The following is a 286,320-nucleotide window of genomic DNA, read 5'->3' as shown; positions in this document are numbered from 1 at the left end:
ATGGATATTGTGGGCTTCTACCTGCCCCCGGAGAGTGGTGAGAGGGTTTCCTTCAAGATCACACTCCTCCTGGGCTATTCTGTCTTCCTGATCATCGTGTCTGACACACTGCCAGCCACTGCCATCGGCACACCCCTCATTGGTAAGGTCTTCTTGGGGAAGCTCGGTGTGGCGAGGAACTGGAGAATGGCTCCCTCCCACCTCCTGTGTGTGTGTCCCCCTCCCACACCCCTCCTGGGGTGCACAGGTGTCTACTTTGTCGTGTGCATGGCTCTGCTAGTGATAAGCTTGGCTGAGACCATCTTCATCGTGCGGCTAGTGCATAAGCAAGACCTGCAGCAGCCGGTGCCCGTCTGGCTGCGGCACGTGGTTCTTGAGAAAGTGGCCCTGCTGCTTTGCCTAGGGGAGCAGCCAGCTTCCCATAGGCACCCAGCCCCCTCCCAAGCCACCAAGACTGATGACTGCACAGGTGAGAGAAAAAGAAAGAGTTCTGTGTGAAGGGGCCTCATCAGGCCTGGATGCGGGTACATGGTAGAGGGTCTCTGGAGGGCACACCATGCCAGGAAGCCTGGGCAGGGAACTGGGTGTTGTCCTGCCCGTGTCTCCCCCACACACACCTCCGTGGGAGGGGCAGCCCAAAGTGTCACTCTCCCTGCACCCCCACATGCTCTCATCAGCCTGGGTGTGGACAGAGCAGGAGGGGTCCTGGAGCCTGAGCATTTCAGGAGCCAAGACCTCTGGCTTGAGAGTGGCATCCCTCTGAGACGGACGTTAGACTGGGTCAAATAGACAAATAGGGTCAAATAGGGTAGTTATCTGACTTCTTGCCAAGTGGAGTTAAATATTGCAGCCAGGATTTCCTGTGTTCTTCTTCTTTTTTAAAATTTAAAAATCAAATTTAATGGGGTGATATTGATCAATAAGACTACTTAGGTTTCAGGTAAATATCTCTTATAGCATTTGAACTGTGGATTGCATTGTGCTGATCTCTAAAACTCTCTAATTCTAATCAGCTCAGAGACCAGGTCCCTTAGAATGCTAAACCTCTGGGCAGACAGACAGGTGCAGAAGGGCACTGACTGAGAAGCTCACACACACAGAGATTACTACAGCTGTCATTTGGCGCCAGTAGTGGTGCTGGATATGTGGTTTATTTCTTGAGCACTTCTGGCCAGGCATGTGCAAAGCATTTTCTGTGCACTAGCACAGGTATCCTTGTGGGGACCTGAAAGGATTCTTATTCTCCTCTCTCCGATGAGAAAACAGGGATACAGAGAGGTCAGATAGCTTGCCCTGTCCCAGAACCAGGAACTGGCAAAGCGTGATGTCAAATCAAGCTCGTCTGACTCTAAGCTAGTGTTTTAAACCAGTCTACTCGACTCGACTCCTTTGATCCTCCCTTCTGGCTAGAGCCAGGCCTCTTACAGAAGATGTTTTGCTAACCTAAGACCATCTCTTCATGAGTTAATGAGCCAGAGCACCAGCCTAATGCCTAGTTTCACTGCTCACCTGGTGAAGGTAGTAATATGTGGCGGTGTGTTTCCTGGTGCAGACGGACTCAGAGTCGTGGGGAAGAAGGCATCAAAGTGATATGACATAGTGGAGAGAGCAGAGGGTTATAAATTCAGAAACCTAGGTCTCAGTGGTCTCACTATTAAATGATGCTTCAAATGTGTGACCACAGACCAGTCACTTAACCTCTCTGAGCTTTAGCATCTTTATACAAAAAATGTGGATAATAATTAACTCTACTCTGCTCCTTCATGGAGTTATTGTGAGGTTCAAATAAAATAATAGCTATCACATTGCTGGGAAGAGCCCATGAGTTTAAAGAAAACAAGCGCATGGGAAGGAGTAACACCAAATTCATGACATTGGTGACTTGAGGGGACGGCGAATGTGACTGAGGAGGGAATACGGGACTCTTCAATTGTATTGGCTTTCTTAATTTGCTTAAGTTAGATGGTGGATACACAAATACCTAAGCTATTCCTGATACCCTTTCTGTCTGAAATGATTCATAATAAAAAATTCTGCAGGCCAAAGAAATAAATATAGGGACAGCGTTCAGGCCATCTGGCTGGGCCTCCCTCTTTTGCTAATGCTCTGCCGCTTCCTCTAGATGTGGGAAACCACTGCAGCCCTTTGGGAGGACCCAGGGACTCGGACAAGACCCTAAGGGGCAGAAGCAACCCTCCCCCACCGCCGCGGGAGGCCTCGCTGGCAGTGCGCGGGCTGCTCCAGGAGCTGGCCTCCATCCGGCACTTCCTGGAGAAGCGGGAGGAGAGCCGCGAGGTGGCCCGGGACTGGCTGCGTGTGGGCTCTGTGCTGGATCGGCTGCTCTTCCGCATCTACCTGCTGGCAGTGCTGGCCTACAGTATCACCCTGGTCACACTCTGGTCCATCTGGCAGTATTCCTGATGAGTACAGCCCAGGTCCTGGTTAGGATGAGGATGGGGGATGAGGGCATTTCAGGGCCCTAGGGATGTTCTTAAGACATATACATATATACAGTTCTACCCCTGTTTCCAATGCCAGTGTATCCCAGAAATCCTGAACTGGGGCCTTAACTCCTCCCCAGAAAACTTGGTGTTCAAGAACCTGATGTCTTCTTCCACCCCCACTGGCCCACTGTGGCTTTAAAACATGTTGTCTTAGGCCCTGGCTGGTTGGCTCAGTGGTAGAGCATCAGCCTGGCATGCAGGAGTCCCGGGTTTGATTCCCGGCCAGGGCACACAGGAGAAGTGCCCATCTGCTTCTCCACCCCTCCCCCTCTCCTTCCTCTCTGTCTCTCTCTTCCCCTCCTGCAGCCAAGGCTCCATTGGAGCAAAGTTGGCCCAGGCGCTGGGGATGGCTCTATGGCTTCTGCCTCAGGCACTAGAATGGCTCTGGTTGCAACAGAGCAACGCCCCAGATGGGCGGGGCATCGCCCCCTGGTGGGCGTGCCGGGTGGATCCCGGTGGGGCGCATGCGGGAGTCTGTCTGACTGCCTCCCTGTTTCCAACTTCAGAAAAATTAAAAACAAACAAAAAAATACATGTTGTCTTAGATCAGGAGAAACCCACGTATCTCCAAACTTCACTCTATATATCTATGGCATTAAGCCTCAGTTTCCCCACTGGCACCTCCTTGAACAAGGTCTTTTGGAATTCGGCTCATTTCCTTCAGCCTTGTTTGTAGATTGGGGGCAAACCAACTCTCTACTGCACATGCCTGATATTAGCATTAGCTTTATTCAGCACTAACGTCTCCTTCCTCCCTTCACCTGTGACCAGACCACTTCCCTCAACACTCATGTTTCATCTGGTGGGGGTGGGGTGGGGAAATAAAATGCGATAAATCCCTAAACTCTCTCATTGACTAATTTTAGGAGGTGGGTAGGTGAATGAAGTTACTGGTGAAAATGAGGTTGGAGAATTATCTGTGCTTCCAGTTGTCTGGTGTTTTCTGCTCCCAAGGAATTGGGTGGGTGACCACATGGTGGCTGTTATGAAGAAGAAAGAATAGGAGGTGGGATTTAAGGTGAGAGAGTCAAGACCATGAACAGTTAGCTATGGAGAGGCGAGGAGGGCGGAGCTCAGTTCTGTGATCTCTGGGAAGATGTGGGAAGGATCCACAGAGTCCTTCCTGCAAGAGGACCCTGCAGTGGAGATAAGAGCATCAGCACCACGGCCAGCGCCAGCTGTTTGCTGTTGGAGAGACAAAGAAAACTAAGGTTTGACTTTTCAAAAAATTTTCCTTTTGGAACTCTGAGCAGCCAGCGCCTGGCACGTCCACCAGCGAGCAGGACCACGAGGGAGGGGAGAAGCAGAGTCAGAGCATGGCCTTTGATCTTCCTTCTTCCTTCTGGTTCCCTCCCTCAGACCTCAGGGTTTAAGACTCTCTGAACGGTACCCAAACCTATTACTCCATCTACCTAACAAGCATAAGAGGAAAGTCATGCCAGAACCCACGGTAAGTGACTATCTTAGTGTCTTCCATGTTTGCCTGAAGCTTCTCTGATTCTCCCCTTCCTGTTCCAGCCTTATCCTTCTCCCCACTATCTCGGGCTGCTTGTCACTCAGAGGAAGACCGTGTGGACAGGCTCTGAAACCCTAGGGTAAAGGAGAAGGATCCCAAAGAAATGTCTGGGATGATCTGTGCCAGGCTGGCCAATTATAAGGGATGCAGTGTGAAACACCTGAAGCCAAACCTTCCCTTGACCCCACACCCTGCTGTTCTAATTAGTAGACCATTCTGGGCAGAACCTCTGACCCTTGGGAGCTTCTGTCTGAAAGAGCCTAGAGGCCAAGGGAGGGGGCTCATCTGGCCCGGCTTCTCTCTCTCTCTCTCTTTTAAGGCTTTATTTATTCATTAGGGAGGGAGAGAGAGGGAGAGAAAGAGAAGGGGGGAGAAGCAGGAAGCATCAACTCCCATATGTGCCTTGACCAGGCAAGCCCAGGGTTTCGAACCGGTGACCTCAGCATTCCAGGTCGACACTTTATCCACTGCACCACCACAGGTCAGGCTGGCCTGGCTTCTTTCAGCTCCTTCTCACCCCAGGTTCCCCAGCAGCAGCAGGAACTCATTAAACATTGCTAACTGGCTGCTGGTTCCCAAGAGGAACAACAATGAGATTTCATCCACCCCAGACATATGTGCTTTTGGTGTTAGCTAAGGATTTTATATTTATCTCTGTTTTGTTGGTGGTTAGGTATCAGGGTCTCCCAGCAAAAAGCAGGAGATTGTGAAGCTGCAGAGTAGCCCCCACTCACAAATGTTGTTTCATGTCGAGTGGAGATTGTTTGGCCCAACACTCTCAGTATGGTCCCTGTAGCACATACTTTGGAGCCCGGTTTTGGGATCAAAAGCTGCCCTGTTCCACTTGGACTTGCTGGGCCCATCATGCTGCTCGATGATTCTCATGTCTCGGGCTGGAGAGAGAGAGGAAGTTGGGCGGTCTGGCACTGTCAATGCACCACTGGACAGTAAGTGGGTGGCTATTGACAAAGTGTCCAACCAGAGAGCTAGTAAGACACTAATCAACCTATCGATTCCTCCTCTCTCCCCACCCCATCCTTCGCCCACAATCGTTGAGGCAACAGAGCCCAGCACCGAGGCAGCCAATTAACCACCTCGAGAATGAACTGCCATGTGTAACATCTTCTGCTCCACTGGCCACAGCCAATCAGCTCATTGATCCACATCCAGGCTGTACTGCCCCACGACGAGAAACTAAGGCCAGGGTCAGGGAATCCCTAGTATGCCAACTCTTGTCATCAGTACTGACCCTAGATGCCTCCCGAGGAGATCTTAACCTTACCTTGGATGTGAGGAGACTCAGAATGTCCCTCCCAACTGTTACATTTCCAAGACCTGCTTCCTTCCTTCCTCCTGCCCTTTCGGCTCAGTCCCTCTCCTTCTGTCTTCATCAGATAGGGGATGCCAGACAGCACCCACATCTCTATCAGTGCCTATCAATTCTTTAGCTCATCTCTACCCTTTCTAGTCACCTGCAAATACTCCTGGTTCTTACCTGCCTTTCCCATCTACCCCCTTTCCTAAACCTGCCACTTTTACTCAAAAGATCCCGTTCGCCCTGGCTGGTTGGCTCAGTTGGTAGAGTGTCGGCCCGGCGTGCAGGAGTCCCAGGTTCGATTCCTGGCCAGGGCACACAGGAGAGGCACCCATTCACTTCTCCACCCCTCCCCCTCTCCTTCCTCTCTATCTCTCTCTTCCCCTCCTGCAGCCAAGGCTCCATTGGAGCAAAGTTGGCCCGGGCGCTGAGGATGGCTCCATGGCCTCCCCCTCAGGTGCTAGAATGGCTCTGGTTGCAATGGAGCAACACCCCAGATGGGCAAAGCATCACGCCTTGGTGGCTTGTTGGGTGGGTCCCTGTTGGGCACATGCAGGAGTCTGTCTCTCTGCCTCCCACTTCTCACTTCAGAAAAATACAAAAGAAGAAGAAGAAGAAGAAGAAGAAGAAGAAGAAGAAGAAGAAGAAGAAGAAGATCCTGTTAAAGGTTTTGAAAGTGCCCAGCCCTCCGGAGTGCTCCAAGCTGTGGAGCCCACTGTCACATCCCAGGGAGCTGCCTTCCCTGCTGGAAGATGGCAGCCTGTGCTCTGTGGTGGATACTCTGTGGCTTTGGGGACATGCCAGGAAGAGTAGCTGAGCTCAGAGTCAGCAGAAGGGCTTGAGGAAGATTTCCTGAGAGACTAGGGGGACAAGTTTCCTGGTGGGGTGAAGGATGGGGTGGGGGAGCATGTGGAGAGGTGTTTCAGCCTTCCCCAGCCAGATTCCCCTCCCCGCCTCCCCCCAGACTCTGAACCAATACATTTGGAATCTAATCTAATAACAGAGATTTAACGAGGGGATAATGCGTGTGCAGGGCCAGGCGTTTTGTCTTCTCTGGAGTGGCAGCTGGGACCCATTATCTGGGGACAATGTCCCAGCTAATCGAGCCTCACTCATCCTGAGTGTCAGGGAGGGGGCATGGGCAAGAGAGGGCAGCTCCTCTCCTGATTGGAGGGGAGTGGAGGGGTGAACGTGGGGGAAAAGTCGAGAAACGGCCTGGACAGGCTCCACACAATTGTCTTGGCCTGACACTAACTCCATGATCTTCTCCCCCAGCCCATACTGCCCACCCTGACGGGTGGGGAAGGGAGACTACCCGTGCACACAAACAGCCGATAATTACCCCTCAGCTGCAGCACCAATGGCAGGGTGTTGGGTGGGTTTTGTTGCCTCTTTTTTTTCTTTCTTTCCTCTAACTTGGACCTCTATAATTTAAGCTCTCCCATTAAGGCCTGTGATTGGCCAGCCCTGACTGCCATGGTTAGAGAATTAAGCCCTGGGTTTAGAGCCATGAATGCTCTCTCTGGAACAGAAGCCGTGCCCCTGTGCCCTGTCTCTTCTCTCCGGGACCCGTGGGCCGGCTCCAACAGGGGACCGCTCACATTCCTCAGTGTATGTTGGAACGTTAGATTAATTTCCAGGTGGCTATTTCCACAGTGATTCTAAGGAGAGACTAGCCAGGCACCTTTGAATCCCAGGAACCTCTGCTGCTGACTTACACATGAACTTGCTGGACCTGCCTACAACCTGTCCAAGAGAGCAGACTTTTCTTCCTGGATGCTGTGCCCACCCCAGACCGCCCTGTTTCAGCTTCTCCCATCCTCTTTGTCTACAGCTAATGTGAATCCCTTCAGCACAGCTTTGTATCCCCCCCTCCCTGCTTGATGTAAAAAAACACACACTTCTAGCCACATACTGCTGTCTTTCCTACCTAACCACATAGCTGAGGATGTAGACTTCATGCCCCAAGGACCATCATTGTGGCAAGTAGTCCCTCCTCCTCCTTCTTCCACTTCTTTCTCTTCTTTCTCCTCTTCCTCCTCTTCCACCTCTTCCACATCCTCTTCCTTCTTCCTCTTCCTATTCTTCTAGCAATGGCCTAATAAACCCTTCCTTAAAATAAAAAAAAACAACTTTCAGCCATGAGAGTCCAAACTTTTCGTTTAACAGACTTTATAAATGGGCTTGACCTGCAGGAGGAGGTAGAAAGCACTTCCTGATAAGCCTATTCCTGACATGAACTAGATTGGGACTCTGAATGGGGAGGAGTAGAACCACATTTTCTAGAAGCCCTTAAAGAGAGACCTTGTTTAGGATGGGAAGGGGCAGACCAGGGAGAGAGAAGACTTGCCTCAGTTCCTACTATCAGACTGAGATTGGGAGGGCTCTCCTAGAGCTAGGACCCCTGCAGTTTGGCCACCGTCTTCTTCTTCTTTTTTTTTTTTTTTTTGCAACACATGTATTGAAGACAACTTGACAGTGGGCTATCCTAAATTTGAATTTCGTCCCATCACATGCTAGCTGTGAAACCTTGAACAGGTACTAACTCCTCTGTGCCTATCAGATGGCTGTCATATCAGTACCTGTCTCATGAGTGTGTGGGGCACCGTGCTCCCAACTGGGGCAAAGCCCAGGGGAATTGCGAAGCTGGAGTGGAGAAATGCCTAGTGGCATGTCAACCCTTCTTCTGTCTGTTCACATCACATTCCGAATGGGTGAGAACTTCTCCCAGGGTAGAGCAGATTAGAGGCCTTATTCCCTCTTGTCCCCATTTCAGACATGGGTAGGGCAAAGAGAGCCCTGGGTCATGCACCATAAGGCCAGTGGGGGCTACAGTTTCTGTCTCTACCAAGCTGGATTCAGACATCTGCATTCCATTCCTCCGTGTTCCCCTCTCCCCGTTACTACCCCTGCGCCCTTGTCTCTGGACATTTTCAGCTCCTTTGCGAAGAGTTCTTCCCTAAAACCATAGCTTTGAGTTCCTTCTGTAGAAAAGTGTACAGATACTGGCAAAAATTGGGTGGCCTATCCTTATCACGCCTGGGTCTCTCCTATTCAATTTCAACTCCAGTTTCCCAAGTCTGCAAGAGAACTAAACTATGGGTGTCCATCTTTGGCCAAGGTCAGCCACAGAATTTAGGTCTGTCCTTTTAAACTCTGTCCACAGGGTGGCAGCAAAGTCCAGAAGTTGTTTGGAGGGGACCCTATGAAATATTTTATTGTTTCCTTGCTCCCCACACATATCCACCCATATCTCCCCAAGGGGCTCTGAGGTCCCCTTCCTTCTGGGGCAGTCCTTTCTTTTGGTCAACATTAAGGCTCACGTTCCAGAGTACTTGGTGCCCTGTTCCCAGGCTCTGGGCAGAGATAGGCCCACCGACCCTTCCCCTATCACATAGCTGTACCCTCATTGATCCCTGAGCAACTGCCCCTCTTGTTTATGTACTCAGGCATGAACCCCATCCCTACCCACAAACTTAGTTGCTTTTCCACTTTCTGCTTATGTGAGGAAGATATCGATGCCTTAGGGTGAAGAAACTATATATTTTACCCCAAACCCAAGCATACATAGGCCCATGGAGGACTCTCAGTCTTTAATTCTGCCCACATCTATAGGGTCCCAAATCCAGCTCACCCCACACTGGCTCTGAGATGGACATCACTAGTCCTTAGAAAAGAAGGGTGAGAGTGAGGTGCTGCCCAGACCAGGAGCTGGGGAGGTAGGCAGGGGACAGTGGTCAAATAGGGAGGATGGGTCACTGGGAATGCTTAGCCACTGGTTCCAGGGTAAGGACTGAAGAGGTGAAGTTGCTTTCAAACAGGTTAAACAACATGATTTCTTTACCTACTTCAGGGCTGGTACCCATAACTGTGCTGATGCCACATGCCAGCTGTGCATATTCATTCTGGCCACTGTAACAAATTACCAACTTAAAACACAAATTTATTATGTTACAGTTCTGGAAGTCAGAAGTCCAAAATAGATCAGCAGGACTATGTCTCCTTTGGGAGCTCCTTGCCTATAGAGGCTGCCTGTATTCCTTGGTTCATGGCCCCTCCCCCATCTTCAAAACCAGGAGTGTAGGATGGTCAGATTTTTCTGCTTTGTCACATCTCCTTCTCTGACACTTCTGCTTCCCAATTTCCCTAATGAGATCTTTGTGATTATAATGAACCTACCCAGATAATCAGAATAATGCCCTCATCTCAAGATACTTAAATTAGTCACATTTACAAAGTCCTTTTTACCTTGCAATGAAACATAGCCACAGTCCCAGGGTTAGGAAATGGATACCTTTGTGAGGAGTCATCATTCTGTCTTTTACTCTGAGATTTAGGGCAAGTTGTTTAACGTCTCTGTGCCTCAGTTTCCTCATTTGTAAACTAGATACAATAACAGTTTCTACTTCTTTTTTATTATTATTAAATTTAATGCAGTGACATTGATAAATCAGGGTACATATGTTGAGAGAAAACATCTCCAGATTATTTTGACATTTGATTGTGCTGTATACCCCTCCCCCAAAGTCAAATTGTCTTCTATCACCTTCTATCTGGTTTTCTTTGTGCCCTTCCCCTCCCCCACCCCCTCTCTCCTTCCTCGCGCCATCCCCCCACCCCCACCCCCCACCCCCATTGCCATCACATTTTTGTTCATGTCTCTGAGTCTCATTTTTATGTCCCATCTATGTATGGATTCATATAGTTCTTAGTTTTTTCTGGTTTACTTATTTCACTCTGTATAATGTTATCAAGGTCCATCCATGTTATTGTAAATGATCCGATGTCATCATTTCTTATGGCTGAGTAGTATTCCATAGTATATATGTACCAAAGCTTTTTAATCCACTCGTCCTCTGACGGACACTTGGGCTGTTTCCAGATCTTCGCTATTGTGAATAATGCTGCCACAAACATGGGGGTGCATTTCTCCTTTTGGAGCCGTTCTATGGTGTTCTTGGGGTATATTCCTAAAAGTGGGATAGCTGGGTCAAAAGGCAGTTCGATTTTCAGTTTTTTGAGGAATCTCCATACTGTTTTCCACAGTGGCTGCACCAGTCTGCATTCCCACCAGCAGTGCAGGAGGGTTCCCTTTTCTCCACATCCTCGCCAGCACTTATTCTGTGTTGTTTTGTTGATGAGCGCCATCCTGGCTGGTGTGAGGTAATATCGCATTGTGGTTTTAATTTGAATTTCTCTAATGATTAGTGATGTTGAGCATTTTTTCATATGCCTATTGGCCATCTGTATGTCCTCTTTGGAGAAGTGTCTATTCATTTCTTTTGCCCATTTTTGGATTGGATTGTTTGTGTTCCTGGTGTTGAGATTTACAAGTTCTTTATAAATTTTGGTTATTAACCCCTTTTCAGACGTATTGTCAAATATGTTCTCCCATTGTGTAGTTTGTCTTTTTATTCTGTTTTTATTGTCTTTAGCTGTGCAAATCTTTTTAGTTTGATATAGTCCCATTTGTTTATCCTGTCTTTTATTTCATTTCCCTGTGAAGATAAATCAGCAAATATATTGCTGCGAGAGATGTCAGAGAACTTACTGCCTATGTTTAGTTCTAAGATGCTTATGGTTTTATGGCCTACATTTAAGTCTTTTATCCATTTTGAGTTTATTTTTGTGAGTGGTGTAAGCTGGTGATCTAGTTTCATTTTTTTGCAGGTAGCTGTCCAATTTTCCCAACACCATTTGTTAAAGAGGCTGTCTTTACTCCATTGTATTTCTTTACCTCCTTTGTCAAATATCAGTTGTCCATAGAGCTGTGGGTTTATTTCTGGGTTCTCTGTTCTGTTCCATTGATCTATATGCCTGTTCTTATGCCACTACCAGGCTGTTTTGAGTACAATGGCCTTGTAGTATAACTTGATATCAGGAAGTGTGATACCTCCCGCTTTATTCTTCCTTTTCAAGATTGCTAAGGCTATTCGTGTTCTTTTTTGGTTCCATATAAATTTTTGGAATATGTGATCTATATCTTTGAAGTATGTCATTGGTATTTTAATTGGTATTGCATTGAATTTATAGATTGCTTTGGGTAATATAGACATTTTAATGATGTTTATTCTTCCTAACCATAAGCATGGTATATGCTTCCACTTGTTTGTATCTTCCTTGATTTATCAATGTTTTGTAATTTTTTGAGTACAAGTCTTTAGTCTCCTTGGTTAAGTTTACTCCTAGGTACTTTATTTTTTTGGTTGTAATAGTGAAGGGGATTGTTTCCTTAATTTCTCTTTCTGACTGTTCATTGTTGGCATACAAAAATGCCTCTGATTTCTGAGTATTGATTTTATATCCTGCCACTTTGCTCAATTCATTTATCAGGTCCAGTAGTTTTTTGACTGAGACTTTAGGGTTTTCTATATACAATATCATAACATCTGCAAATAATGATAGTTTTACTTCTTCTTTTCCAACTTGAATGCCTTTTATTTCTTCTTTTTGTCTGATTGCTGTGGCTAGGACTTCCAGGACTATGTTAAATAAGAGTGCTGAAAGGGGGCACCCCTGCCTTGTTCCTGAACTTAAGGGTATTGCTTTTAATTTTTGCCCATTGAGTATGATGTTGGCTTCCCATAGATGGCTTTTATCATGTTGAGGTATGTTCCCTGTATTCCCACTTTGCTGAGAGTTTTGATCATGAAAGGGTGCTGGATTTTATCAAATGCTTTTTCTGCATCTATTGAAATTATCATATGGTTGTTTTTTTTTTTTCTTTGTTTTTTTTTTTCACTTTTCTGAAGCTGGAAACAGGGAGAGACAGTCAGACAGACTCCCGCAAGCGCCCGACCGGGATCCACCCGGCACGCCCACTAGGGGCGACGCTCTGCCCACCAGGGGGCGATGCTCTGCCCATCCTGGGCATCGCCATGTTGCGACCAGAGCCACTCTAGCGCCTGAGGCAGAGGCCACAGAGCCATCCCCAGCGCCCGGGCCATCTTTGCTCCAATGGAGCCTTGGCTGCGGGAGAGGAAGAGAAAGACAGAGAGGAAAGCGCGGCGGAGGGGTGGAGAAGCAAATGGGCGCTTCTCCTGTGTGCCCTGGCCGGGAATCGAACCGGGGTCCTCCGCACGCTAGGCCGACGCTCTACCGCTGAGCAAACCGGCCAGGGCTGAAATTATCATATGGTTTTTCTCCTTTTTGTTTATGTGATGAATCACATTGATTGATTTATGAATATTGTACCAGCCTTGCCTCCCCAGAATAAATCCCACTTGATCATGGTGTATGATTTTTTCCATATATTGTTGCATCTGGTTTGCTAATATTTTGTTCAGGATTTTAGCATCTATATTCATCAGAGATATTGGCTTATAATTTTCTTTCTTTGTGTTGTCTTTGCCTGGTTTTGGAATCAGAATTATGCTCGCCTCATAAAAGGAGCTTGGAAGTCTTCCTTCCTCTTGAATTTTTTGAAAAAATTTGAGAAGGATAAGAGTTAGTTCTTCTTTGAATATTTGGTAGAATTCAGTTGTGAAGCCATCAGGCCCAGGACTTTTCTTTGTTGGGAGTTTTTTTGATAACTGTTTTGATCTCATTTGGTGTAATCGATCTGTTTAGGTTTTCTGGTTCTTCCAGATTGATTTTTGGAAGACTGTATGTTTCAAGGAATTTGTCCATTTCATTTAGGTTATATAGTTTTTTGGCATACAGTTCTTCATAGTATTTTCTTACAATATTTTGTATTTCTGTTGTGTCAGTTGTTATTTTTCCATTCTCATTTCTAATTTTATTTATTTGAGTCCTCTCTCTCTTTTTCTTGATGAGTCTAGTTAAAGGTTCATCAATCTTGTTTACCTTTTCAAAGAACCAGCTCCTAGTTTCATTGATCCTCTGTATTGTTTCTTTAGCCTCTATGTCATTTATTTCCGCTCTGATCTTTATTATTTCCTTCCTTGTACTACATTTGGGCCTTACTTGCTGTTCTTTTTCTAGTTCTTTTAGATGCAGGGTTAAGTTGTTTATTTGAGCTGTTTCTAGCTTCTGAAAGTGTGCCTGTAGTGCTATGAACTTCCCTCTCAGTACTGCTTTTGCTGTGTCCTATAAATTTTGAGTTGTTGTATGCTCATTGTCATTCGTTTCTAGGAATTTTTTAATTTCTTCTTTGATCTCATTTGCATTCCATTCATTATTTAACAACCTGCTATTTAGTTTCCATGTGTTTGAGAATTTTTTAGCTTTTCTGTTGTGGTTCACTTCTAGTTTCATGCTGTTGTGATTGGAGAAAGTGCTTGATATGATTTCAATCTTCTTAAATTTGTGGAGACCACTTTTGTGCCCTAACATGTGGTCTATCCTAGAGAATGTACCATGAGCACTTGAAAAGAATGTATATTCTGCTGCTTTAGGGTGAAAGGTTCTGAAGATATCTATTAAATCGAGTTGATCTAGTGTTTCCAATAAGTCTGCTGTTTCTTTGTTAATTTTCTTTCTTGAGGATCTATCTAGTGATGTTAGTGGGGTTGAAATTCCCTACTATTATAGTATTGCTGTTGATATCACCCTTTAAATCCATCAAAGTCTGCTTTATATATTTAGGTGCTCCTATATTAGGTGCATAGATATTTATAATAGTTATATTTTCCTGTTGGATTACTCCCTTTATCATTATGTAGTGGTCTTCTTTATCTCTTACTGTATCCTTTGTTTTAAAGTTCAATTTGTCTGATATAAGTATTGCTACCCCAGCTTTTTTTTCATTTCCATTTGCATGAAATGTTTTTTTCCATCCTTTTACCTTCAATCTATGTGTATCTTTTGTTCTAAGGTGTGTCTTTTGTAGACAGCATATCTATGGGTCCTGTTTTCTTATCCACGCAGCTACCCTATGTCTTGATTGGATCATTTAATCCATTTACATTTATGGTTATTATTGATATGTAGCTGTTTATTGCCATTTTATTCTTTAAAACTGTATTCCTTTTTTGCTATATTCTTTTCCCACTTTGATCTGTTTACAACAGGCCCCTTAACATTTCCTGCAGCATTGGTTTGGTTGTAATGAATTCCTTGAGTTGTTTTTTGTCTGGGAAGCTTTTTATTTCTCCTTCAATTTTAAATGATAGCCTTGCTGGATAAAGTAGTCTTGGTTGTAGGTTCTTGTTCTGCATTACTTTGAATATTTCTTGCCATTCCCTTCTGGCCTCAAGTGTTTCTGTTGAGAAGTCGGATGTCATCCTTATGGGAGCTCCTTTGTAGGTGATAGCTTTTTTTTCTCTTGCAGCTTTTAATATTTTCTCTCTATTGCTTAGCTTTGGTATTTTAATTATGATGTGTCTTGGTGTAGGTTTCTTTGGGTTTCTCTTTAATGGAGTCCTCTGTGCTTCTTGAACTTGTGAGAGTTTCTCCTGCATTAATTTAGGGAAGTTTTCAGCTATGATATAATTGAACAAAGTCTCTATCCCTTGTTCTTTTTCTTCTTCTTCAGGAACCCCTATGATACGGATGTTATTTCTCTTCATGTTGTCACAGAGCTCTCTAAGAGTTTCCTCAGTCTTTTTGAGTCTCTTTTCTTTTTTCTTCTCTGCTTTCATGCCTTCCTTCTAGTTGTCCTCCAACTCACTGATTTGTTCCTCAGCTCTATCTATCCTGTTTTTAATTCCTTCCATTGTGGTCTTTATTTCTGATATTGTATTTGTCATCTCTGACTGATTCTTTTTTATACTTGCTATTTCTTTATTTAGGTGTTCATAATGACCATTCATTGTTGTTCTAAGATCCCTAAGCATCCTTACAATCATTATTTTGAACTCCACATCTGGAAGTTTGATTATTTCCATATCACTCAGTTCATCTCCTGAAGGATTCTCTTGTGGTTTCATTTGAATTGCACTTTTTTGTCTTCTCATTGTTGGTGTTTTGTTTGTAGAGTTGGTGGAGTCTAGGCTTGGTGTTGTCTGCCTCCAGTTTTCAGTTGTGTTATTTCTAGGTCTTCTTGGGTTGGTATCAGCTATTATTTGTAATCCACTTTCAGATTTGGACAGCTTTGAAGTCTTGATTTGTTTGTTTTCTTAACAGGTGATAGTCTTGTTTACTGATCTCAGCAGAAGGCTTCCTTGAAACTGTATCCAGGAATGTTATGGGTGTAACCTGAGACTCTGAAGTCCTCTTCCACTAACTAATCTCTCTGGGTGCAGGGTGTTTTCTCAGCTTTAGTAGGGGGAGGTGTATCTCAGAGCTCCATGGAGACCTAAGTTACTGCCCCTCCTCCCCACTTCTTGTTTTCAGCTGTGTCTTGTTGCGCTGATTGGAGCTGGAGAGATGTCTGGAGATTTCTGATCCAGAAGCAATTCAGTACTGTTTTGTGGAAGGTTCAGTCCCTCTCCCATCTATGGCCACCTCCAGCACAGATGAGTCAGCTTTTTTAGGTCGTCTCCTGCATTCCTTAGCCCCTCACAGTCTGTCCCTCTCTCTCTCCTTTCCACTTGGGAGATAAGCTGGTCTTTTCAACAAACCTTGCTCCCTAGTTGCCAGGCAAGTGGCTATGAGCAGTATATTCTGCTCTTTTCCCAAGTGTGAGATCCCCTCTGGGCTCTCAGCCTCACCCCCCCCCCTCTGTTCCTGTAAGCAGGGGAGATTCAGGCGCTCTCTACCAGGTTTGTTGTGGCTTCTTCTTTGCTCCTTGGTTTTTGAGAGCTGTTCTTATAGTCCAGAGTTGGTTTTTCATGCTGATTTTTCCTAAACTGATTTGCATTCCAGTTTGGTGTTGAGAGCTGGGCATGTGGGTGTCCGCCTACTCCGCTGCTATCTTCCCGGTCTCAACAGTTTCTACTTTTATTCACAGAGCATAGGAACCAGAACACCTGGGAATATTGAAAGAGGCAATGCAAGTAAAGGGTCTAGCACAAAGTAAATGGTACATTTCAACTAAGGTTTGTTATTCATTGGAACCAATTCAACATCAACAGAAATCCCCATTTTGGGGTTCAATGAAGAAGGAAACTTTATTCAATGCAAAACAGCTGCTGTGAGGCATCCCTGGGACAGGGCAGCCTTAGGCCAGGCCCCTCTCTGGCTAAACAGCTCTGCTCTGCTCCACTCCTGCCAGACAGCTTTGGTGTTTCAGCTCCAGTTGCAGAAACACAGTCTCAGGTGGAAAAGAAAAATGTACTGTCAGAGCCAGGGGGGAGATGACTTATACAGACAGAAGTCCCCACCTCTGGTCTCTGATTGGCCTGTCCACAGGTAAATGAGGACTCCAAGTCCATACAGTTTGATTGGTCCAAAAGGCACTGTCCTAATTAGTCAGAATGAAGTTGCTCTGATTGGTCAGTGAAGAAGCTGATGAGTGGGTGCTCAGATGGCAGAGACACAGTGCAGGTGGGAAGTTCAGTGCAGGCTTCTCCCTGAAGTGCGGTTTGCATGAGAGTTCCCTGTGTAAAAATGGCTGCTGGGCTCTGTTTTGTTTTTCACTAGAGCCCAGTCAGTCACCAGGAGCTCTTCTTATTAGGTATCTTCTTTCTCAGGGTCCACAGATTTTATTATTGTTCTTATGCAATAAATCTAAAAGCTTCCTGCCCAGGCCCCCATATGGCAAAATTGAGATGAGGTCTATCTTAGAGCCATTTAATTAATTCTGTTTAAGGCAACAGTTTCTATTAGGCAACATTCGTGTGTGCAATAGCATTAGGGTGATGAGTACTGAACTACTTTACAATCTTAAGAGACAGTGAGATAGGAGAGCAGAAGCCCAAAGGCAATGAGTCCAAGACCCCAGCCTAGCGGAAGATAGAGCATCAGGCTGGAGGCAGCCTCTCTTTTTCCTCTCCCTGCCCCACACCTAAGGGCTGCTCAATATCCCCAGGGGAGAGGTACTTGATGATGATGAGGGCTGCTTGATGATGATGAGGGCTTCTTGAGGCAAGAGGTGTTAACACAGAAGAGGGTGCGGCATCACTTCCTTCAGAAGCGTTTAACAGAGACACTGCCCCTTCTCCTGACTACCCTGTTTTGTCTGAGAGTAACCCAGGCAGGAGGACGGACAGGATAGCCCTAGAGGACCTTCCCAGCACAGGGTCCAGGAAACCTGCCTTTCCGTCTCAGAGACACGGTCATGAAGCTGGGCACAAGCTCTGTGCGTTCTATCTTTTCTCTTTGCTGACTAGTTCAGCCCCCTGCCCCTCTCATCCAAGGACTCATTTTTCTGGTTGTCACTAATAAAACTCAAATCTATCTGCCATGTGGTTTGTCCTTGGGCTTAAAATTCCTACTCAGGGGTTAATTCCTGAAAAGCCTTCTACTGGGAAGCAGTGTTTCTCCTACAATCTTAGCCTCACCCAGCGTGGGCTCATTCCACACTCTCCCCAATTTCTTTGCTCTCACAATTGTGAATGCCCTATTTATTTTTCAGGTGATTTTTTTTTTTTTTTTGCATTTTTCCTGGCTCCCAGTCTGTGAATTCCCAAAGGCAGGTGTTTCTCATCCTGTTCACTGCTCACATGGCACCCGATACTCAGCCCATGCTTTCCATGTAGGAAGCGAATCAGTGAATAAATGTGGGGAAAGAGATGTCTTCCCTGCCTGCAGAGGGAAGACTTATCTGAGATCTTCCTCTTATCTAGCCCTCAGCTCTCAGTGACATTGCCCGTTTGGGTGAGGGGCAGGGAGAAAGGCATAAGAGAGAGACCCAAGCAGCCAAGAGCATTGGGGAATCTGGGGTGTGGGTGGGGGGACTTGAAGAAGGCCTCCGGAGGCTGGGTGGCCATTGAAACCCCTGTTGTCACTTCCTCAATGAACCTTCTCTGAAACCCTTTAAGAAAACAAACAATTTCCTCCCAGAACTTCCACATTGTGCCATAACTGTCTTGGGCTGAGTCTACCAAACTCAGGAGCGCCACAGCAGGGACCTGCTGCTTCTCACTCGGCCGTGTGTTTCCAGGGCCAGCGGACCTGGGAGAGTGGTGAGGCTGTCATTTGTTGAATGATGAGGGTGGTGGTGTAGATTCTATGCAAGTCTGTTTTTGCTGGGATGACCATATACTTAATCATCCCTAACAGAGCGTTTCTGTCCTGGAAATGGAGACACTATTGATACTTGCTCACGAACAACACGCAGAGCTGGAGGGCTGACCCAGGCGAGCAGGGTATATGGCCACTCCACCTCTTTAGGGTCTCCCTGGCCCCTTCCGTGGCTGAGTTTTCACCCCAGCCAGTCAAGCCAAGAGTACTTCTGCCCCACAGATTCTAGAGTCAAGAGGTCTTAGGCTGGGTGGAGGAGGAGAGGCCTCAGCGTCCTGTGTCCACTGTGGGGTCATGGTTTTCCTCCTGAGCTTCACCTCAGAGGTCAGACGGATTTCCTGAGGGGTCACAGGTCAAACGCCGCATGTCCTCAGCAGAGTTCAATGGGGTCCCAGTCCAGCCTTTGCCCTCTGGTGCCCAGGAAGAAGGATGAGCTGACTGTGGAGCAGGAAGCAGCACTGGGCAGGCCGAGACAGGCAGAGACCACGGGCTCCACCCTCATCATAGGAAGGACATGGCTCTGGTGACTCCCTCCAGTGGGAGATGGATGAGGGATGGCGTGGGGTGGCATGCAGTGTGGAGGGGTCACTGTGGGCAGGAGGGATCTGTCCCATGGGTTGAAAGCTGGCTAGCTGGGCTGGATTGACAGGACTCCCCACATAAACTGTTTCCTTAAAAGTGTACTTTTTCATTAGTAATCCCTTTTGTGGGGGAGGAAACCCATACATCCCCCTGCAGAATAAACAGGAAGTGCAGTTATGTTGCTAAAGGAAGAAATGATTTGAGTCTCTCCTTAGCTTCCTGATCACCTCCTGGGGGGTTCCCTCAGTTCAGGAGTAGAATAGAACTCCTTTGAGTTCAGGACATATTTAAGCAGAAGCTCCCAGAAGGTGGGAGAGGGGGGTGGGTGAGAGGTCTGACCCTGAACTGTGGTGTACTCTGGGTTTGGGACCCACCTCACCAGCGCCGCATGCAACAAGGCCCCAGTCCAACAGTGCTGCTGTCAGGTTGCGTGGGTGTGCACTGTACAACCCCAGAGCACCATTTACATGAACCCCAACTTGAACGAAGCCTCTGGGTTGTGCCACTCACGAAGCTCTTTACCCATTAGTCCCTGTTCCTATAATGGAATCCTGGCAAGTTCCTGTTGAATCTCCATGATCCAGCTTAGATTTCATCTCCGCTGAGGACTTTTAATGCCTCCTTCACAAGGGCCCATCACACCTTCCTACACCTCTCTTCAACAGCTTCCTACACTGAGTTGCCATGGTCTTTTTAAGTGCCTGGGTTTTGTCCTGTTCTTGGTCTCCATCCTCCTCCGCCATCGCCCAGTGCCTGGAAGGTGGAGTCACTGAATCAGTACTGTGACTGGGCATCAGAGTGGGAGGGGCCTGGGAGAGCATCACGCACTCCGTCACTGTAGAGAAGGTGCTGTGGCCCCTGGAGGTGAAATGACTTGTTTGTGGTCACTCAAGGTCATTGTGGCAGTTAATGGGAATGTGCTAGACAGGCCTGGGTAGCAGTTGGTCCCTCAGAATTGGGGCCCTTCAGAGCTGGGGCTGGGGCAAGCTTGTAGGAATAGAAGTGCTCCCTATTCTGAAAGCTTTCGGGAACAGGGGCCCAAACCCTCTTTCTGGTAGGTTATTCCCTCCCTCTCTTCTCTCTTTCCTCTCATTTTCCAGCCATGGCCATTTTTAAGGCTATTTTGACTCTCTCTGCTATAATAAGAAACCAACAATTAACTATTATAAGGCTGTTCTGCAGTCGTGTGGAATCCCTTTTATCTACTTTGCTTTAAATGGTTATATCTTTTATCCTTAGTTTTCAGGAATATAAAACTTTACAGCATTTCCTGCAAATCTTCATACTCTACAGTTTATTGTTCCCTCTGCAGATATATCTTTCACATAAATAAGACTTTCATCTGTACCATACTGGGCTTTGGCCACTGTGGCTCTCCACGACTTCATTGGTGGGACTCGGCCTTGGACTCATGGAGCCATCGGACTGGTTGGCCATCCTCGATCTCTTGTTCTCTGATCTGGGCTGAACCAGCAACCTTTCCACGAAGGTCATGGACCCCAGAGAGAACGAGATGTAATGACGAACCCTGGAGGAGCTTGTCCCCTCTCACCTGGGGCCTGATCTGAGGTGTGGGCCCCTGCAGACACTGACCAGGAGTGTCCTGGCTTCTCCCAGCCTTGGGGAGAGAGGTCTTCTCTGAAAGTAGCTGGGAAGCAGCAGCAGTAGCCTATCCAGAGCTCCCCAAGGCGTGCCTGGAGCAGAGCACAAGCCAAGTTCATGGGCAACCCCTACCCTAGCCTTCCTGGGCACTAGCCGAAGGGTCTTTCTGAGCAGAGGACTTGTTTAGAAAAGCCATGGTGCTAAGGAGGATGACACAGGCAATTCTGTTCCAGGTGAATTCTGCAAGTTTGAGCTGATTTTCTGTTTTGTTTTTAATCGGGAGTATTTGGATCAGATGCAGAAATGGATAGTACCTCATTTGGTGGTCATGAGAATGCACTCCCCCTGGATCTCCAACTGCACTGAGAGTAATTGACCAAGGGCTCCAACTGCTGCTCCGAAATCCACGGCAGCCTGCACCAGCACCTGTGCTAAGGCCACACCTTTCGTAGGCTGCTCATAACATAGCTAGTGACTGAGTGTGGCGGGGATGCTAAGAGAAACCCATTCCCAGGAGACAGGGGACTCCTTGGATGGCTGACTGGCTGAAGGACTCCCCAAGAACCTGGTCAAATCTTTCTTACACTGTGTGGCAATCTAGGAGATCCCACCCAACCTTCCTTTCCTCCCTCCTTCACTGCAATCAGGCTTGTGAAGCAATTTTCTAGCTCTCCCGGCCTGCGCTGGCTGCCTCTCCACCTTCCCCTCACAGGCATTCCCCCTGATAAAATCCTTGCACATTTGATCCCATATTGGTATCTGGTTCTCAGAGGAAAGGGAATATAACACACTTCTCATTGATATACAGAGAGAAAGTTGTATGCATCAGTGTCACAGATGGAAATTCTGTGCTTGCGTGTTATTTAAGTGGATAGCTGCTAGCAAAGCACTAGACAGGTAGACTAGATGCAGATATGTTTACATGCAATGCTAGAAGCATATCTTTGTGTGTCTCTAGGTATAGCATGTATAGATGCATATAAGTTGATAGCTATAAATATAATTTTTAATGAAGGACTTTATTATTTTAGCACAGTTTTAGATTCATAGAAAAATTAAGTGGAAGGTACAGAGATTTCCCATATAGTCCTTACCTGCCCCCACCACCCCCACACACATACATATAGTCCCATTGTCGACATCTCTCACCAGAGTATAGATTTGTGACAATCCATGAACCTATACTGGCACATCATGACACCCAGGGTTCATAGTTCACATTAGGATTCCCTCTTCCTGTTGTACATCCTATGGTTTTGGACAAATGTATGATGACATGTATCCACCAATATAGTGTCCTATAGAGTAAGGTCATTGCCCTAAAAATCCTCTGTGCTCACGTAGTCATCCGCCCCACCCCTACAACCCCTGGCAACCATTGATCTTTTTACTGTCTCCATAGTTTTGCCTTTCCCAGGATATCATATACTTGAAATTACATGGGAAAAATAGACTTTTAAAATTCTACTCATTCAGCATTTGGGAATCAATTGCTAGTTAGCTGATGATGTTACATGTAGAAAGAGTAATGGATATGTACTCATAATAACATTTATCCTATGTATATACAATGTATTTTACTTATAGACATGATATCACTTAATTCTCACAATTCTATGGGAGGTGCAATTTTATCCTATTTCACAGACGTGAAATGGAAGCCAAGAGAGGTAATCCAGTAGCAAGTGGCCAGATCTGCACTTCACTGTGTATATATGTGAAGCTAGACAATAAATGTGCCTAGACAGACAGAAGTAGGTGGGAAGTGATGGATAAGTAGAAGTATTTGAACATGTGTAGAGAAAGATGTGTGGGTCAGCAAATAGAGGGGAATGTGCAAAGGTCTCCCCCACAGTCACAGCCTCTTTGTAACTCAGGACATGGCTGTCTTTGTTGCTGCCTCTGATCACTAACCTAGATATCTGGATTCCAGGAAAAGCAGTCCCAGCTCTAGGAGTTAACTCCAGCATTTGGGATCAGTATCAGACGATAATATACCATATTTCTCCATATATAAGATGCACTCTTTTTTGAAAAATTTGGGATCTAAAAACTGGGTGCGTCTTATACAGTGCTTGTAGATTTTTTTTTTTACTACATTTCCTGCTTTTTTTGCGCTTGTTTTTGTGCTCATTGTAGATTTTTTTTACTTGCATTTTCTACTTTTTCACCTTGTTGTCTTTGCGCTCATTGTTTCGCACTTGTTACCAGTATATTATGGTAAGTTGCGTTTTGCCACATTCTGCCCAGAAATGGCTCAGAAAAGATTTTCGTACAGTGCTGAATTCAAGTTAAAAGTGATCCAGTTTGCAAAAGTGAAGGGAAATCATGCTGTTGAACGTAAGTTTGGTCCTCTTTCAATGGAGAAATCAATTCGATACTGGGTACAGAAAGAAGAAACCCTACTGAAAACACCGTGGTAGAAGAAGGCCATGAGAGGCAAGTCAGAAAAAAATGGCCTGATTTAGAGAGGGAATTGAAGATACGGATTGAAGAGCAAAAGGCAATTGGAATTCCTGTGTCCACAAAGATGGTTCAGCATGAGGCCAGAAGAATTGCTGATGAAAAAAGAAGTTACTGATTTCAAAGGAGGACACAGTTGGTGCTTCAGGTTCATGAAACAGAAGGACTAAGCATGGGTACATACACCAGACTTGCCCAAAAGATGACTGAAAATTATGAGCAGAACATCCTTAAATTTCATTTTGAGTTGGGACAGATTGCAAATATGGACAAAGTCCCCTTCTTTTTTTTTTTTTATTAAATTTTATTTTTTTAATGGGGCGACATCAATAAATCAGGATACATATATTCAAAGATAACAAGACCAGGTTATCTTTCTTTTTTTTTTTTTTTTTTTTTTTTTTTTTTCATTTTTCTGAAGCTGGAAACAGGGAGAGACAGTCAGACAGACTCCCGCATGCGCCCGACCGGGATCCACCCGGCACGCCCACCAGGGGCGACGCTCTGCCCACCAGGGGGCGATGCTCTGCCCATCCTGGGCGTCGCCATGTTGCGACCAGAGCCACTCTAGCGCCTGGGGCAGAGGCCACAGAGCCATCCCCAGCGCCCGGGCCATCTTTGCTCCAATGGAGCCTTGGCTGCGGGAGGGGAAGAGAGAGACAGAGAGGAAGGCGCGGCGGAGGGGTGGAGAAGCAAATGGGCGCTTCTCCTGTGTGCCCTGGCCGGGAATCGAACCCGGGTCCTTCACACACTAGGCCGACGCTCTACCGCTGAGCCAACCGGCCAGGGCTAGACCAGGTTATCTTGTCGTTCAATTATATTGCATACCCATCACCCAAAGTCAGATTGTCCTCTGTCACCTTCTATCTAGTTTTCTCTGTGCCCCTCCCCCTCCCCCCTTCCCTCTCCCTTTCTCCCCTCCCCCCGCAACCACCACACTCCCATCAATGTCTCCCAGTTTCACCTTTATGTCCCACCTACGTATGGAACAATGCAGTTCCTGTTTTTTTCTGATTTACTTATTTTACTTCGTATCATGTTATCAAGATCCCACCATTTTGCTATAAATGATCTGATGTCATCATTTCTTATGGCTGAGTAGTATTCCATAGTGTATATGTGCCACATCTTCTTTATCCAGTCATCTATTGATGGGCTTTTTGGTTGTTTCCATGTCCTGGCCACTGTGAACAATGCTGCAATGAACATGGGGCTGCATGTGTCTTTATGTATCAATGTTTCTGACTTTTTGGGGTATATACCCAGTAGAGGGATTGCTGGGTCATAAGGTAGTTCTATTTTCAGTTTTTTGAGGAACCACCATACTTTCTTCCATAATGGTTGTACTACTTTACATTCCCACCAACAGTGTATGAGGGTTCCTTTTTCTCCACAGCCTCTCCAACATTTGCTATTACCTGTCTTGTTAATAATAGCTAATCAAACAGGTGTGAGGTGGTATCTCATTGCAGTTTTGATTTGCATTTCTCTAATAACTAACAAAGATGAGCATCTTTTCATATATCTGTTGGCCATTTGTATTTCTTCCTGGGAGAAGTGTCTGTTCATGTCCCCTTCCCATTTTTTTATTGGATTGTTTGTTTGTTGTTGAGTTTTATGAGTCCTTTGTATATTTTGGATATTAGACCCTTATCTGAGCTGTTGTTTGAAAAATATCATTTCCCATTTAGTTGGCTTTCTGTTTATTTTGTTATCAGTTTCTCTTGCTGAGCAAAAACTTCTTAGTCTGATGTAGTCCCATTCATTAATTTTTGCCTTCACTTCTCTTGCCTTTGGAGTCAAATTCATAAAATGCTCTTTAAAACCCAGGTCCATCAGTTGAGTACCTATGTCTTCTTCTATGTACTTAATTGTTTCAGGTCTTATGTTTAGATCTTTGATCCATTTTGAGTTAATTTTAGTACAGGGGGACAAACTGTAGTCCACTTTTATTCTTTTGCATGTGGCTTTCCAGTTTTCCCAGCACCATTTATTGAAGAGGCTTTCTTTTCTCCATTGTGTGTTGTTGGCCCCTTTATCAAAAATTATTTGACTATATATATGTGATTTTATTTCTGGACTTTCTATTCTGTTCCATTGGTCTGAGTGTCTATTTTTCTGCCAATACCATGCTGTTTTGATTGTCGTGGCCCTATAATATAGTTTGAAGTCAGGTATTGTAATGCCCCCAGCTTCATTCTTTTTCTTTAGGATTGCTTTGGCTATTCGGGGTTTTTTATAGTTTCATATAAATCTGATGATTTTTTGCTCCATTTCTTTAAAAAATGTCATTGGAATTTTGATGGGAATTGCATTAAATTTGTATATTGCTTTGGGTAATATGGCCATCTTGATTATATTTATTCTTCCTAACCAAGAACAAGGAATATTCTTCCATCTCATTATATCTTTTTCGATTTCCCTTAACAATGGTTTATAGTTTTCATTATATAAATCCTTTACATTCTTTGTTATGTTTATTCCTAAGTATTTTATTTTTTTTGTTGCAATCGTGAAGGGGATTATTCTTTTGAGTTCGTTCTCAATTGTTTCATTGTTGGCATATAGAAAGGCTATTGACTTCTGTATGTTAATTTTGTATCCTGCGACCTTACTGTATTGACTTATTGTTTCTAGTAGCCTTTTTGTGGATTCTTTGGGGTTTTCGATGTATAGGATCATATCATCTGCAAAAAGTGATACCTTTACTTCTTCTTTTCCGATATGGATGCCTTTTATTTCTTTTTCTTGTCTGATTGCTCTGGCTAGAACCTCTAGTACCACATTAAATAAGAGTGGAGAGAGTGGACAACCCTGTCTTGTTCCTGATTTAAGGGGAAAAGCCTTCAGTTTAGTGCCATTTAATATGATGTTAGCTGATGGTTTATCATATATGGCCTTTATCATGTTGAGATATTTTCCTTCTATACCCATTTTGTTGAGAGTCTTAAACATAAAATTGTGTTGTATTTTATCGAAAGCCTTTTCTGCATCTATTGATAAGATCATGTGGTTTTTGTTCTTTGTTTTTTTTGATATGGTGTATTACATTAACCGTTTTACATATGTTGAACCATCCTTGAGATTCTGGGATGAATCCCACTTGATCATGATGTATTATCTTTTTAATATGTTGTATTCGATTTGCTAGTATTTTGTTTAGTATTTTAGCATCAGTATTCATTAGAGATATTGGTCTGTAGTTTTCTTTTTTTGTGCCATCCTTGCCTGGTTTTGGTATGAGGGTTATGTTGGCCTCATAAAATGTGTTTGGAAGTATTGTTTCTTCTTCAATTTTTTGGAAGTCTTTCAGTAGAATAGGAACCAAGTCTTCTTTGAATGTTTGGTAAAATTCGCTGGTATAGCCGTCAGGGCCTGGACTTTTATTTTTGGGGAGGTTTTTAATGGTTTTTTTCTATTTCTTCTCTACTAATAGGTCTGTTTAGGCTTTCTGCTTCTTCTTGACTCAGTCTAGGAAGGTTGTATTGTTCTAGGAATTTATGCATTTCTTCTAGGTTGTTGAATTTAGTGGCATAAAGTTTTTCATAGTATTCTACAATAATTCTTTGTATATCTACAGTGTCCGTGGTGATTTCTCCTCTTTCATTTTGGATTTTGTTTATATGAGTTCTTTCTCTTTTTTCCTTGGTAAGTCTTGCCAAGGGTTTGTCAATTTTGTTGATCTTTTCAAAGAACCAGCTCCTTGTTCTATTAATTTTTTCTATAGTTTTTCTGTTCTCTATTTCATTTATTTCTGCTCTGATTTTTATTATCTCCTTTCTTCGGCTGGTTTTGGGTTGTCTTTGTTCTTCTTTTTCTAGTTCCTTAAGGTGTGAAGTTAAGTGGTTCACTTGGGCTCTCTCTTGTTTGTTCATATATGCCTGAAGTGATATGAATTTCCCTTTTATCACTGCTTTTGCTGCATCCCATAGATTCTGATATGTCGTATTGTCATTTTCATTAGTCTGTATATATCTTTTGATCTCTGCACTTATTTCTTCTTTGACCCATTCATTTTTTAGAAGTATGTTGTTTAGTTTCCACATTTTTGTGGAATTTTTTCCCTCTTTTTTGCAGTTGAATTCTAGTTTCAAGGCTTTATATCAGAAAATATGCTTGGTACAACTTCGATTTTTCTGAATTTGCTGATGTTGTTTTTGTGGCCCAACATATGGTCAATTCTTGAGAATGATCCATGTACACTGGAGAAAAATGTATACTCAGTCACTTTGGGATGAAATGTCCTGTAGATGTCTATCATATCCAGGTGCTCTAGTGTTTTGTTTAAGGCCACTATATCTTTGTTGTTTCTCTGTTTGGATGACTGATCTAGAGCCATCAGCAGTGTATTAAGGTCTCCAAGTATGATTGTATTTTTGTCAGTTTTTGTTTTAAGGTCAATAAGTAGCTGTCTTATATATTTTGGTGCTCCTTGGTTTGGTGCATATATATTAAGAATTGTTATGTCTTCTTGATTCAGTGTCCCCTTAGCCATTATAAAATGGCCATTTTTGTCTCTGAGTACTTTTGCTGTCTTGTAGTCAGCATTATTAGATATGAGTATTGCTATGCCTGCTTTTTTTTGGATGTTATTTGCTTGGAGTATTGTTTTCCAGCCTTTCCCTTTGAATTTGTTTTTATCCTTGTTACTTAGATGAGTTTCCTGTAGGCAGCATATAGTTGGATTTTCTTTTTTAATCCATTCTGCTACTCTGTGTCTTTTTATTGGTGAGTTTAATCTGTTTACATTTAGTGTAATTATTGACACTTGTGAGTTCCCTATTGCCATTTTATATATTGCTTTCTGTTAGTTTTGTGTCTTGTTTGATCCTTCTCTTTCGTTTTTCTATCTTTTGTTTTTATTTGGTTGTATTCCATACATCTTTCCTCTGTTGCTATCTTTTTTATCTCATGTGCTTCTGTGGTGGTTTTTTCAATGGTGGTTACCTTTAAGTAATGAAAAGGGTTCCTACCCTGTTCATTGTAGTGCACTATTTTATGAGTACTTTTTCACTCCATTGTTCTTTGCTACTGTTAATCTCCATCCTCTCCCCCCCTTTCTTTTTGTTGTTGTCACAGTTTAAATTTGGTTTTATTGTGTTCTTCTTGGAGCTTTTATTTATGGCTTTGTTTTTTTTTGTTCTTTGTATCTGATTGGAGAACCCCCTTTAGTAATTCCTGAAGTGGGGGTTTTCTGATGATAAATTTCCTCATCTTATCTGTATCTGTGAATGTTTTTATTTCTCCTTCATATTTGAAGGATAGCTTTGATGGGTCTAGTATTCGTGGATGAAAGTTCCTCTCTTTCAGGGACAAAGTCCCCCTTCAATTTGATAAGAAGGGGGTGAAAACTGTAACTGTGAAGACAAGTGGACATGAAAAGAGCCATTATACATTCTAGCTTGTTGTGTTGACAGAACCAAGCTGCCTCCTATGCTGATTTTCAAATGAAAACAATGCTAAAAGAAGACATTTCTTGAAGAGTAATTGTCCACATTCATTACAAGGGTTGGATGGATCAGAATGGGATGACGATCTGGTTTGAGAAAGTTTGGAGAAGGAGAGTAAGTGGGCTCTTACGCAAATCTGTCCTGTTGGTGGTTGAGCAGTTCAGGGCACACATAACAAAAACACAAAGAAGATTGCTGCAGAGCGAAAACCGAAACTTGCTGTCATACCTGGAGGCTTGACATCCCAGCTCCAACCACTTGATGTCAGCATTAATAAACCCTTCAAAGCTGCCATGAGAGATGAATGGAACCAATGGATGAAATCTTCTGGGGGACAATTTGACACCAGCAGGAAGAGTGAAGAAATCAACTATAGGAGAAGTTTGTAGCTGGGTGAAAAGATCCTGGAATAATATCAAGATTGAGATCATTATCAAGTCATTTAAGAAGTGTGGCATTTCAAGTGCCATAGATGGAACTGAGGGTGAGGCAATATATGAAGACAGTGATTCATCATCAGACACAGATGAGGACAAGCTAATGGATAGGAGTTTTGACAGTGATGAGAAGTTCTATGAATTTTATGATGAATAACACTTGAGTTCAATAACTTTATGTAATACTTTTTTTTTTAAAATTTTGGGTCTCAAATTAAGGTGCATCTTATACATGGGGAAATATGGTATGTATAACTTTGTATTTTGCACAATTGTCCTTTTGTCTTGTTTTCAAAATAGAACTTTACTTGCGAAGATCCATAAAGACCTCGTAGTTGTCCAGCCCATAGATCACATTTCAGTGCTCACCTTCCTGGCCCTCTGGTGACATCAACAATGTTGACCACTAGCCCCATGACTCCCATGACCTCACTTCATGCTGGTGTTCTTCCTGCCTGTCTGGACACACCCCTTCTCAGACTCTTCAGGCTGTCCTATGGCCACTCTGTAACAGACCCAACCATGATCTTCCCATGCTCCTCTCTGATGAAAACCTAATTTTGCTTGGGTGCCCTCGCACCTCTGTGTGGCAGTCCATGTCCTAGGAATTTCGTCCAGTCCTATGATGTAAATCCTGCTCAGTCTAAACCACTGGTTCTCAAAGTGGTCCCAGGAACAGCAGTCTTACCTGGGAACACAGGAAAGAGTTCAAGTTCTCAGACCTCACTCCAGACCTGCTGGACCAAAAGCTCTGGGAGCGGAGCCCAGTAACCTGTGTTTGAACAGGCCTTCCGAAGGCTGATGTGAACGCATGCTCAAGTTTGAGAACCACTGGTCCAAGCCAGTCATGACCAGTGACATTGTTTGCCTTCCCAGTGACTGATTAAGCATGCAAATGTGATGAGATACTTACTAATGAGAAATGAGAGGAAGCCTGCTGGTGGAAAAATCTCAGCTTCAGAGAGAGATACAAGGAAGAGATGTTCCCTCTTCATCTGACAGACACTGTTGTTCTGGACGTGATGCCTGGAGTTGCTGTAGCCAGGTTTAACTGTGGGACGAGCAGCATCCAGACCAGCCAGCAGGTTGAAAATGGCTAAGCAAAAAGATGGAAAGAGTCTGCATATGTTGAATTGTGTCCCCTGAAAAGAGATATTTGAAGTCCCTACCCTCAGGACCTCAGAATGTGACCATAACTTGGAAATGTGTCATTGTAGACATACTTAGTTAAAAGAAGGTCACAGTGAAGTAGGCTGGGCTCTAAATCTAATACGACTGGTGTCATTATGAGAGGAAGAGGCAGACAGAAATAAGATGGCCATGTGATGATGGAGGCAGATATTGGAGTCTCTTTTCCAGGTTTTTGGAGGGAGCATGGACCTGCTGACAACTTGCTTTTGGACATCTGCCCTCTAGAACTGTAAGCAAATACTTCTATTGTTTTAATCCATCCATTGAGTGTGAGATTGCTTTTGTCTTTTTTTTTTTAGACCACAATAGCTTCATAACTGATTACCATTCAGTCCTGGGTTCCTCAGTGTCTCTCCTTGGCCTTCTTTTCTTCTGATTTCACACCCCTTCCTGGGGAGAGCTTATCCACTCTCATAGCTTCAAATATTACTCTTAAATATGTACCCCTCAACCCACACTCCAGAGATACATATCCAGTTTATATTTAACATTTCTCCTTGGAGATTAAAACTCCACACATCAAATTTCAATTCCCTATCAACCTTTTCTGTCAGCTATTAGACCTTCCATGTATTTGGTTTTCATGGATGTCACAACTATTCTCTTAGATGTCCAACTCTTGACCAGGGTGTCATTCGGTCATCTTTCTCTCAGGTTTAGAACATCCACAAGTTCCATTAATTCTACCTTTTCTCTGTATTATCTCTTGTATCTACCTTCTCTTTACCATCCCCATTTTCACTGAAAAAATGTAAGTTCTCATCATGTTTACCTGGGATATTGTAACTCTAACATTGAACATTTCTCCATATTAATGGAGAAGATTTAAAATACATCTACAGTGGTACCTTGAGATACGAGCAGACCAACATACAATTTTTTTTTAAGATATGAGCTGCGACTCTGTCCATATTTTTGTCCGAGATCCAAGTGAAATTCCGACATACAAGTCGTGATTCGGGAAGCTGCCGCTAGTTGGCGCATTGGCGCATGGGTCCAGCATCAGCAGCACAACACCAGCATCTCTTTCTTTCTCACGTGTTACCCACAGAATCAAGTCGAATCTCGTGATTTGACTTGATTGTACTCATTCTTGCATCATTTTTTACTAACATTTTTTGTGTGCTATCATGGGGCTGAAGAAAGTAAGTGTAAAGGACAGTAGTGAGAAGAAGAGGATGATGTCGATAGAAGTAAAGCAAGAAATAATAGAAAAACATGAGCGTGGTGTACGAGTGATTGAACTGGCAAGGCTGTACGACCGTAATACATCTACAATTTGTATCATCCTTAAACAAAAGGATGCCATCAAAAGCACAAATCCAGTGAAAGAAACTGCAATTCTGTCCCAATTAAGGATAAATATCCATGAAGAAATGGAGAAGCTTCTGCTGGTGTGGGTGAAAGAGAAAGAGCTGGCAGGAGATACAGTGATGGAGACTGTAATATGTGAAAAGACATGTATTATTTACGGCAACTTGAAGAAGAAAGAACCATCAACCTCAAAAGAGGCAGCAGAATATATGTTTAAAGCAAGTCATGGCTGATTTGAAAATTTCAAGAAGAGATCTGGCATCCACTCGGTGGTGAGGCACGGTGAAGCTGCGAGTGCTGACGTTAAGGCAGCTGAGGAGTACATCTCACGTTTTGCTGTGCTTATCTCAAAGGAAGGTTACATCCCCCAACAAGTGTTCAACTGTGATGAAACAGGATTGTTTTGGGAAAAAAATACCCTGGAGGACTTTCATTACCGCAGAGGAGAAGAAGCTGCCAGGCCATAAACCCATGAAGGACCATCGGACCCTTGCATTGTGTGCAAATGCTAGCGGTGACTGTAAAGTCAAGTCACTGCTAGTGTATCATTCTGAAAATCCTTGAACCTTTAAGACTCACAAGATTCTTAAAGAAAAACTGCAGGTTATGTGGTGCGCCGATGCTAGGGCATGGGTTCCATGGCAGTTTTTTTATTGAATGGGTAAATCTTGTCTTTACCCAATTTTTGAAGATATTTCTTCACTGCAAGAAAATAAACTCCCAATGAAAGAATTACTAATCCTTGAAAATGCTCCAGCCCACCCACCTGGTCTTGAAGATGACATTCTCGATGAGTTCAAATTCGTGAAAGTCCTTTATCTCCCACCCAACACGACTTCAATCTTGCAACCTATGGATCAGCAGGTCATTTCCAACTTTAAAAAGCTTTACACAGAGCACTTGTTCTGCTTCTGCTTTGAGGTGACTAAGAATACAATTCTAACCCTTCGACAGTTTCAGAAAGATCACTACAACATCGTGATATGTTTATGCATTATTTACTTGGCATGGCAAGGGGTTACAAGAAGAAACTTGAACTTGGCATGGAAAGAGTTATGGCCTGATGTTTTTGCAGACAGGGACTTCAAAGAATTCGAACCAGAGACCGAGACTGAGGTAGAAGCGTTGGAGGAGATTGTGTTTCTCGGAAAGTCGATGGGTCTGAAGGTAGATGAGGGGGACATAAACAAGCTTGTTGAGGAACATGAGGAGGAACTCTCAACTGAGGAGTTGAAGGAGCTCAGATGATGCAACATATGAAGCTTCTGCAAGAGATTAGTAGTGAGGAGGAGGTAGAGTCAGAGGAAGTGATTTCTACAAGTGAAATTAAAGACCTGCTGGCAATGTGGGAGAAGCTTTCAAGTTTCATTGAAAAGAAACACCCAGAAAAAGTTTCAACTGGTTGTGCTTCAGCACTTTTGAATGACACTTGTTTGTCACATTTCCGTAACATTTTAAAAGGCAGGCAAAAGCAAATCTCTTTGGATAGATTTTTATTCAAAAGTCCTGCAAGTGAAACAGGTGATGATTAAATGAAAAATATGTAATGTTAAGCTTAGGTTAAGTTTAAAGTTAAGAAAGTACATTTTTTTACAATTAAGTTTTTGTGGTTTCATTTTAAGTAAAGAAACTGCAGTTTTAATTGTGTTTAAAGTAAAGAAAATGCAGTTTTAGTTTACATTTAGTGTTAAGAAAATGCAGTTTTAGTTTACATGTCTACAGTGCCTGCATCCCTTCCTCCCTCCCTCCTCCGCCATTCACCTCCGTTAGCCACACTTGTCTGTCTCCAAGGTAAGAATACAGTACTAAATAACACTTTTTGCTTTTATTTAATATATTTTGTTATGCATTGGTAAAGTATACATGTGTGTTTCTTAATTAAAAACATGTCTTTTTTCATAATTTAGGATGGTTTGGGGATATTTTACAGGGCTGGAATGGATTAAATCTATTTCAGTTATTTTAAATGGGAGAGATTAATTTGATATATGAGTTGACTGACTTACGAGCTCGGTTACAGAACTTATATCTCAAGGCACCACTGTATTAGAGCTTGATAAAATTCGATGGTGATGTCATCTGGGTCTGTAGTGTTCTTTGTAGATTATGTTTTTTAATAATTACAGATCTGATTTATTTCTAACAGATATCAGATTTTTTCAAATTTCTTTTTGTGTTAATTTTGTAAATTGTATTGTCCTAGGAATTTGTCAATTTCATTTAAAATTTCAAATTTATCGGAATAGTCTTTTGTTATACCTTTATGTTAGTTTCCTCAGGCTACTGTTATAAAACTGCACAAAATGGATGGCTTAAAACAATAGAAATTTATTGTCTCACAGTTTTCGGGGACAGAAGTGGGAAATCAAAGAGTCAACAGGGTCATGTTCCTTCTGGAATCTATAGGGAAGAATCTTTTCTTGCTTCTTTCTTGCTTCTGGTCATCAGTGTTTGCTGTCCTTGGCTTGTAGCTGCACCACTCCAATCTCTGCTTCTGTTGTCACATGGCCTTCTCTCTGTGTCTTTGTCTCCTCTTCCTATAAGGACAGCAGCCATGTTGAACTCAATTCTACTCCAGTATGACTTTTCTTAACTTTATCACATCTGCAAAGACCCTGTTTCCAAATAGGTCACATTATGAGATACTGGGAGATAGATTTTCAATATATATATATATATATATATATATATATTTGGGGGGGGACACAATTAAATCCATAGCAATCTTATTATTTTTTTATTAGTCCCTCTTCCCCTCCAGGACCCTAGGCTTACTCTTTTCTGTACTGGTGGGACTCTGGCTTTGCCTGTCCAAAGCTCATTCCTTGGGTTAGCTGGCGGGGGGGGGGGGGGTACTTTATCATTGAAACTATTGCTAACCTTTTCCCCTAAGTAAAGGTTGCTTTATCTGCTGGGTTTGTCTTTGAAATCATGGAGCTTTGAAATTTTAGGGATGCTCGCTTAATCTCCAGTTTACCTGAGCTTCAACCAATCCTTAACCCAGGTACTGTGTGAAATGGGTGATGGGCAGTAGAGTGGGGTCTGAAGCTGGCCCCCTCTCCTCTCTACTCTGCCTTCATTCTCTCCAAGGTCAGCCAAATGAATTAGAGCAATTTTATTATCTTGTTTTATTTCAATGCATTTATGTAAAAATGCTAAAAGCCAAGGAGATCTTATGAGAAAAATAACAAAAATTGAAATATTTACATTACTGAAGACTTTTTACATAATTACAGGAATCAAGACAGATTAGAATAGGGCAAGCATAGATATATATATCAATGCAACAAAACAGAAAGTCCAGAAATAAGCTCAAACATGTATGGATAGTTGGTTTATGACAAAGGATGGCCCTGCACACCATGGCGAAAGGACGGTCTTTTGAACACATTGGGTGTCCACCTGGGAAAAGACTGAATCTTGACTGTTACTTTGCAATGATCACAATCATGCATTCTATATGGATGGTAGATCTAAATATGAAAGATAAATCAATAAAGCTTTAAAAATAAAACATAGACTATCTTCATGATCTTATGGTAGACAGTAATTTCTTCCCTACTTTTCCTCTTCCAATAAGTGGCACCACCACTCACACAACTGCCCAAGTCAATTTTGATTTATGTACTTTTTTCCTTACCATCAACTTCCATCTGTGAACAGTCTCCTAACTATTCTTTTGTTTTCACTTATTACATTACTGTCTTGATTAAGATCCCTCATTGACTTCCTATGATGTGCCAAAACCTTACCTGCCTCAGGACCTTTGAATATACTGTCCATCTACCTGAAGTGCTCTTCTCTCAACTTTCCATAAGGATGGCACATTCTCTACTTTTCTTTCTTAGCTAATGTCATATCCTCAAAGAAGCCTTCCCTACAGACCTATCCACATTCTTCCCTCATCTCAGTTACCCTGTAACACACTGTGCTGTCTTTTCCTTTGTTGTACTTGTCACAACCCATAATTATCCTCTGTATTTTACTTTTACTTGTTAATTAATTCAATGACTATTTGTTGTGTCTTCTCTGTGCCGGCCACTGTGTTAGGGTTCTAGGCATAAAACCGTAATCAAATAGATAAGGTCTCTATCCTGAGGTAGCCTGCAATTTAGTGGAAGATACAGATATTAATCAAATAATCATACAAATGATGACGCAGCCACAAACTCTGAGAAGTGCTTGAATGAAAAGCTGTTAGAAAATAAAACACCTAACACTTACCACTCCCTTTCCTCATTCCCTAAATTATGGTGCTTGCTTGGTTTCTGTTCTCAGCCTCCACTTCCCCAGGTGTGTCAGGTGAGCTGAAGCACTCACAAGAGGCAGATTTTGGAGAGTAACTTGGCACTACTTACTTAAATAACAATCTGGCAGTTCTGCTCCTGAAATCCCAAAGCAATTCTGACAGCAGTTCTTGAGGCTCCTGACCAAAGGCAGCCAGTGATCTAGCTACTGATCCAGGCACAGACGACAGAGCAGAAGGTTTGGAGAAACCTTGAGAACCCAAAGGCCGGCAGGTGTGCACTCTAGAACAAGGGTGCAGGCAATTTTTACTGAAAACAGCTGTGTAGTCTATGGCAGCCTCAACCAGAGTGGTGGGGGCACCCCTTCTAACCTCCCAGCAGGAGGCCACACATGCACACGATTTTTTTAGCCTCCTGAGAGGTCTCCCACCTTACTAAGCCACCTTGATCCTCCATACTGCTTTCAGAGTGGTTTTCCCAGAACATAATTTGCATATGTTTCTCACATATTTAGCTTTCCTCAATGAGTTCCCATGGCTTTCAATAAGACTAAAACTCTTGAGCATCTACACAAAGTTCTTTAAGACCATCTCTTCCCAAAGTGTCTCTCTCTCCAAGCACGTCTGCCTCTCAGCCCACACACAGAAGCTCTAGCCTCACTCAGCTCACTACCAGGTATCCTCAGAAGGGCCTTGCCACCCCTTCTCTCTAGGCCTTTGCAAGGCTGTGCCCCCTGCCTCGAGTACCCATGCAGGGCAGGCTGCAGCACTCCACTGTGGGCTTTGCCTTCTGACTCCGAGCCTGCTGGGTAACTAACCCTGTTCCAGCTCCATGCACGAAGTCCAGGCATGCACATGAATGGTTGCACTAGAGAGTGTGAATTTGGTTTTGATTATGCCTTACTGTACTAGGTGGGCCATGCAGCCAATGTACTCTGAGGTGGCCATGCACTTGGCCCAAGGGACAGGGTCTCTGGCAAGAATACTATGTAGGTTGAGTGCCACATGCTCTCTACCTTATGTCTAGACATAGGCATGTATTTGTGCAAATGGAAGCAGATGTCTGGAACCTAAGCTTCAGGACACCTCTTATCTGTACAAGCCCCTTCTAGTGCCCTGGAAAGATGGATGTGGGATCTATGTACTAAGTTTGTAAAATATGTAATTTTCTCTGATTTTTTATTCTAAATAAATATTTATTTTTACCTAATTGTATATTCATAATTTTATTATTTTCCTTAAAGAGGGCATTTCTAAACTGCATAAGCATCATGCCCATAAAACCTAGAAATATGTCCTTGCCTAGAGGTAGACTGGCTTCCAAAAAAAATCTAATGGGACCCTTATTTACTCAGAAATCCTCTCCTGCAGCTGTGGGCCACTGTCCTAGGGAAGGTTACTGACGTCTCTGCCTGTGTCTTGGGTTCCTTCTTACCCTCTAAATAAGGAAACTCTGATTGATTTACTCAAGTGGGATCAGCCCAAACCTAATGTGAGCATACTGTTGTCATCTACTTCTTCACCTGGCTGAGTCCTACTCATCCTTTAGGATTTACCTGAAGGGTCACTGCCTTCTGGAAGCCTTCCTGGATGCCCCCAGGCCAGGTGGGGTGCGCACACAGAGCAGGCAGTCAATAACTGTTGCTTGAATGAATGAATAAACCCGTGCCATCAAATTAGTCCCCTCTACTTCTAGGAAAATATGTCCCTTTTGGTTGGTTCCAGTGGAATCCTGAGTTCCATCTACTCCTCTGATTCCTAGGTTGTTCCACTCACAGACACCACTCACTCTTGATTCCTTTCACTGAAGGCAGTTCTATTTTCTAGTCTCTTGTTTGCCCTAATCCGTTCTAGTTCCTGACCTTCATATGTTACCCACTGGTGCAAAAGCCTTCATCACTCTCTGTCATCTCTCATCCATTTCCCATTGGGAGCAGTGCTAGTCTTCTCGGGTCATTATAACAAAGCAGCACCGACTGGGTGGACTCAACAACAGAAATTGATTTTCTCACCCTTCTGGAGGCTGACATCCAAGATCCAGATGTCAGCAGGCTGGCTTCTACCAGAGCCTCTCTCCTTGTGCTCTTCCCTTTGTGCATGTCTGTGTCCTAATCTCCTTTTATAAGGACACTGGACACCTTGGATTGGGGTCCACCCATGTGACCTTATTTTACTTTACCTCTTTAAAGACCCTATATTCAAACACAGTCACATTCTGAAGCCCTGGGGATTAATTAGCCCTTTATCATATGAGTTTGGGGGGACATAATTCAGCCCAAAATGAGAATTATCCTCATTTTATATATCAGGAAATTGATACCCAAAGGAGTTAAATAACTTGCTGTCTTAGTCCATGTGGGTCTAAGACAGCTACAACAAAACCACCATAGACTAGGTGGCTAAACAACAAACCTTGATTTCTTACTGTTCTGGAGGCTGGCAAGTCTGAAATCAAGGTGCCAGCAGACCCAATGTCTGGTGAAGGCTCCTCTCCTGATTTGTAGACAGCTGCCTTCTCCCCATGTCTGCACATGAGCAAGAGAGAGGTCATGTTTCTTGACTTTCTTCGTATGAGGGCACTAATTCCATTCCGGAAGGATTCACCCTCATGACCTAATCACCTCCCAAAGGCTCCACTTCCAAGTTCCATCATATTAGGGATTTGGCTTCAACATACAAATTTGAGAAGGACACAGACATTCAGCCTAGAACACGGATCCATGGTCATTCAGGCAGCAGATTGAGGAGCTAGGTCATCTGAGTCTATGCCCTGGTGCCTTCTGCTGCATTTCGTAGTCTCCAAGGTCACAGCCCCTAACCCCTGGTCTTATCTAAAAGCTCTCTTTCCCCACTGTCCTCTCCCTGCCATTTCATTTTCTGCAAAATGACATATCCCTACATGTCATGTGAACACTGGTGACCATGACCACATAACCGGAGGGCATGGGATCGAAAGGGAGCTCCTGAGCCAGCCTAGGTAGGTGCAGTGGTAGATGGGGGTGGAGGGCTAAGCTGCAATTTAAAGAAGAGATCAAGGGTACATACTTCGGAGCCAGACCACCAAAGTTCAAATGCAGGTTTACTCATTTTCTAGCTGTGTAGTCTTGGCCAAGTCATTTAGCCCCTCAGTGCCCCAGTTTTCTCGTCTGTATAAGGGAGATAGTAGTAGTACCCAAGTCATTGTTATTGGGACAAGAAAGTGAATCAATATGCACCTTAGCATGCCCTGAGTGAGTTCAAGCAATAATGATTATTACTACCATGTTCCAGGGGTGGGGCTTCCTCAGTCCCATGTTCATAGTGCTCAGTTGGGTTCACTGGCTCTAAGGCAGGAGCAGCCCCAGGTTCCTGTTAGGAGCTCAGAGGAGGGAAAGAAGTATGGGTGTTTAGAACACCCCTCCCACCCACCCCCCATCCCGATCTCAGGGGCAGTAATGCCTTCCTTTCCCTTTGGGACATTAAGTCCAAGAATAAGATCCTTGGGATTCCAGGCTGGCATTGCCCTGGAGAGACCTCTGTGGCCACCCTCCTCGCCCTCCCCCCAGGGAGCCCTTTTGTATGTTCTCTGCTAGTATGAGGCTTAAGACCTGGGTGAAAGCATGTGGCTTCCAAGAAGCTTTATGGTGCTTCATACCCTCTCTGGCTTCTATTTCAGGCCCCAGAAAGGTCAAAGTCAGTCCCTGCCTGCAGGAATAGTGAGGTGCATGCCGGGAGCAGCTGGGTTCCCCAGCCTCCTGTGTGCCACTAACCAGAAGGCACAGATCTCCAACCCATCAAATATGGAGGCTGACATCAACCCTGTCATTGAGCCCCAAGGGGCTGCTACATACAGAGTCCCAAATGAGCCCAAAACGGAGAGAAATACAACTTCTCACAGCTCAGTCTGCAGCTTGCCTGCCTCCCACTTCTCCCACACCCTCAACCAATGAGGTGGTTGGGTTAAAAATTAAATACAGTAGCAATTTACAACTGCCCTGCAGTGGGGGGCCTTGCTGGGCAAACCTCCCCACCTGCTCAGGCTGCATTGCCTCTGGCAAAGCTGAGCGCCTCACCCCGCCCCCACCCCGGTGCTGGCACTGACAACCTGCCCATAAAACACCCTGTAAATGAAGCTCTAGGGGCCACTGAGCCAAGGTGGTGACTGAGGCCTCCGTTTTGGACTTTCTCCCTTTGTACCAGAGTCCAGAGCACTTGGTGCTTGCTCTCACTTTAGTACATTTCCCAGGGGCCTGTAGAGTTAAGGTGAGGTTCGTCTGTCTGCATGACTGCCAGGTGGACAGGTTTCAGAGCATTGACAAAGGTCCTTCCCACCCAGGCACTTTGCACGGGGGAGCCGGCCGAGGTGGACAGGAAAGCATTCTAGATTTGGGATCAGAGGGCTAGGGTTGTGATCCCTGCCCTGCCAATTCCTCAGCATGACCCAAGAAGTCAGTGTTCCTCAAAGTCCGGGCCGTGAGCAGCAGCGAGTGTATCATCACTTAAGGACGTGCAGAAATGCCAGACCTGCGGGATCAGAAACTCAAACAGAAGCTCAGCAATCTGTGTTTTACAAGCCTCTTCGGAGACACTGGTGAATGCTCAAAACTTCAAACCACCGTCTGAAGTCAATTCCCTTATCTGAGACTTGCTGTCCTCCTCTGAAAAAATGGGGAGAGAACATCTATTTTGCAAAGTTGTTGCATGAAATGGCACTACACCTGGTCACGCAGAAGGTGCCCCACAAGTGTTGCTGCGCTGGAGGGCTAAGGGTCTGGGGTAAAACTGGCTCCTGAGCCCACACTCGCTGCCTCTGGAGGAGGCTGCCTCTCATCTGGCTCCGGCTGGGAGGGATCCTGAAGCCAGACTGCATCTCACAAGCATCAGACAAGCGTTAGGAAGCAAGCACTTCCATAAGCACTGGAAATGCAGATCCTGGAACCCTAAGGCAGGCTTGGTCCTTCAGTCTTCAACTCTTCTCCTTCTGTCCCTGGGTGAAGCTGTTTGCAAACAGTCCTAGGAGTTAACTGTCCGTTCCCTTTTTGAACATCCTCCTTAACTTTGTGATCTGAAGTGCTCCCAACTAGAAAGAACAATCACTAAAGTAGCTACTATGTATTATCTACCACACACAAGCACTGCATGTAGCTTGCACATCATCCATTGACTTCTCACCATTAGCTAAAGAGTACAACTATTCATCTTTGTTCTTATTAATGACAAAAACTGAGGCTGAGAAAGGTCAAGCGACTTGCTCAAAGGTGTATGGGAAGAAGCAGGTCAGGATGTGAACCTAGTTCTAATTGCAATGCTTTTTCCAAAGCATTACCGGCTGTTCAGGTACCCCCCTGTATCTGCAACTTGTTCATTGACTAAGTTAACTACATGTTTTTCCAACCACAGTTTACATTCAGTATCATCCCACACCACTTTCAGATGTGCCGGAAAACTAGAGTGGTTCCCCTGCTGCTCCAAGTAGCCACATAGCTCATTATCTCAACATTATTGACTATATTCTCCATGATGTAATTGTAATCATATCTGGGGCTATTCTGCAACTCCCAATTTGTACTGCTTATTCCCATCATCATTTTCACCTATCCCCGAACCCCAATCCCCTCTGACAGCTGTCAGTTTGTTCTCTATGTATTGGTTGGCTTCTGTTTCGCTTGCTTATTTTGTTCATTAGATTCCACATATAAGTGAAATCATATGGTATTTATCTTTCTCTGACTGACTTATTTCACTTAGCAGAATACCTTCTGGGTCCATCCATGTTGTCACAAAAGATAAGGTTGCCTTTTTTTTTTTTTTATCCACTCATCTACTGTTGGAGACTTGGGCTGTTTCCAGATCTTGGCTATTTTAAGTATGCTGCGATGAACATATGAACATAGGGGACATATGTTCTTTCAAATTAATGTTTTGGGTTTCTTCAGATAGATTCTCAGAAGTGAAATCACTGGGTCATAGGCAATTCAATTTTAAAGTTTTTGAAGACTCTCAACACCGTTTTCCATAGTGGTTGCACCAATCTGTATTCCCATCAATAGTGAACGAGGGTTTCATTTTCTCCACATCCTCATCAACATTTGTTTGTTGATTTATTGATGATAGCCATTCTGACAGGTGTGAGATAGTACCTTTTGGTTTTAATTTGCATTTCTCTGGTAATTAGTGACATTAAACCCCTTTTCAGATGTCTATTGCCATGTTGATTGGTATCTCTTCCTTGGAGAAGTATCTATTCAGGTCTTCTGCCCACTGTTTAGTTGGGTTGTTTGTTTTTCTGGTGTTGTCAGAGTTCTTTATAAATTTTAGATATTATATAACCCCTTATCAGATGCATTATTGGTGAACATCTTCTTCCATTCTGTAGGTTGTCTTTTCATTTTGCTGATGATTTCCTTTTATGTCCAAAAACTTTTTAGTTTGATGTAGTTCAATTTATTTTTTCTTTTGTTTCTCTTGCCTGAAGATATATCAGAAAAAAATATTGCTATAAGAACTGTCTGAGATTTTACTGCCTATGTTTTCTTCTAGGATTTTTATGGTTTCAAATCTAACATTTAAGTCTTTAATCCATTCGAGTTTATTTTTATGGTGTGAGAAGGTGGTCTAGTTTATTTTTTTGCATGTTTCTGTCCAATTTTCTTAATACTATTCATTGTATAGACTGTCTTTACCTCATTTCGTCAAATATTAATTGACCATATAAGCATGGGTTTATTTCTTGGCTCTTTATTCTGTTCCATTGATCTTTATGTCTGTTTTTATACCAGTACCATGCTGTTTTGATTACTATGGCCTTGTAGTATAGTTTGATATGAGGTAGTGTAATAACTCCAACTTTGTTCTTCTTTCTCAAGATTGCTAAAGATATCTGGGCCCTTTTATGGTTTTATATACATTTTTGGATTATATATTCTAGTTCTGTGAAATACATCATTGGTATTTTGATAGGAATTGAGTTGAATCTATACATCACTTTGGGTAATATGGACATTTTAATGATGTTAATTCTTCTTATCCACAAACGTACATGCTTCCACTTATTTTTATCTTCTTCAATTTCTTTCTTCAGTATTTTATAATTTTCCAAGTACAGATTTTTTACCTCCTTGGTTAAATTTATTCTTAGGTACCATATATATATATGCAATTATAAATGGAATTGTTTTCTTAGTTTCCCTTTCTGATAGTTCATTATTGCTGTATTAAAGTGTCACTGATTTCTGAATATTAATTTTGTATCCTGCTACTTTCCTGGATTCGTGTATCAGTTCTAATAGTTTTTTTGGTGAAATTTTTGGGGTTCTCTATATACAGTATCATGTCATCTGATTATAGTGACAGTTTTACTTCTTCCTTTCTGATTTGGATGCCTTTTATTTTTTCTTCTTTTTCTAATTGCTGAATAAGAGTGGTGAAAGCAGACATCCCCAGCATTTTCCTGATCTTAAGGGAAACATTTAGTCTTTGTCTGTTGAGTATAATGTCGGCTGTGGGTTTGTCATGTATGGCCCTTATTATGTTTTGACATAATCCCTTTATTCCCACTTAACTCAGAGTTTTTATTATAAATGGGCTCTAAATTTTGTCCAATGTCTTTTCTGTATCTATTGATAGCATTATATGATATTTATCCCTTATTTTGTTTATGTAGTTTATCACTTTAATTGATTTGCAGATATTGTACCAAACTTACGTACCAGGAATAAATCCTACTTGGTCATGGTATTTGATTCTCTTAATGTATTGCTAATATTTTGTTGAGAATTTTTGCTCTATATTCATCAGGAATATTGGTCTATAATTTTCTTTTTCTGTAGTGTCTTTATCTGGTTTAGGAATTAGGATAATGCTGACTTTGTAAAATGAGCTTGGGAGTCTTTACTCTTCTTGAATTTTTTTGTAATAGTTTGAGAAGGATAGGTGCTAATTCCTCTTTGAATGTTTGGTAAAATTCAACCCTGAAGTTGTCTGGTCCAGGACTCTTGTTTGCTGGGAGCAGTTATCAGAAGTGATTAATGCTTAGATTTCATTAGTTGTAATCGATCTGTTCAGATTTTTTGTTTCCTCTTGATTCAGTTTTGGGATATTGTATGTTTCTAGGAATTTACTCATTTTGTCTAGATTGTCCAATTTGTTGGCATATAGTTGTTTGTAGTATTTTCTTACAATTGTTTTTATTTCTGTGGTGTCAGTTGTTACTTCTCCTCTTTCATTTCTGATTTTATATATTTGGGTCCTCTCTCTTTGATTCTTGATGAGTCTAGTTAAGGGTTTATCAATCTTGTTTATTAAAAGACCAGCTCTTGATTTTGTTAATATTTTGTATTGTTTTTTAGACTCTATTTCATTTATTTCTGCTTTGATCTTTATTATTTCCTTCCTTTTATTCATTTTGGGCTTTGTTTGTTGTTCTCTTTTCTAGTTTGTTTAAGTATAAATTCAGATTGTTTGAGATTTTTCTTGCTTCTTGGGGCAAGCCTATATTGCTATTAATTTTCTTCTTAGCACCTTGCCTGTGGAGGTGCAGTGGATAAAGCATCAACTTGGAAAACTGAGGTCACCGGTTCAAAACCCTGGGTTTGCCTGGTCAAGGTACATATGGGAGTTGATGCTTCCTGCTCTTTCTTCCTCCTTCTCTCCCTCTCTCTCTAAAACAAACAAACAAACAAATAAATAGATAATCTTTAAATAAATAAAATTTCCTCTTAGGACTGCTTTTGCTGTGTGTATCCCATAGATTTGGGATTATTGTGTTTTCATTTTCTTTTGTCTCACGGTATCTTTTAATTTTTTTCCCAGTGATTTTATTGTTAACCCATTCATTGTGTAGTAACGTGTTATTTAGCCTCCATGTGCCTTTGTGATTTTTAGTTTTTTCTTGTAATTCATTTCCATGCCTTTGTGGTCAGAAAAGATGTTTGACATGATTTAATCTTCTTATATAATTAAGACTTGTTTTGTGTCCTAGTATGGGGTCTATCTTAGAAATGTTCCATGTGCACTTGATAAGAATGTCTATTCTGCTGCTTTGGGGTTAAATGCTCTGAAAATGTCAGTCAAGTTCTTCTGATCTAGTGTGTCATGTAAAGATGCTGTTTACTTGTTGATTTCCTGTGTGGAAGATCTACCCATTGATGTCAAATGGGTGTTATAATCCCCTACTATGACTGTATTACTGTTGATCTCTTCCTTCATGTCCATCAGGATTTGCTTTATGTATTTGGGTGCTCCTATGTTGGGTGCATAAATGTTTACACAGGTTAAATCGTCTTGCTGAATTGATCCCTTTAGCATTATGTAGTATCCTTCTTTGTTTCCTATTACAGCCTTTGTTTTGAAGTCTGTTTTGTCTGGTATAAGTATTGCTACCCCAGCTTATTTGTTTGTTTGTTTCTATGTGTATGAAATATCTTTTTCTCTCCCTTTACTTTATCTATGTATACCTTTAGTTCTGAGGTGGTTCTCTTATAGACACCATGTATATGGATCTTGTTTCTTCTTCCATTCAGCTACTCTAGAGTGAACATCTTTTTTGAGCACCTATCATAGACCAAGCACTATGTTGGGCACTATGGCTAAGCTAAACTGAATTCTGTTTATTTCTATATAAGCCAGCTCTCTTTTATCTGTATATTAGGGGAAAGATGCATGTTGATCAAAGTATAATTATTTGGGGCTTCAAGTCAAATACAGAAATATGGAAGTGCTAGGAGGAGAGGACACACTCCTACTGTCTGGAGTTGTGTGAGTTGTAATTTTATTTAAGGTTATCTAAATATCCCTCAACTAATGAGTGTTCCTAGTCCCTTTCCTTCCCTAATCCTGCACAAAGAAAGAAAGAAAGAAAGAAAGAAAGAAAGAAAGAAAGAAAGAAAGATGAAGGGAGGGAGGGAGGGAGGAAAGAAAGAAAGAAAGAAAGAAAGAAAGAAAGAAAGAAAGAAAGAAAGAAAGAAAGAAAGAAAGAAAGAAAGAAAGAAAGAAAGAAAGAAAAAGAGAGAAGGGAAGAAAGTCTATTCTGAAATAGACTGGGAGGTCCAACAATGACAATCTATACTGGCCTAGAATCATTGTTCCTTTCGTGCTGGGGATATGTGACAGCTTGCTGCCTGCTACTGACCTGAGTGGTATATTCCCTGTCCTCTGGTACCCCACCACTAGGGCTGCCATCAGCTTTCAGGAGACTCTAAGGTCTTCCCAGTCACCAGGGGTAAACACAAGGAAGTCAAGAGAGGACAAAATGGCAGATTTGTTTCCTATAGTGCAACAAAGAGCTAAAGAAATGGGTCTTGTTAAGAAAGACTTGAAAGTGTCATTGTTATGGAAGCAGGCTGGCTTGGTCATGGGGCTGTTTTATAGGTTTTTGGGGTTGGCCTGAGAAGGGGGCTTTGTGAGCCCCCGGTGGGTTGTTATTTCACACACCTGCTCTCTGCTGGGCCGTGGGTGAGCTAATGAACTTCCCAGTGATTGACAGACAGTCCATCTATCCCTAGGCTGCCTGGCTCCCAAATTAAGGGGACAAGTTGCTCAGCCCCCAGTGATGGGTAAAAAGCCTCCTTTCTTCCTGCATGACAGCAATAAACTTCCCCTAAGCCCATAAATTATAAATTCAAAAAAAGCTGGATTGGGACGCTGGCTGCCATGACTGTGCCCAAGGGAGGCATTTAAGGAGAAAGGCTTGGTAAAGGGCATTAATAGAGGAACCTTTTTCTGGAGGGGGAAGCTGAGAATCTGATTTTAGAAGAAGCATTTGCCGTGAGCCTTGAAAGTGTCAGCTTGTATAAGCTATAGACCCTGGACATGGCAGAACCTTAGAACAGACATGGTTGCTTGTTTGTGACACTCATTGCCATGATTTTGGTTCTCTGCCTACAGCACTTAGATCTAAATAGCCATTTATGAGGCACCTACAATAGGGTACTTGATATAAGTCCCTAAACCAGTCCATGCCCTCGGGCTCTGGTGGGACACCTGCCTAATTTCCCTCTGGGAAGAAGGACCAGGCACTTTGGTCTAACCTCATTCTTTCTCTTGGGTTGTCTGTGTTTATGCTTCTCCCTCTCCAGATCTTGCTAGAAACTGGTGAGATTTAAAAGTCTATGGTTGGATAGCTCCATTAAAAAAAAAAAACTTTTATTAATTTTAATTTATTGTGTTATCATGGATTCAAGTGTCCCACTCAATATAACTCCCTCACCCCCATCCCCATGACCCCATTATATCCCCGATGGCCCCCTCTCCCTAACTCCCTCCCCCCTTCCCTCTGGGATTTGCTGTCCTGTTATCTGTATCTCTGTGTTATGTGTATATGTATATATATATATATATATATATATATATAAAATTTCACTAATCTCTTCATCTTCTCTGATCCCATCCTATCTCATCCTTTTTCCCTCTGACCGCTTTCCCTCTGGTCCCTGTGACCCCGCCTCTGCCTCTATTCCATTTCTCAGTTCACTTTGTTCATTAGATTTCACATATAAGTGATATCATATGATATTTGTCTTTCTCTGCCTGGCTTATTTCATTTAGCATAATAATCTCCAGGTCCATCTATGCTGTCACAAAAGGAGAGATTTCCCTCTTTTTCATGGCCACATAGTATTCTATTGTGTATATGTACCAGATTTTTTTTTTCTTGTACTTTTCTGAAATGAGAAGTGGGAGACAGAGAGACAGACTCCCACATGCGCCCAACCAGCATCCTCCCAGCATGGCCACCAAGGGGTGATGCTTTGCCCATCTATCTGGGGCGTTGCTCCAGTTGCAATCAGAGCCATTCTAGCACCTGAGGCGGAAGCCATGGAGCCATCCTCAGTGCTCGGGCCAACTTTGCTCCAATGGAGCCTTGGCTGTGGAAGGGGAAGAGAAAGATAGAGAGAAAGGAGAGAAGGAAGGGTGGAGAAGCAGATGGAAGCTTCTCCTGTGTGCCCTGGCCAAGAATTGAACCTGGGACTTCCACACACTGGGCTGATGCTCTACCACTGAGTCAGCTGGCCAGCACCTGTACTCCAGCTTTTTAAATCACTCGTCCACTGATGGACACTTGGGCTATTTCTAGATCTTGGCTATTGTAAACAATGCTGCATGGATAGCTCCATTGGTTAGAACATTGGTCTGAAGCACAGAGGCTGCTGGTTTGACCCCCAGTTAGGGCACACATAGGAATGGATTGATGTTCTTGTCTCTCTCTTGCTCCCTTCTCTGGCTAAAATCAATAAATAAAAGTTGTTTTTTTTTAAAAAGTCTGTGGTGTAGTTAGTAGTATTGCACCACTATTAATGTGCCTGGTTTTAATAACTAGGCTGTCGTTATATAACATGTGACCATTAGGGGAAGCTGGGTAAGTATTATGTGGGAATTCTCCGCACTATTTTTTTTTTAATTTCTCTGTAAGTCTAAAATTAGTTTAAAATAAAAAATTTTAAAAATTAAAAAAGATGAAAGTCTCTCTAGGAATTTTATTGACTCCCGGCTGCTTCTTCTCCATCTTCTGGTCCTGTCACTCTGTATGTCTTTCTCTAATTCTTCTAATATCTCCTTGTCCCTCCTCTCTGTCCATTTTCCTTCCTCAGTCTCTGTCTCTGTCCTTCATTCTCCTCCCCACAGTGTTTAGTGATTATGCCCAGTCACCAAATTCTGAATATTCATCACCTTCCCCCACCCCTGCAGTGCTACTTTCGAGGCTCTTGGGTGACACTATCATCACCACACCACAGTCACCCAGGGGACTCCAGAGCCTCTTGTCGGACTTCCCACTTCCCGCTCTGGCTCCCGCTGGCCCATTCCCCACACGCTGCTCCCAGCAGGTCCAGCACCTGCTCACAGCATCTCTGTCTGCATCGCCTCCTGAAAAAGTCCAACTCCGTTCCATCACTGTGGTCCGTTTCCAGTGTCAACTCCCCACCAGTTGTATGACTATTTTACTTGAGTCCCCGCACAGACCCAGAGGGGCTCTGCACATAACAGAAAGAACGGTGCTTCTTTCTCCTGAAGGCAGTAACGGTGGCTTTCTCTACGTAAAGCCGAGGCCCTCGGGCTGAGTGTGGAGGAGAGGAGGGGAAGCAGAGGGAGAAGAGAGAGGTTTCCATTTCAGTGTGGGCACAGGGCCTCCAGAGGTAGACCAGGGAGGGGTCACTGTGTGCTGAGACTACAAGAGGTGCCAGGGCAGCCGTGTCTTCCCGGTGAGTGGGGAAAGGGACTGGCGTCCATCCAGGCTGTGACCTCGCACCTTGTCTGTTTCAGCCCCCAGCCTCCATCAGCGCTACCTCTCAGCTGCAGTTGGGACTGCACCGTTTAAAAGCTACCCTCCCAGTGCAACACAACAGCTGCACAGTCCCAGTTTTGTAACTACTGACTCCTCCTCGATATTGTTTGTTTCAACTATACTAAACACATCACAATGTTGCAGTCACTGAGGACAAGGGTGCTGGAGTGTTTACCGGTTTGCATCCATCACCATGGTAAAGGGTACTGGCAGTGGGGTAAGGAACCAGGCTATGTGTTTCCAGGCTCTTCCAGTAAAGCAAGTTCCAGCAGCTTGAGGACAGGTCTAAACAGAGACAGGTGCTGACCACGAGAAATGAGCACACACCATTTCTCTGCATACACACACACACAAAAATGGCAAAGAGATCTGAGAGGATACTGGCAGAGCAGGACAGCATCTGCTACAAAAGGAGGTCGTTGCAATATTAGATGGGGGGGTGGGGCAGGGAAGGTCTGGTTGAGAAGATGCCATTTGAATAACAACCCGCAGGAAGTGGGAGTATCCCTAATGTTCATCATGGTGCCTGGTACATAGCAGGTGCTCCATGTTGTTTGAGGAATAGATGAATGAATGAATGAACAACAAATGATACCCTGTGTTCCTTTTCACCTGCATGGGAGGGGGGGGGGAATCCCAGATTCCTGGTCCTCACTGAGGTGCAGGTCTGACATTGTAGCGAGTGGCTTGTGCAACCGCAAGTCCAGGTGTAGGCCTCTTGCAGCTCCTCTCCTGTTGGCCACCCAGAGCCAGAAAAAGAATTAGTAGTCTAAGTCCCACAGCGTCCTCGTGAAATAAACACTCCAAGTGCTGGAGAGTTGCAAACTCGCCTGGTGCATGTGGGCTGCCTCGGGAGCAACAAATGAGCCCGGGCAGATGGCGCAGAGATAAACGACGCCATCTTTTACTGTAGCGGTACAGTTGTAATTCTGCAGAGACATTTATTAGGCAGTATCGCCCTTCTGTGGGACTGTGCTGTGGTTGGCGCGGAGTCACTGTCAGCAAGGTGAGTACGGACCCCTGATCTGACGGCGTGATGGGCATCCGCATCCTCTCATCCTTTCCTCCCGTTCCCGCTGTTGACAATTTGCAGGTTAGTTAAGAGGCCTGAACAGCTGTGTTTCTCTAGGAATAGGTATTCTTTGTATTTCCCGTTGTAGCACATCCTAAGAAAACTCTATCAAATAATTATCTTCCCTTTTATTTATTCTCCTTTTTACTTGATCTGCATCACTATATTAGATGGTCTCCTCTGAGCAGAAGCCTTCCCTATGACTGTAAAGTGTATTTGCGGACGGACCGAAGCCCATACCCTGCAGCTCTTCGTTTTGCACGCCCGGCCTTGCCAGGGCTCTGGGCTTGCTGTGAGTTCTTACTGCCTCTTGTCGGGAGAGGGAGAGCTGGAGTCGTTGAAGCCGTGGTCACATCCCCCGGGCCCTGGTGGCATGGAGAGGACTACTTGGTGGCCCTATTGCCCTTCAGTATGCCCTGACCTGAACCTCTTTACCCAGGATCCCAGTAAGCCCACCTTTGCCATGGGGATGCTTGTCCTGCTTGGTCAAACTTTCCCCATGTCTCCAGATCTCACTAGGAGGCCATGGCAACTGCACCCGAGTGTTGGTCCCATAGCTGGGACGCAGCTGCTGGCTTTGGAGCCTCCAGACATCTCTGGCACGCACTGCTTCTCTAACTTGACTGAGAGTGCCTGTGGGCAGACACAATACCACTGACCTTCCTTGGTGTCCCCAAAGCCCTTGGCACAGGGCTGGGGGACCAATTCACAATTCATAGGAAGTCCTATGGCTTTGAGCCCCTCCCCAGGAAGTGTGCTCTGAGAAGGCGTGCTTTCTGTGGCTCCATGCTCACACGGACACGGACGTGCATGTTGAACGAAGGGTTTTGCAGTTTTGTCAGAATCTCTCCAACTACAGGACAAGCGCCTGCAGCATCTTATACCCTCAGACCAGAAACCTCCTCAGGGGTCTCTCCTTCCCCTCATACCTCGTACCTGACGCGTGGACACAGGGCCTGGATTTCCTTTTGCTCTTGTTCTATCTTCCCAGCCCCGGACTGCACAACTTGAAGGGAAAGCCCCAAGTGTTTTGGAAAGAGCACACGCTTAGAGTCATATCACCTGGGTTCTAGTCAGTTCTAACGCTGCCCTTCCGAGATGCACAGACCTTTCTGGCCTTAATTTTCTTCACCTATAAAATATGAGAATGCTTATAACATTATATAATGTTATAAGAGCCAGAGATCTAATGGCCGTTTGGTTCATCCCTCTGCCTACCGGTGTGTATCCACCTACTCCGGAAAGGTTGCCAGAGGTGGAAATTCAACAGCATTACCTGTGCCCTTGACCCTGGGCTTAACCCCCCTGGCGTTCAGAATGCCTTCCTGTGGCCTCTGCAGCTCACATGCCGTTTAAGCAGAGTCTCGGCGTTCTCTCAATCGCTTGCCCGGGAGAGCACAGGTATTTCTTCCTCCACCGTTTGGAGCAGAGGGAGTGGGGGCAGTGTGAGGGTGAAGGCAGGGTGAGGTGTGGAACTCCCCAGGGAACTTCTCCCTCCAATTCCGTATCAGGATCACCTTGGATCTGCTGGGTCAGAGTCTCTAGGGCTTGGGTATCTGAGTCTGTGGGTTTTAAACAGCTCCCCATTTGATTCTGAAGCACCGTCAGGGTTAAGGGGTGCCTGCAGGGGTTCTGTGGCTCTCCCTCCTCCCCCGCAGCCCCGTAGGCAGGGGCAGGGAAAACCTCTGGCGTCTAGCTTCTTCTATCACTGGGCTGTGGAGCAGGCAGCTGACAGCATCCACTCCAGGACCACAACTATGGCCATGGCTGGGCCCCACATCCTTGAGACAAACCCAAGGCAGCAGGGACAGTCCTGTGCCAAGAGCAGGGCCGAGAGTGAGGCTGGCCCCTTGCCTGTCTAGCAGAGCACAGTGATTTTACACCCTGCCAGCCCCACCTGGAGGAACTGTCATCCACACTCAGCACCAGGCTGGTTGGATTGACATGAGGGCTGATGGGCTTCCTCTCCTGGCCACTCTGGCATTTACCCTTCTGATAGCCACTTCCTTCAAGCCCCTGAGTGTAGGCAGGCTGGCTGCTAAGACCAGACACTCTTCCTGCCTTCACAAAGCTTCACACCCATGGCAAGGTCTCATCATCCACGCTTTGGACTCTGCTATGTGCACAGAACTCGCCAGTGCCAGGGTCTCCTAAGTGACCCTCCTGCGGGGACTCCAGAGTCTACCCGAGACCTCAGATGAGGCTGAACCGGCCAGAGTCCATAGCAGGAAACGTGCTGTGTTCTGAGCTCTTCTGGAAGGAGCCCTACGACCATGCACAGTTACCCCCGATAGGATCTCTCATCTCGGGTCAGACCCCTCTCCTAGACCTCCCTCGGCTTCCTACCTAGTCTCAGGAACCTTCCAGATTCTTCTATCCATTTTTGGCTTTGCCAGTTCTTAGGCCTGACCTTCTTCCATTGTCTTCCTGGCTTACAGGAAGAGTCTTTATTTCCAGTGCCTACTCCTGCCTCTTGACCTGCTCCCAGCTCCTTCTGAAAAGGGTATTTCTGAGCTCCCCTAACCACCACCTGGGCACTGCTGTGTGGCGTGGCTGGTGGATAAGCCTGGCTCTGGCACAGTCTCTGTATCAAAGCCTCAGCTGCCCCTCCTCACGGTGGTGGGCTGTGGGGAAAATGGCTGTACTAGGCTTGCTTGCGGGTTTGCCGGCTGCAAGCGCTTTGCCTGCTTGGTGCGTGGGCGCCTGGCAGCACCACGTGTGTGGTCTGGGTAAGGGTGCGGGGCTTTCCCTCGGCGGTGATTCTCCCAGATCGCTCTCCAGCCACCGTGAGAGGTGGTTTTCCTGCTCCCTTTCCCTTCACTGCAAAAAGCAGATTTTCCTTTGTTTATTGGCTCTTTCCCTTTTGTTGTGTATTCACTGGCCTGTCTTTGAGAGCCTCCAAGAAACAAACAGGTATGGCCTGACGCTTTCCGCCTCCACAGTTCCTCCACTGTCTGCCCCAATTCAACGAGCTCCTGCCTGGCCTCGGCCACCAGCATTACAGGGCGATGTCCTCGAGTGTTCTCCCCTCCCATGCCTGGCCTGACCTGCTGCAGAAGACTCCCTTCTATGCTGACCGTTCTCTTCCACCTTGAGCAGGGCCAGAGGGGAGCAAGGCCTGTTGCAAGCTCCAGAAAGAGGTGAAGGGAAGAAGACATGTCCTTCCCCCGGCTTCTCTCCTCCTTGTTGCAGAGCACGCTTCTCACCCAGGGAACCTTCCAGACACCACACGGAAAGTTCAGCGGCAGCTGTTTGACATTTACATGTTACACGGTGCAAGGTTATTTGACTGCCGTGATGTGATCTTCTCTAGTTAATAACCTTGACTTATGGAACAATAGCAGCCTGGCTCAGTTCCTTTTCCTGCCAGAAATTCCCGCTGCTGGGAGTGGCAGGTGAGTGTAGACCCTTCTCTCCAGGACTTTCGGTTTTCCTGTCCCACTAGGAAGGGGTCTCTGCAGGACCAGGGAAGGCCCACAGGCTTCCATTAGCATCTCCCCTGCTTCCTCTCTTTGTGGAACAACACCCCTACCTCTGTCTGGTCCCTTTCTTTGGGTACACTCCTCCACCTGCCTTTCATTGTCCTCAGTCCAGAGCCACAGGTAGAGCAGCTGAAACCATAACCTCTTCCCCTCGTCCTCCCCTCCCCTCTCCTCCCCTCCTCTCCCCTCTCCGGGAGTCCTTCCTAGCAAGGGTTAACTGTGTGTATAAAATTGATTGCGATTTTAGTAATTCGGTATAATCACAGTCTACCAGCAGGCTGCTTTTCCAGCAGGAGGTTTGGAATTATTTTCTGGAGTTTGCAATATAGAACTTAAATTAAGCCTGAGAAGTCAGGGAGCTCGGCGGCATCCCTAATGCGGTGCTAAATTCTCAGCAGCACAGTCTCTGTATCAGAGCCTCCGCTGGCAATTAGGTTCATTAACTATCACAATACCTTATTTATTACTTGTCGTGCCATATGGTTTCCCAGCTAAAGGATGATGCCCATTCTCCTACAGACCATTTGGCATCATAAAAATGTTAACAAATAATATTATGGCTCTCGAGGGCACAAAGGCCTCCACACTGGGTTCTGGATCTGAGCGGTGGGAGAGAATATGAAAACATTTTTCTTCTATGCGAAATAAAAAAAAAAAAAAAATTCCTCAAGACAGAGTATTCAAAGAATATAGCACTTGCGTAACACAAATGGGAGTTTTATTTACTCTCATAATGGTTATGTCAATATTTGCATCAGCGAGGACTTCACTCATCTTCCTCCCCACTCTTCTTCTGGGTTCTTTTCACTTTCATCTTGCTCTTCTGCTCTGGCACAAGGCCGGCCACGGCCAGAACCACCCCATGGCTGGGGGCATGCTGCAGCACGGGCTGGGGGAGGGGCGGGGGCTGCCCTCAGGTCCTCCCACGGTTCACCTGCACTCAGGTCCCTCCCTGCGCCCACCCAGGTGCGCTGCCGGCTCTGCTCACATCCTGCTTCCGGGCTTCATCTCCCAGCTTTCCCTTCAGCTAGTGTTTTCGACAGAAATGAGGAAGTCGTGCATGTGCCAGTGTTGGCTGCCTTGTAGCCCGGGCCCTGCTAGTCTCCCACCATGGGCGGCAGGCATGGGGGGTGACCGGAGCAGCAAGTGAAGACCTCAGAAGCAGGAGAGAGGTGCACCTCAAAGGGCCAGCCTGAGAGAGCCGTCCTGAAAGGACAAAGCAGCCCTCCCTCGGTGCCTTATGCCCTGGATGTGGAGGTGCAGGGCGAATCTAGGGTACAAGCCAGAACTACACGGAGGAGAAGAGGCGCCATCAGTTCTTTGGTGTGCAGTGCGCAGGTCCTCCGGCTCTGAGCGGTTCCTCTCACTCCCACGCACGCCATGGCCTTCTTTCAGATGGAGAGTCCGCCTGGGCCATGTCCAGTGCAGGCTCCAGGGAGACTTTGTGACTTACCCTCTCCTGAGTGACTTCTGAGACATGATGGAAACACTCCTTGGGAAGCAGTATAATGTGACAGTTAATGTGACATGATAAACAGCAGAACTACACTTCCTAGTTTGGAGCCGGGAAGTTGCCTTATTAGCCGTGTAACTTTTTTTTTTTTTTTTCATTTTTCTGAAGCTGGAAACAGGGAGAGACAGTCAGACAGACTCCCGCATGCGCCCGACCGGGATCCACCCGGCACGCCCACCAGGGGCGACGCTCTGCCCACCAGGGGGCGATGCTCTGCCCATCCTGGGCGTCGCCATGTTGCGACCAGAGCCACTCTAGCGCTTGAGGCAGAGGCCACAGAGCCATCCCCAGCGCCCGGGCCATCTTTGCTCCAATGGAGCCTTGGCTGCGGGAGGGGAAGAGAGAGACAGAGAGGAAAGTGCGGCAGAGGGGTGGAGAAGCAAATGGGCGCTTCTCCTGTGTGCCCTGGCCGGGAATCGAACCCGGGTCCTCCGCACGCTAGGCCGACGCTCTACCGCTGAGCCAACCGGCCAGGGCGCCGTGTAACATTTTTAAAGGCTCCGTGTGTTCATCTGTGAAATGGGGATCATAATAGTACCAACCCTGCAGTGTTGTTCCAGGGACTAAATAAGTTGGCCCCTCGAAGGACCTAGAACAGTATCTAGCATGAAGCAAGAAGTATGCACAGCAGCTGAGATTAGGAATGGTTTGGTAGGCTATCCCTCTTCTTTGCTCTGCTACTTCCTGTGATGCGCTGAGGCGTTTGGGAGGGTGAACCAGTCCCAAGTCTACAACCATGCAGCCTCAGCTTCAGTCCTGTCTAGCCCTGAGGTCAAGCCACGTGGGTTGGCAGTGCCAGGATGACACCTGCCCCCAGCCACACACTATTTTTTCTGCTGTGATGAAACACGGTCATCTAGGATTACAGGTGCAATGACAGCCCCCACACACCCCACCCACCCACGGCAGGTCAGGCTGACGGGGATCTGATTGGAAGCACGGACGAAGACTGTCAAACTGGATGAGACTTCAGACATGACCAGAGAAGCAGGAGAGTGGTCACAGTCACACAGCCAAGAGAGGATGGAAGCAAGCCCTGGGTCTATGTTCCCATCCCCCAGCCCCACTCAGCAGATCAGCGAGGAAGGGGACAGAGTGCAGCAGAGGAGGCTTCAAAATTAAACCAATTCCATCAAGTGTCAATTCCAAGCGAGGTGCAGAAAGCATCGGGCCCTTTGCTGGAGGCAGCGGGTGGGTTGCTGGGATGCACTGATGGCAGCGGGGTGGCCCAGGCTCCTCACGCTCACACTGCTGGCCCCAGGCTCCCTGGAAAGAAACCAGCTAACCCCTGGGGAGTGGACAGTGTCAAAGGAAGATCCTTCCATCTCACAAGCCTGCTTCACAGTTCAAGGTGTGGATGACTTCCTGATCCACCCTGTTGTGCAGCAGGCTCCTCAATATCTTCACATGTAAAATGGGGATCATGGTTGTACCCGCCCTGAGGGTCTCTTCTGTTGAATGAAGTCTCTCCCTCTGTCCAAAGGCACCTGACTCCCACCCTGCCGGTTTGCTCCTCACTGGTTGCAGGAACTAGCCCCCCCATTTTGCTTCTGCAAGAGGTGGCCCTCCTGGGGAAAATCTTTTAGGAGGACGAGTACAGGGCTGGGGTTGTGCAGTGACAATACGCCAATGTGCATGCACACACATTCCCTCGTGCACAGACACCAGCAAACACTATGCCTCAATATGTGCACAAATGATAAATTATCACAGGACTTTCCGGGGCTTACTTTTTCCATTTCCAGGTCCCCTACTTCGGGCCAGTGTCTTTGAACTCATTTCCCAATACTTCCCTACCTCATTTTGCCCACTGGAAAATGGGGGGAAATGAAAGAATTCCCTTCAGAAGTATTGCTGTGAGGATTAAACAATACATATAAAAAGCCTCAGCCATCGCTCTGTCATGTGCATTCAATAAGTGCTAGCTGTCACCATAGTCATTAATTTTATGTATGGTCATCCACTGTGGGCCAGGTTCCATTTATCTATCTACATCTTAAATATATATATATATATATATATATATATATATTTCCCCCCCCCCCCCCAATGTATTATGTCACTTAGTCATCACAACAATGCTTAAGGAGGAGAGTCCCTTCTCCATTTTGCAGAAGGTGAGACTCGGGCTCACAGAGGAGACAGGTAATGCAAACACAGGCATTCGATCCTGTATCCTTGCCTCTTCTAACGTAGGGCACTGCCCTTCCTCTCTGCCCCGAAAGGATGGGCATGGGTGTGCAAGATTGCCCTTCCCCTGAGAACTCCCTAAGGGCTGAGGCACCATTCCAGCCTGCCCCACTCCCAAGGGTCATGCTGCCCCTCATTGTGCCCCTAACTCCCTCAGCGAGTCTGGGCAGGAGAGGGTCAAGCCATCCGACCTAGGGTTGGGTAGATCTCTCCAGGACGGTGCCCTCCAGCCAAGCCTAGGGGAAGAAAGGGCAGAACAATCAGAAGTAAATTCACCACAAGCTGTGACCGTGAGGAAGAGAAAGGAGGAGAGGGTCAGGAGATTGTTTTCAGGAATGTTAGACAGAGACTGGGTAGAAGAGGTTGATTTCAATCCCATGCAGCTGCTGGAAATTCATTTCCTTGTGCTGGTGCTGGGTCTTCTCCCTCCCCACCACCTCACTTTGGTCCTGATAGGGTGTGGGCCTGAAGAGACTACCCAGTCCCCTGCAGACTCAGCCCCAGCTGATGGGTAAACTGGTATCTATTTCAGTCTAGACTTTTCTCTTCTTGAGAGGGTACTGAGGCTAGATTACTGGAAGAACTCAGGAGCAAAGTGTGAGCTATGTGAGCTAGGGAAAAAGGCTGTAGCCATCTCCACTAGCTCTGAAGGACAGTGAGATACTGACAGGTCCCTTTATGCTCAGTGCAGGGATGGGAGTCCAGGCAGCCCTCACCCCACCAACCATATACCCCCACACAGGACCCCCCATAGTCAGACACCGATATCGGGGAGGCTGGGGAGGCGGGACACAAAAGCTCAAACTCGGGCACACTTGAGGATACATACACTCAAGGATAGACACACTCAGCCATATTCAGACACTACTGCCACCTACTCTGGCACACATGTTAGAAGCCAGGAAATGCCCGATTTTGACCTAGGGCTCTTGATCCTCTTGGCGGCACTTTTAGCAGCACCTGTAGAGCTTTAAAAAAAAAACCTGCACCGAAGTCCCACTGTCGGAGATTTTGACCTAACTGGACTGTGGTGGGTCTTGGACAAGGATATTGCACAGCTCCCAGGGGATCCTAACATGCAAAGCACGAGTGGATACCGCAGGGGTTTGAGACAAGCCTCACTTCCCACTGAGGCCCAGCGTCCCATACAGTTCTGCATGGTGTCCACTAGAGGTCAGCACGGCATGGAAAAAGTGGCGGCGGGTGGCCGGGGCAGAACCCCGCCCAGCTCTCCAGTGACCGCCAGCCCTCTCCCTGCTGTGCCCCTCTACATTCCCCCTCCACCCTCGCCCGAGGGAGGTCGGGCGCCTACTGGGCCTGGGTGATGAGTGGACACCACGAGGGGGCGGAGGGGCCTGCTGGCAGGATCAGGCCTGTGACCACAGAAAGTCGACTTCACTTAACATGAATTTTTAAAAAGTATCCTCCATTAAAACCGCACAACCCAGGCCTGTGGGCAGCAAGCGCCTCTCTGCACCAGGGTTTCCCACGTGGTTACCAGCGATCCGCGCACAGGTGGGTGCGCGCGCACCATGCCTCGCGTAAGAGGGGCCAGCATCAACAGAAAAGAAATATTTTGCCTTTTGCGTAGGAGGAGCCAGCTTTGGGTGCCAAGGGTTGTTTGTTTTGACTCACGGCTATTTTGGCTGGAGAAGAGTAAAGCAGAGAGAGTTCCTTTACTTTGGCTAAGATGGGGCACACATAACCTAGCAGAGCCCAAATTTCAGATGCACAAATAGAAGTGGACCAGTGGTTCAATCTTCTTTCATCATCTCCAAGAAGAGTGAACATCAGAGGTAGGGGGAAAGGAGGTTTCCCTGTATTTCAGCTTAAGAGAAATGAAAGGCTGTCCACCTTCTATGGACAACACTTGACCTCAAAAATGAAAACTGCAGAGGCCTCCTTGCTCGACTCCCAGTTCCCAGTTCTGGCCACCGAAACTTCCTTGGGACATTGCACTCGTGTGCTGGGGCGCTGCACGTAACACTGTGGTGACCATCCTAACCACCTTTCCTCTACACTGCCAGGCTGCCTGATGGAAGAGTAAGTTCCTGGCACATAGGAGGTGTGCAGTAAACATTTGTCAAACCAAAATGTCTATTGCCAATATTATCTTCAATCTAATTTGTATAGCATTTAAGATCAACCACAGAGAAAATTTTCTAGGTCCTTCTCTGTTCTTCCCCAAAGACACACCCCAAATTCTTAACCTGAATATATTTGAGATATTTGTTAAAAATTCAGGTTACTGAACCTTATGTCCCTAGAGGCAGGGGTTGGGTAAGTTTTAGGGTGGAGTTCAGGAACATGCATTTTTAAACTTTTAAAATTTATTTATTTTATTTTATTTTTTTAAGTGAGAGCAGGGGAGATAGTGAGGCAGACTCCTGCATGTGCCTTGACTGGAATCTACCTGGCAACCTCCTCTGGGGCTGATGCTGGAGTGTGGAGCTATTTTTAGCATCTGATGCTGATGTGCTTCAATGGAGTTATCCTCAGTGCCCAGGGACAAGCTCAAACCAATTGAGCCTCTGGCTGCAGGAGAGGAAGAGGGAGAGAAGAGGGAGAGGAGGGGGGGGGAAGAAGCAGATGGTCGCTTCTCCTGTGTGCCCTGACCGGGAAGTGAACCCTGGACATCCATATGCTGAGCCGATGCTCTATCCACTGAGCCAGGGCCAAGGAACATGCATTTTTGACAAGTACCTCAAGTGATTCTGACTTGTCAGAGGGCTGAGCCTCCACCTCTCCAGCCCTGACTTCAGGGTGTGAAGTCCAGGGAGATAGGCCAGGGTGGCTTTCGATGCACCCACTGGTCCTTCTGTCCCCCCAGCCATGCACGCTGGTGATCTGTCATCGCCTCTGGCAGAGAGGAGTCAGGATTCTCTTCTCCTGCTCCTTCTGGCCTGGTTCTTCCCACAGTACAGCTTTAGTTGCTCCTCCTTGTTTATGTTCCTCCTTTCCTTGGTTTCCTTACGAGCCCAGCAGTGGGCAGGACAGACATGCCAGGCCTCTATCTCCATACAAAACTGTTGTGGGAGATCCTCAATCTTGACTCGTGGGCAGAACTTGGGGCTTTTGTGGATGTGGTTCCAGGTCTTTCCTGGCCTGTAGTGGAATGAAGGGATTTAGGGCAGTCAGAGGAGGGAGGGATCTGAGGGCCTAAAGTTGAACCAGCAGCCTGGTGCTCCCCTGGCCGCTGTCTCCTTCATGCCCACTCCAGAGAGACATGATAATGATGAGGTACACAGCCTATTCTCCCTTCTCACAAAGACACTGTCAAAAGGCCGCCCCTCAGGGAACCACCTCCATGAGTCCAACTAGGTTAGGAGGGGAAGGAAAACCACAATAAAATAGCTTCCATTGCTGATCACTTACTACATTGAGGACTTTGGACTAGGCACCTTAATATATATTATAAAACTTATACCAACGTTGAAATATATATACCAATATACATATAAAAACGTATATCAACATTGAAAAATAGCCACACACACATATATATTACTCTCTCCATTTTACAGATCAGACAGAGAATTTAAACGGTTTTCCCAGGACACAGAGCAGATACAGGACTTGAACTCAGATCTCTCCAGCCAAAGCTCCAAAGCTCTACCTCAGAACCAAAGAAAAGGTAAAGCCTCTTGTTACTCTGCCCAGGGTTGTTTTGCAGCATCCTAGGCAATGAGTCAAAGGCCACAAAGGTCTAAGAAACTGCTTGGCACTTGAAAAACTGCATCGACTCCAAATTACAAAGAGAAAAATAACAAAATTAAAACGTTTAAAACCACTTACTGTATTTAAATTACAACAAAACACATTACGAGTAGTTAACTGAAGCTCATATCTTACAGAGCGTTACACACTGATGTTTAATGAGGGGCACATGCACATTCTGATACGATGATGGTGGCCCCTTATTCCCCCACTCCACTTGATCCTGCCCTCTATAAGCACTGCCATTCACCCAGGCCCCCACCGTAGAAACATGAGTGAATGCAAAATGACCAGAGAAGAAGTCAGGAGATCTTGCTCTGCGCTGTCTCCTGAGACCCATTTCTTATTTCAGTTTTCCTGCATGAGGAATGGGGATGATACATTTGTTCTACCTAACTCCTAAATAGTCATTGGCTCAAATTAAAACCACCTCTGAGGAGCATAAAGTCCCATAGACAAACCAAAGATCCTAGATTGTAAAGGGTGACAGTCTGTCAAGACGGAAAATGCAGGCTTAAATCAAAACAAGAAAATATATCAATGGTTTTCATATATGAAAAAAAAATTCCTAGGCCCTGGCCAGTTGGCTCAGTGGTAGAGCATTGGCCCAGTGGATGTCCCGGGTTCAATTCCAGGTCAGGGCACACAGGAGAAGCAACCATCTGCTTCACCCCTCCCCCTCCTGCTTTTTTCTCTCTCTCTCTTCCTCTCCCATAGCCATGGCTTGATTGGAGCGAGTTGGCCCTGGATGCTGAGGATGGCTTCATAACCTCTGCCTCAAGTGCTAAGAAGAGCTCGGTTGCTGAGCAATGGAGCAATGGCCCCAGATGGGCTGAGCATTGCCTCATAGAGGGCTTGCGGAGTGGATCCTGGTTGGGGCACATGTGGGAGTCTGTCTCTGCCTCCCCTCCTCTCAATAAAAATAAGAATATTAAAAAAGTAATAATTCCCAGTGTCTCATGTAATTCTCTCCTATACCAGATCTCATGGGATTTCTGATTTAATAAGGATAAGTATTGACACGATAGCACTCACATTCAGTGTCCCATGTAGCCCTCCTATCTTGTAAAGCAAGCAAGACTCTCTCCTTATTTCTGTCACAGGTACAGAAAGGTGAAGGGACTAGTTCAGGGATGCCCAAATAGTTAGAGCTATAGCCTGTAAGACTGAACAGGATGACAGCCCTCCTTAGGCTAATGTTGTAACTCTCCAGGCCTAAACATTCTTATTTGGAACTGGGTGTAACAAAAACCATTTTTAAAATGAGTGTACAGCAGTCACTGCCTAGCTTTTAGGATTTTTGTGAGGCTCGGTAAGAAAAAGCATAAAAAAATCACTCAGTATATAACTCGGGCATCATTACTATTTATTGCTATCGTTTTGATCATGGCACACATGCCTATTCTTTCTTTGCCAATGTCTCTCCCAAACCAACACATACAGATACTTTCTTTCCAGGAATAAAGATCTCAGATCTGAGCTCCTTGGGGAGACTAGGCTAAAATGTCAGCCTGACTTTAGCTTGATTCTCAAGATCATGCAAAGGAGACAAATACATTAAGACACAGAAGAGAAAGGAAGACACACAAATGAGGACTTAGACAAAAAGTAAGGAGGAGGGGAGCCAGGAGGAAGGCTGGGTGGGCAGAGCCCACTTAGTAAAGCTGTACACTAGTTACACATCCCCGACGCTGGCGGCTTTGGGGGGCCTTCGCGCTGACAGGCAAAGTCTACACACAGGCCCTGGGTGGATGGGGAGGTCCTAGGGTACTTGGGAAACTGGTTGCATTTCATTAACAACAACACGGACCCACATTGTTGCAGGAAAATATAAACCCAGTTAGTTCAAAGGCAGGAGTCACACTCAGCCCGGCTATAAAGTTAGCACTGCCCAGGCTGTGTTCTGAGGGTGATTTTCCACCCCTGCAGCACGGAGTGGGAAGGAGCCCTGGGAGGCCCCGGCTGGCCTGCAGGCCTTAGCCCTCCACCCAGCACTGCACTCCAAAGTTAGACAACCCATCTGGCCGTCGGTGGTAAGCTAAGTTTACATCGGCTTTGCTCCAATTATTGAGCCATCTTGAGTACGGACATCCTTGGAATCAGACTTTGAAGGGTAAATAAATGGCTTTGTCCCAGACCGATAAGGGCAGAACACACAGCCTGTCTGAACTGGGGAAGCATGACAACTTCAGGAGGCAAAATGGCACCAGAATGTAAAGGTATTCAAGGCCAAGCCAAGTAGTTTCAGCTTTTTTTAAATGTAGGCCATGAGAAGAGCCATTGAAGGGTTTTCATTTGGGGAGTGGCACAGATCTGCCCTTTAGAAGAGTGAATCCAGTGGCCATTTGGAAGAGAGGTTGCCAAAAAGCGACTAGAAGCAAGTAGGCAAAGTAAGCCAAACCCTCCCCAAGACCAGTCTAGCCTCCAGTTATTTTGCTGGTATTTCTAGGCAAAGAAGTATCATGTGACAGGAGAGAACATTGCAGAAAGATATACTGAGGGCCAGGACTAGAAGAGGCAAGCATGGGGCTGAGAGTGCATTTTTTTTTTCTTTTTCTTTTTAGCAAGAGAAACAGACAGAAAAGGAGAGAGATGAGAAGCACCAACTTGTAGTTGCAGCACTTTAGTTGTTCCTTGGTTGCTTTTCCATACGTGCCTTGACCAGGGGGGTCCAGCTGAGCAAGTGACCCCTTGCTCAAGTCAGTGACCTTGGGCTCAAGCCAATGGCCTTGGGGTTCAAGCCAGCGATTCTGGGGTCCTGTCTATGATCCCATGCTCAAGCCTGTGACCCAGCACTCAAGACAGATGAACCTGAGCTCAAGCCAGCAACCTTGGGGTTTTGAACCTGGGTCCACTCTATCCACTGTGCCACTGCCCAGTCAGGTGAGAGTGTACAGTTTAACAAAGCACCACTCTCAGAATCAGGCCCAGGCCCAGAAGGTGATGCCTCCTTAAACATTGCAACCTGGGTTCCTCACTTGCCTCACTAGTCTGGCCTACTAACCAGCCCCAAGAGGGGCAGGCACGGGGAGCCAACAAGCCTGTGTTCATTTATGGAATGCTTCAAGTCAAGAACAGTAGCTGTGGGCAGACCTTGGTCTAAGTCCTAACGCTTTCTGAGCTGAGGTGTCCTTATCTATGAAACGGTACAGAAGATGGGAGAGTACTGGATACAGCGTTGCGGGTGTGGTCACTCAGCTCGCCTCTGCCTTGGCTGGCACACCTTTAGGTGCCGGATGTTGTTCCTCAGGAAGGTGTTTCTTTCGGAAGCAGCAGCCGTAAAAATAGCTGCAGTGTAATCAGCACCTACCTGGGAGCTCTGGCAGGACGGCACCTCTCACTTCCAGCCTGGTAGTTATTTGGGCCCAAATCCCTCATTGCTAGAACTGTGCTGCCTGTTTGTTTAAACATCCTCCTAGAGGGAGGGAGGGAGGGAGGGAAGAAGGGAGGGATGGAGAGAGAGGAGGGAGGGAGAGAAAGAGAGAAAGGGAGGAAGGGAGGGAGAGGGGGGAGGGATGGTGAGAGAAAGAGAGGGAGGGAGGGAGGAAGGGAGAGAAGGAGGGAGAGAGAGGAGGAGGGGGAGGGAGAGAGAGAGAGGGGGAGGAGGGAGGGAGGGAGGGAGAGAAAGAGGGAGGGAGATAAGGCAGCACATTTCTCATTTTGTTCTTTCATTTTTTGAACAAATATTTATCAGGAGCCTACTATACGCCAGCATGGTCCTTCCTGGTGGTTTGGATGCAAAGGGAAAGAAAGTACAGCCTCTGTCCTCATGAAGCTTACACTAACTACAAAGGAGCTTCGGGAGGCTCCAGGGGCAGGAGCCAGGAAATAAACAGTAACTTAAACAAAGGAAATAGTCCCCCCTCCCCAGGGTCTAAGGGGGCAGGACGCAACCCTTGGCAGTTGCAATATTTCTCCAAGAAAATGCTGTTTGAGTTGAGATGTTAATATGGAAACAAGTGTACTGTGGAATGGAAAGAGATTTGCATGGGAGGTGTATGTATGGGGGGGGACACCAAGTGCAGAGCCCCTGAGGTGGCCTGTAGTTAGCAATTTTTATATTACTTGCTTTGAGTCAGGTGCACAATGTTTGGATATGGTTTCTGAACAAGAGAGGAACAGATGTGTTTCTAGACCTGATTCAAAATAGCATATCTATGTCTATGTCTATATCTATATCTATATCTAATTCTGCCCCCCCTTCATACCAAGGACATCTTATTTGGGTCACAGCTAAACATTCCCCTAACTACAGCTGCCATGCCCATCCCCCAACCCTTCCTCTATGACCTGGCCATGGCTTCACCGCTGATATTTCCTTTTCTTTCTAGAACCACAGAGAGCCATCACTGACAGAAGCACCTTACCCATTTCCTGCCCGAGCTGAAGCCCAGACCATGCTCTCTCCTCCTCCATTTTGCCTGCTCCTGTGTGGAGGTAAGGGGGTCCTTCACGATGGGAATCAAAGCTCAATAATGAGAGACCACTTATCTTCGACACACTCACATCATACCTTCTCTCAGCCAGAAGGTGCAAACACCTAATTCTGATGTATCTGACAGAGCTCACGGAGTATTATAGGTTTCATAAGCTAGAGTGGCCTTGGCCGTAGAACTAGTCCAGTATTGTCATGTTTTCCACGAGGTACCTGAGGTCCCAAGGAGGGGCAGCAACTTGCTCAAGGCCAGATGCTACACTGGAGACGGGTCTCAGGGCTCTTCTCAAAGAACGGGGCAAGCACTTGCCAATGGTTGGAAACTCTTTTCATGTAACATCCCCATTTATACAGAGGGGACTGCAGAAGCAGAGAGACTTAGGTGACTTGTCCAGGGTGTCACAGGACGTTTTTGCAGAGCGGGCCTTGAATCCAGGTCTTCTGACTAGAAAGCCAGAGTTTCTTTTTTTTTTTTTTTTTTTTTTTACAAATAAATTTTTACTTTAATGGGGTGACATCAACAAATCAGTGTACATATATTCAAAGAAAACATGTCCAGGTTATCTTGTCATTCAATTCTGTTGCACACCCATCACCCAAAGTCAGATTGTCCTCCGTCACCTTCTATCTAGCTTTCTTTGTGCCTCTCCCCCTCCCCCTCTCCCTCCTTCCTCTCTCTGCGCCCCCCCCCCCAACCACCACACTCTTGTCCATGTCTCTTAGTCTCATTTTTATGTCCCACCAATGTATGGAATCCTGTAGTTCTTGTTTTTTTCTGATTTACTTATTTCACTCCGTATAATGTTATCAAGATCCCAACATTTTGTTGGAAGTGATCCGATGTCATCATTTCTTATGGAAAGCCAGAGTTTTTATAATTTCACCATGTTGTCTCCAATCTGCCTAACAGAATATTCCAGAATTTTCCAAAGAGATGATGGGGGGAGAGAAAAAAATTGACCATCCTCCATGATCACTTTTTTTTCCCCCTTGTTACTAAAGGTACTCAATAGGCAGCGAACTCGACAGAAGGAACATTCTCTTTCTGGGGAGACAGGATATCAAGTCTGTTTGGGGAAAAAGCTCCCAAACAGTCAGACATCTGCAGTTTATCTTAGTGCTTCCCCTTGAAAGACAAACCCCTCCAGTGACTGGGAGTTCCTGCAGAATGGGGCTTCGATAAACCAGAAATGTCCATGTCTTGCTATAGACTCTGCAGTTGATCTATTGTCCTTCCTGCTTTTCACCAAATTTCTCTTTTTCATAATATCTTTTGGCATCTTAATTTTATTTTATTTATTTATTTTTTCTGAAGCTGGAAACGGGGAGAGAGTCAGACAGACTCCCGCATGCGCCCGACCGGGATCCACCCGGCATGCCCACCAGGGGCGATGCTCTGCCCACCAGGGGGCGATGCTCTGTCCCTCCGGGGCATCACTCTGCCAAGACCAGAGCCACTCTAGCGCCTGGGGCAGAGGCCAAGGAGCCATCCCTAGCGCCCGGGCCATCTTTGCTCCAATGGAGCCTTGGCTGCGGGAGGGGAAGAGAGAGACAGAGAGGAAGGAGGGGGGGGGGGGTGGAGAAGCAAATGGGCGCTTCTCCTATGTGCCCTGGCCGGGAATCGAACCCGGGTCCCCCACACGCCAGGCCGATGCTCTACCGTTGAGCCAACCGGCCAGGGCCACATCTTAATTTTAGACATGGGTGAAGGTAGAGGAGGAAGACTTTTAGAAACTGAAATTTAACATACATCACTAGAATCATATGGGACCTTAGCCTATTTGCTTCTCTCACACAAGGTGTTGAGATGGATTTGAAAAGCAGAGATGGGGAGGTACAGCCCTCCCCTCCCATCCTGATAGCCACCTTTGTCGTAGGGGATTGCCTCTGCTTCCCTAAACATGGGGTGCAGGTAGAGCGGTATCCAGGTAGGTTTGGGAATCGGCTAGATTTAGGTTTACATCCCAGCTTTGTTTGTCCCTTAGGAACTATGGGGTCATGGTCAAGTTTCTACATTTGATCTTAGTGAAACAGCAAGAAGTGAAGTTTCTTAACTTTGTGGTTACAGAGACCTTAGGTATCCTCATTATGTAGGCAAGGAAATCAAGGCTTAAGTTAAGAAACCTGCCAAATTTTTACACTGCTACTAAGTGACAGATTTGGATTTGAGACCAGCATTAGTCTGATTCTAAGGTGCTTACCACTTCCAACAGCCATGCAGTCCTCTGTGACTCCTGTTTCCCCAGCGTCGTTGTGCGAAACATACATGGTCCTGGTGAACTAGCTAGCAGCTAGGAGGTGGCTGCTGCCCCTGCAAGTTTCTGCTGGATAATTTAAGGTCTGGCTAATCAATATATGAAAAAGAGAGAAAAAATATGGCTGGCGAATGACTTCTGAGTATGGAGGCACCCGGCTTTTTACAACTGTTTCAGCTTTTCCTATGACTCCTTTCCTATCTCCAGCCAGATGGGACAGAGGACACTCAACCTTCCACCATTTCCCTAGCACAAGGGATCACTCACCCAGAGCGGGTGAGCTGGAGCCTCTTTGCAAGGCCAAAATGAGCACACATGTGTAGCCCAGACAGAGGGGGTTGTCTGCAGCCCATGCCTGCCTCGTCCTCATCCTGGGCTTCTCCACAGACCTCTTGGTCTTGTAAGTATAACCCTAAAGATTAATAATAATCACAACAGGCAGCCCATCAGTGCCTCCCAGTCTGGCTGAGAGGTTTACAACTTAAACTCATGGCAGAGGGAGAAATTGGCTCAATCACTTAGAGTAATGGTACATGGAAAGCCAGTTGGGCATGACCGCTATTTAACGCAAGGAAACCAGGCTGCCACACTGAGCGTACATGCACACTAATAAACACGTCATGCTATGAGGTGAAAATTACCCCCCCCCCCTGCACTCCCACCTCGTGCTGCATTTACCTGCTTGCCTCATCCATCCCAATGAAGGGAATAAGAGGAGGAGAATGAGGCCACAAATAATTGCTCATGGCTACAACTATGTCAATACTCGCAGGTCACCTTTCAGTCCTTTAAAAAAGATTTAAAATTTATCACACGACCTTACTTCCTGATATTCATAAGGCATTTTGTAGGAGGACAGTTGAAAGAAAGATTACCCAACATCATCCCTAGGAATATCTAACATCTTCAGATCTTGTATTGAGGAGACCAAGTGCCCCTCCCCCCACCCTTGTGCATCTTCTTAGAAAGTCTAGTGAGGTGGGTACCATAACTGTCCCCAGAATACAGATGAAGACACTGCAACTCAGGGAATTCAAGTAATTGACCCAAGATGACCCAGGACCTAAGAGGTGGTGTATTTGAACACAGACCCATGTGAGTGAGTCGCAGCCCAAGTTCTCAGGGTTTTAGGAACAAAGGAAGGAATAGAGGATGAGGTGATCATTGACTTGCTAGCGTTCTCAATAGTTTTAATTGTATTCCTTAATGCAGGGGTCCCCAAACTACAGCCTGCAGGCCGCATGCGGCCCCCTGAGGCCATTTATCCAGCCCCTGAGGCCATTTATCCAGCCCCCTCCGCACTTCCGGAAGGGGTACCTCTTTCATTGGTGGTCAGTGAGAGGAACACAGGATGCGGATGCAAAGTGCGGCGTCGCTCACCTACAGTACTTCTGGTGACGCGGTACTTCTGGTGACGCGGGACGTACGCGTCACGGATCCGGAAGCGCGTCATATCACTTGCTACGGCTAGCAGTGACAAATATGGAACCGGACATTGACCATCTCATTAGCCAAAAGCAGGCCCATAGTTCCCATTGAAATACTGGTCAGTTTGTTGATTTAAATTTACTTGTTCTTTATTTTAAATATTGTATTTGTTTCTGTTTTGTTTTTTTACTTTAAAATAAGATATGTGCAGTGTGCCTAGGGATTTGTTCATAGTTTTTTTTATAGTCCGGCCCTCCAATGGTCTGAGGGACAGTGAACTGGCCCCCTGTGTAAAAAGTGTGGGGACCCCTGCTTTAAGGTCTTGGATATTATGATGCCTTCCTATCTGCTTTCTCCCCACAAAAAATAACTCTCATATTTTACCATGGGTCAAGTACAACAGACACAGCAGTAAACCCACAATCATGCTTGTCCTCATGGAGCACAGTGTGGTGGAAGAGGAAGCTGGAGAAAAACAGGTTCATAGAAACTGTTAAGGTGCTTCCTAGATTTCCCCTTGGCCCTGTTTGCACAGAATGCTCCAGTCTCCAGATGGACCTGCCCTATATGTAACCACACTGCCAAGAGGACTCGGGAGAGCCTCTTGTCCTAGGCCAGAACCCCAGCTCAGACACTGTAGACCTGCTGCCTTTCTAAAATGAAACAAAGTATAGTAATAATTAAGGCAATGCTAGCTCCTATCATAAACAACTCCCAAAGTATAGAATTAGCTAAAGACTAAAGGTATCTAAAGTTTTAAAAAATACCAATTTAGCCTGACCAGGTGGTGGCACAGTGGATAGAGTGTCGGACTGGGATGTGGAAGATCCAGGTTTGAGACCCCGAGGTTGCCGGCTTGAGCGTGGGCTCATCAGGTTTTATCAGAGCTTACCAGCTTGGACCCAAGGTCGCTGGCTTGGGCAAGGGGTTACTGGGTCTGCTGAAGGCCCACAGTCAAGACACATATGAGAAAGCAATCAGTGAACAACTAAGGTGTCACAACGAAAAACTGATGATTGATGCTTCTCATCTCTCTCCGTTCCTGTCTGTCTGTCCCTATCTATCCCTCTCTCTGACTCTCTCTCTGTAAAAAAGGAAAAAAATACCAATTAAAAAATTTTTTTGTATTTTTCTGAAGTTGGAAACGGGGAGGCAGTCAGACACCGGCACACCCACCAGGGGGCGATGCTCTGCCCATCTGGGGCGTTGCTCTGCTGCAACCAGAGCCATTCCAGCGCCTGAGGCAGAGGCCACAGAACTATCCTCAGCGCCCTGGCCAACTTTGCTCCAATGGAGCCCTGGCTGTGGGAGGGGAAGAGAGAGACAGAGAGGAAGGAGACGGGGAGGGGTGGAGAAGCAGATGGGCGCCTCTCCTGTGTGCCCTGGCTGGGAATCGAACCCTGGACTCCTGCACACCAGGCCGATGCTCTACCACTGAGCCAACGGGCCAGGGCCCCAATTTAAATTCTAATTTCAGACACCATTTTTTAAAGGTATCAGGGGTCCCCAAACTTTTTACACAGGGGGCCAGTTCACTGTCCCTCAGACCATTGGAGGGCCACCACATACAGTGCTCCTCTCACTGACCACCAATGAAAGAGGTGCCCCTTCCGGAAGTGCAGTGGGGGGTGGGGTGGATAAATGGCCTCAGGGGGCTGCATGCGGCCTGCGGGCTGTGGTTTGGGGACACCTGGAACTGCTCTGTGCAATATTTGGGATACACTTTTATACTAACATATTATGCATCACTTTTCTGAAATTCAAATTAAACTGGGTGCTCTGTGTTTAATTTGGTGACCCTCGTTTATATTAAAGTCCACAATGGGTGTTCTCAGCAGGCAGGCAGCTACCCTTCCAGTTGCAATTCAGGGACCCAGGCTTTACCTGTCTTGGCTCTGCCATCTCTATCACTCAGGATCCCACGTGGGAGTTTTTGTGGGACAGTTCTGGAAGCAGCACGATGGACGTCTGCTCACCATCCACGCACTGGCCAGAACTCAGTCTCAGAGCCTGTATCTAACTAACAGTGAGGTCCACTGAAGAATGTGACCTCCTGTGTGTGCAAGAGGGCTTTTGCAGAACACCTAGCTAGCCTCTGACACCTGATAACAGCAGAGTTAACTTCTCAGGACTTGTGCCTCACGCCTGTCTCATATGCTAGTGCTGGGTGTGGTCAGCAGTCCTACACTCACTGGGGTCCTGAGCAGGAGATCAAATGCTCTTCTTAGCCTTGATCTGGCTAACAAAGCTATTTGGGATTGGGGGTATGAAGCCATTGGTGCAGTAACAAGCAGCACGATTCAAATCAATTCATTTTAATCTAAATGCAATTTAATAAACATTTATTAATGTTCCAAGAATAATGAGTAAAGCTTGGTTCCAGGTCCCTGAAGGAGACATAAATTGAAGTAAAAATCAGTTTTAGCCTCAAGGAGCTGTATATCATTAAATTCAATAGCTATTCCCTGGTTTATATCTTGTTGATTTTCCAAGGGTCAGTGAGAAACCCGTAGCTACAAAAATACTGCCCTAAATGCTGGGATACACAGAATTGGTGTATATGTCCATTCATTCGTCCGTCTGTCCATTCATTTGTTCACGGAGGCACTCATTCAATTAGTTCGTTCACTAACATTTAAGAAGCAGAGGTAGACTCTACTCTGAGGGTTGGGGAATGGGAATACTAAACTGAACAAGATTGAGACTGTCTTCCAGAAACCAGAGAGGAGGGTGGTGGTCAGAACGCATGTAACTGAGCCAGATACAAGACAGATGGTGGCAAATACTACAGGAAACACTCACACAGTGCTAAGGGACTTATGGAGGAGGGAGACGTTGATTCTGACTGGAGAGTGGGGCAAAGACTCCATCAAAGATCCAAGAATGACTTTCTAAAGAGACAGCTGAACTCACCCTAGCAAAGAAGATGCAGTCAGTCGCAGGCCTGGCTCAGAGCCCACAACAACCTTCACTGCACCTCCCACCGACCTTAGCCCTGGGAAAAGGCAGTGAGCTTTCCTCGAGGGATAGCTCCAAGTCTTTCACTTCATCTTACAAATCTGTTCAAAGTTTGAGTTCCACTTCACAGAATATGATGGTCTGTTTTACTATACTCATTTTAATGTAATTGGCTTAAATTGCCTGTCATTGAGTCCGATCATTTCATCTTGTGCACCCCTTCTGTTTGAAGAGCCACTCCTGCAGAAATTCAGCTTCAGAGAGGGATGACTGGAAGTTCACTCACTTCTTGTCCTTTCTCCTTGTCAGGAGAAATGAAATGTTCTGCTCTGAAGACTTGGCAGCTGCCTGTCGTCAGCTTTGCGGACAGACGGCACAATAACTGTGGATGAGTCCTATATGGGATGGACACAGCAGTCTGCATCCACTCATCTCCCATCGGGAGAGAAATCTATAGAACTGTACCGCTTAGTTAAGAGTCGTATTTCTGGACCACGGTGCTTCTGGTGGCACCTCGTGACAGCCCCTGTACCTGCTCTCCCTGTCTTGTATATAACTGTAGCACTCCTGTCATGAAACAACTGCCTTGCATTGAAATATATGGGGATTGAACCTTGTAACTTTGAACACCTCATAAGTTAAACAGTAGGCTATTTAAAGTTAAACAGCCTAAGAAAATATTACATACTTCCCCTCTTCCTGGCCCCTCCACAAGGAAACACCAAAGGGCTAGAAAGGCCTGTTTCTGATGGCTTAATTTTCATTCTCGTCTGGGGATTTAGCTGTGGGCCTCAGGGGGTCGTGCTCCTTCAATTCATGCCACACAACATGGAAACTGCACCCCTTGACAGCTAAAAAATTTTAGTTTTGAAATGGAGACCCACTCTCTCAGAACCAAGCCAATTTCCAAAATCACCATAAATTCCCCAATGTTGGCCCGAGGCCCGTGTGTTTGTGGTGACAAGTACCCACAGGGAGAAAATGCCTTTCTCTAAGTGCAGATGCCCTTTCAAAGACAACATTAAGACCTTATGCCAAAAAGCTGACAACAATGGTTGCTATGTCTCACCCCAAAGCTTTGTTAGGAAACCCCATAAAACCTGGCACATGGTTTGTGACAGCCAGTGAAACACTGTGCTTCTTCCATAATAACCTGAGCCCAAGCTGCTATCATTAAGGGACCTCTCTTATTAAGCATCTCGTTGTTAAATGGCTGTCATCATCTGGTCCCAGTGTACATTAAATCCCATTATAATAATAAACACACTTCCCCATGACATCCGTTGCAGATTTCATCAACTGCTGCCTACCCCTTCAGGGCATCTTTGCACTAATAACAACTCAGATTTGTTATTTGAGTTGACGACATTAGGTCCCAACACAATTTACAATATGCTGGATAAAGAAGAGCAAAAAAAAAGTTTTCCCTCCCTTAATCACAAAGATCTTGGGGTCACAGTAACCCAAGGCTCAGGGACTAAAAGCAATAACTCCTCTTCTTCTCCCTTTGAAAAGTCATTCTTTGCCTTGAAGATGAGAGGAAGGCACATTTAGAACCTGGAGAAGAAGCCCAAGTTTGTGGATACCACGAACCAGAACTCCATGGGCAAAAAAATAATAATAATAAATAAAATAAAATAAAATAAAATAAAAGGCAAATACTAATCAAAGAAATCATCTTCTTATTTGCTTTTCTGGGCTCAACCAACCAGGTTCCATAGTCACTTGGTTATTTCTCCCTCTGATTTTTGGAAGAGGGCATCTAAGGAAAGTGGCATAAAAGAATGAAACCTTAAAAAGAAGGTAAAGCAAGGAAAACTGTCAACATACAGAGTGGGGCAAGAGTAGGCTCACAGTTGTGAGTTTATTCTTGTATTACTAATTAATTATTGCACAATATTGAGCAATAATTAATTAATCCATATGAGCAACTGTGAGCCTACTCTTGCCCCACCCTGAATGCACTGAGGGCAAGTTCTTGACATTATCTGCCTCTAGCTAGAAGATCTCTGCAATGATGCCCTTGAAGCATTGTAAAATCTTTTGCCAGCAGGTAAGGGCACAACGGGTCTGCTGTGTCTTCCGCCAAGGGTCCCTAGTGAGGTGAATACCGGAAAGCACATGTGACAGCCTGGGGCATCCTTCAGTGGCACTCTGGGGTTCTCCGTTGTTGTGGGGAGCCACTTTTTCCATTCAGGCCTTACAGTCTGTTGCATCTTTCTCTGCAAATGTTTCATTCCCCAATCATCACAAGATTTGGTGGAGATGCAAAGTAGCTTATTCTCCCCAAGGTCCTGGATGTATTTATTGTGATAAGAAAGTGTACCTTTTAAAATTTAAAACTATTTCCAAATGAGGAGTTGGAAACAAAATGAGTTGCAACATGCCATTTACACTCAATCAGAATATTTAAAACACCACCATCATCTTCTTGTGCATCTGTTGAGTTCCAAGTTTTACTGTAGTACAAAACACCCTCCTCAACTTCTGCCTGAGATTTTGAGGAAAGAGGAAAAGTGCAGAGACCCTGAGGGAGATGTAAGTCTATTTACCTGCTAGCCTGATTCAGTGGACAACTGTTGGGCCCTAGGTGCGGCTGCCTGCTGCACAGAACTTGGCCTCAGTGGGTAAGAGAAGGGAAATTAAAAGCCCTTGCTTCCCTTTCCTATCTCACTAGTGGCAGAATGGTCTGATTTGAAGTCACAGCTCTGATACTTCCTAGTTCTGTAGTCTTAGTTGATGCACGTTACCTCTCTGAGTCTGTTTTTCATCTGCAGAGATGGAAAAAATAATAGTACCTACATTAATAGGGCTGTTGTAAGGATTAAATCAAGCAGCACAGGTAATGTATTAAGACTCATAGTCAGTGCTCAGAATGAGTTCTGATTCCCAGTCTTCTTCCTGTGAGATCCCTTAGACTTGCTGTACCCTCCTCTTCCACAAACTGAGCCCTGAGGCCTGCTGTCAGTCGGGGTGTAGGGTGGGGGTGGTGGTGGTGGTGGAGGAGGAGGAGGATATGAGGGACGTGAGGGATCAGGAAGGTTTAGCAATGGAATTCCACCCGAAGGTCAACTCATCCATTCCCCTGTCTCCAGCATGACCTGCCCAACAGACGGAGGGCTCTTCTATTTTTAGGACCTTTCAGAACTGGTGTTCCAGCTTCCCTTATCATACCCTTTAAGAAATAAAAGGAAAAAAGAAATCACTACAAATATATGAACATTAGAGAGGAGGGAAGGAGAGAGGGAGAAAGAAAGTTTTCTCTTATAATTTTCCATCTAGCTTGTTTTTAGGTGCTGCCATTTGAAATCTCTGAACTGGGGATTCTCATCAGCCTTCTAGAGCTCCAAGGACATAGCTCTGGTTATAAACGGTGCCAGTTTTGGTGATGGAGCCACTGCTCCTTTATCTGGGCCCAATAAACCTGATCAAACTGCTGTGCAGCCAGCCTTCAGCGCTAAGTGGAAACGCTAGGATCCCAGTGCTGGCACTCAGCCACAGCCTTGCCTGCCTTCCTCCTGTTACCTTCTCCACCTCTTAAATCCAGACATTAATCTCTCTTTAACACTTACTAACAAGGGCTGGGCTTTTTAATGAGCAGACTTTATGAAGCAAAGGAGATTTTCACATAGAGTGAATATGGCATGGAGGTGGGGGGAATCCAGGACCATGGAGGAATTGTTCCTTCTCTTCCACTGTGCCCAGAGTTTCTCTCTTTCTCTGATTTGAGGATTAATAGGAGATTAGGATCAAGGGCTAATTGTGTGCTTCTCCAGCTACTGCACTTGGGAGGGGCTGGTAGTAGATGTGGACAGCCAGGCAGCAACCTTCAGCAGGCACCATCTAGGCTAGTGGTGGTCAACCTGGTCCCTACCGCCCACTAGGGGGCGTTCCAGCTTTCATGGTGGGCGGTAGTGGAGCAACCAAAGTATAAATAAAAAGATAGCTTTAACTATAGTAAGTTGTTTTATAAAGATTTATTCTGCCAAACTTAGCGAAAATCCGACAAAAAGTACTTGGTAAGTAATTATTATTATATGCTTTTACTTGCTGTAACTCTGCTTTATAAATTTTATAAAGTAAAGTTACTTCCCTACTTTATAAATCACCATTACTGTGGAACTAGTTGGTGGTTAGAAAATTTTACTACTAACAGAGATACAAAAGTGGGCGGTAGGTATAAAAAGGTTGACTAGCCCTGATCTAAGCAGAAACGAACAAGTTTAATGATTCTTTATTTCCCTGGTGAGGCAGTAGGAAGGTCTTTTCTACTCTTCTGACATCCCTTCTCCAAGTACCTTCCTTGCAGACCTGATTTCTTAACTTTCTTGAAACACCTTTCCTCTTACAGACTGCAGACCTTAGTGAGAAAAACCGGCTTTAACAGGACTGTTCTTGATTGTTTATCAAAAGGAATACTTAGGGCCTGGGCTTTCTCTCGCATCAGGTAGGTAGGAAGTTCCAAGTGGCTTCTCTTCCCTCTGCTGTCCTCTCCTGCAGGTCCCAGCACTTTCCCCAGGAGCAGGGGACAGGAATGATGTTTGCTGGGATGGAATTGCCTGTCCTTAAGACTACTCCATTAGCAGCTCTTGGGAACGCAGATAATTTCTGATTTGTGGAACTCTGCTGTCTGGCCTTTTGCAATCGGAAGCAAATTTTTGTCTCTAGTTGGCTTCTGCCACCTTCCATGACCCTACAGTTCCTGGAGCCTGACTCTCCATCTGGGGCAATGCTAGAAGCACACATCAGGAAGTGATTATACCGGAGTCTTGCCGAAAACCTTTGACCCACCCGCGTGTTGGGGACAAAATGTGGAGACTTAGGACTTGCGATCGAAACCCGGTGTTGCTAAGACTGCCTGACCTGGGGAGGCTGACTGTCCTGGAGACCCCGGGATCGCGCTCTCCACTCCCACCGTCACCCCACCCCCACACTCCTGATTGTCAGTGGGCCTCCAGGGCCTGCACCCAAAAGAGCGTTCCCCACCTCTTGCCCCTACCTTCGCCAAGATCCGGGGAAAGGGGGGAGAAGGAGAGCCTCCAAGGGAACTCTCCGCCGCTGAGGAAGGGCAGATTTCTTCTGGTTGCTCTACCCGGAGGTTGGGGATCTCCACTTCCAGGGAGGACAGCCAACTGGGAGGGGGAGGCACTTTAGGGGGATTAGAGCTGCAAGCTTTCACTGCTCCCTGAATACTGCGCTAAGCAGGGCGCAGTTCTTGGGAACTCTTTCCAACCAGGTTCCTTAATTGAGGGGGGGGGGGGGGAGGCACAAAGCCGAGGACACGATTAAGACTGAGAGGGATAAAAGTTTCTCTCAGGCTTCGACCTCAACTCCCAGGTATCGCGACCGCTAAACTCGGGCGTCCACCTCCGGCGATTGATTCCTGCGGATCCTCTGACCCTTGGTTCACCAGGGCCCGCGAATTCTGCGTCTTAAGACTTCTCACAATTCCACTGCTCGCCGCCCAGAAGCGGGCGGCACCGGAGGCCTGAGCTGGGGCCGTGAAAGCGACCTTCTAAAACCGATCTTCGGGAGACAAGGGGTGCAGCCCTGAACCCGGAGCAAAAGTAAGAGGCGAGATGACACGCACTGAACTGGGGCAAACATGGAAGCCCAGGACAAAACTCCTCTCCTGGAGCGGCAGGGGAAACAAAACCCGTGTTCCAGAGGTAATTAAAAAACCTAGGGGTTGGGTGGAGGCTGCGCCCCGCACCTCACCTCTACTGTTACTAAGGGTGTCGAATCCCTGGCTCTCTTCTTCAAGAGCTCCTTCTTTCCTCTCCGCCTGGCCGGAGAGCGGCGGCCGCCGGCGCCCAGCAGCAGCTAGATGTCAGGCGAAGCCCGGAGCGCGGCGCGCGGGAAGGGAGGAGACAGGAGGGGAGGGAAGGGGTGGGACGGAGAGCGAGTGCCGGCTCCGCCAGCGCGGGGGGGGTGGGGTGGGGAGAGGACGGGCTGAGCCTGGGGACAGCGCGTTAGGAGGGAGGGAAGGGGGGCAGCTGTGGGCAGGGAGCCCGGTTCCGCCGCCAGGACTAAAGATGGAGAGGCGCCGGGGCCTCGCAGGGGAGGGGGCTTGGCGTTGACGTGGGACGCGGCGGAGGCGCCGAAGCCGGTGGTGATTTGCTAACCTCGCAGCAGAGAGGAGTTGAGGGCGATGAGAGCGGGTACTGCGAACTGCTGGGCGATGCCGCCGCTGCAGCCGTGATACCGAGAGCAACAGTTCTCCAGCAACACCTCTCCCCGACACTGGCACACACACCCCTTCTAAGAGGCACGCACACCCACCCCACAGCGCCCGGCTTGGCATCGGTGAGTGGGGGCCGGGGAGGAGCGCACCGCACAGCGAGAGCCGCAAGCCGAGGCGCCCCGGGGTTGGAGAGGTCTGCGGGGCGCGTTCGCTTCGGCCACTCGGCCGCTGGGCTTGTGTCTGATCTTATTCGGGTTGTTCCCTTCCTGCGGCTGCAGCAGTCGCCACTGCCGTTTGGGGGTCGGCTAAAAGAGGGAGCCCCGGCTGTCAGCTTGGGCTCAGCTGCCACCCCAACGCTTCCACTCCAGGGCACGGTTGGGGTGAGAGGTGGGGGCAGAGTGGTCTGCGGGGATTGAGAGTGCGAGTGGAGGGTTGGGAATCGGCAGGCTTTGTATTGCCGGGGACCGGCGGAGGAGTCGGGAGCCGGTGGGTGCTCATGTGTATGCGGACCGGTGCGCGGGCGCGAGACAGGATTGTGGTTTATTTGTGTGTTTATTCGCGGGCAGGCGGGGAAGCTAGAACCTGAGGATCTGAGAAGTGGATATGGGGGGCGGAGGAGAGCAGGACTGGGACTCGTTTGGGTTTTATTTTTCTTTGAAAAACGTGGTGGGGCCCTTTTTTTCTTGCTTGGACTTGATCCCCGCTCTTTAGGAGGGGGGGGGCGGCCGTGGCGGAGCTCCGGAGGGTCTCCAGGGCTCCGAGCCCTCTTCGGCTCTCGGCAGGACTGGCCGTGACGCCGGAGCTCGCTGTGCGCTCCCGGCAGCACTAGGTGGGTGCCCAGCTCTGCACCTGATGCGTTCGGGCTGCCGTTCCCACCCTGGCGCGCGGGCAGCTAGCTCGCACGGTCCCTGGAGCTCTGCCGCAGGCGCTCAGAATGCGCACGGTCTCGTCCGCCCGCGGACCCACTGGAACGCACAGACGCCCTCTACACCAACTCCCTCGCCCGCTCCCCGGGACGCACGCCCGGTGCCTGGGCTGGGCACGACGGCTGCTGGCGGCGCCCGCCCGCATCCGAGACTCGGGCTTGTCGTCCCGGGGGTCACAGCCCAGGGTCGGAGAGGGAGGCCTGGCAGATCCCTTCTCGCTTTTCCTCCCACAACTCTCGGTGGGGCTTTTGTGCTTCCCCTTCGCGGCGTGGCGGGTCTGCCTCCTCGCTGCTCCCGCCCAGGCGCCCAGCCGCCGGACACCAGCTTTTCCACCGGATCTCTTTTTCGCTTTTCCTCTTTCCTAGTCCAGTTCTCTTTCCTTCTTGCCGCCTGGCTCCCCAGGAAAAGTTGCTTCTCCAAGTTGGCTGAAGTCGTCTCCAAGTCTCCGTGGGGGTGGCTGGGAACCGGGTGTGTGTGAGAGCGAGATTGATCCCCGGAGCTCGGGCGGATTAGTGCAGGCGTTCCCCCTCACCGCCGGGCTGGGCGCTGCAGCCCGAACTGCCGGAGCTGAGTTGGGGTTCCCGCGGAGGGCAGATCGAGGGCACCCTGATTTTTCTTAAGATCTTAGGAGCTTGCTTTTGGGAAGGAATTCAGGTAGCCCAGCTTCCATTCTTTTGATTGCTGCCTTCTAGTTATCCGAAACCCCAAAGTTGGCGGGGAAAATGCGTAGTGAGGAGATGAGGGGTGAATGGCCTTTCCACTCTTGATGGCCTCAGTCCCCACCCCAGAGTGGGTAGCAGAAGTGTCTTGATTCACCTACTGCCAACCCTTTTTGCAGGAGATTTGTGGCTCTGGAGCCACAGGGCTGTTTCTGGGGGGTAGAAACGATTAGCATTGGGAGAAAGAGGGAGAACCCTTGCTCTTCTTTACTCCCTGTTCATTTCACTGCAATGTTGGCCACAGTAAGGCAGAGGCTGAGAGGAACTTGGGCCCGTGAGGGCTTTCGAACACTCTTTAAATGGTTCCGGTGTCCCAGAGTACTGTTGTTCCCAAACAGAGCTCTGGGAAAGCCCTTTGTCTCCCAAACTCTATCTCCCCTTCATACTGGTTGTAACTCACACCATAGATGCTGGTGACAAAATCACTTCTAGCACCCGAGAGGAGCCATGCTTAACATCAGTTGTGACTTTTGGTCACAGGAATTGCCCATTTCTGGGAGCCCGTGAGATGCACTTGGAGTTCATGTACCTAGCATGTATACTCTTGGCTGTAAAGATGGTTATGTCTTACAACCCCTCTTCTTAGGTCCTCAGTGACCTGCATTCCTATGTTTTATAGATCCTTCTGTCCACTGGGCACTTGTAGGTAGGGGGTAAGTGCAGCGTCTTGTGTAAGTATGCACCCATGTGTTGACAAACTCTCCCTTGCTGGTTGGTGTGTATGCACACGGATAATTCAGATCTTGGATCACACATACAATAATTTTGAGGCACCTACAGATGGAAGTGACCCAAACCAGTGTGTGGGTTATATGTGTGTGTTCCTGTTAGTGCCTAAAAAGGGGGCCGGGGTCTGTCTGTCAGTCCTTTTTAGGCCTGGGAGTGGAAAGGCAGAGGCCCAGGGAGACATTGCCTGATAGTGAGAAGTCTGGAGGAGGAGAGTCCTTGCCCACAGATTTCTGTGGGCCCTAACTGTTGGCTGCTAGCCCCAGCTGGGCTTGACTTAATCTGGGGTTACCACAGTGAAGCTGGGGTTTAGAAAACCTTTGTTTTGAATTTGAAGTTTGCTACACAGGGGTTGAGAGTGAAATTGAGGGCTTAAATGGACTAAAGGAAGGGGTTCAGTTGTTACAATTTTCAGTAAGTGCTGGACGCCTCCCCATAGCATGTTGGTCTTGCACACGGGACCCTACCCTCATTCAGCCAGACTCAGAAGACTGCACTGTAATTTTCACTTTACTTCATCTAACAGTGAATTAAGCATATGTTATGGCAGAAATTTCTCTTTGTTCTCATTCATGGGTTTGTAAAGGCAGATTTCTAGGAAGCCCCCTTCTACTCCATTAAAATTTCCAAGATTCTCTTGGTGGCTGACTGAGGGTGGGTGCTGTGTTGTGTTGTTTTAATTCTTACTTTTAGGAACACAGTCTAATCTACCTTTTGTCCTGTCGTCTCTTTTGCCTCCCCCCCCACCCCCCAGCCCTCTCTACTGGCCCAGGAAGCTCACCCTGCCCCACCACGCCGAGTCAGGAAGGAAAGAGAGCCTCATGCCTGAGCCGCGGGGAGCGCCATGGATCTGACGAAGATGGGCATGATCCAGCTGCAGAACCCCAGCCACCCCACGGGGCTCCTGTGCAAGGCTAACCAGATGCGGCTGGCCGGGACTCTGTGCGATGTGGTCATCATGGTGGACAGCCAGGAGTTCCACGCCCACCGGACCGTCCTGGCCTGCACAAGCAAGATGTTTGAGATCCTCTTCCACCGCAACAGCCAGCACTACACTCTGGACTTCCTCTCGCCAAAGACCTTCCAGCAAATTCTGGAGTATGCGTACACGGCCACCTTGCAGGCCAAGGCGGAGGACCTGGATGACCTGCTGTATGCGGCCGAGATCTTGGAGATTGAGTACCTGGAAGAGCAGTGCCTGAAGATCCTAGAGACCATCCAGGCCACAGATGACAATGACACGGAAGCCACCATGGCAGATGGCGGGGCAGAGGAAGAAGAGGACCGCAAGGCTCGGTACCTCAAGAACATCTTCATCTCGAAGCATTCCAGCGAGGAGGGTGGGTATGCCAGCGTGGCTGCCCAGAGCCTCCCTGGGCCCATGGCAGATCAGAGCCCATCTGTGTCCACCTCATTCGGTCTTTCAGCCATGAGTCCTACCAAGGCTGCTGTGGACAGTTTGATGACCATAGGACAGTCTCTCCTGCAGGGAACCCTTCAGCCGCCGGCAGAGCCCGAGGAGCTGACTATGGCTGGAGGTGGGCGGCACCTCGGCATGGCCGAGGTAAAGACAGAGATGATGCAGGTGGATGAGGTGCCCAGCCAGGACAGCCCTGTGGCACCTGAGTCCAGCGTTTCAGGTGGGATTGGGGACAAGGTTGAAGAAAGGGGCAAAGAAGGGCCTGGGACCCCGACTCGGAGCAGTGTCATCACCAGTGCTAGGGAGCTGCACTATGGACGTGAGGAGAGCGCTGAGCAGATGCCACCCTCTGCTGAGGCTGGCCAAGGTCCCCCAGGCCGACCGGAGCACCTGGCACCCACAGCTGAGAAACATCTGGGTATCTACTCCGTGTTGCCCAACCACAAGGCCGATGCCGTGTTGAGCATGCCGTCGTCGGTGTCCTCTGGCCTCCACGTACAGCCCACTCTGGCCGTCTCTATGGACTTTAGCACCTATGGGGGCCTGCTGCCACAGGGCTTCATCCAGAGGGAGCTGTTCAGCAAGCTGGGCGAGCTGGCCGTGGGCATGAAGTCGGAGAGCCGGACCATCGGGGAGCAGTGCAGCGTGTGTGGGGTGGAGCTTCCTGACAACGAGGCTGTCGAGCAGCACAGGTAGGTCCCTTGCCAGTCTCACCTGACACCCTGGCCTAAAGTTCTGGCCCTGACACCCGGCCTTTATACCTGACTGTTCCTGAGTCTTGGGACCCGGCTTGCCTGTGCTCCCTGCTATTTATAAACAAAACATTTCTTTCGAAATCCTGGGACTGGGGGTATGCTTTTCAAATGTGGTGAGGGTCCTAGGGACTTTCCTAAGCTCTGGGGAAGTTGTGGGCCCAGCTGCACATGGAGCTCTGTCTTCTTTCTCCTGTTGGGCTCCCATTTGCTCGTTCTGCTATTGGGTCTCTTCTCCTTTGCCTTGAGTGACTGATAAAGGGAGGGACGAGAGGAACTGGGGTTGAGGACAAAGGTCTCCCACGGCCTGGATGTAGCCATGCTGTGGGTTTCGGGTGTCCAGGTCCCCGTCAGTGGTTTCTGCCAAGGCCGGCTGTCTGCAGCTCAGGAGGATGGGACGGCCAGTGCTGCTTAGGCCTCGAGAGCAGCTGCAGGTTCCACACGTCATTCCTGGTGAACACTCATCACTGGGAACGTGGCTTCCTCTCTCCCTTCTCATTTTCTGTTCCTGAAAACACATTTAGAAGGAGTTGATTTAAATGCAAGGGGGAAGGATGGGTATGAGCATCTTGCAGTGCAGCCTCCCGGCTAACTCTTTATTCTCTCTCTGCTCGCCTTGAATTAAATGTGACTTCAGGCCAGTGTGGGCTTCCCTCTGGCTTCTGTTTCCTTCTCTGTGGATTAACTATCCACTGAGCTCTTAAGATGTGTCTGGTTCAGTGCTAAGTGCTTTATGTGGAGCCACATTGTTGTTATGACAACCTTTTGAGATAGGCGATGTTCTTCTTTTACATGGGATGATACTGAGATCTTTTACCAAAATCACAGAGAACATAGGAAGTAGAGCTGGCTGGAATCGAATTCAGATCCTAACGTCCTTGCATTCTGCTGCCTCCTGGATTCGTTCAGTCCTGAGGAGGACTGTGTGCCTATAGAGCAGAGGGGTTTTCAAAATTACTCATTAGAAGTGGAGGAAATATGAAGGGAACCAGTAGCAGGTTTGGTGTTCCCTTGCATCTGTCATAACGACATGCCCATCATTTTGCCCTCTAGTTCCCAGGTCTGAGGAATGTGTTCAGAAATGCAGTCTCTGCTGTCATCTTGATGACATTTCCCTGTAAACTCTCTGGCCTGCTCTTTGGCTGACCTTGGAGGATTCTCCACATTTGCACACCTCTCTGTCTATCCCGTTCCTCCATTTCTCATAGTGTGGGAGGGGATGTGACCTAGAGGCTGTGGGCCAGAGAGGGGAGCAGCTGGAGATTGTCTGACTGCCCCAAGCTGAGCTGGAACCGGCTCCGACAGTGCCTAGTTGTGGCTCTGAAAGTTACTTACTTACCTTGTGGAAAGTGCTGCTGAGCTAAATGTAGCCGATTTTTTAAATTTCCGGTGGGTGCGAAAAATAACGGCTGCTAAGGTGTGTCTTGATGCTTGTAACCTCTTTCTTGGCAATAAACTGAAAATTGTGTTTTTGCTCAAACTTTCCTAAAGAGAAAACCCCCTCCCCAAACTCTGACCAGGTAGTGTTACCATCTCTTCCGGTTGTGAATGATTTCAGTAACGTACTATCAGAAATGGGCTACAGTGGAAAGTAAACATGTTTTCTGGCTCTCCTCAGGTCCTGTTTGCTTCTCTTTAGCTGAGAAGGCTACAAAAGATGGCACCCTCCCAGCAGTTCTGAGTTCCCATTCTGTGGGACCTCGGTCCTCTGGGGAGGGACTGAGGGTTGGTTGTGTGCTACCACACAGAGCAGAGGGGGGTGGAACTGGACTTAGGATTGTCATGTCACCTTTCTGAGCTTTGTTTTACATTTTTTAAAATGGAGGTAGCGGCATGGTGTGGTGATGGGTTAATGCAGTCTCATTTGGAAGTGTCTAGAGCTGTGATGGCACTAAGGAACTGTGAAAGTGACCAGTGTGCCCTTCTGTCCCCCATCCAGTTTGGGCCTCGCTTCTGTATAACCCTCCTTGTCTCCGTGTCCTCGTGTGTAGTGTCCACAGCACTGCCTTCCCCTGGGGTTGTGATGGCCGTGGAGCATTGCAGAGAGTGTCCCTGTCCTTGTGGACTGTTGATGGTGAGGAGCTGGTCCTTGAGTCCTTGTTGTCACGCTGGGGGCTGCTGACACGGAGAATGTGCTTTTGATGGAGAGTGGAAAGTAAGTGCTGCAGCCCAGGAAACCAGAGCTGGGGCAGGGCCTTGGGTGGGAAGCTGTGAGGGTCTAAGGAAACGGGGAGGGACAGAACGTTCCTGCGCGTGCTCGGCCCTTGCACAGACGGACGGCCCCTTGGCTCCTGATCAGACACACTTTGTAGGAGGCCTTTTTCCTCTCCCTCTCCCTCAAAGCTCCCGGATTAAGGTGCTACTTCCCTCTTTACCACTGCTCTCTGCCACACACCCCCCATTCCAACTACAAGTAAGCACAAAAAGGCAAGACAAAACAACAGAGTGGGAGATTTTGACATCAGGAGAGTGTGGACTTGGCTGTTACGTACCATAACCGTGTTGATGGTGATGAAATAATAGGCTATAGGTTTTATTCTTTTTTAAGCACATGGGCTAGAATGTTGGTAAAGGGTTAAGTACCTGCAGTTACACTTTCTTCCTGGGGAGGAGAAGGGCACGGAGAAGAAAGAGGAAGAGAGTTCTGGCGACGGTGTCGGAAGGAGAGTTTGCCGTGGAATCCCATCAGTAGATTCCCTCATGACTTGGCCCCAGGCTGGTGAGAGAGTGGCATCGTGGCCTGACAGAAAATTAGGATAAAAATTAGAGAAGTTGTGGTCCTTGCACATGGCGAGATGTGAAAGCAATGTCCAGTGTAGTCATGGGTTGATGGAAAGACCGGACAAAGACACTACTTGAGTAAATCAAATGGGTCTTCCTCACCTAAGGGATCCAGGAGGTCAGAACAGTCAGAAGACCTGGCCAACAGGGTTCTCCAGGCAGCAGGAGGGGCAGGCTCTGGACCCCCTAGGAGGCACCTTACAGAAGATAATGACTGAGGGAGGGAGGGAACTTCAGGAAGACTGGACTCTCTTTCTCTAGGCTCAGTTTCTCTTCTTTCTTCTTCTCTGTCTGAAAGGCTGAAGCAGTTCTGCATGTAGGCTTGTCTGGATCTGCTCTAGGAACCTTCTCAAGTGGGCCAGGTATACCTTCTCATTCTCACAGTCACATACATGTGTGGTAAGATCACAAGGAACCGTTGGCTTCAGTGTGAACACAGTCCTCTTTTACAGCCCTCAGTCTCCCCCAGCTCATGCAGCTTGGTCACAATATTGTTTCTGAATCCAGTCCTGCATGGTCAAAGTGGGGTCTGGTTTCCTCAGAGCTCTGATATTCTACAGACAAGCTGTTGGACCACCTACAGTGTGAGTCCTGCACACACAAAGTAGGGCTTCTTGCCTGGTAAATGCAGGCATGTTCAGGAACCACGAGGAGTGGTCTCAGCCAGCTCCCCAGACCCAGCTCTAGGGTGCCTGAGCTGTGTAGTTGAGATGTCAGAGTTCTGCCTGGACCTTTGCCTTGGTCTCTCTCTGGTGGCCAGCTGCTCTCTTTTCAGTGGTTGACTGTGAAGAGGGTCAATAGCTATTGACCTTGGTTTTGGCGGTTTTGGGGAGCTCAGAAGTTGTCCTGAATGCTTGGTCCCTTTTCATGATTCTATCAGCTTTAGGCACCTCTGAAGTCAAATCATTATCTTTTTGGAAGAGAGAATTCTGTGAAATAATGATAAGTAACAGCAGTAATATTAATAATGCACCCCCTCTGTAGTACTTTCTCCTTTGCCAAACATATTTAATGGCTTTATCTTTCTTAACCTCACATCCTCCCCAAAGGGGATGTAGGTCCATCATTCCAGATCTGTGATTACAAGGTCTGAAAAGCTCTGAAAGCTGATGGGTTCTGTGTACATTTGCAGCAAACTCCATTTAGTGGCAAAACCTGATCTGAGCTGCTGTGAGGCTATATTTATCCTATTTTGAATATTCATATGTTTTGCTGCAAAAAATATTAATGTGTTTGATTACAGAGTGCTTCCTTAGACTCCTCTGGGACTGGGCAAACACTATCAGCCGCATAGCTCCTTTCTAAAAATCTGAACAGTCTGGATTTCTGAAGCACCCTGGGGTTCTGGATAAGGGATTGTGGGCCATTCTCAACCCCAATTTACAGATGAGGAAAATGAGCTTCGGAGCCAATAAGTGACTCGCCCAAGGTCACATAACTATAAATGGATAGGACCAAAAGTCCAGCTTGCCTTCTAACTCACAGCACCGAGTGCTCTGCGCCAGGCCATATAAGAACAAGTGCATTGCCACTTTGGGTCAGATCCATCTGACCTAGTCTTTGGTTGCCAACCCCGCTCCCTGAGATGCCACCATAGGAGGCTACAGCTATCTTCCTTGACGTCAATCCTAAAGGTCAGGTGGCGCCCAGCTTCTCTTGGTAGCTATTTATGGCTGTTCTGTCATTCACAGATTTGCCCAAATCCTTTCTGAATCCATTTCTGTTTCCAGGAAGTATCCTTTTGGGGGGGTGATGAATGACTTCAGTTTATAACCTCTCGGGCTCCTGGAAATCTAGTCTTTTTGAGAGGGCATTGGTTGTAGAGCTAGGAAGATGGCAGAGGCTTTGGGAAGGTGTGCCAGCTTTGGCAGAGGCCAGACCTGCATGTAAAGACCCAGCTCTGCGTGTTTGTTTTTTTGTTGTTATTGTTGTTGTTTGTTTGTTTTTAGCTTTGGTCACCCTTGTCAGTCCCTTTTATCTTGAGCCGAGCTTTCATTTCTTCATTTGTAAACTTAGGCACTTGGACAAATTGTTTCTGGGTTGTTGAAGTCTTTAGAAAATTCTTCTACCACGTGTGCACCCACTTTCAACTTCATGACGTCCTTTTGGTTAATTAAATTTTGCTGTTTTTGAATTCTGGACTCCAGCTAGACTAGGGGGTCCGTGAGATTTGAGTCTGCCTGTGATCTGCTTAGGGTTACTGAACCATCTGGGATTTAAGCTGAACTCTGGGAGATTTTGATGATGACTTATTTGTTTCCGTGGAGGAAGGTAGCATGCCCTCCTGTTGCTGTGAGGAGTCCCATTTTGATGCGCTGCCACCATCGGTTCATTGTGGGGGAGGGGGTGGGTACGGAAGTGTCAGGTCCGCCGCACTCTTCCCTCCTGCATGTTCTAGGAACACTGTGTATGATCTTTAAGACAGTGATTATCCTACGCTGTTAAAATCAAACTCTATTCAGAAGTCTTCAATTTGTTGTTAATTCAGGAGAAAAAAATTTCCAGTTACTTTAATATTTTCAATGGATGATTTCAAAACAAGTCCAACTGAAAGCCCGAGTGTGAGACGTCAGAGTCTTGCTGCATGAGTACAGACATGTCTCCATTTGTCCAGTGGAAGGTTGCTGAATTTTCCACAATAACAAAAGGTTGTCTCAGTCAGTCCCGTGTCGGTGGTGTTAGGGGAGAGCCCTGACTCAGAGGCAGTTGTTTACCATGGCGTTCCCACTGCCCCACCTCTGACTCTACGTTTTATACGCAGTAAATGTGTATTTTGTACAGATGAGGCTATTTGGCTCAGAATCCCAATTTCACCACTTGCCAGCTGTGTGACTATGGTTACATTACTGAACCTCTCTGTGCCTGCTTGTTCTGTTTGTAAAATGGGAATAATAACTACTTATTTGGTTTATTACAAGGATTAAGTTGTCAGTATTTGTTAAGTGCAAGGAATAGTGGCCCGAGGTGAGTGCTCCATCTGTGTTTGCTGTTGTATCTTTATTGTTGTTGTCGTGAAGTGGGCACACTGGTAAGTAGTGCAGCGTGAAGAATGTGTTTGTATTCGCCTAGGTTTTGCTTTGGCCCTGCAGACGTATTGGTTCACACAGTGTTGTAAAAACTGCTGTCTCAGGGGCACTGTGTGTTTGGGGCTGTGATACATGGTGAGAACGGGCATTTTTTGTCCGAGAAGCTGATTGCTTGTACCTGGGTGGCCAGGGTACTCTTTGTCCCATTGACCTGAAGCCTGATGAGTCATTCCAGTCCTCATTTAAATTTAGCTGGGCCGCTCTCCACCATCGCAGTTTCCAAGTGAGCCGGTGGCTCTTGGATGCAGTGTCCTGCTGCTTGTGCATGTGGCCAGGTGAGCAGGTTGCTGTGGTTGAGGCAGAGCTGAGGAGCACTGACCCCACGTACTGAGGGAATGCCGGGTTTGTGGGTGCTGGACATTCCAGCCCCTTCCCTCTCCCGCCCCAGTGCAGTAAGCTTCTGAGGCTGGATTCAGCAAACGCTGTTGTGAGTGTTTGATACATAGTAGGTGCTGGGCTAAGTGCATCTGTCGTCAGAATCTTCCCAAATACTCTAGCCGCCCTATAAGGTGGATATTAGTTTTGCATTCCAGGTGGGCAGAGGGAAGCACTAGAGGTCAATGGTCTTGTCCATGGCAGACAGTCACGGGCGACACCGAGGTTTGTGCCCTGGTCTTCTGGCCCCATGTTCACTCTTCTTACTGTATCGTCCTGCTTGGACTTGTGTCCCCTAGTGGGATCAGAGGGTGGGACGCAGGAAGGGCCCCCTTGTGTTCCCTGTAGCTGGGGACCAGAAGGATCATTGCTTGGCCTGCTCTGGCCCAGTTTTCCCTGGTGGCTGGAGAGGTGGAAAGCGGCGAAGGTGCTGCTTACTGAGAAGGGCTCAGGCCTTTGCGGTCGGGGTTCAGTGGGTCTGAGGAGGACTGCATCTGCCCCATTATCTCTTACCTGCATGGAGAGACCAGCTCCTAGCCATAGAGGCCTTCTATGCTGACTAAAATAAGTTGGGGGAGGGGATAAAAATTACAAAAAAATTCTACACTGTTAATTTTATCCCAGCCTAAACAGAAATTCCCCTTTCTGCCATTTCGCCTTAGAAGCAACAGTGTGCTCTTCCTGGGAAAACCGTGGCTGGGTTTTGCCTACGTGAGGCCTAGCTCTGCATCCGCCAGGGGTGGGGGAGAGTCTGGTGTAGGTTATTGTCACATGAAAACTTTGGCTAAAGACTTGCAAAAACCTTCTTAAATCTAAATTCCTAGCCCAGGTTTGACTCAGGCCTCAAGATGTGACGCTCTTCAGCAGGGACAGACTGTCTGTTCAGTTTGCAGTAGGGAGAGTCCAAGTTAGATAAGAGAAAGAACTTCCCAAGACAGTGGGGCATTCCTGGTGAAATTGTTGGACTTGATCACAGACATTTTGATGAAGAGGAGAATTGTGGGCCTGTTGGAAGTGGTTTCTAGAGTTTTCCCTGCTTTGGGGCCATTTAGATCCCCTCTCCCCCAGCACACTGAAACAATGAAAAAGGACTTACACACACAAACAAAGCAACACCATGAGGCATGCCAAGAACAAGACAGGTGTACCACCAGACCATTGTCTTTGTGGGGCTGAAGGTAGGTAGTGCAGCCTATCTAACATAGGCTGCGTTAGATCCACTTTGAATAAGAGAGCTATGTTGTGAACTAGGGCACACGCTGCCACCTGTCTGAATGTCAGCCACCTCTCCTGTGAGGTGAGGCTAGCCCCTCGGCCCTCTCTGTGGTTATTTATACGTGTAAATGCGGTGCCGTGTAACATGAAGCACACCACAGGGACCCATATGGGAAGTGGCCTCCCTGCTTCCTGCTTCTCTTGTGACCCCGGCCTGACAAGGGAGTTGCTCTCTGAGCCCGGTCACCCTTGCCTGGCGTTGGTCTCTAAGTGGATTAGCAGAGCGTTGTGATCTTAAAGTCGTTAGGCCTGTTGGCACAACTCTCTTCACCATAGTGAGAAGCAGATGTGACTGACTATAAGGGCCCGTGGTGACCCATCAGGCCTGCAGGGCTGGGGGAAATATTATTAATGTTAATTTGGGGGAGTCTCTTCTGGTAGTTGGGGGAAATGCAGAGGGAGTGTTTGAGATACATTGATTTGAGCCCTTTTGCAGGTTAGATGCTGCTGGGGTCTATCGAGGCTAAACTACCCACTCCTCCCACCCTTCTTTCAGTGAGGTCCCTCCCCAACCCCGAAGCCCAGGCCTGATTACTTCCAGAGTTGGAGAGACAACTTAGCAGTCTCTTGTTTCTTGCCGAGGTACCTTATTAGTAGCACCTGGCATCATAATCCACTAATGGGAACCAGTGCTCTCCTCCTGCGTGGCCAGTGACAAGTAGCCCTGTCAGCCGGAGCTCGCCGTGCGAGGAAGTTCCTATTAGCTTTATGGCCAGGAGAACTTGTCCTGTTCAGGAAATGAATGTTGCCGCTAAAGGTCCACGGCCCTGACCCTGGCAGTGTAACCTGTGCAGGCCGGGGAGACCCTGCTCAGGATGCTTGGGATTTCAGCCTCTCTCTGGTTCTTGTCATATGTAAAGAGGGAATCACTGTGGTATGTTGCAGCCTTGAACTTTTTGATTTATTCACTGAGGGCGACTTAACTGTTTCCATGCCTGGACAGCTGTGCGGTGACCGAGCTGAGTGTCATGGCTTAGATGTGTGCGCGGAGTCTCAGGGCACGGAGAGACGCCCACATACTAGCAGGGTTTGTCTCGGGGAGGGGTGATTGGGGGGAGATTATTTACTTGCTTTTGCATTCCTGCATCTTCAAAATTTTTTGGAGGGGGGTTGTTGGTTGCAGAATGGTGGGAAGCTGGGGAAGGCTGCGTCCACAGTTGAACCTGTGTGTGACTTCATCCTCTGCGTCTCGTTAGCTCCGTGCCTGTGGCGAGATTCCCAAGCAGCCGCTTTCTCATCTGAGAGAGGAGGTTAATGGCCTCGACTTTGTCATGTTGCTGTGTTACTCTCTGTGGGGTGGCGATGTACAGCCCAGGGTCAGGCACGCTGTGCGGTGTCAGGTTATAGTGTCTGAAGGGATGTGCGCGTTTCTTTCTTTCTCATCATAAACTTGTTTTTTAAAAAAATTGGAAAGTGTGACACAACACTTTCTTTCCGTTTAACGTATTGAGACCATTGTTTTCCTCACCACGGCTTTGGACTTGTTGAAGAAAGGCTACTTAAATTGTTTCTTTTTTCTTTTTCTCTTTTTAGCCTGTGAGTAATGTTCTAAATGTGAATTTTGCGGAGAACAGCGGTGCTTTTGACCTTATTCCAGGGGGTGGAGGGGCTTTTGCCTCCCTCTTTTTGAGGAGAGATGCTTGTGCACTGTCTGGCAAACGGATGCGTTACTTTTGCTGCTGCTGCCGCCACCACTGTCGTTTTAAAGGCCCCTGGTGACAAAGGACTGAACTGCACTTCCAGGCGAAGTGTTGCCGAGTGCGGCCCAGAAAGGTGGGCCTGTGGGGGACGGGATTTGGAGATGACGGCCTCCTTTGGGAACGTTAAAACAAAGCTATTCGTTTGTGTCCAGTATTTATGGTGTCCTTGACAGTAGTTCAGGGGGATAAAAATTCTTATCTGATTGTGGGGTTGGGCACAGAGGGAAAGGAGAGTGAGTCGAGGCAGCTGGACCCGGAGTTTTGGAGACAGGGACACCGGCCCGTTTCAGGGTACACGCAGGGAGGCGGGTTCCCACCTCCTCTAGCCCCGTCTTCACCCTTGGCGTGGAAAACTGTGCCCGTCTCAGTTAAACAGCAGGTGAAAGCTGTTGGAAGGCATTAGTGGCGTAGGGGTTGGAAGCGTCTGATGCCAAAGCTAAATCATGACAGTTGTCCCCTGTAAATGCTCTGCTAAATTAAGGATCTGCTTCCATTTGTGAGTCTATCTCCCTGTATATACCCCCACCCTGTCCCCTTGGCAGGAGGGATAAAAATGGTCCTTAAAAACAGTGTGGGGTGGCTGCTAAATCAGGTGACTCTAAAAACATTTTTCTTCCCTTTGACGTCAAGTGTGGAAAACCAGGGCTGGACTTCGGAGCGCTGCAGACCCGCTGAGGGCCCATGTGCCGGGCTCCTTCCCGCAAGGTTCAGCACAGTGGTTTGCATTGCCGCGTCTCCTTCTCTCCCCTCTTCATCATTATCACCCTTTACTTTGTGTGTCCTGACAGCCTCAAGAGTGGTTTTTGTTTTTTTTTCAGCCAAGTAGCTGCTAAGTATTCCTCAGCCTTCGGTTCAGTGGGACAAGGGAGGGTGGCTGGCGGGGAGAGGCCAAGCCTTGGCATTCCCTGTTGCAAAAGTGAAAAATATTTCTGTTTGCAGTTAATTTTAGTGGCGAGCATATCATGTTAACTGGGTGTAATTGCTTCCAGATACGGCGGAGGGTTTTGTGTGTTGAGATGAAGGGTCTGGTAAGTGCTCACTTCCTGTGTAAATTAGCCTATTCCATTCAGTCCTTCATTCTCATCAGCCCTGGGTTCTGTCATTCTCCCATTTCCCTCCTCCCCAGCCTGCAGCCTGGGGTGAGAGGCAGCTTGCTCTGTCCCTTTGGGTGCTTCTTTTGTCACTTAGAAGCCACTCACCTCTTGCTTCTTGATGTGAGTTTACCCTTAGATGAATGAGAAGAGTTTGAACCGATGCCACCTGGTCCTGCTCCTCTCTGGGCGAGGCAGACCTGCAGAGCCCAGGAGCGGCGTCATCTTCTGGGCACGTGGACTGTGTCTCGGAACCCAGAGCTCCTGGCCTTCCATGGAGTTTTTTTTTTCTTTTTCTTTTTTTTTCTTCTGCTACTGCCCTCTGACCCCTACTCCCAATTTGGAGAATACCTTTTTATCCTTTTCGGAACAAAGCACATTCCAGTGGGCTTGAGACACCAGAAAAAAATGAAATGGCTGTTGCGAAGAGGAAAATCTCGTCATAACAGAAAAGAGGCATATTAAAAGCAGACATGAAAGCCACACTCTTCTTTGCAAAGCAGGTCAGACCTAGGTGCACACCTGCCCCTCGCTGTAAGAAAGGAAGAGGAAAACCTACCCGGAGGATCTTCTCCAGGGTCCTGCAGGTTTTCCAGGCTTGAGATCAAGAAAAAACATGAAGATTCATATTCTAAATTCTGATTTTGTCCTGTGTCCAGTCCCACATTCTTAGTGCTATTTGTATAAGAGGTTGCTGTTTATCTTTCTGTATCAACTCCACTGATAACCCCTGTGGTCTGTTTAACAATCTATGAGGAATAGATGACTTGATAAATGCCAGTTTTCCAATATGCGAAGATAAACTGTTGGGGTCAGGGCGAGGGGTGGTGTGTTAGGAAGGAGGGACCAGGTGGAGACACAGGACACCCCCCCCCAGATTGGGGTGGAGATGTGTGAAAGCACCTGATAGAAGAAAACAGGTATCTCATAAAACACAGCAGCTGTGTTTATCACACAGTCTTTCAGCTTCCTGCTCTCACCTCCTTCTCCCCTCTCTCATGCGGACATGCGGAGTCTGAGAATGGCTCCTGGAGCGGGGTGCGGAGGCCCGTGTTAATAGGACAGGGGGAAAGGGTGTAGGTAATCTTTGCTCCTTTAGTTCCGATCTCTTTCTCCCTCCATTCTCTCTCACTCCCACAAGTTGTTGGCTGGTAGGAAAATAATTGGTGCTTCCTGAAAACATGTAAACCCTGAAATCTTACATGGGTAGACAGTTCCCATCTGCCCTGAATTTGCTTCTTTAAGTAGAGTGCCTGGTTCTGGAAGGGGCGAGGTGAAAAAGAAAACTTCTGACCCCATCACCTAGTCAATAAGCTGTCTGAGAATCAAACAAAAGAGTTGGGACAGGCTGCTCAGGCTGGGAACACAACTGATAGCTTTGTTTTGATGTCCTGGTAATGTTTGCAGATCACGGAGGGTGCTATTGAGAGCAGGAGTATCTACTGAAGTGGACTTACCGGGAAGTCGAAACAGCGAGCCCAAAGTCCATGAGATGCTGCAGATAGTGAATTACAGCCCAGGAATTGTTTGGGAGGGGGAGTGCCCTTAAGGAACAGGCTTCCTGGGAGGTGGTGTTTTCTAGGGACAGTGTGTGTGGAGTGATAAGAAGAGGGCTTTAAAGTGAGGCTTCCTGGATGAAAACCCAGGCTCTAGAATTTGCTCTGTGCCTTTGAACAAGTCACTTAGCCTTTCTGAGCCTATTTCCTTGTTCTGTAAAAGAAATAGGGCAACACCTTTTAAGGTGGTTATGTGAATCAAATGTGTATGAAGTGCATAGCACAGTGAAGGTTCTTTGTAAGCGGGCACTGTTAAGCTATGAAACAAGGACCTTAGAAGCCCATTATTTTAACTCAGGGGAGAAACTGTGACAGAAACCAGTAAAATCTTCTGTTTGGGGCACTGCTACATTGATAGCAGAACTAACCCTGTACTAGCAGCCAGCTGATGAAACAATAGACTAATAATGTAAGTGCATCATGGATATAAAGGTCTTCATTTGTGAAGTGCTACGGCTGTTCTAAAGAAGCCTCCGCGTCTAATAAGTGATCCCTTAATCCTGTGATGTGGCCACAGCCCCAAACATTTAGGAAATCTTTCAGAATCCTTTCCAAAGTCTGTGCCACATTCTTCTTACTCTGTCCTTGGGGAGGGTAGATTTGGCTGTTCAAAATGGTCAAAATGATTCGGTGCCAAATCTGGTGAATATATAGAGAGTGATGACATTGGGTGACTGCGTCTAACTCTGAGGGTAGATTCTGGAAAGAATGTGTGGAAGACTTATCAGCTCAGCCCCACGGTGAATGTTGGCCTCGCTTCTTAGGTGGGAGGTGGGCAAAGCCAAGGAACTGGTCATTTCCAGCGGCTCAGATTGGAAGGCGCTGCTGCTACCGATGGTCTGGTCCCAGAGCAGACTCTTCTTATGGCTGATATGTTTTTGTATTTATGGTTTGGCTGCCTGTGAGTTTGGAGTGCCGAGGGGGCATTTCTGTTGTTAAAGAAATCTAGACCACCACCAGTAGATGTAGCTTGGGATCAGAAAGCATAGATTGAAGTCTGACACACAGACTCTAAGGGGGTAGGCATGGGGGGGGGGTACAGTGGTCTCTATCTCTTGGGAAAGTTCTGGAAGGTTAAAGGAGTTCCTGTGTTAAAATCAAGCCTGGCACCTGGCACATCCTCAGAGTGGATTAGACCCTGAACCCCTAGAGAGCAGAGTAAACAATGTTTGCCTTTCCTCTTGATGGTAACCACCTCCAGGTTGCCAGCTGTGCTGCTCCGCCTTGGGGTGTCTGCCAGACCTGGGTGTTTGTGACCTGGCTGTGTAGCGGCCTCGAGCTTGGTCACTCAGGAGTCTCCCCCTCTCCCTCTCTTTCCTTCTCTCTCCCCCTCTCTCTCACTCTCCCTACATTATTTATAGTAAACCATATTAGAACAGAGTGTTAAAGAGGAAGGATGAGTCATCCTCATTGAAACCATTGATGACATAAATAAAAGCAAAATGCTTACTATGTGTTTTGCACAGTATATGAGACCAGGTTGTGCTAATTTGAATGCTCCTAAACTGGATCCGTGAAAGTATATCTATGTATGTTGGGAAAATTCAGGTTTCACGGGAAGGAGCTTGTTTATTGAAAATCCATTTCAGTATCTGCTTTCTCCCTTTTATTTACTTCAGATCCATATTCAAATCATGGCTGCCATCCTTCCTAATGAGAGGGTCCGCTGGTTTATCCACTAGCACAGGTTCAGGGGGCTGAGGAATAGCATGAGGGGGAATCTGAAGGCCCTCATCCCTCTTCTGGCTGCGTGTTGAGGAAGGCACTTACTGTTCGCCATCTTCAGGGCAGGTGTGGGGTCTCAAGGTGACTGAGACCTTAGAATGTTAAAGTTGGAAGGGCCCATAAAGTGGTTTATTTCAACATGCTCATTTAGGAGGGAATAAGTGAAGGTCCTGAGAGGCTCAATGATTTGCCCAAGGTCACACAGCAAGCTAGTGGCAAAACCAGGACTAGAACCCATGTCTCTCAGTCCCTGCCTACTTTTATTCCTCCTTCACAAACTTGCCTATGACTGCCCAGGTCTGCTCCCGCTTCCACGAAGATGGAGGTAAGAATAGAATTTGACCTGAGAGCAGTTTTCAAGTCTCTGGATGAGGGGTGCACCATGGTTGGATTTTGACAAGGTGACTTACCTCTTGGGGGGACTCACTAACCTGTCTACTGCTTAGTAGGCAAGTGTCCACTGAGTCCTTAGATTTATTGACAATACACTATATTAAGGGGTTTAAGATACAAACCCCCAATGATGAGCCCTCCTCATTTGAACAGAGAAGTTAAAATACTTAAAAATGTACATGTGTATGTTGCTACTCTGATAGAAAGTAGGAAACGGGACGTTCCTGGTAGATATGCAGAAAAAGCACAAGGAAACTCAGACATGAAGTTCCTTCCACCTGGAGGATTCCTCTTCAATTAAAACTTTTTGTTTAGCACTTACTGTGTGCTGGGACCCGGAAATCCTGCGATGAGCAAGACAACCAGAGCCTCTGCCCATGGGCTTTTCTGGGGGGGGGGGGTTAGTGAGCAATGCTATGAAAATTATGCAGTGGTGATCAGGCAGGGACTTCCTTTGACTGGAATGAGGGTTATTAGTGCCGGCATGGCAGGATGGGGTCAGATGGAAGGGCCACAGATGCCAGGCTGGGAAGGAGAGAGGGCAGCAGGGAGAAGTGGGAAAGCCATGGGCAGGTTCTCCTGTGGCCACCGGCAGACTGCATGACCTCGGCTGCGCGCCTCAAGTGCCGTGACCCGTGGTTTCCTCATCCCTGAAGTGGGGCGATTGGGATAGCTTGAGGATTTCATATAGTGCGTTCAGTACATCCTGCTCCGTGCCTGGAACAAGGTTGTTGCTCAAGAATTATAACTGTTGTTAGTTTTTGGACTTTATTCTGGGGCAGTTGGGAGACTTTGAAGGATTTGAGAAGGGACATCAGAGCTCTCCACATTGACATTGTCCATTCAACCTATCCTGCTGCCCTGCTCCTTGCCTGCCTTCCAGAGTCTGTCTGAAGAGGAGTTCCTCTTCCCATGTCTTGTACCTGCCACTCCACTAAGACATTTTTTTCCCATTGATTTGAGAATGAGAAAGGAAGTGGGAGAGAGGAAGAAGGGGTGGAGGGAGAGAGGAAGAGAAAGAGGAGGAGAGAGAGAACCATCAACTCGTTGTTTCACTTAGTTGTTCCATTTAGTTGTGCCCTCATTGGTTACTTCTCGTATGTGCCCTGACCAGGGATTGAACCTGTGATCTCGGTGCACTGGGATGATGCTCTATCTACTGGGCAACCCAGCCAGGGTTTCTACCAAGATTAATGAAATGACATGAAGTGGACCTTGTCATCTCTTCTCGTTGGTAGGAGGGCCTGGGAGAGGGAGATGGACTGGGGAGAGGGGCTCTAGCCCTCAGGTTCAAAGGAAGTGACATTGTGAAGCTGGCCAGCCGGACTGTTACCTGTCTCTCTGACTGTCTTTTAATAGAAAGGCGAATGTCTGAATGCAGGCTAACCGTCCCAGACACCCTCTTGCCTCTCTGATAGCAAGCAGCGAGCCAGCTATCTCCCTCGGGCCAGTCTCGGCTGTGGTTGTAGCACTGTGCAATGACTGCAAACTGACAGTGGCACAGGGAGATAAGGCCGGCGTTGTGTAACGGGGAGCTCGGTCTGTTTGCCCGAGTGGCTCCTGGCCCCTGCTTAACTGCTAACCTCAACGGAGTGGCAGGCCCTGGCTTGGAAAGGCCGTTCTGGGGCCCCTCGCTGGTTCCACTGATGCCTTTTTGTGGTTGGATAAAGGAAACTCGCGTTGGCCGCCCACAGCGCAGACTCAGCTTGGGCTGCGGTGTTTGGTTGTTTTGTTTTTCTCTTTTCTTTGTCTTTCTTTAAAAAAAGAGAAGCTGAAAGGGGGACAGTTTTGCTTGGCACCCACTACCACCCTTAACCCCAAACAACCTAAAACAAACAATTCCTAAACGTCAGTTGAGATTCAAAGGCAGTGGAGACGTCCTCCTTCTCTGCTTGACACCCACCGGTCCCTGGAGGACAGCTTTCAGAAATTGGTTTTGGGTACTTTGGGTCTTGACGAGAAGCCCCTGTCCCAGAACGTCAACACTGCACCAACTTTTCTGATATCCCAGCACTGGGGTCCAGGGAGTGGCTGTAGAAAATCTATTGTGCTTTTTCCTTCCATCCTTCTTGCTCTCGGCCCTTGTAGAATGAACAGGTGAGCCGCAGTGCTGTGACCCCTGCCTTTTAGGGGTGGTGGGCCAGCACTCTGGCTTTCGGTGTTGCCCTGTTGTGATGGATGGTGGATGAGAAGGGACTTTTGTGGCCAGCCTCCATCTGAGGCTCTCATGGGCTCTGTGCCACCTAGCTTCTGCTTGGTTAACAGCCAAGGTCATGGATGTCAGTGTTTGCTGAGCAGCTAATTCTGTTTCTTGAGAGTTCTTAATGCCCCCCATGAATTCTGCTCTCTAGAGTCTCAGAGACTCTGGGCCATGGCCCTTGAGATGGTTTAAGGAAGCTACGTGTATTCCCTATTTGGGCCGTGGTTCCTCCTAACCCGTGATCTCAGTCCCTCACCATTCTCAAAGCCCTCTGTTAGATCTTTCCAGATACATAAATTTCATATCACTGTTTGATCTGATCACATCAGGGTGATTATAGGCAGTGATATCACCAGGTAGGTTTGACCAATCTGAAGAAGCAGACTCTTACCTCCATTGTTTAGGAGGTTATACTTATTTTAATAACATCTTCTGAGTATCTCCCTTCTGTTGTTTCCTTCCTGTGCTCTGAGGTTATTTTCCTTGTTCTTGGTTCTCTGACTGCTGCCAGAGATTGCCATGTTATTAATATCATTATTGTTATTATTGCTTGGGAGAGAAAGTGGAGATGATAAGAGTCAGGAGATGTCAGTCTTCGGGTTTACCTAAATGGATGGTCATTTGCAAACTTGGAGGTGCTCCGTGGCCACTGTAGGGTCTGGCTCAGAGATGGTCAGGGGAGGAAAGGTAGTGATTGAAAAGATTCTGAGGTGGTGGCTTATATTGATTTTAGTTTATCTGCCCCTGTAGCTGGAGGCTGCTCCTCCCTCAAGGTGTCTAACTATCTGTAACTTAAAACAGCAGAGAAATGGATATCCTTCCTCTCTGCATTACTTAGGGATGGGGAATTTATTGTTGCAAAGGATAAGAACACCCTCCTTGAGGAGGGTGGCTTTTGAACCAGTGGAGAGTTCTGCGGCCAGACTGTGTGATTCCTGGGTAGCAGCTGGGGGAAGATGCTGAGGAGAAGTGAGTGTGGAAAGGAAAGGCACCAAGGTTGGGAAGGTGAGGCCAGGGAGCATCACCCCAGAACCCTGTGCAGCCAGGCCCAGAATAGATGCCCTTCTTGGAGGGCACAGGCACTTTAGCAATCCTGGGAGCAGGTTTCCTTGCTCTGAATCTCCCGGGAATGTTGCTTCTGGGTTTAGAACACAGTGTGTAGGTTAACTCAGGCATGTGACCTGGTTAACCAAGGGTTAATGCCTACATCCCCCTCAGTCATAGAGCCAGTTACATATGGCCTTCCACGGAGCCCCTCCACAGAGCCCCCTCCGTGCCTTCCTGCCTTGGTCATCCGAGTCTAGAGGAGTTACTGGAATGGTCAGTGAGTGGAGAACCTACTGTGATGCTTCTCTCTGCGGCTGTGAGGTGTCGACGGATGAACAGAATGTGCGCTGCCCCCCACATCCAGGAGTTCTCCACAAGTTATGTTGGGATGAAACCAGTGATAACTTTCCTCTTTATTTGCTGGTTTATCCTAGCACAGAGGCCGTGGCCCTCAGTGAACAGTGCATTTTCATCCTAAACCAGGGCACACACCAATATCCCTCAAAGCAAAAGTTCAGTGGAACTCTCTTCATCTTTGACATGCACTGTGGACACTGATATACTAGTTTCAAGACCCAATAATGGATTGACACCTGTGGTTTGAAGAACACCCAACTACAATGAGGACTTCGCCATGGGCATTCCAGCCAGAAAGCATTAACTGGCACCTGATAGGTGCTGGGTGGTCTCTAGGTGCTACGGGCAGTGCAGAGATATTAATAAATCCCCTATGTGTGGCTGAGTGCGTGCCTCAGACTGTGTGCTCAGTTATGTAAGTGAGGCACTGGGGGAGCACAGAGAGTATTTGAACAATTCTGATTGAAGCCTCGGGAGGGCTTCATGGAGAAGGTGGCATTTGGCCAGTTCTTGGAGAGTGGCTAGGCTTTAGACAAGTGGCGATTGGAGCTGTCATTTCTAGCTAGGAGGTGAGCAGAGGTGTAGCAGTGCTGGGGGGCAGGGCCCATATATATTATAGTATGGTGGAGTGGGGGGGGGCTTGGGATAGAATGGAGGCACAGCCAGGAAATGTGAATTGGGCCCAGGTCACGGAGCCCTTGAGTGCCACGCTAACAATTCTGGGCATTTGCAAGGCTTAATTGGTTGGAGGTTGGATAACTGAGATACTAGAGGAAGACAAAGGGGGCGGTAATGCCATACTGTTACTTAGAATGCTACTCCTCTCTGTTGTCATTCTGCCTTCTCCGAGTACTTGGCGGTGGGGGGTGCCAAGGAGCTTTGCAGGCTGCCTGGACTGATTGGGTACTCACTCTTCTTCTGAAAGTTCTTCCCCATCCTAATGCCCACTCACATGCCACACTTCCCTTTGAGGGAGGCCAGCAACATGGAATGGGGACACAGTAGACTTGGCACACCCTGTCCTTTCTCACATTCACATCCTACCTTTGCACACAGGACACAGCGGTGCATACTCAACCCTGGGCCTCTGAGAAGTCAGGCCAGTCTCAGGAAAGCAGGGTTTGAAAGGATAGCGCTTTGTTGGCGTTCACCGCCTTACCCTCACTTATATTGTCCTTGTCCTTCTCTGTGGCCGCCCAGTCAAGTCAGGCTTCTCTGGGAAGTGTGGTCCCATTGCTGTGGCACTCTGGCCTCCCTGTTTGTCCCCGGCAACCTTATGGTGTGTATCATTTGATTACAAGCTCTGTCGCTTGGTTATTAAACTGTTGGAGTATATGTTTTGTCTGCTAACTGAAACACGGGTTCTGGGGGAGCACAGCGGTGTGCTTCATCCTTCCTGTCCTCCGGTCCTGCCCGGCGCTCCGTGGACGATAGTGGGGGAATGCTCACAACGTACCGAGCACTTCTGCAGGAACACATCTCATCTCCCAGCCACCATGAGGTAGGTGCCCTCAAAAGGCATCTGTGGAGGGGGGACATTCAGGGCAACACTAGGATCTATGTAAACACAATAAATTAAAATCAATTTAAAAAAAAAAGGCATCTATGTAGGTGCTCACAAATTCACTCTTCCCAGCCTTGAATTTTAGGTTCATTTGCTCCAAGAAGCTCCTCAGTCCAGTGCTGTCTGGTTTTCATCAGAGTGACTGTGTTGATTGACATTGTTCTCTCAAGGTCGGTTGTGACCCCCTAGTTCTAGAAAGCAGTGTGCCCCATGGACTGTAGCATTTACTCCCCTACCCCAGCCCTGGTATTTCCTGAAACTCCTTCTCTAGAGGCGGTGTGATCTGGCACATGGAGCTCTCCAGGATCTGGGTGCAAATCCTTGTATTGCCTCTTTCTGAGTAGCAGGCACGTTGGCCCCCGTCTTGCTCCCTCATCTACAAAAGGCTGGTAGTTTCTCTTCTTCACAGGGAAGGTGATAGGTCATCAGTGTGTCGGTTGATCCCGAATGGGACCCTGGGCATCCCACATGAGGATGTTTCCTAGGAAGAATCCTTTCCGTTCTCCTCGCTCTCCAGTCTCTTTCTGGGCAAGCTCACGGTTCCCGCACTGATCTCTCTGGGGATGACATACAGGTCTGTCTAGTTTTTTCATTGCTTGCTTTCTGGTGTTGCACACAGTCCTTTCTAGCTGCCTGCGGGGTGCACCAGTCCTGCCAGAAACTAGAATGTGGTGTGGTGCTGACAAAGTTCAACACTGTCCCTCTTGAACCTCCTCTGTGTCCTCGTGTTCTGCCAGCAGCGCTGCACTCCTCTCCAGGCCTTGACGTCGTCAGTGGTCCGTTCCTTCCTTTGCCTTCCTCATCACGATGGGCCTCTCCAGACCTTGACGTCATCGGTGGTCCGTTCCTTCCTTTGCCTTCCTCATCACAATGGGCCTCTCCAGACCTTGCCGTCATCAGTGGTCCGTTCCTTCCTTTGCCTTCCTCATCACGATGGGCCTCTCCAGACCTTGACGTCATCAGTGGTCCGTTCCTTCCTTTGCCTTCCTCATCACGATGGGCCTCTCCAGACCTTGACGTCATCGGTGGTCCGTTCCTTCCTTTGCCTTCCTCATCACGATGGGCCTCTCCAGACCTTGCCGTCATCAGTGGTCCGTTCCTTCCTTTGCCTTCCTCATCACGATGGGCCTCTCCAGACCTTGCCGTCATCAGTGGTCCGTTCCTTACTTTGCCTTCCTCATCACGATGGGCCTCTCCAGACCTTGACGTCATCAGTGGTCCGTTCCTTCCTTTGCCTTCCTCATCACGATGGGCCTCTCCAGACCTAGGCGCTCACTCTCCCCTAACCAGATGGTCATCCCAGTCTTCTGATCAGCCTTCCTGCAGTGGCCCTCACTGTGGCTCTCCAGACATCCTCTTGAAGCCAAGCTCTGATCAAAAGCTTGCAGTGACTCACTGTTACCTGTTCTGGAGAGTCAAGTAGAAAATTCTAGCATGGTGTTCAAAGCCATCGAGGAGCCTAGATTCCAGCTGTGTTTCTACCCTTGCTCCCTTTCTCAGCATATGCCTCAAGAGGAACTTCTCTCAAGGACAGGGACCATCTTTTCCACGCCTGTTGTTGAAATCTTTTAGTCCATTGTCCGGCACGTGGCAGCTCGGTGTGTGTGACTGCGGACTCGAACTCTCATCCTTCCCTTCACTCGTGTACCCTTCCCCACTCGTTGACACAGGGCCAGAGCCTTCAGGCTCCAGCATAGATGCTCTCCGCAAAAACCTTTCTGGGTGCGTTCCTCCCTTTGGCTTCCTGTCAGAAATAATGTGTCCACCCTTTCAACCCTCCTGCCAAAAGAGGTGTCGAGAAAACACGATCTTTAATTGTCGTTACTTCTGTTCATTTCTTTCCTATGACACATTGTGATTTTGTGGATAGGATGTGGGCTCTACTCAGTTACATCCTTCCTCCCCTCCTCCCTTTCCAGAGTCCAGCTCAGCGCCCTGGACGCTGTAGGTGCTCCGTCAGTCTGTGGGCTTGGTGACCTGGAGGCGGGTGAGGGATGGCTGCGGACTGGGCAGCGGGGTCGGCTGGGCCTCCTGAGTCTCTGCAGTGTGGTAACCGCAGCGCAGAGCTGGTGTCAGGTCAGCGGGAGCTAGAAGCAGGCCCAGACTTGGGCGTAGTCCTATCTTCGCTTTGGAGTTTTTTCTTTCATCTTTCTTTTTTCTGTTGTTTCTTTTTCGATTGGTGGGAACTTTGTTTTAATTGACAACTTTATTATGGCAGGAGGGAAAGGGGTAGGGGAGGGGAGGAGAGGGGGCTGGGGGCTGTTCACACACAGCCTTGTCAGGCAACGCAGCCTGTGTTTGCCCACCAGGCTACCCTGGGCCAAGGACCGAGAGCCCTGTGACGGGACCCTCTTTCCCCTTTCTGCACCCCCTGCCCCACCCCAGGACCCACCCTACTGGGCCTATGTCCCAATGAGAAGCAGTCTTTGAGGAAAAGCCATCAGGGAGCGCTCTGCTGGGAGGGGAGGCCTGGCTCCAGGGGCAAACATCCGCCGGTTCCCCTGTCGGGTTTTCCTGTGGATTAAAGGGACCCGCGAGGAGCAGATCCGCAGGGCGAGGATTTGGACCAGGACTGTGCTTGGTTCGTGTCGGAACCACAGCACTGCCTTTACGTCCATGCCGTTCCTCAGTGGGACTGGGAGCTCTCTGAGGCCAGGGACCGTGGCCTTTTCTTTCTTTGCTCCAGTGCCCGACCTAGAAGGTAGCAGAGGGTAATGATGGTCCACGATACATTTAGTGGGTGAAATTGGACAAGTGCCTCTGACCATCAAGACCCAGGGAGGGGATTTGCCTTGCTAGGCCCTGAAAAGCCTCCCCTTCCCAACTTGGGCTTGGACAGAGGGAGACAGAGGCTGCTGAATAAGCTGGTGGGAGACAGAGGGATGATGTGGTCTCTACCGTCCTAAAGTACCCGTTGGGAAGCCATGCTTTTGCACTTGTGCTTCCCAGAGTGCTGTAGATGCTCTAGGCTTTGTGAACCTGGTACAGGTAGGAGCTGGCTCTGGGTCTGGGGGGGGGGGCAGGAAGACCTGCTGCTCCCCCTTCCCTGCTCTAGACTTTGCAGGTAAGTCCTAGTGTGTTTGCAGTGTATAGGTTATAGGTCCAGGGGTTTTATAGGCATCCAGATGGCAGATGCAGGTCTGTAACTCTGCTTGGGGCCTCCCTGGGGCAGCCAGTTAGGCTCAGGGCAGGAAGTAGCTGATTCTGGGTCACTTGGCTGCTCTTGTTTGCTGCTGAGATTGTTCCTATAATCAAGATCTTAGATTCAGAAGGCGCATGAAGAGGGCATCTAGCTCAGCTCACATCTCTCAGACAAGAAACGTGGCATTGTTGTTCTCATGCCCGTTTTGTGGACAAGTGACAGAGGCCCAGAATGACAGCGGCTCTTCAGGTCATCAAATGTGGCTCCCTGTGACCTTCTCTTCTGCTTTCTGCCAGCATGTGCTGAGCATGGTTGGGGGAGTGGTGTCACCTTGCTAGTAAAGTGTGTTTCTTCAGAATGAGGCCATTCTTGTCACTCAGGGATCTGAGGCCTTTAGAGGGTCAGACTTTATTCCTAGGGGCCTGATGCAAAGATGGTGGTGGGGAGGCAGAGCGGCCTCTTTTTTTTTAATTTATTTTATTTTTCTGAAGCTGGAAACGGGAGAGACAGTCAGACAGACCGCCACATGCGCCCGACCGGGATCCACCCGGCACGCCCACCAGGGGCGACGCTCTGCCCACCAGGGGGCGACGCTCTGCCCCTCCGGGGGGTCGCTCTGTTGCGACCAGAGCCACTCTAGCACCTGGGGCAGAGGCCAAGGAGCCATCCCCAGTGCCCGGGCCATCTTTGCTCCAATGGAGCCTCGGCTGCGGGAGGGGAAGAGAGAGACAGAGAGGAAGGAGGGGGGGAGGAGTGGAGAAGCAGATGGGTGCTTCTCCTGTGTGCCCTGGCCGGAAATCGAACCCGGGACTTCTGCACGCCAGGCTGATGCTCTACCACTGAGCCAACCTGCCAGAGCCCAGAGCGGCCTCTTGAACTTGTGGCTTTCCCTGGGTTGAGGCTTTGGCTAACCCTGGAGGCTATTGGTGGCTTGGGGAGCAAAGTGAGGATGCTTAGCTTAGCCAGAGAGCTCCTGGGCTCCCCTTGCCAATCCCACACCACAGAAATGCCTGAAATTTCTGGGCATGAAGTTAGTTTTAGAGGTCTGTGCCACTGAAGCCTTGTCTGGGTGAGAATGTCCCAATCTGTGGTTTAGAGACCCAGCTGTTTTGTCCCTCAATCCTAGAAAATTCATTTTAAATATTAGGAAAGGGCCCTGGCTGGTGGCTCAGTGGGTAGAGTGTTGGGTCTGTGTATGGATGTCCCAGGTTCAATTCCTGGTCAGAGCACAAAGGAGAAGTGGCCATATGCTTCTCCCCCTCCACTTCCCCCTTCTCTCCCTCTTCCCATCCCGCAGCCAGTAGTTCGATTGGTTTGAGTGTGGCCCTGGGCACTGAGGATAGTTCCCTTGGAGAGCATCAGCCTCAGGCACTAAAAATAGCTCGCTACTCAAGCATTGCTCCCAGGTGGGGTTGCTGGGTAAATCCTGGTCAGGGCACATGTGGGATTCTACCTCACTATCTCCCCTCCTCTCACCTGAAAAAACACCTAAAAACAAACAAAAACTTATGAAAGGACTTTATTTTCTTGGATGCTGTGTGCCTCGCCCCCCCCCCCCCGGGCTATCATCAAGAGAGGTCTGAGACCACTTCTGCTTTTCCTGCCAGGAGAAGGATGTGCCCTATGGCTACCCTGCCCTTTCTCATGAGATACTAATACCACTACCAAACTCTCAGAATTGCTTCTGCATTTTTCCTATAGCATTTTATCTTCATAGGAAATTTAAGAAAAATGTATCTTGCTTTGTTGTATCTGGTTATTTGTTTACTCCTCCAAGTTTCAGATCTCCCCTTCCCCTTCAGTGACAATCACAGGGGATGTAAAGGGGTGGTCAAAGGTCCACATAGCCTTCTGCCTGCTACAGAGAAGACAGACAATGGACATTTAATAAAGACCCTCTCACCATATTCTCATAAATTTCCCTGCATCCTCCCCCCTTCCCCCCGGCTCAACAGAGTAGCTGGTCAACATGAATGCCGGCACACGCCAACTTCTATAAATGTCAGCGCTAAGTGGGCGGTAGGCGGCTGAGTGGACCTGGGATTGGCCTATGTTTTCTGTATGTGTGTGAGCTGCGTTGCTACTTCTGCATTTACTTTTGCCTTTTTTCTTGCTTCCAATCTTATGTTTTCTTCTTTCTTTCCATTTCCCTCCCCCCAAGTATGTGGCTACAATGAGTGTGACATAGTTCCTATCTGCTTCTCCGGCTTGCTGAGGCAGTGTCCTGTGGTCGAGTGTGGCCTCCGGTCTCTGAGCCCACTCCCCTTCTCCTTGTTTAGGTCCAGTTGGCTGGACAGAGAGAACCTAACCAGATGACCTGCCCTCCTTCTCTCCGGAACCAGTTGAGCAGTGGTGTTCTGAGATGATCTTCCTGGAACCATTTCTGAAATGCTCAAAAGTCAGTGGGACTGGCCAGGCCCCCACACCCTCACTGTCACCCCTAAGCCAGCCAGCCGGGGCCGTCCCCTTTCGTCCTGCTGCCCTGTGGTGCCCGGCGGGTGCAGGACTGTGGGCCTGAGTAGAGCTCTGGGGCTGTGTTGACCAGCGGCCCTGTTACAGTAGAGCAGAAGGAGGTGGGGGGGGGCGGGGGCAGGTCAAACAGGCCTCTTTTATTTACAGTACTCCCTTTCACGGCCCTGGTGAAACAGGAGCCCCCAGAGGCCGCTGTGAAAGGGCACTGTGTTTGTGCGTTCAGGCCTTCCAGGGCTCTCTACAAAAGGTGGGGGCACCGGAGCACTGAAGGGGCTTTTTGTCATCTGCATGTCGGCTTGGGTGGAAGACAGACCAAGAGTGCAGGGGCCGCGGCTAGGGTTTGAGCACGTGCCTGTGTAGACTGCACCGAGCTTCTCCTTCAAACTGATTTTGAGGTTTGGGGTTTAGAGCGGGGATCCTCTTGTCGTGATCCTCTTACTTTGTTGAAGCAGATGATTCCTTACAGCCCAGTCTTTCCCCCTGATGGTCCAGCTGTCTTTATGTGCACTGTGGTTGGGGGTTAAGAGTAGAGGGGTCTCCTCACTCATTCTCCTCCCTCCAAAGAGCAGCTTCATGGGCAGCAATGAACCTCTGAGTTCTTTGATCCTTGTAGCTGCCCATTTCCTGGTTCCCCTCTCCCCACATTATCTCCTGAGCCTTAGTTTTCCCATATCTAAAATGGGGGAGTGAGAGCACCCACCTCTAACAGTATAGGGTTGCTGTGAGGATTCGGTCAGACAGCGCATGGGATTGGCGTGCACGGAGTTCTCTCCTTTCCAGCTGACCAGGCCACAACTCCTTTATAAGTCTGAGGAGCCAAATTGGGGGCTCCACTTTGTAGTGCCCCTAGCCTTCCCCTCCAGCCGTCCCTGTCTCTTGGGGTTCTTCACACTTGTCACCCTCTGATCTGCATTATGTGGTAAAGGGAAGAGCAGTTTCCAGAGGAACATTCAGAGGATTGAAGTTTGGGGTGTAGGATATATGAAAACAGCCCCATACCACACCACACCCCAACGTCCTTTAGAAGAAAACGGAAAACCACCTTGCCTGTCCGACGCCGGTGAATTCTGACGAGCTTGATGGTGTGTTCTTCACTGGCTCACTCTGCCTCTCCTTGGCTGAGTCCTGGCGGGTGTTCAAGTCTCACGTGTTTTTGTATCTGCTCCTTACTTATATCTCTGAGACCATATTTCACAAACCAAAGATCAGGGCCACAGGTGAGCAGTGGCACAGAATGGTTAAACTCCGCCTGTCCCGCTTGAGAGCTGTGGGCCGTCCTGAAGTCCTGCGTTGCTACGGGGAAGTGAACAACCCTGGGTGGGAGTTGCAGTCCCCAGCGGCAGAGGCCCGGGCTTCCTTTCAGCCTTCTGTTGCTAAGTCCCCCTCTTTTCCTCCCCCGTGTGTACCTACAGGGCAGCCCCTCCCTTGTCCTTGCCCCGTCTTCTAGAAAGGACAAGTAGAGGAGAAGGCCCCTGGGAGGACATGAGTGAATGGCTGGAATAAGGGTGGTGGAGCATTGGCTTGAAGTGCAGAATGAGAAAGAGTCTCAGAAAATCTGTTTACCGTGTACTCACCTGGGGCTGTTTCTGGGTCCTATCCCAGTAGCTGGAAGCAGTCGCCTATAAAAAGATTGGGAAGTCACACGGATTTCTCTGCTGCAAGGTTTCTCTGAGGGGCTAGGAGAACCTGAGTTGTACCACTTAACCCATGTCCGTTTTCTAGATGGTTTACAGAAAGGGCATCACACAAGCTCTTTGGGACCGTATGTCATATGTGAGGATTGGTTCTGGATGATTCTTGCATTGTCAAGAGACACGTTTTCTTTCTGTGTCTGTGTGTTTGTAATAGTGATGACATCACTGGTTTAGATTTTGAGGCTTTCTCAAAATCTTCAATAATGTCTTCAATAAATGCCCTTGAAACTTTTTTGGCCCAGGACTCTTTGGTAAAACAAAACCAACTGAGTCTGCTGATAGTCTGAGAAGTTGGTTCATTTACACATTGGAATTTTGGAACCGGCCACATGGAAAGGTTTATTCTCCTCATTGGTGAGGGCTGGGGCCACCCCATGTATTGCAATGCTATGGCATTTTGGGCACCCAGCTCCTGGGGTCATTGGGAAGCCTGGACGTGCAGACAGTGGGAAGGAAGTGGTGGACTTCCAGACAGCCACTGCTGCTCAGGAAGTTTCTGTGTGGGCTTGAGCATGGCTGCTCATGACTCCCATGGTGACTTTGTGTCATTCAGAAAAGGTACCCCTTGTGGGAGGATGCGGCTCCTACCAGGGCCTGTGACTTGGTGGGCTGGATGGGGCTGGATTTCAGACCTGCTTGGCTTAGCAAGGTCCTTCACTGAAAGCTGTTCTGTTAAGATGTATTGGGCCATCAGCTCATTGAGTGTCTAGGGATGGGAACAATAGTTTCCAAAGGCCGAGGCCTCCCAGCACCTGTTAAAACTGATCCCTCAACTAGCCTGTGTCCTCACATGACTCCAAAGCCCCCCAGAGCCCTTGACCAGGCTGCAGGCCACTGTGGCTTCACTCCCAGAAGTGGGGGCCTTTCCGTGCGTCCCACCCTTGCTAAAGCTGCCAGAAACATCAGATGGAGTTTATGGCGTCCTTGTAGCATAACTGTCTCTTGTGACCACGGCCAAGAAAAACTAGAAAGGGGTAGGCACAGCGTGCGTGCACACACCCTGCGGCCACTCACTGTCGTTGCGGTCTTCAAGGCTTAACTTGGAAAAAGCACAGCTTCTTATGCAACCTGTTTCTTCTATTCTACATAGAGATGGAGCAGGGGAAAGAGATAGTGACCAAAGCAGAATCCAGCCCTTTGTAAGAAGATTTGACTCTGTCAGCCCTTTTCCCATAGTTTCGCTCACCAAAGGTGGGTCTTTTTAAAGCGGCTGCTATGCCTAGGCCTGAGGGATGAGGGTAAACTCTAGGTCCCTTTAGCCTGAGCACAGTTGGACACGGTGTTGACAAGACTCTGTAAGTAGGCCAGGGCCCAAGAATAATTTCCATTTAACTAATTATTATTCTTACTCCAATAGATTTGAAATCTATTTAACTTTTCAAGGGTCCCGAAGCCTTTTAAATGTTTCAAGTGTATTCTCTCTGATAGGTTACCTTTTCTCTCCCTGTAGGCTATAATTAGTGTCCTTTACACAAAATTGGCTTAGAATTGGATTTAGAGAAGATAAGAATCAAATTACTAGTATTTATCTTGTAAATTCCAAAAGATCTACTTAAGTCACTATACACACACACACACACACACACACACACACACGCACGTTCACACTCATACACACACACATATTTTAAAGGAGTTTAAAAGTAAAGTTTTTTTCCTATGGAAAAGTGAATTCCTCCTGATCTAAGCATCTCAAGGACATTTTAATATTAAAGCTGCACACTTTCCTTGGAGGAATCTAAAATTGTCTTTTTCTCTTGTCTCAGTTTTCATCTCCAAATGAACTTCTGTTGCCAGGCTTTGGATGGTGGAAAGCTGATGTAGTCTAGGTTTTCATTAAAATTTGGAGGGTGTGGGTTATTTGTTATTTCTGATTTGTGGTAAGACGTAAACTTCTTGCCTATCTAAAAGATATACGTGTAATTTTTATCTTACTATTTTAAGTTACTAAACTGTTGGGAGAAGAGATCTGTGTGATCTCGTGTTTGCTTGCAGATCCTGAAACATCAGCGTGCTAGTTAGTATTCACCCACTGCCTAGTGTAGTGAGACTGGACAGGTTTATAAGGAAGGCTGTGTCAAAAAAACACACGTATGTCTTTAACACAGTGGGCTCATAAAGGCACCAGGCAGTAATGGCCTCTTCAGATTGTCATTAAGCTGTTCAGCTGTTTTCCCTGTACCCTACACAGAGGTGAATTTAACAGCAGGCTCACTGAGTGTGTGCGCTGGGCCCCAACTTCTGAAGGGCCCCGCAAAACCCCAACTTAACACTTTTTTCTAATGACACCAAGTTTGGTTTCATATATGCAATTTTAACATTAATAGTACATAATAATTTATTTATTTAAAAATATGATTTACATGTATTTTTATTTTCCATGTCTCTCTCTCTCTTTTTTTAAGGGGCCTAATATTTTCTACTGCACCTAAGGCCTCATCTGACCTTAATCCGCCTCTGACCCTACAAGTCCTTCCTTTGTCAAATTGCACTTGTGATACTGAACTCAAGATTCCTACCCCCCGCCCCCCAATCTGGTGAGGAAGTGAGAGGCTCCAGCTGCAGCTCCTGGTGCCCTTCCCAGGCACTGTTATGACCACGTACGCACTCTCTACGTGCACTCTCTATGTGGTCTGCTTCAGCAACATTGTAGACATTAGTTTCCCAACCTGTCCTTTTTTTTTTTTTTTTTTTGTAGTCTAATGAAGGTGTTGGATACCAAGGCACAAACAACAGATTTCATCTAAAGAAACAACAACAATAACAAAAAACTTATTTTGTGAGCCATGCTACTTCTTGGTACATACCCCAAAGGATTGAAAGCAGGGACTTGAACAGATAACTTCCTTGTTATACCCACATCCATAACAGCACTATTCACAAAAACAAAAAAGGAAGAAACAACCCAAATGTCCATTGACAGATGAATGGATAGATAAAAATGTGGTCAATACACAGAATAGACTATATTGTAGGGTCCCTGTTATATGAGGTACCTATGCTTATGTGGAGCATAGTCACAGAGATAGAAGGCAGAATAAAGGTCACCGGGGGCCAGGGAGGAGGAATGGGGAGTCAGTGTTTAATGAGGACAGAGTTTCAGTTTAGGACGCTGAAAATGTTCTAGGGATGGATGGTGGTGACAGTTGCACAACGATGTGAATGTACTTAATGCCACTGAATGCACACTTGAAAATTATTAAAATAGCAAGTATGTTTTATGTTAGGTCTATTTTATCACAAAGAGCGTTTTATGTTCATTGTGATACTGCCTGAGACAGATTTCTTAGAAAATACTTAAAACATCATACTGTTGAAAAAAATCCTTTGCTAAATTAAAAAGAAATTTACCTCTAAATAGACTCTAGTATCAGTGACCAACCTAGCATTAGCCTTTAACCATCATTCTTGTTATCACCTAGGTAAAGTTATTGTCATTAGATGCTGCCTCTCACGTCGTATGATTACTTGTTGATGCTTCGTGTTTTCACTACTCACATGATTCTAGAACAGTCTCACCTTTTTGGGGTCTTGAGATTTCGTTGATCTCTTCCCAGAGGGAAGTCTGAGGAAAATCTTCCACTCTGATTTCTTATTTTTTTCTACTTACATAATTTTTTTTTAATGATGCTGGCTTTACAGCACAAAGAGGCTTCCGTGAGGAAGGAAATTCATCATTGGTTTGCAAAATCTCTGAAAATGACTGACAAGGTGTTTCTGATTTTAGACTTGATACCCATCTGGTCAGGTGTCCAGAGGCGTTACGTTTCCCGTTGGTGGTGCGCCTTGTCCCCTGCCACTGGCTGCTAGGAACTCTCTGAGCTTCTGAACAGAAACTGTTTCAGCAATTCCCCCCTTCCTCTTAGTTGGGTTTCTATTTAAATGAAAAATTAAAAAAAAACAAAACACAAAAAAAAACTCCTAAGGAAATTTAAAGTGAAAAACTATGCCCAAGTAAGTCAGAATCTCAAGATGAACATATTAAGTTCTGGCACTGGAAGTTTCCTTTGCCTGGTGGTGGCATTGCAGCCAGCAGCCTTGTTCTGGACTGCTCGGTGTTTAATGGGCAGCATCTGAAGGTACGGGACTCGCCATATATATAGTACCAGGCGTGTGGGCGCCTTGGCGCTGATCTGGAAAAGCTTAACTTTGGCATTTCTAGGTTTATTTAAAACCTACAACCTTTAACGCCAGACACAGAGCTTCTTCCCCACTTAATGTAACTACACATCGATTGCTTTTTAATTAGTGTTGGCTCTCTTTTGGTGTTTTGCAGCTTGGGATATATAAAAAGTCTGACTTAGATTTTTAAAAATAGGAAAAAAAAAGAAGCAAACTCTCAACATTCTCATGAGTCCTGTAGAAACCTGCACGGGTGCTTTGAAATTCTAACTTCCTTACTTTCATTTTTTTAATCTTGAGTCAGGTGGGCTGAGAAGGAAGCAAAGAAATACAGTTTACCCCCACAAAATAGAAGGAGGTAATTTCCTTGTACTGTTTTGGGCAGAAATTAAACACTTGTATTTAAATCACTGGGGCGGAGGTGAGCTGGACTTTTCATAGCATAAACACAGTTGAAGATCAATACTGTCGAGAGTGATGGGTTCTTGGCTGGGGAGAGAGAGAGGTGGGTCCGGCCTCCTCGGTTGGACAGTTTGGAAACACTCATGGTCATTTGTGGCTTCCGACCCAGAATTCTTCCGATTTGCTTGCACATCGCCACCCCTTGTGGGAAGCCTCCAGAATTCTCTTCAGTAACTATTCCAGGCATTCGGGGCTCTGCTACCCTTTCCCTGCAGTAAATTACATATTAAAGTAGCCTGGTAACTGAGCACTGGTCGCTGGGAGATAAGGGCCAGGAAATCAATATGTTTGCCATGTGGCTGCTTGTTTATGACACCTGCCGCTGGAGCGGTTGAGCAATGTTCTGTTTGTGAAGGCTGCTTTCAGAGGCTTGTATCCTCCTGAAACAGCCGTGCTCTTGGGGGTGGGTAGGGGAGAGAAGTGCTTACAACAGGTATCGATTTTAGTTTTCCCAAGTATGGCATTGTGCTTCTAAACAGTGGTCTTAGCCACTGGTATCTTTTCCCCCCTTGGGGAAGGGGGGTGCTGTTGGTATTGTGAGACTCTGAATATCTATGTCATAAATCTGTTTTGTAATGTTCATGATGTGATCAGTCAGAAGAAGGTGTATGAGCTTATAATAAGGAAGTTTAGGTGTTGTTTAGATGCAGCTCTTCTCTGGGTACCTGGCCCCCACCAGTTAGTTCCATTCTCTTCAAACTCCCCCATCTTCCCCGATAAGTGTTTTCCCAACAACAGCAAAGAGCAACAAGAAACATAGTTATCACTGGTGGTAAAGAAGCATTTTTAACCTCAGTCTCCAGCAGAGTTTTATTTTAACTAACAGGTGATGCTATCTTCTTGTGAGTCCATGGTTCTCAGAGCTGTGCAGTGTCAACTCAAGTGAGTGAGTGAGTGTGTGTGTGTGTGTGTGTGTTGCAGGGTGAGGGGTGTGAGGTTGTCAGCTTTGGAGAGACTAGGGAGGCAGCCTGGACCCTCTTCACCTGGCTGTTCACTTTGGAAAAGAGCAGCAATGATACAATTTCTTTGCTTGCCGAGAGCAGCAATTTTCAACCAGTGTGCCTCACGGCAGGCACGCAGTGTGCTGCAGGGATTTTTAAAACAAGCACTATCTGACTATTTAGTCAGGGGCGCTGACCTCTTTCCCCTCAGAGTGCCAACACAACAATAGCTGTTCGCTGTGAATGAATAAATCAAAATGACACTAATTTTTTTTTCTGTCAGCTTGGCAAAAAGTATAATTTTTGGTGTCCCACAGAATTTGACTGATTAGTGCTTGTGTGCCATGAGAGGGAAAAAGTTTGAAAATCACTTCCTTAGAGGTTTAGTAGCATACAATAAAATTTCAAGCACGTTAGGGTGTCTGGTGTAAAGCCTGTATTGCGTTGGTATACTTGGGCACGCAACAGCACACGCCCCCTCTCTAGTTCTGCACCTTTCTAAGAGGTATTCATTCACCTGTCTCCCTGTCCCCGTCAGTGCTCCGTGGCTTCGGGTGGACTTACACATCAACAGCCAGTTTCGCTTTGTTTTGCCAAAAAGTGAGTTAAAGGTTTCAAAAGAAATATGAGCTTGGTATTGAGCTCTGGGGTTCCCATGAACGGGGGAGCTGATCTATTGACACTGTTACATCTTCTGAGATCTGATTTTTATTTGCCTGTTTTTTAACCAAGATTGCTACCTTCTCCTACTAGTGGCAAACTTGTTGCTTTCCTTTCCGTTTCCCACATCATGGGAAGAGGCTTATCCAATCATCATTCTCTGCTCTAGTTCAGCCCAAGGTGACACTTAAAATTGGAGGAGGTGGGTTGGAGGAACGCTTGGTGAATGGGGCTACAGCAGCCCAAACCCGCGGGGACTGCAGCTGTCTCTCTAATTGATTGAAAGGCTCCTAATCCAGGAATTCAAGGGAAAATGTTTCACCACCCTCCACCCTGAATCCCCAATAATATAGTAGGTGTGATAGTTATTTTGAGAAGGCTAGGGCATATTTGATATTTATTTAATGTTTGTGGTTCTGGCCTGGCTGAGTGATAAAAAAAAGTGTTTAACTCAAGACTGATTCAAGCAAGTATTTTATTTCATCCTGCTTGTCAGGGTAGCATGGTCCTAGAGCAGTGTTGCTAATTGATGGGATGTTGGCAAACTGGCCTCTTTCTTCTTGAGTTTACTCAGTCGCAGACAGAAAAAGATGAAACTTGAAGAGGACCCCCTCTAAGTTATTTTAGTTTTCCGGGAGGATTTTCTTATAGAGTGGTGCCGAGAAGGAAGTGACGCTGACCTTTCCGATAGACACTTTTGTGAGAAATGACACATCTGGCTTTATGAAATTATTAACCTTTTATAAGACTGAGATCATTATAAACATAAAGTGAAGCCAGATGATGGCTGGTGGATTCCTCACATTGGAAGATTGGGTATTAACTGCTTTCACTAAACTCAAAGCTGACCTGGGAATCCGGAAAGACCGCTGGAATAGTGAGAGATGAGATGGTAGTCTAGTTTTTAATGAGATGTTCGTGTCAGCAGCATCTCAGAGCATCCCTCAGGGATCCTTTCTACTGGAACATTGCAAACTGTTTCTTTTTGTTTATTTGTTTGTTTGTTTTTGTTTATTTTGGACAGTTGCCTCTTGTAAAGGGATTTACAATATTCACTCAGTTATGATCGGGCTCTTGCTATCTGCTACCTGCGCCAACTTGCAGCGACGTTCTTTGGCTGATTAATTTCTCTATTTAGCCAGATTTATTCAAGAGATTCATTGGAAACTTGAGTGACTTGAAGAGAGGAACGTGATGTGATGTGGTCGGAAGAGCCTGAATTTTGTGATTGAGATAGACCTAGATGGAGGGGTTGTCCACTTTTTTATAAGTTGCGTGCCCTTCAACACATCGCTTATGCATTCTGAGCTCCTATAAAATGAGGCTCACAGCTAGTAACGTGGACGATGATCGTGAAGATCTATGAAAGACATACAGGTCTTTCTGCTGTTGTCACAATGCCCACTAAACATGAGTTTTCTCCTCCTCCTTTCTCTCCTGGAGAAAAGAGGACCTGCTTTTATTTCTCTGTGTTTTCGTGTCCCTGCACACAGTGTAGATGTGTGCACGTGTCTGTGGCTCAATGTTACTGCATCGTGGTGGGGAGAAGGAAACTGGTGGCATCCTGATGAGGAGGGGGGCAGGCAGGTTTCACCAGTGGCTCTTCCTTTCTCTTCCTTATGAAATTGGGAGGCTGCTGGTTCCTGAACTTGAAGTTCCTGGGACTGTCACATCTTCCCTTGCCTTTGGCCTCAGCCCCAGAGACCTCTTCCTTTGTGTGAGCAGCTCCATCATGGGTCTCCAGAGCATGTTGGGGTGGCACTGAGCACCACGACAGTGGCTAGATGCTGTCACCCACGGGCTATTGAGATGTGGGCACAGCCACTTCACCCTTTACTTGCTTTCAGTAGCGATGTCCCTTTCCAGGAAAAAAAATCTTTAAAGATGAATTGGAAGGCTTTCTGATAGTGGCTGTGAGGCGCTGGTGCGCGGTTGGTGGCCGGGTTTGGATGTGGGTCTCCCTGGGTTTGAGGCTACTGCTACTCCTAACGTGTTCTTCTTGCCTTTGTGTGTAGACTGTCTTCAGGATCCTTGGTGAGTTTTTCCTTCTGGGGCTTTCAAAAGACAGGTTTGTCATTCATCACCACTCTCCTCCTCAATCACAGCTGCAGTAAGAGGAGTTAGAGGGGAAAGGTGGGTACTTTCTGGAAGTGAACCAATTAGGAAATGCTTGGGCCACTGTTTCCAAGATGACCTTGACATAGTAGGAAGAGGGATGCTTCCTGAGATGGCCCCCAGTGGCCCCTGGGGTTGGTCTCATTATCTTTGAGGTGTGGCTGATTAAGAGGTAAACAGTCACTTAATTATTTATTGGGAAGCTGGAGAATTTTACAGGCAGAAGAACCTAAGGCAATTCTAGAAAGAAAAGAAAAACCAAGTCTGGAGCTTTGTGTGTGACCCCTCCTTGGCCTGAAGCCTTGGATGCTCCCTGACATTTATCATAGCCCCACTGCCAGCCACTGGGCAAGCGGGGACAGTAGCCAGCCAGGGCCTGCTCACTTCATGTGCTCCTATTAGCGCATCCCATCAAAGGTGGGCGCCCTTCTAATCCCTTGTGGCTTGCCCCTCTTGGCTGCTGGAGACATTACAAGACCTAATTCAGTCAAACCTTACTGTACCGGTGACTAGTGGTGGGATTCAGCCGGCTTGATTCAGCTCGACAGAACCAATACCTATTTTTTTTTTTTTTTTTAGTTCAGTGAACTGGTGTTCAGATGGCACTTGTAATCAGGGTTCTCTCTAAGGTGGGTGCCTCGGCAGCCACCCAATGTGGGAATCACCCATTTACATTCCTTACCCTGTTTGGACGTTCATCTGCGCAACAGCGTGTTCTAAGTGCCCGTGGTCATGTGCATTCTGTCCCTGGGTGAAAAAAACTGCAAGTGAGGATGCCAGTCAAGAAACAATATGGAAATATCTTAAATAACAGTTTTATTGTTTTTGTCAGGTATTATTTAATATTTTTTCATTAATATTTTAAAACTTCCTTATAACATCATCTAGTTTTTTATACCTCTTTTTTTTTTTGTTCCTATTTAAGTATTAAGTGCATGAAATAATAAATTACCTTTTGGTATATTTTTTTATATATTTGGTATATTTTTCCCGGGTCATTAGGCCCGGGAACCGGTTGTTAAATTATTTGAATCCCACCACGGGCAGTGACCCCAAAGCCGGAGACCTGTGAAGTGGCGCTTCCTTGCGTTGGCTGTTGTTCCTGCTTGGAGCCATAACGCTGCATCACTGAGGCCAAGATGCAGGCGCAGGAAGAGCCTTGAGGTCACCAAGAGCGTCATCCTTCCTTTAGTCCAGGCCCTGTGTGACGGAGGGAAGGAGGGAGGGAGGTGAGCCGGCTGTGCCGGGAGGAAAACTAGGTAAGGACTGGAATTCAGAAGGTGGACCCCCCAGCCGCTCACCTGCAGGCCTGAGAGACCAGAGCACAGCTGAGCTTGCTGATGCGCACGGAGGGCAGGGCTGCGCCAGCATGGTGGAGTGGTTGAGCATTTTGCTTAAATGCTTTCTTTTTCTCACTTCTTTTTTAGTTTGTACCAGTCTGCTGGAAATGAAGAGGTTTGGGGCGTTTTTTCGGAGAGGAGACATAGAAGTCTCTGCTTGCTTTGAGTTTTGGTGACCACATGTAACAGCCAGTGGAATCTTTCTTTCTGCTTTCTCTGAACTTTCCAAAGAGTGGGCCCCTATCTCTCGGGGGATTAACTCACGGCCCCTCTGTCCCCTCTGTCGTTGGAGCTCCCCCCCGAGTCTCATCCTCTGTACACAGGATGTTTTCTCTAGTGCTTATCAGATGGCTCAGGAGATGCTGGGTGGAGATAGAGGTAACGTTTAACCCATCCTGGATTCCTTTCAAGAGGAGGGGCCCAAGATGAACTCCTCCACAGAACAGAGGGAGGGTCTGGCCGGAGCCGGCGGTGCTGGCTCGAAGGGCGGCGTGGGTGCCCGCAGTGTGGTGGCATGAAGGGGCCCCATGTTGGTGGCTAACTTAACACCCCTCTCTGACACCAGTGTGTGTGGGTTTGAGGCCCGGGGAATTGAGGAGAAGTTTAATAAACTGTTCTTCCTTGTGTGGGGGCTGAATCTGCGGGGCAACTACGTGGTTTCTGCTTTTCTCATCCTCCTTTTTGTTCAAGCCAGTGTTCTGGTCGAGGTGCTCAGTTTGAGCTCATTTGCCAAGGGCGAGTATGGACGGTAGCTGAGACCAAACTGGGCACATCTGTGGTGACGTGAGCTCTTTTCTACGCCGATGCATTTTGGTTAGATGGAGGTTTAGCTTTTCTGTCTTGTCCCAGGTTGAACATGTGTAGATAAATGACAGCTAACCACATTCTATTTTCCAGCCCCACAAGAGTTCCTACTTTGAAGGCAGAAATGATGGGACAAAAATGGGGGGGGGGGTTAGCGTGGCTTTGTAAGCAAATAGCAGGCATGGCTGCCCCGTGGACATGGCCCACCAGCCGGGAAAGACACAGCTGCTGGTGAGAGATGTCAGCATCACTTCCAGTACCCGAAACACAAGCGTTTCTCACTCTTTCTGGCACTTACCATCTCTATTACTTTGCTTCTTCTTCCTGCCCATCCCTTTCTCCAAAGTAGGAAGAGAAAGAAAAGTATCTTGGGACAGTCAGCACCATTGCCGGGGTGGAGGGTGAGCGTGAATGGGGCAGTGGATTGGTGTGGTTTTGTTGTGGTTTTGCTGGGCATTCTCAAAGGTCTCTCTGAGCCTGACTCAGATTCACCGAAAAGATAGACCTCCTGGAAGCTAAGAGTCAGGGGTTTTTGTGGCCTGGGAAGAAGGAGACCCGGCCCTGGGAGCAAATCACTGTGGATTTCAGCCCATTTGGCCTCTGAGACAAAGAACACCATTCTAGCTTCTGCACTGTGTTTCCACTGAACAGCCGATCTGTTGAATGGACATGGACTAATTCATGCTTTCTTTCTTGCTGACTGCAAAGAGAAAGGTGGTTCCTCTTACCATTGGGACATTCTTGTTAGGACCGTCAGAGTAATCTCAACCCCTTTAAGCAACAGGTTTAAGTCAATTTGGGCACCGGAAGGGGGAATTTGTCAGGTTGGTTATCACGCTGGTGGCCATAACTTGACTCTTGTTGACATATTTCGCCAAGTGAGCTAGCAGTTTTACCCACAACCATCTGCCCATCTGGGGAAGACACATTTGTAAAAAAAAAACAAAAAAACTAGACCAACTGGTGTGTTGGCACCTGCTAGGTGGACATAGCACAATATTTAGGGACTTCCTCTTGATAACTAATCTTAGTTTCTCTTGTTGCAATCTGAATGTACTTCTCTGATTCTTATGACAGTCCTGTGAGCTGAGGCTGGTTGGACTGCCCACAGCTCTGAATTAATTCTGCAGGGTGAAACCCTGGGTGTGGCTGTTTTGGTGCAGGTGACAAAAGAGAGGTGTGGTATCTTATTTAGGTTTCATTCAGGCAGAGGTCTGGCCTCTATCTGGGTTCCCATGTTTGTTTATAAACTGTGCTTAAATGAGATTTTTTTCCCCCTCCGCTTGATGCCCTCTCCTTCTCCTCTTATCCTGACAGTCTCCTAGGTAAACTTAGAAGACGAATCCTTCTCAAACTGTCACCCAGGGTGCTGTAAAAGAGACATCCGGCCAGCGGTGCTGGGAGATGCCTGTCTTTGCTCCGTGTTAATGCAGAGGAATGTGCTGGCCCAGATCACCAGGGGAAGGCAGTTTTTCTTCATTTAGCTTTTAATTGCTTTCCTTCACTTTTATGTATAAAAGATTGTCCATTTAATTAACTCAAGAATGCAATTTCAAAAACACTAATGGTTTACACATGATGGCTTTTAAAATAAAAGTAGCATTCTGATATTGAGTAGTGTTTTCCTTTCCCCTTCAGTGTCCCCCTCCTCCACTCCCACGCCCCCTCCCCACACTCACACACTTGGTGTTAACCTTTAACAGCAGAGGGGTGTTGGGAGAGCATGCTGGTCTGCGGGGCCGTCTGCCTCCACTTTCTCCTGAGTGAGTAACCAACAGGGATGCAGCCGCTCATCCCTCTGCCTTGGCTTGTTTCCATGGCTAGATTTACCCTCTTTTGAGGTCAAGGGCCCCCTACTCCTGTTGTTGCCTTTAAGAAATCATTATGATGGATTACATAGGCAAATGAAAAAGATAATAAAACCCTAAGACTTAGCTCTGAGTTCCTGTGGCCATGGCTTAGAAGGAACTGGTGTTAAGTTGGCCTGAGGGTTGATGGTTTCACCACCACCTCTTTTCCCACTGAAAAAGAGATCTAGCTCTTTCCCATTCCTTCTCATTCCCTTGCCAGCAACGAAAATGTTGTGACATCTTCATGTTTTTTGGTCTGTCTGCTTTTCTGTTGGAAGTTCCTGAGAGCCTAGAATTTTGCCCTTAGTACCAGCCCTCATCGCCAAGTCCCCAGTAGACAGGCTTTTTTTTTTTTTTTTTTCATTTTTCTGAAGCTGGAAACAGGGAGAGACAGTCAGACAGACTCCCGCATGCGCCCGACCGGGATCCACCCGGCACGCCCACCATGGGGCGATGCTCTGCCCACCAGGGGGCGATGCTCTGCCCCTCCGGGGCATTGCCATGTTGCGACCAGAGCCACTCTAGTGCCTGAGGCAGAGGCCACAGAGCCATCCCCAGCGCCCGGGCCATCTTTGCTCCAATGGAGCCTTGGCTGCGGGAGGGGAAGAGAGAGACAGAGAGGAAAGCGCGGCGGAGGGGTGGAGAAGCAAATGGGCGCTTCTCCTGTGTGCCCTGGCCGGGAATCGAACCCGGGTCCTCCGCACGCTAGGCTGACGCTCTACCGCTGAGCCAACCGGCCAGGGCTAGACAGGCTTTTGAGAGCACAGTTGTGTTGCTGGGTTTTATCTTCACGGGTTGGGCTTAGGGAGGGGCAGGGGCACATGTCAAGGTACATACACAGGCACTGGTGTGGAAGGGAGTCTGGTGATCACTTTGACTTTGTATGTGAGCTAGGGAATGGAGCCCCAGAGGAGTCGGTGACTTGCTGGATTTCTCATCGCCAAGGGTTGTAGCCTGGATGAGCTCCACTCGCCAAGCTAATTATTAACCTCTGCGCCGAATGCCTTTCTGGGTTTTCTCTGGCATATTATGACCCAAGTCCTGGGAGTGATCTTGGGAAATCATGTAACTCACTCACCTGCCTAGAAAACTGCTTGTGTGTCCCTCCTATTTCGTTTCTGATGATGTCTGGGGAAGAGTTTTATAGACCCCGCAGTTCACACTGTAAAACACTGTGTTGAGATCTGATTTAATTCTCTCGATTAACCATGCTTTCTCGGGCTCTGGCCTCTCTGGTGATGGAAGACTCGGTGTGTAGCGTGAATAGGCCCAGTGAGTCTGCTGAATATCTGTCTGTATCACGGTGCAGGTCACTTTTCAAATGGGCCCCCTCTCCCACAGTTGGTTCTTCTTCAAGCAACATAATTTCTGAGCCTACCAAAGTGATTGCAGTGCTAAAAATTTCCACCCCGGAAAGACAGTTGTATAGAAGTGATTAAACAGTTTTAGAAGTGATTAAAAGTTTCTTTTTCTGTGGTTGAGTGTGCAACACTGACTTTTCTCAGCCATGTGGTGTGGATGTAGACAGGCATCTTGGGAGACCATGTAGTCTTGATGCCGTACATCCTCTGCCAGTGAGAGTGACTGGGAGGTAGATGTTTTCCGAAGAGAAACAGCCGGGGAGAGGGCTGGAGTTTGGAGACAACATGCAGTACAACACTTTTTTTTTTTCCTATTCTATTTGGGGGAGAGAGTTTCAGATTAATCTGGAATGAATAGAGAAAATAGTGGGAGATGTGGGACTAGATTTTTAAAAATCTGCCTTCCTTGTCATGGGGCCCCTTTGCCACGTCTCACCTTTATTATTATTATTATTATTATTATTATTATCATCATTGTTCTGTCCTTAGGAAGCCTTCATGGCAGAAGGCCCTGCCAGGGTTTTAAAGGCTGTTTGTGAGAAGAGAAGCTGACGAAGACTGTATGGCTTTGTCATTCATTAATTCCTGGGCTCCTTCATGGAGCTGTTCAAACTTCTATGTGTAAGGCGGCAGCCCCAGATGGTCTTCCGGTGCCAGCTTTAGTGCCGAGGCCCCAGGCCCTGATGAAGAAGGCACAGAGAGCGGCTGAGTCTACTGAATATTTGTAGTCACTAGCAGGCTACCCTCAGTACTGCACAAAGGAGCGGGAATATCTGTCATCTCCAGCATCTTAGGAATCTTCTCCTTGTCTTTTTCCTTTTTAAAAAAAGCCCAGTGTGACTCGGTATCAGCTTCTGTTCCTGCACATGTGGTCACATACTTGACTTCTAGAGTAGTATTGGTATGTGTGGGCTTCTTCATGGTCCCCTCAGCCACAGGCTCTCTGTCTTCTATCCTGGAAGGGATCCTCTTTAATGTCATGATGAAACTTTTGAGCTCTGCCTCCTCCTGTCCCCCCTCCCTTCCCCATCCCCACTGAATTCTATAAAAGACACTTAAGCTATTAGAAAATTGCCAGTAGGAGTTGATGAGGGCAGTCGGTAGTGGTTGATTTTCTCAGGCATAGGGGAGGTGGCCCCATGGGTGGACCACCTATGGTGTGGCAGGCCCTGATCTCAGTTTTGGTATGCACTACCTCATTCAATCTCCAGGACAGGCCTTTGGCATCCTGGTGTTAGAGATGAGAAACCTCATGTGAATGCATGAGAAGTTCAAAGAGGTTAGATATTAAGTCCATGCTTTTATGCTGGGCCACTGGAAATCAAACCTAGGACTGTCTAATCGTTTAGCCCAGGGGTCCCCAAACTACTGCCCACGGGCCGCATGTGGCCCCCTGAGGCCATTTATCCGGCCCCTGCCGCACTTCTGGAAGGTGCACCTCTTTCATTGGTGGTCAGTGAGTCACCGCAAAGCACAGCGTGGCTCACGTACAGTACTACTTCCCGTGACGTGTGACGCCGGACACACGCGTCACGGCTCCAGAAGCGCGTCATATCGCTTGTTACGGCTAGCAGTGACAAATATGGAACCGGACATTGAACATCTCATTAGCCAAAAGCAGGCCCATAGTTCCCATTGAAATATTGGTCAGTTTGTTGATTTAAATTTACTTGTTCTTTATTTTAAATATTGTATTTGTTTCCATTTTGTTTTTTTTACTTTAAAATAAGATATATGCAGTGTGCATAGGGATTTGTTCATAGATTTTTTTTATAGTGAACTGACCCCCTGTGTAAAAAGTTTGGGAACCCCTGGCTTAGCCTGTGCTCTTAATGCCTTCTTGGGCTTCTTCCGGATATTGGGATAGGCTGACTTCAGCACTGATGGGTGGACGAGGGTACCCAGACAGAACCAGCTTCACCAGACCACGATTGTGCCTACCTCCTATATTTGCTTCTTCAGTGGGTCAGTCCCATTTGGGGGCTGGAGATGGGTTGCATGGGGTTCTAACCCAAGACAGACTTAATTAAGCTGAGAGTAGGCACTGTGAGAGGGGAGGCTTTAGGAGTAGCCAGGTGGAGGAAGGGAAGCACATGGGCACCTCCCCATCATTGCGATGTCTGTTTCTTCCAGTGGAACTGCTGCCGGCTTCTCACTGGCTCTCCATCTGAATGTGGCAGTTGTTAGAGGGGAGGCGCTTTGTTTCCAAGTGCTCACTAGCCTGGAAATGCTGGCTGCCCCACAGGTAATAGGTGGTCTGTGGCAAGTGAGATCAGTTCTTTGTGCCTTCAGATTACCTCTTTGGCTGAGCCAGATCTTTAGCTGGACAGAAAAGGTTTGTAGCTTTTCCTGGCATCCCAGACCCATGAAGCCAAGCCCCGTCCCCTGTGCCCTGGTGCCACTTCCTGTTGGAGAGATCTAGAGGTGGATGGAGTTTCCTGAGGCCGGAGTTGGGGGCACAGAGAGGCCCAGATGTTTTACATAGGTTTTTCCATTGCCCTGATCAGGAATGTGTCCCCTTAGGATGGGTGATGGCCTGGAAATGAGCCTGACGTAAACATCCTTACTGAGGTCAGGTCCTTTCATCAAATAGAAATGGTTTGGGGGTAAGTGGGCTTGGAGGTTAGGGGAGAGAAGAGAGGGATAGAAGGGAGGAGTGAGATTTAGCGATTGAATTCGGAAACTGGGTCTGGGGGGATTGTTCTCCTAGAGGGTTCTCAGGCTGATGCAGGGCAGAAACTGGCTTCTGGATGGGTGTAGTGCAAAACCCAGCTTGTTGTCCAAAAGGATTCGGTTCTCTTAGTGTGACATACTGAGGGAAGCATGGAAGTCCTGGTTCAGTTGGACAGTTGGGCAGAGCTCTGAGGGACACTGAGGTGTCAGGAAGACCAGGACTTGGGGAAGCAGCTAGTGAGGGCCACATGAGGACCTCTGGGGGCGCCGACTAATTTAGGGACCTTCAACATCATATTTAAAAGTGCACTACTTTGAAACACTACATTTTGAGGGAACTAGTCTTCCAGAGAAGGGGTAGGGGGAACGTGGGAGAATCATGTGTGTATGTGTGTGATGGGGGTGCGTAGGAGTCTTGGTGAGGACTTGGATGTTACAGAGAGGTGGCCCTCTTCACTGTGTCTACCTCCCCTTCTCTTTTCCTTTGAGGGGCTCAGGCTTTGTGGAAGATTCGAGGTATTTCACCCAGATGCTAAGGTGGAAGATTTCGCATAATGCAGTTCTCTGCAGCAACCTGTTTGCATGTACCCACTCTGAGCAATAATCTGGGTCACCAAAGGGAAAGTTACATGCTGCTAATCCAATGGGCAGTGTAGGTGCACTCAAGGCAAAGCCACAGCAACCACCCATGCCTAGCTGGTAAACTTCAGGGCTTTTGTGTTGAAGCTGGTTTAAAAGGGTTGGCTGAAATGCCAAGACCGGTGTGTTGGTTTCGCGGGTGCAGATTCTGGGAACGGGGTCCAGCATCAGGGAGGACCACAGGACCAGGGAAGCAGCACGAGCCTTTCTGTTCTGATCTCTTAGACTCTGGGTGCTAGGGAGTATGCTGAGAAGAGAGGGAAGATGCACTCCATTTCGTTTGCCTTCAGGATGCAGGATCTACTCTAAACATGATTAATCTGATCTGATTTTATAGATTGGAAATTCTAGAGTGATAGACACGGATTAGGTTAATGTGAAATACTTACTTAATAAAAAGCCTCATTACCTGATGCTGAAGGGTAAAGGGGGGGAAAAGATTCTTGGTAATGTGTCTGATCTTTTGAAAATGAAGTTGCATTAAAGTTTTCTTGGTAAAAACCGAATTCTGTGATCTTGTTTTTACACATGCTGTGCTTAAATATTAACACTGATTGAGCAAATTGCCTTTTAACTGCCTTTATTTGCTTTCATTAACAGTATAATTTAAAAGCTCAAGAATTTGCATGGAACCTGTTGTGTGTGTTGAGGGGAGGAGAACTGTTCATAAATTAATTAATCGTGAGAACATATTTAAGGAAGGTCATGAAACACGACCGGGGTTTCTGAGAAACGACATGTTTAAGCTGTTTCTTGAGGACTTGATGTACCTTGGCTTAGAGATCTGGTGTGTGTGTGTGTGTGTGTGTGTGTGTGTGTGCGTGTGTGTGTGTGTGTGTGTGTGAGAGAGAGAGAGAGAGAGAGAGAGAGAGAGAGAGAGAGATAACTTGGCTAGATCAAGAAAAATTTTAATGACTGGACATGTTTTAAGTTAAGTTGCATGAACCTAATTACACTGTAGTTTCCAGAGAGCTCAAGGCAATACCGTTGGTACTTAAGCAAGAGTTTCAAAATTAAAACCAACATATGTAATTGGCTGTGCTCCTGAAATTATCTCCTCCCTCTCCGTCTCTGACTCACCCCCGCCGCCTTACCTCTGTCTCTCTTTCATTTCCACACCAACGGGGAGTGGAAAGAGAGAAACTGGTACCGCTCAACTGTAAGCTTGTTCTTCCGTGTGTAACATTAACTGCATTGTCCTTTCACGAAGTGACTCTAAACATGTGAAAAGTTCCCAGAATGATTTCACCAAAATAAGTTCCTTCCTTCTGTACAGATGCTTCTTGTGGTTTAGAACCTCTGCCAAGGCAAACACGGTGAGTGAGATGCAGGGACCACCGTGTCCCACAAAGGACACAGGCTGTACTGACACCTGTGTGGACAGCACTCGGCCTTCCTTCTCCGTCCTCTCCTTCTCCTAGTGCTATTGGTTTGTTGTGGGTGGTTTTCCTAATTAATATAATCTGTGGTCTAGTTTTCCAGGGCCATAGATGCCAGATGCTGAATTTATTTATCTCTCGTGTTTTTGTTGGCTACTGTTGAGACCTGTTTTCCCTCTTTCCTTTTCACTCTCTCTGTTTTTTGAAACTTCCAGACCCAGTGTAATAAAGAAAGAATCTCTGTCTTGGGAGCATTTGTTAAGGTGGGTTTTCTTGGGGGTGCATCTGACACCCCCCTAAGAAATATTATATTTAGATAAATATTAATATAATATAATATTAATTAATATAATATATAATAAATTAATAATGTCTCTAAATATTATATTTAGAGGAATATTATATTTTAACTAATATAATATGTATATACTTTTAAAATTCATCTAAAAAACCCAAAGAATATAAAGGAAAAGATGGATTGACTGGACTGCATAAAAAATTAAAAACATTTTTATTGCTTTATTGGGTTTTTTTTCTCCTTACACATTTTTAGTTCTCTTTCTATATAAATCTGAAATATTAATCCTTTACCTGTTGAATGGATAGAAAACATTTCTCCTGAGCTATCATTTGTCCTCTAATTCTGATTATGGTTCTTTGTATCATATAATATTTTACAATTTATTTAATTTTGAAATGTCACAATGATGTCTGTAGAACGGATAGCACAAAGCCTTTAATGGTTGTATATTACAGTTTGAATTTGGGAAGAGAACTCAGAAAATTGAGAAAGAGAGAGGAGAGGGAAGAATGAATGATATTTAATAAATAATATTTTTATTTATTATTTTTTTTTTTTGTATTTTTCTGAAGCTGGAAATGGGGAGAGACAGTCAGACAGACTCCTGCATGTGCCCGACCAGGATCCACCCAGCACGCCCACCAGGGGGGCGACGATCTGCCCACCAGGGGGCGATGCTCTGCCCCTCCGGGGTGTCGCTCTGTTGAGACCAGAGCCACTCTAGCGCCTGGGGCAGAGGTCAAGGAGCCATCCCCAGCGCCTGGGCCATCTTTGCTCCAATGGAGCCTTGGCTGCGGGAGGGGAAGAGAGAGACAGAGAGGAAGGAGGGGGGAGGGGTGGAGAAGCAGATGGGCGCTTCTCCTGTGTGCCCTGGCCGGGAATCGAACCCGGGACCCCCGCATGCCAGGCCGACACGCTACCACTGAGCCAACCAGCCAGGGCCAATAAATAATATTTTTTAAAATTTTATTTTTTTCCCCCTGTTAATAAGTCCACTGTCTTCTGAGGACCCCATGTCTTTTCTCTAAGGAGATTCTTGTTCTGGGCTTTTCGCAGGTGTTTGCAGCACCGAGATTCCCCTATTCTGAAGAGATAATCCTAAGAATTATCAGTCCTCAGAAGGCAGCTTCATCTTGTCCTTTATCTAGTCCATCCAGTCTTTAAGACCTAGTTGACATGAAAATTCCATAAAAGTTTTCTCTATTTTCACATACTTTATTTTACCTCTCAAAGCTTTTTGGCTCATGGCTGAAATACTTCTGCATATCTAACCTTCCATATTTGAATTTCTCTTGAGAGCTAAGACCTTGCCATTCCTTCTTACTCCTCTTTAAATCCTTCCCTGTCTTCAGCAGCTGATGTACAAGAATCATTTATGAATAGGTCGTTTACCAAACAAACCCATTCTCATTCGTTCCTTTTTCCTACAATCTCTTGAGACCATTGCATCATTCATTCAAAAGAGGTATTTGGGGCCTTGAAGTCCAACATTACATGTATTTTTGCACAAATAAGGTTGACATAGAGGTATAGACTTAGAAACTGTTGGAGTTTAGGGAAGAACAGAAAGGAGAGAACTAGGGAAGAAGGAATTCGGGAGCTGCTGGCATGGATCTCAAGCTATCCACAGTCTAACACACATTTGACCATGACCATTTCCCAGAGATAAGTTAGTGGCCGCTTATTGAACACATACTTAGTGAATCTCCAACAAGTGTTTTGCTTTGAGTGAGATGATCTAGCACACGTACAAATAAGTCATGATGTTGCTGTTGTGAAATAGTCTGCCTTGTGGGATTTGTTCAGGAAAAGGGGTTGAAAAATGCAGACATTCTGTGAATGATCCTTCCGTGTTACTCCTTGCTCTATTTTGATTACCCATCCTCTCGTTTCCTCCTCCCAGATGAACCTGGTTGGAGCTGTCTTTCTCAAGAACAATTCTATTGAGGTTATTGGGGCAGCCTTAAGTTAGCTATCTAGCTACCCAGTTAGTCTTCAACCAAAACCTGGCATTTCTTCTTTTGTTTGTGTATTCATTTATTCATCTAGTTAGTCATTCAACAAAAAGTTGTTGAATCAATTTTGGCTAGCTCGGTCAAGTTTGAAGTACAGAAGCTCCCACTCTTTTCCTGTTACAATGTAGATTTATTAGTGGAAATAATGGATGACAGGGGTCAAGTTACTACTGAAAATCTCATCCTATGGGCTGTCTTATAATGTCTAGATAATTCAATAGAAATAAGCGTCTTCATGGCGTATTTTTAGGAAGCAAGCAGAAATAACTTGGGTTTTTCTCTTAGGGGTCTGGAATAACCTGATTTCTTTTTTTTAAATAAGAAGAGGGTTGATAGTGAAATAGACTCTCGCATCCACCCCGACCAGGATCCACCCAGCAAACCCTGTCTGGGGCTGATGCTTGAATTAACTGAGTTATTTTTAGCATCTGAGGCCAAAGCTCAGACCTACTGAGCCACTGGCTGCAGGAGGGGAAGAAAAAGAGAAGGGGGAAAGATAGGGGAAGAGAAGCAGATGGTTGCTTCTTGTATGCCCTGATCAGGAATCAAATTTGGGATGTTTATATGCCAGGCTGATGCTTTATATACTGAGCCAACTGGCCAGGGCCATAACCTGATATTCTAATTGGAGATTTCTCAGCACAATATCTGCCATAGAGTAGCAGGGGAATAAATGTTTGCTGAAACAGGGTAATGGGTGAAGACCAGAGGTAGGAAGTTGATGAGAGAGGTGAAGGGATGACAAGCAAGTCTGCTTGGGGAGGGACACACAGGGGGCTTCTGTGTATATGGTGGTTTGTTGTAATATTTTTTATTTTGACTAGTTGAAATATTTTTTACATTTCTTATTTTCCCACCTGATTAGTCAGTGTCTTCACCACTGGCGTCTAGCCTTAGCACTGTAGAGGGAGCGTGTGTAAGCTGTAGTGTTGATAAAAAATAAAAGTTCTCCTCAATTCTTAACAGAGTTCTTTCTAGGAACAGAACATATATTACTTTTCAGTGCATGGGACAGAAGTCAGGGTGGACATTAAAGTGTTCCCTGGAATGTTCTCGTCCTGAGCTCCAGGGGCGCAGAGATAGAGATCTCAGGAAACTCAGGTCCCTCCCTGTCGCCCTCTCCTTCACTTGTTCACGGGATGCAGGAGAGGCTTGTGTAAGGACAGGATATTGATGCACACCTCCACACCCATCTGATTTCTCCATCTTCACCTGAGGAGCTGAATGTTTCCCATCTTTGGGAAGGACCTCTTGGAGGCAGGAATCATTGCTTTTATGTGTGGTGTGACCAGAGCAGGCGGAGAGTGAGTCCTCCAGCACAATATAAAATAAAGGGTTTGGGGTCTGTTGCTTCTCCAGAGGTCAAAGGTGAGACAGACTTTTTGTTGGTGTTGTTTTCCTCTCCACTTTTTTTTTAAACTCCTTTTTCTTGTTATCTCAACTTCCAAACATCAGCTTTGATGTCTTTTGTTGGGACTTCAAGAGGACTCTTAGCACATGGGCAGGTGTTGGTTTTAGTGAGCAGGAAAGAGTCCCACATTCTTCCAGCAGAGAGTCGAAGGTCCCACACATTCCTTCCTGGCCTCTTCCCCCGGGGCAGCCCGGGCTGCTGCTCCCGCAGTGGGCGCAGGGATCCCGGCTGTCCGCCTCTTCCCGCAGAGGGCATCTCCTGGTGGCGGTGGGTGTACACCGGGACTTTCTCTCCAGTACCCTGTCCAAAGGGATCTGTCTTCCTTCAGAGTGGCTGAAGAGAAGTTGTCTAACAGCCGCATGTTAAGGTTTCATTAATCAAAGACACTTGCACTGCCCCTTTACAGAAACACAACTGCTGTGGTGTCCTCTTCTGACAGCCTGCTAATTTGTCTTTGCGGGAGGAAGGGAGGGGAGGAAAAAGAGAGGCAGGCCGTCTCTGCAGAAGGGATCGCCACGCTGGCTGCTAGCATCACATGTGTTCACATGCTGCCTTTTATGTTTTTGTTCAGAACAGTGGGCTCCCAGCCTCATCCCCTCCTGGTCATTTTTTTTTTTTTTGGCTTAGAAAAATTTTGCTTCCAACTCCCAGCCCCAGGGTTTGCTGAAATGGGGACAGAAAGTTCTAGGAGAAAGAAATGCATATAGATGCATGTGTTTAAGTGTGTTTAATGTATGTTCTAGGTGAAATGAACACTGATGGGGACATTGATACCTGAGAGCCAGTGACCTGAAATGGTACAGTCTTCCTTTTCAGCTTTGCTGAACTTCTCCTCACTCGTAGGTCAGAATCTGACCTTTTGTAACCCTCAGCGCAGAATATATTTGTGCATATGGAAACCTCTCAGGGCTTCCCAAGTAGGTGATTGAATAGGGTGTGTGAGTGTGTGTGTTTGTGTGCATGTGCATGTTTGAAAGCTAGGTCTCCACTGGGGAGTAGCTTTGAACTCACTTTATTCAATTCATCAAATATTTACCGAATACCTACTAGATGTGTTTGGCTCAGGTGGAGAAGTAAAGGGAAGGCATAGCTCTTAATTTGGGGTTAGTATGAGTACAGAAATGGCTGTAATAAAAGATGGACTCAAATATGTTCCCTAAGACTATTCAGAAATGCACCAGCAGCTCCAAGAGGGGCATGATCATATCTGATGTATTCATTCAACAGGTATTGATTGAGTCCTATACCAGACAATGGGGATACAGGAACCCAAAGACGTGGCACTTCCCCCCAAGAATCTTAAAAGCTAACAGGGGAGGCAACTATATAGACAGAACAATACATTATAGTATAATGAAAGTGGTGATAAAGTGAAGAGCGTGGTACAGAGGGAATAGAAGCAAAGCAGTGATTGGCCATGTTTTGGGAGGGCTGCAGACAAGACTGAGCTGAGAAAGTGGCATCTGGTCAGGGTTTTGAAAGACGAGAGAAGATCAGTGGTGAGACAAGAAGGAAGGCCATCCCAGGTAGCAGAAAGAGCATGTGCAAAGGCCCAGGGGTAGAAGGAGCAGAGAGAATGGCAGGCCATTTGGTTTCACTGGAGCTTGAGACGGGTAAAGAGGTAGATAGAGGTGGTGGTTGGAGGCAGTGTTGAGCTTGTTCTGATGGGTTTTGCTTGCTCAGCAAAGAGACATAAATTTTATTTTGTACATCTTGGGGTGAGATGTTGAAAGAATTTTCATCAGGCAGTGAAATAATAAGTCTGCTTTAAAAAGAGCACTCCAAGTGTGACATGGAGGATAGACAGGTGGGAGCCAGCCTGGAGTCAAGGGCAGCACTTAGCCCAGTGAGTGGTTTGGGGGACAGAGAAGGCAGTGATGGCAGTAGCAAAGGAGGTGGAGACGAGGGCTAGAGCCAGGGGTGAAGTGGTCGGGTCTTGTTGAATGGGTGGGAGGCTTGAGAGGAAGGATTTGAGAAAGACTCCGTAGTTTTGGCTTGGGATAACTGGTGTATAGAATATAAAAGAAGTTCTGGGTGGAAAGATCATTAACTATGTTTTGGTCATGTTGTTTGAGGAAATCTTGAAAAAGCTATGTAGAAGTAATCTGTGTATTTGCAATGGGTCAGAGCTATTTTGACAAGCAGAGGTTGTCTGTATACTAATCTTGCTGTGCTTACTGACTTTTGATGACATTTTAGAGTGTACAAGAATCAGAAGCCTCTTAGTTCCATAGCAGAGAGAAGTATTTTTGGAGTCCCAAATAATAGAAAGCATTTTCATCAAAGACCTTGATGTATGTGCGTGCTAACATCAAGAGAACAGAGATGGACATTTTCCTTGGCTTTGGATCCCCAAGCCATGAGCTCTTCCGCACTCCTGATCCATCCTTTGTAGTTGGTGACTGGTGGAATCATGACTCTATTAAATTTTAATCCTTGATGTATAGACAAAACTGAATTTACTACAGCAACACAGGTGTGTGCCTTGAAATTAGCGCGTTGAATTTATTGTGTATTTGATTACTTTATAAAATGCACAGGATCTGGAGGAAATGAGCCAAGAGTTCCAGGGAGGATATTTTGTAGTCATGGGCTCTGAGGACGTGGAGGGCCACCACACGGGTAGCTCACATGAGGAGACCTTGGTCCTGAGCACTGAAGGGACAGGAGCTTCAGCCTCATGCATCATGGTACATTTCTTTTTCATCACCCCCAGGAGAACAGGTTAAAGAGAGTCAGTCTCTAGTGAGGGGTTAGGAAGAGAATAGTGCTTCTGATAAAACAAGGCAGGGTGTGTGTCTGTGAGAGGCAGGGTTCTAGCTTTCGTAGCTTTGCTTATCCCAAAGTTACGAGCTCTGGGTTGGAGCAGCAGCAAGGAGTCAGGGGTGTACCAATCACTCAGCAACTTGGGGTCAGTTGATATTTCAGGTTGACCCTTATGATGAAGAATTCAGGGGTGGTGTATATGAGTGAGCGTGTGTGCATGAATGTGTAAGTGTGTTATGAAAGAAAGTGTGTGAGTGTTTAGAGTGTGAATAAGTGTGAGTAGGTGTAAGAGTATGTGTGTGTGTGTGTGTGTGTGTAGGTTCACTCTCCATTGCCCTTCCCTTTGGGAACGCTGCACTTGCTTGTAAGCTTTCCTGTGCAGGATTTCTATCAGGGGCCCTTTAGTTCGACATCCATCGCTCTTCTGAATGATGCATACGCTCCTCTCCCTGTGAGGCTACAATGGTGCAGGTGTTGTGTTTGTGTCAGGGGTGGGACCCTGCGGTTTAGAGTTGGACAGCATGGTGGAGGACTTTTCTCTGTCCTCACCTGGGTAGAGAGAAAATTTCTGTTTGGGTCTCTGCAATGATAGAGTGATGGGGAGGGTGGGTTTTAACAACAACCAGAGCAATGACTCTTCTCTTGTGAGCACTTCTGTTATGTCATCCTTGTGTGTTACGTGCTTTAAAAGCCAGATTTTATTTAATCTTCACAACAGGCTTGTGGTGTAATTCAATCAAAGTATAGATAGTAAGTTAAAACTCAGAGTGGTTGAGTGCCTTGCCCGGTGTCACACAGCTAAGAAGTGGTGGAGCTGGACTCTTGACTCTTAACACCGGAGCTTTCCCATTGCCCTGGAGCAGTGCTAGTGGAAGAGCTCTTATCACTGGCGGCTGCCCACTCTGGTGTGAAACGTCCTCTTGTTAGAGGAAGGGTTTCTCCGAAGAAAGCTCACAGAGGGGGTGAAGTGCTGGGAGTTGGACAAAAAAGTGAAGAGGGGAAGAGCCAGCATGGACCCAAGGGTGCCCGTGTCCTCATCAGCCTTTCTCTGTGAATCTGCTGGTCTCTCAGGACTCTTCTTTGCCTCTCCTGGGAACTCATGTGGCTTTAGCCTCTTCAAGGTGGCACCCCCTGTGACAGACCTCTGTCAGGGGGCCAGTCTCCATAGTTTAATGGTTGGAAAACGTAGAGGGCCAGTCAGGAGTATGCTGTTGCAGTTCCTGGGTCCTGTCAAACCTTACTGACCCATGTTCAGAGAACCCTTAGGGTTGTAAGGAGTCTTAGGTGCAAAATGCTGTTCAGCTCCTGCTTTCCTGGTAAGATCGTTCTTCCATTGACATCCTAATAAATATTTAACACTAATTGTCCAGGATAAGAAGTACACAATGTGTGACCCATGTCCATGGTGTAAAACTTCCCACCATGGCTCATTTCAAGCCGCTGATGTGAAATCATGGAAGGCAGGCTTGGAGAGAATGCCCATCATGATTGGCTCCGGAACATCCCGACCCTGAATGTGGATGTGAGACACAAGCAGCCCTTGTGGGGCTGCAGCACGGAGGTCTGATCCTCGGTGGAGCAGCCAGTGAGATGAGGAGGTTATTTTCTCACTGAATTGGAACATGAAACCCATGACTCTTTGTCTACTACTCCCTGTGTGTTTTTTGATTCTTGCCAGCACCATGGATAGTAAGTAAAAGTTGAGAACTTACGTACATTATCTCATCAAATCTTTGCAGTAATCCCACGAAATAGTGACCATTAGCTCCATTTTACAGAAGAGGAAGCTAGACACAGAACAGGTAAGTAACTTCCTTGGTCAAGGTTACATAGTCTCTTAAGTATCGAGCCGAAATTTGAAACCACGATTGTCCGATCCCAGATCCCATGCCTTTACCCACTGTGACATACTGCCAGTTTTATAGAATTTCACAGATGTCTCCAAATTGGACTTGACTCCCAAGAGAAAGTCCTCTAGCAAAACCTTACTTAGCTCCTGACGGTAACTCCTCGCGTTGGACAGTTGCAACCTCATCTTCGGTCAGTTTGGCTGCAAGGACCTAGGTGTCCTATAAGACACTTCCTGAACCCCGAGCCTACAGATTTCACTGAGGACTGAGATGGCTACATTCTTCATAGACACTGGATTTTCCTGTTCCAAAAATGGTGATTTCTATAGCAACCATTTATTCTAGCAGATGTGTGCCTGGTATGGTTGGCAGAGAATGGGATCAAAAATGGAAACGGCCTTTCATTCTTCACGTGCTCAATGCACACCCTGTATATGAGGCACCCGGGAAGGAAAGCATGGCGTCCTTAGAATCTGTGAGATCTGTGGCCCAGCAGAGGGGTCATTGTTCAAGTCTGATTTTTGCCTGGAGCTTGAGTGTAGCTTCTGGTTCTTTGAGGGACGTTTCTGGCAGATGCACCTACCTGTTGGTTTCAGTTTGCTGGATATAGACATTTACCGTGGGGGGTAGGGCAGATAAAGGAACATGCAGAAGACATGTCCTGGCTCTTAAAAGATCTCAAAGGCTATATTCATGTATATTACTTAGTTCTTTTGGTTATAAATTAAAAAACAACAACAATTTGTGCCTGTTTTAGCTAAACGAGAGTTTGTTGTTATAATATGGGAGTGTGTCACGGAGCCCAAGCATAGATGTGCAGCCCACCTCTGAGAGGTGCATGAAGGGGCTAAGAACAAGCTGTCGGAAGTCAGCAGCGTGCTCTTTCTTTTTCTCGTCTTTGCTTTGGTTTGTGCTTCTGGTTTCCTTTTTCTCTCCCAGCAGACTGGACTCTGAAAATGACCCCAGGACTCCCAAGTTTACATGTGGCAGGAACTGACTGAACTTGCCCTGTGTTGTACGTTCCGAGTTCTAGAAGAGAAGGACTCTGTCTGCTGACACGTGCATAGGGGTTGCCCCTAGCCAGTCACTCACAGAAGGCTTCCCGGTGAGGGGCCTTGTTTCAGTCAGCTTGGGCTGCCGTAACTAGTACCATAGGCTGGATGGCTCTGACAACAAAATTTACTTCTCATGATTCTGGAGATTGGCAAGCCCAAGATCGGTATCCAGCATGGTCTGGGTCTGGTGAGGGCTCTTGCTGGCCTGCAGATGTTGCCTTCTTGCTGTGTCATCACATGATGTGTGTATGTGTGTGTGTGTGTGTGTACACAAGCTCTCTGTTCTGGTGTCTCTTCTCATAAGGACACTAACCCTGTTGGGTCAGACATTACCCTTTTGACCTCATTTAACCTTAATTGCTTCCTTTTAAAACATATTTTTAAAAATATTATTCATTGATTGATTTTAGAGAGAAGAGAAGGGGAGGAGAGAGAGACATTCACTTGTTCCACTTATTTATGCATTCATTGGTTATATCTGGTGTGTGCCCAGACTAAGTGTTGAATTCACAACCTTGGCATATCAGGACGACACTCTATCCAACTGAGCTATTGGGCCAGGGTTCTTAATTGCCTCATAAATATAGTCACACTGGGGGTTACAACTTCAACATATGATTTTGGGGGGACACAGGTCAGTGCATAGCAACAGTCCTATAGTAATGGCTGCTGGGATTCACCCTTGAGTCTTGTGGATTGGAAGGGGACCCCAGAAGGTGGAAATGTTGAATACAGTGCCAGGATAATGCCACCTACCAGATCAGAATCTGAACCTCATTGTCGGCACACTATATTTGGGGTGTATGGCTCTGCTATGTACAATATATGTGTGTGATATATATATATAATCACATGATAATTATTTTTTTCAGATGATGAATGTATTTTAATCTTTGATCCTATGAACCATGTATTATTTCTGAATTAGGAATCAAAACATGAATAATCTGAACAGGAGTTTTTCAGCAAATGTACTCTGTGTTTAAGGTCACTCTTCTTTGGGGAGATGGTTGGGGTGCTGGGAGAAAGTTCAGCCGGATTCTCTCTGCGACTCTTAGGATATCCAGGTCATTTGCTCAACTTACCAGACACACTAAGTACTACGTGAGCACAATGGTTTGGGGTCTGGGTAACTCATGAAAGCAAATACAGCCTTTATTCTGTAATATACGCATGTCTCCAGGTCTCTGAGAGGAAGGACATGATCACGGCTGTGGTGACTGGAAAGGCAGGTGTGTGGCAAAGATCACAGGTTTCCCAGATGCCTCTTCCGCCTACTCCTGTCTCTTAGCGTCTCTGCTTGTCTCTCCCCCCGGCCTCCTACCAAACAAGGTCCAGAACTGAGGTCTTCTGGAACTCCACCCTCGCTAAGCTCTGGGATTAGGGCCAGTCATTTGGAAATGGGATGGTGGGAGAGGAAAAACACCCTGACATTAACCCCTTGGGCTCATAGTGCTGAGAGGCTTTACCATTCCGGCCACTGTCCAACCAGCATTTCTTGGCCATGTCCCTGAAACCTGAGCACCAGGCACCAGGAGACAGTTAAGCCAAGCCAAGCTGATGAAAACTTCTCTGTCCTTGGTGACTCCACTGGGCACACCTGTCCCAGCCTCTCACTCGTCCACGTTGCCAGTGGGGCACAGGAACTGAATGGCCACTGAGTGCAGAGTGAGGAGCTGTGGAGGAGGAAGGGTCATGAGCAAGAGACAGGCCGTCTCTTATCCTCAGGGATCTTCCATGTGACTGGGATGGGGGGCGAATTCCTCTATGGCCAGCCGGCACTGATGACGGAGCAGGCCAAGCCATTGGGGGCGGAGGGCACTAACGGTTACCAATTCCTTGGGCAGGGCCCAGATCTTCCACCATTTCACCATTTTTCTTTAAACTTTTGTTACAGTTAAAAAAAGAAAAGAAAAGAAAAAGACCACTATAACACACATTTAAAAAAATGAAGCAACACTAAGATACATCAACAGCTAACAGTGTCTCTCATCCTTCCTGCATTTTAACCCTCCTCTAAGGACATTTAGTTGTATGTGTTTTGTTTTTATGAAAGAGTTTCATACTTACAGAAAAGTTTCAAGAAAAATACAGACTTCTGATTTCACCTTTATTAATTTGGGGTTTACCAATCTTTAACATTTGCCCCTTTGGAGTTTCTTCTTTATCTAAATGGCCACACGGCAACCTCCTGTGGGGAGGGGTGGCCCCCTTTTCCACTTGGACAGGAGGGAGTGTTGAGCAACATGATGAAGGTCACGGGACTACCAAGCGGCAAGGGCAGGGTTCCAGCACACGTCTCCATGATGTCACTTGTGTTTCTAGTTTTTTGTCTTTCCTTTTAGGACTTCTAGTAGAACTCATAGAAGGAGTAGAAGAGTGGTTTCCAAGGGCCGGGGAGGGAACTTGAGGTTGGCGGAGGGTATAGGCTTTAGGTTGTCAGGTGAATAAGAAGGACTTCCTGTACTGACAGCTGGTGATGCTGTGTTGAGTGTTGAGACATTTGCCAAGAGAATGGAACTTAAATATTCTCACTGAAAGAAAAATAAAAGATAAATATGGGAGGTAATAGATGTGTTGGTTAAATGAGAAGAATTCTTTCATGATGTATAGCGTATATCAAATGTTCACAGTGTACATGTTAATTATTTTCTATTCATCAGTTATACCTTTAAAAGCTGAAAAGAGTAAAATAAAAGAGAAAAAATAAAACGAGAAGAACTAAGCCACCTGCATAGTTGGACACTGGGACCTGTGGAATACGGGAGTACTGTGAATCCATAATTGACATTTTATATGATAAATATTGGTTGATTAAAAAAAAAAGACAACAGAAGGCACATCCGTTCCCTTCATGAGGAATGATGTCACAGTAAAAGAGGAGGTGGAAGTCCTCCTCCTGTTGGCCTCCCAGACCGGTGATCTCCCATGTCCACTGTTTTGCTTTTCTGTCGGGGGACAGACTGGCTGGTGGAAGGGGCTTCAGAGTGCTTGTTGTAGGAGAGGTGCCTGGCTTCAGACCCTTTTTGCTTGGGACAGCTAGACTAGGTCTTTCAGGATCAAACCTAAACCCCACCAAGGTAATTCACTCCACAACTGCATCTGTTCCCCATGAAGAGGCAAGAGAGAACAAAGCAAGGGAAGTGGCCGTCCTTGGAGGGTGGAGATGGCTGTTGCCTTTTGGCGATCTGGCCTGTGCTTGCAGACTCCTGGGACTGATGTGTCCTCAGAAGGGGAGGGCCCGAGTGCTTGGTCACCCTGGATGGAGAGGCTGGAACAAGCTATGCCCGGAGGTCCTGCCATTTTAAGGCTCTTTCTGAATCTGAACTTTCTGCTTCTGAGATCCCTCGTCGGAATCTGTCCCTTCTGCCTGGGCATGGGTAGTGCTTTTATCTCGTGCCAGCTCTGCCCCAGCTGGTCTTACAGCGAGGAGAAACTGCTGCCCTGTATTAACATGCCTAGCATGGGGCCACCAAACAGGAGCCTGACACCCTCCTTCTCCACATTCCATCAGACAGGCAGAGTTTTCCTGGTGGCTGCGCCTTCTGGCCTTGCTTCTCTCTGAGGGCATGTGTCAGCTTACTGGAGAGGCAGTGGCTCTGGGTGCCATGTAGGCCTGGGCCAGCCTACTTAGCTAGGTCCTGTGGGGGTGTGGTCCCAGGGCAGGTGAGGTAGTGAGGCCCCTCGCATCTGAGTAAAGGAAGCTCAGTATTGTCGATAGTGGCCCTGGCCTCATCTTGGTCAAGGCGTCCATCTGCAGTGGCAACAGCGAGGTGAGTTCTTGAGAGCCATTGTGAAAGCTCTTCCCCAGAGACTTTTACAGACTGGATGGAGGTCCTGTGTGTGTCCTCCACTGAAACCAGGGGTCCAGGTGATATGACTTTGGCAGGGGTCCATTCCTGGCCTGAGGACCCAGTGAATTCCTCCTGTACCTGTGAGGTGCCACCCTGATCTCTCCACTTCCCAATCCACAGCAGAATCTTTGCTCTACAAATTTACACTTACTTTGAGAGCAGCTGTGGTGGTCCTGGGATGTTTCAGTATAAATAGCCTCATCTTCCCAAGTGGGGCAGAGGTGTCCTGCAGGCCAGGACCTGTGCTTCCCCTGTCCAGCCAAGCAGAGGCAGGGGACACATGCTCCTGAATCAGGGATAGACCGCATGTTCTTCTCTGCTCCCCTGGGAATTCAGCCCACTTCCTGGGTTCATGCAGCCTGGTGACAGCAGTGTCTCTCCAGGGTCATGTCCTGTCGCAGTATAACGGCGGGGTTGGGGGTGGGTTAGGATGTGTGTATGGCGTGTGTGTATTTTAAAAGCCCTTCACGTGTGATGTGCCCTCCTGGGATAGTTTCTCACTTGAGAATCCCTATCCTAGATGGCTCTGCATTTCCAGTAACTGTAGCTCAAGGAGTTCCCAAGGTGCCTGCTGATCCATGGGGCTCATGGTAAAACACCTTGGCCCACAGCCACGGGCTAGACTTGGAATCCTAGGAGTGGGAGCAGGAGTCTGTGTGAAATAAGCTCCTCAGATCACTCAACTTGTGCACTAAAGTTAGCAAGCCACTGAAATGGTCTGTAGCCCTCCTTCCGCTCTGCCATAAACTCACATGCCACACACCTTGTTCAGTGCTGCTTCTGACGCTGAGAGGGCTCCGCTTCCTAGGTGCCTGTGTGTGTGTGTGTGGAGGGGGGGGGTGTGACAGGGGTGCCTGAGTGTGGAGTCAGATGGGCTCCGAACTAGGACTTGTGTCAAGGGTTAGAGGAGGAAAGGCTTGGGTGGGGTTTTTGTGGGGCTGCTGGAAAGACAGAAGGGTCTAGGGAGGGGCCTGAAGCTGCCATCCACGTGGCAGATCTCTGACTCTTTCAGATATGTATCCATGTGCTCCCTGGGCAGCCCTGAAGTCTGTCTGTGGAAGAGGCTATCTGAATAATGTTGTGCCCTAGAGAACACAGCTCAGTGCCTGTCTTAGAAGGAGCTGTCTCCTTGGAAGGCTGGAGATGGAGGCTTGGAGTAGGGACATTCTCCTTCCACCCCTAGCACCCCAACTACCTGCAGCCCTAGTGACGCGAGGCTAGCTGATGACGAGCAGGTGGGAAGCTGAGGATCGGGCCTGCCCCGACCTAAGCCTTTCTTGCTTAGTTTTGATGGGACTTTGGGAAATTTCTTTCAGATAGAGCTTGGTTTCCTATCCCCATCTCATCTGGCCCTGGCTTTAGTGCAGAGCCCACAGCTACAAGGAGCAATGAGAAACCACTGGAGCTGCGTGGCTCCCTTAGGAAGGCCTGGGGGATCCCAGGATATTGGTGATTTAGAGGGGCGATGCCCCTGAGTGATGCACTGTTAACTCGCCTGCATGCTCCTGCTGTGCCAGCATGAACAGCGGTGGCCCCTCCCTCAGGGGCCCCTCCCAGGCTGGAGAAGGACAGTCAGTAACTCAGCCTGCTCTTGCTTTCTCAGTGGGTAGCCCCCTGCCACTTTGCAGGGGCCATGTGGGAGGTGGCTGAGCCATGCTGCTGAAGAAGGGAGACGCCATCCATGTGGGCACACGGGTGGGCTGGAAAACTCAGCCTGGGATCAGGCAGGACTGGGTTTGAACCCTGGCGACTGCTTACTAGCCATAGTCTTGGGCAGGTGACTTCACTTTCTGAGCCTTAGTTTTCTCACGTGCCAAATGGGTGATCAAAACAGCATCTACAATCTGTTTGTGTTTTGTATGCTGTACGCCTCAAACTAATATAGTATTTCAACTGTCATTGAGAAAAAACAAAAACACAATAGCAGCGAGCTCTTACGATGTGTGAGGGGAAGCCAAGAGAAACTTGATTCACACCTGCCCCACAGTAAGCCCAGAATGAGCGGCAGTGGTGGTTGTGATCCTGGGTGTGGCTTGAAGACACTCTTGGTCTTAATAGGTGAAACTAGGGCCCCCAAAGACACCCATTGTCTGTCTGGTTCAGGTTCTGGCCAGTGGAACTCTGGGCCGTAGGAGGGGTCGAAGCTAGAATAGTCAGAGTTTGTCTTCCCTAGAAGTGGGCACGTGCCTGTCATCTGTCTGCTGAGGTGCCGTTTGTCCAACCCATGCTTTGTTCCTTGGGGGCACTGGAACAGCCGAGGGGCAGCTGACACACAACACGGGGGTAAACAGAGTCTGCAGGCATCGGGAGCTCTGGAGCAGGGGAGAAGGGGCAGGGGCCGGCCCAGTGTAGGGGTGGGTGGGTGAGGAGGACGCCAGCTCCCTTGTGTGCATCTAGGCGCCAGGAGTCTGTTTTGCAACCTTTATTTTTAGCCTTGGGTCTGGACGGGAGGTGGTGCGCTGCCACTCGGGGCCCACTCGGACTGGCCGGGCTCACACGGCTCCCTCTGCAGCTAAAGGGGCTCCTCTGGCTCTCCTTCCTTCCCTTTGAAAAGAGTCAGCAAAATCCTTATTTCCATAAGCATTTTTCCTGGCTGTACAAGGCTGAATCCCAAACCTGTTATTATAGCTGTTCGGGCTATTTTAATCTACACTGTTTAGAGGTAAGAGGGTAGCAATGACTCTGCAATTACTGAGTACATTTGATCCAGGGCGCAGCTACGGAGAGCCGGCAGAGAGCCCTCCGAGCGGGATGGGGCCTTGTGTGGCGAATCACTTGTGAATGTACTAAAAATACACCCCTTTGCAGCCATGCAGATATCCTAATTTTCCTTCACTGAGGCTGGTTGAAGTTTCCGGTTGCCTCCCGCCACGCGCCTGCTCCCAGCACACGCCCCTTGGCCCTTTGGCCTGTCCCCTTTCATTCTTTGTCTGGGCCTTCTTGGCCAGGCTCTGTCTGGCCTCTCTGCCTGACCCCTTTATGTTCTTTCTCCCTCTTCATGTCCTACTCAAAATATTTTATATCCTACTAAGCAGCATGCTAGTGAAACCATTTTCTTTCCCCGTGGTCAGAAGAAAGATATTGAGAATTCTAAATCTACAACAATTTCACATTTAAAACAAGCTGGCACGCCGGACGGACCTGGCAGCGCCTCGGAGCCGTGATTCTCTGTGCAGTGATTGTCGCATCCCCAGGCTCCCCATTCTGTCCCTGGTCCTATTTCATTCACTTTTCTATTTGCAGCCACGCAGATCGTGGCTCTCTCCTCCTCCCTCCCACCTGCTGCCCGCTCTTCATCCAGTGACCTTGGTGTCCCTGAGTGCTGCACTGTAAATGAAATGTGGCACGGCCGCATATATCTTGATAAAAATGTATCAGTGGATGAATTGATTTTCATATTGATTTCATTGGAAAAGCACGGTGTGTGTGGAAATCAAGTGTCTCTTAATGAAAGAGTCCTGGAGAGTCGGTGTAGCTGGGGAGGAGTGGGCTTTGTTTCTCTTTCACTTCGGACAAGTTTCTGCTCGTTAGCTTGGGAGAGAGAGTCCTCTGCTTGGTAGGCTTCCCCCTCTTTCTGTGAGGGAAGATCAGGTGTCACCAGGGTGTGACCCAGCCTCAGAGAAGGCTGTGCTATTCCAGCAGTGGCCTGGATCTTAGGGAACAATATGCATTTAGATGCCCCCAGGTACTTTGTCATTGAAGAGAAAGCTGAGAAACCGTCAAGCTATATTGGAGGGCATGTGTGCACCCGAAAGAAGGTCTGGGATGGGGAGATGAATTTGCATCTGGTCTTCATACTTTCCCCCCGGGCCACTTTTCATTTGTCAAGTTAGTTAAGATGTGGCATTTGTGAATCCAGGACTGACTGAAGTTGGGGCCCAAGGGAGCCAGGGGGAGGTGCTTGACTAGGTCAAATTCATATGTGTCAACATCATTGGATGGGCGTGTATCGATCGATGTGTGTGCATTACAGTACACACGTGAAGATCTGTATGAACCATGCATGTGCTTGGGTCATGGATGCAGGTGGACAATAGTCTCCAGGCTTGCAGTGGCTGTTATTATAGGGAACTCTGGATGACAAAAAGGACAGTACCCAGTGAGGTGATCAAAAACTTCATTTTCTCTTTTCTGCGATTGCTTTCCCAATTCCCTCTCCCAACCGCTCTTAAATAAAATAGATGCTTTCAGCCCTCTATTCAATCTGAGAAGTGAGCTGATAGCTGAATCATTTTATGAGGCTAAATAAGCATAGCTTAAGGTGATGGTGGAGCGTGTATGTATCTCATGTAATAAAACACGGTTCACTGGAATAGTTGAGGATGAAGCTATGCTAATTCATTACATTTTTCTGGCCAGCTGAGACTTAAACTGCAAAATCCTTTGGGTTATAAGCTCTGTTGAAGTGCTTTGCAAAACAAAATAATATATTTTCCTGCTTTTGTGAGCACCAGGTAGTGGAATAATTGAACCTTTTGACATTTCATGAGCTTGCAGCACATGAGCACTAGTATTTTGGTTATCACTTATAAATTGCACGTACCACATGGAAGGTGTTGAATTAATGTTTACCCTAAGAAGATGGTTCTCAAGCAGGGACAGTTTTGTCCCCAGGGCACATATCTTTTTTTTTTTTTTCATTTTTAGAGAGGAGAGAGAGAGGGAGAGAAAGAGACAGAGGGAGAGAGAGGAAAGAGAGACAGAGAGAGAGAAGGGGGGAGGAGCTGGAAGCATCAACTCCCATATGTGCCTTGACCAGGCAAGCCCAGGGTCTCGAACCGGCGACCTCAGCATTTCCAGGTCGATGCTTTATCCACTGCACCACCACAAGTCAGGCCCCCAGGGCACATATCTTGAGACATTTTTGCTTTTCCCAACTCAGAGAGGTTGTTACTGGTATGTAGCTAATAGAGGCCACAGATGCTTCTAAACTCCTGAAAATGGTCAGGACAGTTTCCCTACCGGCCCCACCCCATTACAGATAATTATTGGCCTAAAAAATGTCAGCAGTGCTGAGATTGAAAAACAAAAACAACACTTTAGGACATAGCTTTCAAGTTTTCTGTCCAAAATTTTTTTCCTAAGTTCTTGCACACAAAATATTTTGTTTTCACTGGTTCTGGTTTTTCCTAAGAGTTAGGTGCTGGAAATGTTCTGAATAAAGTGAAGCCTCTAATTCATTGGGTTTATTGTTGTACAGAACAAATAGGGAAGGCTGCCAGTTTGCAGATAGGCAGGCCTTTCCCCAGATGGCCCACCAGTGAATGCCCAGATTCACTGAATCATTTAGGGCCATTAAAAACCATTAGGGCCACCATAGCTTTAAATTGAGCTCAGCAGAATAATCCCAGAAGGGACTGTAGTTTCCTCTTTTCTCTTTGTCTTTGTGAATCAGACTATATTCTCAGAGTCTTACAGCAGAATTTTGTGATGAGACAAGGTTCTACTGAGGGCCAGCCAGAGACACCCTGCATAGACACGCTTAGAAGTGCTTCCAGAATCTAGGCGAGTTCATTGGTTTTGAATGGCCCTAAGCAAGCCTTTGACAGAATCCTCCTGGTTTTGGTGTGATGAGTATATCTGAGGGCAGTTGGAGAGGTTTTGCACACTTTGCATCTTTGACTTTCTTTGAAGTCATCGCAGCAAGTCAGAAGTCACATACTAAGCACTCCTTGAAGCAGAACCTAGCTGGTGTGGGGGAATTAGGATGACTAAACTTAATCCCAAATGGAACCTCAGTGCACATAGTCCTGGAACTACTAGGCGTCATGTTATTACTCTATACCAGTGGTCCTCAACCCCCGGGCCGTGGACCGGTATAGGTCGTGGGCCATTTGGTACCGGTCCGCAGATAAAGAATAAATAAATTACATTGCTTCTGTTTTGTTTATATTTAAGTCTGAACGATGTTTTATTTTTAAAAAATGACCAGATTCCCTCTGTTACATCCGTCTAAGACTCACTCTTGATGCTTTTCTCGGTCACATGATACATTTATTCGTCCCACCCTAAAGGCTGGTCTGTGAAAATATTTTCTGACGTTAAAGTGATCCGTGGCCCCAAAAAGGCTGGGGACCACTACCCTAGACCATTTCTGTGCAGAACTCTGGAAGAGTCTAGTTTAAGTGAATCTGTGAGTCAGTGCAGCAAGTGAATGTGTGTGAGCTGTCAGGGATCTGCCAATGCTTGGTTTAATGTCCAGATTACCAATTCCCGGTAGCCTCTGGCACAGTTCATTATTTCAACCAAAAAGGAAAAAACCTGCCCCTGCGAGACTGATTTTATACATCAGTCACAGAGGGCAAAGTTGTGTAGCCAAAGCATGGTTCAGCTCTCAGGTTTTATTTCCCAGTTTTGCCTGACAGTGGATATCAGTAGCGGTGACTGCTGGGAAAGAGGACTGGGGGTGGAGTCAGATGGCCTAGGTCAGGCGTGGCCAACAGTTTTTGCCCCTGGGCCAGATTAGAAAGAAAACTTTTCTTAGTTTCACTTTTATGTCCCACCTACGTATGGAATAATGCAGTTCCTGTTTTTTTCTGATTTACTTATTTCGCTTCGTAACATGTTATCAAGATCCCACCATTTTGCTGTAAATGTTCTGATGTCATCATTTCTTATGGGTGAGTAGTATTCCATAATGTATATGTGCCACATCTTCTTTATCCAGTCTATTTATCTATTGATGGGATTTTTGGTTGTTTCCATGTCCTGGCCACTGTGAACAATGCTGCAATAAACATGGGGCTGCATGTGTCTTTACGTATCAATGTTTCTGAGTTTTTGGGATATATACCCAGTAGAGGGATTGCTGGGTCATAAGGTAGTTCTATTTTCAGTTTTTTGAGGAACCACCATACTTTCTTCCTAAGAGACATTGATAAGAGTGTGGTGGTTACGGGGGGGGAGGGGGGAATGGGAGAGGGAAAGGGGGTGGGGAGGGGCACAAAGAAAACAAGATAGAAGGTGACAGAGGACAATCTGACTTTGGGTGGTGGGTATGCAACATAATTGAACGACAAGATAACCTGGACTTGTTATCTTTGAATATATATATCCTGATTTATTGATGTCACCCCATTAAAAAAATAAAATTATTAAAAAAAAAAAAAAAAAAAAAAAGAAAATAAAAAGAAAAAAAAAAAAGAAAAACTTTTCTCACGGGCTGGACGAAATATTAAAATAAAAAAATGTTAAATACAAAAACAATTCATTTAAGTAAACAAAATTTTATTATGTAATTTGTTTATGAATAAATGTGAGTGAAAAAATTTTAATATACAATATTTTAATAAAAATATATTTTAATAAAAACATAATTACATACCATATAAATATCCAAACTATCTCAATCAATGGAAACAATATTTAATTAATAGAATGAGCTTGAAGGCGTTATATCGCAAATGAAACAATTATTTCGTTTTACAAACAGCCTGGACACGTTTTCTGTTATCAACTGCAGCTATTGTCTATGCTACACTGCCACTTGAATCAGCACACTTGACCACCAAAATAACAAATTGTTTGACCTTGGGTGCGCACTGGCAAACTCCGCCTAAAAGAATGTGGGTTTCACATCGCCGCTAAACGTCAAACAGTTCATATCGAGTATAGACGAGTACAAAAGTTATAAATCTTTATAATGGAATTTAAAAAAAAAAAATAAGTATTGCGAATCCATTTGACCAATTATTAGAAGTTAACCCTAGATTAGTCACACGCGGAATTCTTTTCTGCGTATCACTATCTTCTTAAATATCTCGATTTCCAATAATCAAAGACACTTCCACTTCTGAGTAGCTGAGATTTTAAAGTAGCGGAGAATATTAAAAATTTAATCTCGGGCCACATAAACTGAATACGTGGGCCGAATCCAACCCGTGGGCTGTATGTTGGCCATGCAAGGCCTAGCTGCCTTCTAGCTGTGTGACGTTGGGCACATTGCTAACCTTGTCTGAGCCTCCCAGGGACAGCAGGATCCTCCACCCCTCACCCCTGCAAGCTTGCTTTCAGGAACAAGGGATGGGAAGGTACTTTTGTAAATTGCAAAGTTCGGAGTAAATACCATGCATTCCAGGCTGTTCCATTGTTAAGCAAGAGCAGTACCATTTCATCAACCAAGTTTTGATGACACCCCAAGCCTTTGGTGAGGGGAGCTGGGGCTTCTCTGCATGCATTCCTTTAAGAACTTGGTATCACGATCAATCCATCTGCTGTTTTCTAGCTGAAATGTTAAATGAGTTATGTGTGTGTACCTGAGGTCTCTTCTTACAGAGAAGACTCTGGGTGTGGGGGCGGGGGCTGGGGGGGACTAGATATGTCTCCTTTCCTTTCTCTGAGGTGGAAGTGTATTTACAGCCTGTTATAAATACAATCAGAAGGTTCCTATAAAACTCTGTTATTACTGCAGTGCAAAGTTAGAAATGCTTGAGGTTTTGGCTTCTTGGCTCTTCCATGCGGCAATGAATATTTTATGGGAAAGGAAATACTTAGTGTCTGCCTCTTTTTATAGTGCAGCTACTCATAGACTGGTAACCTTCCAGATATCTCCAAAATCAAAATCATTGCCTGTCCATTTCTCCTCTCTTCACAGAAAGCCACTGGTGCCCGGCCTTGCTAAAGTGTCCGTGTTCTCATGGTGAATGGGTCCATTTACAAAGTGCGTGGGGTACAGTTTCCAACGCTAATTAATGCCCTGAACAAGAGGAGTTGGCTTCTCACCAGGTCCACTCCACCCCTTCTGGCACCTTGTGGTGCTGCTCAGCCCCGGGAGAGGTGTCTTGGCAAAATGCCCCTGGGCTCTCCATTGGAAGGTTTCTGTCTGTGTTTTCCGCCAGGCCTTCTTTGCTGAGTGCCTAGTAACCACTGGAGGACATGGCCCAAACTTCCCAACGTCCACCCTGATCTTGAAATTAAAAAAGCAGTAGGTGAGTCTGAGGTTCAGCAGAGCGCCTTGGACTCTTCCCTCCCAAAGCCTGAGCTCCTTGCAGTGACCCTGTGTGTATGGCAGGCACGGCAGTGTCAGCAGCCTTGCCTCTGCCCTGCTAGGCCCAGGACTTTTAAGTAGAGGAAACGGGTCTCCTGGCACGTCGGTATCCGGGGAAATGACCTCTCTGGAAGGCTGAAGTCATCTTGGCACAGGTGTTCTTCTGGGTAGGCCTGATGGCACGCAGAAATCTGTATGACTAAAGCAGTACCACGGACCAGCTGTATGGCCAGATTATGGTGTTAGGGAACACCCTACCTCAGGCACCTCGCTCAGGTGGCTCCCCGCAGAAGCTGGCATGGGTGTGAGCCGTCCCATGGGTGTGAGCCCAGTGGCCTGGGTCTTTGCACTAGTGCGTGCACAGGGCACCCTGTGTGGAGAGGAGGGCGGGGGTGAAGTGTGGCTTCTGAGACCGATGGGAGCAGAATTGGCTGCACCTGAACGCTGTTCAGGACCGCAACTTTTTTTTTTTTTAATCTCCCAACTTTGGTTGTGTTACTGCCAAACAAAGCTATCTTTCCTCACTATGGCTTTGTACTGGGTCTTACTCTAACCTCCCTACACCCCTGCCGCTTCCTGGCTCACTCCCTTCTTACTTTTTGGTCTTTAAGTTCAGTGGTAGGTAGCACAAGGCAAAGCTTTGGTTTTGTAGGCTGACAGGCAACTGTTGTGTCTGCAGTTGTTAGGGTGAGGAAAAGGTTATTTGTTATTATTTTGGGGGGATTTTTGATTAGTCACATATATTTTTTAAGCCTTTGCAACTTTATTTTTTTATGTAATTTTATTTAGAAAGTTAAATTTATTGAAGTGATATTGATCAATACAAGTACATATTTTTAATAAATGGGAATGGGATTAGCTGATGGCACCACATTTGATACTTAGGCTCAACTACACAGTTAGGGTATTTAACACGGCTGACATTTAGGGTTCTTCTGACCACCAAGTTGATTGTTGAGATGTAGGTGATGCTTGAGGAATAGAAAACCCTCCAGTGTTGTCAGACTTTCGTTGTTGGTCCTTACTCGTATTTGAGTGTGCCCTCCCCATCTGTGAGGCAAATGATAAAAATGGATCAAAGAAATGGAACCAGAGAGAGGAGAGAGAAAACTCTTTATGAAGTGTCTGCTGTTCGGTAGATACCACTCTGTGCTTTCTAAATCAATACCTTGTAGTTCAATAGCAAAGCCAAGATTTGGAAGCTATAATTCCCCGGTTCTGGAATCTGCATAATTCACAGGTGGGATTATAAATCCTAGGATCAGATAAACCGCCAGTATTGATTGTCTCCTTTGGTGTCTAGAGTTGTGCCAGATCCCATGGAAGATTCAAGGACATATATGCTGTAATTCCTTTTCTGCAGAGTTGATACCACATACCTATGAAGGCTATACACATGTGCACATACACACTCATGTGCATATACAGAGGTTGTCGTAGCTCCTGGATCATGCCAGTGGAAGCTGTACATTCCCGTCGGCTACAGGGCACTGACCTCCTATGTCAGGAGAGGTACCTGAGACTTTCTGCCTCCTCAGCAAAGTCTTGTGGGCTGCCATGAGAGAAGATGGAGGCAGTCTTAGGGTGTCAGGGAGAAGGTTAGAACACCTGCTTCTAAAGGTGTATGCTCGGTGAGTGTGGTAGGCAGAATTGTGCACACCCCACCCCACCCCAAGACAACCACATCCTAATCCCTGGAATCTGTGGTCTGTTAGGTTACTAGTAAAGGGGAATTAAGTCTGCTAATCAGCTAACTTTAGAGAGATTACCTGGATTATCCAAGTGGTCCGATACAATCGATGTCATCACAGAGGTGTTTAATGTGGAAGAGGGAGGCAGAAGAGTCAGTGTCAGAGAAGGAGATGTGGAGAAGGAAACAGTGGAGCAGAGAGGTGGCACCTGGGAGGAACCCAGTCTGGTATTCGCTGGCTTTGGAGTTGGAGGAACGGGCCAAGGAAGGAGAGCAGCCTCTCAAAGCTGCGAAGGTCCGGGAGCAAGGTTTCCCCTAGACCCTCCAGAAGGAATGCAGGGCTGCCTACACCTTTATTTTAGCCCACTGAGACCTGCTTTGAACTTCTTGCCTATAGAACCGTGAGAATACATTTGTGTTGTTTTAAGTCTCTCAGCTTGTGTTAATTTGTTACAGCATCAAGAGGAAACTAGTACAGCAAGGGGGAAGAGGCCTGAATGGCCGGTTCTCAGGGCCATGGGAGCCAGGGCTCTGTTACTGTCCTCGGGAGCTCCTGCAACAGGAAATGGCCTTGATATCCCTTCTTGGGAAGCAGGACTGACCCTTAACCCCCTCCCACCAATGTCTTGTATAGCTCAAAGGGGGCCCACTCTGCTCCTTCCTATACTACTACCTCAGCTCCTTCTTGTGGGATGGCTCCTCTCCTCTCCCGAGGTGCTGTGTGTTCACGTTGTGGGTGCGGACTCTCACGGTAGGGCTCTGGCGAAATCAGGGAAGAGGGTTGCCTGGAATTCCATAGGCTTGACCCAGGATGTCTGGGTTCTAAAGTCACTAACTACCATCACTTACTCAGGTCCTTTTTGTTCTTTCTTTCTTTCTTTCTTTCTTTCTTTCTTTCTTTCTTTCTTTTTTTTTTTTTTTTTTTTTTTTTTTTTTTGGTGGGGAGAGTCAGGGAGAGAGAGAGACGGAACATCGAGCTGCTCCTGCATATGACCTGACCGGAGAATCGAACTGGCAACCTCCACACTCTGGGATGATGCTCTAAACAGCTGAACTGTCTGGCCAGGGCTTAATTTTTTAATGAATTTTAGAGAGACAGAAGGGAGAGAGAGGGGAGGGGGGAGGGAAGCATTTGTTATTTCATTCAGGCATGCATTCCCTGGCTGTCTCCTGTGTGTGCCCTGACCGGGGATCGAACCTACAACCTTGTTGCCTCGGGACGATGCCCTTACCCGAATGAGCTAACCAGCCAGGGCCTCAAGTCTTTTGTTTTAACTTAGTTTTTTTTTTTTTTTTTTGTATGAGCAACTTGGATGAAGTTATAAAAATGAGTAGATTCTCCCAGGAATAGCTAAAAATAGCAGTTAGCCTTCAAGTACTTGTTCTGACATTTTGCGAAGGTTATTTACCACTGTTGGGAGGGTAAGGGTGCTCTTAGGGCCACCCAAGAGCAACTGTGGAAATAGGATCTTGACCCCCACAAGGGGGAGGGACTAGTGAGCTCATAGGTTACAGATGTGTCTCCGGGCTGTCAAAGTCGGGAAGAGCATCCTCACGTTGCAGGTGGGAGAATCAAGGAGGCCCAGAGAGCTCAGACGGCCGGTGGAAGACCTGACATTTTCAGACCACCTGAGAGCTTTTCCCCTTTAGAGCTGGCTTCGGACTGTTCTAAGGATCTTGCTCTCTAGTATGGTCAGTTTAGGGGCTGGAGTGAATTGTGGTGGCAGTTACAGAGGTCAGCTTCCCAGAGTCCCCAGAAGAGACAAGTTAAACTAATCAGGCAGAGTATTGCCTCCCAAAGGCTTTGGTTTGGGAGGTTTTACTCCATCTTGGAACCTGAGAATAATGTCTACCAAGGATGACATTGTCTAGGGCATTTCGGTTTTATTTTTAGGGTTCAAGGTGGATTTAAATTGAACTGAAGGTCACCAGCCCCCCTTGAAGGGCCTGTCATGCTGTCGCTGGGGTTTATGACTTTGCTCTTTTTGTCAGGTAACATGTCTTTTACGCTGTCTTATGGTCTTGCTCTCCTACCTCGTAACCCCCACAACTTCTCTTCTATGCAGCATATCTTTCCTGGGGCTCCTCTAGAATGTTTATTCTAGGTGCTCTGTCCATAGCGCTTGAGTACGCTTACTTCTGGATGCATAGAAGGCCGAGGACCTCCCAGGCCCTCTGATTCTTAGAAGGGTAAACTGTTACGGAAACAGACACTGCATCTATGTCTTCTCCTATTTCTTGCATGCCTGGTGACCTTTGGGGGGGCATTGTTCAGGAGACCAACCATTATGTAACATTGAAGTCTACTGCTCTCATTTCTCCTCCCAAAGAGAGACTAAAGCTCATGGTCATGATTAAAGCCACAGCTGACAGAAGCCATCGCACCTTCTCTCACACTGACTGCTCCCCTCTCTCCCGCTCTGCTGGCCTCTCCAACATGCAAGTGCCTCAGGAAGGAAAGGGAGTGAGAAGAAAATGAGAAAGATGGAAAGGCTGTCTGTGGGACTTTGTGTCTCTTAGCCTCACTGGAGAAAGAACTTGACCACATACCGTTGGGTATACCAAAGTGACAAGATGTTCAGACGGCAGTTAAGTGTTTATATGACTGACTAGACCTGAGGATTTCTGGACCATGACACTTCCTAATCCTCTAAGCCCATGTGTAGAGAGAGGCCTGGAGGGTTCCAGCAAGACAGTTGGTGCATGAATTAGATTGTGTCTTCTGGAAGGGAGATGACATTCCCTGCCCACTCTATTACAATGTGTTCCATTAAGGTTGACCATGTCCCTGTCTTTGGGCAGAGGGAGTCAGGATGGGTCCCATGGATGGGTCCCAACACGTCGGTGGCAGTGAAGTACTACTCCACTGATGGAACCTCCTTCTCCCCTCGTGAGTGCTGTAGATTAGGGCAAGAACCTGCCTGGTTGCTGTCAACACATCATCCCATTCTGGGATGAATGCGGTGAGCCCCACATACTACAGTGGTTAGAGGTGCAGCGGGGACGCTCAGGTGAGCACTGCTCTCCTTGCTGGCTCATGAAGAAGCCAGAGAGAGTGAGGAGTGGCCTGTCGGACCCTTGGGGAGGAGCCTGTCGGAGACCAGGATGAGAGAGTCCCTGGGATCTCCGACAAGCCCACCAGTCAGACCTTTGTTCCTTAGCTGAGAAGAGAAGCAGGTGGCACAGAAGGGAAGAAAACTCTTAAGGCTGGCATGGGGCTTAACTCTGGGGGCTATTTTAGAGGAAAATAGGCAGTGTGACTGAAGCGTGGGTAGGATGGGTGTTTCCAGCCTGGTGGACTTAGAATTTTGCGATGGAGTCAGGAGAGGATGAAAGAGCCACAGAAGGGGTGCCGGGAGGTGGGGCTGGGGCAGGGGTGGGGATTGGAGTTGGGCATGGTGTCCCCAGACAACAATAAACCTTGAACTGACAAGGGGCTAGATTACGCTTTGTTTCTGGGACTCTAAATTAAAAAAATTTTCAGCACTGTTCATCTAGCATTTAGCTAGCATGTCCCTTGTTCTTGTCACGTGTTGTTAGCTTGCACAGGTTTATAATCTTTTACACGCATATGTCTTGTGTTTCCCACTAAGTTTTAAGGCCCTTGAGGGGATAGCTTGTGTATTACAACTCTTTGAACCTTTTCACAGTGGCTAACACCATGCCTTGCCTTTACTAGGTAATAACTATTTGTCAGCTTTGAGTGAATGGGACAGCAGCTCCCTGTTCCGTCCTCTTAGGGGGAGATGCTCCTCACCTGTGCCCCTGCCCAGCTTCCTATCTCAAAAAAAAAGGTTGGTTTCAGCCTCTTCTTCCTCCAGAGATGATTTTATGAAGATTAATGAAATGAAAATTGTGAGATGCAATGAGGACACCTAGGAACGAGGGGGTCCCTGGAACGGGGAGACCACACTTGTGCAGACTGAGGGAGGACTTCTCCAGGCTGTCCCTTTGATTTGTGGCTTTCCCATTGCTCTGTGCTGAAGCCAACCCTCTGTCCTGAAGGGGAGGGGGCTGCCTGTGACTCCTGGCAGCTCACGGCGCCCTCTTTGCTTCCAGTTATTATTATTTTAAAAAAAAAATTTTTTTTTATTCATTTTAGAGAGGAGAGAGAGAGAGGGAGAGAGAGAGAGAGAGAGAGAGAGAGAGAGAGAGAGAGAGAGGAGAGAGAGACAGGGGGGAGGAGCAGGAAGCATCAACTCCCATATGTGCCTTGACTAGGCAAGCCCAGGGTTTCGAACTGGCGACCTCAGCATTTCCAGGTCGATGCTTTATCCACTGCACCACCACAGGTCAGGCTCCAGTTATTATTTTCACCGCACCTCCTGCTTTCCTGCTCCTTTGCACAGCGCCCTCGTCACCACCCTGCCAGGCTCCCCAGTGGTTTTGTTCCCGCTTTATTTGGAGACTGGAAGCCTCATTTTACTATAATAACTCCTCGATGGTTTTCTGAATTTAACTTGTATAATTCATCTGCTTCCTCACTTTATGGATATGAAACAAATATCTATGAGAAACAAGGCAGGAGGGGAGGACACTTCCTTTTTTCTCAGAGACCAGCAGTTTAGTTTGCTCAGCCGGATGGTGGTGGACTGGGTATGTTGTGAGTGCGTGCCCACTCATCCATCCGTGTGTGTGTAAGAAGGGGGTTCTCAGGGATGGTGCTGGCTTCTGTCCAGCATTTTCTGGCCCTGTTGGCATCCAATGATGAGGCAAGATAGAGCACCCTGACAAGTGACCACACTCAGAGCGGACGGCAGGAAGACCTCATCACACTGACACTGCCATGAGGAATCCACTTGTCCATGAATGGAGGCTGTGGAGTTTAAAGAGCAAGTGTCTGGTCCTTCTGCAAGGCCTGCTGCTCTTTAGGGCCGTATGTCATATAGGAAGGTGGTTATTAAGGGCTCCATGGCATGTCAGACCTCTGCTCTTGAACCATCACAATCCTTCCACCCTTTTCCCTTTGACCCAAACTGTGCTGGCCCCTGTGCCGGCTCCCCTCCCCCACCAGCGTTCTGGTGCAGTCACTCCACGTGACTCCACGTGACTCCACGGTGCCTACGGCAGCTCCAGCTCTGTCCCTGGCTGGCTGCCCTTGCTCGGGAACGGTGCTGCTCTTGTGCCCAGTTTGCGTCACCTGTGGTGTCTTCTCTCCTCTCCCTGCCATTTCTGTGGTGTCCTCTGAGCCCAACCTTGAGCTCACCTCCTCAGGGAGGCCTCTGACCTTTGGGCTCCCGCTGACGCTGGGAGTGGTGATTACTGCTGAGCTGACTCTGGAGCTGATGCATAAGAACTGGTTTATTCGATTTTGTGTGTTGTCTTCTCTCTTCAGCGAGGTGGTGAGATTCAGTGGGACAGGTTGTTGTCCTCTGCTTTTGCTATACATTTCCCTCTGCCAGGTAAATACAGAATGGACTTTCAATTTAGCTGAGCTTGTGAGAGAGGATGGGGACATGGTTATCCTACTCTCCGCCATCCCAGCCCCAGATGACGGAGGGAAGGCAGGGACCCCACGCAGTCCTCCACTGCATGTTCTTGTCGCCACTGGCATTCCCATCGGAAGATGACAGCCTGTCTCATTGGGTGGATGCAATGCCAGGGAGCAAAGAGAAGCCATAGTCCCTCTGAGCCTGCTGCCACAGTGGTTTGTGCTCCATGGAGCTGGGCACCTGTGCTAGGCAACAGATATAACGGGAGGTTTGTGTCTTCTTGTGTCTTGGGGAACACGAGCATCTTATAGGTGCATGGTGAGGATGTTGTGTTGGCAGTATTTTTCTGGAAGGACTGACCTAACTACTAGTTTTGGAAATGTCCTTATTCTCAATACAGAATTTGGGCACTTTCTCTGTCTGGCCCTTCCACGGTCTCTTCCCACTTGGAGCCTTCCACTTGTAGACAGCTCCATTGCTCCAAGGAGGATTCAGGGGCTGTGGGCAAGGTGGCGGGGGTGGGGACTACTCATGAGAGCAGTGCTGAGATCAAAGCCAGCCTCTGGGCTAGGAACCCACACTACGCAGCCCGTGCTAAGACCTCCACGAGCTTATCCCCTCGCACGCCTCCACCTGCCACTCTGGGTAAACCAGGCCAACCCCCCACAGGCTTGTCCAGGATGTCTTGTTCGTTCTCATTCCTAACAGCAAGTCTCGGCTCATGTGATGCCTCCATCACAGGCAGTTCTGTCCCCACCCGAGGCCTTTCCAGTTAGCTATTCCCTAGTTTGGGCAGGTAGACACAGGCCGTTCAGAACTTGCGAAGCCCCGTACAGGACCAGCTCAGTGTCCCCATGTCCTCACACCATCTCTAGCCACCCCACCCACTGTTTGTCCGCTCCTCTTCTGAGAACCGCGTATCTGTTATTTGTTGACATTTGTCACATTACCACATCCGCCTTTCAGGATTTTTTCTCTGTTTCTCACCAGCTAGGTTACAAATTGGCCAGGGGACAGGGGTCTAGCTTTCTTTTCCTGCAGCCTCATTTTAGCTGATGTTTATGGAACACATGATGGTCTCAACACTAGGTCATTTCCCTACCCTCTGAGATAACGATGTAATTATCCCACTTGACAGATGAGAAAACTGACGTTGAGAAAACCCCTGCTTTTTAAGGTCAGAAGATTGTAACCTGGAATCTGCAGTCAGGGTGGGCAGGCATCAGAGTCTGTGTTCCAAAACTTTTCCCGCTACTAACTTAGTTCGTATCAGGCTTTGCCACCGATAGTCTTTATGACCTGGAGCAGCTGGTTTACTTCTTTGTGCCTCGGTTTCTTCCTGGAAACAAAACAAAACAAGACAAAACAAGAAAACAGAAATAAAAATAATAACTGCCTCATAGGCTTGTTCCAAGGGGTTGGGTGAGATAATGCATGAAAATGCACAGAATAGCCTGAACAGGTGGTGGTGCAGTGGATAAAGCTTTGATCTAGGATGCTGAGGACCCAGATTCAAAACCATGGGGTGGCTGCCCTTGCCATGACCATAGGGTCACCGGCTTGAGCGTGGGATCATATACATGACCCCATGGCCTTTGGCTTGAGCCCAATGTTGCTGGCCTGAAGCCCAAGATTGCTGGCTTGAGCCCAATGTTGCTGGCTTGAGCAAGGGGTCACTGGCTTGGCTGAAGCCCCAGATCAAAGCACATATGAGAAAGCAATCAATGAACAACTAAGGTGCTGCTACTATGAGTTGGTACTTCCCATATCTCTCCCTTCCTGTTTATCTCTCTCTCTCTCTCTCTCTCTCTCTCTCTCTCTCTCTCTCTCTTTGTCTTGCTTAAGGGGAAAAAAAAAAGCACAGAATGATGCCTGGTACATAGTCAGTGTTCAGGTGTGTCTTGTACGTGTTTGTTCCAATACTTCATGCTCAGCATCATCTTAATACTGTTGTTTGGATTACTGTTGTGACCCCTGTGTCTCTGGCATCATCTCAGTACCTAAGGCGACGTGATACACATATCTTGTGCTCAGGAAATGCCTGATTAATGATGGAGAAGGCACTTGAGCTTGCAAAGGTGATTCAGTGACAGATCCTGGTGTGATGCTGTCTCCGGCCAGTGCTGATGAGGAGCCTGCCTCCACTGGCACACAGTCTGGCTGGGTTGTCGCACCGTGTGCTGGGGTGGCAAGGCATTGTGGGTTGTGATGGACGCTGTCATCGAGAACCTTCCTGTCGCCTAAAAACTTTTTCTTCTTCCGTCCCGCCCCTCCTTTCCCAGGAGCTCCCAGCCCTGCCAAGTCTGTGCAGAGGCCCTGAGATGACAAAGTACCCTTTAGTTAATTGCACTACGGATTGCCTAGAGTTAAAAGTTCTGATTTATATGACTATAGCTCTAACTGCTCAATAACACAGGCCTGTAATCTACTTTCATTTCAAACAGAACGGTGATTTATAGGGCAGCATGCCGCTTTAGCTCAGAAATGAGGTGTTCAACATATGCTCTGTTGACATAAATTTGGAATTTATCGCTGTTGTCAAAACTGCCTGTTGGACAAAGGTGGGTATTAAGGCAATAAATGGCTCCGAATAGTTTTCTGTCACATTTCCTAACCATTGTATTTAGTCTATTTGAGGAGAAAATATATACTTGAAAGTAATCCAATGTCTAAAATCTATGCATCTTGTTTTGAATGGTGAGAAGGGAGAGGGGCAGGGAGTAAGGAAGGCTTGTGGAGGGGTGGGGGCGGGTTGGGGAGTGTTGTCAAGAGGAGAAAGCTTTTCATGAAGTTATGGCCCATTTTAAAAAAGATTCCACTTTGCTTCCTCTCCCCATCCCCATTAGGGAGGTGGGCTTTCCTTTCTCATTTACAAAGAAGGGGAGGAAAATGAAAGCTCATTAAATAAAAATAGTAAAGGACGTTTTTATGTGTGGGCTTAAAGCCAGCAACATCAGGGAGGAGTTAGTGAGTGTGGCCGTGAGGGAGGTGGAACAGGATTTTGTTTATGGGGAAATAAAGCCACCAGCCAGCCCGCCAGCCCCGCGTCAGCTTCCACACCGCCTTACCGGGCTTAGGCTCACGTGAGGGTTCGGAGGCTCCCGTGGGCTGCTCTCCTGAACTTCCAGCTGCCCGATGAAGGTGAGAACCGGCTGGGTACCAGTACCAGGCTCTCTGCAAGATGCTGTGTGGCCCCCATCCAGATCCTGACTCATTTTGTTACCTGCAAAATGTCCTTATTGTATGGTCAAGAAGCACGCATCTACTCACTCATCCAAAACGCATCTCAGGCACCCACTGAGGGCGTGGCCTTTTCTAGTCTTGAGGATACAGAGCAATGAATGAGGCAAAACCCTGTCTTCAGGCAGTTTCCCATCGAGCTGGGGAGACAGACAAGCCAGCAGGTGCAGCCCCAGTGCCGTGGGTGCAGCAGCAGACACACATACACACAGGGCTGGGACGACCAACTCTGGGAGTGGAGGGACAGCAGAGGCCTCTGGCGAAATGGCCCTTTGTGAGCATTAGGTCCCTTCAGAGAGAATACAGAAAAATACCCTATTGATAGAGGTTTTAAAAAAAGATGGCGTGATGTTATGGTCAGGTGATCGCCGATGTGTACGTCAGTTGGGTTCTCTTTGCCGTGCGTTATAAGATGAGGCTAGGGTCCTTGTGCATCGAGGCTGCCCACTTCTGTTTTCCTGTGCATCAGCTTTGTGCTGTGGACTGACCATCGTGTCCCCTGGGGACAGGGGCACCAGACAGGTAGCATGGGAGGATCTAACAAATGCAGTCAAAGTCAAGGGTAAGAATCTCCTTTACTTCTCCATCCTCTGTTTGGAGATAACATAGCTAGCGGTGTGCGGTCGGTAAGTGTGCGTCGCTGTGAGGTGGAGAGTCCAGGTGCATCCAGGGAGCCACCGGTACCCTGGCCGTTGCTGGGCCCGGAGTAGCTGGTATTAATGCATTTCGCACATGCCCGCTTGGCAGGCTTACAAGTTTTAGGAGCCGGGGGAGCCAGCAAGCTGCCTGGTCCTTCTTGCTGTGAAAACCAGGCCCAGCAGGGGCAAAAGATGCATATTTGTTGTTTTTACTTTATTTTCCCTTTTATCTCTATGCTCACGCGCTTGGAGCCTCTCAGCATTGATAGATGTAAGCTCTTAGCAACACATGCACACCGTCCCCTTCGCCTGTTCTCCTGTGTGCCGCACACACACTCACACTCACACACACGCAGTCCCGAGGACACTGGGTGTGGACGCCAGTTGTAGGTCTCCTCTGTGTGGCTCACCCTGCCTTTGCCACCAACCCCTGTCCTTTTCCAAGCTCCCTGTTGGGAAAACTCATAATTTTTACACCACACAGTCTTGACCGGCCATTGCTGGAATTACTGTCTCTTTGAAGTGCTTTCTGCTGGGACATTTACAGGCTGTTTTAATTACCTGCAGCTTGCAAGGGGCCTTGCTCCGTCCCAGCCTTTGTTTGTTTGTTCTTTGCAAGGAGTCAGTGCAAAAAAAAGGAATACGGCAGCCTTCTCATACAAAGAAAAGGGAGGACAAAGGAAGTTTGGGGAGCCCATGTGAGCTTCTCCCAGCAGCCTGCTTCGGACGCGAAGCCCGCTTGACCGGGCTCAGGGGGAGAGCCAGCCTCGCTCTGGGCCGGCCCGTGTTTTAGTTCCATAGGTCCATCTCCCAGGGTTCGCCTGCGATATTTTTGTTTGTGTGTGCATTTTTATTTTAGGTATTATTAAATATATTTTCAAACTTCCCATCACAGACAGCAGGCCTGTCAAATAAAGCCCCCTTGTTGCTGACCAAATCAAAGTCAGTCGCACCGAAGCTGGGATCCTGCTCCTATTTTTTTTTTTCAACTCAATCTATTTTAAGGAGTGTGTGTTATTAAATTATTGGCTCTGGACGTGGTGGAGAGTGAGGCTGTGAAATCGCATGTGGAGGTGGTACCCGCTCTGAGCCGTCCGGGGCTTCACTGTCCTGCCTTCGTTTTTTATTTGATTCTCTCTAGAATGAGCTAAATTCAAATGTCTTTCTTTGGGGTTTCTGCTAAACACAAGGATGGCATGTCCCATCTACAGGTGAAGACGCTAGTTTACCGGGGAGCCTTGGAAATGTATCCCCTTCTCTGTGTGCTTTTGTAGTGGCAGAACCTTCATTCACTCACTCATTTTGTCCAACAAGGTACTGAGCAATCAGAACCCCCGTGCACTGCTGGTGGGAGTGTAAAATGGTGCAGCTGCCTTGGAAACCAGCCTGGCAGCTCCTGAAAAGGTTAAATACAGACTTACCACTGACCCAGACCACTCCTAAGTGTACACCCAGGGGTTGTGAAAACACATGTCCACAGATAGAACTTGTACACAAACGTTCGTTGCCACATTATCCATAATTGCCAAAAGGTGCAAACAACCACATAGCCGATGACTAATGAATGGGTAAATTACATGTGCTACACCCATTTAATGGAATATGATTTCAGAATAAAAAGAAATGAAGGACTGGTAGAAGCTACAACATACAACATGGGTGAACCTTGAAATCATGATGCTGAGTGAAAGAAGACAGAAAAAACCGTGTATTGGATGATTGCATTTATAGGAAATGTACAGAATAGGTAGATCCAAAGAGGGAAGTAGATGAATGGTTGCCAGAGATTGGGGGATGAGGGACATAGGGCATGACTGCTAACAGGTATGGGAGGTGGTGAAAATGGTTTTTTAGGTGAGAGGAGGGGAGATAGTAAGGTAGATTTCTGCATGTACCCTCACCGGGATTTACCCAGCAACCCCATCATGGTCCAATGTTCAAGTACCGAGCTATTCTTAGTGCCTGAGGCTGATGTGCTCCAAGGGAGCTATCGTCAGTGCCCGGGGCTACACTCAAATCAGTTGAGTCACTGTCTGCAGAAGGGGAAGAAGGAGAGAAGGGAAAGAGGGAGGGGGAGAGAAACAGAGGGTTGCTTCTTCTGTGTGCCCTGACCAGGAATCAAACCCAGGACATCCACATGCAGAGCTGATGCTCTATCCACTGAGCCACCATCCAGGGCCAGAAAATATTCTGACATTAGAGAGGGGTGATGGTCACACAGCTTTGTGAATGTACTAAAACTACAGAATGGTACACAGTTTACTAAAAGGGTAACTTTTATGGTATATGGATAGTATATCAATAAACCTGTTCCTTAAAAATATGTATTGAGTGTTTACTCTGTGCCAGGCACTGTTACGGACTCTGAGCAAACAGCAGACGGTTTCTGCCTTCAGGTGGGTTGCCATCCAGGAGAGATAAAGAACACTAGCGAAAAAGACAACCCCAATATAAAGAACACTAGTGAAAAAGACAACCCCACTATATACCCGTAAATTATGTTAAGTGTAGAAGGGAGACCAACAGTGGAGAACAGTGGTGATGTAGCACCTACTTAGAGAGACTACAGTCTTAGTTTCCCAGAGCCTGGCACACAGTAGGGGTTTAACAGATAGAGAGCAAACCACAGTAGGGGATGAGGCAGTGTGCCTTCGCTATCAGAGGTTTAAAAGACCCAGCATGGCCACAGACTCTGGGGAGCCACTGTGGCTCACCTGTCCTCTTAGCGCCTCTGTTTTTGCTTCTCTCCGATTAGAGTCAGGGGACTCCTGGGCATGTGCTCTCTCTCTCTCAGTATATCCTCTCTTGCTGGCGGTTCCTCTGTGACTTTTAGGGGGCAGCTCTGGTAGGACATTACGGGCAGGATGGGTAGCCTCTCCTCAGGTGAGTAAACGTGAATGTGGATCCCGAGGTGAGAGATCTGGAGACTGCTCCCTGCTTCTATGGAACAGTAAGTCAGCCGGTTTGTTTTCCTCATCCACAGAATGGGAACAGCACTCTCTTCCCCAATCATAAAATGATTGGGATGATCCTCAGGAAGTCTTTTCAAAGTCACATGTGATGTATAAATGTTTTAGCATTATTATTATAAAACTTCAATTAACTAGATATAGTCTTTATTTTCTTTTGTTATTATTATTATTTTCATTTTTGCTAGAATGAAGAAAAAGGAAAAAAAAAAGGAAGCATCAAGAAATGTATCTCTGTTCGTGTCTGCCTCTTTCCTTTGTGAAAGTGGCAGCTGTCACAATGTGATTGGGTGTCTGAACAGGTTAATCGGCCCAACCTTTTATTTTGTGTTCACAACGGATGTTTAGAACGATGATCCTTACAGCTCAGAATCCTCATAGAAAAGCAACTCCATTGCAGTGTGCTGACGCAGAAAGATTGAGCCAATATATGCATTGCGGTAGTTTTCAGAAGGGTTTAATTCGACAGGAGCTGGTCTTCCTGGGTCCTCAACAGGCCTCAGTTGTTCTCATTCCTCTCTGAGGATTCATGGTGGGTCTGCGGGATGGGGAGGTAGCGTTCTGGCTTCCTGGCTCAAGTGAGAACATGCAAACGTGAGCCCCAATACCCAGGAGATGACGTTTCTCCCCTCACACCCAGGCAAAACAGGAAGGTAAAGGAGGGATCTGCTGCTTTTCGAAAACTGTTTTCTCAGAAATTGGCTATTTGTGCTGGTTGAAAGGCCTCACATGGGTGTGAGAGAGAGAAACCCAAACCCTGCTCATCCACAACCGTGGTTCATTTCCCTTATAGGGCCTTTTAGGATCTGGGGAGGATATTTTGGATTTATTTTTGTTTCCTTGCACTGACATCACCAGGCACGCACCGTAGAGCCCTGTTTTAGGTTTGGAAAATGCTCTGAGAAGCTATAAATCTTAAGGCATTTTACTATTTTTTACCTCTTCCTTTTTTCTAAAAGCACAACTTTTCTGGTTTCTTAAAAAAAAAAATAATAAGAAGAAGAAAGAAAACTGCAAAAGGGTGTATTGATCCCTTTCCCTCCGATTTAACTGCCCGGGCTGTAATACCTTGCTTACATCTGCCAGGTTTTTGTGCAGTTTTGCAACATCTCCTTAATCCAGTGAGCATAAATAGAACGTTTCAATCATATTTGGCTACCAGGAACCTCGCAGATAAGCAGGCTAAAACCTTGTTGAAAGAGACTGTATGAGATTGTGTACGATAAGATCATCCGAAAGCCCCGTGCCCAAATGAAAAACTTTTGTTCTTGGTGGAATTTGTTGATAGAGATATTTCAAATAAATGACTTAGGAGAACTCGGGTGTTTTAAAACAAAGGGCCCTTGACGTACCAGCCAGAAGCCCAGGCAGGCCTCCTGGTGCCCAAGCAGCCCTGAAGGTCCTTCTCCAGCACTGGCTGCGGGGAGATTAGCTAGCTGCCCTTTGTCAGTTCTGACACCGCATTTGAACACTTTGGGGCAGCCTTATCTGAAAGCACTGTACTTGGTGTGGTCCTGGCCGCGGGGGATGCCTTTGTCCTTCCTCATATTTTCAGAGCTCAGGATGGCTCCTTCTACCCCACAGTCAGCTCCAGGTTGGCCTTGGTCCCAGGCCAGGGAAGGATGTGTGGCTTTCCTTCTAAGAACCCCATGGTATCCTTTGCTGTTAGACAAAGAGGTGTGTGTATATAAAAGGGGTGGATTATATTTTTTACCACTACATTTTTTTTCTTTTTGAAATCCCTTTCGTGTTTGTTCATTCAGTCAATAAAAACACGCTGAGTCCTTCCTCTGTTCTGGGCTCACGACGGAGGCCGAGGGGATGACTCTGATCTGGCTCCTTCGTAGAGAAGGTCATAGTCCGACTATGTGCCGGGCACCCTAACAAATCATGTGGCTCGACCCTTGAGCTGTGGCGAGAAGGTGTGAAATTAGACCTGAACAGGGTGACTGGTTTGACCAAGATCATGGCGTGGTCACTGGCAGAGCTGGAGGGCAACCAAGTCTCCTGCCCTGGGTCCAGTATTTCATTCAGGCAGCGTGTCAACACCTTTAGTCTAGGTTGATTCTTAAGAAACGTCCCCTTTTGGTATTCTCTCACCTTCTTTAAAAGGCTCCAAAACTACCAAACAGCCACCATCTCCCATGACTCCACTGGCCTGGAGGCCCAGCAGAGGGCTGCTTGCTGTCCCCCTCCACACACACACACACACACACACACACACACACACACACACAAGTCCTGCAGCGTGGAGGGTATTACCTAGCACTCTCTTATTTCTTGGTTGCTTTCCTAATCTGTTTTTCAAAACCCTTGCCTTTTTTGGTATATTTACTTTATGGCATACATAAACAGCTGTATTGAAAAAAAAAATAAATGGTGTTGCAAAAACATTTGGTAATGTTTATTAATATTGACTAGTCAGGGAGCTGCGAACTCTATTGCTAGAAGGATAATTTATGGTAATACAAGATGAACATTCACAATTTGTCAAATGAAATATCTAATCTCAACATTTAAGAAAAAAAGTGGATGAAAGAATAATTTCCCTTATGCCTTGAGAAAATGAAAGTGACCCGTTCTGTAGCCAAGATGAGAACTCTTCTTCTTGGAGGTAGCAGGTGTCCTCCCCGATTCCCGGTGGTGCCAGGGCAGGATCTCAGTGCTCAGGTGTCTCTTTGTTCTGAGGAGGTTAGCAATGGTTTTACGAGCAATAGCTTCTCACACGTCTGCTCTGTCTGCCTGCCTGCCTCTGTGCTGAGAGGTTCGGAGGAAGAAATAGATTTGTGGTTCCTGTCCTCCAGGAGTTTATAGTTTGGAAGAATTTAAAATTATCTTGGTTCTCAATCATGGACTTGATATTCCAAGTAACTACATAAGGAGAATAACACTGGGCGTTAACTAATGTCGTTGACCATTTGGCCCCCCTCTTGTCATTTGAATGAAAGATAAAGAGATATTGAAGGTACCTGTTGAACTTAAGGGTCTGGGGAAAAGAGTAAGCCTATGGCTGAAGTACATCTGTCCGTCCCTCTTAGTTCTATTTCTACATGAAGACATGAGTGTGGTCTGGGGCAGGCTCTCTCCCCACTGGGTTCATGAGTCTTTAGTTTCTTTCAAGACCAAGAGCATTTTGAAAGGCAGAGTGTGTGAAGGGACCCGCCTCACACCACACCTACGTGGGGGGACAGGGCCAGTACTTACTTGCCCAAGTCGTGCTCAGGAGAGGAACAGGAGGCTTGTGTGGTGTTCGGGTTCCCATGGTAAGTAGAAGATGGCACAGAGCATTGGATCCCATGTGGCAGCAGCCTTTGAGAGAAAAGAGTCATGTATCTGATTCACAGACTCTCCTGGCTTGTCTTGTCTATTCTGAGTAACCCCAGAAGCACTGCATAGGTCAAGTTGATGGTCGCAGGATCAGAAAGCAGAAGCCTCGGGCATCAGGGTGACTTCTGCATGTGGAGCCCCTCAGACCAAGGACAGGGGCGAGTTGGAAGGGCCCACAGGGCCATGGTGGCCAGAGCTGAGTGTTGGGTCAGGGGTGGGGTCAGTTAAACTGAGAGCAAGGAAAACATTACCTTGTCAAAGCCCATGTAGAGTGGATTCCCCATTTCATTTTTCCTCATTCAAAGGTAGGTGTTCCAGCTGTGGGGTCCCCTCCCCCCAGCTTTCCCCAGCGGCCGGGCCTAGTTCTCAGTGCTGGTCTGCCAGCATAGCTCACAGGTCAGACAGCGGCAGCTCCAGGAAGAGAGGGAGGGAATGCAGCCCTTGCGTTATAGGAGCAGAATTTCCTCCCTAAACATTCCCTGCTTCTCGGTCTGTTCTGTGTTTGTCACTGGGCAGAGGGCCTTGGGAAGAAATGGAGCACTGGCAGTACTAGGCCTGAACCTCTCTCTCTCTCTCTCTCTCTCTCTCTCTCTTTCTCTCTCTCAGGCACGCACTGCTCCTTTCCCCTGGCGTCATCCTTTGGTCCTTGGCTGTATGGGATAGAGGGCTGACCTGCACCCCCAGGGAGGCAGCTGCTGTGGTCAGCTGTGCCTGAAGGCTGAGGGTGGGGAAGATGGGTCTGTCCTTGTTGCCACAGCTCTGCTGGTGTGTCACAGGTGGGCTCGGGGAGATGAAGGCTGAGGGTGGGGAAGATGGGTCCGTCCTTGTTGCCACAGCTCTGCTGGTGTGTCACAGGTGGGCTCGGGGAGATGAAGGCTGAGGGTGGGGAAGATGGGTCCGTCCTTGTTGCCACAGCTCTGCTGGTGTGTCACAGGTGGGCTCGGGGAGATGAAGGCTGAGGGTGGGGAAGATGGGTCCGTCCTTGTTGCCACAGCTCTGCTGGTGTGTCACAGGTGGGCTCGGGGAGATGAAGGCTGAGGGTGGGGAAGATAGGTCCGTCCTTGTTGCCATAGCTCTGCTGGTGTGTCACAGGTGGGCTCGGGGAGATGAAGGCTGAGGGTGGGGAAGATGGGTCCGTCCTTGTTGCCACAGCTCTGCTGGTGTGTCACAGGTGGGCTCGGGGAGATGAAGGCTGAGGGTGGGGAAGATGGGTCCTTCTTTGTTGCCACAGCTCTGCTGGTGTGTCACAGGTGGGCTCGGGGAAATGAAGGCTGATTTGAGGGATGAGAAATTGGCCTAATGAGATGCGGCGATGACACAGCCATTGGCTTTCCTTGTGTGGACTTCAGAAGCCACAGGACAGCACCCAGTACTGGGTTCTATGCTGCCCTTGAAGCTCTTGTACTTGGAACATGGTTGGTGAGCAGGGATGCCTACACTACACTTCAGAGGAATCTCTTTAGCAGTGTTGAGCAATCCTTTCTAAACGAGGCCCTATGAAGGAAAGAAAAAACAAACAAACACACGATACCATTTATATATTAGCTTTATATTCTGCCACTGTATCATTTACAGGCTAAAGCAGATGAGATCTTGACATTTTCAGACTCAGTAGTACAAAAATGGTTTGGACGAGTGTGCACTTGCTGGCTGGGTGAGAACGGTGTGGCTGAGAATCTGCCAGGAGGAATGAGTTTTTTCTCGGGTTACTTGCTAAACGGTTCAGGTCTGCTTAGCCTTAATTTCTCATAATGATTCAATTCTCCTGAGCAAATACCTAGAACCCTGTTAGAGGTTCCATTTTTTTCTTTGTCTTTTTGGACAGAAGTAGAAATCTGTTAAGTTCAAGGTGAGTTCACCCAATGGGCTAGATGTGGTCTGTGGTGGGGCAGAGCTAGGGGTGGGGGAGAACTTGAGCCCACCAGGAGTGGGTGGTGAGGACCAGAAGCCTCAGGGGGAGGCTGGGCCTCCACGGAGTGCAGAGTGGAGGTGTGTGGGACGCACTGGAACCGGGTTACTCTAGAACGGCGGTTAGCAACATTGCTCTTCGAGGAGAGAGTGTGAAAACCAAGGTGATATTCAGAAAGGTGCGAAAATGTCCCCCCACTGTCCTTTTTCCCTGATGACCTCAGATGGCCAGGAGCAGTTAGACCTTGTGAAAAGCCAGGCCCAAACTGGGAAAATAGGACTCTGTGTATGGTAAGGAGAAAGGAGGTGGACAGAATTTCCATTTTAATCAAAATGCTTTGTAGTTGCCTAATGTGATGTTGGCAGTGAAGTCGTGGTCTAGGGAGTGACAGGCCATGCGCCATACGAACGTGTACTTCACTCCAAAAACCAGCTTGGAGTCCTATTTCCACACTGGCCATTCTGCAGACTGAGCCGTAGAGAGATTCTATTGGTCACCATGTCCCTTGAATGTGCTCAAATTCTTTCCCTTTGAATCAGGAGAAGGCCCCACTTTTCAGATTCTTCCCTCGGTGTTAGGACAGTAATTAAACACACGAGCAGACCGTTGCTGGGCTCTGTTGAGCCACCGGCCCTGTGAGGTGCTCCCTTTCTTCTGACCTTTGTGCTTTGCTCTGGCCTCTGCGCTGCGGGCAGGCCTTTGTTCTGGTGCGCCTGTGGGGTCACGTGGACACCTCTGGTAACCTGTGTGGGGCACTGAGTTAGTGGGTCAGGTGTGGGCCAGTGTCCTTACCCCAAGGATTGAATAAGATAGGCCATCTGTGTCCCTGAAGGGTGGGGCATGCCTGGTACCAAAGGAAGGGCTGATGATGAGTTCTGGAGGATTCTTTCACTGAAAGGTAGACTGACCACTAAGTTAGGAAAGGAAGAGACGTAGATTGTCTGTATTAGAATGTTTTTAAATGAATAGATTTCTTTTTTTATTGTTATTATTAAGTGAGAGGTGGAGAGGCAGAGACAGACTCCCACATGCACCCCAACCAGGATCCACCTGGCAAGCCCACTAGGGGGCGATGCTCTGCCCATCTGGGGCATTGCCTGAACTATTATAGCACCTGAGTTGAGGCCATGGAACTATCCTCAGTGCCCATGTCCAACTTGCTCGAACCATTTGAGCCATGGCTGCGAAAGAGAGAGAGAAAGAGAGAGAGAGAGAACGAGAGAAAGAAGGGGAGGGGGAGTTTTGGAGAAGCAGATGGTTGCTTCTCCCATGTGCCCTGACTGGGAGTTGAACTCAGGACTTCCACACTCAGGGCTGACACTCTACTGCTGAGCCAGCTGGCCAGGGCCTGAATAGATTTCTGAGACGAGGTGCTGATTCTTGCCTAGGCTCTCCTAGCCTGACTGTGTGGGTGTCGTGAGACGTCATACAAATGGACATGTGGCTCAGGGAGAATAAACAGTGCCCCTAGGGAATCTTTGTCCTAGGTACAAGGATATGGGTAAGAGTTTTGAATAATAAAATGTCTACAGAAGGGACTGAAACCTTAGATCTCATCCACATCACTTTACAGGTAAAAAAAAAAAAATGCAGAGAGATAATGGTAGCATGATTTGTCCAAGGTCATAAAGCAAGTTCACGGCTGAGTCAGGGTAAGGATCCAGGTCTGCTGGCCGCTCGCCTGGCATTCTGCCCTTCCCCGGCCACCTCTGCAGTAGAGGGCCAGCACGCGGCACCTTCCACGCCACACCAGCGCAGCTGGCAAGGAACAGCCACTTCCATGTTGCCTGGCAGGTCATTCTCATTTAGAAGAAAGGCAGGGAGATTATCCAGAAAATGTCCATCATGGTGAAATCCTTGATGTGGAACTTGCAGGAAGAAGAGATGGGAGTCCAAGGCAGCTTGGGGATGTTTATCCTGGTTTTGGCTGCCTGAACCTGAAGACTGGCCACTCCAGTCCTTTCGGAAAGCAAACCTGAATGGGCATTTGTCCCCCTGATGGCTGCCTCCTGAGAACTGGGCATCCCTGGAAGCTAAGAAGTCACTAGTGAAGAGTAGAATGAAAATAAATAAGATTGACACTCACACACTGCCAGCCACCAGCCCTGACCGTGAATGTGGGCAAGGGGTTCGTTTGCTGAACCATTTGTGCATAGAGCTGTTGTTGTTCCCTGAACCATCCATCCTTTAGAAAAGCAGATGTCTGTCATGCCTGGCAAGTGACAGGAGCACTCAGCTTCTGTGCGTGTGCGCACTTGCATGCTTGCACAGACACTCACATGCTTGGACACATACAGTTATCTCCTCTTTAGCCATGGTTTCACCTTCCATGGTTTTGGTTACCCGCAGTCAACCATGGTCCTAAAATACTAAGTTGTCCCAACCACCACCATCATCTGCTGCTCACGTCTGGCTATCCATATCGTCATGGCTAAATGATCCAGGGTCATCTGAAACAGGTGATCCTCCTTCTGACGTACCTTCAGAAGACCACCAGTAATGGCCTGATACTCTGTCACAATGTTGATCTCATTTCAATTGACCATTTTGGACTTGCATTATCTCACACCATCGCAAAAAGGGTATGTACAGTATAGGAGCTATACTGAAAGAGACTGCATTTGCGTAACTTTTTTTATAGCATATTGTTATAATTATCCTATTTTATCATTATTTATTAGTCACTTAATTTATAAATTAAACTTTATCATAGTTCTGTATGTAGAAAAAACCATAGTACATATAGGGTTTGGCACTCTGTGGTTTCAGGCATCCACGGGAACATATCCCTTGTGGATAAGGGGGGAGGGCACAGTGTTCAAAAACATGCTTTGCCTAGAATGCTGTTAAGACATGTCCCTGTGCCCAGCATTGTGAAATATATTTAGAGTGAAGAATGTTCGGTTAAAATGTTCTGTACTTTTACTATTTCTCAATTGAGTGGCTCATTGGTGGCCAGGAGTAAGATAACAGGGGGGTGGGGTGCACTGTAGTGTCACAGATGAGGGTGTGTGTATGTGATTGAGAAATCATTTGTTGTCTTTGGCAAGGATGTAAAGGGAAAGCCAGCAAACAAAACTGATTGAGAAAGAGCTCTACTTTGGGGACTGGGCGTTGACTGCTATCGGCAGCCATGCACACTGGACACCATATGCTGTCTTCAGGCCCGGAGACTGTGGCGCTGAGGAGGAGGCTCTCCTGAGGGCTCGCATGGTTTCCACACTCGGCTGTGTTCTCCTTATGGGATTTGGAAGGTGGCGGCAGTGGGTGGCTTAGTTCAGTTGTCATGATCCAGTCATCGAGGCCCAGATCTGGGTGCTGCTGGCTTAAGTGTATATACTAAGTACTCTCTCCTGCCTCCCACATTTACCTAATATCAATACCAGTAGCTCTCCAACCTACCTGCAGTCTCAACACATCGGCATTCTGATTGCAATAGAGTGTTGTCTCCAAGGGTTGCCTCGTGCCTGCCCCACCACTCTTGGCTCCTGCCCTTGCCCACCCTGGTCCTTAGGGCCAGGCCCCTGGGGAGGCGGTGGGGGAGGTGCAGAGGTGGGTAGAGGTGGATGCTGGATCTGGCAGAGGCATGCAAGGGCCTGAGGACAGGAGTGTGGGCGACAAGAAAGTCAGTGTTTCGAGCAAGATGGCCCACGTGCCAGCCAGTGCTCAGAGCCTAAGCCGCACGAGCACAGACCCTCTTCCCAGTGCCCTGCACCCCACAGCCCGCCTGCTTCCCTCTGACTGGGCAGTGGGGTCTGGAGGGGAAGGCCCTGAGTTTGGGAGTGCTGTTGTAGGGGGGGCCTCTAGTCAGTTGTTAGCAGGCCCTCTGTCTTTCTGGGATGATCCTATGTGCCAAACACCCCTTTCAGAACTGCAGTGATGGTGAAATGAGTTGACCTGTGTGAAAGTACTTTGGAAAACCAAAAGTACCCTAGCACCTTTTGTTTGTAGACTATTACCTGGCTTCCTGAAGCCTTGCCTTTCTGTCGGGGCTCACCCAGCTGCGAGGAAGGGAGGGAAGATGTAACGCTGGGCCTGAGGGGAAAGAGGTGCATTTGGGTAGTCACTGTGGTTCTGACAACATCTGGAAGCCCAGAGAGAGAAGCACCTTGTGTCCATAATGGCACCAATTCATTAGTAAGCCTACTCGATGCCCACTGTGTGCCACTGCAGTGGGAGCGGAGGCACGAGAGCAAAGGCTCAGGTGCAGCCCTCCTGAGTCCAGGGGGCCTGGCGGGGCCGGACAGCACACGGCCACACTATGGTGAGGGCTGTGCTGTGACCGAGGTGAGCACAGGCCAGTGGCCTTCCTGTGCAGCCTGTGCTGGTTTGACCATGAGCATTGCTCCTGTTTGACCGTCCTGGTGCTGCTTCCTTCCTCCCTCTGAAATTAGATCTGCTTGTTTTTGGGTTTTGGTGAACGTGCCAGTGAGTGAAACAGCAGGAGGTGCCCAGTTCTTCACGCCCCTGGACAAGACCAGGAATAGACACCTCCCCAGCAGGGTTCTGGAGGATAAAAAGGGTGCTCTAGGCAGTCTGAGGATCCAGGATGGGCCTCCACCGGTGCTCATCTACAGTTCCCAAGCCCCTCCCCATCTCCCTGTCTCCTGTTCACCTACCTGTCCAAGGGAAGATGGCAGAGCCCCAGGTGGGGTGGGCCTGTCTTCTGTCCAGCCGCAGCAGCTGCAACCTGTCTTTTCCTTTCCCTACAGGAAGCTGCACAGTGGAATGAAGACCTACGGGTGTGAGCTCTGCGGAAAGCGGTTCCTGGATAGTTTGCGACTGAGAATGCACTTACTGGCTCACTCAGGTAGGCAAGGAGGCTGTGACTAGCCCCTCTGAGCACACCCAGCCGCCTCCTGCCCTCTCTGCCTCCACTCAGAGCATGAATGTCGCCACTGCCAGCTGGGGCCTCGCTCCACCTTGTTGTCCCTTGGGTGCTGCCTTCAGGTTCATGAAGTGAGAAGTCCATTCTTGACGGTGTGATCTACCTTCCAAAGCAGACTGCAGTTTCATTAGCAAAACAGTTGTGGAATTAGGTTCTCGCTCTCTAATGAATCTGACTATTGGCTTCTCATTATACAGGAGCCTTTAATTAAATAGATATAGAAAGGTTGGAACACAAAGCTAGTTACACTGTGCTATCTTTTGCAAGTTAATTTTATGCCGTTCTAGCAGGGGCCGACTCAGCGGCTCTTAGTGATTTTGCTCATGTTTGGGCAGAGCGGCTCTGCCCCGTTAGATGTGAAAAGGGGAGAAGCCCCTGAGGTCTAGTGTGCCTGGGTGCTCTTGGTGGGAAGAACGGACAGCAGGTCCCGTGGTGCTGCTGTGAGACCCAGGTCACCTGGCTTCTGTTGTAGAGCCCCCACGACACCCCCTTTCCCTGCCACGGCCTGTGCAGTCTTTCTTGTTCCCTGGTCTTGCAGCTCCAGCATCACATTCTGGGGGAGAAGCGGTGGATACCTTCTTATGTGGCCTTGCTCTTCCTCGTATCAGCTGTCAGCGCCTGCTTGTTCCTCCCCCAGGTTGCTTCCAGCGTCTGGCCCCCAGGCAGGAAGTGTCTATGCAATGAGGTGGGGCGTCAGGGGCTGGGCGAATGAAGGTTCACATCTTGTGGTATGTCTCACTGTGTGATCTTAGGCAGGTTTGCCTTCAGAACCCCGGTTTCTGCATCCCTAATGTGCAGGTGTTGCTAACTCATACCATTTTTTTTTTTTTTTTTTTTTTAGTGTTAGGTGACAGAATATCTGCTAAAAGTCATCTGTAGCTCACTCCCTGGCACACCATTGATGTTTAATGAATGTTAATTGTTTCTGCTTCCACCTTCCTCTCTTGGTCCCCGTTTTGATGTTGTCGCCCTGGAGTGTGTTCCTTTCATTCCAGAGCGTCCAGTCTGGCCGGCCGGCTGGCCGCAGGCGGTCCTCGCTCCGTCTACTGCCTGTACGGCCGTATACGTGCTGCTCGGTGGTTTTCAGCGCTCTGGCCGGCCGGCTGGCCGCAGGCTGTCCTCGCTCCGTCTACTGCCTGTACGGCCGTATACGTGCTGCTCGGTGGTTTTCAGCGCTCTGGCCGGCCGGCTGGCCGCAGGCGGTCCTCGCTCCGTCTACTGCCTGTACGGTCGTATACGTGCTGCTCAGTGGTTTTCAGCGCTCTGGCCGGCCGGCTGGCCGCAGGCTGTCCTCTCTCCGTCTGCTGCCTGTACGGTCGTATACGTGCTGCTCGGTGGTTTTCAGCGCTCTGGCCGGCCGGCTGGCCGCAGGCTGTCCTCGCTCCGTCTACTGCCTGTACGGTCGTATACGTGCTGCTCAGTGGTTTTCAGCGCTCTGGCCGGCCGGCTGGCCGCAGGCGGTCCTCGCTCCGTCTGCTGCCTGTACGGTCGTATACGTGCTGCTCGGTGGTTTTCAGCGCTCTGGCCGGCCGGCTGGCCGCAGGCTGTCCTCGCTCCGTCTACTGCCTGTACGGTCGTATACGTGCTGCTCGGTGGTTTTCAGCGCTCTGGCCGGCCGGCTGGCCGCAGGCTGTCCTCGCTCTGTCTACTGCCTGTACGGCCGTATATGTGCTGCTCAGTGGTTTTCAGCGCTCTGGCCGGCCGGCTGGCCGCAGGCTGTCCTCGCTCCGTCTGCTGCCTGTACGGTCGTATATGTGCTGCTCGGTGGTTTTCAGCGCTCTGGCTTGCCACAGAGCCCAGTCTGCACTGCGTTGGATGCTGTCTCCCTTCTTGGCTTTCCCAGCCCTTCCTCAAGTGCTGCCCCCTTCTTTCTTCCCTCGGCCAGGGTTTGGGCCACACCAGGTGGCTCTCTGCCTTGGCATGTCTGCTCCGTCCACGTGTCTTGGTGTGTTGCATTCCTCCTTCCCGTCAGGCCTTTTCATCCCACACCTGGCTCCACTGACCGTCCTCGTCCTGTCCACCTGTCCAGTGTTGGCTGGCATCCCGGGTCCCGGTGTTCCCGTGTTGGCACCCGCCGGGTACTCGGGTACCACTTTTGCCCTGTTTTCGTTACTTGTACTGTCTATCTCCTTGCTTCCTGTCAGTTTTTTATGCCACTCAGGGTTCAGTGTGGGGTTTTATGAGCTGTCTGCCAACAAGGCTGACCATCCCCCCACCCGAGTACAGTGAGGGGGTCTTCTGTTTCGTTTGCTTTCCGCTCCAGGCTCTGGTGTGGACTCTGCGTGGTCTTGGGCATCTGTATGCAGGTTTCAGCCTGAGCTTGCCGAGTTGTCCCTTCCTCCTTCGTCCCTCAGCTCAGCAAGCATCCCTTCTTCTCATTCCAACTGCTCCTCTGCGTGCAAGCCCTGTTCTGTCTGCGTACAGCAACCTCTCTGCAGTCTTCCCAGGTCTCTCTGCAGTGCCATCCACGACACCTGCCCACCTCTAGCGGGAAGCAATCATGCCTTCTTCCAGGTGTTCCTATTTCTTTATCCCGAAGCATCTTTAGACACAGTTCTTTCTTCTTTGTGTCATGGTTATTTGTGGACTTGCCTTATCTTTACTAACTTGAGAGTCAGGGTTAGGAATTTGGGCATCTACTTCCAGATCATGCCACCTTGGGTAAGAAGTGCAAGCTCTGTGAGCCCCATGTCCTCCCCTGTAAGGAGAGTACTCCACTCTACCTCAGAGAAGTTGTGAGGCTGCCATCAGACACTCAGCACTGTGCCTGGCACATGTGGGCTCTCAGCATGTGTAACTCTCCTGCCCCTGCTCCTCTGATAGACTGTGAGCTGCCTGGAGACAGGGTCTGCTCAAACAGGTGCAGACAGTGCCTGGGACTGGAGAGAGGGTCGATACCGGGCGGATACCGGGCGGAATGGATGAGTGCAGCCTGGGATACCTGGGGGCAAACTCAGGGAAACTAGTCTCCCTCCAGCTCTGTTCCGTGGTGGGAACTGTTCAGACTGTGACCCAGGGGTTCCCTGGGGGGCATCCAGGAGCCCACTGGCTATTGCTGTCTGAGTGTGAGTTAGCTGCTGTCCCCACGGAGAAGCCCACTTCAGCGGTGTTGGTGGGGCTTGTGGGAGTGGCAGAGAGGGGAGGAACGGCTTGCACTTGTAGGTAGGCCTAGAACCCCCATTTCAGACAAGATGAGTGACTCTGCAACGTCCTCTGACTGGGGTCTCGTGGCCTCAGAGGGAGGCCCTGGCAGCTGTGGGAGTGGGGTCTGTTTCCTAGGTTTTCCTTTCCGTGCCTGAAGTCTGATTCTGCACAGGGTCTCTGCCTCTGAAATTCACTGGCCAGTGCCCTTGCAAAGGAGGATTTGGTGATGGAGACAGTGTGATGGCTCATAAGAGAGCTTTAATCCCTCCTTGCCGATAGCTTAGATAGCCTGCTTAGACTGATGTGTCTATTCTCTGTTTTCTGGTTGTTGTCCCACAGACCTCTCACCTCCTGTGCTGGGATGTCTTGAAAATAAAATAGCAGAAGGGCTCAGTGAGGCTAGACCACTTCCTAAATTGTTTGCCCCTGTTAAACGGGGAAGGCCTGGGGCCTCTGTAGAGGCCTGGTGTGGGGTGTGGGGCTGGAGAGCTGGGCTGGTGGGGCCGGGCCTTTGCTCAGATTCTAGTAGCACTGGCTGGGTTTGACATCTTCTCATTCCTCCAGTGCTGGATGACGGGACCATGCGGTGTTCTGGAGGAGATGCACTGGATTTTCTTGCTGCTCTGCGTTGAAAAGCCGCATGCAGAAAGCTGACAGCAAGGAAGTCCCCTAAGGGTTTGCAGTGCAGACCCATTTCTCAGAAGATCACCAAGGGTCGGAACAGCAGTGGAGAACCTAGAAGAACAGTTGTTGCCCCAGAAACCCGGGACCAGTTTTTAAAAGGAGGCAGGCCATGGAGGAGTGAATCTGGGGGACCTGGGCTGGGGTCACGGTGCTCCCAGCTTCCCCTAGATGCTGCTGCCGCAGCAGCACCAGCACATTCCTGCTGTCTTCTGCTCGGGGAGCCCAGCAGAGCTCACTTCCTTGCTTCCTCTCCTGTTCGGCGCTGGCCGCCCCCACCCCCTCTTGGCCAGCATGGCCCGTGTTTGTTATTGTAGCTCTGGCGCAGGGCCAGGCCTGGCAGGGAGCCAGCCTTGTGGGTACAGTGTGTACAGTCAGTGTCGAGCCAAGCTTGTCATCATACGCAATTAATTTTTTTTTTCTCATCTGGTAGGGTGGGGTGAAGGAGGAGGCAAGGAAGGAGTTTCTCCCATGCTTGAGGACGGCTCACGTTGAATTCTACGGAGATGTATTTGTGAAAAGAGAAGCCTCTCTCTCCCTTGTTTACCTCTTAGCGTGTTCCCTCCCTCCCCTCCCTCCCCTTCCCTCCTCTCTCTTATCCAAGGAAATTAGCACGCATATGAGATCAACAGTGTGAGAGGTCTTCTTTCCAGTGACTGGAATACTAAATTTACATTCCTAAATCAGTTTTCATTGTGCTGAAGTTGACAATGGGTTTAATTAGAAGTTTGCTCCGTAGGAGGCCCTTCCCAGAAATTGTTCTTTCTCTTTCTCTTTCTTTCTTCTTCTGTTTTTTTTTCTTTTCTTTTTTTTAGGACCCTATATGGTACCAGTGGATGTTGAGTTTAATTGAAGTTTCGGTTTTGATTTGAGAGTTTTAACTAATCAAGTGTTTATCAGATACATATCCAATGATAACAATCAGTTTAAATTAACAAGCAATAACCTAACTCAGTAACTAGTGATAGTGAACAGGCCAGGCCCTCCTGTTCTCAGAGGCAGTTTTGGGGGGTCCAGGAGGGTTTGGGAATTGGGGGAGAGGCTGGGGCCAGAAGGGTGGCCACCTCTGGTGCTTGTGGAGCAGGGGAGAACTCCCAGCCCCGTCCCTCGGGGAAGCATTGGGACGGACTGCTGTACCTTTGGCACTTCTTGTTCTCACTGAAGAGGTGCTTCCCAGCTTTGGGGTGTCTGTGCAGAGACCAAAACCTCTGGCGGGGACTCGAGTTGGGTCTGTGATTTGCTGGCGTATGATTTCTCATGAGGTAGTGTTTCCCACAGTGAGGCTTAACATACTGGTGGATTATAAATATGAGCACACCCCAAACTGCCTGCCCCTATTTTTGACTCGGCCATGTCCCCTTCATAGAGGGCTGCATATTTTTGTGGCCTGCCCGTATTCCGGGAGTGTCGTTCATTTTGGGGGAGCCAGTGGACATTTACCAAGCATGATGTATTTATTCTCCAGGCTCTGTGTACCTCACCCTGGGGAATGCCACAGTGTCCCTGCCCTCAAGAAGCTCAAGTAAAGTAGGAGAGATGTTTGACAATAAAGAACTGGGGGTAGAAAGAGTGTGCAGAGCACCACAGAAGAGTTTTAGGAGGAACTCAGAGGAGGAGGGTGTTCTAGAGGATGGTAGAACTTGATTAGGTGGTGACAAGCAAGTTCTGAAAGGAACTGGTAGGGGGAAGCAAGGCCAGCTACCGATGGCGATATTGGGAGTGGAGGCCGTGTGTTGGGGGTTGAGAGGACGAAGGGATCGGGCAAGATTGTGGAGGGCCTCGAGTAACAAAATGATTGGCGTTTTAACTGCGTCACTGGAGAGCCACTGAAAGACTGCATAAGGGATTAACACATTTTTTTTCCATCCCTCTGGAATAGAAAGGACTGTGAGCTTTTTGACATTGACTAGGCAGGAATGTAAGATTTCTAAGACTCCTTGGAGAAATGACATGACTGGCCATCAGTTTTGGGGCATGGCTGGAGGATAGAGAGGCCGGTGCCTCTTGCACTGGTTAGGGGCACACGACTTACCTTTGAGAGCCCAGTATTGCTCGGGGCCTGTCCCCTGCACTCCCTCCTCCTTGCCCTCTCTGGGCACCGTAGCCGTGGTTAATGAGAAATATCCCTTGATACCCTCTCTCTCATAGTCAGAGCCACTGGGGAAGAATATGGTCTTTGGCTGCTAATTTTTTTAAGCTGCTAATTTTTTTAAATAACATATCTTTTTATTGATTTGAGAGACAGAGAGAGAAACATCGATCTGTTGTTCCACTTTTTTATGCATTCATCGGTCGCTCCTTCTGTGTGTGGAGATCAAACCTGCAGCCTTGGCATGTTGATGATACTCCAACCAACAGGCAAGCTGCTTGGCCAGGGCCTGGCCGATGATTTTCTGATTCAGGCAGCAGAGTGGAGTGGCCAGGGCATATCATCTGGGGCCTGGGTCATCCATCTGGCAGGAAGTGGTTGGAGGGATTGGAGCCAAAAAACCAGACTTCTTTTCCCTGCCCTGAGTGGTTAAAAGGAAAGAAAATTGTGGGATGTCAAAGACCTGTGGCTTGTAATTTGTTCCCTTGTTTTTAGAACCCTTAGCTTTGGAGTTCAGGGTTTTTCTTCCCAAAGTCAAAGAAGGTTGGGGGTTGCAAAATAGTTGGCCAATTCCCTGTGACTTGGATGCGAGGAAATGAACTGGTCCCCACGCCAATGATGGGAGAAGCATCTTGGGATTTGTAGATGGTTCTCCGGGCCTGCCTCTTCTCCTAACCTTGCAGCTTCCTTGTCTCACTGACCTCTCTTTTCCCAGATTAAGTGCCTCCTAAAAGCAAGAGATTGGGGCCTATCCAGGCAGGTCCAAACCCATGGCCGAGTCATTCCCCTTCTCCAGTGAATGAATATCCGCGCTCCCTTCTGGTTAGCTTTCTGCCACCAGGCACAGCCCAGAGATAACCAGGAAGAAACCTCCTCCATGTACTTTCAGAGGGGGCACAACAGAAGGTTTGGGCATGATGGGGAAGATCAGATGTGAGTGGTTCAGAGGCTCCCTGCCTTCCCTTCTGTCTTCGTGGGTGCCGGGGGATTGGGGAAGAGGACCCAGAGTGAAGAGAAGCCTCTTCCCTGGGCTCTCCTGAACACACTGCTCTCTCTCTCTCTCCCTCCCTAATTGCTCTCTCTCCCCCTCCCTACTCTGAATCTGGCCGGCTTCCCGAACTTTTTCCCAGAGCGGTGTCGTCACTGGCCTGCCGGCAGGTCTGGATGTTCTGCCAGCATTCCAGAGAGTTTATGATCGCTTGCAGATGTGCCTCCAAGAACACACTGTACCCAAAGCAGAAATTAATGCAGGCTTGACTGCTGTCCAAGCCCATCACGGGAGAGAGGAAAAGGAAAACAAAAACTGTTTAATGCTGTTTATAAATTATACACTGGCTGATGAAAAATACATTTCTCCCCCTTCACCTTCCCCCCTTTCTCACTGCCCCCCCCAACCCCCCCTTTCTCACTCTCTGCCTCGAGAACCTAGGCTGAGGGCAGGAGAATGTGGTCTTGCTGTTTGAGCTCCTGTTCTGGCCAGGATCCAAGCCCTGCTGCTGCTGATTCACGGCCCGAGTATTTTTCCCCTTTACCTGATGAAATATACTGATTTTTCCAGCCCAGATGGGGTGTTTGGGGTTTTGTTGTCTGGGTTTTTTTTTTTTTTTTAACTTTCCTTCTTTTGGCCACAGATTTTGTTTACAGCAAGTGACAGGCTCTGTGATGCTGCAGAGTGCCATGCTGGCCCCAGGGCAGATGATAGTCCCCGCACCTGTCTGTCTGTCTGTCTGTCTGTCTGTCTGTTGGCCTCAGTGCTCCTGGGTGAGCTTCTGGGTGTGTATGCCTAGGGGCCACCAGCCCTGAGGATGTCACTCACTCCGGCCAGCTGAACAGACCAAGTTGGACAAGTTTATTACAGGTCATTGTATTAAATGGTGTTTTTACCTCTTCCCTTCTACCCTTTCACCTACAGCCCCTGTGTAAAGAGGGGTTTCCCATAGCCCCCCAAATGCACATGTCTCTGGCTCCATATGGTGCCTTAGTGGGGGTTGAGAAGCTCGTTGTGTCTACTGCTCTGGATCCCAGCCTTTCTCCGTTCACTCAAGTCCCCATCCCAATTTATTATATAAATTCGTTTCCATTTACATGGCTTTTGTGTTTTTGGTTTTTTTTTTTTAATACTGCTAATGTTTATCATTTGCCCAACAGGCTCGACAGATTTTGCTTCCTGTAGAGCATCGAGGTTTTAGAGCCCCCTCGTTGCTAAGTAGCAGTCTCCCTGTACTGTAATGGGCTGATTTTGTATTCTGTTCAGTGCTGTATCTTATTTTTGTATGCAAGACAAAGTGTTTTGATGGAGGACGATTGCGGCAGTGTCTGGAGGCTGTTTGGAGTTTTATGGGCTGTACAGTACACTGTGTGCTCTCCGAACAGAACACAGACTGTTGGGTTTTGGATTGGATTTGTCATTTTCCCCCCCTCAGAGAGGAGCCCGTCAGATAGAACATTACTTGGAGGGGGTGGAGGGAGAAAGTAGAAATTATGTAATAACCTTCTTTTTTTCCTCTCCGTTTTTCTCTCTGTGTGTTTCTCTGTGTGTGTGTCTCCCTCTGGGTCTGTCTGTCTCTCTCATTCTCTCCCCCTCTGGTTTTTATTCCCAAACAGGGTGGTTTGTCCTGCCCACCCCCTTTCACTCCGCCGTATGACTCTGTGGAGCTGGATGATGACGGTCTCATCAGGAAATGATCGGCTCTAAAGAAATGGCTGTCAGGACAGTGTGTGTGTGTGTGTGTGTGTGTGTGTGTGTGTGTGTGTGTCTTTCCTTTCCACTCCTCCTACATTCTGGGCTGCTTTGCTGGTCCTTGTTTTACCTGAGACTGTAAGTAGGGGTGTTTGTATAGGACCCATCCAAAGGCAATGCCATTTTCTTATTTCCAGGGTCTTTCTACCTTCCCTCTGCTTCCCAGACATGCACCCCACCAGGACTTTGAGCTGGTCCTCCACTGTCCTCCTCTCCCCTCAGCCCTCCAGCGGGCTGTGCGGGGTCCCAGCATCCAGGGCGGTGCCCCAGAGACCAGCTCTGGCCGCAGCCTGCGCTGCACTGTCTGTGGGCCGCTCTTCTCAGCGCTCCCTTCTGGGCTCTCTGTGGTGGCAGGTGCTCATGCTTCAGCTGCGCTCTTCTCTCCTTTGGTCTCACACCACCGCTTTGTCCCTGTCCTTGTGTCTGTTTTGGCCTCAGCCTCTTCTTATGCCCCTATGTGGTTTCTTCTTAGGTCTTCATCTATCTTTGTCCCCATTTGTCACGGTTGGTCTTCTCACCCTCTCTCACCCCTCGGAGTGCAGTGAGGACTTGGATGGGAAACAAAATGTCACCGTGGCCTGGGAAGGACCTTTGAGCAAATGCCCCGAGAGCACTCCCAGCACCTGCAGCCTGCGTGCTCCAGCCCCTTGCCTCTTGGGGACCAGAGTGGAGCTTCTTTGGCTTGGCCCCTGTTTTTTCCAGGTCCTCCATTGCCTTAAGTTGAGCTGAGTATGGGCAGGTAGATGAGCAGGATTAAGGTTTACAAGGTCCTTACTGGACTCTGCTATTAAAGAGCACATCTTGCTGGCCCTGTGGTTGCAAGGTCCACCCAGGCCCCTGAGTGCCGAGCCTGCTGGGCACCGTGGGGTCTATTCGCTTCCACATTCCATGACCTGGCACACAGAAGGCTCTCTGATAAGTTTCTGTCGAGTAAATGAATACCCTTTTATTAAAGTGTTTGTGCTTCTGGGGCTCAGCAGAATTTGGTAGTGTCTGAGACCTACAAAACTTCGGGTGCCCCATCTCAGGAAAGGATTGCGAATATCAAGTGTTAGAGCCCCTCCCAGGGAATGCACTAGTGTAGGGGATGGACCTGGAGCTTCCCCTGTGTCACCTTCAGGGAGAACAGGCCTTTGTGAACCACCACGAGGAGCAAAGGGCGCCACAGTTGGGGCAACTGAGTGGGGAGAATCAAGAGTAAGGATGGGATGGTGATACCCGCTCAGTTTCAGGGGCCCTCAGGTGTGGGGCAGCCGTGTTCACAGGCCTCAGGTCTGCATGCCACCAGAAAGATCCCACCTGTGGTAGACGGCCGCTGGTCACAGGGGACCCAGAAGCCTCTTGTGTCTCATACACTGTCCTCAACAAAGCCGGTCTGTATGGATAGGCCCAAAGTCGCATCTCACCCAGAGCCGGTAGTTGGATGGGTACACAAGGTAGCACCTGGGCCTCCACACTGACCTTCAGAGTCCTGACCTTTCATTTAGAGTACTAAATGAAATGACTTGACATCACCCCTCTCCTAGGTGCTCCATGTGCCTGTTCTGTGGCTTGTTTCTCCTGTTTCCCCGGGGCAGTAAAGTTGTGTCTCCTGGGGGCAGAGCACTGGTCTCCTCTTGGGAAGGGGACAGGGGAGTATCAGTGTGTGAGAGAGAGAGACTTGGAGAGGAGCCATGACAGCGAGGGTACCTGGAGGTGATGGGAAGTGTGGTTGACATCTAAGGTTCTGTTCTGCAGAGCTTCCAAACTCGGACTTATCCATTAATTAGGGTCAGAGGAGGAAGCAGGATTGGACACTGCTTAGGGAAGGACACTACTTATTCCCTGGAAGGTGTGGAGAAGCTGCAGTTTACATTCTTAGAAATGAGGGCCGCTGTGTATGTGTATGCATGCGTGTGTTGGTATATGCACGCACGAGAAAAAAAGAGATTGTGGAGAAGCGTATACAGGAAATACTCAAAATTGTTGTTTGCTGTAATGGCCCCCGCACAGACCATTACCTTGCAGATTTAAACTAAATGAGCTAGCTCATCATATCTAGTGACTTCCACCGACATTCATGCTTGATTGCAAAGCCCTGTGTTACCTTTGCTTTTCAAGTTCATTGTTTGTTATTAATTCTCGGACGTTGGTGGTGGTGCAGTTCCCCTTCTAAAATTCAACCATGATCATGTTGATTCTGTGTGATAGATGGGAGTGTTTGCAACAGGACCCCATCTTGAAGAACCTTTTTCATTTTAAAAATAGCCCTGTGACCTCTCGGTCCGAGTCCGGAGGACCTGGCGTGCTGAGGTGGGCCATGGGTTGCCGTCAGAGGGGCTGAAATTTTGTGGGTTCTTTAATTTAATGATTTGAGTTTCATATGAATGATTCCATGCTCAGTGCAATACTTTGCGTTTTCATAACTGTCTCTTCCACTTTGGGTATAAAGGGAGGGAGGGAAGAAATAGCAGCAGCAGCATTCTGTGGGCAAAGGAAGAAAGCAAGAGAATGGGGCAGAGAACAGGCTAAATTTAAAATTGTAATTGGCTGACTTCCACTGGCTTGCGGGTGTTTTAATGACTCATAATAACTTCATTTAAAACCAGCTGAGCAGAAAATAGATTGGAGAGGAGCCTCAGGCCATTATGGATTTGTTTTTTTTTTTTGTTGTGTTTTTTTTTTTTTTTTGACAAGCTCGGTTTCCAGCAGCCAGGAAGGCTCTCAGAGAGGGCTTGGCTGCGCTCTCTCTCCCTCTCTCTCCGCGGGTTGGTGGTCTGCCCAGGAGAGACTATATAGAAACCAGGGCTGTTTCCTTTCCACCCCCACCTTCTTCTTTTTAAACTGATTATACATAAATAGATGCCTTGAGGTATTATTTTAGCATCCATAGGACTTTTTCTTCTTCTTCTTCTCTCTTTTTTTTTTTACTTTTGATGTGGTAAATGGGACATAAATGAAATAAAATTGTTTTTGAAATTACTGAATTAATTAGGTAGTAAGAAAGCAACTACTATGCATACATTTACCCTTGCTTGTTACCCTGATTCATATTTGGGGGGTGTTTCCCATTTTTTCCTGTTCCCCCGCCCCCACCCACCTGCCCCCCAGTGTGGACCCTTCCTTTATCATCAGAGCTGTAGGACTCTGAAGGGATTGTTCTGTACAGCTACCCTGTCGGCCCGAAGAAGCACGAGTTTGGGGAGTTGCCAGGAAAGGTTCTTACATCTCCCTCTCATCATTCTAAATAGATCCTGCCTGTTTCCTGTGCCAGGACGGGTGCCAGCCGGGGAGCGCTCCTTTCTCTCTCCTCCTGTACAGTCAGCTGGCTCAGCTATAGGATGCGTCTGTCTGGGCAGAAGACGAGCCCACCCCTACCCGATCGCTCACGGCCATTAATCGACCCACTCTTGTGGCACCTGTCACCTTCTTTGTGTCATAGCTATGTATCGGCTTGTCCTCTTTCATCTACGAGGTCTAAGCTTCTTCAGAATGTGTGATTTATTTTCCACATCTATCATCCTACCTTAGCAGAGTAACCTGAAAGGTGGTTATAGCTCGACTGTAAGGAGTAGCCCCGAAGCGCTCCCCTTCCAGCCTGGGCATCAGCAGTCTGGGTAAGAAGACAGGGATCAGAGGCAGGGCCTTACCGGTAGCGGGCTCCGTCGTGTCCCCACAGCCCAATGCATAGCAGGCTCTCAGTAAATACTTGTGGAATAAATGAACAGCTCAGGATGGACAACAGGGAAAATGGAGGAGGGACGTACACTTGAATGTTTTGGCTGCCTACTGTGTTCTAGGCATGGCGCTGGGCATGCTGCATGTCTGAACTAGCTTAATCTTAGTGTTGACCTTAGAAGAAGATGTGTTAACACCATTTTGTAGGTGAGGTCACTAGGCTTAACGAGTGGAAATAACTCTTCCAGGCTGTAGCCAGCGCTCTCTGCCCACCCCTCTCCACACACACACTTTTCCAGTACACCATACTGCTGCACCTGGCCTGAATGTGTGCAGAGTAACTGTGTGGCGAGTAACTGATGTCTCAGGACTGGGGGTGGGGTGGGGCAGCACAGTAGTTGGATACTGCTCAGAGCCTTGCACCTGGGCCACCAGGAGCAGGTGTATAGCTTATTAGCCTCTTCCCGCTCTGCCAGAGTCACATGTGTTCACTTGTAGCTTACGTTGTGGTATTGCTTCCCCTCACTGCCTTGTAGGGCTGGGGTGGGGGTAGGATGGTTCTGGGAGCATTGCTCGAGGGTCTGTGGGTATTAGTTCCCCCCAGCCTGGCAAGAGCTTGACTGTGTCATTGTCATTTCCCACTCCTGCTCCCACTGTGGTCCCGAGCTGAGAGGAGGGGCAAGGACAAATTGCAGCCTGCGGCTCCTCCTGCGTGGTGACTCAGCTGGTGGGGCCTCTGCTCCTGGGGGTGAGGGTGTCTGTGACGCTGAGTCAGGAGTGGAAGGGGCACCAGACCAATGCTGCTGTATCCCAGAACGGGGGGAGCTGGGGCCACCTGGGTGGTCACCAGCTCCTACGTCTTCCGGTGTCTGGGAGTGTGTGGTGTCAGGAAGACTGCTGCCTTTTTGGCCTTATGGATGCTGTCTAGTGAAGCTGGACCACTTGGCACAAGGCTCATAGCGTCTGTTCTCCAACAACCACATCTCCCCCAGGCACGTGATGGGGATGCTGGAGCCTTCTCCGAGGACCGAGATGTCAACTAAATGGGAACCAGCTGGTGGAGGCTGGGCAGCAGAGAAACCTCGGTGACTATTCTGGATCGCTCCATGTGGCTCTCTTAGGGGGAGGAAATTGTCCACAAATGAATTAATCAGGGAGCCATTATGAACTGAGAGCCAGGTCAAGCAGAGCCAAGCAGGACAGACAGAGGGACTGCAGCCAGCCAGGGTCCCTGCCTGCCAGGAGCTGTGGTCGGCTGAGGGGAAGGTGCGAACCCTCAGAATGGGGAAGTGTCGGGCAAGGCTGGGTGTGCTCACCACGCTCACAGAGGGAAAGAGTGAGGGCAGCAGGGTTCACAGGAGGGAGAAACTCCCAAGGGTGGTGCGATGAGGATGAGAAGGAGCTGTGTGGGATTTTGATGGGTTCTTTCCTGCTGGAATGTCCAGATGGAGCTTAGGTGGGAAAGGAACCTGCTTTTCCAGATGAGGGGAAGCAAGAACTTCTGTGAGCTAGTCAGCCGGGCAGGCATCTCTCCCCTCCTCCTCCTCCGCCTTCCAGTTAGAGCCCAGTTTCTCATACTTGAGAACCCTCAATGCTCTAAGGATGTTATGACCCTCCTTGGCCTGCAGGTTGAGAAACACTACATTAAAAATTAACAGTGGGCACTTCAGCTGGTTCCTTCATTGTGAGGTATCTATCCACAAACACACACAATTTAAAGTGGGGTTTAAATTGGATGTGGCTTCAGAGTACCATGCCTTTCTCATCTATGACTTGATGAACGTTGAGAAATGTCGTGAGTGCCCAGGGCTACCCTGAAGCCCAGGTTGAACACACACAGCCTAGCGGGAAGGGCCTTGGTGAGGCTGGGCATCGGGACGTGGCTGTGCTGGAGGGAAACGGCAGACGAGGGAGGACTCTATCAGGCTGACACACCCAGGGCCCACATGTTCTTGGACCACACGAATGAAGCCCGGGTCTGCCTTTTGGGAAGGAACTCTTCCCCATTGGTGGGAGCCAGGGAGAGAGGGGTGGGTGCCCCTGTAGTTAGGGACTCCTTTTGTGGACTCCCCAGAATTCAACCTGACAGTGACATCTCCTATGTTTTTCCCCTAGAGTTAACCGCCTCCTAGAGGCTCCCCTTCCTAACCCCCTACTTCCTAACCCCCTGCTTTTATAAGGATTCTTTCCCTTGCCTTTTCATTAGGTAGTTGGAGTAGAAGTCTTCTGGGGTAGTTGGATGAAGACTCCTCTGCTCTCACTGACTATTACAAGCTAATTGAGCACCGGGAGCTCATTGGCGGCTGCAGTGAACATTTTGCTGGAGTAATTATGCAAGGGCACCATCGTTTGTAGTAACAAGGTAAACTCCGGGTTCAGAGAGAATTCCTTGCAAATCTTGATTTGCTGGAGTCTTCCGCAGTTTTCTCATTAATATAAGCCCAGGACAGACAAAGGCCCAGAGACCAGATCTTTCCAGAGGCTGCTGTCCGTCAGGGATTTCTGCTGAACGGCTCTGATCTCCTGGTCCCTCTGCTGGGACCTGCTGGGAACAACCCAGTCCATCTGGGAGAGCCATGCCAGGCCACTATTGTATTGATAGAGGTTTCGAGTCCAGAGTCAGATGCTCTGGAGTATAGGATGGAGAGGGACAGGTACACACTTTGGAAGCCAGGGGGCAAGGAGACTCATAGGCCAGTGTCATCATTATTGACCAGTGTGCCGAGAGCAAGGCCTGACCACAGGTAACAAGGCCATATCATCCCCTCTGTCTCCACTGGTCTCTGTCTGTCCTGGGTGGGTGAGGTGTACGCCTACATAAATGGGTAGCAAATCCTGCATTCTTTCCTGTGCAAGACGATTCTCACCATGAGACTGTTAGACATGCCACCCTCCCCCAACACCCCGCCCCAGCCAGAAATGTATCATAAGGAGGCAGGAGCCTGACCCTGCCATCCACATGTCCTGGCTAAATGGGCAGGGCTTCTCAGCTTTCTCTGCCAGGACCCACTGGCCTTGCCAAGCCAGTGTGTCCTCTGGGTGGCCCTGCCTGGCCTCTGGTCCACTGCCCATCAGCATTGAATCATGCCCCTCAGAGGACAGCTTGTAACTGTGCTTCCAGATATAGCCCCTGGCCCCCCGGGTGACAGGAAGAGTCATTGTCAGGGAGCACTCCATCTTTCTGACACCACATGCCCTGCATAGCTTTCTCCCCTCACGCTTCAGCCCTACACAGCCCAGAATTCTGCTCTGCACCGACACAGAGCTGGGTTTTTTTTTTTCTTTTTAAATCTGTCCCTTTATTTTCTTATCTCCTCACCTCCTGTTTTAATTTTCAAAACTCTGCCTTCAGTCTTCGGCCTGGTCCTTCTCCATCTCACAACTTCAGACGTTCATCACAGAGTTCTGGCTGCATGGAGGCAGGAATGTGGTGTTTGGTTAAATTATAAAATTAGCAAGGAATATTAATGAGGCATCCTACCCCTGCCTTCCGCGGAGCAGGAAGTTTATGGAGGCGCTTCGAGCTCCTCGGCCAAGCCAGGAGGAGAGGGAGCAGGGCAGCTGGCGGGAGTGTGGAAGGGCTTCACTCAGGTGCGTGTGCAGGCCTGGGACCCGGCTGCAGCCCACGGAGCTGGAAGGGGCTCCAGACGCCATGTCCTCAAAGCTTCTGTTTTGGGATAGCTGCCATCGACCACTCTGAATCCATAAGGTCTCCCTCCCCATGTCCAAGGGCACCCCAACCCTGCACACAGCTGGCTATGGTTAGCCCTTCTGGCCACAGATTCCTTTCTTGTCTTGTGCAAGGCTGAAGAGACAGAGACCAAACACTTTGCCTTAGAAGGCCTGTGCAGCAAAGAAGACCAAAGACAACAGAGTGGCAGCTCATGTTTACTGGGGGCCGACAGGTGCCTGAGACTTTATTCCATGGTCTCATTTGATGCCCACGAGACATCCATGAGGTGCCTGACCTGTGGTGGCGCAGTGGATAAAGTGTCGACCTGGAATGCTGAGGTCCACGGTTCAAATCCCTGGGCTTGCCCAGTCAGGGCACATATAGGAAGCAACTACTACAAGTAGATGCTTCCTGCTTCTCCCCTCTCTCACTCTCCTTCTCTTTCTCTCTCTATCTCCCCCCTCTCCAAAAATCAATAAATAAAAATCAAAAGCAAAGTTTAAAAAGGACCTCTATTATGTGGGTGTTATTATATCCATTTGATAGATGAGGAAACTGAGTTTATTTGCCTGAGATCACCCAGCAAGTCAGAGGCAGAGTTGGGCTGCCTGCCTCCAAAGCCCTTGGTCTTAACCTCGAGTCAAAGCGGCTTCCCTTTCTCCTCCAGGCAGCCACTCTCTGCCCCGAGTCCGTGCGCAGACTGTGCACTTGCAGGCGCTCACCTGAGAGCTCCAGAAACCGTGATCTCCAAGGTGCGTGCAGAGGACCCGCCAGCGGTCTATTTGCCGCACGCACCAAATTCTCAGGTCCTGTAATTATCCCAAACAAGCCTTCCTGTTTCTGAGCAGCGATTCAGTGTCATTTTAGTTGTCAGATGCACTTTAATAATGTTTAGCATGGGCTGAGATGAGTTACCCCAACCTGGCCTTTTGCTTGAGGTCAGCCAGAAAGAAAGATCAGCGTTCTGCTTTTGTTTTGTGTTCGGAGGAGAGGGTGGTTCATGCTAAGGTTTGGGCATTAAGCACGACAGGTCATATTTCTGTTTTTGAAAAGTGTGGGGAGTCTTAAGGCTTATGAATGTTGAGGCTGAAAATGTCAGTGGTGTAGTTGTAATGTAACACTTCAATTATGGTGCAGGGGGGAAGAAAGAAAGTCTCTGGAACCTGCGAGGTTCTTTAGATCCACAGCCTGAGCCACAATTAAGGTTTCAGAAACACCAAAGGCAAGCCAATGAGTGTCATTTTTAACCAGTTTGAACATTTTACTACTTCCTAACATCAGAAGCGCCCAGGCTGCAGAACCTGCTTCTCGTCCTCAATAAAGTGATTAAGCTGAATGGGTGTGGGGAGTCCTATTGGGCTGAGGAAGGCTAAAAATAGACATGCTCTGTTTTCAGAAGGCTTCAGTGGGCCTGGAGAGGCCGGCCTCGGGGTGCCACTGAGGAAGGGGAGGGAGGGTGGCACCGTCCAGGTCTGAGATGGGCTGGTGGGTAGGCGGTTATGCTGGCGAACCGGTGAGGGTCTTGTTCACAGCTGCCATCCAGAGTAGTGTCAGTGGGAGCCATGGATCGGTTGCTTCTGTCTTAGATTGAAGAAACCCCAGGATGTGTGTGCGTGCGCACGTGCACGTGTGCGCATGTATTAATGACTGTAAAGTAACTGACAATGCAGGAGCCTAGGATGGACACATCAGCTACAGTTTACATACTCAGCCCTAAACTAATTGTAGTTACTCGCTGTTCTTGGAGGAAGAAGTACAGTTTGGGCAGCGAGCGAAGGCAAGTTATAAGAGACACATGCAGGGAGAGGTGGGGCAGGGAAGAGACTCTCAGAGCCAAGAGTGAGCATCTGCTTTGTAAATCTTTGATTAACCAAGATAGTCAAGGAGAATAAAATAAAGGGACTTTCTGGTTAACTGAAGGTCAACCAAGAACTGTGTGCGTTTCAGTCTTTGTAGTTTGCTGTCATTCATCAATGTGAGAGTCCATTTTTTTTCTACTTTAGGTGAATACAATTGACTGGGGTTTTTTTTATAATAGAATATCTTGCTCGTTTAGAAGTCAAAAGGAGAATGCTCAGGGAGAGAGTCAGCCATGGAAGGGTAGTCTTAATTGGGGTCTTATTGTCAGTCTTTGCATGTGTACATGCGTGTATGTGCAAAAAGAATGCACTATATTTTGCTTTGGAAATGCATTTTTCTGGTTTTATTGAGAAATAATTGACATATGTCACTGTATAATTTTAAGGCATGCAGGATGGTGGTTTGATTTATATATGTTGTAGGATGATTTTCGCAATAGATCCAGCTGACATCCACCATTTCATATAGTTACAATATGAGGAAAAGAAAGAAGAAAAAAAATTTTTCCTTGAGATGAGAACTCTTAGTGTCTACTCTTTTAACAATACTCCCATATATCACACAGCAGTGTTAACTAGAGTTATCACATTGCACATGGTATCCTGAGTACTTCTTTATCTTATAACTGCAAATGTGTACGTACCTTTGGACCACCTTTATCCAGTTCCCCGTTCTCCCACCTTCTGCCTCTGTTAAGCACAGGTCTGGTCTCTTTTTTAATGAGTTTGTTTGTGTTTTAGATTCCACATGTCAGTGACACGATGCCACATCTTTCTCTGTCTGACTTATTTCACTTAGCTCTATGCCTTCAGGTTCTATTCATGTTGTCAGGAATGGTAGAGTTTTCTTCTTTTGTGGTTGAATAGTATTCCATTGTGTGTGTATGTCTGTCTATGTATATATATCACAACCTCTTTATCCACTCATTCATTGATATCACTTAGGGTGTGTCCATATCTGGGCTGTTGTAAATAATGCTGCCGTGAATGTGAGTATGCAGGGATCTTTTTGAGTTCATGGTTTCGTTCTGTGTGGCTATCTTGCCAAAGGAGAGCTGGATCACGTGGTAGTTTTATTTTTTAATTTTTTGAGGAATCTCCATACTGTTTTCCATGGTGGCTGCACCAATTTACCAACGGTGCACAGGGAGGCTCCCTTTTCTCCATACCCTCACCAGCATTTTTACCTCCTCTTTGGTGATGGCCATTCTGGCAAGCATGAGGTGATACCTCATTGTGGTTTTAATTTGCATTTCCCTGATATCTGGTGATGCTGAACATCTTTTCATGTGCCTGTTGACGTTTCATATATTTTCTTTGGAAAAATGTCTATTGAGGTCTTTTGTCATTTTCAAATAGGGTGGTTTTTAGGTTTTTGTTTTGTTTGTTTGTTTTTTGCTATTGATTTGTATGAGTTCTTTATATATTTTGGATATTAATCCCTTATAAGATACACTGTTTGCAATTTTTTTTTCATTCTGTAGGTTCCTTTTCTCTTTTTCTCTCTCTCTCTCTCTTTATCTTTTTCCTTCTTTCTCTCTCTCTTTTTATTTTTATTCAGTGAGAGGAGGGGAGGCAGAGACAGACTCCTGTATATACCTTAATCAGGATCCACCCAGAAAGCCTATTAGGGGGCGATACTTTGACCATCTGGGGCACTGCTCCGTTGCTCAGCAACTGAGCTCTTCTTAAGATATCAAATCAAGCCCTGGTCGGTTGGCTCAGTGGTAGAGTGTTGGCCTGGCGTGCAGGAGTCCCGGGTTCGATTCCCGGCCAGGGCACACAGGAGAAGCGCCCATCTGCTTCTCCACCCCTCCCCCTCTCCTTCCTCTCTCTCTCTCTCTTCCCCTCCCGCAGCCAAGGCTCCACTGGAGCAAAGTTTGCCCGGGTGCTGAGGATGGCTCTGTGGCCTCTGCCTCAGGCGCTAGAATGGCTCTGATTGCGGCAGAGTGATGCCCCAAGATGGGCAGAGCATCGCCCCCTGGTGGGCATGCCGGGTGGATCCCAGTTGGGCGCATGCGGGAGTCTGTCTGACTGCCTCCCCGTTTCCAGCTTCGGAAAAATACAAAAAAAAAAAAAGATATCAAATCAAAAAATTATTTCCAAGGCTCATGTTAAGGAGCTTTTTATTGCTGTTTTCTTTCAGGAGTTTTGTGGTTTCTGGACTTATATTTGTCTTTAATCCATTTTGAGTTCATTTTTGTGAGTGGCGTAAGATAGGGGTCTAGTTCCATTCCTTTGCATGTGGATATCCAGTGATCTCAGCACCATGTGTTGAAGAGCCTATCTTTTCTCCATTCCTGGTTCCCTTGTCAAATCCTAGTTGACCATACGTGCTTGGGTTTATTTCTGGGCTCTCAGTTCCATTCCATTGATGAGTTCCATTCTGTTTTGGGGGTATGATGTCTCTCCTGTTTCTTCATGGGAAGTCTTTGATTTTTTATTCAATCTTCTTACCAATAGTTGGTCTGTTCAGGTTTTCTGTTTTTTCCTGATTCAGTCTTGGTAGGTTGTATGTTTCTAAGAATTTTTCATTTCTTCTAGATCATCTAATTGGTTGGCATATAATTGTCTATAATAACCTTTTATGACCCTTTGTATTTCTGTGGTGTCAGTTGTCATGTCTCTTTTTTCATTTATAATTTTGTTGGTTTGGGTCCTCTTTCCTTTTTCCTTGGTTAGCATAACCAAGGGTTTTTCAATTTTGTTTATGTCTTCAAAGAACTAACTCTTAGTTTGGTTAGTCTTTTCTACTCTATATTTATTTCTGCTCTATTATTTAATATATTTTTTCATATTTTCTAGTTCCTTAAGGCACAGAGTTTGGTTAATAATTTGGAATCTTTCTTGCTACTTTTTTTTTTTTTTTTGTATTTTTCTGAAGTGAGAAGCGAGGAGGCAGAGAAACAGACTCCTGCATGAACCCTCCTGGGATCCACTCGGCATACCTACTAGGGGGGCGATGCTCTGCCCATCTGGGACATTGCTCCATTGCATAGGCAGAGGCCATGGAGCCATCCTCAGCGCCTGGACCAACTTTGCTCCAATGGAGTCTTGGCTGTGGGAGGGGAAGAGAGAGATAGAGAGAAAGGAGGAGGGGTAAGAGCGGAGAAGCAGATAGGTGCTTCCCATTTGTGCCCTGGCTGGGAATTGAACCCGGGATATCCACACTCTGGGCCCAGGCTCTACCACTGAGCCAACTGGCCAGGGCTCTTGCTTATTAATGTAGGCATTTATTGCTATGAGTTTTTCTCTTAGAAGTGCTTTTGCTGTACCCCATAACTTCTGGAATGTTGCATTCTCATTTTTGTTTGTTTCAACAAACTTTTTTATTTCCCCTTTAACTTTATTCTTTGATTCATTAGCTGTTCATGAGTGTTGTTTAATTTCCATGTGTTCTTGAATTTTCCGGTTTTTCTCTTGTTATTAATTTCTAGTTTCGTGCCATCATGGTAGAGAAGATACTTGGTATGATTTCAGTCTTCTTGAATTTGCTAAGACTTGTTTTGTGGTCTAACATAAGATCTATCCTAGAAAATGTTCTGTGTTTGCTTGAGAAGAATGTGTATTATGCTGTTGTTGGATAGAATGTTCTGTATATGTCTGTTAGGTTCATTTGATCTGTAGTGTTGTTCAAATCTGCTGTTTCTTTATTGATCCTCTGGATGATTTAGCCATTGTTGAGAGTGATAAAAGTCAGTTGTAAAGATCGGTTGTACCTTTTCTTCTGTAAAGCTCTACACATTTTCATGTCCTGGAGCTTATTCCTGTCCATAACAGTTTTAGGTGATAGGAAGGGGCTAGAAAAATTATGGCTAGTTTACAGATGGATAAATGGAGGCCAAGTAAATCAAAATTCTAGAATATGCCAACATCCACAGCAGAGCCACATGTAGACCCTTGTGCTGCTGGCTCCCAGTTCAGACTCTCTCTGATAGGCAGTGGCAGTACATTCCTGGACCAAGAGTTGAGAGTTGTTTTTAATAGTGGAATGCTCAGAAAAGACTGTATGAACTAAGGAGGGTAGCCTCAGGGCATGTAGGAATGCATCCCCTACCTCCACAGAGTTATCCAGAGTATGGAGAATAACAGAGGACCCGGACACCTGCATCTGGGAACTTTTTCTACTTCCCTTCATATGAATGGTCTTCAACCGTTCACATCATTAAAGGCCCTTCTAGTTCGGTGGACTTCCCATGCTGCTACCCTGTTTCAGTTAGTTTCTTTACTGTTGACACATACTAGCTAAGAGAACTTGGACAAGTGAATTAAGCTTTTCAAACATTAATTTTCACTTCTGTAACACGAGGCTACTAAGAATTAATGGGAGAACTAAATGGCATGTAGCATGGAATGTAGTGCTGTTCTCATTTCATAGTAAATGTTCCATATATGTTATTATTCTTATTACCATAACTGCAGCAGCAGCAATGTCATTGTTCTCTGTTGTAGGGCAGCCACTGCAGGACCCCTAGGACCCTGGGAAGAGAGGAGTTACGATGCAGTTGCCAAGTGCTAGTTACCATTGTTAGGCAGCTTCCTGTATATCACGTCATTTAAACCTCCTAGCAACCTTGTGGCCTCATTTCTGAGTGAGTAGGTGGTCTCTGGAGTTGTGCAACTTCTAAGTCTTCCTTGTAGAGGATAGGAGAAATGTGTCAGTACCTCTTTAGCAGGCCAGGAACCCCAGGTTCAGAGAGGTTAGGTTGCTAATGCTCTTGATGTAGCTGGTGGGTGCCTGAGCTGAAATCTCAGCTCTGTTAACATCAAAGCCAGGGATCGGCTTGACTGTGAGGGTCCCCTGCTGACGGAATGCTGCTTCTTCCCAGCAGTCGGCCTGGATGTCTGGGAGGGCTCCTGGGTGGTTTTCTGGCAGATCTATCAGAATAAGAGAAGCTCCTATCCACAGGGTCCATATAGCTCACAGCCAGAGGAATAGCCAACTGTGTGCAGAACCCTGTTCGTGGTTTCCTGGGGAGTGCGGTGGTGAGCCCATGTGTAACAGCATTTGAAGTCCTCTGGAACATTTTGTTTCTTGTCACTTGTTGAAATATGACACGGGTTCTAGACTTGGAAGTTCTTGTGTAAATTATATAAATGTCTAACCAATATGCTCTATCCCCAAATGAACATAAAATTGTATTGTATTACATTGACTTAATTGAAAAATAATTTTTAAATTTTTTAAAATTTATTTTTTTACTTTGTGAGAGGAGAGGCCAAGACAGACTTCCACATGCACCCTGACCAGGTTCCACCCTGCAAGCCCACTAGAGGGTGATGCTCTGCCGCCCATCTGGGTCATTGCTCCATTACTAAGCAACCGAGCTCTTCTTAGCACCTGAGGTGGAGGCCATGAAGCCGTCCTCAGTACCAGGGACCAACTCACTCCAATTGAGCCATGGCTGCAGAAGATGGAGAGAGAGAGAGAGAGAGAGAGAGAGAGGAGAGGAGGAGGGGTGGAGAAGCAGATGGTTGCTTTTCCTGTGTGCCCTGACTGGGAATCAAACCTGGGACATCCACACTCTGAGCCAGCACTCTACCACTGAGCCAACCAGCCAGGTCCAAATTATAAAATTTTTAAAAAACCAAAAAAAAAAAAAAAAGAATAAGAAGAAGAAATTTGACTACCCATGGTAATTTAACTTAAAAACAAAGTACACACGCGTGCTCACACACAGTTGGAAGTGGAATTGAGAGAGAGGCTAGGATAGGGAGAGAACAGGAGATTCTGAGCAGAGAGGGGTTAAGGGACTTGTCAGTACAGGGATCCCAGAGAGATCCCAGCTTTGTGAGAAGACGGGGCATACTCCTCAGTCGGTGGGCAATGGAGGCAGGGGTTCCTGCAAGGAGAAAGGGAGAGAGGACCAGAATTCAAAGAGGGCTGAGGAAGGCTGGCCTCTTCCCCCTGAAAATACCTCACCTGAAAATTTAATTGGCGAGGGCATTGAGGGGTGCAAGGGGACCAGGTAGTAGCAGGAGCAGGTGATTGAGGTTGAGTGGAGGAGGCCAAAGGCTCGGGTCAGACCGAGCATGGAGGCTGCTGCATGCTGACAGAAGCCCCTTTCTATTCTGTCCTTCTCACTTGAGAGTCCCCCAGTGGGGACCAGGGAGGAAGATGACTGTTGGTGTCCAAGGGTTGAGGAGATATCCCACTAAATCATGGCAGGAATCCCCACTGGGGTTTTTCTGGCCTTTGAACCTCATCTCCTTACAAGTGCCGAGACTGCTGTGCTTACCCCTTTTAAACAAAACAAGCTGTGGAAACCTGAGTGCTTCAGTGTCCCCTGGAACTCTGGGGTCAGCCCCAGCCTCGGGCTCATTGGCTCAGCCTGACTGGCTAACCATTCTCAGTGTCTGGATGCACTGTTCCACTTAGCCTACCTGATAGAGTAAGGCATTCCTTGCCCCCCACCCCACCCAGGAAGTAATCCCCTGGTTGGAGTCGGAGCCCCTTGCCATGTGGTCTGGGGAGCACCTTCCCATCACCGGGAGTGGTGAGCCTTTGAGCTCCCTTACAGCCACGTTCTGCTGTCTCTAGAGGCGGATTTAACAGTGGGCACACCGGGCACGCGCCCTGGGCCCCAACTTCGGAAGGGCCCTACAAAACCCCAACTTTACACTTTTTCTAATGATACCAAGTTTGGTTTCATATATGCTATTCATTTTAACATGGATAGTACATTTTTTTTATTTATTTAAAAATATGGTTAACATGTATTTTTATTTTCCCTTTCTCTCTCTCTCTCTCTTTTTACAGAGACAGAGAGAGAGAGTCAGAGAGAGGGATAGGTAGGGACAGACAGACAGGAACGGGGAGAGATGAGAAGCATCAATCATTAGTTTTTTGTTGCAATACCTTAGTTGTTCATTGATTTCTTTCTCATATGTGCCTTGCCTTCAGCAGACTGAGTAACCCCTTGCTCATGCCAGCGACCTTGGGTCCAAGCTGGTGAGCTTTGCTCAAACTAAATGAGCCTGCGCTCAAGCTGGCGACCTCGGGGTCTCAAACCTGGGTCCTCTGCGTCCCAGTCCGACGCTCTGTCCACTGCACCACCGCCTGGTCAGGCTGTCTGTCTCCTTTTTAAGGGCCCAATATTTTCTTCTGTGCCCGGCGCCTCAGCCAACCTTAATCCACCTCTGTCTCTGTCTCTGTCACCTGCTCCCAGCTGCTTCTCACACCACACCATCCATCCTTTTTCTCACTTTTAGAACTGTCTGATTTAAAATGTGTCATTTGTACAGGAGAGGTGAAGTGACTCACCCAAGGCCACACAGCTCAGGCACAGACCGTCAGGGTGCTGAGTTCATGTCTCTTGTGGGCTTCAGGAACACCTGGGTACCCCGGGCAGCAGAACTCCCCAGAGCCAGTTGTCCACTTGCCCCCTCTAGCAGTGAGCCATTCGTCTGCCGGAACAGCTGAGTACCGTGTGTACGAGGTCTTGGGGAGTGCAGCCCACCTCTCCAGGCCAGCTACCCCCTGCAGATGGGCCTTCTCCAGGAACTGTGGCGCAGGAATGTCACGGGCTGGAGTTCTTGAAGGCTCTGACCGGAAGCTAGCCTCCTCCTGGACCTTATGACCTTGATAAAGTAAAACTATTTCATAATCATAATAACTCTTTGAGCACCTAGTATGTGCTGGAGACTTCATATAGGTTCTTATTTAAACTGTCTTGTGAGGATTAACAATTCCATTTTTAGGGCAGAAGTAGGCCAAGGTCTTACCTCATGTGAGGGAAGGACCCCAAAGCTGCTGTAGGACTTCACCAAAGGAGGCTCTGAGTTGGACCAGCATGTCTGGAGGTTGTCTGGTCCATCTCTGTGGGGGCTGACATGCCCATTGTAAGAGACACTGTTGTGCCATTGCATTGATTACCACCACACCTTGATTAGCCAGTCGTGGCAGTGGATGGGGGATGGAACGGATAGAAGGCAGTGGTAAGGGAACCTCCAGAACAGTACTCTTAGACCTCAAGAATATCTGTGTGTTGCCATTTTCATGGCAACCAATTTACCACCCTACTTGTGTATTATTTGAAATAAGCTTGTGTATTCATCTCAGTAGGAAGATGATAATGCCATCAGAACTTGGCCATGAGTGTTGGGAGGTGACTGGAGAGGTGTCATTTCTTTCTTTCTTTCTTTTTTAATGTTTATTTTATTGATGAGAGAGAGAGAGAGAGAGAGAAACATCTATTCGTTCCTGTATGTGCCCTGACCAGGAATCGAACCAGCAACCTTTACGCTTCGGGACCATGCTCTAACCAAGAAGTGTCATTTCTGTCTAGTTCTCCCATCATGGCAGGGTGATTGGCTATGTCTTTACGTGTGTAGGTTTCCTAGAGGTGCACAGCCATCAGGGTCGCCTGCCCTTCTTGTCTTCTGCTCCCTAGAGAAAGTCTGCCGGAGACTTGTCCAAAGCGGACGGCTTTCCTCCCTTCTTCTTCTCTTTATGTGTTGGCTGGGGTGGCAAGAATATTTAAGTGCTATGTTTATTGCATTCATTTGATGTCTGCATGGCTCTCGGACATTGGCATTAGGGGAGAAAGTAGTGGTAATGATGATCTTAATGATAACTAGCACTTCCTGAGCAGTCATTGCATGCCCGGCATGGTGTCAAGGACTTTCCACATGCTTCTGAAATTAATCACTACTCAGCTCTGTGAAGTAGCTACTGTGTGCCTGACTTTACAGGGGAGAAAATAGGCCCAGAGAAGATAATTAGCTTGCTCAGGGTGGTAAAAATGGTAGAACCAGGACTTGAACCCAGGTCTGTTTGACTGAAGGATTCTTAACTTCTTGTGCACAGTTGTGTAGTCAGGGTACATGTTTGTACAGACCAGGAACTGTGTTTCCAAGCCTCCTGAGTTACTGCTGGTGCTAAAAGGGGCAACAGAGGAGCCTTCCAGGACTCTCTGGGCTGAGAGTTGAGCTGCCGTATTTGTTTTCTCTGAGGGACGTGAGAGCAGGACCCCAGGATCCTGTGAAAGCCACGGGCACCAGAGCAGCATGGAACCTTCTGGGTGAAAGATTATTCGGTGGTATAAGAAATCTCCCTCACTAGAGATGCCTCAGCACTGCCTTTTGATCCACTCCAAGGTCTTATCTTCCATGGAATGGACATTTCACCAAATGTGGGGTGTCCGGCCACTTACCAGATAATTGGTGGGAAATTGATTATAAAGATCTGAACCCCTACCGCCGGCAGTCCCGGGTTATTCCCCTATCTCTGTTGTCTCGGGCAGGGGAGGGGGGTGCTGTCCTAGAGGCTTTCTCAGTCCTCCCTTTGATCAAGGCCCTGCATAATTAGTCCACCCACCCTCCCGCCGCAGTGAGGCCAGGCCCCAGGACCTTTCTCTCACTTCTGTCGTCAGGTGTAACTACCCTCAGACCATCTCCTTGGCCGGTTGACCAGGCGGATTGTTTCCTATGCAACCCACACCTGTCCGCCTGCTTCCCCTCTTACATTTCCGTCCCCTGGATGCGTGTCAGCCGCCCAGAGCTCCTGGTTCCGCTTAGTTTAAGTTTTGTGATGCAGGGAGAGCGAGCGAGGCGAGAGCACGCCCGCCTGTCCTCTCGGGGAGCACGCTTCTCCTTGAGTGAAGAGAACACGCAGTGCTGGCCTTTGGAACTGGCAGCCAGCGCGCTGTTCTCTGTCTGATAAGAGGTACTGTAAATAAAACTGTACACCGCGGCCCGTTGTAAAATGCCCGTGTCTGTACTCATTGTTCTGACAGCTTATGCTTTTTTTGGGTCTGCTGTTTTGGTACTCTCTGTACTTCCTTATGTAAGCAGGCATGCATATCTCATCAGAACATTCAAGATGTTTATTTTAAAATCTCAAGGAATTAAAAGAAAAGGGACACATTACTCAACATTAGAGGCTGGCAAATGTTAGGTGTTTTTTCAGTGGTTCCTTTCTCTCCCTTCCCCTTCTTATTAGAATGGAGGGGGGGGGGAAGGGGCGGGAGAGATTTTGGAGAAAAGGAGGGATTTTGAATTGTTTTTCTTGTCTCATTGGTCTCTGCCATATTGACTTTAGAGAGACACCAGCCTACATCTGAGGATGTTTGGCATCGACTCCCTCCCCAGGTGCCGGGGACCCCCTCCAGCCCTGGCTCGTTTCTGGAGGGGAAGGCAAGTGGGGAGGAAGGCAAGTGGCTCCTTCGCCAAGAAGGAGCGGCCAGAGGTGGCGAGGGAGGGCCTGCCGGAGCCCCAGGCTCCGCTGCCTCCGCTGCCTGCGCTCCTCTCGGCTCTGTTGTCCTTGGAATGCCGGCCGCTTAGAAAAAGCTTTATGGCTCTGAGAGTGCTTTCCTGGCCTGTCCCTCCTCTGGTTCCTCAAGTAGGGGTGCTTCTCAGCCCAGAGGGAGAGTGGCTTCCACACAAGGAGGCCTTAGACTGCTCCAGCCTCTGCGTGCCTCCCTTCTATTCACCAGCCTTATCCTGCGTTGAACCCACCTCCTTCTTCTAGCTCCTGCTGGCTTTCTGGGAGCATCAGTAAGTCAGGGAGAAAGGGGAGAAGCAGAGGTCTGGAAATTCGGAGTGGTCAAGCAGCTCCTGTGCCCCCTAGTTGTAGTGCTTGAGACATCGTTGAGCCCTCACCTGCAGAATCCCTTGGAGACTGGCAGGAGCAAAGATGTCTGTCTGTCTGTCTCCTTCACACTGACTCTCAGATAAATTTAGTGTCTGGGCTGGGCTGGGAGTGGGGGTCGATCAGCAGACCTCTGCCGCGAGCTGGGGGTCCACTCTGGCTGCCGGAGGGCTCCTTGGATAGGCGGCTCCTGAGTGTACGGGAGGGAGGGGCAGCCTCTGCTGCCGGTGAGTCCTGGGCGTCTGGGGGGGAGCAGAGGGCTGATGGAAGGGAGCTCTTGCTCAGAGGGGCACACAGCCCCACTTCCTAGCCTTCCCTTTCTTCTCTCCACAACTGCCAGACTATGTAGAATAAGGACTCTGCCACCCCCTAGGGGACAACCTGGCGGTGCCCTGCATGGCCACTGCCCTCTTCCCTGGTCAGTTCCATACATGGGAACTGGGCTGAGGGTTTCTTCGCTTCTCAGGCATTGAGTGAACACACACTGAACGTGCAGCACGGAGCAGAGCACTGGGGATGTGGTAAAGGACAAGACAGACGCCGGCCCTCTTCTCATGGAGCTTACAGTCTGGGGCCCACGGGGCAGAGCCCACTCGCTGCACAGGCTGCAGGATGAGGCTCCTGGGCTCGTCTGGGGAGGGTTTAAGAGCCGGATACTGAGTAGCTGCCAATACTGATAAGTTGGTTCTGTGACAGATATTCCTGGTTTCCCCTAACAAGACAATTACTCACCTTTAAATCAGAGGAACAAGGTGTGTATGTGAGATTATAGTGAAATATGTCATTGCAAATGTGAAGCTTACTTTGCACAATATAAATGACCCCGAAATAACTGTATGTTGAATTTCAGTAAAATCCATCATACTTTGCACAAAGGAGTTAGTTAAAGGAATCATGACCCCAAGCCTGACTGGCGATGATGAGAGCTACTACTACCTGGTTCTGTGTATCTGCTCCCTGGACATCATCCCAAGCAGTTCACCCACCTTGATACAACCCTCTGAGGAACTTACTCTTGCTGTTCCCATTTCCCAGATGAAGTGACAGGCCCTTAGAAGTTAGCTTGGCTGGGATTTGAACCCTGATTTGTCTGACCTAAATCCTGAGTGCTTAACCACACTCTGCTGCTTCTTGAGATAGAAATAACATCAGCGATTTCTTTCATCTGCAGAGTACTTGAGGATTGACAAGGAGTTTTATGTTTGTTCGTATTCATTATCTCCTTCTATTCTTACAACAACCTTGAGCAAGGCAGACAGATGCGACTTCCCATTTTACAGAGTGGGAAAAGGGATGTGTGATGATGTGTGTGATGTCCACAGCCAGGCCTGGGACTCAGCTCCCTTCTGGCTATTGTCTCCTTTATTTCACTGAGACCCGTCATCACCAGGGAGGAGTGCAAGGGTCTAGCCCCCTCATCCTATGGCTCTCCCTCTTTGCTACTTAATTTCTCTCCCTGCAACCCTTCGCCTTCCTTGACCCCATCTCTCACGCTTCCCAGCTGGCCGCGTTCCCACCAGCTGGCCCCTCGCCCTCCCTTTGCCTGGAATGGGCTTTGCCCTGCGCAGTGGTATTGCTTCCTGGCCCTCCGCCTGCTGTCTTCACTCGCACGTCAGCCCATCAGTGCGGTCTCCCGTGAGCATGCACGTAACGTAGCAGCCCCTGGCATTCTGATCCCTCTCCACTTGATTTCTTTTTTTTTCATCATTTATCACCACCTTTTCTATACTTCTGTTACTTTTTAAGATGTGCCTTTCTCTCTAGAATGTAAGCTCCCTGAGGGCAGGGATTTGTCTCTTTTGTGCATTCACTATAATTCCCCCTTGGAAAATATTCAATAGTTATTGGACACCCACAAAAAACCCTATATATAGGAAGGATGTAGTGAGGGGTGGCCGTCCCTGAGCTGTGCCCTGCAATTCTCTCCACCCCAAGACGAGCCCCAGAAAATACTGTATGGGGTAAACGTTGCTGATCAGTCCGTATGTACCCATCGTGTTTAACTGGCATGACCTCCTGGCTTCCCTCACCACCCCCCTTTAGTGATGCTTTATAGATGTATCAGTGGCTGAGTGATGTCACCATAATGCATTTTGGGAATAGCCATGTGGGCTTATACACACTTGAGTTGCTTTGAATGCAAACCTGACATCATACCAAAGGCAGCAGTGAACAACATATGCACAGTAAACAGGCAGAGACTGTCTTATTGATTAACTCATGAGGCCTCTATTATCGATCAAAGCTTGGCAAGGAAATTTATCACTTTTAATTTCAGGGCTGCCAAATATTTCTGCCTCTGAGCCAGCCATTACAGAGACAATTTAGAGGTGCGTGCCTCCTTGGGAGAGGAAGGTTTCTGCCTTTCTCTTTGGCTTTTGTATCCCGGAACCGCCTGTCTTTGCTGTGGGGCTTGCCCGGGGTGGGGGTGGGGGAGTTGGAGTTGAGGTGGAGGGGTACTTGGCCTTTATGTGTGGGAGCTGATGTCCATGTTTTGCTGTGTGATGGAAGTTTTGACCGAAGCAACTGAGGACAGGGGACTTGCTCACACTCAGCTCGATTTTGTGACTTCAGCAGGGCGGGCACAGAGTGGGGAGACTTTGAGGACAACCAGATGTGGTCAGGCTTGGGCCCAAAGCCAGCACCTTGCTTGCCGAGATAGTGTGTGCTAATCTGTTGCATCTTCATCTGAACTTATCTGAACACATCCGGCCCTTTATTTCCTACCTGCCCTGCTTCCTTTCTCTTTGCTTCTCCATCATTAAAGCAGACGCTGAGACAGCCACATCGATGACTGTTTTCTAAGAACTCTTCCTGCCACATCCCTTTGAAGCTGAGGTACTCAATCCTCCTCACCCCAAAGCAGGGCTGCACACTGTGGTGAGTCCCCAGGGCGCCCTTCCCTTTCTAGTCCCCACTTCCCCCTTCAGGCCTGCTCCCCCCTTCTCCTTTAGGGAGCCTGAGAACTGGTAGAAGCAAAGAAGAAATACAGTGAAATCAGATCCCTTACAGACCCGCGGAAAATCATTCCTGGCTAATGATTTGGGACTGGGGGCGGAGGCTGTGCTCTCTTTGGGAAGGGCTGGGGCCTCCTTGCCCCAGGCTCCCCTCTCTGGCCCTGTCTGTTCTTTGCGGCTGGTGCTGTATCTCCAGTATTAAATAGATGAACAGTGGTCCTGGCCGCCACCTCTGCGACACAGTATCACTGCTTAGACACCAGTTTCTTGGCTTTCTTCAAAGCTCTCTCTGTAAGTCCCCTGATAGGTCTGTAGCCCCAAGGGGTGCCCTGCAGCTTGAAGGGAAACCCAGGAGAATCATGCTACTTTCCCTGCCTACAGGCAGAATTAAACTCCAGCCACCTAAAAAAAAAAAAATGACAATACCTGCTTTTGAAACACTTAAGGAATAGTGATTTCATATCTTTCCTAGGGGACATTATCACTCATTCATTGAGTCAGTCCACTAATATTTATTGAGCACCTACTTAAGGTATATCCAGCTTGTCATGCGGAATATAGACAAGGTCAGGGCCCTTACAGGACCTGACATCCTAGATCCACTCCAGGGTCCTTACACCCTTCACTGGGTAAGGACTGATTATTGGTGTTTAATCGAAGTCTATAACGGTACAACTTACAGTCTGAATTTTAGTCCTTAAGACTGTGCTAATACTCCAAGGCAGAGTTTAAAAATTTTAAAGGGTAGTGGAACCACTTTTCCAAATAGAATTTTACACAAAACATGGATGTACACAAAGGTAGGTTGGATTTTTACTTTGTATTTTTGGATGTGAGATCAGGAAGCCCAGTGCTCACCATCTTATCACAGCATCTTTGCAGGTGGGACCCCAGGAGGCTGAGAGGCTCAGGGCTGAGGGGCAAGGTCTCCGGTGTCTGGCTGCCTGGCTTTGAGTCCACCTCTGCGGTCACCCACCCTGTGACACTGGGCAAGCTACTTAACCTGCCTGAGCTTGAGTTTTTTAATATGCTAAGTGGCATTTAAAAGGTTCTCAAGTGGAATGATACATCTTAAATACTTGGTATCCTTCAGTGTGTGATAAAACCTCAGGAAACCTGAGACGCTTTGAAAACACCACTAGACTGTTTTCCGTTACAATAGGTGTAGGAAGTAATTCTGTCTCTTATGAACTCCCACACAAAACTGAAACACAGGCATACTTCAAGATGTTCTAGAAGACGTAATACTGAAGGAACAAAGTGCAGTGGAAGGTCGGGAAGGGCAGAGCAGTGGGGCAGAGAGCTCAGTGTCTTGAAAGTAGAATGGGACTGAAATAGAGGAGTGAGAACCTGTCATGACCCGAGCCCAGAGACTCTGACGCCAGGAGGGTCGAGTGGCGCTCACAGAGGGCCTGTGGAGGCAACTCCCCACAGAGCCGGGCCCCTCGCTAGCTCAGACCATGGAGGTCCTTGAAGCCAATGAGGGGTATTGAGAATCAGTGCAAACTGTGACCCCTGTAGTTTCTGGAACAAGGAAGTATGAGGAGAACCCAGTGGTCTTCAAGGAACCTGCATCTGTTGGTTGGGTCAGAGGGCAGGTGGTGTGTAGCAACCCGTCCTTGAGTCCTCGGGTGTTCCAAGCATGACCCCACAAGGGCCTGGGTAGGGGAAGTGATGTTCGAAATGCAGTGGAAGAGATTCATCTAGAAAACATCTCAGAAGAAAACTGCCAAGGCTTACAACAGGTGCTCCCTCGATGAAATAACATATTGGAGGCTTGGCGACTATTAGCAAGCAGTGGAGAATTCTGTTCACCTTGACATTGTGACATTGTTGCTTTGAGCCTCATAAATAGTGATTCTAAAGGAGTTTATGAAATTGAATTGCACTGAATTGATTTAGTTCATTCAAAGCAAAAAGAAACCATGTGTAATATATATAAATATATAAATATAAACACACACACACACACACATATATATATATATATCACATGTAGACACAGACACAAACAACAGTGTGGTGATAGCCAGATGGAAAGGGGGAGAGGGTAGATGGAAGTGGGCAGTGGATGAGGAGAAGGAAATGAGAACAAAAGAGACTTTGCTTAGGGCAGTGGGCAAACAATGTAGTGTGCAGATGATGTTTTATTGAGTTGCACACCTAAATCTATAGCCCAATAAATTCAGTTTAAAAAGTAAAAGAAATTTTAGACCCTGGCCGGTTGGCTTAGCGGTAGAGTGTCAGCCCAGCATGTGGAAGTCCCAGGTTCGATTCCCGGCCAGGGCACACAGGAGAAGCGCCCATCTGCTTCTCTACCCCTCCCCCTCTCCTTCCTCTCTCTGTCTCTCTCTTCTCCTCCTGCAGCTGAGGCTCCATTGGAGCAAAGTTGGCCTGGTGCTGAGGATGGCTCTGTGGCCTCTGCCTCAGGCGCTAGAATGGCTCTGACCTCAACAGAGCAATGTCCCAGATGGGCAGAGCATCGCCCCCTGGTGGGCATGCTGGGTGGATCCTGGTTAGGCGCATGTGGGAATCTGTCTGACTGCCTCCCTGCTTCTAACTTTGGAAAAATAAATAAATACATACATACATACATACATAAATAACTACATAAATAAAAATAAAAGAAAATTTTAAAAAGAATAGAATTGCATTGAATTGATTTAGTTTATTTTACAAATATGTACAGTGAAGGTCCCTAGTAGAGCCTGGGCAGGTGCAGCTGTGCATGGGATAATGTTCTCCCCATGCTCTCTCTGCAGAAGCTGACAGTGTGTGCAGAGATGGAGACAGGTCCACAGGCATTTGTAAGAGAGTGTAGTGAGGCTATGGCCTGGACTGCAAAAGGTGCTCTGGAAGCAAAAATGAGGGCTCCCTCCCCCAGACAGGGCAATGAGGGTAAGGAAGCTGATGTGTAGATGATGAATAGAGGCTGGCTGTCCTGTGGGGCCAGGGAGAGGGGCCAAGGATGTCAGAGGCAGAGGAGGCACAGAGACCTTGCAGAGAGGGAAGCCATGGGTCCTCCAGGGGACCAGAGCAGCTCAGTAGGGCTGGAGACTAGGGAGCAAGAGTGAGGAAGGAGAGACAGAGCAGGAATGATAGGCATGTCAAGAAGCGTTTGTCATCGGCAGGAGTTTGGGCTTTACCTTGAAGGTCCTAGGGAGTCAGGAGTCATTCAGATGTTTTCCTTCCTTCTTTCCTTCCTTCCTCCCTCCCTCCCTCCCTCCTTCCTTCCCCTCCACCCCCTTCTCTCTCAGTGAGAGGAGGGGAGCTAGAGAGATAGACTCCCACATGCACCCCAACTGAGATCCACCCATGTCTGGGGCCAATGCTCGAATTAACTGAGCTATTTTTAGTGTCTGAGGCTGACATGCTTGAACCCACCAAACTATCCTCAGTGCCTGGGGCCAACGCTGGAATCAATAGAGCCACTAGATGCAAGAGGGGAAGAGGGAGAGAAGGGGAAAGGGAGGGGGAGAGGAGCAGATGGTCACTTCATTCGCGTGCCCTGACCAGGAATCAAACTGGGGACATCCATATGCCAGCCCAGTGCTCTATTCACTGAGCCAGCCTGCCAGGGCCCATTCAGATGTTTTAAATGGTCAGCTGTAGGAGGTGGCTTGGGTTTAGTTTGGACACATTGAGTTAGGGGTTTATCCAAGTATAGGTATGTCAGTAATTCCTTTTATCCCATAAGGTATAATCTAGGCACCAGAGTACATGTCTCCTCATTGTATCATTCACTCCTTTTCATCTCTCACCTGGAACCAGCCCCACAAAGGCCCCTTCTTATTGGGGCATCTCATCTGGAGCCCATCTCTGTTTGTCTTGGTTATTCTGAGTTTGTGCCCCCTTCTCTCTGGGAGAGCCCTAGGTGGGGGCATTTGGAGGTCATTGAGTGGGTAATCACATGTTGAAATGGGATCTGGGCTGGCTGCTGGGGTGGGTCCTAGACCCTCCCTGACTCTCTTTGTAGGTGTTTGTCCCCTTTCCCCAAGGCCCCCCTGCACGAATTTGGCCAAGGACCCACCTTCTAATGGACTGTCACTCTTGGGAATAAGTAACCGCCTCCCCTCTCTTTCAGCGGGTGCCAAAGCCTTTGTCTGCGATCAGTGCGGTGCCCAATTTTCGAAGGAGGATGCCCTGGAGACGCACAGGCAGACCCATTCTGGTGAGTTGACTTTGATTCCCATTCTGTGGGTCCTCCACAAGGTGATGGCCCTTGGATGTGAGGTATCTTGGTGGCACCCCCTTTCAGCAAAGTGATATTGAATCATTTCCTGGGGCAGGTGTGAGTGGGGATGGCTGCACCAGGTTCGGTTCCTCCTGCATGTGGGGCTGGCTGGGCAGCTATGACTCTGCCCCATCAGAACAGCTGCCCTGCGTTAAGCCAAGACCTCTGTCCCTAACAGGTTGCTGAGGTCCCATTTTCGCAGAGACCTCCAGTACTCTTGTTGAGGACTTAGTCCATAATGCTGTCTCAGTAGCCCTTCCGTCTGAAGGGGCTGGAAACCTCTTGTACCGGGTATGACGAACTCTGAAATCTTGTGTGGCTGCAGTGGGCAGGTTCGCCCTCTGCAAGGGTGGAGTCATTGTCTAAGAGGAAGCAACCTGTCCACAGGATGTGTTTGAGTTATATCAACAACCAACGATAGTGCTTCATTTGATTTCAAAATATTGATGTCACAGCCTCAGCGCCGTCTCCACCCTCCTCATCAGCATCGTCATCTTCAGCAGCAGCAGCAGCACGGGGCACCTCACGCTTACTCAGTGTTCACAGTGTCCCAGGCACGGTTCTCAGTGCTATCTCGGATGTCATTTGGCTAATCTTTCGATTAACTCCATAAGGTAGGAGGTGACTCGCATGTCATAGACAAGGACGCCGATGCTAACGCAGGGAAAGTGACTTGGCTTAAGTGAGTGATGAAGACAGGACGGTTACGACTGATTCCGCCTGGGCTTAATCCAGGCTCTGCCACTTACTATTTGCAGGACCGTGGATAAGTTACTCAGACTCTCTGAACTTGGGTTTCTTTCTCATCTGTTAGAAAAGTGAAGTAATAACGCCTACCTCATAGCATATAGCGTTGTAGGGATTAAATAGGATAATTTATACGAAGTGCTTTGCGGAGTGTTGGTCTCACAGTAAGCATTCAATACATAGTTGTAGATGTCTTTAATTTAATAAATACCATTTGAGTTCCTACAATGTTCCCGGCACTGTTGGGCCATTTAAGGTGAGTGACATAGGAGACAGACAGCATTTCTAGTGGAACTGTCATTCTAATAAGGAGAGAGTATAAGCAAATAAGTATATAATATAATGTCAGGTTATAAGTGCTAGTAAGAACAAATAAAGCAGGATAAGGGTAGAGAGTGAGAGGGAGAAAAGTGGTATTTAAGATCACATGGTCAGGAAAGGCCTCTCTGAGAAAGTGACATCTGAGCAGTCTGAAAGTGAGGGAGTGAATCTTACATCTGATGAGAGACTTATAGTTATAAAATATAAAGCACTCTTATGACTCAATACTAAAAATACAAATAACCGAAATTAAAAATGGGCAAAGGATCTGAATTAGACATTTTACAAAATACACAAATAGTGAGCACACAGAGTGAAGCCGGACACCATGAGCCATCAGGGAACACAAATCAGAATCAGGAGGAGATACCGCTAACACCCGTTAGGATATGGCCACAATAGAAATACAAACAGGAAGGTGTGTCGGCGAGGGTGTGGGGATGTCAGAGCCCCCACATGCCGCTGGTGGAAAGGAAAGGTGCTGCTGCCACTTTGGAAGATGCCTGGCAGTTTCTCAAAGAGTTAAGCAGAGTTACCATGTGACAGGGCCGTGCCCCTCTGAAAAGATACAATCACACAGAAGCTTGTGCATGAACTTTCATAGCCACATTATTCATAATAGCCAGAAGTTTGGTAGAGGTAACCTGGTGTCTACCCGCTGATGATGAATGGACGAACAGAAGGACAGAAAGGAGGTTCTCCTTACAATGGGGTATTATTCAGCCATAGAAAGGGATGAAGTACTGGTACATTCTGCAACATGGGTGAACCTTAAACACATATGCTCCATGAAGGAAGCTGAGCACAAAGGCCACACAGTGTATGTATGATGTTATGTACACGAAACACCCAAAGTAGGAAATCGGTAGAGACAGAGATGAAGAGTAAGTGCCAGAGGTGGGGGAAGCTGGGCAGGATATTGGGGGGATGCCTTATAGGTGTGGGGTTTTCATGCAATGGAAGTGTTCCAAAATTGGTTGTGGTGATGGTCGCATGACTCTGAGAACATTAGAACAGAGGTCCCCAAACTTTTTACACAGGGGGCCAGTTCACTGTCCCTCAGACTGTTGGAGGGCCGGACTATAAAAAAAACTATGAACAAATCCCTATGCACACTGCACATATCTTATTTTAAAGTAAAAAAACAAAACGGGAACAAATACAATATTTAAAATAAAGAACAAGTAAATTTAAATCAACAAACTGACCAGTATTTCAATGGGAACTAGGCTCCTCTCACTGACCACCAATGAAAGAGGTGCTCCTTCTGGAAGTGCGGCGGGGGCCGGATAAATGGCCTCAGGGGGCCGCATGTGGCCCGCAGGCCGTAGTTTGGGGACCCCTGCATTAGAAGCGGTCAAACTGTACATAGTTACTCTTGACAATGTGGGTTCAAACTGTGCAGGTCCATTTACTATGTGAACATTTTTTCAGGAAACACATGTACTGTTCTTGATCTGTGTTTGGGAGTCTGTGATGTGGAGGGCTGACTGTTATGCACTTATCCACACCATTTTATACAGGGCACTTGAGGGTCCCCGGATGTTGGTGTCTGCAGGAGGCCAGGAACCAATCATTTGTTGATACTGAGGAATGACTAAGTTTTGGTGGGAGTTAAAAGCTGTGCATAGATTTTCATCTGCCTAGAAGGTCAGCACCCTAATCCCTGTACTGGTCAAGGATTAGCTATACTTTAAAAGCATGACTTGTGCATTGTATTTATGGTACAAGAATGAATCTCAGTAAAGCTGCGTACACATATGCACACCACACACATGTGCACAGACATTTATAGAGAAGGGGGGAAGTAGCCCATTATAGGGTTTTGAATGGGAGAATGGCATGATTTATGTGTTTAACAGATCATCCTGGCTCCCGCGCTGGTAATTGACCACGGTAGTGTTTCAGTTATCAATGGCTGCACAACAGCCAATTAAAGCAATGATGTCTCATCATCTCAGGCAGCTCTGGGTTGACTGCTCAACTGGGCAGTTTTCACTTTGGGTCTCATGGGGTTGCAGTCAGGTAGTGTCCGACCTGGAGTCATTTGCAGGCTCTTGGCTGGGCTGGACATCCAAGGGAGCTTCCCCACTCTCTTGTCTGACTCAGTGCTGCTCCTCATGTCCAGCTGCCATTCAAGAGCCTGGTCTTCTCCCATGGCAGTGTTGGGCTCCAGGAGTCTGGAACAAGAACTGCTGGCCCCTTTAAGAGCTGGGCTGGGAGCATGCAGTATCACCTCTGCCATATTTTATCGGTTAAAGGGGGTACAGGCCAGACTCAGGTTTGGGGGTGGACGATTAGACTCCCTTTCTCAAAGGCATGACAAACATGTAGGGAGAGTGAATGGATGGTGGTCATCTTTGGAGACAAGCTACTGAGCAACCCCAGGGGACTGTAGCGGGAGAAGGGAGTTTCTCCATACAATGTCAGCTGCTGCTATTGTAATTATTGCCGTCAGTATCTCCTTGACCTGCCCCGTCACAAAATCTACCTCTCCTGAGTGGATAACATACCTCCTAGAACCGGTATCATGGGCTCTGGACTGGCTCGTGGCAGTGAGAGGAGAGAGCTTGCTGGGTGAGCTCTTACTCCTGTGAGCGCCTGCCTGGCTCCGTTGTGGAGAAAGTGACCTGGCCGGATGATTTGGTCAGGATTCTAGAGTCAGTTATCTTGAAAGCCAGGGGAGGACTCAGGTCTCCCAAGGTCCTAGCCAGTTTCTTTTTTATTTTTTTTATTTTTATTATTATTATTATTATTCATTTTAGAGAGGAGAGGGAGAGACAGAGGAGAGACAGAGAGAGAGAAGGGGGGGAGGAGCTGGAAGCATCAACTCCCATATGTGCCTTGACCAGGCAAGCCCAGGGTTTCGAACCGGCGACCTCAGCATTTCCAGGTCGACACTTTATCCACTGCGCCACCACAGGTCAGGCCCTAGCCAGTTTCTTGTTGCTAGACGACGTGTCACTGAGCATCCCACTCTGAGAACTCCAGTCTGGGGGCTGAGGAGCCGGAGCTGTGAGCCAGCTTTGCCAAGCAGCTTAACTCAGTCCATCCAGATTAACTTTGCAGTAGCCGGGAGCAAGCTGCCTGCCCAGCCAGGCTGGGGGAAGAGGCATAGTCCCCCTGGGGCGCACAGAGGGGGCTATTGCTCACAGCAGACCCCCACACTTACTGAGTACCTTCTGTCTGCCTGGGACTCAGTAGGGTTATGGGAGTGATCAACAGACACACCTCTTGTCCTTCCCCACCAACAAAACAGCTTTCTTCAGATATAATTCACATACCACATAGTTTACCTGTTTAAAGTATACAGTTAATGGTTTTTGGTATATTACTCTATTTTTTAAACTGTGGGAAAATATATATATAACCTAAAATTCAGCACTTTAACCATTTTTATGTATACAGTTTGGTGATATTAGTGATTTCCTGGCCTGTTTTTAGAGTTTAAGTATCAATTCAGCTTTGAAAGTCATGATGTGTCTTAGGACCAGGGTATATGTTTCGAGTGTGATTGGAGGGAGCCTGGAGTTTGAGTCAGAAGCCTAAAAGAAGGGCTCTAACTCCACTATCTAGCACAGGGGTAGTCAACCTTTTTATACCTACTGTCCACTTTTGTATCTCTGTTAGTAGTAAAATTTTCTAACCACTCACCAGTTCCACAGTAATGGTGATTTATAAAGTAGGGAAGTAACTTTACTTTATAAAATTGATAAAGCAGAGTTACAGCAAGTTAAAGCATATAATAATAATTACTTACCAAGTACTTTATGTTGGATTTTCGCTAAGTTTGGCAGAATAAGTCTTTATAAAACAACTTACTATAGTGAAAGCTATCTTTTTATTTATAGTTTGGTTGCTCCACTACCACCCACCATGAAAGCTGGAATGCCCACTAGTGGGCCTTAGGGACCAGGTTGACTACCACTGATCTAGCAGGTGGATAACCCAGACTTGTTATTTGTTCTTTCCGTCCTTCAAGTCTCCTCACCTGCAAGAAGAATGTGGTACTGACCTGTCTTGTAGCACAGGTGGACTCAGACCATTCGGCCTCACTTTGGCTTTATATCTAGGTTGAGTATGTGGGGCTCTTGAAAGGGGGGAGGAATGGAAGAAATGATTCCAAGTGAAGGATGAGAGACCCAGACCGGATGCATTCAGCAGGCTCCCTCTCCACCTGGGTGTGAGACATGTGCAAGCTTCTCAGTGGTGAGGAGCACTTTCTAGTGTGCACCGGTCGGGGTCTACTGGGCAGCTGCAGCAGGAGCCTTACTCTCAGTGCAGGGGTGGCACCGAGGTGGCTCTTCCTGACACACAGCAGAGCCCGTTTGTCACCTATTGTGCTATTTCCGGCAGAACCCAGATAGAACCTCAGACTTCTCTAATAATCACTGGAAGAACACAACTTGAAATCTGATTGTCATCTCTGTTCTAAAAATGGGACTCCATAATAGAAGGGTGGCCTGATTATAAAGATGCTGAAAGTCATACTAAAGTTATTGGACTGGAAAATGCCAGTGGGGTGCCAGGTGTTGTCGGAGAGCCAGTAGGGGAGCAGGGAGGGAGAGAGCCCAGGAAAGGAAGAGGAATGGCAATGCCACCTTATATTTCTGATACCTTAGCTCATAAAACACTTTGCCTGTATTATATCCATTTAACAGACAAGTAAATGGAGGTCTAGAAGCCACCCACTAAGAAGCAGCGAGCTCCAACTTCGTTGCTCTTTCCACGACTCCCTAGCTGCCTGCACATTGATTTACTCTTTAAAGAGAGCTTGTCAGAAACTGTTTAGCTCATGGTCCTGACTTGGGCCTGGCTTTTGTGGGTCCCTATGACCCATTTAATTAAGAATCCTCAACACCCTAATGGGCATGTCCCCCTCCTGAGAGAGGATACAATTTCCCTGAAGCAGACTGGGTCTGGGAGTTCCAAGCCCAAGCTGCCATACGGGGCATTTCGTAGGCTGACGTGTAGAGTTACATCATGGGTGGTGATGCGTCACACAGATATTCTTAACACTGGAGAGTGAACTTAGAAGTACTTCCAGTTCCATTTTAGCCAAAAGCTTGTCATCTTCACATCTGACCTGTTTGACCCCACTTAACCTGAGATTCCTGCTGTGGTGTGTGTGACCCCCACCTCGTCCCCTCCCTCCAAGATCTGGGCGGGCTCACGCTGGTGCGCCGAGGCCATACTTGCAGTTGGGATGGGCTGGGCTTTGTTGTCACACTTTGGTTTTCTGTTTTGGTACAGCGAGAGACATTGAGGAGATAAACAGAGATCACTTTGCACCTTTTATATTACAACAAAATACATATTGCGGATCACTGCTGCTTCCCACCCATTTGGGTTGCAGAACAATGAGGAGTTAACAGCTACGCAGCTCCCGGGAAGCTTGTGCTTTGTTTACACATCAGAATTTGTTTTACACTTTCCAGTAAAATAAAAAGTGAGAAAACACATGCACATATGCACACACACAAGCTCCACAGCTCCAACTTGGGTTCTATATCAGGAAGTTCTTAAATTAGTAAGTAGTTAAGTCCAGATAAACTGATAAATACAATTAATGGCTTAATTTATACTCTGGGTTTGAAATTTGACACATGGACACTATCTTGGCTCAGGAAACACAAGTGGTTTTGTGCCAGAGGTTTTAATGACCAATCAGTAATATAAATTGCTGCATCACTGAACAGAAATAGCTGCTCCTTGTCATTTGATCTGGAAACTTCTCTGGCCAGGCAGCAGTTAATAAATTTAAAAATAACTACCCTCTTTATTCAAAGTCAAACTAATTAGGGGTGGTTTTTACAAATCATAACGTTGTCTAAGCCACTGTACATCCCCATTTGGGACTTGAGTAGACCTGGGGGAAACAGGCAGGACTGGGCAGCGTGAGTTGGAGTGCAGAGCAGATCCTTGGCTGCTGAGCTGAACGCAAGGTGGTTGGATCGGTCTTCAGCACGCCCTGTGGGCGGGGGAGGGGCTCACTGAGGAAGCCACCGGGTGGCCTGCAGGGAACTTCAACTCCTTTAATACGTATGTGGGGAACGCAGAGCAGCTGCCTCCCTGTGATTGGAACACCCATGGGGAGATGGGCCAGTGCTGATGTTTGTGATCCAGTCCAGAGCCCAAGGAGAAGGAGAGGCAGGTGTGCACATGGCTCCTGGGAAGATGGAGCTGCCCACAGGCAGGGGAGTGGAAGAGATGATCTTAGGGGGCCTTGCTCACTGGGCAGGTTTGTCTTGCAGGCTTCAGGAAAGAGAAACCCCATGGAGCTTGAAGTCAGAGTATGAAGTTTAGGATTTTTGGTGCATGGTGACAACCAGAACTTGCGACTTGGTATCAGACTGTCTAGATTCAAATGCTAGCCCCATCACTTTCAAGTTCTATGACCTTGGGCAGGTTGCTGAACTTCTCTAAGCCTTGGTTTCTTCCTCTGTCACGTGGGCAGTGGTGGCATCTGTCTTCTGAGAGGCATTGTGAGAATTTAATTTGATATTTTATATAAAGCACTCCATGCCGGCCTTGTGTAGAGCACACGCTCAGTAGATGGGAGGGGGGGGTTCTTATCACTGCATCATCACGATCTTCGTTGGCAGCCTCAGAGGGCAACCTGGTGCCCCCGCCTTGGGTCGGTGAGGGGTGAAGAGCTAGGTGAGTTGAGATGGTGGTGAAGGAACAGGAATGGCATGCAGCTGCTTTACGAGGTGGAGGTGGGATCTTCTGGAATCCCTGAAGGTTACTTCCCCTGTGTGCCCACAGGAATAACAGCCACTGGAGCCATCTGGGTACAGGAGGGAGAGAGGGGAAGAATGAATTTTTTCTGCGCAGTGAATAGTCTCGCAGAGCAGATTCCTTTTTTAGGCTTTGGTGCCTGGAATGCCGGGGGTGGAGGGGTGACCACCTTCTACCAATATCCAAACAGATGACATATAAACCAAGACCAGGCCTGCTGCAGAGCTGGGCTCAGCACAGCACTGAGCAGGGCACCAGGAGTGTGCCCTGCACTCTCAGAGGAGACCCCATTGGTTGGTGTCCTTGAAGGCTCAAGAATCTCAAGTCTCCCGCTGATGTCCTGACCCATGTCCATGGCCATCAGGAACCTAGACTTTCTGGAACTTCTGCCTTCCTATATCCAGGGCCCTCCAAGTGCCCAGGTCAGGAGAAGAGGCAGATACAAGACGGCCAGAGTCATTCCTGAGTTGAGAGTTCTGGGACTAGGAACCTTAAGGGAAGTCTTAGAGTCCTGGGACACTCAGTTGAACTAGATCTCAGACTGGCCACGAGATAGTGCTGCTCTCGGCTCCCGCTCCAAGTTTGCCCCGTCCGCCCACCAGGCTAGCGACTTGCTTCTGCTGCAGATCAGAATAGTTAGTGCAGCTGCCTCGTTTCTTCATCCACTTACTCCCAAAGATTTAAAGTACCTACCCTGTGTGAGGGCCTTGGTAAACCCAATACGGAATGATGAACAAATCTTGGCCCCTGCCTTCCTGAAGATCGCAGTGTTGGGAGGGAAATGAACAGGTAGGGTGAACTTGCCTTGGGAACAGATAATATGATACCTATACTCTAATGGACACTTTCAAATTATGATTTCATTAAGGCCTCACTACAATCCTAAAATGTAGACATTTTTTTTTTTTTTGTATTTTTCTGAAGCTGGAAACGGGGATAGTCAGACAGACTCCCGCATGCGCCCGACCGGGATCCACCCAGCACACCCACTAGGGGGCGATGCTCTGCCCACCAGGGGGCGATGCTCTGCCCCTCCGGGGCGTCGCTCTGCCGCGACCAGAGCCACTCTAGCGCCTGAGGCAGAGGCCAAGGAGCCATCCCCAGCGCCTGGGCCATCCTTGCTCCAATGGAGCCTTGGCTGTGGGAGGGGAAGAGAGAGACAGAGAGGAAGGAGAGGGGGAGGGGTGGAGAAGCAGATGAGCGCTTCTCCTGTGTGCCCTGGCCGGGAATCGAACCCGGGACTTCTGCACGCCAGGCCGATGCTCTACCACTGAGCCAATCGGCCAGGGTAATGTAGACATTTTTTTCCTCCTTATTCTTTGTTACCGAAAACTAAAACCCGGACAGGTAAGGAAGATTAGCCCAGGGCGGCTAGAATGTAGGCCTCAGGCTCCTGCACCCCAGAACCCATGCTTTAATGGTGTTTCCCCTCCCTAGGGGGTCCTGGGCATTGACCCTAATGTGCAGACCAGGGCGTCCACTCTGCTCCTCTAACAGCCTAAGGAACCAGGCTCAAAAGCTCATATTTGCTGACCTGTGGTGGTGCAGTGGATAAAGTGTTGACCTGGAAATACTGAGGTCGCCGGTTCAAAACCCTGGGCTTCCCTGGTCAAGGCACATATGGGAGTTGATGCTTCCAGCTCCTCCCCCCTTCTCTCTCTCTCTGTCTCTCTCTCTCTCTCCTCTCTAAAAAAAATAAAAATAAAAAAATAAAAAAAAAAATAAAAAAAAAAAAGCTCATATTTGAAGAAGGGGTCAGTTAAGAACAAACAAACCAAACTAGAACAAGGACCCACAAGTTCTTACTTCCAGTCCAAGGTTCTCTCCATTCTGACTACAAAATAAGGACTTTCTTTTCCTGGCCTAGAAAAAGTTGCTTAATTTCCACATTCCTGTGTCACACAGGAAGCCATTCAAACAGATGCCAGTGTTGAGAGACTGGCTCTCATCTCCTCTGTGTTGGCTGCAAGAGTGTTCTGCCATCCGGAAACAGCTAGCACACCTGGAGGCCAGGGCAGGCTGCCGTGCTGCGGGGTCCGCCCGCCCCTCTGGTGGGAGCCGGTCTGGAGCGAACCCTGCTCCCGGGCCCTCGCATTTGCACCGTGAAGGAGGCTAGGAGATGCCTTGCCAGGAGCCTTCCAGCTGCGGAGGGCACACACATGCACACATACACACACACGCACACACTGTGTGGCTGTGTGACCACATCCCTGGAAGGTGCAGAACTGTTCCCCCACCTTGGTGTTGCTTGCTACCTGCTTACCCCTCTCTCATCCCGGATGTGTTGATGCTTAGGAAGAGCTTCAGGGACAGTCTCTGGCTCTGAAGCTCAGAGGAGAAAGTGAAGTCCTTGTTTGGAGGACCTTCTGTGGGGGTTGGCCATGGGAGGGGCCGCAGAAGTAGCAGGCAGGGACGGGAGTCGAAGGGTAGCAGCAACATTCCTTCCTTCAGGGTGGCTGCCAGCTTTGCTCTGCTCCCGCCCAGGGCCTGGCGCGAGGGCAGCACCGGGCGCTGAGCGGCACGTCAGGGGGCTGGCCCCTGTCCTACAGCAGAGGGAAAACCAGCAACAGCCCTGGCCCCTCCTCCCAAGGTCAGCCTCCTGGTGCCAGCCCCAGAGGGGCCGGGGGAAGGAGATGGGCCAGATGATGAGAAACAAGTTAATTCACCTAAAACTCTCCATGGAAAAAACAAAAAGAGAGAAAGAGAGCTTCGAACCCCTGCCTGTGTTGGAGGGTTTGGGAGAGGACAAGGTCATCACCTAGACACGTGGACTCCATGCCGGATGGTGTGACCTCCTCACTGAAAACATAATGGCATTTGACTTTCATAAATATCAAGGGTGGCTTGTATAGCGTTTCACACGGTGTGCCAAGAAATCGAACACGCGGAAGCTCGCGCTCCGGAGGGCGGGATGTCGGGGCGCTCGGGAGGGGCGTCACGTGCATCGCGGGGCTGTGCGCGCCGTGCAGGCTTCGTCTGACCTCATTTCACGCTGCTACTAGACAGGCGTGTTTAATGCCTAATATAGTTTTGTTTTCCCAGCACAGGGCTCTTGGCTCTGCTGGAGCCGCTTGCTGTGGAGCAGGGAAGGACAGCCCAGCTGTCACCCGCTGGCCCACACAAGCCACCCTTCTCTGCTGGTCACCCCAGTGACTCCCTGGCCCGTCGGGCCACCTTCCGAGTGCTTGTGTTAAGGAAAAATTTTAATTTTTTTAGAGCAATTTTAAGTTTACTCCTGTTACATAAAACTGAGCAGAGTACATGCCCCATTCATGCACGGCCTTCCCACTGTCAACACCCCCCTCCAGAGTGCTGCATTTGTTACAGCCGGTGAGCCCACAGTGACACATTGTGACCAACCAAAGCCTACCCTGTGTCCGCCATAGCTGCAGTCGCACAGAATAGTCTCACTGTCCTCACAACCTTGCACGCCCCACCCACCAACACCTTGGCACTTAGTGCTGTGACGGTCGGTTGGTGGTTGGTGCCTGTCTTGGGATTTGAAGAGGAAAACTGACCGCAGGCAGGTTTGGTTAGTAAAGGTTGTAACTCACCCAGCCAGTGGACACTGTGAGCATGTGCTCTGTGCCGGACATTAATCCTGAGCCCTGGGGTTGGGGTACAGCAGCCTGTAGGGCCCATGTGGTCCCCGCCTTCACCAGCTGCCCATCGTAGCAGAAATGACAATGAATGTTGTTGATGTTGGGGGGGTGGGCAGCATGACATGTGGAAACGATAATGAATTAGGAGAGAGGAGAAAACTAAATTCTCATCCTGGCTCTGTCATGGGCTTGTTGTATGACATGGGACAAATGACTTTATCTGCCTCTCAAATGTTGGGTGTAGGAATTAGGCAAGAAAAAAAATACTGTTTGGAGGGTTCTGTGGACCCAAGCACAGCCTGAGATCCTGATCTTGTATTGATGGTCTGTCTACATTTTTTCTCAGCCCCGGCTTTCACATTTGTAAGCCGTGATTCACAATATACGGCTGTCGAAGGACTAAATAAAATAATGCGTGCGGAGCACTTAGCCTTCCATGGTGGCTGCCTCAGTTATTATTTTTAGATGCCTGCAGTTTCTGTTCCTCCGCAGTAGATGAGTATTTGTTTCACTTTATTTAGAAGGTTATTCAATAAAAATCTAAGTACACCCTGAGTCTGAAGAAGGGATTAAAGATGAAGATCTTTTTCCTTTTAATAACTATTCTAGAAATTTGAGGGGAGTGATGGCATTTGATCTCTGAGGACTGTTCAGAACTTGGCCTGTGCCCAGCACTGCCGCCTGTTAGAGATGTTCAGAGACAGCCATCACAACACCTCCAAGGGGCGGGCTCTGAAGGGCTTCAATGAATCATCTCATTTGGCAGAAAAACTGAGATTCAAGTTCAGGGGCCCCTGTTGTCCTCGCCCTTCTGGGCTGCCCCTTCCCTTTCACCGTCGTTTTCATACCAGAGTCCGGATCATCAGCCTTAGCCCCTGACTCCTGGGCCCCACTCACCTGTCCCCACCCCCGTGCCCAGCACCCCCACGGTTCTCCCTTCTCCCCTCTGCTCTTCTCCCCAGCCCCCTACCCTTTCCTCCCTCACTGCCCTCCCTCCTTCCTTGTGAACCCCCCCCCCCACACCCGCTCCCTGATGACAGAAAGGACTTAATAAAAACCAATGTGTAACTGAAACTTGAAAAGGCCATAAATCGTCTTGTTTTTTTTCTAGGATGTTGCTCACATTTTGATTTAATAGTTGGACAAATACAAGGGCCTATTTTATTCAGAGTTTACAAGCCTCAAGGCTGTTATTCCTCCAAATTTAATAGCATCGAAATTGCAGGGTTTGCTATAATTTGCCTATCACTTTCTGCTCCACCATTGATGTTTATTGTCAGCGGGGTGGAATCTCAGTCCGACTCACTTAGATAACGTGTCTGTTAAACATTTAGGTAATTGTACCATCATTAACTTGTCACATTATTTTAGAGATTCAAAACAGAAGCAGGGTAAGTAGAGGTACCCGATGGGGGTGGAGGTGGAGGGAGGAGGAAGGGAAAACCTCTCCTGAGTTACACCACCAGGAGATGGGGGGGTTCATGTCACTCTTGACATGCAGCGGGGTGCCTCGGGGTGTGTGCCGCAGAGCTGTGCAGAACCAGGCCGGCCAGCTCCTGTGACAGCGCAGCAGATGCCTAGAAACCCTCCGTGGTGAGGGTTTCACCCCAGCTTTGGCCTTCAGGTACCAAAGTATCATTTTTACAGCTTCCCTTAGGGATGCTGATTGCAACATTGTATGTAATTACAAAGCATTGAGAACAACCTACCTGTCCAAAGGTGAGGAACCTATTAATTATGGCACCTGAGTTGGAAAGATGTTGCGATGCTTGGGTGATAAAAGCCTGTTAGAGAAAACAGGTTATGTAGTGGGATCCCATTCAATATAAAATGCAGGTGCCATCCTGTAAGATTCTGTAACACTGTCTGTCTATTAACAGTGGTCATCTTAGAGACTGGAATAACAAGGCATAGAGGGTTTTACTTTCTCCTTTATCCACTTCTGAGTAATAATTACTATCATTTAGTATTTGTTATATAATTATTATTTACAGGGCATGTATCATTTATATAATTTTTAAAATTAACTATAAATAAGAAAGATATCACCTTTGATTTCCCCCCCCCCCCTCCATGGAGAAAGACTTCTTAAAAGAAAAAGCTATAAGTGTAGCTAAATCGGTATTCAGAGAGAGAGATCCTGGACATTTAATGTCAGCTACACCAGCAGGCGCCTCAGATCCCCACTGCTAGGACAGATAAACGCCAGGTCAAGAACTCAGTGCCTTGGGAGTGAGCCCATTCCAGCAGTCACAAGTTGCAGTAGCTCTCCTAGGTGACCAAGGGCCTGACAGAGGAAGAGGTAGCAGGAGATTTTCATTATACCTAAATGAGGACTGAGGTCACACCTGGAGCTATGACCCAGTAATGGGTCACTGAGCTTGACAATTTAAAACTGCTCCCCCCTGAAATTCTGTGGCATATATGCCCCCTGGTCTCATGGGGGCTGATGGGTGTGATATGGTTCTGGCTGACTTTGGACACCGTGGTGTCTCCTGCACCCCCAGAGCCTGCTCTGTGACTTGAACAGGAGAACTCGCTGTTGCCTCTACAGCTTGTGCACACCAGTGACACAGAGGAATAGTGGGGGGAAACCCACGCAGGTCAGAAAATGAGTGAATGTTTCCACAATTGTTACTGTAAATAATGCAGATGTTTGGGGCATGATGGACAAACAGTGTGAATATTTTATAGACTGTAGGCTAAATAATGTATATATTTAGAAAAGCAGCTTAAATATTTCATGTGCTGCAGCTCAGATTTTTGCTTAGAGGATGAGCAGGGCTAGTGAGGCGGGCTAGGTGAGGGTGGGGGTACTATGGAGCCCAGGTAGACGGGCAGAGGAGTGTAGAACTTTGCAACAAAATAATTTGCAGTAAAAATATGTGTGTGAGATTGGGGTGCAACAGAGACAAGACAGCTATCAGTTACTGGGAACTCAGGAAGTTGGCAGTCTTAGATATGTACTTTTAAACCATCATTAAATATCCTGTACTCTTTTTTTAATGTGAGAGAGACAAATGGCAACCTAATAACAAGACTTTGTTTTTAAAGAGCAACTTTCAAGCAAGAGAATGAAAAGCATGCATGCACATAAGAACTTATACATGAATGTTCATAGAAGAATTATAATTATAATAGGCCAAAAAAAGTAGATACTACTCAAATATCCATCAGCTGATAAGCAGATAAATAGAAATATGGTATATCCACACAATGGACCATTACTTACCCATAAAAAAGAAGTCAATACTGATACATATTACACAACCTAATGGATGTTGACACCAACATGAAAGAAGCCAAACAAAAGGCTACATACTGTATGATTCTATTTATATGAAATGTTCAGAATAGGCAAAATCTATAGAAACCCAGCACATTAGTAGTTGCTGGGGGCTGGGAGGGGGGTGGAGAGTGACAGCTAATGTTTGTGGAGTTTCTTTCTGGGATGATGAAAATGTTCTGGAATTAGATAGTGTTGCTGATGTTTGTACAACTTTGTGAGTACATTCAAAACCATTGAATTGTATACTTTAAAATAAGGGTGGATTTTATGATTTGTGAATTATAATACAAAACAAATTCCTGGTATGTTACTGGTTTTTACAGACTCAGCACTACCCCTCTACCTGCTGCATCACAGGACTTTTCTAGGTAGGTAGCAGTTTGTATACTAGTGGCTGGTCAGACAATGTGGGAGGCTATGGTGCCTTTGGGACCATTCTATTCCTAGAAGATAACAAGAAGAAGGACTCAGATACCCCATTCCTCTGTTTTCAGAACTGGGGAGGAAGGAAGAACAAGGTCAGGACCATCAATGGGAGAGAAAGTGACCCTGCCATCCGCAGAGTCAGGGGGAGACTGAGGGGCTGCCTTTTGTGTAGATCTGAGGAAGAAAAGCCAGCCCTCGTCTTGCCTGGGAGGGGTCGCTCTTGCCAAGGGCAGGATGGGGACAGTAGGGGCCAGCTCTAAGCAAAGAATCACTTGCACAAGTAGTATGTGTTTAGTGTGGAGAAATTAGAAAACACATGTAAACTAAAGAAATGTCTCCTGTAATGCCACCATCTTTTTCAGTTTTCTCTTCCTTAAGTGAGAGGAGGGGTGAGAGTAAGACAGACTCCTGCATGTACCCCAACCAGGACCCACTTGGTGGCCCCCATCTGGGGCCGATGCTCAAATCAAGGGAGCCATCCATAGCACCCGGAGCAAGGCTCGAACCAGTCAAGCCCACTGGCTGTGAGAAGGCAAGAGAGAGAGATGGGGTGGGGTGGGGGGAGAAAAACAGATGATCACTTTTCCTGTGTGCCCTGACTGGGGATCTAACCCAGGATGTCTGCTCACCGGGCCAACGCTCTATCCACGGAGCCAGCCAGACGACCAGGATTCAGTTTTCTTTTAAACAAAAACGAGGTAATGGTATGCAACACATACCTTTTTATGTTACTTACATGCCAATAAACCTGTATCTTGGTGATTTTTTAATGGTTTTCCAGTAGTCTCCCTGACCCTGTCTGTTTTTTTCTGTAAACTTGGAGTGCCTAACTTGAGCGCTGGGATGCTCCCTTTGTCCTCCATACTGTGGTGGGGACCAGGCTTCATATAAGGAGGACCACCCAGGGACTGCATGCAGGCAGGAGAAGTGACTGACATATGCAGCATGTTGTCACCTCTTACCTATCATTGCTTCTGTCAACTGGATGGCCAGAGCTGGCCAGGTGTGTTAGAAACAAATGTTTACTTGGCCGTTCTAGGTGAGCTTGAGGTGCTGGGAACATACCCAGTCCCCACATTCGATCTTCTTAGAAGCTGTTTCCTTTTGGTTTTCTCTAGCCTTGCAAATGGCCACTCGCCCTGGGCAAGATCTGGGCGGGTAATTTACTACCTCTACTAACTTAATGAATGGCACCGCCTGGAGGCTGGGCAGCCCAAGAAAATACAGGCATGGATTTATTTTCCAAGTCGAAACCCAGAATTAAGTAGCAAGTTAAGCATCTCCATATGCTAAGTGTCCCAGTCCCAACTAAGAAAGATTTTCAATAGGAGGAGAACCCCAAATGGGTTCTCTTTTTTAATTTTCTTCTCCGGACATATTAGGAAAAGTTACCTAACAGAGGGATTGCAGGTGTGGGTCAGCTGCAATGTTTCCTGCTACCCACTAGGAGAAGATCTATTACAGATTGGAAATGACTTTGTCTCTAAGTGCCCATTGTCAGATGGGATGCACATTCCCCTCAACCAAACAAATATAAAATGCTTCCTGCTTCTGCCTCGGATTTTCTATTACTGTTTCACAGGACTCCAGAGAGTTTTAAGATAGCAATTTGATTAAGCTTATGGGGAAGATCCCATCAGATAACATTCTTTTTCAGCAGGTAGAGATAATGCGTTCAAGTATTAAGTATGTTTTAAAGGCAATTATCTTTTCCATATTCATTTTAGTTACAGGAATTGAAAAGGGGGAGACTTTGCATCTGAAAGCTGCCCCTTGGGCCCCAGAGGCTCTCTGCCTCCTTTCCTCAGGGAACACACTTGAGGTTTCTGACAAATGAATGAGTAGCAAATGGGTTTCTGTTTTGAAATGAGTTGGGATCCCTGTTTCCAGAGTGGTGGCCCAGGAGGCGAGGTCTTGGCCTGACCTCAGCAGGCCCCCAGCTTGGACTCCCTCTTCTATGATACTGCCAGGCTCCCCATTTTATGCTCTTGGGTGCCAGGCGGGGTCCTGGGTACTCTCAGAGGGCCGGCCTCATTCCACGGTGAACCACGCTGCCACATCCCACCGTCCAAAAGAAGAGCCTAGGATTAGCTTCTCCGTGGACTAGGCCCAGTGTTGGGGTGTATTCAGACTGAGAAAGGCTAATTCAAGATCTAGACTTCTAACATTGGTGGACGCCTAGACTTTCCAGTGGGAGCAGAGGGTGCGAGGAGGGTGATCCTGAGCCTCATGACAGTCAGGGTTGTGTCCAGGATCACACCACGAGTTAGAGAGACACAACATTGAGCCTAGAACCCAGGAACCCTGGGCTTGGACCCCCTGCCTATCCCTGAGGATACCCACAACTCTGTCATTTCCAGACAATAATCCTCTCTTTCCTGGAAATCTGCAGAGTAGGAGATCCTGCCCCTTGTGCCTCCGTGGCCATGTGTCAGTGAGGGTCTGGGCTAAGAGCTGCAGGGCCCTGTGAGGTCAGGGAGCCCGGAGCAGGTACAGTGCTGACACTTGGGGTTTCTCAGACCCCGTTTGTCCACCCACTGTGCTGTTCTCAGCACTCTGTGAACTCTTATAAACAGTAAAGCCAGACCCAAATCCTGCCTTCAGACTGCTAACCATTGCTAGGGAGGGAGACACAAATGCTTCTGAAAAAGTAATGTCACAAGCCAGTCAAATATGAATTGTGCCAAGGGGGGTTAGTGTGGTGTTTGTAAAGCGGCACATCCCTTCATGTGCCTGAAGTCCTTCCTTCTGCTGCCAGAAACCCATAGCCCCGTGTTTCCCCACGTTGCACCTCTGCCCGCTCGCCTGGGCACCTGCAGTGCGATGGGCTGCAGCTTGAGGGTCTGAAGGCAGCTGACCCTGGGAAAGGACCCCAGGTGACAGGTTTATATAATATAGTATTTAAGATCCCAGGATGGTGGCTAGCAGTGCCCTGTTGTCTCCCAAGTCCTTGCCTCATTTCCATCAGACCAAGGTGGCAGCAGGAAGGTGGATGCCGAGTCGGTGAGTCCAGCCAGGCTTTACTGCTTGGCCTCACACCCTAGATTCTAGGTAAGGATGTTGCTAGCACCTTATATGCTCAACCGATGTTGCCTCTCCTGTGTTTATCCTTCAAAATACCCTCAATGTCTTACCCCAGGTAAACTTCAAAATCATTTGAGAAAGCTTTAAAAAAAAGGCAACAACTCAACCCCAAACCCATTGGATCAGAACCTCTAGCGTGATGTTTTTTTTACAGCTCGCCAGGATAATCAGGTGTGTGGCCAGGGTGAGAACTTCCTGACAGGGTAAGATCAGAGTCCACTGCATGGCCCGGAAAGTGGGTCACAGTCCGTCTCAGGCCTCATCTCTGGTCGTTGCCTATGATGTGGTCACAGAGAGCCATGCATGGTTTCCCACCCTCGCCCGTTGTTCTTCTCTGTGGATCTTCCCCTGGCGCCCACACTCTCACCTGTCTTGTCTACCTGCCATCTGCTTCTTGGCGCCGCTGTGCCAGTGTTGGGCTGAACAGTGAAGCACTAACCTGCAGTGTGATGGTATTTGGAAGTGTGAGGGCCTTTGGGCAGCTTAAGGTGGGGTCAGGAGGGTGGAGCCCCCATGGTGGGATTAGTGCCCTTAGAAGAAGAGGAGAAGCCTGGAGCTCTCTCTGTCTCTCTCTCTCTCTCTGCACCAAGTGAGGGCACGACTGGAACATGACTGTCTGCAAGCCAGGAAAACAGCCCTCACCAAGGACATAACCATGCTGGCACCGTGCTCTCAGGCGGCCAGCCTTCAGAACTGGAAGAAATAAAAGTCAGTTGGTGAAGCCACCAGTCATGGTATTTCATTATGACAGCCCGAGCGGACAAAAACAGCATCCTCCTTTCTCTGCCCCACCCTTCCCCCAGCTAAGCCCCAGAGAGCCTGTCTTCCTTTTAGCCTGCTGCACCATGGACCACCTGCAGTGCTGGGCCATCTTGCTGCTCCACAACGTAGACTCTTAAACCATCTCTGGGTCCCCGAACCCTTGTACTATGTTAGAATGAGAAGTCACTCAGTAAGTGCCTGTTATGTGTGTAACTGAAAGCAGTAAAGGGAACTTCCTGGCTGGAAGCTGGAAGATGGAACCTGCTCTTGTCTGAATTCAGATTTCTGTTTGCCAGCTGTGTGACCATGGACATGTCACTCAATGTTGGCAAGTCTCAGATTCCTTACCTGACAAGTTAGTTTATAGCATCACCCTCTCGCTATAGATATACCTCAGGGAAGGAAGTGAGGACCAGAATGATCCAGGAAAGAAGTAGCAGCTATGTGAGGTCTGAAGTACAATTCACATGTAAGGTACTGTGGTAATCGTGACAATTCTTGAGACCCCTAGGGACTGTGGCTTCCGGAGGTCCAGCTGTGCCAGTGTCCCCAGCCTGTGCCAATGTATCGCCTCCCGTCCAAGCTCTCTCAGGCCCTCCCCTCCCTTGGCTACCTCTGCTGTGCCCACCGTGCCCTCCCTGAAGCATACAAGGGGTACTATAGGAAAGTGTTAGAATATACTTTCAATTATAGAGGAAATAAACAGGGAAGCAGGCTGGCTCATTCAGTGACTGAAGATTCAGTCACATGAAAGGCAGAAGTTTGGAGGAGAGGTGTCCTAGGATTTTTGACTGAATGTGATCTGAACAGGACGATGAGACAGGTTCTGTGTGCAAAGACTTCCACACCCATAACCTCCCAGAAAGTTCCAGAAGGAATAAAGTTCCTGTACTGTCTGTCTGTCTTCGTTCATCAGCTGGGGTTTGAGCACCAACAGGGGGCACGGGTGCCAACATCCAAGGGTAGTTTGCTTTGCCAGCCCTCTGGGGACTTGCAGACAGGAGGACGGCTGTGCCTGAGGCATGTGGGAAGGGCAGGTGCCCGGCCCAAATGAGGCTAGTGGGCAGGAAAGGCTTGCAGGCCGAAGGGGATGCTCAGACCACATTTTCTCCTCAGGTTTGTCTCCCCCACTTTAGAGTACACTTACTTGGTGGGGGTGATGAGTGATCTGCTCCACATGCCTCTTAGAAGAAACCTTTGTGTGTGTGCCTGTGTATGTCGGCTATTGCTAATCCCCTTCCTTTCTTGGACTCCTGTTTCTGAAGCTGGTGGTGCCTGGATTGTGGAGGGAGGAAGGATATAAAAGGGCAAGTCAGGAGACTCTGGCCTGGGACTCGGAGCCTCTGCATTCCGGAGACCCCCCAGAGGCCCCTCTCCCTGGACCCTTCAGCTCGAGGAAGCCATTGTGCTCCGTCCTGGCCTCTGACCCCGAGGCTCTGGGAAGCAGCAGGTTGTTGACACTTGGACAATCATTTCTTGCAAGCCAACTGTGTCCCTCGGGAGTTCCCCTCGCTGCCTTAGGGTGGTGACTGTTCCCCTAACCAGAAGGGGGGTAGTGAAGGAGGAGGGAAATTAGCTCTCAGTCAGAGTGGGAGGGGGGGGCTCCTCAATGTCAGCCCCCCCCCCCCCCAGGCAGCTCCCCAGCGTCCTCCACAATTCACTCCTCTCTCACCTGCCAGCTCTACTTTGGGGAAAGGCGTTCAGGAGACACGTCTCTGGCCTGCAACTCCTCTGAGCTCTCTGTGGGTCTTAAGTTCTCTGGGAAGCCCCCTACGTCTTCATGGAGGGTGCCTGTCTGTGGTCTCTTGCAGCCATAGCAACAAAGACTTGCTAGTCCTGCCGCTGCTACTTATTAGGAACAAGAATTTGGGCAAGCCACTGCCCTTTTAAGTTCAGTTTCCTCATTGATAGAACAGGGTTAAACAACAAAAACAAAAACTCTACTTGCCTAATGGGTCTGCAGTGAAGTGCAAATGAAATCACAGGAGCGTGAGCACGTTGCGCTCTGAGATGCAGGCGTGTGGTGACCGGTGTCTCTGACAGCACGAGCTGCAGTTAGTGCAGGACCCCTGCAGTCTCTTAGTGGGGGCTTCCCAAGCACAGTCTCCTTTCCCTTCGTTTTCCCAACGCCTTTCAGGAAGCAAGGGGTGACAGAGGGACTCATATTTTTTAAGTGCCCCACTTTGCATTCCTTTTACCCCGGTCCTCGTAATAAATAGCTCTGGCCGCGCAGCCAGGAGCAGGGATGTCCTGTCCAAACGAGCTCGAGCAGCCCGGCCACTCAGCCGGCCTGATGGGTGCCGTTTCTCCAGCAACGCGGAAAGCCCTCGTGCTAAGCTACAGAAAAATCTCCCTTGTTTTATAGTTCTTGAAGAGGTGGATTAGTGTGGCCATATTTAACCTTTGACCCTGACGCAAAAGCATTATCAAAATTAGTTACCAAGCAGCTCTCTCTTCCTCTCCCTGTTTGCCGGGCTGGTTTAGGATCTTGCTTAATGTCTTCAGAGCACGAGGCAAGGTGCAGAACAGTTTGCCTTTGAGACATCGGGGCCGGTGCTCACTGTCAGAACTGTCAGGACCAGGGTGGACAAGAGGGCAGAGACAACAATCTTGTGCTGCAGTGCAGGGGTGGGGGGGGGGGGCTGGATTTTTAAAACGCTTTCTCTTCTGACCCAGCCTAGTTCTTGGCTATCTTGGAAATTGAACTCTATTCAGGTGCTGTGTTGATATCTAGACCCACATGCATTAGAACTTTTTTTACTGCCTCCTTCTACCCTCGGCTGCTGTATGACCCAAAAACTACTATTTGATTTGAAGTGTCAATTTCCGTCCAGTCAGGATGCTATAGGCTTGGGGGTTGGTGTGGTGGTGTATCTAGATGTGAGTCATTTCTCTAGGTTTTAAACCCTGTCGTCCCTGTCACTTAGTCATTGTGGCCTTGGGTGAATTTTTTGAAATCTGAGCCCCTAGCTTCCTTATCTGTAAAATGGGCATAATCATAATGGTGCCCACATCTTAAGAGTTATTTTTGAGAGCTGATAATACAATACAAGTGAAGTGCTCAGGACAGCATATGGCACTAACTAAATGTCTAGCAAGTACTGGCTACTGTTGCCATTATTGTTGTCATGGTCATCAGTGTCATCGTCATTATCGATTTCTTCATCCCTTTTCCAGGCCCAAGTTGGCCTCGCCACATATATTCATCCTCCGAGGCCCCCACCGCGTGGGCGCTTGATTGGTGACCTGCCCCATTTCCTGCTCCTCCACTTCCCCAGCTCTCTCTGCCGTCCTTTTCAGAGTCTCCTCTGGGGTGGGGGCAGGGGAGAAACCCTTGGCTTCATTCCCTAGCAGAAACCCGACTTGCAGCTGGGGGGTTGGGAGGGAGAAGGGCTTTATAAGCTCGCGATGAAAGCTGTAAAACGAGATGGTCAGGGATCTGGTCAGGCCTGGTTCAGGATTATGGCCGGCCCCTGGAACGCCGGGGCCTCTTTTAAGAAGCCAGTGTCTGTTTACAGTGTGTCTCTCATAAACCCCAACTCTGAGGCGAGGGCAGGGGGACTCGCCCTCCTGGCATGTGATTGATTATCTGGTATTTATGCCATTGAGGACTTGTCAACGGTCCAGGGTCAAAGGGTCATCTCGTGTGTCTTGCCGCCAGTCCACCTCCTTTTGTACAGTGCGGGCCGGGTGAGCTGTGCACAGAACGGCTTTTTCTTTTCCTTGGGAAAAGGGGGAGGGGTGGGGGGGCGTGTCAACGAAAATTTTTTTTCCAACCTTTTCTGAATAGTGTCCTTTTAATTCTAAAGAACTTTTAATTAAAAGTAGCAGGAAAATTCATCTTGAGAAGGTTTAACTTACCTTAACAGATACTTTTGTGTCCCTAGAAGCTGGGAGTGACTTTCAAAAGAGTGGGAGGGTTTTTGTTGTGTCTCTCCCCCTTCCCAGACATCTTCAAAGTCGCCTGGAGCCCCTGCCACTTGGTGTTGGAAGTGTGGCTCCTGCTTGGGAGTGCAGGAAGGAAGAAGGGTGTCCTTCCACTGTGGCACAGCCATAAAAATTTAAAAAGGGACCAACCCGGTCCCTTCAGTCCAACTTCCTGCTATTGTAGGTGAGGAAACTGTGCCTTGGCAGGTGAGAAGACTCCCCTAGTGTCACCCAGCTCAGAGTCAGCTGCAGGGACCTGCCCCTCACCGTCCTTTGGGTGCTCCTTTCTGCCCACTTAGTTGTGTCCCCAAGGCTAGGATGCCAGGTGAGGATACAATGACGTGGCTGCTGTTGATTTTAGGTCTCCAGATTTTTGAGACTTGGGAGCCCTCCTGCGGGCCACCCTGCTTGGCCCCCTGCCCCTGAGTGGGCAGGCGGGGCTTGCATCCCCAGGGAGTTGCTCATGCCCCCGCCCCACACACACACTCTTTAAAGTCCTCTGTGAGGGAGAAAACGCCAGCACCCCATGCCCAAATCCTGTCCCTCTGAGGGTCTGGAGGTTCTTCCTCTTGCTGCAGCTCAGGAGTAACCTGAGTGGGGCCCTCTCTCTGTTCACCTGTAGGGGACTGTCCAGAGCTACAGCAGACCGGGACACTTCATCCTTCGGTGCTGCTGCACGGGGGCCTCTTGCCACAGGGAAGTGTTTACCCTTTATGATCTCACCCGGCTCCTCCTCCTCCTGGTGATGGATGCCCCAGGATAGAGAAGTGACGACACCTTGATGGGATGCTCTGCCTGTTGCCCTCAGCTCATTGAACTGTGGTGGAAACCAGGCAGAGAAATTATGTGCCCAGCCTAGCTTGTGGTGGTGCAGTGGATAGAGTGTTGACCTGGAATGCTGAGGTTGCTGGTTTGAAACCTGGACTTGCCTGGTCAAGGCACATACAAGAAGCAATACTACTATGAATTGATGCTTCCGCTCCCCCCCACACACTTCTCTCTTTCAATCCTCTCTCTAAAAAAATAAATAAATAAATAAATAAATAAATAAATAAATAAATAATCCTCCCTGGTTGATTGGCTCAGTGGTAGAGTGTCAGCCTGGCATTTGGATGCCTCGGTTCAATTCCCGGTCAGGGCACACAAGAGAAGCACTCATCTGCTTCTGCACCCATCCCCCTCTCATTTCTCTCTCCCTCTCTTTTCTCCTCCCCTCCTGCAGCCAAGGCTGGATTACAGCATGTTGGCCCCGGGCAATGAGGATGGCTTCATGTCCTCAGGCACTAAAAAATGGCTCTGGTTGCAACAATGCAAGGGCCACAGATGGGCAGAGCATCGCCCCCTAGTGCGCTTGCGGAGTAGATCCTGTTCAGGCTGCTGCGGGAGTCTGTCTCTGCCTCCTCTCCTCTCACTAAATTAAAAAAAAAAAATCTTAAAAAAGAAATTAGTTGCTTAGTGTTAGTTATTTGTAGGAGACACATGGATGCATGTTCCCCATAGTCCTGAGGTTGGCCTCCCTCCCTTCCTCACTTATGGTGATGGATGGGGTTGAACTGAATATTTTTAGGGAAATGATGTTGAGAAATATCCCCCTTCTGCTCTGTGCTGACCAGGTGTCAGTTCATCACTAGCATACAAATTAAGCTGTATTTAACCTTTGCCACAGTCCTATGGCTGTTACTGCCCCCCTGAGTAAACTGAGGCTAAAGAGAGGTCTGTATCATGTGCAGGTTTTCAAAGTCTTTATTTTTCCCCAACTTCAAAATCTGTTTTCTTTCCCAAAGCAGAGGGAAAGGCACAGGGAAGAGGGGGGGGGGAGTGAGCACGGGTGGCAGAGGGACGGTTCAGTGGCTCGGGGACCGGGAGTGCTCGGGAAGGAGTGTCCTCTTGTCTTCTGCTCATGGTCAGGAGTTGCCTCTTTGATACATGGATTTCTGGGTCTATGAAGTTAATTGCATCCGGTTAATTGAATTTATAATTCAGCACCAAAATGCTGAGAAGAATTGTCTTTTGCATCCCTTAATGAGGGCTGTAAAAGCAAGTGGTGAATCTGAGTTTATGAATGACGCTTTATTACTTACCTGATAACTAGTAGTTGTGCAACACAAAGAACTCATAACTCACGTGGGCCTCAGCTGCCTGCCTGCAGCAAAAAGACTTGTTTTTAAAGTTGCCATCTTGTTCCTCTTGAGCGGCCCCGGGATTGAGTTCTTCCCCTGCTGCTGTCTGCTCTGCTAGAGGACAGGGCTCAGGCTCCTCATTCCAGGGGGCCTGAGGGATCCTGCCACCCAGGATGACCAAGACAGCACCTCTCAGAACTGTCCTTCCCCTCCTGGGGAAGACACAGTGGCTCATTTTTGCCATTCCCTGGTGAAGGGCATTGATTCCTCCTAGGTGTGTCTAGCTGTGCTAGAATAGAATAGAAATGTGGAGAAAGACACACGGGGTGAGAAAGAATCCCTCCCATCTCTGTCCTAAAAGTAGAGGCAGTGAGCTTCAGAAAGAGAGAGAGCTGGGGAGCTCCGGGGAGAGGCTGGTGAGGCTTCCTGAGTTGGAAAGCTTCCTGAGAGACTGGGGGGTCATCACCTCTAGAGCTACTTTGACTGAGTGTATGAACAGGCTCGCACCCTTCGCTTTTATGGACTGCATTGTCGTTTATTTTTTAAAAGTTGAATTTGAATGATTTTGTGATTATAAATCTTTCTTAAATCTTTCCATTAATTTGAGAGAAAGAGAATGAGAGAAGAAGGGACAGAGGGAGGAAGGGAGAGAGAGGAAAGTAGAAAGGGGAGAGAGAAGCATCCATTTGTTGTTTCACTTTATTGTTCCATTCAGTTGTGTACTCATTGGTTGTTTCTCCTCGTATGTGTCCTGACCGGGGATCAAACTGTGACGTCTGGCTCACCAGGCTCAGCACTTTATCCATTGAGCCACCTGGCCAGGGCTATGATTACAAATCTTAAGTATAATAGATAGTCATCAAACGTAAGCATCATCCATGAACACAATGTAAAAGAAGTTGGCTCCTTCTATCTGGAAAGTCAGAGGTGAGGGGCTGGACTCATTGGCCAGTACCCTAGCCATGGTGACAGCCTAGAAATGGAAGGGCTTTTGGTAGAGGGAAGCCCTTGAACAACAAGGCAGCCAGGGTGGGGGCAGGGGAGCAGCAGCGAAGGAAGGACGAGATAAGGCTGTGGTTTCCATCTGTTATCACCTTTCCCTGTTCACCTCGGCTAAGAGTAGGCCCTGCAGCCTGAGTGAACCTTTCCATGGGGCTGCTGAGCTGTGGGAGAAGATTCATGGACACTCCCTCCCTCTCTCCCCTGGGCCCCTTCTCCCTCGAGCCACGTGTACCTGTAAAGGCTGCAGCTTTGGTGTATTGGTAATTGGGGGAATACAAAACTATCCTTGATCTGGGTGCTGATTACTTCTTAGCAGAGCTGGAGATGGGCTGAGGCCTTGCTTGCCCTGATGTGAGTCTTGCCTCCGCTGGCCTTGTGCCCAGACTGGCTGACAGACCTTTCTCTCCCTTGTCCCACCCTCATCAGGCTAATGAATCTGGGTGTTAGTCAATAGGAGCTCTGACTTGGACGTTATCTTTGGTCAGTGGAGGTTGGGTGACAGGGACAGAGAGAATGACTACTGGTCGAGGCTGTCATTTGGAGATGGGTAAACTTTTGCAGGGATAAGCCCACTCAGCTAGCCTGGAGAAAACTGAGAAACATTGTTCCTATCAGTCTAAAAATATTTACACTGAAGGTAGCCTGTGGCATACATGTTTCCTTGGCTCAGGAAGGGCTAGAGACAGAGGGAAAAAAAGAAACACCACTAACCCTCACCGCCCCCCCCCCCCCCCACACACACACACCAAATCCGAATTCTCACTGAGCGGCATGTTGCTGATGACTCCCACTCCTATTCTTTTCAGAAGAACCAAGGCAGCTGGCCACTGATTCATTCAGTATTCACTGCGTGCCTACTATGTGCTTAAACACCAGATACAACAATAGAAAAATATTGGTGTGTTGAGTCAGTGAACGTAGAGTTGGGAAGAAAGACACACAAGCAGGTAACTATAATGTGCAACACTGAGTGCAGTGATGCTGGTGTTTGTATACAGGATACGAGGGAACCCAGAGGAAGGGTGTGCACAGCACATCCCCAGGGAACTGCTAAGGCCTCCTGGAGAACAAGACTCTGTAAGGTTTTTTTTAAATTTTTTTTTTTCTTTTCTGTACTCCTCTGAAGCTGGAAACGGGGAGAGACAGTCAGACAGACTCCCGCATGTGCCCGACCGGGATCCACCCGGCACGCCCACCAAGGGGCAACACTCTGCCCACCAGGGGGTGATGCTCTGGCCCTCCGGGGCATCGCTCTGCCGCAACCAGAGCCACTCCAGCACCTGGGGCAGAGGCCAAGGAGCCATCCCCAGCGCCCGGGCCACCTTTGCTCCAATGGAGCCTCGGCTGCAGGAGGGGAAGAGACAGAGAGGAAGGAGGGGGGGAGGGGTGGAGAGGCAGATGGGCGCCTCTCCTGTGTGCCCTGGCCGGGAATCGAACCCGGGACCTCTACACGCTAGGCCGACGCTCTACCACTGAGCCAACTGGCCAGGGCCGACTCTGTAAGGTTTAAAAGAACTGGGGGTTAGCCAAAATGAAGGGAGAGCTAAGCAGCAGAAACAGATTCTTGTGCTTGAAACAGGGCTGATGGCGTAAGTGTCATGTCTGAGATCACGGATGAGGTTGGGATAGGGTGGAGGGGTAGGCAGGCCCAGACCACAGAGGACTTCTTAGGCCAGGGGTCCCCAAACTACTGCCCGCGGGCCACATGCGGCCCCCTGAGGCCATTTATCCGGCCCCCGCCGCACTTCTGGAAGGGGCACCTCTTTCATTGGTGGTCAGTGAGAGGAGCATAGTTCCCATTGAAATACTGGTCAGTTTGTTGATTTAAATTTACTTGTTCTTTATTTTAAATATTGTATTTGTTCCCGTTTTGTTTTTTTACTTTAAAATAAGATGTGTGCAGTGTGCATAGGGATTTGTTCATAGTTTTTTTTATAGTCCGGCCCTCCAATGGTCTGAGGGACAGTGAACTGGCCCCCTGTGTAAAAAGTTTGGGGACCCCTGTCTTAGGCCATTGGAAGGACCCTAGATTTCATCCACAGATGATGGGGAGTTTTGAGAAGCCTTTAAAAGGAAATTACAAGATCTGCCTGACTGGTGGTGGTGCAGTGGATAAAGCATTGATCCAGAATGCTGAGGTTGCTGGTTTGAAACCCCGAGGTTGCAGGCTCTGAGCGTTGGCGGCCTTGTCAGTACGGGGTCACAGGCTTGAGCAGGGGATGATCATCCACACAATCTCAAAGCTTGCCAGCTTGAGCCCAGAGGTCACTGGTATGAAAAGCCCACAAAACGACCAAGGTCACTGGCTTGAGTAAAGGGACACTGGCTTGGCCCCAGTCAAGGCACGTATGAGAAGCTCAGTGTACAACGAAAGCGACACAACTGCGAATTGATGCTCCTCACGCTCTCTCTCCCTTCCTGTCTCTTTCTCTTTCTCTGTCTCTCTCTCAAAAGAAAACGGAAATTACGGGGTCAGATCAGTTTCTGGTAGCTCACTCTGGTGGCTGTGTGCGGGTCAGACCTGAGGGGCCCGAGCTGTGTTTAGGAGCCTCTCGCAGGAATCCTAGTGAGGGGTTCCTATTGAGGAATCCTGCTGCTGGCCAGGACGGGCCAGTGCGCTTCTGGAGTGAGGAGGAATGGGCGTGTAGGGGAAGCACTTAGATAATAAAAAATTAACTGGAGGGGGATGTGTAGGGGAGGAGAAGGGGCCTCTGGGGTAACCGAGGGGATGTTTGTGAGTAATTGAGACAGATCCAAGGAGGGGAGCAGGTTTGGAAGCAGAAAGCATGGGTTCCAATTTGAACACGTTGAGTTTGATGTGCCTGCGGACCATCCCAGGGCACTCGGATTACGGATGTGGGCACAGAAGAGCAGTCTGCCTGGAGGTGTGGATTAGCCTGAGAGTGGCACTGAGACTGGGCGAGCAGAGCTCACCTGGGACGGGGGGTGGGGGGGTAGGGGGGGAGCAGGGTGGGTAGAGCGCTGTGGAGTGAAGGGCCCTCCCTGTGCAGCAGAGGCGGCCGCAGCTTCGTCAGGTCCTCAGGCTTCGCAGACTGGCGCGCAGGGGCTTGCATGCAGAGGGCTTCTTTCTGAAAGAACATGGAGGCAAGTCCTGGTGCGGTTTGCCCACAGACAGGCGGGGGCTCTGCAGAGCGAGGCAGTGTGCTGATGGCCCAGCTCTGGGTGGTCTCAAACCCTAGGGATCCCCTTGGACCAGTGCCCTGGCCTGGGGCGGGGGAGAAGAAGCAGACAGTCTAAAGGAACAATCTCAGAACTGGGGTAATCTTCAGGGACTACAGGTCTCCCCCTCCTGCTTCTGGGGGGACAAGATGGTCAGTCATCCATGCAGTTCTGGAAAGTTCTTAGAGGAGGACTTGCCCCGTTGCACGGACCTTTCTGCAAGACACACGTAGGTGAGACTTCTTGCTGGCGCTGTGGCCTCGCACACTGTCCCTTTGCATGTGTGTCTTTCCTAAGATTAATCATGCCTGGTTCTGTTTTACATGTTTTCTAGAGGAAATATAAGCTCACTGAGTGCTTCCAAAGGAAGCAGAGAACAGGGCCTCTGGGCCCTGCCCATTTGGACTCTCCTCTTCCCAAATCCCCTTCTTTCACTTTCCCTCGCCCACCCCGACCCCTAAACGAGTACTCCGCGGGGACGTGTGCCCCGATTCCCTCCACACCCTCCTCCGGGGCCTTGGCATTTTGGGACCAGCTGCCAGAGTGATTGACATAAAGCCAATCTATAAATAAAGTCTTTTTCTTTTCTCATAAAGACTTTGTGGTTGAATTTGCCTTCAAGGTCAAGATCAGACCTTTCTAAATAAACACATATCAAAGGATCATTAGCAAAGCAGCACTGTTAAATTGAGATATTAACTTCTGTCAACTGCCTGTTTCTTTTCTGTTCTGTAACTCATGACTGCTGTGGTTTTTTATTATTTTGTCCTTAGGCGGTGGCATCTGGCTTCTGTAGAGACTGTAAAAATTAAAAAGCGACACAAATCATTGTGAGAGGAAAAGCACTAAATTCAATGATAAGAATTTAAAATTAAAATGTTTTAGTGCTTTTATATTCTACAAAACACAAAATGAGTGAGTTTGCTGCCTGTTGCCATAAACCTAACCCAGCTAATTGTCCACTTGAAGTTTTTCCTCCCATCTCCTCCGCTCATCACCATTGATTGTCTGGGCACACGGCGAGACATAAAGCTAGGCACACGCGTGTGAGTGTGCATAGGCGGGTGTTCTGCAGGGGAGGGGGGCAGAGTGGCGCTGAGAACCGACCTCATTTGAATGATGGAGAAAACAGAGGGTTCATCCCCGAGGGGGCCCAGGTGGAGAAGGAGGGGTTGGAGATTGGTACATCCCTGTGAATCAGAATTCTCTTTGTTCTTCACTCTTTGTAGTTAAGCACTGAAGGTAAGGAAACAACAAAACCACAGGCTAGGAACACAAACAGCACCTTAGAGTACACAAGTGAAACACTAAAAAGGAATTTCCTGAGCCAGGTGCATTATGCTGGGCCAGGGTCTTCGCAGGTGCTGCTCTGGCCCACCCTGAGAAAGCCCTGCCTTTGGGTGGAGTGCTGGGGACGGGGTGAAGTAGGTTCTTATTAGTCTTTTTATTCCAGCCAGAGATTCTGGGTCTCTGTTGGGCCATTCATCCCTCCTGCAAAACCAAGTTGTGACACCGGGCCTAGGAGGATGCTAGGCTGTAAAGGAGATAAAGGGAGAAGTTCACTTTTCTTTACTGCTCTGGAGGAACCGTAGGTTAAAGATGAAATTGGCATGAGGCTCCCTGCGGTAACAGCCAGAGGACAGTTTAAGGCGAGTGCGGATCAGGACGCTGCGGTGTCAGGGTCTTATGCGCTATGCACAGGAGCTCTGGGGGGGGGGGGGTATCACAGGGGAGTGGGGCCCATTAATGGAGCTCATGAACTGCCCCGCACTAATTTTCTCATCCGTCGGCTTGGGGCCCAGAAGCCCTGGGAAGCTTGGGGTAAGCATGGTTGGGGGTGTTTATCCCCATGTCCAGCCAGAGCAGGCAGGGCCAGGGGAGTGGGGGTGGAGAAGTGCGGGGGTTGCGAGACCCTTTTCATGCAGCCTGTCCCAGTTTGACTGCCGGACCCACAGGCATGAGGGCAGAGCTCTTTGTCCCAGGCAAACTTGTCCAGCCTAGGGAGAGGTGAGAAAAGAGAGCCAGGCCTTGGCCTCCGTCAAAGGGAATGAAGGACAGTGTGAAGATTAGGAACCGAAGGGGTCGAGTTAAGAGGGTATGACTAATACGGCTGGTCATTCAGATAGGAGAGCACATTGTTCTCCATGCCCAGATGGTCCTTGGAATAAATCAGCTCAGGCAGAAGCAGACTTCCAGTACAAGCACGTTTGAGCAATGGCTTGCCTGCTATTCTATAAAGACATAGCCCAGGCCCTGGGCCTGAATAGCAGCCATTCAAGAACAGGGGATCTTGTGCATGTGTGTGTGTGCATGTGCTTGTGCGTGGGTGTGTGGCTATGTTGTTTTATAGTCTCTGATTCTTCAAGAAGAGTGTATGAGGATTTATGTCACGAAGGGCAAGCAAAGGCCTGACCCCTTCTCAACCTCAGTTTCCAATCTTGGCAATTCTTACCAGGAGTCGTTTGTTTAAGTTTGTGTCCTTCAGTGGATGGGAAGCTCTCCCAGGGCAGGGACTCTAACCGTCTGACTCGTAAGTGTATCCCCAGACCCAGTGCAGCACAGCGCTGGTTCATAAAGGTTCCTGACAATATAAAGGAGAGAAAAACTCTAGCAACATTTTAATTCTTTTATTGCCTTGTGATACCACCCATTAATTCAACTAGTAATTAGTACATAAGTAAAATCAGTCAATTAAGAAGCCAGCTATTCCTCACATGGTTTCTATCTGGGGACAGTTGTAAACACTGAGTGAGGCAGGGAGGGACACTCGCCACAGCAGTTGTTTAGAACATTTAGGGGGGCGCAGGGCTTTCTGTGTGGAGGTCGGTTTCCTTGGTTGAAGACTTGCAGGCGTGCGCAGGACGCAGCATGCATGTCACAGTCACAGTGCTTCATCGCACCTTTTCTACACAGAGGCCCACACGCCATGGAAGAATCGGCCCTCTCTGCTTCTACTGTGTTTTCCCCCAAAATAAGACAGTATCTTATATTAATTTTTGCTCCTAAAGACATTGCTAGGTCTTATTTTCAGGGGATATCTTATTTTTCCATGAACTAGAATTCACATTTATTGTTGAACAAAAACATCAACGTTTATTAATATACTGTAGTCATGTCATCACAAACATCAGCAGAATCAGCCAAACTCTGAGTTCTATCAAGAATTTCTTGTGACTATTTCCATGTACAACAATCTACCCTGTTTCCCCCCAAAATAAGACAGTGTCTTATATTAATTTTTGCTCCTAAAGATGTGCTAGGTCTTATTTTCAGGGGACGCCTTATATTTCTAAGCTTGAAATAAATTGCACTAGGTCTTATTTTCAGGGAAACAAGATAGTCTCTGTCCAAATGTATTGTTTCCGGTTCCTTCACGGAACCCGTTTAGGCTCACTGTGTAAACAGGAACGAGCGAACAGCTCCTCCCTGGAGAGAGTTTCCTTTCTATGAAGATGTTAATGAATATGAACGCTCCGTCCTTTCTGCACAGTCTGTACGTGCCTGCCGGCCCGTGGTTGGGTCTTGAACCTTTGAAAAATAGGCTACTTTAAGGGAATCTGCCTGTCCGGAGATTAAATAAATTGCTTCTTATAAAATTAAATGCACATTAAACAGATTAGTCTGACAACCCTCACTGCATGTTGGAAGACCCCAAAGTTTGGAGGCTGCCAAAATGCCATCATTGGGAGGTTTGGGGAACCTTTCCCACCTATATATGAGGCTTGCACATTCCTCATGGCCAGTTCCTATGTGCTTTACTCTCCAGGTCCGTCTGATGGTGGCCGTGAGCATCCTCTGACTGTGTTGGTATTACTACGCAACTGCAGTCTCCTCTTGATAGACATTGTTTCAGAAAAACAACTGCAGTGAGTGAAACAAGGAGGAAGAAGGAAAGGGGAAGGAGAGAGGGGTGAAGTGTGTGGCCTGGGACGTGTTTGGAGAGTGGAGATGCCGGGAAGGAATAAGGAAGTGGTACCAAGGGCAGGCTCATGTTAGGAAGGGTGGCACTACCACAAGACGTCCATGCAGGGTTGTGTCTGATGTTCCCTACGTGGAAAACGCTCATGAAACAACATGGTGTGGGGAAGGGGTGGTGGGCCACCATGCTGAGGTCGACATCTTTTGAAGGGTAGGGTCTTCTTTGCTTACCTGTCTGACTTTGATTTTGGAGACTTCAAAAACTCCACAGTACTTCCATCTGACCTCAGACAGGAACATTTTGAAGATTCGTCACTTCTTTTTTGACTTTTGCGCAAATCTCCTGATCACTGTACAAAATATTCACAGTAACTCTAACCAGAGTGAATAGAAAGTACTGTCAATGTTTTCTAATTCTCAGTGGCCCCAGTACTTCCCTAAAAAAAGCCACGGCCCCCCACCTCACGCCTCCCCCCAAAGTGAGGAAAGTGACATAAAGATGACTGAATAAACACTGCTTATCTTTCCTATTTTCAAGGGTACTTTGAACTTGCAAGGTAGGAAATCAGGAAGTAGGAGTGAGCATGGTGTTTGGCCAGTGAAGGGACCTGAATGGATATGGGCAGGGGCTGGGCACCTTTCTCCGGGATCTTATTATATCTGGGGCATCTTTCTTCTCCCATTTGCTTATAAGGACACTTGGCACTGCATTCACCTCTGACAGTGCCTCTCTGGAGCCGCAAGAACTGGGGTCTTTGGCCAGGGCCGAGGACAACACTGGACTCAAATCTTTAAAAAGCCTGTTCAACTCCTTAGGAAAAATCCATCTTAATTTTCCTAGCAGGATGGTATTGGAGGATACAATTCATGTGCATGTTAGTGACATGGCTTTTGGCATTTCCATTAGCAGCTCTGTTTGAGGGGTTTTTCATCTGCTGTAGAAATCGAATCTCAGAATAGTATGTTATACCTAATCACTATCTGAAAAGGGATGAAATCACTCACCACAAGTGTGATTTTAGGGAACCCATTTCCCGGGTATAGAAGGCTTTGGTTCCTGGGGCCAACCTGTGTGCCTGTGGGTAGCTGCAAATCATAAACTTGCCACAGAGGTATTAATAGGTTAAAATTTAATGTATTTATTTATATATGCATTCAGGAAATATTAATTGAATACCCATCATGTACCTAGTAGTAAATTAGTCTCTGGGAATACAGTGGCAAGCAAAACAGAACCCATGTCCTTATAGTGCTTATGCATTCTAGAGAGACAAAAGAGTAAGTCACACATGGAGCCCTGGCTGGTTTACTCAGTGGATAGAGCATTGGCCCTGCATATGGAAGTCCTGGGTTTGAGTCCCGGTCAGGGCACACAAGAGAAGCAACCATCTGCATCTTTCCCCTTCCTTCTCCCCTTTCTCTTTCTCTTCCCCTCTCACAGCCAGTGGCTCAGTTGGTCCAAGCGTCAGCCTTAGGCACTAAAAATAGCTCGATTGATTTGAGCATCGGCTCCAGACAGGTTGCCGGGTAGATCCCAGTCGAGGCACATGTGGGAGTCTATCTCAGTCTCTATTGTTCTCTTACTTAAAAACAAAAAGGGGTAAAAAGGTAAATGATACACAGGATAACTCTCATTGCATTGGAGGTATAAGATGTTATGAGAGCACACATGAAGACCTGTACCTTGGATGGAGAATTGGAAGGTCTTCCAGAGGTGGTGTCATCCAGGTAAACATCTGAAGGACGAGAAAAATTTTTAAGTAAAGAACATGGGGTCTGGAAGAATAGAGGCAAGAATACTGGGCTGAGGCCAACATGGGTAAATGTCTGGAGTTGGGAGAGGATGAGGTAAGGTCATGGCACTGAAAACGGGAGTGGGGGGGGGCAAGACCTGAGGTTGGAGAGGTACATGGCATTACTGTGAGGTGGCCCTGCATGTGTGGTGCTGCAAGCAACCCCAATACTGTCTCCTAAGGCAAGTAAAAGCAATGCTACCCGAAGAGAGGGATGAGGGTGATGGGAAGGGAAGAATAGGGTAGGAAGATTTCGCAGTCGTGCAATGCTGGTTTTGGGGAGAGAGAACAGAAATGTCTCTTCTGGCTACTGTTTATGGCCAGAGTGCTGGGCACCTGCACGGGGCATGAGAGAGTGAGCTGTGATGTTTCCTATCTGCGTTGGGGCAGCCCTGGCTCAGTCCTGTCGGGAGTGGTCCAGAAACTCCAGAGAAGGAACTGAAAGGGGAGGGACCGAGGAAACCAAGCCCACCAGGGAGGGAAAATGCCCCAAACCACCAAATGACATTAAGCTTTGCACTTCCTCTTCAGAACCTGAGGCTGAGGGTTCTCTCTGGAATTACTTTCAGACTGTGAAGGGGTGTGTGCACATGTGCCTGTGAAGGTGTGGGGGGAGGACTAGGTCGTCCATCACCTTGTGAGGAGCATGCGCTCCTGGCCGTGCCCTGGAGGCCGGGCTCATGCTTGTCAGACGCCCCATCTCCTTCCCTCTGGGACCCGTGGTGGGATTCAGCCTGTTTGCACCAGTTCAGAAGAACCGTTACCTAATTTTTTGTTGAGTTCAGCAAACCATTTATTAAAATGGCACTTGTAACCAGGGTTCTCTCTAAGATGGGTGCCTGGGCAGCCGCCCAATGTGGAAATCACAAATATACATTCCTTACTCTTTTTTAATATTCATCTGTGCAACAGCGTATTCTAAGCACCTGTAGTAATGTTCATTCCATCCATAGATGAAAAAAATTACAAGTGAGGATGCCAATCAAGAAGCAATATGGAAATATCTTAAAGAACAGTTTTATTGTTTTTTGTCAGGTATTATGAAACATTTTTTGTTAATAGCTTAAAACTCTTTCTTATAATGTAATCTACTTTTGTTTACCCCTTTTATTCTTATTTAAGTATTAAATGCATGAAATAATAACCTAACTTTCAATATATCTATTACTTTTTTTATACCTAAAACGGTCATTAGGGTAGAGAACTGGTTATTAAATTAGTTGGATCCCACCACTGCCTGGGACAGGTATAGTGAGCCAGGAATGCAACCTACCTGGAAAGAGGTATCATTCAGATGTGGGGGAACAGGCAAAGGTTGGTAGACAAAGGGTTGTTTTGTTTTTTTCCTTCATCAAATTCCTCCCTCTCCTACCCTCCCTGAATAGCAGGTTTCTCCCTTCCAGGCTTTAAAAGTGCTCGCGTGCTGCCTGACAGTACAGAAGAGCCTCTTCCTCGGCTCTCCGCGTTCCCCTCCTTGCCGGTCTGTTCAGCATGTCTGCAGAGTCGCTGTCATCCCTTTGCCACCATCACCACCACCCTATTCTGTCTGGGTGGCGGGGCTACGGCCGAGTGAGCCAGTACAGGGCCGTCCCTGAGGTCCACAGGAATGTCCTGAGGCCTGAGCACAGTGGCCCGTGACCCTCAGCATTTTTCAGACTGCCTGTCCCCCATCCATCTGCACGTTCCACCCACTGTCTACCTCTGAGGGCTGCGCAGGGAGGTGTGGGCAGTAGGTTGGGGGGGGGGCATGGTGAGCCCCTGTGGTCTGCAAGAGCTTTAAAGATAGAGAACCTCTCCTCGTTAGACCACAGATGAGACTGAGGTCCAGAGAGAGAAAATTTCTTTGTTTAGTCCTCCTTCTGCCCATTCGTGCTTCCCTCCATTTGATAAATATCCATCAAACACCTGTCAAGTTCACGAGATACAGAGGTATATAAGGAAAACGAAGTTCCTGCTCTCAGGCGGCTTTCATTCTGACAGGGAGAAAGAGGACATGAACGTTGAACTTCAAGTGACTTGCTCAAGGCCAGTTGAGTCCTTCCCAGGGATCCGCGCAGGAGAGCTCCCCGCTCCCTGGGACCGCGAGCCTTCAGTCCTGTTTTTCATTGCAGATGGAGAAGTTGAGAAAGAAAGACATTGGATTTTAGTTTACATAGTCCTGGGCAGCAGAGGGGTTGGCGAGGTACTTGTGGCCAGCCTGACTTGAAGTGGCACAGTGGATAAACCGTCTACCTGGAATGCTGAGGTTGCCCGTCTGAAACCCTGGGCTTGGCCCAGTCAAGGCACCTATAAGAAGCTACTACTAGTTGGTGCTTCCTACTCCTTGCCTTGACCCTCTCTCCCTCTCTCTCTCTCTCTCTCTCTCTCTCTCTCTCCTCTCTCTAAAATCAATAAATTAAATCTTTTTAAAAAAATCTTTGACCAGTTCAAACTAAGGATTTTTTAAAAAAAATTTAGTGCAATATATATAACATAGAACTTACCATTGAACCATTTTTAATAGTACAGTTCAGTGGCATTAAGTACAGTCACATCATTGACACCGCCATCCATCCACAGAACTTTTATCTTCCCTAACTTTGTACCTACTAGACAATAATTCCCCTCTGCTCTCTCCCTAGTCCCCTAGACCAGGAATTTAATGTGTTGTGTCGTGGGGCCCCTTGCGAAGTCTGGTGAAACCTGTGGACCCTTCCTCAGAATAATTTCTCTGGAGATATATGAGTGTAAATGGAAAGTTTAAATGCAGACACCAAAATACTGTTCTTAAAAAAAAACAAAAACCCATTTGTAATTATAGTGTGATTCTCTCTATTATCCTGTTAAGAAGCGCCTTGACTATCTATGGGTTGCGTAAATATTTTGAGATCATTTTAACATTTCCAGTACAGTATGAAACCACTGATGACCAGTCGGAAAGCACAGGCAGGTGACCTGACTGGTTTGTTGCTTCCTTCTCCCTCCCCCCCCCCCCCCATTGAAGAAACTGCTAAAGCTCAGAGGCTGGTGAGAATGAAGGTGTAATTTTTCCCCCCTTCAAGTTCACCAACATTCCGAATTCTAACCCTGGAATTGTGGGCGCTAGGTTAAGAAGTCTTGCCGAGGCACAGCTTGCCAACCTTTTCTGCCCAGCAGGGAGGTGCCCAGGGCCAGGACTGTGCTGATGAGTAGGACACAGTGACAGACAACCTCCCTGTGCATAGACTTTTGAGGGAGGGAAGGCAAAGGGCATCACAGGAACCCAGCTGCTGGGTGGAGGGAAGGTGCCCCAGTTCTCCCCAAGCTGCCAGCCTGCAGTGTGAGGTGGGCGGAGCCAGTGTCCTCCAGAAGTGTGCCTTCTGGCAGCTTCCCTGCCCCCCTCCCACCCTCTTGTCCAAAGACTCAATGCAGAAGGGAGCCATATGGCCCTTTGTGGACACAGCCTCCCTAGTACAGTATCTTCCCAGTTGAATGCAGGATCTGGCTCCCCAGAGTCAGCTGTTCCTCCCCATCCCCCACCCCCCATCCCTCATAGATGTCCAAGAGAGTCCAAGGTTGCTGGGACCAAGCTCACCAAGTGAGGGGGGGGCGCACAGAGTCATAGTGAGTGAGGAGTCTTTTAGTAACACCCACCCACAAGCTCACACAGAAAACTGTTGAAGTGAAGTCGAATGTCTCAAAGTCAGATCCCTTTTTAGTATGAATTTGCTGTGTCTCATTCTGAGCACTAATTCCAATTTAATTGCAAGTGGCCTGAAGCCTCTTCAATAGGAGTAACAAATGGTTTGATTTTGTAAACTTCATCAGGCTGCATTTTAAATGCGACACAGTAGCCCAACTCGAATGCCAATGAAGCACTGGAGTAGCTCTCTGTTTACTAATTATCCGTTTTTACTCCAAGCCACGCTGGCTGGCTTGTCTGATTAAATCGGATTTGTGGGATAGAGAACAGCTAGCAGAGTTTTCTCTATAGTAAACGAGATTGAAACTATGGGCCGCCTGGCTGCACACTGTAAATTATATTTCCCTTTAAAGGGGACGTGTCTCTTTTATTTCTCAGTCGTCCTTCCTGCATATTAAATTTCCATGGTGCAGAAACGAAACGTACCTGGCCGCCTCTAAATCCAGCCTCTCCCTCTCCCTGCCTGGCAGCCAGCTCACTTCTGCTGCTGTCCACCCTCCCCTCCGAAGGAAACCAGTAGCTGCAAATGAAACCAATAGCTGGGTCCCGTACACACCCGCCCTCCACTCCTTTCCGTTTTCAATCCCTTCCTTTTCTCCTCTCTATCCTGGGGCTGAGATTTCATTATTCCATTGTTCTAAAAGTCACCTGTGATGATTTGGGTTCTTAGAGTCCAGAGTGAGTTGGCAAAAAGAAAGTTCTAGCAGTAATATTTACTCAGATGAGACACAGACTGGGTTTTAGCTTTTCAGAAAGAGAGAGTCTTGGTGGCATGGGGCGAGGTGGGCAGGGGTTGGGCCCAGATTGGTAGCAACAGCGTGGACAGGCCATGAAGAGCATTGATTTCTGAAAATTTTCAATTGTTCCTTTATTCCGTCCTACAGTGAAATCCTTTCCTCCGAGCAGAGGGACATTGAGATCACCTGGTTCCTTACCTGTGGTCTAGCAGGGAAGGCTGTGGGACAGCACTGCAAGGTGGACGAGAGTGGATGTGGGTAGACTTGTGCCCACAGTTGAAGCCCAGGATGGGGTGGCTGGTGTGTGTCCTCTTCCCCACTCCCTGGCCAGTTCTGAGGTCTGGGGTCTGGCCTAGAGTCCTTGGGCTCTCTAGTTTTCTTTCATCTGTCTCTAGGAAAGCCACCTCCTCCTTCCTGCACCCTACATACTCTCTCTGTCTCCATCTCTCTCTCTCTGTCTCTCTCTCTCTCTTCTTCCAAAAACAGGTATGGTCAGGTTGTGCTTAAACCCTGCTGTTGCTAAAAGCTGAAATCCATGAGCTCAACCTGCCCTCCCCTCACTCTTGGTATCGACCTGTGTGCGGGAGCTTTTTATATTCTAATTTGCTTCTGAATATCTGGCAAAATTAATGGTGCGCACACTTTTCCCTGTTTGGCCATTGTGTGCCGTACAGTACGGGAAGGCCTGGCGGTGCCTCTGATGGCCTGGTTACCGTGGGAATGAATGACCACCACGCTCTCAGGCTCGCGGCCCTGCTTTTAATTGCTGACAGTAAAAAGCGTTTAAATGCTGCTTAATTTGTAATCATCTTCTTGGGGGGAGGGGGACCATTAAAATGTCAGTAAAATGTATACGTCCTCTCTTTTTTTCTATTTGGCTTTGTTATATTTATACAAAGTAGGTTTTTCTTTTCATTGCCAATGTTTTTCAGATATTCAGATGGCTCTGAAACAATTGTTATTTCATTTGATTTTGAATTTGTGTCTCCTTCAATCCCGCCCCTCCCCAGTCCTACTCCATCCTGTCTCTCGGGGTCTTTATCTTCCCTGTGTCTCTCTCTCCTCGTCTGTCCCTTCTCTTCTATGTGACCTCCTCCTGCCTTCACCTCACAGTCTCTGTAATACATTGAGGTTTACAGGAAATTTTAAATAAGACCCCAGCTTCATTGTTTTTTTCCCAAAAGACCCCTCTTCTGGACCCCCGTTCCTCCCCAGAGGCGTTGGGATGCCCTCGGGGGTGCCTGGAACTGGGGTCAGCGCGTCTCTACAGAAAAGGCCGTGTGCACAATAAAAGAGGTGAGGGAGACCTGCTGACCACTTACGATACAAGTAAGGGAATGGGACTCCTCCTCAGGGGGAGCCCCGTGCCCTCCTGTGACGCTCTGGCCACACTCTCAGAATGTCAGTGCTAAGGCACTGAGACCACTGGATTCAGGGTCTCGGCTTCTCTGCTCCCCCTCTGTGCCAGGTCACCGGTTGTCTTTCCTGTCACCCCAATGTTGGGGGCATGGGAGAGAAAACCCCTGGTCCCCATCACCACCCCATCAGCCAGGCCCTCCCCCAGCACAGAAAGGTTTACAGCTACCCTCAGACCCAGAGACTCAAAAATTGCCTTCCTGGGTGTATGGCCAGTTCTTGGAGGTCCTAGCAGATAACTGGTGGTCCCTTGAGAGAAAGGGCACAGCAGGTTCTCTCAAGCCTTGCTTTCCTCATCTTCCTAAAGCTCCCTGTCTCACAGGGCTGCCTGAGAAGGGTTCAGAGGGGTAGACCCGATTAGCCCCCAGTAAACGCTCAGTCAAGGTTAATTCCCTTTGCCTTGCCTGTGACTTCCCTTTGTGAGCCTAAGATAGTGGTTCCCACTGAAGTCTCGCCATTCTTTTTAACTAAAGGAAAGCTATTGAGGCAGACTTGAAGAGAACTGCCTGGAAGACCTTCTAGTCTTCCACCCCCCTCGTCCACAGATTGAGAACCGTTGACTGCGAGAGTCGGGGGCAGGGTATCCTTTAAGAATCACTTACTTATTTCTTTATTTTTCCAGTGAGGAAACTTAGGCTCAGAGAGGTTTAGTAACCTACCCAAGAGTGCACATCAAGTTAACCACTGAGCCAGGACTTGGAGACAGGTGCTTTCCACTCTTGCACCCCTCTTCACCTGGGAGCCTGTCATGAAAGCGTCACAGGACAGGATGGGGCAAGAGGACAGCAGCAGGAGTTACCCTGGTCTCTCCTTTCACAGGACATCCTGACTTCCCACCACGTGCTTCAGGGGGTTTTGCGCAGAGGCCCCCAGGACCAGATGAGTAGAGACTGAGGGACCTCGTTCCTTCCAGTCCCGCTGCCCTGCAGCCTCACACAGAGCTGCCGTGCTCCCACCAGCCCCGCAGGCAGCACTGGAGACCTGCCAGGGAGGAGGGACTGACAGCGGAGCCCCCTGCAGCTCTGTGGCTTTGCTACCCGCCCGTCTGATCCAGGGAAGCAGAGAACCCTTTGGCTTCGGGAACCCAGAGGAGAGACAGGTGCTTGTCTCTCTTCTTTGAACTGTATTCCTTCAGAACAAGCAGTGAAGGTTGTGAGGAAGGTAATTGTCTCCATATTGGGAGAAGAAGTGGGTCCCCCAAGACAGCTTGATGCCCACCTGCCCCATCCCCCAGCCACCTCCTTCCAGACCGGTCTCATCTCAAAGGCGCCTCGCCCTCTGCCAAATGGGCATCACCTGAGAGAAGCTTCTGTTTCAGATTCCCTGGGACCGGGCTGGGATAGGTGACTGAGCGCCCCTCTCTTCTCAGGGCTGTTGAAGTTGGTCCATTTTTTTCAACCGAGGGCCAATTAGTTTCACAAATGGGGGCCCCGTGGTGCCAGGGCACATTTGTTCCGGGCCTGCGCACTGGCTGGGGCCCATTGTCCTGCCTCCCAACCCCGCGTGGGCCCATTGTCCTCACCCCCAGCGGGTGCTGCTCACCACCGATTTATACGGGCCGGCGTCCCGCGGGCTGCACGGGCTCTGCTGCGCAGCCACAGCTGGCTGAGGTGCTTAAGGCCTTGGACCTCGCGACCTTTGCCCCAGTCCTGCTGTCATTTTGAAAGTTACAGACCAGAGGGCTGCATACCTCTCCGGATTTAATTCCCACCCCAGCCCCTCCAACACACACACACACACACACACACACACACACACACGCTCCCTTTCCTTTTTACACACACACACACACACACACGCTCCCTTTCCTTTTTACACACACACACACACACACACACACGCTCCCTTTCCTTTTTACACACACACACGCTCCCTTTCACACACACACACACACACACACACACACATGCTCCCTTTCACACACACACACACACACACACACATGCTCCCTTTCACACACACACACACACACACACACATGCTCCCTTTCACACACACACACACACACATGCTCCCTTTCACACACACACACACACACACACACACACACACACATGCACGCACGTGCTCCCTTTCCTTTCTCCCCTCCTTGCTCTTGTGGTAGAAGTTCGGATCCATTCGGGAATGCCTGGAAGGGTCCAGGAGCTGGACTGGGAAGGGGCTGTGGGCGGGAGGGAGCAGGAGGGCCCCTGGTCTCTCCTGATGTGGGGGGCCTGCCGCTTCCCTAGTGTGCTTTCCATCCGTGAGCCCTTAGTTCGGTCCGCACGCAGAGCAGGAGGAATGTTGCCATCGCTGTGACCCTGTGCCAGGGGTCCAGGCCTTGGCTTGTCATCTTGCAGATGAGTCTGCCTTTGACACCTTTCCTGCTAGGGTCTCGGGCACTCTAGAAAGGGAGCCCTGGCTGGATGTAAGGGAATGTCCCACCAGAAGTAGATGGAACTAGAGAGCTGGTCTTGTAACTGGCTGTGAAGCACAGACCTGGTTCCATCCTAACTGTTCGCTCTCTCTCACAAACCAAACTCAGCTTTCCCTCCTTACCTCCTTTCTTTATTCCCACCCTTTTGGAGCCTCTCTCCCAGTTCCTTCCCCTCTGGGCTTATTCGTTCGAGTGATTGACAAAATTAGCAAACCCATTCATGTTACCTTTATTGTACAGGTCTCAATAAATCCCCCCATGTCCAGGGTGCACCTTAATAAGCTAGTGAGCTGACAAATTTGTTTACTGTAGCTGGAGTTGTGGAGTAATGAAATGCACTTGTGTCTGCAGCTCACTGCTAAACAAATACATGGTTTTCTGGGAGCCAGCATTGCGCTGCTGAGGATGCACCCACATCCCGGAGAGACTGAGGGTGTGTGTGTGTGTGTGTGTGTGTGTGTGTGTGTGTGTCTGTGTGTGCTTTGAGACTTGTAATCACACACCCATCCATGGCTTAGTTTTAAAACAATTTTGAATTAGCTAACTACTCCAACTCCTCCCCTTTTTGGTTATTTCATTAAGAATTCTCTGCTTCCTGGACTATCCATGTGAAACCATAACATTCCTCCTCTCCCTCATGAAAATGGAAGGTTATATATACATGGATAGATGCCTTCCAAGATTCTAAGCAGGTAAGAAAGAAAGGGAAAGGGGGTAGAAAGGGTTGGGTAAGGAGACTGGAATTGGCAAGGCTGGAGTTGACAAGAAGGCTAAATGTTTAGGTTTTTAGCTCCTGGCTTGGTTTGGAAAAGGGTAACTGAGCACCAGACACAAGTGCCCAGCAGCAGGTGACTGTGTGTACTAACCTGGTCTGTGGCAAGCTTCCCAAGATGTGTTCTCAGCCTTCTCTCGCCCTCCTGGAAGAGGCAGCGGGCAGCGAAGGAGACAGTGGGACTTGTCTCTCCCTAGCAGCTGTCACTCCCAAGGTCAGTGGGCTGACACTTTCTTGGCTGGGCAGGCTGGGCCCTCACGGTGCATATAGCTGTTTCTCTGACGAAGTTCAAGAGCTTGTCCCAAATGGTCCTGCAGCTTATGCCCAAGAGGAAAACTGGAGGGAGGAGCTCTTGGCCCTTTCTCCAGAGGTCCCTTGAAAAGTCAAAAGGACTTATTGATCAGTGTCACCGCATTAAATTTAATTTCTAAATTAAAAAAAAATTAGAAAAAGAAAAGTCAAAAGGGGCAGGCACTCTGCCAATGCCACCATGGGCTGGGTTTGGTTTGGTTCCTTTCTGTCTGCTCCCTGTCCCGTCCCCGTCACCCCCTCCCGCCCCCCGCCAAGCACACCTCTAGCCTTTGCTGTTCTCCTTAGGGGCAGACAGAGCCTTTCTGCCTTTTAGGTGAGTCAGCCCAGCTGCTTATCTGTCTCTTCTTCCCGCACAGTGGATGATATAGCTCAACCTCATCTTTAACAATGATACTGGGGGGTGGGGATGGTTCCATTAGAAATCAAGGTTTTCACACACCTCTAAATTTGATATTTTCTTCCTCTGGGAAGAAGAAGCTGCTGGGGTATCTGGGGAAACAGCTCCTCCTTTGCTGAGGGAGGTTGGGGGCTGTCGGCCGTGAGGAGCTCATCCGTGGTCCACACGCAAGGACCACACGTGCTCCGGCACACACACACACGTAGCAGTCACTGCCGGCTTACCAAGGAAAGCCAGATTATATTTAGATCCCTCTGCTCTTTTGATTAAGAAACTGCTTATAGCCAGAGATAATAAGAGCCTTGCTCCAAGAAGGTGTAGCACCTGAACATCTTCTCCAGCTGTGTACCCCTCTGATGCTGTTCTTTCTTTTCTATTAAAGAGCTAATTGGTATGGAAATGGTACAGGTGTAAACATGAGGGTTTTTGTGTCTCATAATTTCAGACCCAGTCCTCTGCTGGATGAAATAAATACCCTGGATCAATGTCATCCCTCTGCCTCCTTTTGTTCCACTCCGGCCTTGGCTTTCTTGCTTTCTCTTTTTTCTTGTCTTTTTGCTAAAATTAAACTCGTTTTAAATGGAGAGTCTGTGAGTTGTGCATGCCTTGGCGGCCAACACTGGCTGCTGTGCTGCCCGTGAGGGTGGAGGGTGGATGTGGTGTTTTCACCATCTCCAGAGATGATGCAAAGGGGGCCCGGATGTCTGCAAGGACCCGCCCACATCACCTGGAACCACTCCTCATTCAACCTGCCACCTCCACGCCCTCTTCCTAGTCCTAGTTTGCTAGGAGTCCAGCCCAAGACCGAGTCCATTCATTGTTCAGAAGAGTAGAGGAAGTGCTCTTCTTTGACCTGGCAAATTATTTTCTTGGTCCAAGGCTAAATTATGTTTCTGATTTGCATTGAAAATTACAGATTGATAGAAAACAATACATTCATAGGATTTACAGACTCAAAAACTTTTGTCAGTTGCCTCATAACTGCACTGTGTGGTTGACGTTGCACAGGGCAGGTTAGTCCTGAACACTGTTTGCTGGATGAAGGAAGGAGGCCACAAGCAGCAGCTGTGTGGCCCAGTGTTCCAGAGCCAGGAAGGGCCACCCTCTGGCTGGACCTGGAGTCTTTTGTGACTAGTCCACGGTGTGACATTGATAAAACTGGTTCTTCTCCATTTCTGGGTCTTTGCTTGGAGCCAGAACTGGGGAGTGCTATCCAGCCCACCACACAGACCCAAGAGGCCCAGAAAGACCATCCACCTGTGGGTTGCTTCGCGTCACTCTTTGCCAAGGAGCACAGTTGGGAGCTTTCCTGGCTCTAGCTGTCTGTCTCTGTGCAGTGACTTCCCACCCCGCCCTGCCTCTGCTCTTTGTGACTGCCCAATAGCTCCAGGCAGCCATCAAGAGCCTACTCCCTGCCAGACGTTTGTTGTGCTCCACAAAGATAAAGAACACCGCTTCTGCTTTACAGGGTTTACAGTCTAGCAGGCAGAGCTGAATGTCAAAGAATAAATGCAACCCAGGGTTTTACGTGCTGCCATCAGGAGGGCTCGGAAGAAGACGTTGTTGGCCCTGGGTACTAAACGGTGTAATTCAGCCAGGATGCCTCCTTCTCTAGGGTCAGCTTCCTGGAAGAAGCAGCCCAGAATCGATAAAAACAACATAGGCTTGTATATTGTGCCAGGCTGCCATGAGCCGTGGCCAGGTTGTTCATGGCATGAGGACATTTGGCTAAGGGGCTAGAGGCTGGCACCCAGCTTGCTCTGCTTCCTTGAGCTGTGTGCATCCAGGCGAGGGTCTGTGTCTGCCCAGAGGAAGAGGCATGATTTTCTAATTCAGAGAAGGCATCGTCAGGGCAGGCACTGGCCCTGTTGTCACTTTATAGCTTGAAAGCTTTTTTCATGTGGGTATCTCATTTGATGCTCTCAAAACCAGAGGCAGTGTGGCAAGGGATGGACACACTCTGGCCCAGCGAGGTTCAGTGACTCACTGAACATCACAGCAAGTGAGTGACAGAGCAGGATGCTGTGCTGCTTTGGGCTCCTGTATGTTGTGCTGATCAGGTCTGGGAGGGGGCACTGTTCTTTCTGATCCGGCCGCGTCCCCTTGCCGTGCCACACGTCTCTCCGCAGCTAATGAATTGCTAATACAATTTTCTAGATGATTTTATTTTTAGAGCCCCACGTTTTAATGTGTTTCCGAAAGCGAGCATTTATTTGCTTAATCTCCCGGCATAATAGACTCTGCCCTGACTCATCATACACGCGGACAATCAGCTAAGCAGAAACTATAGCAAATTGTTTTAATAGCTTTTATGAAGTCTCGGGGTTTTTGACTTGCACACACCGATAGCTTTTCTTTGTCTGTTCCTCCACTTCTCCTCTGCCCTTCCCTTTTCTCTTTTAAAATATTTTTCCCGTTCTCTCAGCTGTCGGTGCCCAAACACGGGGATGGGGAGAGCAGAGCAGGGCCCCTCAGCCCCCCTGTCTCGTCTCTGTCAGCGTATCAGCGGCCAGAGAGAGCGCCCCGTGCCTTGTCGATGACCCGGGAAGCAGGGGGAGACCATGGGAAGGACTCTGTTGTGTTTTCTTTCTAGGTTTCATCTCTATAATGTTAAACTTGTCACCAAGGCGCAGAGCTGGCTGTCTGGGCCTCTGGGTGCACCGTGCGTCCTGCCTGAGCCCAGACCCAGGTCCCCAGGCCCAGGCCCTGCCGCGCCCTTCCTCCATTCTCTCCTCCTCCTGTGCTCCCGGCCCTGACCGTCCTCTGGTTCCAGCCTCCTCTGTGGTAGCACAACGCCATCAGCTCTCTCCCTGCTTCCAGCTGCCTGCCTCTGCCATCAGTCCCCATGCTGTCCCCAGGCCGATTGCCCTCAGTACTGGTAGGGTCGTGCCAGCACCCCCTCCTTCCCTGGCACAGCGTGGCCTGCAGGACGGAGTATGATCTGCTCCCCTGGGCAGTACAGCCCTCTGGGATCTGACTCCCAGTCACCTCCCTGCTTATGTTTGTCCTCAGGGCCTGTCCTCCGTCCCTGCCTGCCCTGAGGTTTGCTAGTGGTGTTTCCTTAGCCTGGCCTCTGAGCCCACTGCCTCACCCCTGCTTCTCTTTTTTTTTTTTTTATTATTATTTTTTTATTGTATTTATTTTTAATGGGGTGACATCAGTAAATCAAGATACATATATTCAAAGATAACATGTCCAGGTTATCTTAAAGTTCAATTATGTTGCATACCCATCACCCAAAGTCAGATTGTCCTGTCACCCTCTATCTAGTTCTCTTTGTGCCCCTCCCCCTCCCCCTTCCCTCTCCCTCTCCTCCCTCCCCCCGTAACCACCACACTCTTATCAATGTCTCTTGGTCTCACTTTTATGTCCCATCTATGTATGGAAAAATGCAGTTCCTGGTTTTTTCTGAATACGGACTGCTTCTTAATACTCTCCATGTTGCAAAGCCATTGAGAAAACATCTCTCAGAATCTTCTCCGAAGCCTCGTGAAGATGCCCTGCCTTGCGGCCTCGCTGGTTGTTGGGTGACTTGGTGTCCCCCAGTAGTCTGGGAACCTGTTTCTCAGGTTGATCTCAGCACCTCCCTTGTCACCTAGCACAGTGTTTGCACTTGGTAGTAGTCGCTGTGCCAGCTGGATGAGCTCGAGCTGGATTCAGGCCCTTCCGAGGAGGGACGGCCTAGTGGGGCAGCTTCCTGGGACCTTGGGATGACCAAGGGTGTGGAGCGATGCTGGAGTTCCAGTCTGTCCTGCTCGGGGGTGCTGGCCGTCAGGGCTCCTCTGGGCCTGGCGTGTTAGGCTTGGGGTGTCCTACTGGGAATGCCATTCATCTGATCTCGGCTCCTCCACCCTGGAGGTTTCAGGGAATGCAGGAGGAGAAACCTGGGCCTGGCTCACCCGGGGAGCCTGCTGTATCTTACCCACAGAAAGCAGCTGTTTGACTCTGTTTACTCGGGCTTCTCTGTGGGGTGATGTTGGGGGCAGAGAGGGGGCCCTGGGGGTGAAGCAGCCGGGCTGCTGTGCCACAGAACACCTGGCAGATGGACTCCAGTCCTGGGCAGATTGGCCAGAATGGCTGGACTTCGGGGACTCACTGTCAGCCATTGTTCTGCTACTGCCTGGACAGACCACTCCTTTCGGTGTGCCCCTTGATCAAGTGGAGCTGAGTGCACCTACCTGCCAGAGACCTTACTGACTTCCAGGGGGGTTGGGAGTCTTCAGAGACCCGCACCCGTGGCTCTGCTGCTGGCCCAGGTTCTCTGCACACAATGTGGGGGAAACCCTGGACGCTTTGCAGCTCCTGAGCCGGCTGGCTGGCTGGTGCTGGTGCTCTGCATTTCCCAGAGGCCAGGCAAACAGGGGGCAGACCCAGAGGTAGACACCAGTCCAGCCCTATGATTCTTGACACCGGACAGACCTAGGCATTTTCAAACTTCAGCTCTGTCTTTTTCACACTATCTGACCTTGGGCAAGTTACTTAATCTCTGTTTTCCCATGTATAAAGAGGAGGATAAGAATGCCTGGTTGACAGGTGCACATTTTCAGTGAGACGTCAACATAGATAAAGCACCTAGCACAGTGCCCATACCGGTCCCTTCCCTTCCGCTCTTTGAGGCCAAGAGCAAGGCCACGCCCTTGCTTGCACCATCTCCCTGCTCAGCCGTCCCTGGGCCCGGACGCCCAGGGAAGCACGAACTGAACATGGCTGCAGGTGCCCAGTCTTCTGAGTGTCTACACAAGTGGCTGGGAGGGGTGGAGGAGTAGGAGGGAATGAGAGCTCTTGCCTTCCCACTAATCCACCCCCAAACCAGCCACGAATGGGACTGAGGTGGAGACAGCAGGCCTCCCACTGGCCGTCTCTGTGGGTGGGCCAGGGAGGCAGCCCCGGCTCTCCATGCTGCCCTTCCCTTCACCCCACTTGCCACCAGGAGCCTCCCAATTCCACACGAAGCACGCCACAGCTCCTGGCAGCCCGTACTCTGCCCATTCCCCCACTCTGGGGTGGGTTGACGGATGCCAGGCCTGCCCACCTTTTCTGCTTGTCCCGCACACAGGGCTGAGCACAGGTGATGCTGCTCAGATGCCAGCACGGAGAGGTGAACAAGTGGGCTTCCTAGGGAAACGGAATCCAAAACGGTGGGCAGCGGGCCACCAGGCAGGACTCAGACAGAGGGTGTAGATGCTTCTGTCTGTGGTACAGTGCCCGGAAGGCCAGGACACTGGTCAGGGGTTCATAGCCGCAAGCCAACAGTGGCCGCCTGTCTTTGGAAAGTGCCGGGGGGGGGGGGTGGCTGCCTGCCTCTGCTTCACACCAGCCCAAGAATGACCAGACTGGACTAAGTAAAAATCTCGTATCACTCACTGGATTAAAATTCTTTGACAATTGCCCTTTGGTCTTGGGATGAAGCCTAAAGCTCTTAATATGGTTTTCAAGACCCCTGCTGGCTTCTTGAGTTTTCCCCTCTGTTCCCTCCTGCTTCCCCAGCTGCACGTTCCGTCTGACCCTCCCACCCACCGCGTCTCTCTCCCGCACGCAGTGCTCACAGCGACTCAGCTTCCAGGAGTGCCGTCCCTGCTCACCTAGGGTGCTGAGAGCAGGGACTGTGTAGATTTCCATGGTTAAGTCTCCAGTACTGAGAAGATGGTCCTACTTGTAGAAAGTGCTAAAATAATATTTGTTGAATGAGTGCACCCTTAAGATGCGTGCTTTGATGAAGGAGGAAGTGGTTAAAAGAACAGGGTCTGATAACCAGCATCAGGAGACTCCACAGGCCTCTGGACAAGTCACTCAACCTCTGAACCTCATTTTCTTTATCTGAATGGTGAGGATGTAGAACCTTTGTTTTGGAGATGTGATTTTGGTTACATTTGGACAATGGCTGGCAGATGTTGCCTTCATTGTTGTTACTCTTCAGCTCCTGCCCTAGACACCGCAAAGTCCCTCTGACACACGCCATTGTGGTACAGTGCCTTCGACCCAGCACACCACGCAGTTGCCCACTCACATTTGCTGCTGTGGTGTGGTTGGCTAATGCATATCTTTCTCCCATTGGACTTTAGGTTTCCAAGGACGGGAAGCAAGCTGGTTTTGTTCACTACTGGATCACACACTAGGTGCCCCGGCTGCCTCTGGGTTTGCCCCTGAGCATGAGGGCTTGGGGCACTGTTTGTGACGGCTCTTGCTCAAGCCTGCCCACTGGGCACAGAGAGGCCTGTGCCCTAGCCCCTGAGGCCCTGCCCTCCTGTCTCCCACAGGCGCAGATATGGCTGTCTTCTGTCTGCTGTGTGGGAAACGCTTCCAGGCACAGAGCGCGCTCCAGCAGCACATGGAGGTTCACGCGGGCGTGCGCAGCTACATCTGCAGCGAGTGCAACCGCACCTTCCCCAGCCACACCGCCCTCAAGCGCCACCTGCGCTCACACACAGGTAGGCCGGCCAGCCGGGTGATATGTCAGTCAGGGTCTCTGGGAAGCAAGGGCTGAATTTACATCCAAAAGCCCTTCTTTGTTGAAGGGTTGGGCTGTGGGGGAAGGGTGCAGTTGTGTTGGTAGATGTGATAGTTCTCCCCGTCCCACCTTGTGGAACCTGAGTTCCCATCAGCAGTGAGGGTCTTCATTAGAAATGCGGTCTGCCCCCCCCCCCCTCAGAAACTTGGGTTCATTGCATATGAAGTGGGATGCAAGACTCAGCATTGTTGGTAAATGTTCCCAAGGGTTTCGGAGGCAGGTGGACCCAAAACTCATTTTGAGAAAAACCTACCTGCTTGGTCTCTAATTTCTCTCTGCCATACATCCCTTCACTCTCCCTGGCCCCCACCCCATGGAAACACATTCTCGAAGTCAGCCTCGGGCTCTTTCTTAGGAGAACCTTGCAGAAGTGGTCCTAATTGCTCCCCAATAACAGAATCATGTTTTCTACTCTGAGGCATTAACCTTGTTTAGGGGAATAAACAAGGAGCCATGAACTATCCCCGCTTAGCCAGGTCCAGATGATGGGGGACAACAGGGGTTGTGACTCAGGGAGATACCACCACTCTCTAGGTTTTGGGGACGGGACCCTTGGTCCCCGAGGGCCAAGAGGCATTTGCTTCCTTGCAACTTCCCCGGTCCCCTAGTAAGGGAATGGATGACTTATACTCTTTCCTTTCTCTCAAACAAAACTGGGTCCTTGCTGACTGTACATGGATACTAAACTGTCCATTTCTGAGTCTGCGTGTTTCTCCGCTGGTGTGTTCTCTCCTGGGTTTGGGGTGAGAGGTGGTGATGGGGCAGGGCCAGGGAGACAGGCAGGCAGACTTTATACCTAGGCTGTGACAAGGCATATGTTCATGTCTGTTGGAGAGGGCACAGAAACTTGTGTATGCCAACAGGGATGGTTGGGCACTTTCTCATCTCATTCTTGAGTCTTGTCACAGCTCTGGAATCAAGTGTGCATGCCAGGCTTCTTGTGGGTGGAGGCTCTGCTGGACATGGGAGGAGCATTCTTTCTCCTGGTCTGAGTGGTCCTGTCCTGCCAGCAGTGGGCACTGTCACCAAAGAGCCTGCCTGGGCTCTCCCTTCTAGATGCTGCTCTATTCCAGGGAGCATATTGCCTTAACATCACCACATTTGCTGAAAATTATTTAGAATTGCTGGCCTAGGACAGGGGGGCGGTCCCTTGGAGTCAGCTGTATAAGAAGGGCTATGGAGGAAGGGGTGCTGACAAGGATGTTCTCACTAGTGTGTCACCAGCATCCTTATAGGTACAGGCACCTTCCCGTCCATACCTCCCCCACCCACCTTGTCCCCAAATTTAGCCTATCAGAGATGGCCAGTAACCTTCAGCCACTTCTGAGGACGCTCTGGGTCCCATCTCTTGCCTTCATGTGACCGGCATGATCCCAGCCTTGCTAAGTCTACGCAGAATAGGCCCTGCTCTGCCCAGGCCACCTTTAAAGAGCTCAGCTATCAAAATGTCACAGGCTTCCGTGTCGGTCGTGGCTCAGATCTGTGGGGAGAGAGACTTAATCTGGGATACACGGGACACGAGCACTGCCTGTGCACACACACATGCAACCACCCATCAATCTCCACACCAGCCAGGCCCGATACACACAAGCCATACACAGGCTGAGCACACCCCACACAATGCCTCATTAATATGCCGTTGTTCTTGGCCCATTTGCTGCTGGGGCCTGGTGTTTAGCATTGGCAGCTGTGTTTGGTAAGTTAGTCCAGCCGTGCTCTTGGCATTGATGGATCCCTGATCCACACGGCTCATCATATAATAAACTCTCAGCTGCTGCACGGAGGGGCCCGAGTAACGGACAGGATGGGGCTGGGGTGGGCAGGGCGACACTGGGCCTAGCCAGTGCCAGGAAGACCACCAGGTATAAGGACAGACCGCTGGGGTCACAGGTGCACTGGGCATGCCAGAGGGGGCTCTAATTAGTCTCGTTTGTCCTGCACTTAATATCAAGCTCATTAAAGAGGCTACAGAGTTAATCAACATGCCACAAATTGGATTTTGAGTTCTGCGGCCAGTTGTGTGTACATTATGGGAACACTGACACAATTCACTCTCAGGGTGAGGATTTTGGACCAGGTCCTCGCCATGTTCCAAAAGCTGTGTGTGTGCATGTGTGTGAGTTTTAAGTTTTCCTTACTCTTTTCCCTAGTTGACTCTTCAGATTTCCTATTTAAACTCATTTAACATGTGATCCAGTTCATAATTAAATTCATAAAATCCTAATTAAACAAACTCCTCTATCTTAACCCTTTGTTGTTTTTTAAACTCTTAGGCCCCCCTCTGGAGGAGAGGGGCACAGGTGCTGGTTCCCCCGGCCGGGTGGCTGCCGACATACATTTTAATTACCTGCTCCGACTGAAATCTCACGTGGCCCTTGCTTTATTTATTTATTTGTATCTTAATGAGGATACCGAATCCTTGATTAAAGTTGTAATCGCTGATGATTCCGTAAGGAGGGTGATTGGATGTCAGACAGGCTGTGTGCAGCCATCCACACAGAGAGTGGCACGCAAGCACAGGTGGATGCAGGCTGACCTCCCGCAGCTAATTAGGACCAGGATCCACACGAGCCTCTCCTCCCCTTGGGTTAGAGGGAGCCGGCGGCTGGGGACAGACAGTCTGCACAGCCCCAGTGGCAGCGAGAAGAGAGGCCAGTGCTGAGAACGCGGGGCTCGGTTCATCTCCCGATCTGCCTGTAGGGACTCACTGGCCGGGGTCACTGCCAGGGCTCAGCCAGGGGGCCGGGGTCACTGCCAGGGCTCAGCCAGGGGGCCAGGGTCACTGCTAGGGCTCAGCCAGGGGGCCGGGGTCACTGCCAGGGCTCAGCCAGGGGGCCGGGGTCACTGCCAGGGCTCCGCCAGGGCAGTGCCCAGAGATGCACAGGGACTGATCTTGAGAGCTGGCTCTTCTCTCAGCTTCTCCTCGATTGAGTTGCTCTCACCCACCCCTCTGCGCCCTCGGGGCTTCTTGCCAATCTGTCACCCCCGAGAGAGCCCACCGGTGGGCAGACCCCAGCATCCACTCCCCAGAGAGCCTCGAAAACCCTTCAGAATCATGAGAACAGATGAGAATTTATATGGTATGCAGGGACCTGCATTCAAGAGCAGGGAGCTTGGGGCAGTGGCCGGAGGAGGGAGGGAGTGAGAGAGAGAGAGAGAGAGAGAGAGAGAAGAGAGCAAAACATTTTAAAGAAGAAGTGAAGGCACAGGCACGCGAGTCTATAACGAGAAGGACAATTTATGCCCAGGCACGAGCACGGTTTGACATGGGGATAATGAAAAAACGTAGGTCATTGTGGATGACTTAAACCTTCAGCAGCTGAAGAAAATGTATGAAATGCAGAGGACATTACACGGTTGGCAGCCCTGCACATCTGCAGAGGGACAAGTGAAATACAGTGGGCCATTCTTTACCATAAACTGTGGTTGTTGGAGATGCAGCCCAGAGAAATTGTAATTACAGTGACAAGACGAATCAGCGATATTTAAATATTCATGAACAAAGTCTGGGGTGATCAATCTATCTTTATTGTCTGTGCCTTCACTCCTGTAATAAATAAGTAGCTGAAGTCTTCACCTTTCATCCCCCAAAACCAGCCCCCACTTTGGGTACAAAATGAGAAATAAGTTAACCCCCACACCACAGCCAACCTCTCACCTTCCGGGGGACATTGGCACGCACAGAAAGGACGCTGATGGGCAGGGACTCCGGGCTGAGGACATGTGGTTCTCCCCAGGTTTCCTGTGCCCAACATTTCCGGAGCGTAGGCTCAGTGCTGTCCTTACATTACACACTGATGGTACCGGGATGAACGAAGCTCCCTTTGCACACTTGATGTGCTTCCATTTAAAAGCGCAGTGGGTGTAACGGTAGATGTAGCACAGCACGTCAGTTAGCAACCTGAGACGTTGCCAGTGTCCAGACTCTAGGGCCAGGACAGAGTCTGACTCTGCTACTTACTGTTTGACCTTGGGGGCCATGCTTAAGCATTTTTAAGCACCTCATTTTTCTTATCTGTAAAATGGCAATAATAGTAACATCTTTCTTGTCATGTTGCAGTGATCACATGATAATGATCCTTGTGAAGTTCATAGCATGGTAGTAAGCACTCAACAAAAAAAAAGGAGCCATTTTAATTAGACCATAGACTCCTGTTGCTAAAAGAATGAAATGCTGGACTTTTTTTTTTCCTCTTTGGGGACAGAGAAGAAACTGTAACTCATTTTGCCTGAGAGACTAAAGAGAAACTTCCAAAACACGGCTGATTTGTGAGCAGGGCCTTGAAGGATGAGTAGGAGTTCACTGGGGACAGATGAAGAGGTCAAGTGGAGAGAACAGCTGTATAAAACTGTGGAGGAGGGAAACAGCAGTTGGAGTTTTGGAAATAATGTTCTCATTGCTCCCCAAATTGGAAGGATTTTTAATGAGCGAGGCTGTTATGTCGGAGGGGCTTCTACCCCTGCCCTGGAGGAAGGGAAGAGGAGGTGGCATGCGAAGCTGACGGGCAAGCTCTGCAAGCCTCCAGGTCTCCTCACTGTCACGGGGCCCACCTACTGAGGACGGCTGTTCATCCCTGAACCAAATGGGACTCTGTCTTCCTGAGATTGGCCCTTGACCCATAGTGTACACTGGGCAACAGTGAGGTGTGGACGTGTGTGGACACGTGCTCTCTGCCTAGGCTGTGGGGGCTGGCAGAGGCAGGCACTCTTGTCCTCCTGGTGCACTGACTGAGCCTTGCCACCCCCTGAAGTGGGGACAGGGGTGGGTGAGGGCCTGAACCAGCCCCTTGTCCCCACAGGCGACCACCCGTACGAGTGTGAGTTCTGTGGCAGCTGCTTCCGGGATGAGAGCACACTAAAGAGCCACAAACGCATCCACACGGGCGAGAAACCCTACGAGTGCAATGGGTGTGGCAAGAAGTTCAGCCTCAAGCACCAGCTGGAGACGCACTATAGGGTGCATACAGGTACCAAGGGCCGGAGAGGGCTCCTGAGCGGGCTCTGGAACTTGGCTGCGGATGGGGGAAAGATGGCTCCCAGAGAAGCCTAGCTCTGAGCCAAAGAGTAGAACAGGTTCTGTTAAGGCTTAGTCTGTTGACCTGAGTGCCACTGCTGACCTTGCAAGGCCAAGGCAGACATTGCTAATCAATCATAGCACACTTCCCATGAGCCCAGATAAGCTCTCCAGGCAGCCATACCAATCGTTTCTAGATCATGCAAGAAGACATCTTATCTGTGAATCCTGACTTAAGTTTGCCTAGCTAGCTGAAAGTGAAGATTAGGATAGTATTTTACTTGACAGAGTAAGAATTAGAGGGTACTGAGTAAGGTTATGAAGAGGGCTGAGAAGTCCTAAGTGAAAGCTGGGTTCTGAAATTAGAGGAGCAGATGTATTTAATAAACCCTCCATGTGTATAATGTTTTGCCATTTCAAAGGGATCTCACATTTATTTTTTACATAAAAGAGATGTGAGCTACTGTTTGCCCTGAGGTCCAAGGACAGAACAACTGGAAGTGGTCCTGGGGTCCAGACTGCCAGAGCTAGGGGCAGCGGGATGTGCAGCAGGACCGCCCAGCTTGTGGGAGCCAGCTCTGCCCTCTTCCCACCTGCACGTTCAATAGCATTGCCTTGGTTGCTTAACATTGACAATGGTGAGAGCAGTCACAACATGGCCATGGGAAAATGCTACAAATCCAGACTTTTGGGGGAGCCAATAACACATTTTATCACCAGTACAACAGTGCTTGGGGACAGGTAGATATTCGGAAGGACTTGCTCTGAGGATAAGAGGTAGCGGAAGATAGTGGAGTCTGGCAAGCTAGGAGGGGAGGTAGCTCTCCTTTGCAGGGGAGTGGGGGAGGGGCCCTGTGGGAGAGGAGCAGTGGGCAGAGGATACCTGTCAGAGCTCTGCTTTCTGGCATCAGCCACAAGGAGAGGACGGGATGCTTGTTGCTGACCACAAGAGTAGCCCAGAGGCTTCCCCAGAGCCCGGGGGCTTCCCTAGCCCCTTGTCGGGGATGTGACCTGGCAGGTGGATCATTAAATGCATTGGCAGTGACTATTGTAAATAGCAGGTCGATAGTTAGATCACTTTGGCTGTTCATTACTTCATTATTTGCTGGGGCCTCGGCATGGAGGAGTATCGATGATAGCGGGATGGCTGGCCAGTTAATTACTGCATCGAAACGAGGTTTCCTCACACCTTCTGCTCAGCTCCAGGGGAATCAGCAAAGGGGAGGCTGGGTAGCAGCTAGAATGTGGCCGTGCACTCCCAGGCTTTCTGTCCCTCCCCCATTTGAGACCCCGACGAGAAGGAAGGCAGGGTCGGGTGCAAGCTCGCCTGTGATAACTAGCAAGCTCCAGATGCAGCAGGATTAAAGGATGGCGTTTCCTTAGATTCACCCCATCCTGGCTCCCCACCATCTGTAGCTCTGCCCCCCCCCCCCGAAGGAACCACTGGAGAGCCATCCCCAAGGAAGTTTCGGGCCTCCCTGCCCCTTTTCTAGACCTACGTTTCCTGCCCTAGGGAGGGAAGCGTATAAGGCAAGGGGAAGAGCTGTGTTGCAATACTGTAGCCACTAGCTATTTAAATTAGTTGCAGTGAAATAAAATGGAAAGTGTAGTTTCCAGCCGCACTAGCCATATTTCAGGCACTGTCCTGCCATCTGTGACTAGTGGATTATGCCATATTGGCTTATGTATCAACCATTGTAGAAAGTGCTGAACTAGAGGAACATTCTCCCCAACAAACCCAAGGGTGGACTGAGGGCCCCAAGCGGCCCTTCAGCAGCCCTAACAGCTTCTCCTTCCGCCTTCCTTCCACAGGTGAGAAGCCCTTTGAGTGTAAGCTGTGCCACCAGCGCTCCCGGGACTACTCGGCCATGATCAAACACCTGAGGACGCACAATGGCGCCTCCCCCTACCAATGCACCATCTGCACGGAGTACTGCCCCAGCCTCTCCTCCATGCAGAAGCACATGAAGGGCCACAAGCCCGAGGAGATCCCACCCGACTGGAGAATAGAGAAGACGTATCTCTACTTGTGCTACGTGTGAGGCCCGGCCAGGCGGGGGCAGAGAAGGGAGCAAGGAGAGAAGAGTTAGAGCAGGATGAAGTCGAGGAAGGATTGTGCAAAAAAATAAGATATATATATATATGTATATATATATGTATGTGTGTATATATGTATGTGTGTATATATGTATGTATAGACACATACTTACATATATACATATACACGCATATATGTATATATACACACACATATATATACATATACATATATACATGAAAAAAAGAAGAAAAGCAAAACCTGGTGGCTGTCTGGCCTTGGTTCTCTCTGGGGCTCCAGGCGGCCTGGGTGCCTGGCCCTGCCCCTTCCTGGGGCCTCCCTCCCCCTCCCTTGGCTGGAGGTTGGCCTGATTTTCTTGGGTGAAGGCAGAGGTGGATTTGTTCTCTTCCCTCCACCCAGACCCTTATTTTATGTCCAGAAATGGAGGCTAGCGGGAAAGTGAGGGGTTTTCTGGTCAAAGCCAAATGATCTCTGCCTGCCATCCCCTCACCAGCTCCTGAGAAGGTGGAGGTGGGAAAGGGGGGGCAGGAGGGAACCTGGAGGGGGCGGGGCTTGGCTGCCAGGTCACTGGTTGACACAGGAAGTGGCAGCTCTAGTGTGCTGGGGCAGATTGGGGTGGGGAAGGGCTCCTCTTCCCTGCCCACCACTCAGGCCACCTGCTGTGGTCCTCTGCTCTGCCACACCAGGGTGTCCCCTCCTGGTCTTCAGGAGCCTCCAGCTCTTGCCCCTCCCCCAGCTCCTTGTCCCTGCCACCACTGGACTCCCGTCCTCCACATCTAGGAGTGCCCGGCCCCTCATGGATCAGGAGGGTCTCTCTCTTCCTCCAGCTCCCTAGTGGGTAGCTTGTCTGACCCCAGAGCTCCCACTCCCACTCTTAGCTTCTGAGACGCAGATCAAATGGAACCCTGCCCCCTGAAAGCCCTGTCCTGAGCAAGATTCCCTGCTGAACTGCTTTTGCTTCCCAGACGGAAAAACATAATTAAACACGGACGGTCCCACTGAACACACGGACATGAATCCCCGCCACCCCTAGTTCAGTCCCTGGGGGAAGGAATCTGTGAAGGGGCTCTCGTTGTCCAAGGAGAGAACGCCTCCAGACGTGCCCCTGGCCTGGAGAAGTGGACACCTGCCCAGGAGTCAGGTTACTGGCCAAGGGAGGGCGCTGTTGAGTCATTCTGGGGATGCTTTGAAGACCCCAGACCTGGTGAGCTCAGTGGAAAATCCAGGCCCAGGAGTGGCACAGAATTCTTGGCTCACAGAACCATCGCCACATCCAGTCCACAGGGAGGGGGAAGAGGAGGGGTCCTTGAAAGCGCTTTGGCCTTGTGTTACTTTTTTTCTTTGTCCCCAGTTTTCCTGTTAGCACATTGTACTTGAATTACCTCAGTTTTTTGTGACCTCATGAGCTTTTGTAACCCCTGAATCTCTTTTTTTTTGATTGGGGGTTGGAGGAATGGGAAGGGTGTTCTTTTCTGTTTCTTGTGTAAATTATAGTTGGTTTAATACCCGTGAGCTGGCCAAGCCCCACCCTACCCCCACCTCCCAGCCACTAGCCCCCCTGCTGGGAGGAGCTGTACAGAGGATGGAGTTTTCAGGATCTGAATGTGGGGGCTGGGTCGGCCGAAGGCAGGTGGAGGGGATGGTACCGGGGGCCTCTGGAGTCACTGTTAGCTCTGCCCAGGGCATGGACTCACTGTGCCCAGCGTGGGTTCAGCCTAAAACACTCTGGACAAGCCCCCCCTCCCCTTCTTACAGTTTGCTGGGTCATTCGGGTCTGGGGCCTGTCTTACTCAGATCCTCTTGCAACTGCGTGGTCCCCACCTCTTGTCTGCATTGTCATAGCCAAAATTGGTCTGTGTTCCCGGCTGGCTAGGGATGCCCCAGTCCTGGTTTAGTCGCGCTGGGTTGGGTGTTGTTTTCTGAAAGCTACCTCTTCTGTTCGTCCAGTTCCTCTGTCCCGTCCCGCCTCCTGTCCTGCGCTCTGCTGCTCTGCCCCCCTCCCAGCCCCCACCCTGATGCTCCGAAAGCACACTTGCAATATTTGTGTTCATGTGGGGTGGGCCCTCCGTGTCAGCTCATGTTTTGTTTGTAAAAGGTTATTTTTTCTTCCTTCCTTCCTTCCTTCTTTCCTTTCCTTTCCTTTCCTTTCCTTTTCCTTTTCCTTTTCCTTTTCCTTTTCCTTTTCCTTTTCCTTTCTCTCTCTGAGAAAGTTGTGGCTGCATTTTTAATCTTAGGTTTTTTTAAAAAGTGGTTTAGGGAAGCGGTTTTGGGGAGAAGGGTTGTGAAGAGTATAGGGAAGTCGGAGGGACGGGTGCTGCTGTGACCACCCCCCTGTCCCTTGGCCCCATCTCTCCTGCCTCCCCTGCAATCTTGCCCACCAGATCTGAAGGCCTTAAAAATTGTGTGTTGGGGGGTATATTGTTGGGGGGACTGTGTCACTAGACTGTTGATCGGGGATGGTAAAGTAGGGAGGATGCTAGTTTGCAGTTATAATAATGACAGTGCTTTGGAAAGGGAAACAAAAAGTTAAACTTGAATTATGTGACTAGAGCAGTTGTGTTGATAATGTGAAGAGTGAAATCTTTTGGGGGAGGAGCAGTCTGTAAGAAATCATTATGCACTATTGTTCCCTCCCTGACCTGGGAAGAAGGGGGTACTGGCTGGCTCTTGGGGATCTGTAAAATCCCAGAAAACAGAATTTTCACAGCAAGATGTCTTTCAGCTTTGGTGGGGAAGAAGAAAAATCAAAGTGTTCCATCGACCTAGCTAACACCTCTTGCTCCCCCCCACCCTTCCCCTGCGGCCTGGGTCTCCCCCTTGCACCATTCATTAAAGCCGAGAGGGTTGAGCTCATCTCTACAAATTGTAATATTTTTGTAATGTTGGTTAGTTCCTGCGTCAGTTCTACCAGACCTTGCTCTTTCCTTTTGTAATGTGAATAGGAAGAAAAGAAAAGAAAAAAAAAAAAAGACAAAAAAAATTACCTATTGCCACCCCCAGCGAAGTATCCCTTTGTATGTGTGTGCGCGCGTGCTGTTGGTGTGCGGCTGTGTTAATTCATGCAGTGTTGTGCTCTGCTGTTGCAGCATTGGATGGTACTGAATCAGCACCTGTTGCCCCCAGTCCCGGAGGGAGTCTCAGGAGGGAGGCAGGGGAGGGTCAGGACGAGCAAGCAGTTGCTGTGAGTACTGAAGAAGAGACTTCTCTCTATATACCTGCTTGTTCTCCCCTGTGCCCCTACGAACCCCCAGGCACCCTGAAGGAGGCCAGCCTGCCCCTTTTCAGCGTCCTGGTCACAAAGACAAGAAAACTCTGACCTTCTTGGCCTTCTTGGCCAGGCCTAACGGCCAAGGTGAGAGTCAGAAATTACCTGGAAACTTGAGACGTGTCTGGGTCAAGGGGGCTGGGAGCCCAGGAGGGGAGAGGCTGCCCCACGCTCCAGGTAAGATCTGAGTGGTTTTACCCCCTCTTCCCGCCCACCGGCCCCGTGGCCCCCCCTGCCTTTAGCTGTGGTACTGCTGACACCCTGACTCACTACTGCCTTACCCAGCGTTGCAAAGTGTCTCCCGTCCCTGATGCTTTTGGTGACATTGACCCCTCACGCGCGCTCTTTTCCTTTCACTCCTTTCTCATTCAAAGCATTGAAATCCTATGTGTGTATAGGATAGAAAAAATATATATATAAAGAGAGATATATAGCAAAAGAGATATAAAATAGCATCATTGCTGCTTGAGCCGCTTTGGAGGGGGCCACGGATATGAGGAAGGCAGATCTGGGCACAGGGGTGGCCAGGGGGCTGGGGGCTCCAGTGATTCAGTACAATCCAGGGATGCAATGTGGGCTTGTTTAATCTTTGTGCCTGAACAGTTGTCCATGTTTAGGAGGAGAAAAGAAACTGCTGCAATTTTTCACAAGTATAGGGTACCTTTCAGGATGCTATTGGTACAGCCGGGAGTGGGGGCTTTGGAGGGACAGGGCTGGTGGGTTGCCTCCTTCTAGGGGAGTGAACGGCTGTGCGGGTGGCCTTTGGCCTCCATCCATGAGGGATGGCAGGGGGCAGATCTGTGGCCAATTCTTCCCAAGCTCAAGAATGAACACGGGGGGGGGGGGGCCCCGGATGTAAGACAGAAAAGCAGAAAAAGATCGGACTGTTCATGTTTCCTAGGCCTACAGCACAGTCAGGTCTCTTTCTCCCCTCTGGTCATGTTTTGTCCTTCCTGAAGCTTCACAACGGCACTTACCTGGGTGTTTCAGTAGGAGGTGACAAAGCCAGACTGGCCCTTCACGGTGACACTGATGGGCGGAGGGTAAGGCAAGGCTGGCCAGGAGAAGGGTGGGAGATAGACCAGGACGGCTGGGGGTGGGGGGGGTGGGGGGGGAGAGGGAGCAGCCCCCCTGGCCTGTGAGCCGGCTGCTCTGCCTCCCCGAGAACTTGGCGTCCCACTTTGCAGACAGGGTACCTGCCTCCTGGTGTGTGTCCTAGAATTTGTTCACATAGTGTTATGCATGATCTTTGTAAGGTTAAGACGCCGTGGTGGTGCACCATGACATCCGACCCATATATATAAAGATAACTATATATATAACTATATATATATGTAAATTATAGCACTGAGGGCCCTGCTGCCCTGCTGGACCAAGCAAAACTAAGCCTTTTGGTTTGGGTATTATGTTCCGTTTTGTTGTTTGTTTTTGTGGCTCGTCTAATGTTGTGACAGCACAAGTGCCAGTCGGTTGCTCTGTATTACAGATAGTGTTTAATTGATGTTCTAGTTCATGTCTACCTCAGCGCCTCCTCTTAGCCTACTTTTAGGAGGTTGCCAATTTTGTTTCTTCAATTTTACTGGTTACTTTTTTTGTACAAATCTCTCTCTCTTTCTCTCTAGCTCTCTCTCTCTGTCCTCTCTCTCTTCTGCCAATCTGTCTCTCTTCCCCTCCCTCCTTTCTCATTTCTGTTTGCTCTCTCCCTCTCTCCCTCCCTCTCTCTCTCTCTCTCTCCCTCCCTCCCTCTCTCTCTCTCCCTCTCTCTCTCTCTCCCTTCCTCTCTCTCTCCCCCTCCCTCCCTCTCTCTCCCTCTCTCCCCCTCTCTCTCCCCCCCTCTCTCTCCTCTCTCTCTCTCTCTCCCTCCCTCTCTCTCTCCCTCTCTCCCCCCCCTCTCCCCCCCTCCCTCTCTCTCCCTCCCCCTCTCTCTCCCTCTCTCTCTCCCTCTCTCTCCCCCCCTCTCTCTCTCTCCCTCACCCCTCCTGCCCAGCCCCTGCCCCTGCCCCAGCCCTGTGACCCCCCGTTGTGCTTGCCAGTCCCACCATCCTGGTCCCGAAGCAGCTCCCTCGACGTCACGCAGTCCTGGTTGCAGCTTTCCGCAATCTGCCTTCGTTTTGTGTAGATTGATGCGTTTCTTTGTAATTTCGGTGTTCTGATGAGATTTAAAAAGGAAAAAGAAAAAAAACAAAAAAGAAAAAAAAATGAATTTACTGCTGCAGGTTTTTTTCTCTCTCCATGTGTCACTAAGTGAAGTTTGTGCCTTCTATAGCAAAGAGAATATTTTTTACATCCTACTAACAGTAGATTTTTTTGTAGTGAACATTTTTTGTATTTTTATTTATAAGTCTCATAAGAAAAATAGCAATGTTCAGTTGTATACCTTGAATCTGCAGTTAGAAGAGAATAAAGTTAACTCAGTTGTCTCTGGCTCAAAGTGTCCTTGTTTTAAAAGTCCGGTGTGTCTTTCTTGCCTCTTCCGGGGTGGGGAACACTGCTGAGGGACTGAGGTTCCTGTCCAGGGGCAAGGGGGAGCCCTGGGGTCACACACACTCAGCCTTGTGTATGTGTCAATTTTGCGCCCCATTTACCAGGCACGTGCTTGCCCCATAAACATATTTTCTCACACTTAAAAAATAATGTTACTAGAGTATCATCATTTGGTCTTTGGCACAGTGATTGGATGGCATGTGTTCCTTTGTCCCTTCCACACTGGCCGTCACCCAGGACCTTGGACGAGTGACTGTTGAAGGCCTGGGGGACACAGCTGGGACACAGCAGGTGAACCCCTGCCCACAGGAGGCCGACGTTCTAGTTAGCCTCGGAGTCAGAATCGGTGTGCCAATGCTACTCCTTGCTTGGGGTCATACAGCCTCGGAGTCAGAATTCGTGTGCCGATGTTACTACTTGCTTGGGGTCATACAGTGGGTGAGCAGATGAGTCAGAACTCGCATCCAGATGTCCTGATAACAAATTGTTCGTCTTCCCAGGACTCAAGGGGCAAGGCTCTCTTCTACCTGGTTTTCATTAATAGAGACATTTTTAACTTCTTAGCTTAAGCAAGCTTCAGAAATTTCTCAGTAAGACGCTGCCACCCAATTTCAGGTTCCTGGGACTGCGGTAGCCAAACCCCGTGGAGAAAGGAGATTAGAATTGGTTGGACCGAACCAGTGGGAGGGTGGGGCGTGAGTCCAACATCACCACAAGCAGGATAAAGCACTCCCACAAAACATGGCGGGAGCCACTGCCTCCCGCCTCCTCTCTGAGATTTGAGGCCAAGGTCTGAGCTTCTCTTCTCCCCTCTCCCTGGGATGGGAGCTTCGCCCTGGTTGTCTGGAGCTAGAGAACTAGTTCCAATCGATCAAGATGTCCCCAAAGCCATCCTGCTTGTCCTGCTCTGACCAAAATAATTCATTTCCTCGCTGAAACTTGGGGACGCAGCAGTAATGGCTGCAGGGGGCACGGCCCAGGGGCCGACCTGACCTCCTGCGTTACTGGAGTCCCTGGGAGCCACGCCCTCCTGGCCCCGGTGCAGGGAGGAAGGCTGGTCTCTGCTTCGCCTGCCTGCTCCGGCGTGGCCTGGAGGAGTCCCTCCAGCTCCCTTCCCCTAAGGGGCTGAGGTCCGTGGGAATCTGGGGTTCGTGGGTTCAGAACCACATGGAGCTGCACTGGTCCTCCTGGGCACCCTTTCCCAAACCACAGAGCAGGGCACCCTGCCGGCCCCTCTGACCCACGTGGCTTCTCTGTGTGTCCTTACCTTCTCTCCTTTTCTTTCTTCTTTCATTTTTCCTTCCCTTCATCTCTTGTTTCCCCTTTCATCTAATCTTCTCTTTCTTCACTCTTCTCTTTCTCTCTCATCATTTCTCTTGTCCTTTTTTTTTTTGCTTTTGTGTCTCTGCCCCACATTCTTCTTTCTCTTTCCATATTTCTCATCTTGGAAAACAATCCTTTGCCAAAAAATGCATTTGGTTTGATTTTGAGCCTCCACCTCCATTCCTCCAAGCCACCCATCCCTCCATCCCTTTCTCCTCTGGGTAGGTCACTCCCCAGGCCTCGCCCCTCCTTGGCGGGTCTCCCTTCCCCCACCGGCCTCCCACCCCTCCCCCACACTCCCTCTCCCCTTCAGGCCTCAGCTTTCTCTTGACAGATGGGAGGGCAGTGAGCACTCCCTCTTTAAAACAACATTTAATCGCCGTTTTCTGTTCTGGGACATCAAAGCTGGAGCTTAGGCGCTGCGCTTGGGTCGCTGTGGTGCGGCCTCTGGGGGAGAGGAGGTGAGTGAATAGGGCCCGGCTGAATGGGCTTTGTGTGGCCGCCAGGGTCTGCCTGCTTTACATGCTCTTTGACCCAGATATGATCTCATGGAGAGAAAGGGGCCCTGGCCGGCCAGCCTGAGAACGCTCGTGGTCTGACTCCATCCTCCCTCCCTCCGCCGCAGCCCTGCAGCCATGGGCAGCCTCCTCCAGGGTGGGGCTTGCCAGGAGGGCACTCTGCTGGGGTCAGGAGAGGGGTCAGGCAGCAGGGGGAGGGGCTACATTCCTCCTGAATGTGTCTCCAAGGATATTAGTGGGAGCCTCCCTGCCCCCCCCACCCCCATGCACAGTGTTCCTTCTGGACCAGGCTGCTTGGGTTCAGGTGGGTTATATCATATCAGCCATAACAGCTCTCCCTCCTGCCGCTCTTAATGGGTTCCCCTCGGCCCAAAGGGGGGACTTGCTGAAGGCTTTAGAGACTTGCTAAAGGCTCCAGCGAGATTTGAGAAGAGGGACGGGTGGTACTAAGTCCAAGGGCATAGTCTTCTCCATCCAGCCCAACCCTGCCAGGCTCCCCCCACCCCACTACCCCTACTGGAGGAGCATCGACCCCAGCTGCTCTGCCTCTCTGTGCCAGCCTCTCTCTCCTCTGGGCAGCCAGAGCGATTTCCCAAAATTATAGATAGCATTGTCTCATCCCTTTGACTAAAGGCCTGGGTGGCTCCTTGTTACTTTTAGCATGAAATTTGAACTCTTTAACAAGGTGTACAAAGACCCTTGGTGATAGAAGCCCATGCTCACACCAAGCCTTGTCTCAGAATCACCCACAGGTCTCTTGGCCGCCCCCTGCTCTACGCATCAGACAACTGGACCACAGATGATTTCTGGGAGACATGTAGATCTGCCCCCGCACCGTGGGCCTTTGCACGTGCTGTGTCCTCTTGTGGGACCAACACACACACACTTCACTTCTGCCTCAGCTACTCATTGTTTGGGTCTCAGCTCAAACCCAGCCTCTCTCAGGAAGCCTCCCGTGGGCACTGAGCAGGATGGAGCCTCCCACAGAGGCTCGGTGGTACCATGTGCTGGGGTGCACATCATCCCCGGCTTTCTGAACTGTTGTTATTCCTCCAACTTTCAGCTTCTTGCGGGCAGGGATTGTGTCCTGAATACCTTTCTATTCCCAGAGCCTACTGCACCCAGTAAATTTTTGTTGAATAAATGAATGGAAGAAAGGTAGAGAAGGAGGGAGGGAGAAAGCAGTTAGCATCTGGGGCTGAGGTTGCAGTTGCCAAGGATGGGTGAAAGCAGAAACCCGTGCCCGTCATGTGCCTGCCCAGGCACTCACCTCCAAGTGCATGCACGTCACCAGCTGCAGAGAAGTGCTCCTGCCTCCCTCACCTGTGTTCGTCCCATCAGTTCACAGAGACACCTGCACTGTGTTCGCCATGTGCAGAGGGAGGGGCAGCTGGCACAGGACCGTGCACATCACAGGCAGGGTACTGCCTAGGCCCTGCTCTGTGTGCGTGCGCCTGTGCCTGCGTGCATGAAGGCACCTGGTCCCGGGCCAAGATGGGTGGCGGTCTCCCAGCTGCCCCTGTCGTTCTGGGCCCACCACCCCCACTCCCAGGCTTTGGTCCTCATGGGCTGGTGGGAGGTGGGATCCTCTCTGGGCTGTGTTTTCTGCTCTCCAGGGGGTGCCTCAGTGAAAGTGAACTCACTCATTTAAACCTGACTGCAGCCTTGAGGCCCCCTGCAGTGCTAATTACCCTGTAGTTCTAAACTGATTGCTGTACACTAAGCTTAAGCCCTCCTTTATTTATTTACTGACTACATTAATAGCAAAGCCGCTGCTCTCAGCTGCTCCCAACTGTACGCTGACTGGCTGCACCCTGTCCCCAGCATCTCCCTGGAGAGTTGGGGTGCAGAAACGCAGAACAGAGCCCCCAAATCCGCCACCCCCACCAAGTTCCTGGGGCCCGACAACAATGAGAAAACCACCGCCTCTGTCCGTAAATACTCTGGATGCTAGGGAGGGAGCTCCTTCTCTGCCTCTGACTCGAATGGAGAAGGGAACACACGGCACACACCTCAGCTCACCCACCAGAGGGTCTAATGATGCACACTCAGGAGCTCCCCTCAGTGTGCACAGCTCCTGTGAGGTGCTGAGCACGGGCCACGTGTTACAGATAGGTAAACTGAGACGGTGGCGCTGGAGCTGTCTTGATGACTACGAGACCTACAGCCGAGACTTTGAATTCCAGTAGCTCAGTTCTTTCCTCTCTCCACATGAGGCCTGTCTGGAAGCCTCACCTTCCCAGCCCCACCCACCCAAGGCTGCCAACTTCCTTTTAGTCGTGTGCTCTCATAACTTCCACTCTTGGCTGTGAGGACAGAAGTCCTGTGTTGAATCAAAACCCCTATCTCCGCTTTCTCTGCCTTGTTCACATCCTTGTCCAGAATTTGCTGGGAATTGTGGGTGCTAGAGCCTTTTCTTTAGTCTCAGTAGGCTTTCCCAGGGCAGACCTAAGTCTGCCCTTAGCTACACCCGCCCCTCCCCGCCCCACTCGTACCTGGCCAGTCTGGGGAGCGAGGCCAGCTGCGGGCTTTCTGGCAGCACTGTCCTGCCTGTTCTCTCACTCAGGTGCGTTCCTGCCCACAGCCGGGCACCACCTACTGCTCTGAGTGCCCTTGTGACCCATGGCAGGGCTGGGCCCTAGACTGAGGGTCATGGCAGCATTCTGAATGCCAGGTCAGCCCCATCAGCGGTGTGGCATGTGGGCTCATGGAAGCAAGCAGCCAGGATCTACTACTATTTGAAATAGCACGGTGACCCCTAAGCGAAGGTTGGGGTTTGGCAGGAAGAACCTGGCCCTCAGAGTCAAGGTGAGCGTGGTCTGAAATCAGCTCTGCCATTTACTGGTTCCTGTGGAGGGAACCAAAATCCCTCCAAGGTTCCACTTCCTCAACTGCAAAATGGACATAACAGTCTGCCCCTGCCACTCTTGGGGCGATCATTGACTGAACTATTAGACACTAAATCAGCTTTTGAAACGCCACGGTGCTATAAAAATGGAAGTCATAAATGGGGAACAGGGTCAGGGATGCCCTGGGAGGAGAGCCAGTGGCCTAGACATTCATATTCAGGACAACAGTCCCCATAACCAGGACATAGGAACTGTGATCTAGGGTGGCCCTGTCTTCTGCAGGCATTGCTGGAAATCTGTCTCCACCTAGTGGGCACTAGCTGCAGGTGCTTCTGCTGTTCAGCAGGGTCTGGAAAGTGATGGGGACAGCGCACCATCCCTTCCCAGTCCCTGTGCTACCAGGTCGGGCTGGGTAAGGGGAGACGTGGTCCAGATTCATGCCAGAGAAGAGGCCCTTAAACTGTGCGTTAGGAAGTTTAGTTGGACATACCAGTAGTTTTCCTTAGTTAATATTTCTATCCAGACTTTTCTTCTTCTTTTATTTTTCCCCCACTGACTGACTGGCTGCGTCAAACCCAGCTTCTCCTACCCACAAATGGCTGTGCTAGAAGCTGCCGTCAGCCAAGTCCACCCCCAGGGACCCATGAGGCATCATCTTACTGAGGGAAGGTCAGCCTCAGATGGAATCCAGCTCCTCAGAAACTTGGCTGCTGGGAGAGAAGCTAGCCAGCCAGGGAAGGGGCACCTTGAGAGGGGACCCCAGAAGGCCTGAGGTAATGGAAAGACTCTTACCTCCTGAGAACCTCCCAATAACCTGAAAAGCCATAATGGAAGGTTGTTAAAATCAGCTCCTGCCCTTCTTCTTCTTCTTTTTTTTTTTTTTTTTGAGAGGAGGGGACACAGAGAGACAGATGACAGACTCCTGCATGTGCCCTGACCAGGATCCACCCAACATCCCCCTTCTGAGGCCGATGCTCGAATCAGCTGAGCTATCCTCAGTGCCTAAGGCCAACCCTCTGCCAACTGAGCTATCCTCAACAGCAGGGTCTGACGCTCAAACCAGTTGAGCCACTGGCTGCCAGCAGAGGAGAGAAAGAGAAGGGGGAGAGGGAGAGGGAAAGAAACAGATGGTGGTGGGGATTGAACCCGGGAATTCTACACACCGGGCTGACGCTCTAGCCACTGAGACAATCAGTCAGGGCCAAGAACTGCCCTTCCAATGCAGTGAGGAAGCCTGTACTTGTCTCCAGAGCCTTCCACAGCCCTACTCTGGCTGGCTAACACCCAAATGCTCAGGTTAACCCCTGAATTCTCTGGGAGACAGTGAACAGTCCAATTCCTTGGGCATTTGGATCTAAGGACTGTTTGATGGAAAGTCATTTCAGGATGAGCCATTTATCTCTCCCCTTGCCTCTTGCCACCTCCAGCTATCCTCAGATGGACACAACTAAACAGTTTGGAAGACCCTTCTCAACACCGAACTTCTAAGATTATATGACTCCTGTCAATTGTAAAAATCCTCTGTGCAATGGATGTTTCAGTCACGCTGTCACCGGTTAGCAAGTCTTTAAAAAGCAGGATTTCTCTTCAGCGAGCTTCTGCATGAGAAAGAAACAAAACAAAACAAACAAAAAACCCCACAGCCTTTCACATCCTTCTTCCCTCCACCCAGGTGTGTGGTCTTCTGCTTAGGATGAGCTTCTAGTGACCCCAGGTGGTGAGCATGGAGAAGTACATGCATGATGGATGGACGGGCATAATCAGAAAAGGGCTTTTTCCCTGATTAAAAAACAAAACAAAGCAAAACAACAACAAAAAAAAACCCATTTGAGAAAGGAGGAGCAGAGTGGGGTTGGAGGAGGGCTGGACCTCACAAATTTTAATTAACTGATATTTGCCGAAATCCCCTGCCAATTAGCATTTCTCCTTAACATCCTATCCCAAGGTCCAGTACTTGACTTTTCCCTTAATTCTGAGTCTAGAGCATAGCCCGAGACCAGGTTGGGACATTGAAAATCACTTTCCTTGGTATCAGAGCCTCTGGTATCTTCCACGCCCTCCGCTCCTGCGCTGTCTCTCTGAGCGGCACCCACTGCTGCCCCTCAGCCTGATCAATCCCGTCAGCATGCAAACATCTACTTTCACAAACTGTTCCTGGGCCCGTCGTCCTCTTTGGTTACCACCCAGATCCTCCTCCTTTGTTTTTACTTTTATGCTTTTTTCTTCTTTTCCAGGTGGGAGGAGGGAAGATAGATAGACTCCTGCATGTGCCCCAACCAGGACTAAGATCCACCCAGCAACCCCCATCTGGGGCCAATGCTCTGTCCATCTAAGGCTATGCTTGCAACGGAACTATTTTTAGCGCCTGAGGCAGAGGCTTCAGGAAGCCATCCTCAGCACCTGGGACCAATGAGCTTGCACCAACCAACCCATGGCTGTGGGAGGTGAATAAAGAGAGAGAATAGTTATTACAGAAATGCAAATCAAAACTGCAATGACAGATGACGTCAGAGTAATGGCGGGGTAGGAAGCGATACCGATAAATCTCCCCCAAAACTCAACAAGATCTTCAACCAGAAACAGAAAAACCTATACTTGGAGCTTCCAGATGCTTCACAATACACCCAAAGGTATGACTGAGTGAAAAATTGGCTAAATATATAACCAAACCCCGAAGGAAATAGGGAGTAAGAAATGCTCCGCCTTCCTCACTAACCTAAACAGGGCGGCTTTCTCTGGTAACTGTGAATATAGAAACTGAGGCGGGCAAAGGGGGTGAATACATCCAGGCCGTGACACAAACGGCCGAACCAGGCTGTGGCACGGAGATCCAAGCCAAGGAAAATCTGATCCTGTGGCAACCCGGGCAATACAAGCTAACACTCGCGCCAAACCCAAACAAAGAAAGACAAGCGGCGCAGACATTTTACCCGGTCTCCTGGTTGGTGCGCAGTTAGTGGGCGAGAGATTTCTTCCTAAGCCCCGGAAGTGGGTGCCCGTGTTGCCCCACGGAGAGGCAGGGTCAGAGGCCTTTCTGTGGGCCGAGGGCAGAGTCTCTGGGCAGCCCCAGCGCCCTGGGAAAGCCACGCACGGCAGGGAGTGAGAACTAATTCCAACGGTGGAGATTTTCCGTGCTGGAGGGTGTTTCACTCAGAGGGAAACGCGGCCGGCCTCATATCCTGGTTTGCGCGCGCAGATAAGGAGTGAGCGATTCCTCCGAATGCCTCGGCAGTGCGAGCCCGTGTTATCGCACAGAGGGGCAGATTCAGGGGCCTTTGTGTGGGCCAAAGCGGAATCTCGGGCCGCCCCAGCGCCTTGCAAAAGCCGCGCACGGGGACGGAGCGAGACTCAATTCCAACGCTGCAACTTTTCCCTGCGGTTGGGGGTTTCACTCAGAGCGTGAGACTGCTGGCCGGATATCCTGGTCTGCGCACAGCCAGTGAGTGAGAGTTTCCTCCAAGCGCCCCGGAAGTGGGCGCCCGCTTGTGTTACCGGACAGAGTGGCAGAGCCAGAGGTCTTTGAATGGCCGGAAAGCCCGCCTGATTATGCTAGCAGCTCTGACTGACTGAGCCTTACCCAGAGCCCTGTGCTGAGTGGAAATAGAGTGGGGAGTTGCCAGCTCTTTGAGCCTCTTACTATCCAGGCAGAGGCAGCAGCAACCCCATAGCTGGATTATCAGGCTACTAATTGAGGAAGGAAAGACTAGGAGAAAGGCTCCAGGAACACGGACTCTCTCACTGTCGGAGCCTATAAATGCTAATAGCCTCGACTGCCAACGAGACTAAAGCACAATACATGACATTGCCATAGAGACTTATAAACTGCAAACCTCCACCTGAGCGTGGCAACGGGGCAAAACCCGGGGTACAGAGTCACCGACCAGGAAGAGGGAGAGAAAAGAAAAAGCAAGAAGATAACCTCTCAAAATCAAGAATAATCTGCAGACTTTATAACCTATCCCATTTTATTATATTTGTTCGTTTGTTTCTCTTATCTTCATTCTTGATACTTTTTTTTTCCTCCTCCAATTTGGCCGATTAACTCTCTGCCGGTCTTACTCTCTCCTCTCCTTGAACTACACTACCCATAAGTGTTACATCTCCCATTATCTTTTCTCTTCTCTTCCTTTCTCTCTATGAGGGTTGCACTCCAAAACCCTTAACTCTCTCTCTCTCTCTCTCCTTTCTTTTTTCTTCTTTTAGTGGTTCCCTCTTTTTTTTTCTCTCTCTCTCTTTCTTTTCTCCCTCTATATTAGTTTCTTCCTTTCTCCTTTACATCTCCTCTCATTGAAACCTCAGTAACAAACAAATTATCTTATCTGGGACTCAAACTCATGTTTGTGGCATTTTGGGGGGTTTTTACTTCACCTTTTTAACTCACTAGCAGTGCTCCCATCCCTGGCTCTCCATATTATCTAGTTCTTGTTCCACTAAATACAATAGTAATTTTTTAATTTGTCCCCCCATTTTTCCGTTTTCCTCTTAATCCTCTCATCATAACTCTTAGACAACCAACACCTAAAAGCAAATCATTTTATTCTTGACCCAAATTATTTCCTTATTTGCTTTTTGTGGGTCCATACGCTCTTTTTTTTTTCTTTTTTCTTTCTTTCTTTTTTTTTTTTTTTGCCCCTTTATTACTTTTCCCCAATTCAGGCCCTCCATCACAGGCATTGTTTGTTATAATTCACAGTCCACCACAAGATTTTATCAAGAAAGAGGGGAGAGGAGAGGAGAGGAAAAAAGGAGGGGGGGAATAATTTCCTTTTTTTTTTTTTAATTTTTATTTTATTTTATTTTTCTTTATTTCATTATTAATTTTTTTAAAAAAAAAAACAACTCTTTTCGATTTTTTTTATTATTTTTTTAAACTTTTTATTCTTTATTAAATCTCATTAATACTATCAACAAAACCACCCTCAGATGCCATTAAGGAAGAGAAAATCGAATATCATGGATAAAAAAGAAAGAGAGGTAACACAGCTAGATGAGGAAAAATCTATGGAGAAAAAATTTAATATATTGGAAACCTTGGAACTAAATGACAGAGAATTCAAGATAGAAATCCTAAAAATCCTCCGAGATATACAAGAAAACACAGAAAGGCAATTTAGGGAGCTCAGAAAACAACTCAATGAACACAAAGAATATATGTCCAAGGAAATTGAAACTATAAAAACAAATCAAACAGAGATGAAAAACTCAATTCACGAGCTCAAAAACGAAGTAACAAGCTTAGCTAATAGAACAGGTCAGATAGAAGAGAGGATTAGTGAAATAGAAGACAAGCAACTTGAGGCACAACAGAGAGAAGAAGAAAGAGACTCAAAAATTAAAAAAAATGAGATAGCCCTACAAGAATTATCTGACTCCATCAAAAAGAATAACATAAGAATAATAGGTATATCAGAGGAGAAGAGAGAGAAAATGGAATGGAGAACATACTCAAACAAATAATAGATGAGAACTTCCCAAGCCTGTGGAAAGAACTAAAGCCTCAAGTTCAAGAAGCAAACAGAACTCCAAGTTTTCTTAACCCCAACAAACCTACTCCAAGGCATATCATAATGAAATTGACACAAACCAACAGCAAAGAAAAAATTCTCAAGGCAGCCAGGGAAAAGAAGAATACAACATATAAAGGAAGGCCCATTAGATTATCATCAGATTTCTCAGCAGAAACTCTACAAGCTAGAAGAGAGTGGACCCCAATATTTAAAGTCCTGAAAGAGAGGAACTTTCAGCCACGAATACTATACCCATCAAAGCTATCCTTCAAATATGAAGGAGAAATAAAAACATTCACAGATACAGAAAAGATGAGGGAATTTATCATCAGAAAACCCCCACTCCAGGAATTACTAAAGGGGGTTCTCCAATCAGATACAAAGAACAAAAAAAAACAGAGCCACAAGTAAAAGCTCCAAGAAGAACACAATAAAACCAAATTTAAACTGTGACAACAACAAAAAGAAAGAGGGGGAGAAGATGGAGATTAACAGTAGCAAAGGACGATGGAGTGCAAAAGTACTCACAAAATAGTTCGCTACAATGAACAGGGTAGGGACCCTTTTCATTATTCAAAGGTAACCACCATTGAAAAAACCACCACAGAAGCACATGAGATAAAAAAGATAGCAACAGTGGAAAGATGTATGGAATACAACCAAATAAAAACAAAAGATAGAAAAACGAAAGAGAAGGATCAAACAAGACACAAAACTAACAGAAAGCAAGATATAAAATGGCAATAGGGAACTCACAAGTATCAATAATTACACTAAATGTAAACGGATTAAACTCACCAATAAAAAGGCACAGAGTAGCAGAATGGATTAAAAAAGAAAATCCAACTGTATGCTGCCTACAGGAAACTCATCTAAGTAACAAGGATAAAAACAAATTCAAAGTGAAAGGCTGGAAAACAATACTCCAAGCAAATAACATCCAAAAAAAAGGTGTAGCAATACTCATATCGGATAATGCTGACTACAAGACAGGAAAAGTACTCAGAGACAAAAATGGCCATTTCATAATGGCTAAGGGGACACTGAATCAAGAAGACATAACAATTCTTAATATATATGCACCAAACCAAGGAGCACCAAAATATATAAGACAGCTACTTATTGATCTTAAAACAAAAACTGACAAAAATACAATCATACTTGGAGACCTCAATACACCGCTGACGGCTCTAGATCGGTCATCCAAACAGAGAATCAACAAAGACATAGTGGCCTTAAACAAAACACTAGAGCACCTGGATATGATAGACATCTACAGGACATTTCATCCCAAAGGGACTGAGTATACATTTTTCTCCAGTGTACATGGATCATTCTCAAGAATTGACCATATGTTGGGCCACAAAAACAACATCAGCAAATTCAGAAAAATTGAAGTTGTACCAAGCACATTTTCTGATCATAAAGCCTTGAAACTAGAATTCAACTGCAAAAAAGAGGAAAAAAATCCCACAAAAATGTGGAAACTAAACAACATACTTTTAAAAAATGAATGGGTCAAAGAAGAAATAAGTGCAGAGATCAAAAGATATATACAGACTAATGAAAATGACAATACGACATATCAGAATCTATGGGATGCAGCAAAAGCAGTGATAAGAGGGAAGTTCATATCACTTCAGGCATATATGAACAAACAAGAGAGAGCCCAAGTGAACCACTTAACTTCCCACCTTAAGGAACTAGAAAAAGAAGAACAAAGACAACCCAAAACCAGCCGAAGAAAGGAGATAATAAAAATCAGAGCAGAAATAAATGAATTAGAGAACAGAAAAACTATAGAAAAAATTAATAGAACAAGGAGCTGGTTCTTTGAAAAGATCAACAAAATTGACAAACCTTTGGCAAGACTTACCAAGGAAAAAAGAGAAAGAACTCATATAAACAAAATCCAAAATGAAAGAGGAGAAATCACCATGGACACCGTAGATATACAAAGAATTATTGTAGAATACTATGAAAAACTTTATGCCACTAAATTCAACAACCTAGAAGAAATGGATAAATTCCTAGAAAAATACAACCTTCCTAGACTGAGTCAAGAAGAAGCAGAAAGCCTAAACAGACCTATCAGTAGAGAAGAAATAGAAAAAACCATTAAAAACCTCCCCAAAAATAAAAGTCCAGGTCCTGACGGCTATACCAGCGAATTTTATCAAACATTCAAAGAAGACTTGGTTCCTATTCTACTCAAAGTCTTCCAAAAAATTGAAGAAGAAGCAATACTTCCAAACACATTTTACGAAGCCAACATAACCCTCATACCAAAACCAGGCAAGGATGGCACAAAAAAAGAAAACTACAGACCAATATCTCTAATGAATACAGATGTTAAAATACTAAACAAAATACTAGCAAATCGAATACAACAACATATTAAAAAAATAATACATCATGATCAAGTGGGATTCATCCCAGAATCTCAAGGATGGTTCAACATACGTAAAACGGTTAACGTAATACACCATATCAACAAAACAAAGAACAAAAACCACATGATCTTATCAATAGACGCAGAAAAGGCTTTCGATAAAATACAACACAATTTTATGTTTAAGACTCTCAACAAAATGGGTATAGAAGGAAAATATCTCAACATGATAAAGGCCATATATGATAAACCATCAGCTAACATCATATTAAATGGCAGTAAACTGAAGGCTTTCCCCCTTAAATCAGGAACAAGACAGGGTTGTCCACTCTCTCCACTCTTATTTAATGTGGTACTAGAGGTTCTAGCCAGAGCAATCAGACAAGACAAAGAAATA

General features: G+C 48.1%; 2 protein-coding genes and 2 long non-coding RNA genes across 9 annotated transcripts in view; 2 read left to right on the top strand and 2 right to left on the bottom strand.

The window, feature by feature from the left end:
• The window catches only part of HTR3A (5-hydroxytryptamine receptor 3A), a 13,048-nt gene extending 10,579 nt beyond the window's left edge, over positions 1-2,469 (top strand). Inside the window, exons 7-9 of one of the 2 annotated variants that reach the window (XM_066360770.1) lie at positions 1-142; positions 248-469; positions 2,123-2,469. The exon at positions 1-142 is cut by the window's left edge and continues 69 nt beyond it. In XM_066360770.1, the coding sequence (XP_066216867.1) occupies positions 1-142; positions 248-469; positions 2,123-2,421 (663 nt within the window). In that variant the 3' untranslated portion in view covers positions 2,422-2,469. Of the gene's footprint in view, positions 470-2,122 lie in introns of both variants that reach the window. The other variant, XM_066360769.1, reaches the window with a different exon arrangement.
• Positions 2,470-59,382: 56,913 nt separating this feature from the next.
• On the bottom strand, positions 59,383-77,779 carry LOC136398638 (uncharacterized). Of its 5 annotated transcripts, none has more exons than XR_010750015.1 (6): positions 76,894-77,779; positions 75,000-75,069; positions 70,821-71,323; positions 68,187-68,294; positions 67,455-67,597; positions 59,383-60,206 (listed from the first exon to the last, which is right to left on the bottom strand). It is a non-coding gene; the product is annotated as an uncharacterized lncRNA (long non-coding RNA). The 5 variants fall into 5 exon arrangements; XR_010750014.1 differs by lacking the exon at positions 68,187-68,294 and adding an exon at positions 67,776-67,920; XR_010750013.1 differs by lacking the exon at positions 68,187-68,294 and having other exon boundaries at positions 59,385-60,206.
• A 100-nt stretch (positions 77,780-77,879) lies between these two features.
• On the top strand, positions 77,880-269,873 carry ZBTB16 (zinc finger and BTB domain containing 16). The gene is made up of 7 exons (XM_066372807.1): positions 77,880-78,200; positions 81,204-82,561; positions 173,581-173,678; positions 209,232-209,318; positions 260,262-260,432; positions 265,312-265,479; positions 267,339-269,873. The coding sequence occupies exons 2-7, from the start codon at positions 81,294-81,296 to the stop codon at positions 267,566-267,568; spliced, it is 2,022 nt and encodes a 673-aa protein (XP_066228904.1). The 5' UTR covers positions 77,880-78,200; positions 81,204-81,293; the 3' UTR covers positions 267,569-269,873.
• On the bottom strand, positions 178,057-181,799 carry LOC136398633 (uncharacterized). The gene is made up of 2 exons (XR_010750011.1): positions 180,554-181,799; positions 178,057-180,091 (listed from the first exon to the last, which is right to left on the bottom strand). It is a non-coding gene; the product is annotated as an uncharacterized lncRNA (long non-coding RNA).
• Positions 269,874-286,320: the final 16,447 nt, after the last annotated feature.

This window comes from Saccopteryx leptura, chromosome 1 (genome assembly GCF_036850995.1).
Source record: "Saccopteryx leptura isolate mSacLep1 chromosome 1, mSacLep1_pri_phased_curated, whole genome shotgun sequence".
Classification (NCBI taxonomy): domain Eukaryota; kingdom Metazoa; phylum Chordata; class Mammalia; order Chiroptera; family Emballonuridae; genus Saccopteryx; species Saccopteryx leptura.
The sequence above is the reverse complement of the archived record's forward strand: the minus strand, read 5'-3'. Positions and strand labels throughout refer to the sequence as shown.

What these genes read in the sequence shown, in the direction of transcription:
- ZBTB16 (XM_066372807.1), top strand. Translation starts at nt 81,294, where the DNA reads ATGGATCTGACGAAGATGGGCATGATCCAGCTGCAGAACCCCAGCCAC. An exon ending in GCACTTACTGGCTCACTCAG is followed by an intron (nt 173,679 to 209,231) that starts GTAGGCAAGGAG and finishes CCTCTCTTTCAG; the next exon opens with CGGGTGCCAAAGCCTTTGTC. An exon ending in GCACAGGCAGACCCATTCTG is followed by an intron (nt 209,319 to 260,261) that starts GTGAGTTGACTT and finishes TGTCTCCCACAG; the next exon opens with GCGCAGATATGGCTGTCTTC.